Source organism: Lutjanus erythropterus, chromosome 15 (genome assembly GCF_056507025.1).
Source record: "Lutjanus erythropterus isolate fLutEry1 chromosome 15, fLutEry1.hap2, whole genome shotgun sequence".
NCBI lineage: Eukaryota > Metazoa > Chordata > Actinopteri > Lutjaniformes > Lutjanidae > Lutjanus > Lutjanus erythropterus.
In genome coordinates this window covers 5854589-6142946 of record NC_139331.1, presented here as the reverse complement: position 1 = coordinate 6142946, position 288358 = coordinate 5854589, and the positions used below count along the sequence as shown (strand labels likewise).

Sequence of the window (288358 nt, the reverse complement as noted above, 5' to 3'; positions counted from 1 at the left end):
AAGTGAAGTGCACTGTAAGGTAGCTCAACAGCATTGCACTCCCCCTGCTGTATGCCTCTGGTAACTACAACTACTACTAGTACTGCTGGTGTCAGAATGGCATTTTCAGCATAAGGCATAAAGAAACACAAAACACTGTACTAAAACTTTTATAACAGGAAGTAAATATCAACCTCAAACTATGATATAAAATGGAGATGCTAATACTATTGCAGAATGTGGAAAACACGCCATATGATGCCAGTGATGTTAAACTACTGTTGATTTTTTTCCTTCCATCACACGTCATTTTTTCAGACCAAACAGTGCCGGCAGGTAAACGACCTGGAGCTGACGTTAGCTGCCAGCCTGCTACACAATGTGGCTAACGTTAGCAGTGCTAGCAGCAGCAGCCTGCTCTGCTTGCAGGTTAATGTCCGTGTCTGTGCTGAAGTGGTCAAATGTTGCTCCAGTCTATTGGTTATATGCCAGTTAATTTGTCACAGTTGACATTCAACATTATTTCCATTTTCTAGATTAAAACACTGCCAAACCAAAACCATTATCAGGGCATAAGTGCTCTTAGCATGTGGTAAGAGGGGCTTACTGTCTGATCAGGTCGTACCCCCGAAAAGTGGCAGGTGACTGCATGACACCTTATTGGTGACAGTTAACTGGCATTGCGCATGAATGAAATATTGATAAATAGTTTAACTGATTGTTTCTTGTGCCGACTAGTGAGGGTGGCTATGTTCAATCGTGTAGTCGACTAATCGCGCCCATCCCTAGTAGATAAGTCTATTCTGATTGACTGCTGAGTAAAAGAGTGTGTTCTGATTGGTTGCTTTTAAGTGCTCATTTAGGAGTCTTTTCACAGACTTTTCTGGTTCTTTTATCAAATTTCACAGCTAATAGAAGCTCATCTCCAGGTAAGCAACGCATTCAGGGTTGTAGCCCACCTTTTCTGTTTGTTTTCTGTTCATTTTTAGTGCAAAGTTTTGTCCCTCATTTCATTTCTGCTAAAGTGTTATTTTGTGTGAAATTTCTGAGCTGGAGTTGAAGGAGGTAAAGCTGAAAGTTGTGCAGGGTCAACTCTATTTTCTATGTATAATGATAAGCAGACACCCACTTTTGCTGTAAAATATTCTTTACCGTAAAAACGCAAATGAGTTGGTTGTTGTTTTGTATAACACAACATTGGTATAAGGTGAGGAGTAGACTGGTTTTGATGTTTTGTACATGAATTGCAGATTATTAGTATTATTAGTATTTAGATAAGACCACAAAATGACACTGGAACACCTCTGTACCGCTGAAAGCCTTGTGGCCATCATGAAGTGTGAGTTTACACTCCGTTTCACATCACCACTGACCAACAATTATGGATATGGAGCTCTCGCAACAGCTGTTGTCACTGTGCTCTGGGTCATTGTCTGCCTTGTCATTGCAGTCATTTGCTACCGAAAAAAGGAGGAAGACTTTCACACATGGTGGAAAACCAGGAGTGTCAACTCCTGATGAAATATGGAAATGCACGGGAAGACTAGCCCAAGTCGAATTAATTTTATTTACATTGCACTGAATCATAACATTCCTAGACTCATGTAGCTCTCACGCTTTTACAGAAGTTCGAAAAGCCTTGACTGCCTTCTCTGTGGCAAAACCAAGCTCGTCAGGACAAGCATCTGAGAGATCAGTATGACGTGACAACTGTGGATGTAAGTAAGTTTAATTTTTATCTGTTGTACATGTATAGTTTCAGTTTTACTTTGATGTTAGATGAAACAAACTCTCTCAATAGCAGTCCTTTATGAGAGCAACCAAAAGAGCCATGTTCGTACAGCAACTGGCCGTACTCAGGAGGTTTGAGCCCGAAGTACCCATGGTGTCTTCACTGGACTTTGGCCATCAAATTGTATATGGTAGGGTTACCAGTTCTGTGCTGTTAACATGTGCTTTGAGAGCAAATGCAGTACATTTACCATAGCCTATAAAATCACCATCTTTCTAGATCATTTGAAACCCATTGATGCAGACATGGTTGACGAGCAAGAATCTGTCCAGGCCAAGGAAGAGTGCAGTTCACCAGATGCCTCCCAAAGAAGCACTCCTGGTCTTGCCCCAAATCCTTCCAGGAGCAATCCTCCTGCATGCTCCTGTCTCTCTCAATCTTGTCTTGCACTCCAGGTCTTTCTCCAGCAACTCTTTGATCGAGTCAGCTTCAACAGGTGCCTACCAAAAATCGAATCGATCTTCCCATCCTAACTACATCCAGCAGCAATCTTCAAACACAACCACAGAGCAATAAATACTGGGGTCTAAGTCGCCCGTGGTGCTTCCTCAAGTGACGCTGACATAAACCCCAGTTTTCCACTTTCTTCCACCCCTGTTCCTGATGCCTTTTGCTCCCGCAGTGAAGCATGTATTGCAGAAAGACTTCTTGGGAACCTTGAAAATTTCCGCCGGGGGCCACAGACAGGAGTGATAGACAAAGAAAAGGCACATAATCACATGCAGTAATTTTGCAACTACAGTATATATTTGCTAGCTGCAGTAGTACTGTTGGGCATCATGACCTCAGATTTCTTCTCCAGATAAACAGGTTACATGTGTAAGTCAAAAGTATTATTCTTTGTCTGAAAGCTCACGAACAGCACTGTCTGACGATGATGATGATGATGTCAAACAGTCCCTTGTCTCTATCGATCACAATTTGGAAGTGGTTTGTGCCTTGATAACTCCTCACAGGAAGTGGCTAGACTTCCAGATTCTCATCTATGTAAGTTACTCAAGGGCATATGAAAGCCTTGATATCATGTCAGGTCAGTAATGTAGATACATTGGGCTTAATTTGTCTTACAAATATTTAAATGTTAGAGGAGGTCTATGTGCAAGTGGCCAACAAAGTGTGCCAACCTCAATCAAGAACATGCTATGCAACATCATGCTGTTCACAAATCATGTCCAGACTTCTTTCCAGAGGGTCAGCAAGCTGAAGGACAGCAACTTCTCTAAGATTATTTATGAATTGTAGAGGCTACAGTCTGGTCAAAGAAAGTGGTTGTCCACTGGCAGAAAGTACTACACAATAAGACAGGTAAATGTTACAGTAAAATTTGTGTGTTAGATTTACATTTTAAATCCTGTATATATTTTCTACTCCACTTAAACTTTAAATTGAATCTGAAAGTCGATAAAGATGTGGCACATCAGAGAAGCAGCTTGATCCAGCAGAACGGGTCAATTTCATGATGACTGCCAAGGAAAAAAAAACAAAGCCGTTTGGTACAAAGAGTTAACAGTTCACGTCAAATTCTTTATTTTTGTTGTTTTCATCACTCATAATCTATGTATTTTTTCATGTATGTATTCCATGTGGGTATATTTTTGTAGGACGTCTTGTCAGGGATCCAGACTCAGTGTCCACAATGGGCTTATGGGGTACATAATTGGGTACCTATGCATGTTGAGTGAACAAAGGTCAGGCCATGTGGTCAAAGCATATTCTTCCAAGTATGGAAAGAGCTTCCAGGTTCTGGTGAGTTTTTTTATTCTACAGAGTAACAGACTGGATAAGTCAATTGCTAGTGATTGGTTAGCAGGATTCAAATCCACCTACCCTCAGAAATCTACTAATTTTGTGCAGTTTTTTCTCTAGATCAATGACAGAAAAATCATTCAAACCTTTGCTCAGGCAGCGCTGCATTTGAACAGCGAGGAATATGAGTAACTCCTCAAACTCCAAAACACATCCTGCTGGAGGAGGGGTGGGGATTCTGACTGCGTCTTCCACACCATCAACGGGCAGCAGATTCTCAAGCCCGGCAACTTCCTCCAAGAGGCTTGGAACAACGTTGGCCTAAAGGGGAATGTCAGTTTTAATCAGATCCAGAGCAGCGTCTCCACATAAGTAAACAAGTTTTTATTAGATTTTAGAGTTTAGTGTTCCTATACCCATTTGGAAGTCTGTGTAAAGCAATAACAACTGTTTTGACTTTTTAATGTGAAATAGAAGCACTGCTCTCTTTTCTGAATGGCAGCAGGCCTGCCAGCTGAAGATGCTTTGGGATATGAACTTTATTGTTCTGAAATTTCTGAAACATGTAGCGTATGCCCCATACATTTACATCAAATCTCCATTTAGAAGTTGCTTTGTGGAAACTAAATCAATCTTTTTTAGTTCACTCCCCGTCTCTCCCGGTTTTCTTTCTGTCCATATTTCTGTTTTCAGTTCATAAAAGCAATTACTCTTTTCTATAGTGTTAATTTTCGGGTCATCCCAAATCTGGATCCAGTGCCACGTCAAGGCTTGATTCCAGGCATGACCAAAACAAACCATGAAATCAAAACTGGTCCAAAAAACAGTTAATTTAATTTCAAAATACAGCCATGGTTCCTGAACAACGAACTCTACAAAAGGGCCAGCCAGGTCCATGGCAGAGCTAAGGACTTGCTAGTCCAAAAAGTTTGGTGCCGCAATTTATTGACTGGAGAGGTGGACAAATTAAGGAAGGAACACCTGGAAGTTGTACAGGTGTCTGCCCACTTCATTACACATGGTAAGTCTTTGATGACACCCAAACCACAACTAAACACAAATATGACAGTAATGCTATAATATTGTAATTTAAACTTGATTTGTCACCTCAGCATTCTCACCTCCTGCTTTACAGTGTAATGTATAATGATGGTAGCTTCTATTATTGTTTGTCTGTTTTTTGATCTTAACTGTCATTTGACCTCAATTATTTATTCCTCTGTAAAGTGAACTGCAATAATTTTGTTTTATCATTTTTCCACCTTTTTATTTAATGTACCTAAAGATAATACTGGAAAATGATACTGAGTGGAGGAGGTATAAGTAGTAGTAGTTCACGTGCGCCACGAGTGAGGGTGCCAACGGACTCTGTACGTGCAGTAGAAGGATGGTAATAAGATATCAGTTTCTTTGCCACCCCTGTGTGAGCAATGGTCTCAGTCTGGCCACCCCTATGAAAACTGTCTGGCTCCGCCACTGGTTTAACACTGCCTAAGACTATTGTGATTGGTTTAAAGAAATATAAAGAAGCCAAATAATGTGTGGAGCCAGACATTTCTCCAGTGCTGAAGTAGTACTGTATAGGTCTGACTAATGACAATGACTAATGACAATGTAAAAATACTCAGTTGGCATTCAACAATTTATAAAACTGTTTCCTTTATACTTAACTGATGCTATTATTTACAGCAAGATGCAATTAATACAAACTGATTTAAAGTCTTTTATATGGACTGTAAAATGTCAGCAGCCTTTTGTCTCCTGCAAATAATTTCATTCTGTTTAATGGAGAGTAAGTGGCAACCTGACACATGTACTGTGCAAACATAAAAGCCTTTATTACTGATAGTGATATATATTTTAATGAGTACTCATAGACAAAGTATGCATAGAAGATTTTATTTAAATTCTAGTAAGTGTTTTTATTTGTCTTTTAACAGCATGTGATGCTCTGTCAAGAGATGGTATTGCAGAAATCAGGTGTAGTTTAAGTATTATTGTGTTAAACAAGAAAGGTTTCCCCAGACGTGAAACATGATGAAACCATGAATGCAGTGTCTCATCCATCCATCCATCCATCCATCCATCCATCCACATGTTTAGATGAAATACAACTGACTTGAGTGATGAGTGTGGAAACACAAGACAACATCACTGAAATTTGAAAGGAGAATGAAACCTGATACACACAAAGCTGATGGTAAAATTGACTTATGGTTAAATTTCAGACAGTTATGTTGAAGCAGCAGCTGTAGCAGTAGTAGGTCCAGTAGGATTATTTAGGAGCTGGAGGAGCTGGAAGAGTAATAAAAGCCGATTAGGAGCCTGTGATGTGGCTGCTATTGTTTCCTGGGTGGTGGTGGTGGCAGCCTTCAAGAAAATCAAAAACACACATTGTCAGATATACAGCAGAGAAGTTTCTCAGGAATTTTACAGTGATTGACAGTCAGGTGTGTTGAATGTTGAATTCTAGAGAAAGCACTCACCTCATTGGACTCGCTGGAGCCAGAGTTAGAGTTAGAGTCTGATCGAGCAAGTCGTTTGTGCTCTGCCTCCATCTGGAGAAAATACATAAATTACACAGTCTGATATTGCCTGAGTTAAACTATTACAACATTATATGGTATGAACATATAAGAACACTGGTATTGATATTGAGTATGAGACTGTTACACTTACAGGATGAGCCAGAGTGAGGCTCAGGAGGCATCCAAGCACAAAGAAAACCTTCAGCATGGTTACAGAGATCACACCTGTTGAAAAGAGAACATTCAAGACTTGTTCACATCAACAGCTTTTCCAAAATATCAGCAACATCACCATTTCACCAACTTTACACAAAAACAAACAAAACATTCATATATTGATCTGAATGTTGAGCTTTTCTTTTATACAGTTACAGGAGCTGATGTCATGTCATCAGCATAAAGTATTGTTGGGAAATTGCAGCTATTAGGAAATCTTCCACCTCCTTATTTTGAAGTGAGGAAATAGGCAGAGCTGGTGATGATCAGAGACACGCCTGTACAGTATGGTAAGAGCAATCTGTTCAAAAACTCAAAAATAATGAATTATAGCGTAGTCTCAGCTCTGTTTGATTTATGTGACTTTTTATGTATTAATTTGAGTCTTTTTTGCATGTTTTGACCTGTACTTAATACACCCGCATCGAATCCGTTTATTCACCACAAACCCAGCTAAGAGTTAGGGTTAGGGTCTTACTTATCATTTTGTCAATCTGCCATGAACCCCAAAGTGACGAGGAAAAAATCACAGTCACCTATAAACATGTTATGGATTTTATCCTTCCCCCATACATCAGAAGGAGGAAGTACACAGGAGTCCAATATGTCTTTGTGTCTTCTATGTCTGTCTGGTTTAAAAATACTTGATCAAGGAGAATGAAGGAATAACCAGTGCACAGTTGGTATTGATGTCCCCTTCAGTTCTGGAGCTTCAGTCCTCCGAGATTGTCTTTAATCATTCACGGACAAGGTCGTGTTGAACCTATGCCCAAATAAGGTCAGATCCAAAACATTGAATTAGCCTATTGGTCTGTCAGTCCAAACACAGGAATTATGAATACACAAGGTCTGAGACCACAGGTCCATGTCCCTGGCTCCACAGCTCAGGGTCAGTGTTATCCAAACCAGATTACAGTTACGTCTTCTCCGTTCAGAGAGACAAGACAACGCCTCTCCAACCTCAGCCGCCAAAGCAACACTATCAGGTTGTTCCCTTGTTTATCTGACAGGAGAAGACGGCTGCATCTACTGTCTGAAGGAGACAGTATGTCTGTTAAAAGTTAGTGTAGGTCTCTCAATATGTCCAAGGCCTTAGCATGTTGCCCAAAATTCCCTAACAAACATGTACAAATAAATCTAAATCTATCAATTTATCTGTCTATACATCTTCATTAATGTTTCTCAAAGATATAGATTTTATCAAAAACAAACACATTTGGTCCATGTTTTGCATTGGTGAAGTTTATTTAGCAGATAGCTCTGCAGAGAATACAGTGATTTTGATCCACGTTTATTGCACTAGAATGATAAGTGTGTCAGACAACATTATTGAAATCTGAACCTAGGATGACAGATTTTCACAGGGTGGTAATGAACCAGAGTGAGAATCATAGCATCGTTGCTAACAGTTGTACGGAGTCACACTGATGCATCCCAAAGATCTGGTTCACCCAATTCATCCTAAAGGAATGAAAGAAGCATCATTCACTAATCACATCCACTGAAAAACCATGGAAACTAAGGCTGTGGTGAGCACAGAATTTTGATTACGGTTGACTGTCATAAAAATGTTGTAAGTTGAAAATTAGCCTGTTTACTGGTTGGCTAACATTGGCACATGTACAAATGTTGATTAGGTTATCCTTAGAAATAAATGAAAATATGAGTGTATTAATAAAGAATGGGCCTGATTTTTCTTACCACACGCTATAAAAACTTCCTCACACAGGAACACAGGAAGGGCAGGGAGAACAGAGGTACAACTTGTGTTGATATCATGAAGTTCCTCAGAAGATAAAGTAAGTTTATTCATGAAACCCATTGCCAAACTGTTCCAACCAACCAGCCACTACAACATCTGAAATAAATCCACAAGTGATGTGCTGACTTATCTGGTGCAATCAGAGACAGAACATGGACATGCAAAAACACAGATTATGGAATGGAGCAATTGTGGAATTAAAGCTCATTTGAACCATTAAAATAAAACATTACACAAAGATTGAACTTGTGAAATGCATAATCACCTGTTCATCGTGCATCGTGTTTTGGAAGCCTTCTGTCTGAATAAGGTCATCAGTTGAGGAGTGTGGCAATCAAGCTCAGTGTACAGTGTGTTAAGCTGGTTCTGGTAGACGTTGGAATTCTGCATACAGCTACATTTAAGAAAAGAAAAAGTATAGTAAGTTCTAGGTTTGTGTATCGATAAATTATTGTTTCATTTAAAAAAAATTAGAAATTCAGAACAGGACTAGAACAGAATATTCTAATTATGACTAAATGTTGTTTGTAGCAGTACTAGTAATGTTTATAACATAAAAGTCACTACATAAACTCAATATCTTATTGTGAACAAATCTATAAAGTAAAATTAAATCATTCCCAGTAAAACCAATCAATTATTTCAAGAATAATCAAATTAGGCAAAACTACACTGAGCTGAACCACATTACCTCAGACTGCATATGAAGAACAGGCCAGAGGTCCATGAGCTCTTTCACAGAAAGTTGATTCTGCATGTTTGAGATGTTGGAGTGTGAAGGTTTAGTGCCTCGGTTTCTTTGGCTTCTTATTTCAGCTCAAGCAAACAACCCAAAGTCTCCGTATGTGATGATCTGAGAATGAGACTCAACAATCAAATATCTTTCTTCAGAATTGCTCACTGCTCCTTGAAAATCTGGACTGGTCTGACTCTAGGGAGACACACACACACACACACACACACACACACACACACACACACACACACACACAGTGTGTAAATAGCAGTGACGTGTGGTGAGGTTCATGGCTGGTGAGGCACTGACTCTTTCAGAATCAGATTTACAAATATACGAACCCAGTAACTTATTCACCATTTGATTGGCAGCAGTTAACAGGTTATGCTTTATATCTCATATCAGCATTATGTGACACATATTTAATTAAAGGTCAATCCCCCAATCTTGAGACAAAGCAGGAAAGAATACAGTTGTCAAACAGCAATAGTCTAATAAATTTAATTGGCATTTGACATTAAAGGAAAATAAAGTCATAGAATGCTGCTATATTATTCGTAGTACTTGATTTTCATGTGTACTGGAGTGTGTTTTGACGATCTTTTGTGTTACCGGCCAAGCACAACCAGTGATTTAATTAATTAGTTAGCGAGCGCAAAGACCTATGAATTCAAGCACCTCTGATGATTCATGCACTTAACTTTTTGCTCTACCATCTGAATGAGACACTTACTCTTCGGCTGCACAGTAGCAAGAAGACTCTCTAAGTTCATGAGCGTCTCCTTCCATGAGGCAAGAGTATTGCCTGCCTCACCTCGTGCCCTTTTACTGCAGTTTATGATCGATCAATGAGACTAAACACGTTACACACATACATTATATATACACATCAGCTAGACTATGGAAAGTCAGGGCGTATTTTATTGGCGACATACAGAGAGACAGCAACACGCTCTAATTGCATGGCCTGCCAGCACAGTTTGTGAGGGATTGCGCAATCCAAGGTGAGGCTCAGCTCGCTGGTGCTGCACCGCGCGACTCTTCCCTGTATTTGAACAGGAAATGTGAAAATTCAGCGATTTTGAATTTGATTTTGGTGTGACGTCATCACCATCCATCCATCCATTATCTTCCGCTCAGGGTGTCCCTGCTCAGCAGTCTGAGCAGGGACACCCAGACTTCCCTCTCCCTGGACACTTCTTCCAGGTGTTCCGGAGGGACCCGAAGGCATTCCCAGGCCAGCCGAGCGACGTAGTCACTCCAGCGTGTCCTGGGTCTTCCCCGGGGCCTCCTCCCAGTGGGGCATGCCCGGAACACCTCCCTAGGCAAGCGCCCAGGAGGCATCCGATATAGATGCCCAAGCCACCTCAGCTGACTCCTCTCGACGTGGAGGAGCAGCGGCTCTACTCCGAGCTCCTCCCGGGTGACAGAGCTCCTCACCCTATCTCTAAGGGAGCGCCCCGCCACCCTGCGGAGGAAACTCATTTCAGCCGCTTGTATCCGAGATCTTGTTCTTTCGGTCATGACCCAGAGTTCATGACCATAGGTGAGGGTAGGAACGTAGATTGACCGGAAAATCGAGAGCTTCGCCTTTTGGCTCAGCTCCTTCTTCCCCACGACAGACCGGCGCAACGACCGCATTACTGCTGCCGCCGCACCAATCCGTCTGTCGATCTCGCGTTCCATCCTCCCCTCACTCGTAAACAAAACCCTAAGATACTTAAACTCCTCCACTTGGGGCAGGGACTCTTCTCCGACCCGGAGGGAACAAGCCATCTTTTTCCGGTCGAGAACCATGGCCTCAGACTTGGAGGTGCTGATTCTCATCCCAGCCGCTTCACACTCGGCTGCAAACCGCCCCAGTACAAGCTGAAGGTCCTGGTTCGAAGGAGCCAACAGGACAACATCATCTGCAAAAAGCAGAGATGAGATCCTGTGGTCCCCGAATCGGACTCCCTCTGGCCCCTGGCTGCGCCTAGAAATTCTGTCCATAAAAATAATGAACAGAATCGGTGACAAAGGACAGCCCTGCCTGAGTCCAACATGCACCGGGAACAGGTCTGACTTACTGCCGGCAATGCGAACCAAGCTCCTGCTCCGATCATACAGAGACCGTACGGCCCTTAGCAGAGGGCCCCGAACTCCATACTCCTGAAGCACCTCCCACAGAATGCCACGAGGGACACGGTCAAATGCCTTCTCCAAGTCCACAAAGCACATGTGGACTGGTTGGGCAAACTCCCATGAGCCCTCAAGCACCCTGCGGAGGGTGTAGAGCTGGTCCAGTGTTCCACGACCAGGACGAAAACCGCATTGTTCCTCTTGGATCCGAGGTTCGACTATCGGCCGAATTCTCCTCTCCAGTACCCTGGAATAGACTTTACCAGGGAGGCTGAGGAGTGTGATCCCCCTGTAGTTGGAGCACACCCTCCGGTCCCCCTTTTTAAATAGAGGGACCACCACCCCGGTCTGCCAGTCCAGAGGCACTGTCCCCAACTGCCACGCGATGTTGCAGAGGCGTGTCAGCCAAGACAGCCCTACAACATCCAAAGACTTGAGGTACTCAGGGCGGATCTCATCCACTCCCGGTGCCTTGCCACTGGGGAGCTTCCGAACTACCTCAGTGACTTCAGCTTGGGTGATGAATGAGTCAGCCTCTGGGTCCCCAGCCTCTGCTTCCTCTACGGAAGATGTGTCAGTGGGATTGAGGAGGTCCTTGAAGTATTCCTTCCACCATCCAACAATATCCCCAGTCGAAGTCAACAGCTCCCCACCACCACTGTAAACAGTGTTGGCAGGGTACTGCTTCCCCCTCCTGAGGCGCCGGATGGTTTGCCAGAATCTCCTCGAGGCCGACCGGTAGTCCTCCTCCATGGCCTCCCCGAACCTTTCCCATGTCCGAGTTTTTGCTTCCACAACCACCCGGGCCGCAGCACACTTGGCCTGCCGGTACCCGTCGGCTGCCTCAGGAGTCCCACGAGTCAGCCAAGCTCGATAAGACTCCTTCTTCAGCCTGACGGCATCCCTTACCTCCGGTGTCCACCACCGGGTTCGGGGATTGCCGCCGCGACAGGCACCGGAGAACTTACGGCCACAACTCCGAATGGCCGCGTCCACAATGGAGGCAGAGAACATGGTCCATTCGGACTCGATGTCTCCAGCCTCCCTCGGGATCTGGTCAAAGCTCTCCCGGAGGTGAGAGTTGAAGACCCCTCTGACAGATGGTTCCACCAGACGTTCCCAACAGACCCTCACAGTACGTTTGGGCCTGCCAAGTCTGTCCAGCTTCCTCCCCTGCCAGCGGATCCAACTCACCACCAGGTGGTGATCAGTTGACAGCTCAGCCCCTCTCTTCACCCGAGTGTCCAAAACACACGGCCGGAGGTCAGTTGACACGACCACAAAGTCGATCATTGACCTCCGACCTAGGGCGTCCCCGTGCCACGTGTGCTGATGGGCACCTTTATGCTTGAACATGGTGTTCATTATGGACAGACTGTGACTAGCACAGAAGTCCAATAATAGAACACCACTCGCGTTCAGATCGGGGGGGCCGTTCCTCCCAATCACGCCCCTCCAGGTAACACTATCGCCACCCACGTGAGCATTGAAGTCCCCCAGCAGGATGATGGGGTCCCCAGTCGGAGCACTTTCCAGCACCCCTCCCAAGGTGTCCAAGAAGGCCGGGTACTCTGCGCTGCCGTTTGGCCCATAGGCCGAAACGACAGTGAGGCACTTATCCCTGACCCGAAGGCGCAGGGCGGCGACCCTCTCGTTCACCGGGGAAAACTCCAACACATGGCGGCTGAGCTGGGGGGCTATTAGCAAGCCCACACCAGCCCGCCGCCTCTCATTGTGGGCAACTCCAGAGTAGAAAAGAGTCCAGCCTCTCTCAAGGAGTTGGGTTCCAGAGCCCCGACTGTGCGTGGAGGTGAGCCCGACTATCTCTAGCCGGTACCGCTCAACCTCCCGCACCAGCTCAGGCTCCTTCCCCCCCAGCGAGGTGACATTCCATGTCCCCACTGTGAGATTCCATGTCCTGGGATTGGGTTGTCGGGGCCCCCGCCCACGACTGCCACCCAAATCACAACGCATCAGCCCCTTCTGAACCCTCTCGCGGGTGATGGGCCTACGGGAGGGCGGGCCCACGTCGCTCCTTCGGGCTGGGCCCGGCTGGGTCCCGTGGGCAAAGACCCGGCCACCAGGCGCTCGCCTGCCAGCCCCAACCCCAGGCCTGGCTCCAGGTTGGGGCCCCGGTAACGCCAATCCGGGCGACGTAACTGACCCTGGTGTTGAACTTTCCATAGGTCAAAATGTAACAGTCGGGGTCAGTTAAAGGGGCGGCAGGAGCTAATCAAATGCTGCAGAAAATATTGTTTATTTCACTTTTCAAAGCCCACAATCTCAAACAAAAAATAGCAGAACAAGAGGACATGGTGTCATGTTCATGTAACGTTACCAGTGCATCTGCTACATTGGTTAGCCAAGCTGCCAACATAGCTTGTTAGCTTGCTAACGCTAGCTGTGTAGCTAATATAGTCTGTACACACACTGAATTTCCAAACAAATATTTAAACAAGTATTTGTTTCGTGTAAACTACTTACAGTTGTGTCAGTAGTGCTGATAGTTGAAGACACAAGCAGATGGTCAGTCTGGCCTGCTCCAGTGTGAAGAGGATGATGCAATTCTTGCGCTGTCAGCGTAGGTCAACCATTAGTACAGGAAGTGCAGAAACTTCAAATTAAGAGCATGTAAACGCTTCCGATCCTGCGATTTTGATGGAATTTAAATTAATAGTCAAAATTAGTCAACAATATAACATGAAAACTATTGATTAGCAGTTATATTCATTTATGTATAACACTCATGTTATTGTTATTAATAATAATAATAATAATAATAACAACGATGATGATAATAATAATCTATTTTTTCGGGTTATTATTTTGCCTATTCTGTCTTGAGTTTACATCGAGTTTCACCAACAGCGCCTCGGTGCGTCCCAGGACTGCCTCTCCGCCCCGCTTCAAATATGCACCGAGTCTATTGTCGTTGGACGCCACATCAGTCAGCACAAAGCAGATCGAACTGGCAGGAAGTCAGACACAGAAAAGCAGGGAGAATCAAATTTATGTTCATAATCAAAAGATCCCGTGCAGACTCTCGATCATAAAGACAGACAGAAAAGAAACTATTTAACCACGTAGCCTGTGAGATATATTTCTGGTAAGATGGTTGAGTTCATGTGTAGTATAGGCCTACAGATCATACAATCTGCTTAAGCAAGGAAAAAGGAACTAATCAACAAAATCTGAGCAAGTAAAGATAATCAGGTGGGCAAAACACTCTGCTGCTGAAATGCTGGTGGTGGGGCTTAAAGCACCACTTCGGAGGACGGATCAGAATCACGGTGCAGATGTGCCACACTTGGTGGGATCAACTGGTAAGTGAGGCAGAGAAGACACATTGCTATAAGTCAGTTTGAACAGTCATAGTTGTTGATTTAGTCTTTAGTATTCAGGACAAACTGATTGACTGACTGTAGTTTGGAAGAAGTTAGTGTGCGATTTCAAACACAGCTGGTGAGTGACCGTCATGAACTTGCACAAAAGGTTGGTTTCAGTTTCCCCATTGGCCTTTAAACTCACATAATGAATAGAATAGTTTATTAAAGTAGTCCTCAATTATTTGACTCAAAAGTAGCTTAACATGTCACGTGACGTGATACTTCATCACAAATTAAAAGAGATGAACATTTAATATTAATGAAATTAATGTGTCAACAATTTGACCACAATTTAACACAGTGTGTGAGTTGAGAGGCATCAATGTATGTTTGATTGTATTATCAAACAGTATAAGAAGAAAAGGTAATGTCATAACTCGCGTGTTTGTATTTTCCTTTATGTGATTGCAGATGTTAAAGACGTAGGTTGCCAGATGAGGAAGGAGGACGATGAATGATTTTTGTTTTTGTTCAAATTTGTTGTTAATGTTTTTATTTGTAAATAGTTAACTTGTTGTGTTTATTTTGTAGTTATGAAATTAAAAGGTCAAGTAGTTCATTCTGGTTGGTTGTCTGTTTCATTTTGAGGGTTTCTATGTAGTTTTTATTTATAAAGTTAAGGGAGGTGGATAAAGAGGATGATTTTGCACAATGTATTGTAAATAGGAGATAGAGAGACATGTTTAAAGGTATCAAGGTAATTTGTTATTATATAGCACAGTTTGTGCCCTGATGTTACACACACAAATGTATACAGATAATTAAGGATAAAGTAAAAAAGTTTAAAAAAAAAAAAACATCTTGTTTAATATATATATATCTAGAGAGTAATTCTGCAAATGATCTGTACATATTTGTAATACACTAAAATGTAAATATTGTCACATTAACATGTTACAAAAAGTTAAAACAAAGCATGTTTGAATATAGTGCTTCATTTTTGCAAGAACAAATTAAATGTCAAATATGTCCAGAAATCTTCTACCACAAGAAATGAGAGGCTATTCAAGATAATACAGTTGTAGTGCCCCGATTCTACACTCATAAATATACAGAAACCAATAGGATAAAATAAAAAAATACAATTACACGTAATGTGAATGGATACCTTTCAGCAATAATTCTGCAAATAATCTACAAATATCTGTAGTACACTAAAATGTACATATTTTCACTGTATTAACATAAAAGCAATGAAACGATATGCTTTGAGTTTGTCACTCCACAGAAATGAATCACCGAGCCAAATTAAATTAAAATTAAGTATCTAAAAGTCTCAAAATCATGAAAAAGTTACTGACGAGTTTTCTGATCAGCTGTCTCAGTGTCAAACACCACTACAATCTGAAACATGGACACTGTCTCGCAGCTTTATTTGTCCAGACATGTTTGAGCCACCAGAGGCAGAGGACAGTGAAGTTCAGAGCGGTCATTGATCATTGATCATTGATCAGGCCCTTCCATCACCAAGTGCATCGGGGGATAAACCATGATGCATTGCTGTAGATTAAATCAGCCAACAGTGGCCTCTGAAGTAGTTAAAATGAGCTCAAACATCTACAGCAGTAATATTAATGCAATAATATGAGTCCAGAAACATCAGACATAATAACACTCACAGGAACATTTTACTGCAACATGAATGCTTTTACTTATTTGATAATAGTTCCATACTTTTACTTCAGTAAGGTTTTGTGAATTCAGGACTTGTACTTGTAGTGAAGACAAGTAAAATGTGTAATATGTGTAATATTGTGTAAATGGAATATAAGACAACAAACTAAAATAAAACAATGATAAAATAAAACAGAATTCTGAAGTGACGTTCTTTTTCAGCTTCAGTCAGTCACTGTTGTAGGATGATATTGGTGTATAACTGCAGGATGAAATAACATTTTTCCCTCGTGATCTGCGCACCGAGCTCCACAGCATGTCAGGCAGTAAGCCCAAGTAACCATGGCGATCTACCCTGGTAGGAAGTGAACCACTGTCGTGGCACAAAAAAAACAGGATTACTGGAGATTACTGGCAGTTATGTTGTTCGTCTCTGTTTTAGATTTAGTTTCTATTTCAGATAGTTTAGGGGGAGACGCTGGGAGCGAAGGCCCACTGTGTGGTTGGCCCACCGTCTTCCCTCTTTTTGTTCTTTTTGGCCGGGGTCTCCAGCCCTCCTTTGTTTCCCCTTTAGGATGTTTGTGCTTTGTTTAGTATGTTGGGTTAAACAAATAAAGCTTGTGGGTAAAATGTTACAGTTTGGTGCGGCGTCCTCTTTTATATGTTGCAGCCTCCTACCCCTATTGAGCCATGTTTTTTCCCTTGTTCGTATGAAGGCTGTAACATATTTGGGGACTCGTCCATTCACGTTGTCTGCGCTGTAGTGATGTGTCGGTCGTGAACGATCTGGATCTTAGAGCCGGCTCTTTGAAGTGAACGACGGGAACCGGCTCTTGATTGCGAGCCGATTTGTTTTTTCTCCTCTTTATTTTCTGTTAAAGCCGCACGTGATTGGTCAAGATGTGTGTCCACACTGAGTAGAAGGGGGAGGGGTAACAGACACACAGCACAGTGAGCACAGGAACAGGAGGGAGGGAGACGAGAGACAACATGCGCTACAGACAGAGACAACATGCTGGAAAGGTGAGAAAATAGGCGTAGAAAAAAGACGAGATCAGGCGGCCGCAGCAGGAGGTGGAGACGAAAATCTGCAGTCAAGTGGGACAGTTTTCAACAGAGTTAAGAGAGAATAGAGGAAGAGACGTGAACATCCTGTTAGATCACCTGTAGGTTACCTGTAGTCTGCAGACCACGTTCATAGCTGAAGAATTAAGGTGCGTTCTTTATCGCTGATTGAAGTTAAAATAGAAGAGATCCTCCTTCTGTCACATGTAACATCTGTTCTTTTATCTGCCTTGTAAAGCACTTTATTACTGTTATTCTGATAAGTCATATATAACCTTTTTTATCAGACAAAATATCTGCTTGTTGACAGATTAAAACTTCATTACTTCATTCAAAACAGAAGACTAATATATCCAGTGTTAAATATTTCAATTATACAGAAAATTTGTATTTTATACAATATGGTGTTCTTAAAATTAAGCATTCTGCTGAATTTTGAAGCACTCTCCTCCACATTGAGTATGTTGATTATATAAATAAAGCCATATAAATAATAAGCATTTGATATAACGTATGTTTTTTACATTAGTAATTTCTTTTACACACAACTTGACATAATTTTTGATAATGAATTGATTTAAGCAACAAAAAATCTGAGGAGCCACTTGGGAGCCGAGAGAGCCGAGCCAAAAGAACCAGCTCGCTAAAAGGAGCCGAAATTCCCATCACTACTGCGCTGTCTTTGTAGGCTTCTTTTTGAGATGCAGTTCGTGGTTAAGTGCTGTTGGATTTTTGGCTTTTTGCCTCTGCGTTGTAATTGCAGTTTCGTTGCAGTTACTTGTGTCAGCGGATTGTATCATTGTAACTTTCCTCTTTCCTGGTGTTAATTGACGCGTAGCTTGATGCCGTGGGTTGTTACTTTGGTACTATGTTAAGTTTTGCAGAAAAGGTGGAAAGGCTTCGGATGGACCTTCAACTCCCAAATGTTAGTCCTGTATGAAATGCGGAGGTTTGTGTTTTGTCAGAAAACGATAGACATCTCGCTTAGTCAAGGGTTTTCCCTTTTTAACCCAAAGTTCGGGTTGCTTTTTTATTTTTGAGCACCGCCTTTATGGTCCGAAAAGTGAGGCTGGTGTGGGCAGCATTTTCAGCATTCAGGGCAAACTGATTGACTGATTGTAGTCTACAGGATGATTGGCTCTTAATCATTCTAAATGAATAGAATAGGGTATTAAAGTAGTCTTCAATTATTTGACTGAAAGGTAACCAAACCATGTTCTGTGGTGTGGTTTCTTCAGCACCAATTAATTCATATAAACAGCTGAATATCTCTTTAAACAATTTGGCCACAATTTAGCACTTTGAGTATGAATCGAGAGGTAAATATGGATTGTGCCAATATGTTTTTGTTTGCATTATCAAAGACTTGAGGGGAAAAAAAGAGGAAGTGTCATAATTCATGTGTTTGTATTTTTCTTTATTTGATTACAGATGTATAATCTGTATGAGGCATCTGATGTTATTTTTTAGTTATTCATGTTTGTGTTAAATTAATCCCTTCTGATGTAGTTCTTTATGGTGTGTTGTCTGTCTGGAGGGAGTTAAAGGAGGGAGGAGGATAAAGAGTGTGATACATTTTGCAAACAATGTGCATTTAGTATTTTAAATGAGATTGATTTGTCCCTGAACCAAGCATAATCTGTCCAGAAATCCCCTGCCACACAAATGAGGCTATTCAATATAATTTGTTGTTATGCAACAACAGTTGCAGCAGTCAACTCTTTCTAGCAGTCTTACTGGACGTGTCCAGACATGTTTGAGCCACCAGAGCCAGAGGACGGTGACAGGATGGTATGTTTTTTTTTCTCTTCTTCTTCTGTGTCAGTTTGTTGGAACTGAAGTGAACTGCTGAACTTATTTGGACTGAGATTGTCGCTGAAGGTAGGTTCATAACTAACCATGAGCGGAGGGGGAGGCGATGTTTTGGTATCCGTTCATGGGGGCTTATATGTAGTGTTGGGGGACCGTGACTCCAGCACATCACAGAGACATGTACTTGTGGTCCAGCCCAAAAATTCCTAAACACAAATCATGAAAAACACTCTACTTGTCTAACTTAGAATTCAGGACAACATAGTTTTCAGTCCTTTCACATGTTTTCAACAACTATGTTTTAACATGTATATTGTATTTAAAAGAAAATCTTTACAAGAACTTTAAAAGGTTTAGTTTAAACTAAACTGTGATTTTTCCTAAAACTAAGGTTGCCAACCAAGTCATTGTTTTCTAAACTTAACCCAACTCACAAAACAGAAAAAGAATTAAGGTAGTAAGAAAACCTAAGTCTGAAAATAGTGGCCAGTAAATATCCTACACTTATATCATTCATCCACACTAGTTCTGGGATCACCTGCACCATGTCACTCGTGTTTAGCAAAAAAATTCATGCACTTTACATGTCTTAGGAATAAGTTAATTTATTGTCAGCGGTCAAGTCACTCATTAATTGAAGCTCAGCGTAAGTTCAATCAGGAAGACCTTCTATTACGCTGCTTTTATTCATAACTTTCCTTTACTCGTCTCTCTCTTCCTATTCCCTCTAATCAGCTGTTGTGGAGTTTACCTTAGTCTTTACTATCCAATCAGATGTTGCCACGGTCGCGATAGCCAGTCAATTTGCTGCTGCCAAACTTTAAGTCGCCTCTGTCTTTGCTTCATCAGTTGTCATTCAGTCAGTCGTACGACCCTCCTCCACCTCTCTCTCCTCCAGTCACTGGACCCAGGTAGCAGAAGATGTTCACCTCGATCCTCCCTGACGTCCTCTCCTCCAGTCTTCAGGTCCAGGCAGCAGGAGTCCAGAGCCACTTCACCTCACCAGTCTCTGCTTTGCACCTCATCATCACCACCAGTGTCTAGACCCCGGGGGGTTCTCTTCACTACAGCTTCATCACCCCCATTTATATATGTGCATATTGTTTCACCTCAATGGGGTCTAACTGCCAAAGACTCATGTTTTATATCTCATGCACGTGCCAATAAACCATTTTCTTTTACTCTTAGTCTCTCCTGATTGAAATGGTGCAGTTTAAATGTTGCACCAAGTAACATGTCAGTAATATTTGTTATATCAATGCCAAAGTTTTTTGCTTTGGTATTTTTGTCCCAAATCAGCATTTGAGTATTTATAAAGGCATTAAACTACTTTAAATTGGCTTAATAATTGAAGCCATGTTAATAAACTGAGTCCTCATTTAGTGCACTGAAATGCAAGGGGACCTTAATTTTGACGTCAGCTCGACAAAGTGTATCATGTGACCTTTCTATCAGTAACTTTCACCTTTGGTCGGGGTTATAACAATCTGTTTTATTGTCTGGGTGTGTGTTCAGGTCAAGTGCAACTGAACTGAAAAGCACACAGTAAAACCAGGATGTTTTCCCGTCCAGTTCCTTCAGAGCTCTTTTTCCTACTTCTCAAACAAACTGAACAGATGACAAAAATGGGTTTTTGGATGACGATTTAAAATTAAGGGGTGGAAAAGGGTAAAACAGACTTAGGTCTAGGGCTGCCATCATTTCATGAAGAGTTCTTTGTTAGGGGGCTCAGCTCTTCTGTCCTTCTCTCAGAGCAAACAGAGCACAGCCGCCCTTGTTCACTTTATAGACCAAATAAGCTGCCACAGGTGTGGTTCACAATTAGCACAATCAGCAGGTGAGAGACCTGACACACTTCCTGTTTCGTCCATATACGGAGTACTAGTTAAAAAAAACTTAATATCCTCTGATTCGTATGTGATTAATTGCCAGTGAAGACAAACTATGATGATAAACTTGATCTATATGGCAGTTAAATTAAAAAAATAAATAAATAAATAAAAAGCATGATGGTTCAACATGATGGAAATCTGAGTTTGGATCAGGATTTTTTATTTTTTTTTGGATGCAAATCAAAGATTATTGCTAAATGGACTCTTAGGCATTTTGTTATAAGTTTTATTTTACTGACACTGAGTGGATACTTGGGTTGTACACTTTGTTACGCATTGTATATAAAACTATTAATATTGTATTGGATCAAATATAAAATTGGTTGAATAGATGAATAGTTGAGAAGGAATAAACAAGTGTTCTTCCTGCTCCTTGTCAGACATGTAGGATTTAATGTGTGTTGCTTCAGTACTTCTCTATTTATTGAACGTTTTTGATATTCTTGTTTGTTTTTTTTGTTTTTTTTCAGTTTTTTTTTTTTTTTTTACATGTTTGAAATGAAGAATTTTCAGTAATTTTTCAGAATCAAGCTCTATGCATTTTTTATCATTATTATTATTATTATTGTGTATTCTTATTTTTGCTTTAATGCATTGAATCAATTTGTGTCTTCAGACTTTTGGGTGATATTGTGTAAAATACATTGTGTGTAACACTGAGGTGGATCACGAGATGGTGCTGATTACTTGCAAAGTGAAGACAGGTGTCACAGATGACAGCCTGATTACTGAAGGATGTCATAACCCAGTAGGATGCTGTGTAGGTATCTGGCAAAACAGTATATGGTGTTTTCTGGCCATGATTCAGCTTCATGTAGACTGACTAAGGTGGTTTTCTGTTTGGATCTTGTTCAGAGCTCCAAAGCTTCAACACTAATCACTTGGGTAAACACATCTGCTCATGCTTGGCATGCTCTTTGATAACTAAGGCTTTATCCAGACTGCAGGCAAATATTTAGGGCCTGAGCACCTCTGGTGTGAGGACTCTATTGTTTTTGCTCAGATTTTGGGGGGTTAAACATACTCAAAAACTCACATAATTTGGCACACGTCAGTTCTGGTGAAAGTTTACGTGTCATTTGGTTTTTGTTTGTGGGTGCAGCCAAATTCAGTGTTAACATGGCTGTGTTAAAACATGAAAATGTCCATTGCAATAAATTAAAGTCTCTTCTTGGAGGCAACTATTTAAAGAGGAGCACGAGTGAGGGGCATTTGCAGAATCAAATCACAGCTTTGAGTGGTGGTGAAGCTGCAATGGCAGCAGCTAATGCTTGTGTGAAGCACAGAAAAATAAGTTTTGTGGTTATTTTCTCAGCTTTAACACCAATGAATCAGACTGCCTTACGACACCACACTTAAATGAGCAATGGCTTATCTATTAATTTCCAACATAATCTAAACGTGTAGACAATATCTGTTCAAGTTTCATAGGATGTATGTTCATGAAAGAGCTGTGCCACACAGTTCTAGATCATGTGCAGAGGTCTGAACATGAATGCTGGGATGCCTGCTGGTAATAAGTTGCAGTAGTCGGGGCCATGAGGACCTCGAAGATAGAAGAAGCATGAGAACCAGTTCCCAACCACTTTCCCATGAAAACAATTTACTTAGAGAAACAAATCTCAGGTGGTTTCACAATGGAAGAAACGCTTCCTTCATAATGACGGTGTATAAAGGGGGGCATTCAGTGGAAAAGCTATAGTCAGCAGGCGTTGGTTGTTGTTGTTAAACAAGCAAAACTCTGCCCTGATGAATTCTCGAAATATAGACTGGCATTCTGGTTGATATACGGACAATGTGATGTCTGCAGCAAGAAAGATCATTTTGACCCGAGTGTGCGGTGCCTCACCTCTTTTAAGCCCTTGAGAGAGATTGTCGAACCCCTATTGGCCAAGAGAGGAACGCACCAAGCTGCTCTCAATTATTCAGGAGCGAGTCCCCACACCCTGCGCAACAGGTGTTCTGAATAACCCTTCAATCAATCCAGGAACTTCAACATTCAGGTAAAATGAACTGGGGAAAATGACAGCAAATAAAGAATCAGTGACTGCTACATGCTGGCTTCACAAACTGCCACTCTGTGTTGCTCATCTACAGACAATTTTTTGTTTGTTTGAGTCGTGTACTGTCAATTTATGCGCCTCACTTTCAGCATATTTTCTGAAACTGGCTTCTGGGGCTGAAAACTCAGCCAAGCTCTTGTCTGACCACATTAGCACTGGCTGGACAGTTGGTGATGATTCTTTCATAAGGAGAGGAAGCTTTTTAATCCATTCTTATCAGGGGTGGGACATTTGCAGACCTCATGTATTTTATTTGAGTGACAGACTGTTTACAGTCACATAAGTAGGCTAGATCACTGTACTAACTTATGCCTGAACCTGGTCTGGAGCATTTCAGATTAAAATCTGTCATAAAAGTTCTGTCCATTCACAATTAACACTCCTTTGGAACCACTATTGTTGGGAAAATCCTGTGGACTGCAGGAGAAATTCTTCTGAAATAGTGAGTTGCTAGTCTCAGTGGTCCCAACACACATTAGAAAATTAAATACATATTTCAGAATGGCTATCAGAGCTTCTCAGTTGGCAAATCAAAAACTGACTTTCCAACAGTCAGAATTTTTAGAATCTTTTTAACATTAAAAGAAATTAAAGGATTTCTAGTAAGAAGTAAAATCTGTCTTTTAAAATAACATTTCTGAAGATTTGTTTTTACATCCATTAAAGTTAAACCCAAACTCTTTAAGAACAAATACTATCTATAGTAAGCCACAAATCTTGAAAAGACAAAACTTAAAATCACAACATTTGTTGAACAGTCACTGAACTGTCATTCAAACTTTTTTGTTTGTTTGTTTATTAGTTTGAAAGATCCATTGTCTCTCTTTGTCCCTCCAGTCGTCATCTGTTCTCTCACCCTCAGCCGTGGGGGGGCAGAGGTTTTTTGGCTTTCCTCTAAGTTCTGGTACGTTTCTACGATGTTTTTGGTTTCAGAGGGACTTGTCTTGGTGCCTGAGGTGAGAGGGAAAAGACTTTGTTGGCAGGCTGGAGCCACACTCGGCTGGCTGTTGAGTGTCACATCAGCCTGCAGACGTTTCCCTTCTTGCTTTACTCCAGGCTTCACTCAGTCTACAAAAAAATGGAATGATAGCAAAAATCATTATTGTGCACTCTTTTGATTGTCTGTCAAAAATGAAAATGCCTTACACATGTGCTTATGCTGCTGCGAATCAGGGAGAATGTCAGGTGTTGAAATTGTTCTTCAGTGTTTCTGTGGACATTCATACCAGTAAGTCTGACAGCTGATAACAGCTGCAGCTCATCATTAACCGCCGTCACTTCAGACACCAAAAGGAACTGAAGATTTTTCATTTCACAACTTTCTTTCCTCTGTCATCTCTCTCATATCTGCACTGGGAGGAGCTAAGACAGGAGGAGAGGAAGAGAGTGGAGGAGACAAATTTACTGAATGAAAAGCGCCCTTTTCTGCAAACAGTTCTCCTCTGAAACAACATGAATATTTCAGAACAAGAATGTGAATGTAATGCACTAAATCGTAGGGGTGCAATGACTGACAAAAGTCACCGTTTGGATCATATCACAGATCAAATCAATTTTTGGATCTGCAATGAAAGAGCAGTGTTTCCCAGCCAGCACAGTGAGCAAAGTTTAAAGTAGCAGTTTTTAATTTTCAACTTGGAGAGAACAGTCCCCAAAACTTCCTCAAATTCATACTTTCCTGTACAAAAAAAAGACAATATCTGACCTAACTCCTAAATCAGGAAAACAAAAGAAAGAGTGGTCCAAAACAAAAAGGGCTTCTCACTCCTACCAGTTATCAGATATCTACATTACTTAGGTAATCAAAACCTCATCAGATCTATCAGAGTATAACAAAAACCTGCACAAAGCTCTCCCAGGAGGCTCACTGCTCTATTCACACACATCATACAAGCTGACACTTTCTTGGGAGGCAAAGGCTGGAGAAGACAAAGTGCTGCCAGCTGGAGGTTTAAGTAGGCTTTGGTCCTGAGCCTGACCAATCCCATGGCAGCAATCAAGCTGGATGGGCCAATCGCTGGGCCTCACCTGTTCTCAATTTCACAGACACTCCTCACTGGGGAGAGGGATCACTCGTATACACACACACACACACACACACACACACCTACACTGAGGGGAGGAGAGAGACAACTGCAGCAAAATGATAAAGGTAAGGCAGCTTCTGAGAGGGAGGTGTGGCTGTAAGAACAGTCATCAAGCCACAAATTTAAATGCCCATCAACTCTTGCATGAACATTCAGGAATCTTTTGGGGTTTTTTTATGAAAGGAGACGTCACAAAGTTTACAACACCTAATATTCTCAAGCAGTCTCCCATCCAAATACTAACCAGGGCTGATCCTGCTTAGCTTCCAAAATCAGGTATGTGCAGGCTGGTGTGACCACAAGCCTGAATAACAGTCACAAATATACACAAATGATAACAACGTGATAATTTGAATCAGCTGTGTTGGAGCAGGGAAACATCTAAAACATGCAAAACTCCACTATTTTTAAATGGCCATCATCTTTGTTATGATCATATATAAGCACTGTAGTTTTATAATGAAAGGAGGCCTCAGAAGGCTTACAACACCCAGTATTACCAGGCAGTCTTCAAACCAAGTTCTAACAAGGCTAGACCCCGCTTAGCTTCCAAAATCAGGCATGCTAAGGGTGGGACAGCAGTAAAACACAAGAGCAGTCAATAATCCACTGTTAGTAAATGTCCATCATCTCTGTCATGAGCATTCATGAATGTGTATTTTATGATTTAGGATGACCAGTAATCCCAGGTGGTAAAACTTCCTTTTTTTTATAACTGCTAAAGCATCGATTCTGATGCCTCCGCCTGCAAGTTTCATACAGCTGTGACTTTTTGTGTTCCCTACACCTAATTGAAATAATTGATTCATTATAAATCCTATTTGCAAGTGTCCCAGGAGTTTGAGAACCAGCTGCAAAATGTATGTTATCTGCTTATCGGTGGAAAAGATGGCCGATACCGATAACCATAAAAATGCAGAATATCGGCCAGGGTGATTATCGGTTGACCCTAGTTGAGATGACTTGTTTTTCTTGGTTTTCATGATGCAAGATCAGGTCAGCATCTGAGGAAACAAAAAATTAATAGGCCCATGTGGACTATCTTGCCCGATTAAGCTAAAGGCCACTGTAATGTATTAGTGTCATGTTTAACCTTTATGTTTTGTTTTGGATTAAGGTCAAAGTCAGTGTCACATATGGATTCCCCCAGTGTTGCAGGATCGCATGATATCATAATGCACATGATACATAATGTGGGCAAGGCATAAACGTTGTACTGACCGAATCTCAGATGAAAAGCTTTAAAATTGACCAAGTTACTGGCATAAGTGTGTTTTTAGAGACAGGTCTGTCAGGCGGCCATTTTGCAGCCATCTCCAAAGCGTTGGTCTCCAAAATTTAATCAGTTCATGTTCCTTTTATAGAGTCTTAGCACACAAGATTTGGTGCAAATCCGTCCACCCGTTCAAAAGTTGTCATGCAAACAAAAATCTGTGACGGACGGACGGAAGGACAGACACACAGACTCACGTACGGCCGGACAACTGGAGAACAGTACACCTCCAGCCCGGCACCTTCGTCAGGCGGAGGCACAATTAAACACATAAATTCATGCTTAGTCTCACTGAAAACGGTCTAACTTTTATTTCTGCATGGACATGAGTGATCTGAGTGCAAAAAGACACAGGAACTGTTTTTTGGGATTGTGTTTCCGTGAATTCTTTGACACAGATAAATTAAGCTTGACAGTTAAGCAGCCTCAGAGCAGGCTTGTTGAGTGATTTAGGTTACCATGGTTACTGGGCAGGTATTTCTGTAAACCACAGTCATGGATTGCTCACTTAAATGAGCTAAACTTGGCCATTTTCTTTATCTATGTTGATCTAATACCTCTCTGCTCTGAAGCAGTTTAGGCATTCAGTAGAAGTTAGCATCGTAAGATGTGAACCGCCGTTGTAGAACTACTAAACCCAGCGTTAATCTGGAAATTATCTCACTAACTCAAAATTTTTGTAGCACAGTCCCCAAGGGTTTAGCACCATAATCAAAGAGCATATAAATGAACACATCCACAGAAAGCAGAAAAAGGAAATACTGTAATTTTTTATTTTATGCTGCAACATTTGTACAGATAAGCTTTTTCCAGCCACTGTCACACTGACAGCCTGCTGGACCTGTTAAACTTCTCATTCACTGTTGTCATATGTCCAAGTACATCCAACTCATAGCTTTCCACTCACAGACCGCCAAACCAAGGAGAGAAATTTTAACACATAATATTAGGAGAGAGAAAAAAAAAAAATCACCATATGTGTATGGGGGGACTACAGGATGGCATCTCAAGTATCAAACATATTTTCTCTCTGATCAGGTGATTTTACATTTGCTTTAAAACAATTTGAAATATTGTCCAGAAATATGGCAGATCTAGCTGTAAACATAACTACAGTGGTCAAAATTAGGTAGTTAACTTAAAAAAAAAAAGAAAAAGCAACATTAAAATTCATTAAATATCTAATGAGAAACATTTCTAGAATCACTACTATCATCTCTTTTACTCAAATTAACATGATTAAAAACAAAATAAAACAAAACAATATTTACATAGTATTCAGTCAGCACAGCATAAAAAAAATGCTACCTAGCCTAGTTATTGTATTGCTACTTTATTTACTCCTCTACAGCGGCACATGCATAAAAATATTTTGGGTTTGCAAATGCACACAGTCAACAGCTCTGCATGTTGTCACAGTATAAACTTCATTCAAATTGCCACAGTCAAACGACCCGGGTTCAAACCAAATTCATGTGGCAGTGGTGGAATATGTTCCAGAGACTAGCAGGACAAAATACAAAGGTTTCATCAGCGACATAAAAATGCCAAAAATAAAGGTAGTTGGGATTCTAAAGGCATGACTCGCATGATATGGATGGGTACTGGTTCATAACGGACACTAACTTGTTTTTTTTTTTTTTTTGGTTGAAATGAAAAAAGTCAGGTTTTTTTCCTTTCTTGAGCAGTGACGTCACACTCATAATTACACACACTGCCTCCCAGAGGGCACAGAGGAGGAAGGACTGGACAGTGAGTGAACCTGAGGTAGCAAAGCCAAATCAAATACACTTTGGAATCGATAACGTAAGGGAATTAAAATGCCTTTACGCATTAGTGCATCTTGAAATCACCAAAATCATTTCACACTCTCAAGTCAAAAACTAGAAATCTATATAAAATTATACACAACAAAATAATTAAGACATAACTTCTCTAATTCAACTTTCTGACAACATCCTGGGTCCTGAGAAAGAACATGAGTCCTAGTTCCACTGTACACGTCATTTAAAAAGAATTTTTAATCCCATCCTTCACAATATACACAAGCAGTATAATTATAGTGGGAAGGCATACTTACAAAATTATTCATAATAGCCAAGCTGATATTTTAACATTTTGAATATGAGAGCAAAGAGTAAATTTTACCAAAAAATGTATGCGAGCAGTGAGTTATTCTTGAAGTATAAAAACAAATGTGTATATACAAAAATATACATCCTAACAAGACATTCCTTGCAGAGGCGTTTTTTCCCCACCCATTTTGTAAACTTTTAAAATATATTTGAGTACTTTCTATTCAAAAAGGCAATTCTTCAAACAATCCATGATACCAATGACTTTTTCTTCCATCAAAAACTTCAAAGTACTGTAGCACCTTCAGTCCAGAATCAAGATTTTTAAAAAATTCTTGGTTAAAAAAAGATTCTAAAAAGACAAATCAGTCAGTCAATCCATTCATATTTGGGTTTTTGTGAGCCTTTGCAGCCATAACATTGGGTCACAAAGGAAAAAAAAAAAAAGGCCTCAGCTCGGGAGTGTCCAGCGGCGGGATCCTCAGTAGACGCGGGGAATGATCCGGTAGCGAACAGTTCGGCAGTACTCGTCCCACGCCGAGCCGTACTTTCTCCTGCACTCGCTCATGTCCCGGGAGTCTCGGTGCACGAGCAGGATGATGAAGTAGATCATGTAGTACCACGGCAGGAGGTGGCTGAAGCCTAAAGATGTGGATGGTAAAAGGGTTGGGAGCACAGGGGAGGAGGAAAAAAACATTTTAATCTGATTGAATTCATCAGTTGGTAACAATGCAATATCACTGATGCAAAGATGGCACGTCTGTGACACAGTTTCTGTTCAAGTGCACCTCTTTCCTAAACATTCAAACGGTGCTCACCCCCGACAGATAACGGCGAGCAGCAAAGAAAAAGACAGTGAAGACATTTACTCCCTTCTCTGGAATAAAGTAGGGCCATTTCAGAGAAAGAGGGGTCGAAGCACAAGGTGCACGCAAACAACATTTCCCTTAGCTGTCCGCTAACATGTTGCTTTTGCAATGGAAACAGTAGCAACTGCTTCATCAACGTTAGACTGAAAAAGCATGCAGGCAGGGTGACGTTCAACTGTGGTTTTCTGTCAGGACATGCAGTGACTTTAACCAGCAGTGAGTCAGACAAAGTAACAGAATCTTCCTCTACTCATAGCTTCAAAAATTAGTCACTAGGCTAATTTATGTAATGTAAAAAGCTTAAGCTAGCAGTGACTAGAAGTTTGCTATAACAGTTATTACCCAGTAATTTTAAATCTTTGTTAAATATTCTTATTGTTAAGCCATATTTTACGTGTGTTAGTGGAATCAATTTCAAGGTAATGTATCTATGCAGGTATAATTATTTGTGTTGTCCGGGCCGAGCGATATGGCTGAAAATTAATATTATCCGTAACATTCTACAATGTAATTATTGGTGCTTGCACAAAATATTGAGACAATGAAATTTTTGATAAATAATTATCAGTACTGTAGATATAATGACTAAGTTGGTAAAGGCAAATAATAGAACAGCTAGAACAGTCTGGTAACTTCAAAAAAATTACATCACTTTACTGTAATAAAGCCATTAAATCGAGGAAAAGAAAACATGTCACAATGTCATTGAATAATATATTGTGTTAAATGGGTATATGATCTTGTCTCGCATAGATTGGAGGGCAGACTTTCAGCAAATATCATATTGTTGCCCAACAAATGTATAAAAGATTGTTCTGTGATGAAACCTGTAAACTGGTACACCCCGTTTTTTACGTATTTACAGATGCTGAAACTGCAGGAGCGAGAGGCGCCAAGGTGCTTGTTTTAATTTTTCTCAGGAATCTTCTTGAGTAACCTCGAGTATGAAGTGCTTTGAAAAGGATCTGGATGGAATTATGCAAGTCAGAAGGAAGTGATGAAATGTGATGAAAACGGATGATGGGGGATTTAATAATGCCGGAGAATGTGTGCTTAGGGTGATAGCTTGATTTTTGTAACAGTGCCTGGGTATCAGTGTTTTTAAAGTAAACCTTCGTTAAAATCTGTTTGGATGTGGAATTGATAGGTGAAAGAAAAACGGTAGTGTCTAGGAAGTGAACCTGCTGGGCGTCTATTGTTGATTTAACGGTGATGGAGGGGTGATGATTATTTAAAGTAGTGACGAATTGCTGAAAAGAAGGTAGATCGCATGGCCAGATTCCAAAGATGTCGTCGAGGTATCTAAGGTATACTGAGGGTTTAAGTGTGCACTTGCTCAGCGCCTCTCGCTCCCACTCGCTCATATAAATATTCACGTGGGCTGGCGCGAAACGCTGTCCCATAGCCGTCCCATGAATTTGCAAGTAATGCTGATTGTTGAAAGTAAAATCATTACTTTTAAGGCTTAATGAAATTAATTGTAAAAGCTCCAAATCTGGTCTAGTTGGATCCGGGTTATTTTGAAAGGTCCAGGTCCGTATTAATATTTGTGTATAAGCTATCAATATCTATCGTAAATAAGAAGGTATTATTAGGGACTGGTTTATTTCTGATTAATTCGATAAAATGATACGTGTCTTTAATATAGCTGGGATGGAGGGTAGAGAGAGGGTTGAGAAAGGAGTCTATGAAGCGGGATGCATTGTATGTGGCGCTATTGCAATCCGAAACTATGGGTCGACCGGGAGGAACTTCGAAGGGCACCGTCCAGGATTTAGGATCTTTATGAATTTTGGGTAGGAAATAAAAAAAAGCTGTGACAGGGGATGCTGGGACCGTAGAGGAAATCACGTTGTTTGGCTGATATGTATTTTTTAATGTATAATGAATGAATAATTTGCCTGAGCTGTAGTTGTGTATTGAGCTGGATGGTGTTGGGTATGGGAGTATAATATGTAGTATTGTTCAGCTGACGGTTGGCTTCCAGGAGATATTGTTGCCTATCCATAAGCACAACCTTCGAGCCTTTATCGGCTGGTTTTATGATTATGTTGGGATTGTGTGACAATTGTTTTAATGCGCGGCGTTTGGCCCCCGACAGGTTATCCGGGATATCTGCCGGGGGCCGAAAGGCGCACAAGGTTTTGTTATCCAGGTTGATAAGTTTTACAGTATTGGGGTGTAATTGAGTAATAGCCGGTTCCCAGTGTGAAGGATAAGTAAATGGTTGAGAATTATGGCTGGAACGGTTGTGGAAATAATCAGTGAGTTTAATTCGTCTGTGGTATGTGTGAATGTCCCTTCGAAGTTCCTCCCGGTCGAAGCGGGTGGGGCGGGGGATGAAAGAGAGTCCTTTTTCTAATAGTTCGATTTGAGCAGGGGATGGAGTGAAAAGGGTGGAGATTGAGGACGTTAGAATGGGAGTTGAGTTGTGAGGCTATTAGTTGCAGGGTCTGGGATGAGAGGGTGGTGTGTGTGGCCGGGTTTGCTTTATGGGAATGAGTAAATTTAGTTGTTGACACCAGTAGGAAAAGATGGCGCGCGCTGTCACGGGGGTCCAGTGGATGTGGTCCGGTTCTGTACTGAAGGTGTCGTGGAATTTAGGCCAGGAAGGGGAAATGGGTGGCAATAGTATTGTTTATGAGTTTGAGATTTGACTGTTGTATATCTGTCAAATGTGAGGAAAAATTCATAATCGGGAAGTAAATGTCAGTGTTGGGAAAGACTGTACAGGCCTGCTTATACAGGGCCTTCAATTGTTTAATAGAGGTAAGTTTGGCATCTTGATCTTTGTTGTTGATGCCAACCGATAATACCAAAATCTTCGTGTTGTGGTTAACGGGAGTTTTTTCCAGTACTTTGAGGAAATGGTAAGGGTAGCGCCTGGATAACTGTCAAGTTGGATATTGGGGTTTGTGTGTGCGGGAATTCTGTTAATATTAGAGTCTCCTAAGATCAGGATAGACTTACGGGGGCGAATGTTCCAGTCTTGTATTTTTCGGTGGGGGCGGGTGAGGTGGTAGGTGGCCAGCATCTGTCAGTGACAACAGCTGATGCTTCCTGTCAGCTGATTAACAGCCATCTGAAGGCAACAGCTGTGTTGTTCGTTTACACTGTCAATCAACAACTGACACTGACAGTGTTGAGCGCACACTGTCAAAGCCCATCACGCACATCAAATTCATTGTTGTTTCCTTGTTTCAGTTTTATTCCACCAACACCAGGCTGCTGCAAAATAGCCACACTTCTTTCCTGTCACCAGCTGTTTGGCCACATGTTGGCTTGTAACACAATGATGTGTGAAGATGGGTCTGAGTCTTTAACATTTCAACCACTAGAGGTCAGTGCAAGCAAGGCTTCTTCCTCCACATGACTTGGTGGAGAGATGTGCAGGAACTGCATGCAACCCAAACACCAACCAAGAAAAAGTACAAGCAAACTTTGTTTCTATTTATTATTGTAATTCTTAATTAATATGTACATCATTACTCACAAAAACAAGGTAACCTCTCAAATTTGTTGTTGAGAGGAAAGGAGAATGCTGCCTGTAATAGGTGGCTAATAGCAGACTTATATCCACAAATTACATCCAGTGAGCCAGACTGCTGCACACTTGAAGTTGTGGAAAATACTACACCTTATTAGCCTGTCCTCTAGTGCCCTGTTCACTTGTCTGCATGCTTCATTCTGCACCTTGATTCGTAAAAATAATGTGCTGTGGTGCAAACGTGAAACCAACTCACCACAGGGTAGAGACCAGGCCAGAGCCATGATGAGGTCTCCCAGGTAGTTGGGGTGGCGGACGACGCCCCACCAGCCAGACACCAGCAGACTCTTCCCTGTAGCTGTGGGGATAGTCTTCAAATCTGGAGAGAGCAGAAAACACCAAGACAGAGGTTATCAATGAGACAGAGAAGGACGCAGAAGGAAATAAAGCAGAGCTCAATCTGATAGCAAAATCATGCATTTACATTACTTAATTTACTGACAAGGAGTCCTGTTTATCATACATAATAATTCGTATTTTCAGCATTTTTAATAGTGTTTTTTTTCTGCTGTAATTATTTAGGAAAAAACAAAAGGATCGGGCTCAAATATAAGGTTCTGTTGATAAATATCTGCTGATTTGACAGATTATGTCAAAGCATTTCATTTGAATTCTTTGAGAAAAATGCTAGAGGTTTTCTAATGTGAAGTTCATCAAAAGAGTCAGAAGGGTTTGTTTTGTTTTAATAGTGATGCCATTTAGATTTGGTTCAGTCAGAACTATGGACAATTAAATCATCTGTCTTTGCTCACTACATCTTAACGTTTCTTACCCTCAAGTGTACATTAACTACAAGTTCTATGTACATCTTATGAAAATACACATCGGGGGATAGTTGCTTATATTGTAAGTGCCAGCCATGAGATGCAGGTGATTATTGGTGAGTGCATCCGCTCGAAAAAAAATCCATACTGTGTATCACTAAGAGATAAACAGTTCAAGCTGTATGTGAAAGGGTTTTAGGTGCACATATTGACCTCAATTAAGGAAAACATGGAATGAATAAACACACAAACCAAGTAAATTCCTGTTATTCTTTGAGAACATACTGCTGCTGACAACTCAGTCACAAACATACTGTAACTCTGGTGTGGAGACAACTGGAGAGCTAAAAACATTAGTCGCTTTAATGGCTGTTGAGCTCCAGTAATTTCTCTTGGAGGCCAATAAAGAAATGTGTAGGAGGAAAAAAATAGTCAGCTCATTAACATTGACATAATTAGCGTTGAGCCTAGCAGGAGAACTTACAAGACAGTTTGGGATCTGATGGGTTTCTCCTGAAGGCGTTCTTCTCAGAGTTGGATTTCCTGAAGATGTAGAAGCCGACGACTAGAAGACAGACAGACCAAGAGAAAACTTTAGCAACCACAAATAACTACTCAAGTGTTAACTTCATCTCTTTGAAATAATCAAACTGTCTTTTTGTCAATGCCCTTACAGAGTACCCATACATGACCTCAAGATAATATAACAAGAACTATTATCTTAACAGTTATGTAATCTAACGATCCAAATCTTTAATCCAGATCAGCATTGACCTCGGTTTGATGCTCTGCTACTTACATTTGAGTGCGACGATGGCTGCGACGACAGGGAGGCTCAGGGTGTTGGGGTGACTGACCAGGTAGTAGGCCTGCAGAGTGTAAGTAAAGGGAACCCACACCAGATCACCAAACGCCAACATGAAGCCAAAACCATCGTGCATCAAGTCCATGGTGGTCAGGATGGCCTCCTGAAGACACAAAAACACACGTTTAGAATTGTTTACCACACCATGTAGGTAATTACTTTATTTATGAATGCGCTTTATCGAACTCCCTTCTGATATTTTTAAGAAAACCGTTGTCACTGTTGTGGCACATTTTTATCTTGTGCTCTGCTAAGCGCACCTCATTCCAGAGGCCGTCCACCACGTAGAGGAGCTGGAAGAGGTTGACAAGGATCATGGCGTAAGATGGAGCGTCCAGACCCTGCTGCTTCATCTCAGCCAGCGCCATCGCAAAGTTGATCAAACACTAAGAGAGAGAGAGAGAAAATCCAACATCATTATGAATGTTCCCTAATCATCTACAATACTATATGACAATTTGTAAAGTTAACCTGCCTTCCCTTGTTAAGTACTTTACATTGACAACGGTACAGAACCTTCACTTCAGAAAAAGAAACCAACTGAAACAATATTGTGTACTTAAAAAACTAAGATAAAATAAAAAGTATACAAGAAATGTTTTAGTCTTTGGTCAAATTAGACAACACAACAAGCATAAAGAGACATTGGTCCATGTTTATCACATTCTGGGATGTCTGTGAATCAACCGCCTTCACAAAGTGTTGTGCTTGTATTGCAATACCATTTCTGAACATCTTAAAATCTTGCCCCTGACAAAAAAAAACCAATATTACATTAATTAAAAAAAACTAAAACAAATACTTGAGACTAATAAAAACAAACTACAACTGAACATGTTTAGACAATAAAAACTGAAATGAGCAAAGACACTCTGGAAATTAACTGAAAGTAAACTGATCTGAAAACAAAAATTAAGAATAAAATAAAAACACTAACAAAAAACAAAACTATAATAACTCTGGTTCATACCAAAAGTCTGAGGTTTAAAATCAGTTCCACGCATGGCCACCAGAGGACGCAATGTGAGCAGAAAATGACACAGACCAAGTGACACATTTCCTAAAATCTACAATTAGCTGTGGTGTTCAGGCACATTTTTAAAATAAAGATACAATGACTGATAGTCATTTGAGTGCTCAGCAAGGGTGTGGTTTTTTTCTGTTTTTTTGGTGTTTTTTTGAGTTTGTGTTGGTATTTCATGACGACTCACCCAGCCAATCAGACCAGGACGCATCTCACAGAAGAATTTCAGATCGAAGTCTTTGATGCGTGGATTGAGCTCATGTCCTTTGAAAAAGTCATAAACCACATTGCCTGGAGAAACCAAGGGAGAGAGAACAAATCAGACAACTGTGCAAACTATAAACCAAACGACAAAACAACAAATAATCAAATTAATAAAACAGGCACAACACAATGTATCTGATCAGTCAGTAGGTAACTCTAGATCACTGTCCTCACCAGAGTTTCCCCCCAGTGCCAGCTGCTCTGGGGCAGCATAGCGAGAGCGGATGTACAGGTAGATGCTCAGCAGGACGGAGATGAGGAAAGAGGCCGTAGCCAGCTGCAGGAAACGGCTGTGGATGTAGGTGAGGTCAATGCCCTGGTACACTGCTGCGGCGACCACGAGAGAACTCACCACGATGGCAAAGAAACCTGGAGAGACACACAGAGGGTTGGTACAGATGGACAAAAGAAAGATGTAATGTGGATAACAAAAAGCAAACAGCTTGGAATTGAATTACCACTACAAACAGAGATGTTTATTATATCAAAATTGACAGCAAAATCATTGTCCCTTTTTCAGCTCAAATTAATGTTCTCTGCTGGTTGTGATAAGTTAAAGTAACAGCTGTCAACACTGGTGAACTGTGGAGAAAACGAGGTATCAAAGCATCCTAGGTAACTTAACACAACACACTAACTAACCGAAATAGATTCGTTTGTTCAGCAGAGTTTAAAGAGCAGGTCTAAACACTTGCTGACTGTAATGGAAGTGGCTCACAGTAGAAGTTGGACTTCTGACAATGAGTTGACCATCATGGGCTCTGATAGTCAGCATTTCTTTTAATTCTTAGCATCGTCATTTTTATTAATCCACTTCTAGATAAAATAAATTAACTGAAAAATGATGCAGACACCTCTGTCAGTAGTCTCACTCAATGTCCTGCCCACAGCACTGTCTAAATGTTTATTGGGCTATGATCTTAATCTTAATCTATGATCAGACATCATAACTGTTCATAATAATAGCTGGTTGACAGTAGGAGTGAAAAGTTTGGGAACATCTTCTCATTCAATGATTTTCTTTATTTTTATTATTTTTTTCCACACTGCAGATAAACACTAGAGACATCAAAACTAAGAAATACTGGATTATATGGAATGCTGTAATAAGAAAAAAAAGGTGAAAACAAGGCAAAACATGTTTTTGCCTTTTAAGAATCTAAAATATTAAAGATTCTTACATTGTCTCCTGCACTTGCAATCAAAGATTTAATAACACTTTTATTACTTAACATTAATATTAAATCTTTGATTGCAAGTGCAGAAGACAGCATATGAGAATCTTTTTGCTTTTTATTGTTGATCGTTTGTTGACCTACAAGTGTGCAAAAGTTTTTGCTCTTTGATATTTTAGATTTTTCAATGTAGCCACATTTTTCTTTGATGACAGCTTTGCACACTGCTGGTATAATCTGAACCTTTTCTTATAAAATTGAATGAGAGGTGTGTTCAAGTGTTTGACTATGTATTTTGTATTCATAATCTGAGTCAGCAAAATAACTGCTGAAAGTTATCAAATAAATGTAGCAGAGTGAAGTAGAAAGTACTAGTTGAAGTATGAAGTAGCAGAAAATTATTCTAATATGTTTATTAGTTCCAAATATTGGTTACCAGTCTCCTTAACTACTAATCATTGGTAACAGATCAGTTGATCCTTGGTTCTCTAATCACACAGCCTCACCATTGGTTCTGTACTTCAGCCTCTTCCCAGACCTCAGTGGCATACCTTCGCTCAGCTGGAGAAGACAAACAGGAGATTAACAGCTGACCAAGACCACTTTTTAAGTCACTGTGTGTGGGGGGGGGAGTCATGGTGGGAGCAAGAGTCACTAACTCACAAGTAAACACATGCACTCTAAAACTCATGAACCCACTGGATAATGTTGGCCTGTGAGAGGTGCCAGAACTCATTGCTTCTCTAATAGGTTTCAGTTCACTTCATACACCAAATAAGATTTTTTATTGTAAACATCTGTCCTCATTTTACCACTGTAGGGACTTTTAAAGGGGAATAGGAGCTAAATATTAAAGACGAACATCAGATTTTAAACCTACAATAGAGGTTGAACTGAAATACCAAACATAAAACATGTCATTCAGGTGAACAGAGAGTAATCTCAGTTAGTGAGATAAGATATCAAGAGGCAGAGACAACCCAGTAAGGAAAGAACAAGCGCTTTCTTTTTTCCTCTGGAGTGTCTAATTAACTGTTACTCCTGACCATTAATCCAATTTCTGCCTCCTGCCAGAGTTCACAAACACAAGAGGGTCATGTGCTGGTTCACGTGTGTCTCTCCTGTATTAGTGAAAACAGAGAGCAGCTACCAGCTTACCCACATGGTTTCTACTGTGTTCAGTGAAATACTGGACTGATGATGTTACACACTGCTATACAGAGGAGAAGGGGGGGACTTCATTTCCCTGAATGAACTTGCATTTGTGTGTGTACAGCTCTCAGCTCCTCTCACCTTTCCAACAGGCAGGATGTAGAGCAGGGCCTGGAATAAGATCCAGAGGATAACAAAGCCAAGAGCCTGGGCATCCCAGAAGGCTTCCAGAGCGGGCAGAGGAGAAGGAAAGTTGGCCAGGCTGGGGTCCTCCAGGTTGACTTGGAGTATCACGAAGAGAACCCAGGCTGGAAGGAAGAGCAGCCAGAAGTACGCTCCTGGAGGAAGGACAAGACACACCATGGACACTAACGTGATCAGTTTGATCATATCCAGTGTAACACATTTCTGCGTGTCTATCTTAAACACCATCATCAATCATGTAGAAACACACACATACAGGAAGTGACTGGTTTCAGGCTGACTCCCCAACATACAAGGGAGTCAAATGGCTGAGCCAGCTGTGAGGCAGGGAATGTGACGCACTGCACATGCAGTGAAGCAGCATGTGCAGTGATTATGCAGTTACAAAAATCAGGCTTGCATCACATCAAAGCTGGCAGTGTTCTATTCTCTCAGTAAACTAAAAAGCTGTGTGTAATTTATGATTGCACATAATGGCAAAAATGCATACAGTTCTCAGAAAACCATTGGTATATGCCTCTGTCTAAGGTTTAGTGATTCCCAGAATGATTTCTGAGCTGGCTGTAACCTGAGATCTAGCAGTAGCAACAGTCTGGCTGTCATCTAAAATGAATGAAATGAGAGAATATTTGTACAGCCTTAGTTTTCATGGTTTTTAAGGGTTTCTTTAGAAGTAAAAATCTGCAAAGCCTGCCTGTGTGGTGCTAATGTTAATATAACACGAGACTGGACATGCTGCTTGTTTGGGAAGCAGAGACAATCATGCCTAGTGTCAAACACATGGCATTCCTTGAATTTGGTGTTTCCACTCTTAACTGAAATGATTATTTGACAGACATCACTACTAGCATTTCTCTTGTATGATCTGAAGCGACCGTTTTATCTTCTTTGCCATGACTCGTTCTTGTTGCAAGTTTCCAGCAACACAGACACACGAGTTTGACATCATTGTTTTGTAATGCACAACAATCAGAAAAACATGCCAGCATCAATAAATAGAAATGATCAACTCAGAGGCATATTATTAGGATGGATCACAAAATTTGTAAACAATTCTCCACTAGTTCTTGATTGCCATCCAGAGTGACTAACAGGGTGAGATACTAATACCAACCGAAATAGGGCTGCAACTAAGAATTACTTCCATAGTCGAATAATTGACTAATAGTTGTTTTTAAAATGTCAGAAGATGGTGAAAAATATCAGTGGTTCCCGAAGTTTAAGATGACATCCTCAAATTGTTTTACCCACAACCCAAAGATATCCAGTTCACTGCCATAGACGAGTAAAGAAACCAAAAAATATTCACATTTAAGAGGCTGAAATCAGGGAATTTTTACTTTTTTCTCTAAAAAATTACTCAAATCAATGCCAAGTTGTTCAAGGACATAATCAGTCTGCTTGTAATGAATTAAGAGAAGACTTAACATCAGGCTTGTGGCTGCATACTGACATGGAACTGCATTTCCTTTACATCCTGTTACTCACCAATCTTCCCACCAAAGTCAAGTGGGGTGGAGGAAGGGGGAGCAGGAGCTACAGCCTGCTTGGCATCCTTCTGCTCCAGCTGCTCTGGTTTGGCCTCAGCTGGTTTGGCATCTCCATCGTCCTTCCTGCGGCGCAGATTGTAGCGGCCCAGGTTTTTGTCAGCCTCTGCCTCTACCTTAGACTTTGGAACAAAGATTTAGGCTTATTAGGATTCTGGATTGTTAAAAGATATAAATCAAATTGAAATGTTGCAGAAGATGTGGGCTTGAAATTTCAACAAAGTTGTTTCACACCATAAAGTCTTACTGACGGGTGCAGAGAATTAAATAAATAAATAAATAAAAAAGAATCTTACACACCATCCATCACTTGTACTCACTTTCAGTTGGCAGATTTGACAGGTTAAATTCATATGCATAAGACATGGGCTTGGTGTTTGTCTATAGGAACTTAACCTGATGAAGGTCTGAAGACAAATGTGTCAATAAAGTGAGTACAATATCTGAGGTAAAGAAAACTAAATTACATCACTTTTACATTAATAGCATATGGTTTTCCCTCACTACATACATCACATAAATGGACAAAAACTGAACTCAGGTCAAGTGGCGTTGTGGTTGACTGTGGAAAAAATGTATCTAACCAGCCAGACTTTTAATGGAGTTAAGTCAAGGAGATGATTCAATCCAAAATTCATTCAAATGCTTGACTCACAATATTCAGCGTTTTGGGGTGCTATTGTCAAACTTATAGCATCTTCTGACATCTGCATGTACCAGAATGCATTGTGTGTAAGCTCTTGACACCCATGCCCATGTTGTTGTGTATCACCACACTAGCCTATAGCTATTTCTTCGTTTTGTAAGCCAAAACATTTAATTGACAAAAATATGTCAAGGAAGAAGTACAGGATATTTATGTTGCTTGGATTTCTTCCCTCCACGTCTGGGCAGCCAGGGTGTGTGCTAGATTAGTATTTTTGTCACCTAAAGCATATGGTGGTGATACACAACAACATGGGCATGAGTGTCAGGAGCTTGCCCGCAATGCATCCTGGTAAATGTCAATATTGGATGCACTGAGGAATTTGTTGCTTCATTTGACTACATTTGCCATCAACACTGATTGGACATCTACATGAAAGTCCAGAATTTTTCACTTCAAGTTTTCAACTTTCCCTGTTAATGATTAAATAATTTCTCTAAGCTATGACCAATCTCCTAGTTTTTCTCAGAAAGCTGCTCACATACACAATTATCTAGGATTAACGATCAGGTCACATAGCCTTACAGACTAACAGTGACTTTAGAGGCTAGCTGGTCTCAGGTCTGTGATCCTACTCAGGAACTGATTTAAACAAATCCAAAACAACAAAGTGGGCAAAATGACCAAAACAACGAAAAACTGAACTGAAATAAGACATACTATTGATGGGACTGTCTAGCAGTCTATAATTAGTCTAGATGTTAGGACCGCAAAGCTGTCAGAAAAGGCAGGAAAGTAAAGACGTGGCACACGTTGGTACGCCATGTGACTGACTAAATGAAGCACGATCTTGTGAGGGGAGCCTCTCTCTGGAAAACACACACATGGCCCCCCCAACGTGCATGCATCATGACATTCCAACAGCTCTAACTTACCTCAAAGCCCATTCACTATTAGAAAGTGAGTAGCGCCTGGAACATCAGTTGTTCTTTGAAATATAATCAATCTGACAGAACTAATTTCAACTCATGAGAAATGCAACCGTAGAAGAGCTTATGAATAAACAAGTGGCATTAATGTTTCCTATTATAGTCCAGTCTTGAATGTAGTTGATGTTTCATTTATGCTGATGTTCATGTGTGTACTTGAGAGCACCACTTCTAATTTATTGCTATTATTATTATTTATTTGAGTACAGGCCTTTTACCCCACACAGATGAACATCTTTTTAAATACAAGATAAAACTCACCTCATTTACTTTGTTAGCAGTGTTATTCTCTTCTTTCTTTTCAAGCTTATTGTTGCTATTGTTCTCAGCTGCCTTTGTCTGTTCCTGCCCATCAAACAATGGAGGGAGATTGATGGAGGTGGAGAGAGACAAAAAGGGAGGGAAAAACACAACGTGAGGAATATGTAGAGGGAACGTGACGGTGTTATGGTCAAAATCCAGAGTGACAGAAGCTGACACATTTCCAAACAATGACAAGGTACTGATGATTTAGGACATCTGACAATGGAGTGGCTCTTGCTGTTACATACTGCTGTTATCCTTTCCCCACATGTTTTATAATATTTAATTACCCAAAAAAAAGACACAGTGAGAGTCTTTGCTGTCTTCATGACCATGGGTATGATGGTAAAACTGTATCTGTGTACTCTTGCACACGCTGTATCTACGTCATGTCTGCATACTATCTTGTGGTGGCCACGATCTTAAATTAGTCTTATTTTGTCGTGGTCAAGAACTTTGCCAGTGCCACAATGTGATTACTTAAAACGAACAGCCTGGTGGGGCAGGTTAAAGAATAGGGAATGAGCAAAGATCAGTGTAATGTGGTGGGGTGCCCAGATAGATTTCACCACTATTGCACAAACTGTGTGTGTGGGAAATTACACAGCTTCAGAGGGCACACAGCCATGATTAAATGATAGTTCACCTTGTCAGCCTACAGCCCACGCAAGAAACAGCATGACTGAATTGGTGTCACAGGAAGCAACTCATAACTGATTCTTACAGGTTCAAATATTGTCTTTGTTGCCTGGTAACGTTAACAACAAATGTAGATCCAGGGAGTAAAACTGAATCAGCAGAGGCTCTGCTAAGCACTGCATCCTGATTGATTAATGACTTTGCTTACACTTTACTGTCTACTGTAAGTTTTTAATTTCAAATTCACCACTATTTCCAAGCTTTGACTTCTTTAGCAGATCACACAAATTCAAGATTGGTGTAAAATTTAATGTTTGCTACGGCAAAAAAACACATATTTAAACTGAAAGATAGTGTGATTTCTGCTGAGATCTATACCAAATGAAGATTTATACCATACTTATAGTCTGTAGAATAAGATGTGAAGGCGAAGACATCTTTGTAAGACCTCATTATTTAATTGAATATGGTATTTTGACACACATTTTGCCTTAAAGAAATATTGTGCAGTAGATCTTATAGTGATTTCAATAATCTGTTCAGCCCTAATGTATACTAAGCACAGCAGCAACAATTCATCTACTAATCAACTGAAAGAAAAATAGCTGCCAACTATTTTAAGAATTGATAAACCATTTCAGTCATTTTTCAAGTAAAAATGTCAGAAATTTGCTGGTTCCAGATTCTTAGACGTGGGGACTTGCTACTTTTCCTCGTCAACTGTGACAACACATGATTGGGTAAATGAAGCAATTTGAAGACATCGCTTTGGGCACTGAGAAACTATGAGGAGTATTTTTCAGTTTTTTGACATTTTACAGACGAAACAATTGATCATGAAAATAATCAGTTTTGTTTAGTTAGTTTGATGAGGTAACGTGACAGCTAACTAGGCTACTTTACTCGATAGACTGAGACCGCAATTCACAAAAAAAAGTCAAGTGAATCTATAGTGGTTCTTCTGCATACAACGCAGTCATCAGAGGTCACCAGTAATACTGTACAGAGTACAGTATCTCAATTTATGTATTTACTTTAAGTCTTCTAGAGACCTCTATATATGCACTCTTTCTGAAGGAAGCTTTGATATGCCTCTTGCCTCTGCGGCATCGCAAGTAAGTGACTGAAAGTGAGTTAGAGAAGGCAGGAGTAGCACTTACTGGGCTGATGTCTGCAGTATCCTTCTGTTTTGTATCCTTGCGGGTGGACGGTGCACTCTCTGTTATAGCTGCAGTAGCAACAGCCGCCGCTGTGCGGGAGGATGAGCGCCGCGTGGTCCTTGCTGGGGAGCGCGACCGGCTACGGCGGCGGCCTGGTGATCGAGAACGTGAGCGGGAGCGGGAACGGGGCTGGAAACCGGCAATACTCTGAAGGAAACAGAAAATGAGATTAACACATCAACTACAAAATTCTCCTCCACATCTACAAATCCCGCTGCGGCCTTGCTCTCCACCCCCCAACATCAGCCTGTGAACTCCCTTCTGAAAACCCACTTGTTCATCAAAACGTATGGCGTCTACCTCCAACAATCATTGCTATTATTATATATTTATTTCTGTTTCTTGTTCTGTAAGGCATCATTGGGTACCTTGAAAGGCACTTTATAAATCCAAGTTATTACTATTTCTTACAACTATACCTTGTTTTTATGAGTAAAACTACAGTGTTATTATAGAGAAGCCTGCCTTATCTTGTTTATAATATAGCAAGTCCACATAATATTTAAACTTTACACAGCAGGGTCAAGATAAGGTTGTCTACGTAGTTTATGAGCTAAAGCAACATTTATTATGAGGGCCGGTATCACTGTTAAACTTTTGCATAACAATTCATCATAACAGCGCATATGCTAAGCCATAGAGGGGGCCGACCATTTAAGCTTCAGTTCCAGTTTAACCTTTCCCTTTACAAACTTTATTACCTAATTAATAACTGATTAATATCCCTAACTCCTATGATTCCAGACTTGGCTGTCTTCATAGCTGACAACCTACAATTTTAACCTAGTACTAAAAAAAGATTTAGATACGACATGCACACATGCAAAAGGCCACGTAAAGTTGAGTGAAAAAGTGTCTGTGTGATTCTGGTAATACCTTGATGTCTTGTTCCTTCAGCTCCAGCTCAGTGCCATCCTTGTAGATGACGGTGTAAAGCTGACTTTTGGTGTCATGGCCCAGCACCTTGACCTCATAATACAGGCTGCTGCCGGGCCAGCGGCCCATCACCATATCCCCTTTCGAATACTTCACCGACGGCATCCTCACTGGCCTGAGAACAAGTGGAAAATGAGATAAAGAGTGAGAGTGAAAGACACAGAAAGAGAAAGTGAAAGATGATATAGGCTAGTACAAGTATGGCAAAGAGGAGCAGAAGGAGGTCAGAGAAGTGTGTGAGAGAAAATACCGAGTGGGTGGAAGACAACAGAGAAAGATGATAAAAGGTAATAGTTCTTAAGAAATTTTAATTTAAATTAATTTTTTGCCTTTGATTCAGCGGCTTAAAATAGGGTGTACTGGACTGAGCAAAAATCACTGTAAAGGGTTTCCCCCCCACATTCATCCAAACAGTATAGGTTGTATGTTTCTGAATAAAAAACATAAGTGAAGAAGCCATACATGTCTGGCATCAAGTGTACATGGAATCATTAACTAGACAACTGACAATGCAGTGCAAACCTCATTTGCCATTGTACACTGTAGATAATTTGATACAATGACTGCCATTGTCATCACACTCTGCCCTTTCTGTCTCCATACAGTCCAGTGAAGCACAGCATGAGCTCAAACTTCAACAATCTGCTTGAAAGACAACTACAGTGGCATCTTAAAATCTCAATGGGCTCATTGTCACTTACACTGCTTTGACATTTACATATGTGACACACAACTTTCTCTCTGTCCACTGCATTTACATAGAGTGTAACTACCAGTGTTACAATTAATATCAGTCAAACAATGAGTGGCTGACAACTTCTGCTGCCATAAATAATAAAGCAGAACAGCAGACCAATTTAAATTAACCATGAACTAAGATAATCTTACAAACAACAGATCTGTCATGCAAAGTGAAGTACAAAACAAAACAGCAATTACACAGCTTATCATGTGATTGTATTTAGTTATTCAAAAAGTCACAGGGCTGAGGATTACAGCAAGCATGTACCAAACCTGCAAGGAACATTCTCTTGAGCTAGAACAGGAACTGAAGCAGAGGTGAAAATCAAGACTCCATTACTATGACTTTACAAGAGATGAGTGGGCTGTTCTGGCCACACCCCTGGGCATGCATTCTTAAAAATAATCAACTGGAAATATGTGTAACCCTGGGACAATGTAATACTGCTCAACTCACTGTCTAGATCTTATCCCCAGAGGGAAGCCTTGAACTACACAGAAAAAAAATATCCACAGAATCTGTGCTTCTGATTTAATTTTGTCAACTGATGTGTGAAACTAACTTGGCAGATTTACGGCGAGGCAAGGTCATCCAGCTCTATATTTGTCAACTGCAGTGCTAGTGGTCTGTGATAAAGATTCTTCAGTACCTGCCACATTATTGTTCAGATAATTCAATATTTTATAGAGTAGGGCTGAAAGAAATGCAAAAAATTTATATTAAATGGTGAGAAATGTCACTGTTTCCCAAAGCCTATGGTAACACCCTTAATGTCATGTTTACTCACAACCCAATAATATTCAGTTTACTGTCAGGAAGGAGTAAAGAAACCAAAAAATACATAACAAACTGAAATCTATAATCGATTAATCATTGCAGCTCTAATAATGATTGTGTGATTTTTGCTAGGGTCTATACAAAACAAGTACATTCCCTTACATCTGGAGAATATGATTTATAGGTCAGGGCATCCCTATACCACTACAATGCTTTATATAAAATTTATATTGTTACACAAAAAAATTCCATCTCCTGTGATTTGGATATTGCACTTAACCATACTGCTATTTCAATAATATTTCAATTAATTCTTCAGCCAAACTACAGAGGATGGAAATTTCCCACTTAAGTCAATTGATTCATTGAGAAAATGAATTCTAAAACTAAAATCTAAATTCTGAAACAAAACAGTTGAACATATCAGCCATTATCTTTGTTGTGTTTTTTTCCCAAGTTTAAATCGTGTCTGTGTTTATACACCTGATCCATCCAAACAGTCTGAGTGGCTGCTGGACAATCTATGTTAGCCAACACCAGAATCCTACTGTAGTGTGTGCACCACTGGACACAATGAGGTAGGCCAGGCAAGGTCAGCATTATGGAACATTAGGGACCGGGGAGGCTCAGTGTCTAGAAAACCACCACACGACTGCAGAACTGCTGACAGGTCTGTCCCTGCTAGGTTTACCCAATACTGTCTGCCTGAAAGAGTCGTGCCATGCCATGCAAGTCACTTACAGCCAACCACCAGGCAAAGACTTTTAGTGCAGCCGAAGCACAAACAAACGATATGAAACTAAACTGCAGTTGTGGCTTTAAGTCTGACAACTTAGGCAGCCAGTTACAGGACAACCATAAACTCATAAAATTGTTAGAATGGTTGGTCAGTTTTACTACTAGACACCCATTGAGTTCTGTAGACGAATCATACAGACATACTTGTGTTACACATAGTTCATTCATAGGAAATCTATAATAACTGAGATAAATGGAAAAGATGTGCATGTTTCCGTTACTCTAAATCACTTTTCATCTTATTTTGCCACTGCCAGCATAAGAACACAGAGAAAGTATTGCTATATGTAAGAAATGTCTGATTAGTCGCACCTTAACCAGAACATTAAGTTACTGAAAGAAAGGAAGCACTGACTTAAAACACATTCAGAATAACCGACTTTGGCTGCAGCAAAGCAGGTCTCCAGCTCTTGACTGGTGATGACTTTAGCCACATAGCATAATGACAGCCTCCTGTCAGCAGCCTTGCTAATTAAAATTCCAGTGGTTTATACAGGGCCATGCTTCAATAAATGGCAGGTAGCATGTAGAAACTGCTTTGAGTTTTGGATCGGTTTTTGCTTTGTACCCTAAATTGTCCAACTGAAGAAAAATTAATCATCATACACATATACACATAAGACACCCTCATGTTAAAGTTAACAATAACAGCTGATTATTGCCTAATAAACCACTATGTACAATCCAATCTCCTGTAAGCCTTTAATATAAATCAACGGATTTACAGCAATGGTCAACAACAGTCCATTGAGAAGTTGGCTCACCAGGATTACTACAAACAGGCAGGGCGAGTCAAACGTGCAGTCAACCCCTAATCCGCTGGTAACTGATCTAATCTTGTAACAACACATAAATCCGCAACATCTGAGTAAGAAACATCTCAATATGACACACCCAAAGTAAGTCCCTGCGTTGCTCTCCTGGCTTGCCCGCTGAGTTCCATAGGGGATGTGGAAGCCAGGGTTGAATCGTGACTGATGAGAGTTTCCCATCAGATCTCAGGCTGGGCTGATGAAAGGATACAGGCTGTAACGTGGGTGGGGTTTTAAATAGAAGTCGGGCAGGCAGACATCCCCCCTTTGTGCTGAAAAGTGTTTAGCTCCACCTGGTATGCAGCCCCTTTGAAATGTAACATGTGTTAAGTTGTAAACTCCCACCACCAGTGGCAATAACATTCCAGTGAGATATTATTTTACTCGGTGGTAGGATAAATTTGCGTGGTTTCCTTTGGTCCGCAAAAGAAACAAATGCAGATAACTTACTAAGACACAAACTGTACTCCCATTATCAATATGCCATCAAATGTCAGATTAATGTACTGTAAAACCACCAAATCCACAAATGCTAGTTTACAATATCCTATACTGCCATGAACTTTTCCATCTAATAAGACTATGTAATCATTAGATAGTCATTTTAATTCACAAGCCATGTACAACCCAAATTGATCTCAAATGGGACGGACCAGTAAAATCATTGCTTAAGATCTGATAAATAACCTCTCCAAACATAGCAAACATTCACAACTAATGAACTATCCTGCAAGACAGATGATCTTCCACATTCTGTCAGCCTGACATTACATGAGCATTACAATATACAGATCACAGTGGATGTACAAATGTACATAACATTTCTGTATTTTAGATCTGAGCAACAAGACTGAATTTTACTTCTTTATGACTCGAACAACTTGTTAAGATCAAGAAACTATTATTATTATTATTATTATTATTATTATTATTATTATTGTTATAGTTTTCCATACATTCCCTCTCCTGTGTAGTAATGCTGGCATCACCACACATCACCAACTAAAGTTGAAGCTGATGAGGAAGAAGGTGAAGTTATCTGCCCTGCCTTTCAAACCATTTAAAAATCAAAAGGTCTGGCAGTGCTTCAGCAACAGGGTTCCACCAGTTAACTGTTTAAATATGTGTCAGCAACAGATTATTTTGCACTGAAGCTGCTGATTGACAATGATTTGCACAGTGTTGCACATTTTAAATATGCCCACAATTAGTATTCATTGTTTTTTTTCCAGAGAACTGCAGTCTGATCTGGAATTAATGACTCCTCTGCAATTTTGTACACTTTAAGTAATCCTGTGGGCCAGATAGGCCTCTTGGCGGGCCGATTCTGACCCGCGGGACATATGTTTGACAATCCTAGATGTATACTATATCTATCACAATTTAGTAACACTCACCGACAAATATAAACTAAGGTTGTGCTTTGAATGAAATGCGTTATTACCAAATAGTTGCTCTTCCTAAACGTGATATCTTCACTTGGACTTCTGCTGCGTTATGATTTGACATATTTTTGAATAACTTGGAGCACCTTCATTCATCAACGTTATTTCCTTAACGTTACCTGTCTGTTAACCCTTACGTCTATAAAAAAAATCTGATAATATACTGAGTGACACGCAAATACAAGCTTGGTTTGTCGACGTGAATAATAGTAAGTTAACGTTGTATTGTTTATGCCTCAACTCAGTTGTAACGTAAAGTTATTAGTCAGGAGCTGTTTCTTTAACGGAGTGCGCCTGCCGTTAGCTTTGTTAGCTTCAAGATAGCGGTGATGCAGTTACAGGCGACAGAAAGGAAAGGAGGGAAAACGTCATGCATTCAAATACTGTTGACGAAGAAACCGAACGCACCCGTCAAACAATCAACCCGGGAGCACACTTCAACAAGTTCCACTGAACTTCATTCAGTGACGATAACGTGCTCCCATCGAAAGATCTATAAGATATATATTGCGCACACAATCGAAAAACTGCCTGGGCAAACTAATGTTAGCGTTACAATCTAATAAAGGTCGTCTTTTGACTCAACAGGCACCGTCTAATTTCAGACAATCCTATGGCTACGTACCGTTAATCTGGATGTTTCCGAACAGAGCGTCCGTAACGGTAACGTTATAAGTTACCGTCAAAGTGCAGCTGACCACCACTATCAAACATTTCTAATCAAAATATAAGAGGAAAGGTCGCGGGCACATAAGGCAACATTACACTTCATTCGGCACATTTACTTACACCAGGGGAGACAAGTTAAGATTCCAGAAACTAGTCGGAGCCCGTAGCGCCGTTATACATCCAGCTTGAGTTAGCTTCAGCTAAGCCACAATTTCCCAACAAAGAGAAACGTAACGCGACCTGTCATTACGCATCATAAACATACATGCTGGACGGATACACTTACCTTAACAATATGCGAATAATTCCAGCAAGTAGAACTGATCAAATATTCCTTAACGAAGCGACGAATTCATAAATTAAGCGTAATATTTTAAAAACTGGCTTCACTCACGTCTGACGTAGAGCTCGTTCTCCCTCCCTCTCCGGGCAAAACCCACCAGTGACTGGAAAGGCGCGAAGGCCGCTGATTGGCTAGCTCAGCGTTCAATTCAAACAGTTCTTCTACCTCATTGGTTAGCGGAGGATTTTTAAATGAGTTGTGATTGGTTTGCAGGGAGTCACGACTACTTTGTTTACCGGTGTCAAATTACCGTCAAGACAAAATGGTTGAAGAGGCGAAAACGGATATCATAATAACACACTAACGCAGAAGCTATAAAGGAGCACAAAATATACTCAAATGAACATAATAATGTAATAAATATAAATGCACTTAAATGCATTATTACAGAACTAACATCTTATATTAATGTAACATGACATGTATATGGTATAATTCCTACTTTATTTAATAATGTAGCCTACTAACATTAGCTACAATAAGCAGAATTCTGGTGAAGTTGAATGGAGATTCAATCTGAGTTAACCTGTTTACATTCATTCCTATATTTTATGCTCTAAACAGAAGTATTTCTCAAGATATTCTTTTATTAGTCTCATAAGAGGGAAATTTATAGTGTTACAGCAGAAAAATGGATAGCAAAAATGTAAAGAGGCATCAATAAAAAATATATAATATAGAGGAAACAAAAAATATGAATAGTCTAAACAGAGAAATTATACAAAATAAAAATAGGAACACTACCAACATGGGAAATATAAAATTAGGAACAGTATATGCAATATAAGAAGACTCTGGTTGAATTTACACCATTCCACAGAGGGAATATTCATATTGCACATAGCATGATGGTAATATACCTGATTATTGATATTGTACACCTGATTAAAGTATTGAATATAGAACACTGAAATTAAAAATTCACCTGCGTGAAATATTGCACAGTATGAAGTAAAATTACACCTGAAAATAAGTACTAATTTTGGACAATTAGTATACATGGTAGTGCAGGCCAATTGTCAGTTTTAGTGAGTATGTGGTCTACTGCACAATTGGTGTACAGATATAATAAAAACTGACACAGAGAGAATGAAAAGGTACGTTCTCAATGTTTCTGGTGGGAAGCTGAGATCATTTTGGTACTGCACTCCACTCTGGGGACAGATGCATTCCCATTAAAACACTTGGTGGGGTCAGTATTGCCCCAGGCTGCGCTTGCAGTGCACAGTTTTTAGATGTGATGCAGGATTTGTCATAGCACAGTCATTAAAACACTTACTAAATATTAAAAAAGACGCATGGACATATTTCCACAATTGTGTAGCACAGTAAACAATTATCTGCCCTCATATTTCTGACATGCATCAAAAAGTGAAACTTGTATTAAGTAATTTCACCTGTACCTCCAATATGTTCCTTTACAAAAACTAAAAAAAATAAGAAAATTGCCCGTTTGTTGAATATCTCCTCATTGTCTCATACTATGAAAACAGCAGGTAATACAAGGCTCTACACTGTTCAAATAGTGAAAGTCATGTTGAATTTTGATTGAGTCTCCCTCCAAAGAAGTGTTTGTGACCTTCACAAGTTTCTTCATCTCTGCATTCATAACCATACTGTTTAATTATAATAGATTAAAAAGTTGTACTGTAGCACCTGTGTTGGAAAGTTCACCATCAGATGAAAGAGACTGCATCAAACTACTTTCAGCAAGTGAGCCAAGAGGCTCCAACATGAAGTTTGAGTCAAGGAGAGTCAGTAACAGCTGCACGCCATGTTTTTTTGTTATGAGTTTTGGTTAATACTTATGGGAGACCTGAGCGTTGTGACATTTTATTGCCACCTGCCGCTCACGCCCAAATGTCATAAACACAGGAGGAAGAGAACTGATTTTAAAAATTCAAACTCTCCAATCCAATTACAGCATCAAGGTTCTCTCAGCTTCCTCGTCTTTGTCTCTGCAGCGGCTGAGGGTGTTTTCCTGCCTCGGCGCAGCTTTGGCCACACAGCGCAGCCCCTTTCTGGCTGCAAGTCAAGCAAAACCTCAAATGAACTGCAGATGTACTGTCAGACCTCCCTACGCTCCACCCACAGGAAGTCTTGCTGTATGTGTTGTAAAGTGAAGGCGCACAGATGAACCAATAAAGTGCGGGAAGTCTGCTTCAACCATACACACGTTTTACCCAGAAGTATTCAGATACTTATGGTAAGTGCAAGTGTAGAAACCTATTGAGAGTATCATGCAGTGGTGGAAGAAGTACTCACACCCATTACTTAATTAAAATTACCACAATGTAAAAGTAAAAGTTCTGCATCCAAGAGTATTAACAACAAAATGTTCATGAAGTACCAAAAATAAAAGTACTTGTTCCGCAAAAAAAGTGTCACCTGTGACTGATGTATTGTTACATGCATTAACTGTATATGCTAATATTGTTTTGTGTACAAGCAGCCTTTTACTGTTATTGCTGGTGGAGGTGAATCGAGTTTAAACTTCTTTATTTAGAGTACGCGTAGTTTAGACCAGTGGTTCCCAAACTAAGGGCCGGGGCCCACCAAGCAGTCACAAGATAAACCTGAGGGATCATGAGATGATTAAAAAGAAGAACAAATTTTAATGTATTTTCAAGACTTCCCTCAAATGTATCGCTTTTGTGTGTTTGATATATTGGATAATAAGAAGTCAAACAGGTTTCAAATCAGTGTTTCAATATTTAACAGTATATTTCATTAGCTTATCATATGTTTTATGTATCGCTAAAGTAACTAGTAACTTAAGTTGTCAAATAAATGTACTGGAGTAAAATAAAATGTTTCACTCTGACATGTATTGGTGTAGAAGTTTAAAGTAGCATAAAATGGAAATAATCAAGTTAAGTTCAAGCACATGTACTTAAGTACAGTCCTTTAGTAAATGCATTTAGTTACTTTCCACCACCGTTTTTTTGAAAGTCATTGACATAATGGTCAATACTACTACTTCTGTTGTATTTGCTGTAGATAATCTGCTTTTTGGTTTCTAGAACTTGAATACAGTCAAACATGGAGAAATATACGTAAATTAATATAGTAGTAGTACTATTTTGCAAAATTCCATATCTAAAGTCCAGAAATTCAAAGCCTGTATTCTCAGCTTTTTTTTTTTTTTTTTTTTTTTTGTGTGTGTGTGGGGGGGGTACTTGTACTTTTATGAGCAGATTTTCAAGACTGCACTTTTACTCGTACTCGTAACTATGCCTTACACTCTGTAATCTACTTGGTTACTTTAAAAATCATAGTTTAGGACTGAGTACAATTTCAGTTAGTATCCAGACCTTTCATCTGCATTTTAGTGGCCCGTAAGGTGATCTGATCACAAACTGGACAAGCAAAATAATAACATTCAAACAAAATATATAATATGACCAAAAAAAACAAAGAGTAGTTTTTGAGACAAATGTTTTGTACTTTCACTTAAATATACTTCTAACAGCAGTACTTTTACTTGCAGTTGAGTAATATTTTAGCAATGTAACATAACTTGTATCTGTGTAAAGACTTTCAGTACTCTTTCCATCACTGATAGATAGAAACACAAACCCCAAACAATAAGAAAGCTGTTCAAGAATAAAAACAGGCATTATTTAAATACACTGATTTTAAAGACAAGTCACTCGTGAGCAGCCACTGTATGTAACAAAAAAAATACCTGCACAGAACCCCCTCTCTCTGTAACCACCCTTTTCTGGTGCTTTCCACATTTCCCTCCTCTTTTTTTTGCTCTGTCCTTTGTCCAACACTGTTTCTGTCTGTCATACATCACCGACCCCAGTCAGTGACCCAAGTTCTCTAAGCCGACATAAAGAGAAAAGACGAGCCGCTGCAAGCACTCACAACTAAAGGCAAAGAAAGGTGAGAAGAATGGAGGAAATGACAAAACCCGGATTTTTACACAATCAGAAAGGATGAGCATATTGAACATGTGTGATCAATCTGACTCTGGAGGGGAGCGTCAGTAGAAAATCCCCTGAGAGTATCACTTGTATCTGAGCACACTGAAAGCACTGCAAGTTCAACTCTTGGCCCCGACCTCGGTTTTGTCACACAGCTCGCTGACACGCAGCAGCAGCACGAGAGGGGAGGACTGCAGAGAGGCATGCACATCATGCAGGCACGCTCATACTCTCATTTTCAGTTAGTCATCCTCTTCCTGTTCTCGTCCGCTGAGCGTGAAAGTGGAACAGTCAGAAATGTTGTCACAGTTACCGTTCTGCCAAACAGAGGCTGACCTGGTGTAACAACAGATGTGGGTACACAGGGGGGATTAAGATCTGCTGCACATTCAAAGTCATTGTTCACTGTAATGTTTCTCAGAAGAAATAACTTCCCTTTAGAAATATAAAGTTGGATTCATAAGAAATAAATGCACACTTACTAAATTTAACACACTCAGGGGTTTTATCCTACAGACTCACTTGGTGTGGTATGACCAACAGCCTATGGTGGCTAATGTTAACAATTTTTAGATATATATATATATGCTGTGTAACATATATATATATATATACATATATATTATTACAGTCAGTAGAGTAACTGATAACACTTCCGGCTTTAAAAAGCTTTTCAGCTTTACTCATTTAAACCTTGCACGTCTTATTTTTCTGACTTTTATCAAAAATGTTAAACATCAAGATAATCTAACCTCTCATGATCTTTTAACTCCAGATGAGAGTTTTTCATACGTTTTCTTGATTTTCATGATTAATCGATTAATAGTTGTTTACCTATAAAAGCTCAAAAATGGTGAAACATTTTGATCACTGTTTCCCAAAGTCCGATATGACGTCCTCAAATGTCTTGTTTTGTCCACAACCCAAAGATGTTCAGTTTACTGTCCAAGAAACTGGAAAATATTCACATTTGAAAAGCTGAAATCAGAGAATATCGTTATTTTTTCTTAAAAAGACTCAGACCATTTAATCCATTATCAAAATAGTTGCAGATTAATTTAATAATTGATTCATAATCGATTAATTGTTGTAGCTCTATTTTTTTCATGTAACTAAGTAATTGACTAACCCCAAAAGTGGATTTAATGTTAAGTTACTCTTTAACACTTTCTGTGAAGGTCATGTCTGTTATACAATACAAGTGCGTTCATAAGACATTATAATGCATTTATAAGGGTTCATAAAACACTTTATAAATGCTTATGATCATGTATAACAAGTTATAACAAGGTTTATAAAATATTATATGTGGTGGACAATGTATAATAGGTTTCAGAATGCTTTTTAACTTCTGGAGTCCTGGATTACACAGCACATTATAACTACCATGACTTTAGCCAGTTATAAAGACGCACAGAGAAGCAACTAATGCATCATAACAGATTATAAGTTCCTGCAATGGGATGGTGTCTTACAAACATCAAACAACCCTATACAGTGCTATCAATTTCCTTATAGCTCACAAAGTCATGCTATAGCGTGTTATTGATGATTATATGACATTATTCCATTTCAGAAACTTTCAGAATTTATTATCTGTTATGATAGGTTATAACAGTTCTCTATGTGTCTTCATAACTGGCTAAGGTTGGGGTAGTTATAATGTGTTATGTAACCCATGACATAACACATTCTTCTTTCAAACACAGCTGACACTTTGGCATGGAGCTATAAAGCATTATGAACGCTCAACTTATGTTTACCACCTACACTACTTTCTAAACTTTGTTAAAAGTTGTCATGCACGCTTATAAGCATTTACAATGAGTTTTATAAAGGCTGCATTATAATTCCTTATTAATGTGCTTATAATGCATTATAGACATAATGACCTTCACAGAAAGTGTTACAAAAATAAAATGCGAGAAGGTGAAGTGAGTAAAGCTGAAAAAACATTCAGTGTTCATAACAGTGAATGCCATTTAAAAAGAAACAACTTGTAGTCTTGTATTGCAATTTTTATTTAATTTGCTCAAACAAAACAATATGTTAGCATGTAAGAAAAGACTAATTAACATGAGAACAGTATGGTACAATGCAGATGATAAAAGAAGAAGTCTGGAAACCCATCCTCGAAACTTGCTTCAGCCAAATTCATCTCTGCAAATATTCCCGCAAATTCACAATTCTTTCAGTTCCCTCGGCAGAAAAACTGGGTTTACGGACAAAGAGAAACGTTCCCATCAGCAATCTGACATCAACATGGAGCAGACCTCACTGCAGAGGACAAAAAACTGATTTCCAAGCGTGTAAAGAAAAGCAAAGCTACTGAACACAAACAGTCTCTGTGACGTTTAAATGGCATGAGGGAAAACACGGAACACTGCAGCCAGACTCATCTGGACTTCCAAACAGGGCTTCAGGTTCAGAGTGAAGATCATCTTTGAACTCTTATAGGCCTCATGTCGAAAAAGGTTTGATTGTACTTCTGAGCTGTAAGAAAAGCAACCTCACAACCGTACGGAAATCAATCACATTTATGTAAAAAAAAAAAGAAAAGAAAAAAAAGAAAAAAGCAAACAAAGAAGATCTTGGTGCAAAGATGTTTTCTTGGTGGGGGAACAGTACCAAGGTCATTAATCTCTCCCTTCAAATCAAACACGACCATGATGGAAAAAAAGACAAGCAAAAGAACAACTGCATGTGATCAGAATGACAGTCCCTAGATATTATTACTAGTCATCTTTATATCTTTGACATATTAAATGCAACTTCGGAACAAGGCACAAACCACATAGCTTCACAAAGAGATCAAAACATTTCACCTGCCATCATGTCCAAAGGACTGAATACAGAGACGGACATCTTCCTTTTTTTTTTGTTTTTTTTGTTTGTTTTTCTTTTAGACCTCTTGACAAAATGATACAAAAATAAGAAAGGCGACTTTGTTGAGAGTGATTATGTTTAGCAGGAGACTGCCGAGTTGAATCCTTTGGTGAGATAGCCACACTGTTGGCGACAGAGGCTCTTAGCAACTGTTGTCAGAGTATGTTGGATTGCTCTGTGGGTTTTTGTCTTAAAGTGCAATTGATGCTGTGTAAACACTCAGTATGCAGGGAGCCTCTTGGCTGGGTGTTTCCATTTAAAAAAGTGGATGAGAAGATGACAACTTTAACAACAGAGACATGAAATAGATGTGAAGTCTGGAAAAAGATGCCAAAAACTCCTGTAACACTCAGACCAAAGGATCGTGGCATCTGTTCATCTAAACCAGAATTAAATTCATTTTTCTCATCCCGGAATCTTTGACAAATTTGACCCGATTCGGAGCAAATGATATCATCTTTTGTAGCAAAGCTATAACATCCGAGCCCTTGAACACAGTTGTGTTGTATGAGATCCAACAGCCACAGACAGCCAATGATTAACAAACCTTTCACTAGAATCCCAGGACACAGGCGAGGCCTAATCATTATTTAAAGGGGCCCTCCACTGATTTTACACATGAGAATACGTTTGGTAACCAGGGCTACAACTCAGAAGAAGCATTGTTAAGTCTGAGAAAATACCCCTGATGATGTCATGGTGATGTCATCAGGGGTTGTCTCTGCATAGGCTTGGGAACTACACATTTTGAACAGAAATCTAGGATTACAAACGGGGAGTGTGGAGTTTGGAAGATGTTTACTTTGAGCAGATGCTATTAGCACCCAGGTTTCAGTAACCAGTTGCACCCAGGTGTAAATAGTAACTGTGGCTAGTTACACTTGGGTGTATACAGTCTTTCATGGCAGAGACAAGCACCCAGGTGTCCATATCCAGAAATGCTATTTGCACCCAGGTTGTCAATGTGGCTATTTACACCCTAGCACGTGCCTGTAGCAAACAATGCTATTTGCACTTGAGTTGGGTGTATATAGCCTAGAATAGCAGAGAAAAGCACCCACGTGTCCGTAGTCAGCAATGCTATTTTTCACCCAAAGTGTAAATAGCTTTAAATGTAGCTATTTACACCCACATGGCAGAGACAAACGAGGGCCGGGTGTAAACAGCGGAATGGCTGCTGTGTGACTACTCTCACCTGGGTGCAAATAGACACTTGGTTACATTTTTTCAGACTGGGGGCATCTAATGAAAAGATGCGATTGAGTTGCATTATGGAAATTGTGGGACTGAAACTCAGGATATTTCAGATATTTCATGACCATTATTTTTTCAAAGTACGCCTATTGCAAATCTCCCAGCATTACAGAAGCACAATAATTAATTGCTGGACTGCCCCTTTAATTTAAATACTAGTAATGTGGTGAGGAAGCCAAAAGTATGATTTTGGGATGTCCTATCACCCTGGAATCCTTTGGAAATTCAACAAGCATGTCCTGCAGACCCCGCTGTGTGTGGCTGTTAGAGTCATGAGGTTTGATTGTATTAGTCCTGCTGTCCCTCCTCAGGATGTCATTCAGACAACAAGAGCACAGAATCGTAACGTGATCTTGGAGCGACAGCTACAGTATTTGGACATCAGTCTCTGAGCTCCCAACACATCCTTCTCAGGTTGATTGTACTCCGAGGTTTTAGCGAAACAAACTCAGCACTGAAGTGAAGGAAATGTTGCAACAAAAGTGTTTTTAGCATAAAGTGACAGTTCCCTTATCTGTGTAAAATCTCAGGGAGAATACAGTTTCTCGTTTTAAGGATCTGACAACGGCAGGAGAAAAAGGCAAAGAAAAAAAAAGATGAAACAAACACGTCATCACTAAGCACTGGTGAAATAGTAAATGGCACATTCATGTCCTCGTATGGACACCATCTCTTACACATCTGGGTTGTCCTGTGCACATTTTTAACAGTTTTACCTTATAAATGCAGTAAAATAAAAACAAAAGATAAAAAAATCAGTTCAGCTCCAATGTGGCTAAAGATACAGTATCCTTGGATTTTATAGAAAAAAAATAAAAAAGGAGAGTATTGTGATTTAGAAATGGTGTTACTCCATGAAATCATGTCTTACAGTGTTGCTCTTATATTCTTTCATGTCAGCCTTCGGTTTCAGGTGGCATTTTTTTGTCACACGGTAACATTGTCCAACAATAGGGGGGGCTCAGGAGGGCCAAAAAGGACAGACGGACAGACACTGATAAATGTTTGGTGGTGGTGGGACTGGGGCAGGTGGGCCTTAAAATAGATGCTACACTTATTGCTTGTAATAAAACTCGTGACAGTTGATGCAGTTTTCGTGGCAGACTTGCGACCCTCACCGCAGAAAGAAAAACAACCGTATGCACATGCACAAAACGGAGTACCGAAATATGACAGAGACCGAGAGAAAAGAGAGGGGGAGACAGAGAGTCTTCAAATCAAAAGGAAGGGGAAGTCAGTTCTATCTACACGTCCGGCCATGGTCAATGAGCGAATCAGCACTTTTCCGTTGACGGATAAAAGATTGGTAGAGAGCTACAACGGCTGCCCTCCGTGTCTCGTCCACCTGCCACTGGACAGTACGAACAACGAAATGAGAGGGTCTCGCTTCAGGGAGGGAGACAACACTTGTGGTTATGATTCCACAGACAGAGACAGACGAGACAGCGTCTTGTGTAAAGGTTGGGTTATTGAGCTACTTGATATGGCCATAGATCTACACTGAAACAGACATGGTTGATAGATACTTCGTTTTTTTTCTAAATAACTTTTTCTCTCTTTTGTACATATTCAGGTTAAAATAGTATTTGAGGAAGACAAGCTTTACAGTGTCCTGCAGTGGTGGACCTCACCAGAGACTGTCAGTCCCCCATACACGCTCACACACACACACACACACACACTCACACTCACACACACGCACGCTACCCCTATGGCATTATGGGAAAAAGAGTTTTTATTTTCCATCCCCACCTTCTTCCTGTCTCGGAACTCTCTTAACAAAACGTGCCTGTTGATAGTTAATCACAAGAGTTCTGATTCTTAGCGTCGACGTCGCTGCTCACTTATGGTTAATACAGTATCATCGAAGAGTTCAATGTGTGTGTTTTTCTTGTTATGATAGGACAGAGAGAGAGAAATCATCTTTGCATAAAGACACTCGCTTCTCTTTCAGACCGTGCATTGTCCTCCAGGATGCGATGCCCTCAGCGGGAGGAGGAGAAGGAGGAGGAGGAGGAGGAGGAAAAGGAGGTGGAGGGTGGGGCGGGTGAGGCAGCAGGGAACACCAGCCTTCGTAGTAGAGTGGAATTCTGTGAGTCATAGCTGTCAGAGTTACAAGCCTCCCGCCGCCGCCCTGTCCCGTATGTCGTCCTGTCCGACGCTGCTCTGCCCTGAAATAATGTCCTCTCTCAGTGTTAATGCGATTATTGTCTTCATCACCGTCTCGACCGTGTTGTTGGTTCGATTTTCCGCTGTTGTGTCGTCATGTCTTGAGTTGACTGTGGTTGTCTGTCGGGTCACGTGGGTGTAGATGTTGTTGAAGAGGGAGTCTGGATCCTCTACGCCGTGCTGGACTTGCCCAGCTCCTCCCTGATTGCTAAGGACACAAAGAGAAAAGACTCATTGAGTTATTTTCCGCCTGAACTTTACTTGTGAAGATCGCACCTACTTTTTTGGGGTACTTTCGCACTAGCCTCGTTTGGTCTGGATATTCCGGCTTTCCAGTTTGAGCCAGCTACAGGTGTCAAATCTCCTCTAGACCATGGTCTGGACAAAACAGCTGAACCTTGGTCTGACTGAAATAGGTGGCCTTGTTTCACATCAAATTGAGCCATGGTTTCGTTTGGTCGTTTCTTGTATGACTACATTTTTTTGGATAGTTCAGACTTTTGGACCACTTACATTAAGACTGAAGGCTGTCATTAAAACCAGAAAAAGCAAAACATCTAACCCTAACCCTGTTGCTGTTGCACACAGAGAGAAAAACCCTTTGATGGCTCCAAGTACCAGGTTGGTACCAAAACAGAACATAGATCCATAACATGGATTGCAGCTAGATAATACTGTCCAATATGAGGGTAGTCTGGTTCTTAGTAACATAATGTGCATACTTGCCAACTCTCCCGATTTTCCCAGGAGATTTTTCATTGCCCTCTCTTTATTTGCTCCCAGGATCACAATTCACCCACATTTCTCCTGATTTATGACCCATTTACACACATTTTTTATCCTTGTTGTCATCACAAACTGTTTCAGACGGTGTCCAACGTGTATAGGTCCTACATCTCTACAAGTGTACTGTTTCCACCCAGACAACAACACAGCTTCACCAAACCAAAGAATTCCTGGAGAGGCGAGTTGACCAAAAGGTTGCAAAAGGACTCGTGCAAATAAACGAACATTGCAAATAAATAACATTTTGCAAGTAGACAGTGTGCAGGAGTCCTTCTGCAACTAATTTTCATTGTTCAAACGTCACAAGAGTGAAGGAAACAAACCAAATTTTTTTCTTTTCAAAAAGCTCCCTATTTTTAAGGTTGGCAAATATGATAATGTCTCTAATGTATCTATCTATAAATTTGTATACATGGACACAAATTGTTATTTTTTTTTTTTTTTGTGACAGTCAGTACAACTTTTAAAGTAATAAGGACAAATAAGAAAGTCCATGCAGGGACGAGGTTGTAGTTGGTGTGTAGATCAAACATAAGACTTTCACACAGGAGACCAGGGTTCAGTTCCTGTGTGAGACCAATAGTCAATGCTGATTTAAGGAAGTAGTTATTTTTAACCCAATCTTCAACATTTTCCTAAACCTAAGCAAGTAGTTTTGGCGCCAAAACCTACAAAATACCTTTATTTTGAAAGTGTAAGTGGACATTGCATATTTATTACTGCTAAACTGACTCCAGAGAAAAGAGGATAATAAAGCTGTTTGGAAGTCAATAATAACACTGTAGTCTCTAAGTTAACTGCTGAGATCTGGGAACACAGTGCCGTTGCTAATAATAAGTCAGATGAGGCAGGAAACACATGCGGTCGGGTGATTGGATGACATTCTGGGTGCTCACTTTCAGTTTGACGTTCAAATAAAGTTCAAAGGTTTCAATAATCTGGCTCTGATAGTATGACCACTTGCATTTGTTGCCGTGCCCTGTTTGTCACATTCCCAGATCTTACCAGTGACTTTAGTCAGTACATAATTAAGATCCAAGCTGAAATAAAACCATATAATACTTTAATTCCCTGTGTTCTAACTTAATGTATTTATTTTACGGATTGCAGATTCATTTTTGCTACATTATATACATTTGATCGTGTTAGTTTAGGTTTCACATTGCAATTACGTGAGTGCACCAAATAACTAGACATGACATACCTAAGTCTTGTTGTCATCATCACCTACTTCAGCTGCATCCTTGTACTTGATTGGTGTGTAGATCGACATTTGACATTTGCATGTTGTCAGTTCCATTTGATTCCTCTGGCTTTCTTCCTCCAAGTGTCTGTTTTTTCCAACTGCCTTTTTACAAAGTTGTCAAACCAAATGGGAATTTGGTCTGCTCCCCTCCCTATGTGTGACTGTGGCTCATTTTGTTTAGTTCTGACGATAGCCCGCTACAACTTCCTATAATTGGTCGGAAAGTCTGAACCATCCAAAGAAAATGTTTTCATACTAGAAACAAACCAAACCATGATTCAGTTTGATACGGATCGAGGCCATCTCTTTAGGTCAGGCCAAGGTTGGACTGTTCGGTCTGGATGACGGTCCAGCGGAGGTTCCACACCTCTAATTTCAGTTTGGATCATACTGGAAAGTCCAAAATTCTGGGCCAAAAAAGAGAGGTTTGAAACGTAGAGTTGGGTATTGATACTCAATACCTTTAAGTTATTCATTGAAATAACCAATACAAAGTAGCATCACAACTTCTCCAGCCAAATGATCCTTTTTGTACCCAGATCAAGAAAAAATTACTATTCATATGGTTTTGCTTGCAGCCAATCGCAGCAAACTTTCTTCATAAAGAAGGACCTTCACCTAGCCCTGGTGAAAGGGCCCTAGAGGGCTGTTGTGGCAATGTGTGATGTATATTAAGGTGTGCGTCACACATTCTTGGTCATAATTCTTAGTCTTGCTCCATAAGTGAGTGCAGCCACTGATGGCTGGCAGCATATAAGAAGAATGCTGTTAGAAATAGTCAGCATCGCAATGAGCAATTTTTATTTTACAGTCACATCCTTCCAGTGGGCTGCTATTGAGACCCCTGTGTCCTTTAAACCTAATAAACTAATTTATTTAAGAATATGAACCATGTAAGCCTCATATGAACTGAAACACTAAAGGTGTAAAAACTTGATTTTGTCACAGGGCCTCATGATTACGCAAAAACATTAAGTAAAAATGGGAAAGCCGCCTTAAGGCCCTGTTTATTTCAGTTCATATTAGTTCAGCTGAGTTAATCAAATTACCACAACACACTGAACCTGAGGCCTTTGCCAGTTTGTAATCCAGCCCTGCTCATGTTCCATTCCTCTGAGTATAACTCGGTGAGGGTCGCAAGTCTGCCACTGATAGCATTGCTAAGTGCAACATCATTTTTACAAGACGTGTTCTGTTCCTTGAAATGAACTGCGAATCCCAAACAAGTAGCAGGTCATAAAAATGGTTCACTGATATCAATACAGCATTGGAGCTGTGTGGCAATAACCTCCCTCCAATAAGGTTGGATCAGCATGGGACTGCCCTGCCCAACAACAGCAGTGTCAGTTGGGACTGCTGTGCTGAATGCAGCCGGCTGCTGGAAGCCCTCCGGCAGTAAAACCCTGCCTTCTGCTGCAACAACATCAACGCTGCAGCTTATAAACTAAAGCTGCTATAAGTAATGAGTCATAACAATACAGTACCTTTGACGTCAAATGATTTGCTGTATGTTTTTGAGAAGAGGCACTTCCTGTCTTCAGCCAGCATTTCAGGTCTAAATTTAATAAACCCCGGAAACTACCCAGTGGAAAGAAGGAAGGAAAGTAAAGGCAAAAAAAACAGCAACGGTTTTATTGCTGCGTTTAGTTTTTTGATGTATAGATTTTCTACTAGAGAGACGTCTGAGGCTCCACTCTAATACGTTTTGTTTTAAAATGACCTCCATCCACAGGCATGTTTCAGAAGTAATGTCCGTCCATATTAACATGGCTGAAAACACATATCACATGACCAATTATATACACTGGGCATACATGTGTTGGTGTAAACAGGAAGCAAATGTTCTACTCGGTGGTTGGTTGCTTTGTCAGAGAAGACACTGTGAACGAAGAACAGTAATGGTGAGAAGTCGGACCAGAGATTTCTTTGCTTGGACCCAAGACGAGGAGGAATTGTTACTGAAAGTAACACATAGCCAGCAAGGTCAGCAACACCTGTACTTTGTTATCCAAGTTGAATTAATGATAGTCGAGGCTGAAGTTGTTTGTTTTGTTTGAGAAAAGGGTCACACGATAGAAGTCTGACGGATCAGGGAAGGACACATCGTTACCCAACCAGGGAGTGAACGGACGGTGCCTGCCTCATTGTTTTAAGAGGTTTCCGCTTCCACCCGTACAGAGTTTTCAAAATTAAAATGGGATCAGCAGAGTCTCCCAGAGTCCTGCACTGGGTCAGGTACCCAGCAGGTAACCAACAAAAAAGCTGCAGCTTTGTTTTTTCCTAGAGAAATCAGCAATGGCAATTACTGTGCTGTATATTTTTTATCATATAAATCACCCAACAATATCGAGCCACAGGGATTTTTTATTGTGAAAGCCTGCGACACCACCTCTGACCCCGCATGTGACCAAATCATGGGACGTCACTGATCTGACAGTGATGTAGGCACACTGATAGCTAGTGCATCCATGTAAATGACATAAAGGCAACAACAGCCTATGGAGAATACCAAATTGTGGACAATACATCGTTGAAGAAATCTTGGCATAATTTTGTGTGATCAGAGACTCTGAGAATAATCTTTGCAGTGGTTTTGCTGCTTGTAAAAAGTGCTGGATTTGATAGCTGCAAGCTAGGCTCATCACTGCTGAAGAAACACGCCGCTAGAGCACAGGTGCTGAGCCAACTGACAGATACCTCTCTAAGAACACAAGTGAGGGACTGCAGAAGCCTGTGTAATCACAGCTTTGGTCGTGACTCGACTGAGGAAAACAGGACGATTCTGGTACTCAGTTTTCCGGGTGAAGGCGGGTATGGGTTTGCAAAAACTCACGTGTCCAAAAGTTTTCATGTTAAGAGTTTGAAAGTAATGTCGATCTTAGGTGCAACGATAACAAAAATTATGCAATTTAAAGAAAAATGTATTAGTGTGGAAGTCTGCCAGGCTTTCTCCAGGATGGCTGAAGTATGTGTGTGAATTGAGAACACAGGTTTCATGATAATTACCATCAATGAGTTCTTCTTTTAGCTTCGACAGCTCCTTCCTCATCTCATCCAGAATGTCCTAAAAAAGACCAAACAAAACAAAGTCACCTTTCAATACAAACTTGGTCAGACCTCAGAGAGGAGACAAACCATTCTCATTTCCACCTTTCCACGTGGACAGTCACATGACAGTGAGAGGAGATGCTCACGGACAGAGTTCACTTTGACTTTTGGATTTAGTTGGGAGGAGGACCTGCCAACTGGCAAAGGGACATTCTCTGTCGTTGTTACTGAACAGCTAATCCCTGTGTTCCCTGTGAGATTAACCTTAAAGACTCAGCAGGATGTAAACAAAGTGACAGAGAGAGTATGTGGCGAAATCGGTGTCAGGAGCTAAACTCTTTTGCCTCCAAATCACACTGAATGGGACAGTGGTAACAACAGTGGGTACAGTGGTGGGTTTGTAGGGTGTCTTCCGTCTCTGTCCTACTGCTGGGATCAGTTGTAGTGACAGATAGGCAGGACTCTGAGAGACTCTCCACTTATCTAACAGGCTCATTCACAGAGGTCAGAGGGAGGAGCTGCCTTATAACAGGACGGGTCACTGCACACACCCACGCTGTCACACTAGTAACACTGCTGCATAATTAGCTATAAAACAAAGGAACCAATGAAAATCCTTGTATCAGTGCAAGCAACATCGCACTGTAACCACTATACGTTATTTACCATGACTGTTTTTAATATACAGATCATTATTGAAAACAATTTTTGCAAGTTTTGGCAACACTTTCTATGATGATTATGTCTATAATTCACATTAACACCTTATAATGCTTTTATAAGTCATATAAAACTCAATACATGTTTATAATCTTTATAAATGCATTATGAGCGCATTCATAAGACATTATGTATAAGGATTTATAAAACTTTTGAAATGTTTATAATCGTGCATGACAAGTTATAAAAATGTTTAGGAAGGATTATAAGTAGTGGATATTATGTAGTATAAGTTCAGCATTCATAGTGCTTTATAGCTCCCTGCAAAAGTCATAACAGTGTTTCAGAGAAGAATCTGTGCCCTGGGTTACCACACATTATAACTACCATGACTTTAACCAGTTATAAAGCCACATACAGGACTAATGAATGTACAATAACAGACTTTAATTTCTAAGTTTCTGAAATTGACTAATGTCTTATAAACTTTAATAATAAATAACATGAATTTGTGAACAGTGACAGAACTGTATAAGGTTAATAGCAAGTGTATGGTGTTTAGAAGACCTTATTGCCATTGGTCAGTACTAGAAATACATTGAATGGAATTAAAATGTGGGACTAACAGACCGGCAGACAGGATACATTAAAGCATTAAAACACGTTAGAGCATGTAGACGGGCGCAACAAACTGTTACTGCCGGCTTGTATTGTGGTTTGATGAATTTGTGCCACACACAGAGTTGTCTATCAATGACATTGTGTCACACACTGATGTTAACAGGTACCAGCATGACAGTATAATATTCCACGAATAATGCACAGGGATGAAATTTGTCTTAAAACTGTGAAAAGATCATCTAAATGTTCACCTACCTGTTTCAATCTGTCATAGTCAACAGATTCTGTTGGCACACCATTGGCACTTAAGGATGCAGTAGGTGTCGGAGTGGATTTAGGTCTGTGAGGAGAGACAGAAAATGGAAAATAAAACCAGTGTAAAACCAGACAATGAGCCAGGATGAGGGGGAAGAACAGGATGCTCATAGAACAACACCGGCTGCTAACATGTATATCAATTTATTTTGGATTAACATCAGTCTGTGGCTTTAACCGGATTGTGACTTATGGGAAACTGCGAAGCGTGATAAATAGGATATTAACTGTGCATCTATTAAGAGTGTGCAAAAATAATTCCAGCATCTGGTTGGTGGCTACTAGTATTTTCACAGAGTAGTGACTTTTCTGTTCAATTGCAGGTACTGTATAACATTTTCTGCTGGAAACTCTTCATGGAAAAAGAAATTTCAATTGCAGGTACTGTATAACATTTTCTGCTGGAAACTCTTCACGGAAAAATCACCACTGATCCATCACCACATCTGAGAAAACTTCTTCCTCATTTTACTTTTGAGTTTATATATATCTGTCCTGAAGAATGCACATTAAGGCAACGCTGCCAAAACTGCGGTTAGGAACCAAGTCATAGCATGCACACACGAGGGGAAAGCACTCCCCTAGACATGCATGTAAAGACACACAAAAGAAAATACAAACACAGAAACACACACAGAGGTCTCAGCAAACTGTGACCCTAAATTAAAAACAGATTTCTGTCTGTTCTGAGGTCAGATGTCTGCAAGGATCCTATGGTGCAGCAGGTGTCTGTGTGTTCAAATGTTCCTCAAAGAAACATTTGACACTATCTGTAAAGCTTTTCAGCGACACTTTCTATTAAGGTTATGTCTATAATGCATTATAAGCACATTCATAAGATATTATAATGTACTTATAGGCTATATAAAAACATTTCTAAGTGTTTATAATCATGCATGACAACTTATATTAAGGTTTATAAATTATTATAATTGGCAGACAAAATGTATGACCAGTTCAGCATTCATAATGCTTCATACCTCATCATAATGCTTTACACCTTCAAAGTGACATCTGTATATGACAGCAAGATCTGAGTTCTGGGTTACACAGCAGTTTATAACAACCATAGCCAGTTACAAAGACACAGACAGAACTGCTCTAATGTATCATAACAGATTACGCATAATCATCTGAAATGGAACAATGTCTTATAAACATCAATAATGCGCTATTGCATGAGCTTTAAGTAAAGTGACAGCACTGTTTAAGGTTATAGGCAACTGTGTGATGTTTATAAGACATTATTCAATTTCAGAGACATAAGCTGTTAAGCTGTTATGACAATATGAGCAGTTTTCTATGTGTCTTTATAACTGGCCAAGTTTATGGTAGTTATAACATGCTTTGTAACCCAGGACTCAGTTTGGCATGGAGGTATCAGCATTGTGAATGCTGCACTTATAAAACATTATGCCCACCACTTATACTTTATAACCATTGTTATAACTTGTTATGCATGGTTGTAAACATTTCTAAAGAGTTTTATAAAGCCTTATACATGCATTATAATGTCTTATGATTGTGCTTATAATGCATTATATACCTGACATTGGTAGAAAGCATTACCCCACGCGTTTTTTCAGTTCAGATATTTCAATGAGTCTTGCTAGGTGGAGCCTATGAGCAGCTGAGACCTTTTATGTCTTTTCAAATGTCTCAGGAAAAGTAATAAGCCAGGAGGACGTCGGCAATTAAGGAAAGACCTTGTAGCTGCAGCTACACTGAGAGAGCTCCTTACTGTGTGTGAGAATCAGCAGGGGAAAACCTCACCCAGCAGCCAATCACTCTCAAGACAGGAAGTGTGGCAGGAAGGAGAAGTGAAAGAAAAGGAAATGAGCTCGGCAGCGGGTCGTTTAGTAGCTATGGGGTGGAATTACTTTACACCGGAATACGGAAATGAAGGTTGTGGCACTTTAGTTTTATTTTTCAGGAGTGTTTCCGACTATAAGAGTATATATGAAGAGCAGAACAAAAGAAACAGAGGCGCCGGCATTAATTCAGTCACAGCTGCACCGTTCAGTCCAGTAGACTTTTTGTACAATCTTTACAACGTTTAACATATTAAAAAATATTGTATTAATGTACTTGTTCAGTCTGATGTCAAAAATTGAATCTGATAATCAGCTACATAAAGGTAAAGAATACTTTATTTTTATTATTGATTCATGCATTTATATATATGTTTGTTTTCTAAGTAGCACAAAGGGACTACAACTTGCATTTCGTCAACCCTGTGTTGTAGAATTACAGTTAATGAACCTTGTACCTTGGAATTCATTGTGCTTTCTTTAACAATTTAACAGCTCTCTGGCACGCTGCCATGCACGCTGCTCCTTGCTTTTGTCTGTAATGAATGATTTCATGCAAATCATTAGGAGTTAACACAAATGTAAAATAGGGCTATGAGTTCACGTGGTCAAACGAGTCTGAGTGTGCTCAGCTCACTGTGGCTCACATATTAAAGTCACTTTTAATAAGCTGGAATCAAAAACGCCCATCTGGTGTCTCCTTTCGTGCATGTGCGTGCACACACACACACTTTTACACACAGCGGGGCCTTATCTGCGAGCGCCTGCTGGATCTGCTCTGGCTCTAAGATGATAATAGTGTGCCAAGTCTGCTCTGCACTGGGCGGACACTCATTTCTGTGTCTGTGTGTCTGTGTGTGTGATAGGGTGGGTGTACAGTGCGTGACACGCTAATGGTGATTTCCTTGTTTTAAAGGGGGCAAAAGTTAGGAGGGCAGCAGGCGCAGCAGCATGCAAAAACAATGACTAGATGACATTAGGAATCCATCATTCAGGCAATGAGTGCTTCAGGAAACACCACATGACAGATTGCACCAAATGGCACGAATCAAACAACAGATGAGCAGAGCTGGCCCCTGCAGGTTGGTCAATTTGGAAAACGAACACAAAGACAACACAGGATTCATTCCAAGCATTTGAAAATAGCCCGTCTCTCCAACCAAACCACGTCCAGCACAGCAAACCCCGATTGAAAAAAAAACAAAAAAACAGGAGATTGTTTTAAAGAAAAGGATTTCTCAAACTCTGCGGGGCCTTTTCTCTCTACCTGTTGGAGGAGTCTGCTGCCATGGGATTTCTCCACGGAGACTCTCGTCTGTGTGAGCAGCAGAGACACTGACTTTACAAATTACAGCGTACTATCTGTCTGTGTATGTCCCCCGCCCTTAAGATGGCCTGGGGTCAGTGATGTTCCTGACGCCTACTCAGCTTTATGTTTAACCAGAAGGCTATTACACAATGCTTGCATTTACTGTATGTCTGTTTACTTAAAGTTCCAGGAATATTCTAGTCATACATTTAATTAAAAACTAGATGCCCAGATCTATGTACTTAAGGTAGAGAATAAGCACTACAGATAATGGCTTATGAGATGTATGACGGGTAAACTGTGAAAATGGATGTTTTTCTAGTCCTTAAAGGGTAACTTTGGGATTTTTTTTAACCTGGGCCCTATTCTCAGTTTTTTTTTATTGGTTCAGTATTGAGTAAAACAGGGTGAAATGAAAATCTTTGTTGGCAATTATGAACCGTCAAAGTTTGTCCATTAAAAGTGCTTGTTTTGCCACCGACAGGCTCAGATTGTTATCCTGTCACCAGACTCCATTTACAGAAACATTTTATCGTCGTAAACGCTTCAATCTAATTGGACAGAAACAAAGTAAAACTTGGTGTGTCATTCCATGCACGGTTCCAGCAATCACCAACTCTGGTTTGCTCGAAATAAACCCTTACTTCAAAGAGTTAGCAGGGAGAAACAGCGTGTAGAACCAGAATATTTTCGTCCGCCTCAGTGAATGGTTTATTACAACCAAGCAACCAGAATGAGTGATTGTTGGAACAGCAGAACTAGAAATAAAGATGTTTTTGGTGAGTTTTATTTTGTTTCTGTTGAGTCTGAATCAAGAGTGTTTTACGATGATAACTTTACTGTTTCTGTAAATGCAGTCTGGTGGCTCTGACAAGAGCGATAAGTCATCTGTTTCTAGTTAAACAAGAAAGAACAAAAAAATCCTACTCCTTCACAAAAGGCTCCATCTCTGTAGCGATTCTTGACATAATATTGTCAGACACTTGGAACAACAATCTGAGCCTGTCAGTGGCAAAAACAGGCACTTTAAGTGGACATGAGTTCATGGTGCGCAGTTAGTTAATGTCCCTATAATAGCCCTTTGGAGATGTAAAACCACCAAGTTGTCTGAATGTCACCCAGAGTTAGCAGTGAAAATGGCAAAACCACAATTTATAATGTACATAGTATGTACATGTGGTTGTGACATATTTGTCCAATCAAAAAGGCTGATAGCATTTAAAAAAAACAACAAAATAAATCTGTGGTCTTCATAGCTGCTTAGCTAAAACTGATTCTACCTTGTTCTTCTTCCTCGCACTGCGACACCTCAGATCTGAGTTGGGTGTGTGACGTACATCCAACGTGCACATGAAGGCGATATAAGCTTTAGTGATGTTAGCCAGCACTGAACGGCCCCAGCAGTGCATCATGCTAAAGCTAGCTGATGCTAATGCTTTAAAAAGCCACTAGGATCTCTTTTGTTGGGAAAATGTCATTTAGTTGCATCGCTGCTAGCATTCAGATGGGCAATAAACAAATAATAATAAAAATCAAATCAAACTTCTGAACCGTTTCAGCACATAAAATGTACTTTAAGTCCAACAATGACACAAATGACAAAGTGTAAGAGAAACTGCACGTTCAGCAGAGAAGTGGGGAGTTACCTTCCGATAACTGGAGATTTGCTACCGTTCATGGTGTTTGTTCTTTCCCATGGCTTCCTGGGCATGTCTGGAGAAAACAAAACAAAAACAAAGACATATGAAAAACAAACTGCTCTTACCAGATGACATGAAGATCAGCTATTCAGTCATGTAAATACTTCTGATATCACACAAAACTTCCACTAACTCTAAAATAGCAGATTTCCAGTGCATGAAAACTGAGGAGAAATAACTAGATTAACACTAACTTGGATCATCATCATTAGGCAGATTCATATTTAGTCCTGATGTTGATGTTGCTGACGTTTGCCCCTCAGTCTTCAGATTTTAAGTGTTTGTTCCCCCTGACACTCACCTGGTGTGCTACAGGCTGACATTTTAGGGGTTGTGTTGATCTCGCCCTCCTCCTGTTGGACAGACAGACGAGGTTCAAAGGTCAGAGATGAGCCCCACTCAGAGAATCATAATCAGGGACAAAAGATATTTCTTAGACAGCGACAGACAGTCATGAGGAGCTGCTTCTTTTGTCTGTGTTTAATCAGTCACATTATGACATAGATATCTTTGGACTGTGCTTTAATTTAAACTTACAAGGACAAAACGCCCCTGTGAACGTATAGAACACACGATATAATGAAAGGGGTATAATAATGCCCCAATAATACCACCTATTTTTGTGTATTTACATTTCTTTTTATTAGGGAGTAAATCGTAATTGTCTAAATGCTAATAATGTCACATTTAGGTGACTTTTGACAACCTAAAAACTACAAAATTGACTCACATTTTTTCCATCTGAGAAAAAAACCTTTTTCAAAAAAAAAAAAAATGTTGTTGGTTATTAAAAAAGCGAAGCCAGAGAAGGGGGGTAATATTCCAAGAAGAAACTTTTAAGAACTTTTGAGACGAAATTTTCACTTGCAATTTTAAGACTTTAATTTCAGATAATATTACAGTTTTTTTCTTGTAAATTTACCACTTTAATCTCAGGGAATATACGAGTTTATCAGAAAATATTACCCACTTACCCCAGCTACACTGGTCCTAATACACTATTGTACAAAAGAGATAGCCTGGAAAAAAGTGAAAAATTATGTAATTGTTGTGAAAGGAGATCTCTGTAACATATTCACTGTAATAAATCATAAACTGTGATGTGTCATCAGAGATCGAGGAAACATTTTAAACTAAAATACTCATTTCACTTGACATGAACGAAATTTCCATTCTGGACTGGAATAACTGTTTTGTGTGTCCATTTCACATTCATTAGAGTTCAAATTCGTGCAGAATTGTTGCAGAATGTTTAAGTGTCTGTTTATGAGTTATAAGAAATCATTAATAATCTTGTTGAAGTCATAGATGTTTAGTAATGTTAAATTGAGAAAAATGTTAATGGAGTTTGGCAGTCTGTGAGACATGCAGCCTCTTGACTTATTGTCCATAATTTAATATATAGTCTATGGCTCCAACTTGCTATTTGGACTGCTGTACTCATTTATGCACAATGCTCCTTTAAAATATAGTCAGTAAAACCTAAACACTTCCTGCAGATGTTTCACATTTAAAGACCATGATGAAAGGGAGGGATTAAGCCATTTGAGCTGCTGAAAGACTTTTAATGTGCAGAACTTCTCATAACATCTGGAGGAAATATAGAGTTTTGTGGACATTAGCTTAAAGCTGATGAAAAAACAGCGAAGTGGAACTGATTAGCAGAGCTACAGAGTGGTCAGTATGACATGATGTCCTGATGGAATTATGAATGGAATTAACGTAATGAACAGGAAGCCGCCCCGACAGCAATGGAAGCAAATCAGAAAATAGAGAAACTTCTCATGTACCAAAATATAAAATACAAACAGAGGCTGATGTAAGCCTGTTTTAAATAAAGGTCTGGTTTTCTCTGTAGCTCAGGTAAGTATGTGGGGCTTTATGGTATATGACAGCAGGGATTTCAGACTGGAATGTGTTACAAGACATCCAAACATGCAGACTATCACCCAGATAAAGCACTGAGTGATCGAGGACTCATTTCAGACAGGAATGTAATGAATGTAGTACACACTGAGGCGAGTGTGTGTGTGTTATCACACAGAGGAGCTATTGTGCGATTCAGCGGCGAGCGGTAAGTCATGATATTCTGGACCTAAATCAAACAACGTGTAGATATCACACGCATGAGAGAAGACGGATGATACTCACTGATCTCTGGTCAGGTTCAGGTGATGAGCCCTTCTCTGCAATTCTTCTCCTGGAAGACACAAAGCCGTCGTACACGTTCATGAGGAATCATGACAAGTTTGGAATCACTGACCGCAGCTAAAGCAACTTCTTTCCGAACTCAAGGATCTGAGAAAGGCCTTTAATTCAGATCTGTCAGTTCCAGCACGTTGCACCATTTAAGTGAAAACTCACTTTTTCAGGTACATTTTCCTTTCTTTTATTTTTTATCTATCTGCTATTCATCAAATTCTGCAAATACACCCATATAATGTAACAAAAACAATGATTTGAATTACAAGGAACAAAGTGAAAACCAATGAGATCTGCTGGGTGTTGCCATGACCACAAAATAAACACACAAATAAATATGATAAAAATAAGAAGAGTGGTTATTTAAAATTCTGAGAAGAAATCTGGAATACATCAGAAACAGTAAGCTAACAAAAACGTGATGGTGCTCTACCTCCTGGCCAATAGGGCGCTCATCTCCTCCATAAGCCCTCCTCCTCCAGGCAGGGGGCCGTTGCCCCTGGCTTCAGATTTGGCCCCTCCAGCTCCCAACATGGCTGCTGCCAGAGCTGCCCCTGCATCGTCACTCTGAGGGAACATAAGCAACATCTCTTGTGAAACACAAATTAAGTCCAGCGTGTTCTTTACAATCAGAGCGAAGCTGAGAATAATACACGAATTGAGCCTTCTTAATCCCGCCCCTTTTTGCTCTGTGCTCAGTTCAGCATCTTGGCTCCTCAGTCTACTTCCTCCATGCCAGTACTAGTGACGTTCAGGCTGGACACTAGGCTGGCATAAATATCCCACAATGCAATACAGTAGTGGCGTTGACAACAGCAACATAAGAGACAAAGGCAAACAGCAACAAAGACAGCTCTGTGTAATGTTTAAGTTTCACTTTGCTTGGTGGAATATATACATTTTTAAATGAGTTCCTTGTTGGCACAGATTTCCATGGTTCCATGTCTCCAACCGGAAAAGAGACTCATGGGAAGTGATACATGCTGAACAGTGCATCCTACAAGAAACGTACTACTGTTTATCTACACAAAAGTATCTTAAACAATAGCACACTTTTGGGGTGCAAATATTATATGTAGATTAGCTAGGTAGCATTAGCTAATATTAGCAAAACACTAGCTAACTAGCTGGCTAATGATCAGTGTATACTGGCTAGCTGGTTAGCTAGTATTTTGCTAACATTAGCAAACTTAAGGTGTGATTATATCACATTTTCAAGCCCCTCAGCTACCACTTTTATCCATCTTTAAAATGTGGGTCTCTTTTCACACAGACAAGCCTAGCACATAGCATATGTAAGTACAGTAAAAAGGAACAGAGAAAGTTGGCCGAGGTTGCGCTGTGTACTGAGCTTGCTAAACTGTTATTGGAGCAGAGAGCAAAAAGGGGCGGGACTTAGGAAGACCCAGTTGAGAATGTATTATTGGTCTTTTATTCCAGAAGAGAAATCCATAAATATTGAAACAATTCTAGGAGATTTCTGTATTTCATTCATGCTACACACAAGCAGACATGCAGTGATTTGCAGGGCGGCTGTCAGTACTGCATTAAACCTCCCGAGTCTGAGATGAGATGTGACAGATGGTGACTGTGTGTGTGTGACCATGCATGAACGTGGTGTGTGTGTGTGTGTTAATGTTTCAGTGACAGTGATTCTGTGTGATTATGTATGAAGATAATGTGTGAGGGCTGTGTGTGTATTAACACTGAAAACAAAGGACACAAAGACTGATAGAAAAGTAGAACTGTGTGTGTGAGCGTACGCAGCTAATCACCTCCATAATGACTTGATGTACTATAACTTATATGGGACACACATGAAGACATGGGTTGTCAAGCCTTCCATTGATCAAATAACCAATCAAGCGCTCACCCTTGGCACTTTGCGCAGCTTGGCTCCGGCGAGGGCAGCGGCCAGACCTGAGATGGGGCGGTCCTCCGCAGGAGAGAACAGTCCGGCGGGAAGTGGGGGTGCGGGGGGAGGGGGCGGGGCTCCGGGAGGGGGTGGGGGACCCGGTGGAGGAGGCGGGGTCCCGCCAGGAGTCAGCGTAGGGGGCAGCGGAGGAGGTGGGGGAGGGGGAGGGTGGCCGGCCGGGGTGGTGGGGGTGGCAGCCGGGGTGGCGGCCGCGGAGGTCACAGTGGAGCCGGGTGGCAGGGGTGGAGGTGGGGGAGGGGTCGGGGTGGTCAACCCCGGGCTCTGCACCACGTCTGTCGGGGGGGCAGGGGGGATGGGGGGGGGGCGGAGACACAGGGATGGGAAATTAAGTTCAAACTGTCATTTTTTTAGGAAAATATTACAGAGCAAAAACCTGTTGACTTTGATACAGTTAAACTCATCTGGTTGCTGCTCAGTGTAAATCTGCTTGTAGACTGGATTCAGATTCATTTATGACTGAAACTACCTCGCTCACTTTCCATCTATGTGCAGAATTTACTAATATGTTAGTGTTAATAAATAATAATGTAATATGTTGGAAAATTCCAATATGTGTATTAATGTTTACTCATTCTCAGAACTGGGACAAAACTGTATTTTGAGGGGGTTTTGATTTTCACTCTTCAATTATGTTGGAAAATATTTTTTAAAAGATCAAACTCTAGCTATTAGACCTTTGTAAATTCTTGTCTGAGACAATGGTGTTTTCTGGCACAGAACAAGTTTTAAAAAAATATAGCAAACTCAAACATTTCATAAATGACTTATATTTTGTACATCAAACCTTATAGAATACATTTTCACCCAAAAAATTAAAATAGTGTTACTGTTAATAATTGTGAAGTTCTTTTTCAGTTGGACTTGATTTGTCCCAGTTCTCAAGAATGAGCGATATATAAGTTAACATGGATAAGAATATAGTAAAATGTTGCAAGAAACAATATTGTGGTGGTTTTGTCTGTAAGTCTGTCTTAAGTGTTGTGATGTTTTTATGTTTTCTCAGGGTAGCTAATACTTGACATAAAATAATATAACAATTAAAATCCTAAATCCATTTTTTTGTGTTTCTCTGACATACATTCCTGTATGATTGTAGTATTTGACAGACCTGCTAAAAGCAAATCATTCCAACGTTTCAGCCTGAGTAAGTCTTTGTCACATCAACAGGTCACACCTTTGTCTTTGAATTTTTTCGTGAAGTAATGGTGGATTTTCAAATGAAACAGAACATGGAATACACATGAGGTATGACAGCATGCCACATCATATCACAGCAAATCTCAGTTCATCAGCATGCAGCGTTAGTGAGTGGTAGTGACCAGGTTTGTAGCTAGAAGTAGGGGATTAGACATATTAAAGAAACCCATGATAATTTAAGTGATGAACAATAAATATCAGCTTATTAATGGCCCGATCATTTCTGGAAAGTGGACATTCCAATAAATGGAGCAAAGACAAAACAATAACACTGAGCATTAAATCAATGTACCACATGCGCACACACTCATAATGATACACTAAAAATAATGCATAATGACCAACAGACAATTCAAAGAGGACTTCTAGCAGGAGTAGTTTTATTTAGGTCAATGCCATCTGCATAAATATGAAGACATCCTAATTCGTAGGTTGACAAAAGATTTGTAATCTGATAAATATGAACTAGTTTTGTCCCTTTCACACAAAATAATCTGCAATTCTAGGATAATCGCTATGTTCTCATCACAGACTTTAATCCATGATCAATAATCTACAATGGAATGTGAACATGCTGTGCTGTGATCAATGTCAAACCAGCAGTCCCTGTCCCTTCCAGCCAATCAGTTTGATGCTGTCGAGGTCAAAGGTCATTAGAACACCTCCTGTGGCTAATAAGAGAAAATGCCAAAGGACAAAGAATAAAGGTCAGTGGAGCACTGGTGTATCTGCATGGAAACGCTGCCAGTCTGATGTTTGTTTGAAGACAAACTGAAACTGGGTTGCACCTACAAAGATTAATTTAATAATAAAATATTAGTTTTAATGAAGGTTTAGCAAAAGAGGGTTTCACATGAGTACATCAAGATTTAAAATTAAGCAGAGCTGTGTTGCACAATTAAAAACTAATTTATCTATTAACTTTTGGCTGCTCTGTATTCTTTAACAAAACATTACATTGTTTGCTATCTAGCTAATAAACTAAAAAGTGACGTTATTTCATAACCAGCTAAAAAGTTTACAAAACATATTGTTTTCAACCTAGCTAAAAAGTTAACAAAAGCTTACATTGTTTGGTAGCTAGCTAAAAAGTTAACAAGAGGTCATACTGTTTACAAGCCAGCTAAATAGTTATGAGACACATCTAAAAACTTAATTAGTCTATCCCTTAACTTTTTTGCGAGAAACAACACTGAGGTTTAAAGAAAGGTTTAAATTTAATCTTTCTTTCAGTTAGTTTAAAAGTTTGGTGCAACATAATTTAAACTATAATTTAATCCGGTTTAAAATTAATCCTTGTTGGTGCAACCCAGCCCAGCTGTTTTTCAAAAACTGTGAAAGTCGGCCACGAACAACTAAGCTTAAAATTTTTAGCACATAAACTTCACATTCATGAAATCACTTTAAATTGAGAAAGCTGACACAATGGATATTTCAAGTTTTTTCTTTTTCCATATTTGGTGACATACTAAATGAAACAAATGAAAAACTGAGGACAGTTGCTCAAGTCAAGTGACTTGATGAAAGCATGGCGCCCTCCTTCCTTTTAAAATTCCAGTTTAACTGCAAAATTCAGATCAATTCAATCAATACATTTTTATGTATGAAACCTGAGGTGGAAGCCTGCTGAAACAGTATTTGGGAAATGAATAATAATACTGCACAACAACTAGACAGCAATGAGAATTTGAATGAATAGGACAGTCGGGGACACACTGTTGTCTCATTCATTTGGTGCATTTGATAGCATATTAATCTATTGAGTCATTTATTTGTTTATTTTGATTCTGGCAGTTTTGATCCTCTATATGACACAGAGAAGGGACCGACAGTAAGTTTGACTGACTGCACACTGACTCGAGGACACACAGTGACGAGTCTAATGAGGGAAAATCAAATGGCAAAATGATAAGATCAACACAAAGGTGAAAAACAAATGCTAACCGTTGATAAATGGACCGATAAAAGAAAAACAACCAAGAGATGAAAAAGGCAGTGGCTGTGTGCAGACATCTGTACCCACGTAATAACAGATTACCATCAAACAGACAGACATGCCACACTGACAGACCAGACATACTCCATATCCAATGAACAGTCAGCCAGCCAAGACCTTTAAGCAGCGAGCACATGGATGTACATGCAATTTATGAGACTGACAAAGAAGTTAGACAGGTCTGAGCAGCAGTAACTGCTGCACCAGGAGATCCCAGAGTCATCACCATAGCAGCTGTTTGAATGCCTGTGTTCAGCCTGTGTTGTGGGACTCTGTGTGACTTTGTGCTGTGGCCAGTTCAGTAGCAACAGTGTTCAACAGCCCCCCTGTTAGTGTGTGAGTCAGAGAGCAGTGAGAGGCAGAGGGGACAGAGGCAGTGAGAAACAGAGACAAGAGTCCGGACTGGAGGCCTTACCCTGGGGCTGGGGTTGACAGCTGGAGCCCCACTGAGGCGGGTGGGGCTCTGGGCCTGCGGCTGTGTCCGGCTCCCCCGGCCCCGACAGGCCCAGGCCCACGGGGAGGGAGAGGTGCTCGGCAGAGGCAGAGGTGGCGGTGGTGGCGGCTGCGGCAGCAGGGGGTGCTGTGGAGGGAGAGGGCACACCAGGAGCCTGGGATGAGGAGGGGGGAGACGAGACGGAGGAGGAAGACGAAGGGGGAGCTATCGGGGAGGGGAGAGGGGGCGGGGTGGGTGGGGGAGGCGGGGTGGGGCAGGTGATGCCGAGAGGGGTGTGGCTGTGCGGGATGGTCACGGGTGAAGGAGCGGGGAACATGGGCGGGCCATTGGGGGACGGCGAGGGCGGCTTCTGGGTGAGCGGGGAAGGCGCGGCGATTGGGATGAGCGGCCGTGGGCCGGTGGCCTTCCCGGGGGGGCTGCTTATCATGACAGGGGGTGAAGGCGGTAGGGGAGTGAAGTTGGATGCCGACCACACCACAGACTTGGGCGGAGGAGGCGGGGCTGGGGCAGGGGCTGGAGCAGGAGGCGGGGCTTGGGGAAAGGCTTGCTGTCGCCTGGGTACCGTGGCGTAGTGAGGCAGGACCGGATGGAAGGCAGAACCGAGCGAAGTAGCGAATCGGGAGGCCGAATGCCTTAGAGGCGGGGTCGGGGGAGTGGTGGAGGAGGGCGATGGCGTCCCGGGGGCTGGGTAGGTGGGCGTGGATGGAGATACGGGTGTGGAGGATGTCCTGTTGTACTCCTGAGGCGTGGGAGTGTACAGGGTGCTTTCGAAGGCTAAATGAACGCAACGAGAATGGACAAACCAAGGACAAGACAGGACAGAAGGGAGGGAGCGACGAAAGGAAGGAAAGAAGGCCGGAAGGAAGCAGCCGTCATGCACACAGGAGGGAAAGACAGCAGGTCAGGAAGGAGAGAAGGAAGGAGGGAGGGAGGAAAAAAGAGAAGGGGGCAGATGAAGCAGGAAAAACCAGCACAGAGCTATACCAACGTTTTATTCCAGGTTCTGTGTACTTTCTTGGGTACTACTGTGTTAGTGGACAGGTGTTAGCACTGTGGACAGAGCCAGAGACACAAAGCTTTCATTGTCTCGTTCGCAAGAGAAAAGGGGAAGACAAACGGACTGAGGAGGAAAACTCAGAGGAGCAAGAGTTTACCATGTAGCACACAGCCACAGAATAGAAACCAAGTAGACACAACTCATCACCAACATCATCAAGACTGTTCAATCTGCAGAGGAACTTCAAGTCATAGAATATCACCACTTTTACCCAACATGCACCGGTTAATTACAAAACAAAGTAAACCAATGACAAACTTAATAGTTGAAACTGGAATTCTGAAACTTAAATCCCATTCAAAAATGAAAACAAACTGCATGTCAATTAGTTGGCGAGTTCACTTGTGCACATACGAGGACATACAAAGACTTGCATCTTATCTTTGACCTCGCCCTAATTTTACTGCAATAGTCTTGTTTTACAATGACCCTATCTACAATATTAGTTACTTTATTATAGACCAGCTTGCACTTTGCAATGACTGAAAGAGAATGGTCTTTATGGACACACCAAAAAAATGCTTTCAACACATTTACTCCAAGTTATGTACAGTGGTCAGAAGATAAAGATAAATAAATGCCTCTCTTGTGTAGATTTCTAGGTAGTTACTTGACTACAGGATGATTCTGATGAACTCTGCATCAGGGATGGGTGTCATTACCTTACCTCATAAGTATCGACCACAATAACCAAGTACCATGAAGTATTAAAAGTTGTCCAGTCAAAAGATACCTGGATTCAATCCTTTGTGCACCCAGATCTAGAATAAAATTATTATTTGTTGTGTGATTTTGCTTGTAGCCAATAACTGCAAACATTCAGTTTAATGTGACATGGGATTGGTCCACTACTGGAGCAACAGCTAGCAGCTGACGAAGTAGGCAGTTCAGCATGCCGAGATGCCACCAAAATGTTCCGACAGGATGGAAGTAGAATATAAGGTATTGAATGAAGTACTCTTCTGGTATCAGTATCACTTAAGGGGGAGAGGTATTGGTACTGGTATTGCATTTTTTTAAAAATGATAATGAGCCCTTTTCTGCATCCTTGTGAGTGAAATACAATTATATTGGAAAAGACTAGAAAAATTAGACATGCTAAATTGAACACGAACCAATTCTTGCTTTTGATTGAGCTACTGAGTTTACGAAATGATTCATTTAGAGGTAATGAGCTTTTCAATCTTCCCATCACTTCACGTTATTCCAGGACAAGCTGTCTGTTGCAAATGATTTAAAATATAATGAATATTTTTATGGCAGTGGCACGGCTCCAAGGACGGCACTGCTGGTCCAGACTGAAATAATTCGCCCTACTTGATGGACCGCCACATTGGTTGTTTCTTGAGGACAGATCATACTGATTTTGATAACTCCCTGGTTTTTCATTTAGCGCCATCATCAGATCAAAACTTTAATTTGTCCAATGCTTGACTTCCGACCTGCAAGACTAATGACATTCCAGTCAGCCTCAGTGTTGCTTTGTGCTTCGTGCTAATTTGCGAATGTTAGTACGCGACTACACTATAGTACAATTGATGGAAGCCTTAGTAAGCATCATAGGTACATGCTTAACATTAGCATGTTAGGGTGTTATTGTGACCATGTTAGCATACCACCACTAGCATAGTACAACCTCAAATAACTATTAGTGTGGCTGCAGACTTTTAAGCTGCATTTCCACCACAGGAACTCTCCCCAGAGACTAGGATTTTTTTTAAAGAACTCTGTCTGCATCACAGGGACAAGAGTTTAAATTAAGTTCCAGGGATGTTATTTTACACCCCAAAAAGCCCTGCTTTGAGGGGGTAGTACTGTCCAGAAGTGCACGGACTTTGGGGATGGAGGCGAGAGACTGAGTGACAAGTCCAGGCAAGTCCAGACTAGTCCAGGCCTCATTCATTATTTATGCTGAGGACGATATCCAGCAACAACTGGAAACGGCGACCCGTAACGATAAGATGTACAGAAAAGTCACTTCACTTCAATGCCAGCAGAGTAATTAGCCAAATCTTCATCTTGTAATGATACCTCGATCTGGGTCGACATATCGATTCAATGTTCAACGATCAAATACGGTTGATTGAAAGTGAAAATATCAATCTATATCGCCATCTTTAAGATCCGCCTTTTATTTTGAAATTCCCATGGCATGTCTGTGCCTCAACTGTCTGGAAGAATTTGGTCAGAAAACCATCAAATCATCATTTAGTTGCTTTTTTTTGAGCTGACATATGTGTATCGTGGCAGTGTTGAAGAAACCTTTTAGTTCCTAAAAGCTCGGGGTCCTTTGGATGGAAATTAAGCTTTATTCTTGTTACATGAATGCTGATATCTTGTTTAAGTGAGGATGGTGTTCTTAGTGAACTCTGTTGGCCAACACCAGACCCTTCACTTCTGCAAATTTTGCCTCATCTTTTACTGTATATTTCCAGTAAAGTGTACAGTGTTAGGGCTGGGCAGACAGAGTCACCTGTTTAAGGGATGAATAATTGAAGCTCTGTTTGCTTTTGGTGAGCCTTCTTTTTATCATGTGTTATTCTTGATTCTTTACACATCAGTGAGTTTATGAGGAGTGGATGTGAGGACTGTCTGAAATCATTTAAATGTGGTGATTTTAAATCCCTCCTCTGTTTCACTATGTTTATCCCAGCTGAGCGGAGCCTTACCTCTCTAACTAATTACCTTGAGTGTGTTTATGTGCTACTCTAGCGCTTAGCGTAGCCTGAGCCGTGTTGTATGGAGCTGCCATATGTTTTCTGTGTGTGTGGGGATGGTGTAAAGTTGTTAATCCTCTGTTCACCTTCTGCTCCACTTCCCCTTCATAGTGATGTAATTCTACACTTTTCTGCACTGCTTATTCTCCTGACTGGATTTGAATTCTTCACACTGACATAACATTCAGTGTTTGATGTTTATTGCAGCCAATTATACAGATACTTCATGTGTTGTATGGTTTATTTAATCAGCTGCTTGAAGTCAAAGGCACATGCCCATTCTAGCCATTATCCTCTTGGCTCTTGTGCCAACCTCCGAGTGATTCCATTTTGTACTAAATGTAGAAATCTGACAGAGCTGATGTCTTATGAAGTTGATAAAATGTAACTGTTTTCGTTTCACAGCATGTTTGTATTTTTTTATTAAGTGTTTCTTAATGCTAATCAAAATGCACATTTTTAAACCATAATTCTTATTTAGCTTTGATTTACAAGGGCTACAGAGTTGACATGTTATAGTTGAGATGCATCTGATTGCAACATTATTTAAATAATTTGTCATAAAATATAAAGTTTACTAGTGCCTAATCAGTATTCCCACTTTTTTGAAACCAGGAAGTGAGATGGGGGTCCTTAGGGTATAGCTAACCCTTTTTATGCATGTTTAAATGTTTTTGTAAAAATCTGATAGTTGACGGAAATCTGGGACACAACAATATCTTCATAAAAAAAGCTACATTTTAAACCAAAGATGATTATAATAACACATTTTTACGCCTGTGTTGTCAGTAGGTACTGTTAGTTTTAGATTTTGAAGGCTTTTAACACATTTTTACATTCTTTGAAGTTGTGAATTCTTGTCTGGGACAAGGGTGTTTTCTGGTGCAAAGCAAGTTTAAAAATTAAAGATTAATTTTTCACCAAAAACTGCAACTAGAGAGTTGGCATTAACAATTTAAATGAAAGTTTTTTGGTAGGATGTGATTTTGTCTCAATCCTCAAAAGTGGGTGATAGAAATACAGATGCATATAGACTCAGACATTCACACACCGCCTTGACCTGTCTGTGCTGGGTCACACACACACTCAGTCACGCTTACACACATCAGGCACAGTAGTTGAATTCACATGAACACCTAACCAGCAGTCACAAGACACATAAACTGATGGATTCGTTTATCCTCTTCTAACTGGACCCAACGCTCATTCAGACTTCCCCTCTGCGAAACACACAATTTCTCTCTTACATCTCTTTCATTAACCAGCAAGTTTCCTTCACGCTTTGCTTCTTCCTCTGCCAGCTTTTTCACTTTCATCTCCATCAACCCACCGCTCTACACCTCGTGTCGCTCATCCTCTTCCTCTTTCACTAAACCTCGACCTTTTCCATCCTTCTCCCTCGTTCCACCACCCCCTCTTCTTTCTCCCTCGCTCTCTCCGTCCCCGCGTCGCTCAGGGCGGGTCATGTGACTGAGAGGCCCCAGCTTTGCTCTGCCTTTCCACGAGAAATCAACACACCATCAGGGGACACTGATTACACGGAGAGCTGGGCACGTGCACACATGAATATTAAGCGCACATGCACACACACACACACACACACACACACACACACACACACACACACACACACGAAGAAGCCAAACTGCAGCCAAGCTCCTCTGGACCAAACCAACTGGACTTCAGGGACAACTTCAACATAAAAAAAACATGGGAACGGCAGAACAAGAAAAGCCTGGTGGTCGAGTGGATCCACCAGACAACCTCAACCTGTATGCTGCCAATTCATATCCGTAACATAAACTTTCAGAATATACACTTAAGCATGCTCAAAAACAATGTGCACATGGTGAAGTTTAAGATACTGTGCAGAAGAGGCAAGTGTGAGTGTGTAACATAGGACGCGCAAGGCATTATTCATCATGAGTATGGGCCAAAAACACACAGTCACTGAGTAAAGCTGATTCCTGACATGTTGTAAAAGTCCCCCGCAAAAAAACACAAAAAACGCCCCAGCAGATTTAGAATTTCTCAGTTTTTGTCACTGAGTAAGAAAAACGTGTCCAGGACATCACTTCTGTCCTCTAAGTAACAGTGAGCTTACTCAGTGTGTTTAGTTAAACGCTGCAGCGTTTCAGTTAAAAATGCTTACAGTTCAGTTTCCAGCCAGTTGAAGCACCACATTAATGCGCCGCATCAAGAAAAAGTGAACAACTGCAAACAGGAAAGTGCAAAAATTAAAAAAGAAGTGGCTCGGAAAAATGGGCAGAGTGATCTAACCGTCAGCTAACCGTTTTGATGGCATCTATACTGACATGAAACAGTCGGATAAACACAGAGGTTACCAATTAAAGGAATAGCTTGGATTTTTGTGTTAAATGTGGTTATATGAGGTACCATAGTCAGTGTATCATCTACAGTAGAGAGCAGCTGACACGCCACCAGTTTGGAGAAGCAGCAGGTACAGTTGGGCGATTGGACAAATCCATCCATGGCCGATTTTTGGGGCAACATTTGTCTTTTTTTTGCTAATTTTTGCAGAGTGACAGCTGCGCAGTGCACACCCAAGTCAGCTGGACCATGAGTGCTCCGAGCTGGGTGAGGAGTGAGAGGAAAACAGCCTGCAGAGTCAGACTCTTTACACTGTTTTCACGCGGCGAATTAAGGATTTATTTCAACCAAACGTAGCTGGTGGTTGTTGGGACAGTGGACAGACTAACAGAGACGGCTTGGGGTTTTACAGGTTTTTCTGTCGAGTTTGAATGAAGTGTGTTTTACAAGGAGTTAATGAGCGAATTAAGCTCGTCTTAGTTCGGTCAAAGAGAGAAAGAAGGCGTACAGTTGTATTTCTCAGTTTAAAAAGGAAAATAGGTGTGATGATGTTTAATTTCTTGACGCTCTGTGAGTTCATTTTGTTTATTGGACATAGTGAATGTACGCAGTGCACATCTCCCACCGGAGACTCGAGAGGATGGGAGGAGGTGGGAGCCCGGGACGAAGATATCACCAGTCGCCGCTGGACAGGTTGATAAAACTAAGCAAGTGAGTTCCTAAACTTTTTCTTGCATGTTCCCCTTTCAGAAGCCAAAAAAAAAAAGTTGTTCCTCAGCCGCTCTGTGAATACATGAAGAAACTACAGAACAGATTCACTGGGGCAGCTTCAAGTAGCAACTGTAAAGTTTCATTCTGTAAAACGTCTTTTGCTCAGACAAGGCTTTTTTTCTGTGAAAGGATCGAAGTCTTGGAACTTACTGGAACCACACTATAATCCAGATTTCCTCTTTAAGGTTCTTTTTCATTCAGGTCAAACTGAGTCTGTGCATGTTGGCTCACTGAAAAGGCTCTGCTACACTAAATGGGACCTTAATTAGCATCACTGGTAACGCCTGTGTTTAACTACCATTTATGTCAATATGGCTGCTGTGAAAAAGGTTTATTCAATGCTGTCAGTCAATTATCTGATTAAGGAAACAGTGACGATGCACACTTTCACCAGACGTTAGCAGCAGGCTCTTCGTTTGACTTCACTTGTGAAGAAGAATCAGCAACCGCTGAAGTTTAAAGGGACAGTTCACCCTCAAATCAAAATACAGATCTTACCCCTCCCCTGTAGTGCTATTTATCCATCTAGATAGTTTGAGTGTGAGTTGCAGAGTTTGGAGACATCAGCTGTAGAGATGTGGATTATCTGGAGTAAATGGCTTTGAGCACCACAAGATGAGTGCCATTTAGTCTCATCATATTAGAGAGAAGGCAGACATCACCATGGCCGATATCTCCAAATCTATGCAACTCACACCAAAAAAATCTAGATGGATAAATAACACTGCAGGCCGAGGGGAAAGAAACATGTATTTTCAATTTTGGGGTGAAACGTCCCTTGAAAAGATACACACGGTTACCCTGGAAGACAAAAAACAGGACTATACAGTGTTAAATGTTAAATCACAAGCTCACATCAGACCCAACAGACTGAAACAGAACATGCTTGTGTGCGTGATCCTACATTCCTGTGTGATCCGCTGTGCTTGTTTCCTGTGTGTTATTGTGTATGACACGTGAAATGTTTTCCTGGAGCATTTACACACACACATACACACACACATTCATCCCCGGGGCTCTCACCAGCATTCCTCCTGATGATGTATTTTTAGCCTCTGAGTAACACCAACGAACTGTGTGTGTGTGTACGTGTGTGTTTATGCATGCATGCTAACAGGCCGATCATGGCACTGAAGCGTGTCACATAACGCTGCCTTCCCTACTGACCCACTCCCATAAATGTAGCAGATTTTCCTTCCTATCACACAGCCGAATGCCGATCCATTGCAGGTTTATCACCAGAGTGTGTCCCACCTGTGGCTCCTCCTGCTGGATTTAATATTCGTCCGCTTTCTAAACTGGACTGAGACTGAGCTGTGCATGAACATCACTCAAAATCAGCTTCTTATGCTCTAAAACTCCAGATAATCTGACAATCAAAGTTGATTAAATACAGACTTTTAAGAGGAATTTGCAGGAAGTTCATAGTTTCCTCCCAAACCATTACACCTTCATTAGACTTTTGGGTGTGTGTGTGGGAGAAGTGTCAGAAGCTGTGTGTTTAACTGGTGCAGGTGCTGGCGGCGCTCTTTCAAAAAAAAAAAAAAAAAAGCGCTCACCCCTGAAGTCACGTGCAAAGACTCTCACATTCATTCCCTCCCCATGCCCCAGTGCCTCAGCAATCTGTTCAGAGCGCCTGTCCAGCCTGTGGGCAGATGAGCAGAGCGTGGGCCAGACCGACGCCCAGCGCTAACAGAGGAAGCTAGCAGCTCTGACCGGGTAGAGACAGAGAGACAGAGAGCTGCAAGAGAAGAGCACTTTCACTTTCAAGTTTCACTCCACAGGGTGTGAGACTCTCAATCAGCAGCGCCTTCCTGCAACCACTACAGCTTCAATGTTTGCAGTTATGCCAGGTAATAGACAGGTTTATTAGACATGGATTGAACATAGCTAATTAATTTTTTTTAGTTGATGTCTTAATTAAAGCTTCGACTACAAGCTCGAACTGGAGAAACGATATTTTATGTTTAAGTTCAACTTGCTGTCCCCGATGATTTAATGTGTCCCAACTCCAGACTACATGCTAAATCTAAGCAGGTTTTGTTTTGTGTTCACAGTTAAAATACGCTCAAAAGAGGAATCCTGCAACTGTGAGTGTGATGCTGATGCACACTGTTCTCCCACAATGCAATGCCAAAGGTAATGGAAGAGCTGCTCATGGCTGCACAATGTCAGACAAGTACGGGGTAGTGGTAAAACCAGGGATGCATGTTTTTTTCCACATTTGTGTAGTTTAAAAAGAAGTTGATATACCTGTAGTTTACGCACACCTGAGGGTAAGAAAGGCTCAGATGTTGTTATCGAAGACGGGTGATGTAATATTTCACAGTTCTGGCTGAACTAAATCTATCTGACATCACTACTGTAACAGAAAAAGAACAGTTCTGACTCTGACAGACATGTTGTGTTGTCTTCTGTTGAAACTGTAAAAAAAAAATAATGTCCACATCGGGGACAACACGTTCAGCTCTCTAGTGGACAACGGCTCTACTCAGGTGACGTCATGATCACAACAACACTGATGGATCGCAAACCATCTTTTACAGTGCATAAGGCATGTGTGGGTGCTGTGCTTGTTATGTCAGTGAAAACAATCTGGCTCTGTATTATTGGCTCTATTTATCAGCTACATAATAATAGAAATTTCACATCACTGAGAGGATCATTTGTGGGCCTGTGCATCCCTCAGTAAACAGAAGCAGGCATTAAATAACTATCACATCCTTGGAAAATCTTTTGTCCGTTCGGAAATTTAACTACCGGCATTGCTCTACAGTCACAGTTTGATTGACATGCATTACAGCAAACATTGTATCATATGCTGTAATGTTGATTTTTTTTAAATACTATATGATGTGTAGTATACTGTATACAGCTATAAATGGAGTCCATCTGAATGTCCCCCTCTTGTGGTATTCACAACCTCAGAAGTAGAAATTTTCTGAAAGTTGTCCAGGAGTCGCAGTGTGTTCGCAAATGTTTTTGGAAACGTGGCGGGTGGAAGCTCATTTTTCGGTGGATGTTAAGTTAATATAGTTGTAATTTTACAGTTTTTCTGCGTAATTTAATAATAAATTTGAGGAAAATATTATTCCTCATATTTTCATTATGTCCTTGCATTTCAGGCTTCGGTGCCTTCTAGATGAACAGTACACGACTTCCAGTGTTGCAACCACACACTTGTGAGTTTAAATTGAAGGCAGCACGTACACAGTCAGGATGTAGGATGGAATTGGGACACACTCAAATTCAACTCAGTCCAAACTTCTGCATCACAGTTTTTACTCAATATTAATACAAGACACTTCTGTTCAAAATCTAATTTGGAGAGAAATTCATGAAGGACAAAAGCTTCTCATTCAAATATTCAATAGTCATTATTAACTGATGTCTCCATGCAGCGTGCAGTCTGTCTTTGTCAGGTGGTCCACACTCCATGTACAGGACTCCATGCCAAACACACATAAGAAAGAAGACAACCTGCACTGATTTGTTGCGCAGAGCAGCAACATTTTCAAATGTTAAGACATAAAAAATAATCATCTTCAGTCAAACAGTCGCAGGATTGCTCCTCAACAACTCAAACCTTTGTGTGTGTGTGTATAAGTGTGTGTGTATGAAGGAAACCAGAGTGCATCACTCACCGGCGTTGGAGATGCGTCTCCCTCTCTCCCAGTCCTGCTGCTCTCTGTCCAACTGCTCCTGCTGCTCCCTCTCCATCCGCTCTCTCTCCGCCTTCTCCCGCTCCATCAGCTCGCGCTCGGCGCGCTCCTGCTGCTCCTGGCGCTCCCGGTCCAGACGCTCCCTCTCCGCCTGCGCCTCCCGCTCCTGACGTTCCCGTTCCTGACGTTCGCGCTCCTGTCGCTCACGCTCCAGGATCTCTCGCTCCAGGCGCTCGCGCTCCTGACGCTCCCGGTCCTGACGCTCGCGCTCCTGCTCCTTCTGCTTCTGCAGCTCCTGGAGCTGCCTGGAGGAGGACAGAAGAAGAGAGAAGAGGAGGACAGAAGAGGATATTAGCTAACAGTTTTTTATTGATTCCACACGCAAATTTATCTAAAATTTGTTCAAAATAAATATTTTCATATTTAGGCCAATAAAGCATATTGGAAATTGAAATTAGGAATTAGGAATTAGGAAGAAGACAGGATGAGAGGAAAGGAGAGAAGGACAGGTGGAGAGAAGATTGGAGGAAAAAGGAGATGAAGTGGAGGGGAGGAGACAACAGGAGAGAAGATGAGAAGAAGACCGGATGTGAGGCGAGGAGACAAGGACAAGAGGAGCAAAGACGAAAGGGATTGGAAGAGGAGACGAGAGTAAACAGGAGAGGAGATGAGGGGAGGAGAAGGACAGAAGGAGAAGAGAGGAAGACAGAGAGGAAGAGATGAGAAGAGAGAACGAGAAGAGGAGAGGATGAGAGGAAACAGGAGAGAAGAGGACGAGAAGGAGTGAAAGAGGAGGAGAGGACATGAGAGGAAGCAGGAGGGAAGAAGAGAGGAAGAGAGGAAGCAGGAATGGAGAAGGACAGGAGGAGAGCTGAGGAAGAATGAGTGGAAGAGAGGAGAGATGGACAGAGGAGAGGAGAGGAGAGGAGAGGAGAGGAGAGGAGAGGAGAGGAGAGGAGAGGAGAGGAGAGGAAGAGAGGAGAGGAAACAGGTGAGAAGATGAGAACAGGAAAGGATTTAAGGAAACAAAGGAGGAGAGAGAGACGAGAGGAGGACAGGAGGAGAGAACACAATAGGAAACAGGAGAGGAGATAAAGAGAGGAGAAATAGAAGGAGGAGAAGAGAGAAGAGGAGAGGAAGGGATGAGAGGACAGAAGGACCGCAGGAGAGGAAACAGGAGAGAAGATGAGAGGAAAAGATGAGAGGAAACAGAGAGAGGAGATGAAGAGAGAAAAGGACGAGAAGAAAGAAGAGTAAGAAGAGAGAAGAGGAGAGAAGGACCAGAGGAGAAACAGAGAAGATGAGAAGAAAACAGGATGAGAGGAGAGAACGACAAGAGGAGAGGAGACAAGTGGGAACATGAGAGGGCAACACAAATTAGTGCAAAATTCACAACATGTCACATGTATCTATCGTCTCTTGTGAAGTGTCACAATGTAACTCATCTTTGATTAGCTCACTGTAGGCCACAGCCCAGAACTACAACTCCCAGCATTGTTTGAAGGACTTTAAACAGATGAGGTGAAAGATATTAAAGGGACAGACGGGGAGACAAACTGACAAAGACAAGCAGAATGAGTAAAAGGAGTAAATGAGTGAGGGGCCTGTCTTCACCCCTCTGACCTACAGGCAATTACTGCTGTCATTACATAAGACATGTCATCATTATATAATAATTGCTCTTAGGCACAATAGACATGCTGTTATGCAACCATGGCCAGCTTTGCTTAAAAATTTGGGCACATTAAAAAACACACACATTGAGTTGAGGGACTGCCCGCGGCCAAATGTCTCCCTCGGCTGCACACAACAGCCATCTGAGAGGAGGAACGGGCAAAGATATTTTAAATAAAACAAACTTTCGTTTGTTGTGTTTTTTTAATTTGATGCAAAGTCATTATATATGATGTTTATGATCCTGAAGTGTGGTGCGTTCAGGGAACTTTTCCTGCCGGTATTAATGACAAATTGTGGCTGCAGATCCATGTTTGGTCACTAGGTGTCAGCAGAAGGCAGCAGAAGAAGGAGTGAGACTGCAGCAGCAGCAGCAGCAGCAGCAGCAGTGGTGTGTGTAATTGGGTCCTTGTGTGTGTGTGTGTGTGTGTGTGTGTGTGTGTGTGTGTGTGTGTGTGTGTGCATGCATGTGAAAATGACTTAAAGCCATTTCTATTTACTATATTTGAGAGCTGATGAAAAAAAAAACTGAAAGGATCCCTGTGGGGGAACTGGGCTGCTGTTAGAGCAGTTTTTACAAGAATATCAAATGAGAACAAGAACTGCTAATAGAGGTTATGTATGCAACACACTGTTCCACAGATGTAGCAAAGACTGAATAAAAATGTGACTACTGCCGTCATCGCAGGGCGTGAAAAATAGCTGAAAAGCATCAACAGCAGCGCAGCTGACTCAGAGACGAGAAAATGGTTTTAGGGAACAGCGCTAAAGCCACTGGAAACACAAATCCACAACAACCTTCTAACTATTTAGGGTCTTATGTACATCCAGATTCCAAATATTGTCATATAAAAGGTCCAGTGTTTAAGATCAACAAGGATTTATTGGCAAAATATGCCAATATATAATGTAGAATCAGTCGGGAATAAGAATCGTTGTGTTGTTATTACCTTAGAATGAGCTCCTTATATCTACAGAAGGAGCGGGTTCTTTTCCACAGAGGCCGCTGTTGTAAAAATTCTTTGTCTAAAAAGCGAGAGTTGCTGGTTCTCTGAAGAATTACCGAGACGGTGTGATGAATCAGATGTCTTTACTTCATGTAGCGTGGACACAAGACTCAAGCAAAGCGCTGTTTCACAGGGTCTTGCCTTATATGATTCCATAAAAATGTTGATTCAATGATTCTTGGTGTTAACAATGTGTGAGCACACAAGCCCTCCTGAGTACAAAGTCCCACTTATTTTCCACTCAAGCGTACTTTTATCTTCTGTCCTCACAACTCAGAGACAGAGAATCCCAAAATCAATACACCGATTATTCACTAAAGTTCATCTTTCAGGATGTCTGGGGCCCCCTGCTGGAACTGTTACCTCTGCGACCCGTTTTTGGATAAGCGGTTAAAGATGGATGAATGGATGGAAATTTACGCTTGGAAATTTACAAAAATTACAAAAATTAGGCAGTTATTTCCTGGAAGTGATTAGAGTTGCAAAGACTCATTGATTATTAAGTTAAATGCCAATCTCCAATGTTAATATTTCCTGGTTTCTTTACTCCTCTCTGACAGTAAATCTTGGTGTTTGGGTTTGACCACCATTTTTAAAGATTTTCTGACACTGTATCGACCAAATAACTAATTGATTAATCGAGAAAAACCAATAACATACATATTATATATATACATATATATATATATATATATATATATATATATATATATATATATATACATATATATATATATATATATATACATATATATATATATATATATATATATATATATATATATATATATATATATATATATATATACATATATATATATATATATATATATACACATATTTTTTTTTTCTAAGACACTAGTATCAGTCAATATACAAAGTTCAGGTATCAGAATGAGTATTGGGAAGGAAAAAAATGGTTGGAACATCTCTAGTCTGATGGTAAAGCAGTGAAAATATTTTAAATATAGCGTAGCGTAGTTTCTGTGCTGGTACTCCTGAGGAAGATGTCAATCAAAATGTGATCTGCCATGCCAAAGTTACTCAACAGCCCACCATGTTGAAAACGGATGCAGGGAGTGCAGAGAGGGACTCGCATGTGCGCACGCATGAACATACACACACAACCGTCCTGGATAAAAAGGGAAGCTTGGATAGCAATGCCGGAACTCCACTTTATCTTTACATAGGAAACAGTTGTTGCTGACATCTAGTGATCCTAAATGATGTACTGCACCTTTAATTAGATACTTTGACATCGTATATGCATTTTTTAGAATTTCCAAAGACTTTGAAAATCTAAAATAAACAGTTGAATAGTTTAAGACACTCAAAAGAAACTCAGCATACTAACATGCAGAATGTGTAAAAAAAGATATGTGGGTCCATACTCACATTAATCAGTGTCTAGTCGATGTATAAATTGAAAGCTACACACTCTGTCGCTCATCACAACTGACAAGTAGTGTGAAGGATTTTTAACAACAAACACACACTTTGGGGAGGGTGTGTGTGTTGGGATGAATGAGGGGAATAAGAGAGAGAGCTCAATGTGAGGGGGAGAGCTCAAGCAAACTGTGGGAGGTTGTAATCTGTCAGGTTCACACACACACACACACAAACACACACAAACACAGTTCCTGGGAAATCTTTCATTTAATTGGAAAGCCTCAACTGTCTTGTCACATTCTATGATTTACTCAGTCATAAATTGCATTGGCTGTAAATGAGCGAGAGTTACATTCATAAATTACACAAGCGAGGAGAGAGACGGTGGGAAAGGGAGCTAAGTGCCAACATGCACTCTCTCTCTCTCTCTCACACGCACACACGCACGCACGCACGCACGCACGCACGCACGCACGCACGCACGCACGCACGCACGCACGCACACACATCAAGTCAGATCCCGCCAGGTTGTGTGCCCTCTCACTCATCCTGTTCTGCTGAAAGCTGACTCACAGCCTAAAGTCAATCATCAGCATAAATGTTGCTTAATGCAAACACTCACTGCCTCTGCTCCCATCTGCACTGGTGACACACACACACACACACACACACACACACACACACACACACAAACACACACACAAGCCTCACTTCACTGGTGACATACACACACACACACACATCTGAGGGCATGTTTGGACCAGCAGGTTCACACACACGCTTCTGTCCTCACTGTGTTCCAGGTGTTCTCTGGGAATCGTTGTTCTCATGCATCAGACAAACTGCTGTGACAAACCTTCCTGCTTCCAGAGTCCCTCAACAACACACAAGCAACACAAATACACATATTTTATGCGCTTTGCACAACATGTAATTGTCCTTTCTACAAACTGAGGGAAGCAGGGGACTTCACCGACTGAAGCCAGGGGAGCAGATTTATTGGCCAGTTCAGTTCCTAAATTTGACGTGATGATGATTTTTAAGATTGTAGAGAGTTGGCATCATTCTGTGCAAATTAGGTCATCACGAGTTGGCACATACTGGGCTACTTTCCCAGGCCACTTCAGTGTGTTCGAGTGCAGTGCCTGTTGCTGTTTGTTGAATCGTGTTGCTCATTAGCGTTTCATTGACACAGCCCCCCCAAAAAATCCACATCTCCATTGATAAGACAGTACTGAAGATTTGATATAATCCTTAATTTGTTCCCTTAGCCTTCTTTCAGAAAAAAATCTTTCCAGATCATTGGCGCCTTTGTCTGATTTTTGTCTGTCAAAGACACCCCCCCTCTTAGTTTACTTGCTTAGTTTCACTCAATTCCTGGATGTCTATGGGATCATAATTGTTATTTGACTCCACAGACACTCGGGAACTGAGCAAAGATAGACTAGTATTACTGTTTTGCATAACCGCAGACTCCAACTACATGAAAAAAAAAGCCTGTCCAAAGGATTTTATTAGTTTCTGGCTCTGGGAAAGCAGGAACAACAGTCAAATTCCCACATACTGTATCTCTAGACTACCTCTTAAACCAAATCACACACATTTAGGCTGTTCTATATGATCTCCTTTTGATAACTAACTAACCCTCCCCTAAAACTGTCTGGAGCCCCCTGAGGATGACCACCTCCTAATTTTAAAATAAAATAAAAAAAACACGATACCAGTGCCAATACCAGTACTCTTGAAGTGAAGTACTTCATTCGATTGGAAGGTTCTTCTTTATGAAGAACACTTGCAGTGATTGGCTGTGTCCTTGTAGCAACTTTATATGTTTCGGTTTCTAATCAAAAATGCATTAAGACAAAAAGCGAGGTATGTTTTCTTAATTACAGGCTAATACATGGTGGTGATCAGTTAGCCCAAATTTGGTAATTCTGGCTCCTGAAACTGCCAAGATGGCAGCAACCACAGGAAAAACAGAACTCTATGACTGCCGTCAGAGTTCTCTCAGGCCCCGTTTACACCTGATATTAACATGAATGCACCCAACATGCACCGACTATGTGCTGAGATCTGATCTCTCAGACCACATTCTTTCAGCAGCGAGTCAACTAAACTGATATCCTGTAAGTGTATCATTTGGTCTACAGTGATACAATTGACAATAAGCAGTAGATGTTTGTGAACACACTGTCTGATTCAGCTGATTTCACCATAGAACAAGTAACCACAACATCCCCACACTCCCTTCGAAACTCTTGCCCTTTTGGCAGTTACTGAGTGAGGAGAAAACACAATGAAGTTTGTGAAACAGTTCTAGTAAATTCTTTATTATTTGTGCCTTCTTGTAAATTCAGCATTACATGCAACACAATAAGTTGTTTCTTTCCTTCTAAACCAGATTTCACAATTTATGAAAGAGGATTTTATTGATGGTTAACATGTCAAATGTTACAAATACAGTAAACTCTAACAAATACAGGCTCTTCTTTGTTGCCCGTGGAGAAAGTCCCCAGACTTGCTTTAAAAAAACAATGTTCATTTTGTGAGTTGTTAAGAGCGGAGAAACATGGCTGTGTCGCCTAGTGATCCGAGACCATTCTAGACAATGCTTGCGATTCCACCAGCCACAGTCGAGTCTAACCCTAACCCTGTGCAGACTCACAATCATAAAAACAGGCAGAAAATAAACTATTTAACCACGTAGCCTGCTTATCAATTGAAGAAGCACAAAGAGCAAGGAAAGAGGACCTAATCAACAAAATCTGAGCGAGTAAACATACTCAGGCGAGCAAAATGGTCCACTGCCAAAACGCTTATGACACACCACTGGTGGGACTTGCAGCCACGCAGAGGACGGATCAGAACCGTGACAGAGATGCGCCGTATTTGGTGGAATCACCCAGTAAGTTCTTTCTTTCTTTGTGCACATTGTGTGTGTTTGTTCCAGCGTGTTGGCTACTAAAACAACAATGCATAAAGGTCTTTGCAAATGGAAATAATGTAGTTACGTTTTTCTCTGCGTGTTAATGACGAGTGTAAACGCAGCCCGTTTAAGACATCACAAATGATGTGGGTGTGAGCTGATTAAGTGAAAGAAAGACGTTTCATTTGTACCAGGGTGTCAACAAATGGGAACGTAAAGAGATGATTAACAATGGAGATCTGAACAAAAATCTTTAAATGTGTTTGCAGGGTCTTTTCACAAACAGGTAGAATTTTAAAAGTCTTCTCTGCCTCCCCGTCTACACAACTACAGCATCTAATCAGTTGATTCACCCAACGCAGTGTTTGGTTGCATTATGACTGATTAAAGCGAATATAAGCAGCAGCACTCAAGCTAATTCCCTCAAACCTGCAGAGCTTAGCTGTGACACGGCTGCAGACAGCTCAGATCCACAGATCTGCTCCGCAGGATTATCCTGACCAATCAGATACAAGCGAGAGGTGTGAAGAGGATTTTGAGAAGATTCTCTCTTTTGTGTCTGCAACACCTCAATCTCTCCGACTCCCAGATCCTTTATAGAATACAGCATGGGATTCTGCCCGTCTAATCTGTCTTCTGTTTCTGTCAAACAGAGACAGACAATGCTGGAGGATGGAAAAGTGAAAGAAATTTTTAAAAACTGTACTGGGTCACACTCATGCTGGCCCAGTTCTCACGGTGTCCCAGCGGTCCATTGATGTAATTACAGACACACGGGGGTAAACTGGATTTATGGCTGATGGAAGCGTGGCAGGGCCATGTCTCTGGGGAGTTTACGGTCTCCTCTGGGGGGACTCCCTCATCTACAGTTATATATTCCCTCTGATGCCTGATTAGTCCCAGTGGGATCCTCTGCGCCGTAAAAGCAGCTTCATGATTAAACACAGCTCGTGATGTAACGCTGTGATGGTTTGTAAAATCAGTCGAATCAGGCAGAAGAGGTTCCCCGGTTTTAATCATATTGCTTTTTTTTTTTTTTTCTACGCAAAGATGGCTAAACCGCCAGCAGCCAAATGTTGGCAGGCTGGAGCTGCTGCAGCTGCTACAATTTGTCTAGCAGCAACGTTGGCAGGTAAACTCGCCATCTTTTCTGTTCAACATCCATATGTGGTTTGTTCAACAGCGAGATGCGCTGGTGGAGTCGAGGAAAATCACATGGATCAAAATAAAGGTTGACTACTCTGATTAGCGAGTCATCTGTAATATAAATAGAGTTTAATGGCTGTGGCGACTCAGGGAAAAACAATTATAGGTGCTGAACAGTAGGAAGGCGAGAAGATGCATGGACTCAGGCATGCACAAAACACTGCAGGACTGGGACAGAGGGTCACTGGGGGTTGGTGGTGATGCAACCTCTGAGCAACATACATTCACTTACAGCAGAGTATAGAGGAGCTCCAGCTGTCACAACTTGTATGTTACATCCACAGCTAAATGATGTTTTTACAGAACTATTGTTACTGTCTCAGGCAGTGCTCTAACATCATCATTAAATGACCACAGTGCTGTAAAGTTACATTTCAGGTGTGGAAGGGTTGAAGCAAAGAGCCTTGACAGGTCAACTCTAATAAAATGAAGACTGTGTCTCTACTAATACTCAGTGTTTCCAAAAAAAAAAGCACCCAGTCTCTCCTACTGACTGAGACAACAACGTTTTAAGCAAAATGTTTAAAGAAGCATCGCTATCTTGATTACAGAAACAGCCTTTAAGCTCTCATAAAGACAAAAACAATGGTTACTTATTGCGCCATGCACAAAAAAGGCATTTTGTAAGTTTTTTTTAATGTTATTTTAAAGTTAGTCTTTTCCTGGAAAATAATTAAAAACTGTTTTTGAGTCATCCTGCACTAAAACTTGTGTCCAATGAAATGCTTTCACATCTATGACGCAGCAGAGCATGGAGGGAAAATGGAGCATGGAGTGGACATCACTTTTATGTCTTTACTCACTGAGCTGGCTGAAACTGGATCATATTTTATGGAGGAAATATCTTCTGGTTTTCTCTCCGATGTCATCCAGCTGCTAAGCTTCAACTCAGTTATGTTATTTACAGAGATTCTTGATGGACGGATAGCTTTAGCTTACTTGTGGCTGATGTAGCTGTCCAAAACCGTTAGCTTGTATCCAGCAGCCTCCCAGTAAATGCGATTGATCACCAGGATGAGCACAGCCTCCGAGACAATCAGGAAATACAGCATCAAGGTCATTTCAGGTGTCTCCTGATGGACGGATAGCTGTACTTGTTGCTAAAGTAAGTTTACTATCTACAGTTAGCAGTGACTCATTCCCGGAGTGCTGGGAGCCAAAGTTAGCAAGAAAAGCATCTTGGTTCTGTGGCCTATTCCCTGTCGTCAAACTGGTCTCACTTGGTGTGTTTTGGTCTGGCCATGGTCACCCGGGCCTCTAGTGCTAGTGGCTACTGTCCCTCTCTAGCTGCCTGTTCTACAGGAATCATGTCAGCAATAAGCACTGCGCTAGCTGCTTCATGGTAACTTAAAACGACAAAAGTGGTGGCATCATCTCTCAGCAACCAGAGAGTGAAGTTGAATCTTTAGAAAACAAGCTAACTGTTGTGTGGACTAAATCGACAAGCAGCAAGTGATAAAACAATCAGGTTCTTCTAGTGTTCACTACCACTGATGCTCCTCTTTAGAACTCTTTAGAACAGTGCTTCTAAAACTTTTTACACAGTGTACCACCTCAGAAAATATTGAGTTCTTGAAGGTGCTTTGGACACTTAACTGGCACCTTAAGCAGCCACAAGCACTTGTACTCAGTTCACTGTCGTCCACTTCATTTTCGACAAAATATCAAAATATTCTTGGTTTGATCCATGACTGCAGTATTTTTCAATTTATTATTATTACTTATTTTGAAATTCATTCCAGTGATCTTATATTTTATGTAGTTTCATTTGATTTTTTTTTGGCATGTTGATAGCAGTGTTTTGAATTTTCTTCTTTTTTTCCTTTTTTAAAAACATTCCTCTACATACCACTAAAGGTATATGTACCACGGTCTGAGAACAACTGAGATGTTTCCAGCTCGGCATCCTGCACGTTTTACCTTTCAGTTTCCTTAACATCTCAGCTACCATGTTGTCTGTTTCCAGAGGGACTTCTGCTGTAGGAGCAAATACAAACGCAGAAATCTAAACAGAGTCAGTGTGATTTGTCTCGTATGTTGCCTCATTTTTCCTCATCACTCGACTTGCTGATTCTGTCCTAATTAGAGCAGAGAGGCAACCTCAGCTGTACTCATGTCTAGTTGCATTGCTGTAGTTAAATGGCTGCGCTGGCGTTGATGAATGTCTCTTAGCTTGGAGGTTTACTAAACTCTCAGCCAGATTTACCCCAAGAGGACAACAGGGTTGTGAATTAGTTGCATCGGGATTCCTGCTGTTCAGCGCTCCTTGACCCTTATTTTTTTTCTCAAGTGCAACACAAACTAGCACACTGCCAGCTACACACACACACGTCACTATGTAATTTACGGATATAACACACGCACACAGCGTTCCCCTTAGCAGGAGATCAGAACATTCCAAAACAATGTGCACACACGCTTTAAATAACCTGTCTGGAGAGACGTGTTTGAGGTGTGTGAGGATAAATTGTGCTCATATCTGTGTGTGTGTGTGTGTGACTGTACTTGCAGAGGAGTCACAGTGAGCCTGTCGTTCGTCCTGTGAGTTGACGCCGCAGCGTCTTTCGAGCCGATGTCATGCGATAGAAACGCTCACCTTCTCAGCACACACATTCCTGTGCAGTGAGAGCAGCTCCTCTCACAGCCAGCACTTTACAAGTACAACACACTTTCATTAACAATGGGAGTTATATGAGAAAACCTCGTCCTCACTGCTCATATGAACTGCAACACAAGGTGGAAGTGAAGTGTATAATATGAAACATTTACACGTTAAAGTGTCTAAAAAATTACTACACCCATGATATATAATATGGTGAGTTGTGTACTTACATTATTTCAAATGTTTCCAATTAGAGAAGCAACGATTTGTCAATTAATCATTAGCTGTCAATTACTAAATTGATTTCCAACTATTTTAATAATCAACAATCATTTTGAGTCCGTTTTTAAAGGGACAGTTTACCAAAAATACATATTTTTCCTTTGAATTGTAGTGCTTTTTATCCATGTAGATTTTTTTGCTGTGAGTTGAAGAGTTTTGGAGAAATCAGCCACAAAGATGTCTGCCTTCTCTCCAATACAAAAGGACTAAATGGCACTCAGTTTGTGGTGCTCAAATCATGTCAATAATGTCAATAATGACGTGGTTACTCAAGATAATCCACATACTTTGTCACGAGCAGTTTCATGGAGGAACTACTTTCTCTCTGCAGCAGACTACAGGAACTATCTACCAGAACTACTTACTTTCTCGTAGAAAGAAAGTAATTCTTACATGAAAACTGCTCACAACAAGGTCTGTGGATTATCTTGAGTGACTGGGTCACGACTTTTGGAAAGAGACACTGGTGTTGTGTTTTTCAAATGTATTTTTTGATGTATATGGAGCACCACAGGCCAGGGGGAAAATAAGCATTTCTGATTTTGGGGCGAACTGTACCTTTAAGAAAAAATGTCCAAATTGTCTGATTTCAGCTTCTTAAATATAAATATATTCTGATTGTTTTGTTTTTTGACTCCTCTCTGACAACAAGCTGAATATCTTTGGGTTTTGGGAAAACCAATACATTTGAGGACATCTTGAGGGTCTTTGGGGAAACACTGATCAACATTTTTCACCATTCGTGAAAATGGTCAACAGATAGGAATAATTAAAATAATTGGCACCAACAATAGAGAGGACCACAGTGGCTGTATTCTGTTTTATCCTCTTTTATTTTTAATGTATGTAGTCAGTGGCCTAACTCAGGCTGTCTGAGGGGCAGGGGTGAAAAAACATAAAAAAGGGCACCAGCTGTATGTGGTGGGACACCGGTGTGATTAAAGTCGTTACGCATTTAAGGTGAAAAAGTTCCAATTGCTGGTTTAATTTTTTTTTTTTATTATTATTGTACAACAACAACTACTACATTATAATTAAAACACACAGGGAACTATTTAACTATTTAAAGGCACATAGAGGCCAAAAGGTTTTCAATATGCAGGGCAGCTTTTATGGCATTTCATTACATTTTCTGGAAGAGCACCTTAGAGAGTACTTTATCATATTTTGCCTACCAGAAGGGTGTCCCAGGGGGCATTTATCATGTTTTTTTTTTCACCAGAAGGGCACCTTAGAGGGCACTGTATCACATTTTATCTACCATAGGGGCACCCAAGAGGGCACTGTTGCGTTGCTTTTCAGAACATGGTGGCACATGTTATATATGTTTGTCATCAAATAAATTCAATCAATAAATCAAACTAACTTCCGGGGCGACACGGGAAACAACAGATGTTACTTCAGAGAGCGAGGAAGGAAATTAGTGAATGCAACTGAACGTAACTTGAAAAAAACTTTAACACATTACCTCGTCCGTGAACGTGATTTCTGCCTTTTTTAATGTAAACTTGTAATAGTTTCTACTTCCCTTCAGAAACATTCTGACTCTTGATTTTGCTGCATTTCTTTCAGAAGTACCACCACATGCCCACGCCAAACAAAGTCTCAACAACAGCTGAAAAACACGCAGTGAAAGCTGATTAAAGCGTTTTATTTTTACAGCAGATATGTTGACTTGTCAGACACAGGTGTAACTAATAACAGCTCTAATTGCTGCACGGCAATAATTGCTGGAAGGGAGCTATCGTTAGTTATTAATTCCACCTGTGCTTCTCACAGCAGGATGAGCGTCTGCTGCAAAAGGTCGATGACTCTGACATTTGGGAATAAGAGTGCTCTGAATATTGAGAATACTCATATATCAAGATTTATTCAGGGTCCAAAACAACATGTAAAGTACAGGATGGACAGAGAAGAAAAGAAAAAAGGAAACACTCAGAGGAGCCATCTGTCTTTGGTGTTTAAAAACTGCATTTGCAATGGAAAATAATGCAGTCGGGGATAGATCTGTTTAGGGTTGGGCAACGACTATCTAAACTGACGTAACGTCCACAGTGAAACATCACAATTTGCAATGATACTGATGCTGGGTCTAGAAGGGTCTTCGTCTCAGCACCATGTCTGTTCAACATGAAGACGTAGAGCAATGAACAGCAGCAAGTCTCCTACAGGTCAAAAACAGAACTCTACAGCAGCTCTGAAGGGACACGCTACCTAAAATACTGAAGGCTTTTAAATCACGATGTTGCGATGGTAGAGGACACAGTGGTCGATGACTCTCAGCGATCGGGATAGATGATTCCATCGTCCATCGGCCCAACCCTAACGCAAGACTAGTCAACAGTTGTACTTGCTGTAGCATCTGAGTGGTAGGTGGCTGACAGTAGCGTCCATGTTGTTATCAAAGTAAACTGAAAGAGTTTTGTGCCAGACTTGTTGCTGCACTAAAAAAACTAAAAAATATCACTTTACCTGACTTGTTATGAGGGTTCGTGCTATAAATAAAATTTCTAACTAATCTGGGTCACTCTACGTCGACAGTGAACGTATGGCAAATTACATGTGAACAAAAAACAGTATACAATACATAAACTAATCAAAAGTTATGTACTTTTTTCCACCATGTTTCTGCAAATAAGACAGCATGTTGTGTAAATTTACAGACTTTCCGAGTTGTTGTCCAACTTGAGGGGGTGTTCACTTGGAGGGAACTTAATTTTTCAATATTTCTGACACTACATGGATGCAGAATGATACACCACATTAACCTCTTGTTGGCTATAAGACGTCTGTTGAGCAGGGACTATGGTCAGCTGGATTAATGTCATTTAAACAGTAATCAGTTTAACAGCAGAGAAGCTGTCAAAATGTCCCTTTGCTGTCCAACTGTATGTTCAGTATGTTCTAAATACTCTGTTTTGCCAAAGAATAGAGAAATATTCTACTTCTGGCTGAGCTCCAGAGCCTCAAGGAGTTGGACATGTGCAGCAGAAAATGGCAAAAGAATGGTTGAAACATACTGAGCATATGATGGACAAAGAAGAGGTTGAGGTTTTTTTTTGCGTGGGAAATGTAAACTTTATTCTTTAAATCCCCTGTAACTGACATGGTTTGTGAAAATAGAAACTTTTTACAGCCGCCTTTTAAGTGAGACAGATTTTAGCTTTTGTGCGATGTCAATTTCCAGAGCAGGTCATGTAAACATGAACTGTTTTCTATGAGCATTGTTCCATGTATTTTGTCCAGGGGACTAATGCCATGCGGGGACTGTCTCCACGCTTCCTGCTCTGACGGCTGAACCCAAAACAGGTTTCTCTTCCCTCCACGTCCCTCTCTGCCTTGCAGGGGAAACGTCACAGGATCCAAAGCTGTGAAAAGCCTCCTGCACGCTTTTACTGGCGTCTCACTCGCCTCCTGACAAGGGTTGCCGGGGAAACCGTTGCTAAGGGAGTGTGGGCGGCGGCACGGCCTGAATCCCGGCACACAGACATACATGCACATGCACACATATTCCTTTTTCTCTTTGCAACAACTTACTATGACTGAGTTCGAGACAGTGAGGCAGAGTCAGAGAGGATTAGGGGTAATATTGGAAACGTCAAATGGCTTATTGTTGAATTTAAGAGCCAAGAAACATGCAACGGCACGTACAGAATGCAAATACCTTTACAATAGCTGTCAAAGCGTATGAAGATCAAAGGTTTGCAATGGCACTCAAATAGTTCAGCATTTTAGTTTAATAGTTAGGAGTGCAATCATAAGGTGCAAAAATAATGAAAAAATTCTGCACTGGAGGCAAACCTGGAGGATTTATCCTACCAACCATGTGACCTAAAACAGTCATAATGAACCCCAACAACACTACATCACATATTAGAGACTCAATGATAACAACACTCAAAGAGGAGTATCATAAAAAAATAGATCAATTGGAAATGGAAAGTGAACTGAAATGAAACACCAGACTCGAGAAAATTAAACTACACAGAGAGTGAGAATGTAGCTGCCATCACTTTCAGTCTTGTTCAACAGGGGTCTGTATTGCAGTCACAGCCCGGAGACGTGTGTGTGAGCTGCCTGCCGCTTTCCCTTATCCGACATCAACCCGCCGCACACTCGTACACAGAGACATACGTGCTTTTTTCCCCCCACAAGCTCCCATTGACACACACCATGCAAAATTCTGTCCTGATCCCGTCAATCTAGCTACGACTGGGAACGACGACGAAAATAAACTGGTCGTTTTTGTATGTAATGTTGTAGTGTATATTGTAGACATGTATTGTGAGCTGCATTTTATGAATATGTATGGTGAGATGATGCGTGTATTGTTACTTTTTGGGATTGCTGGTCTAAGCTAATGTACATGCGTCTGCATTTTCTGATGAGAAGCAGGTCCCTCAACATCTGTCGGACAATGCTGAGGACGTTCTATGCTGTTTGCTGTTGCGTGTTTTGGGGCAGCAGCAGTTTGAGGGCAGCGGCCACCAACAGACTCCATATCTGCGAGGCCACTGACCTTGTGGGGGTGGAGCTGGACTCTCTGTCTCCCACCCACTGGTCAAGTACAGGACTACATTCTCTGGACTCGCTCCACTGAGATGCAGAGTGCCACAGGAAGTCATTCCTGCCTGTGGCCAATAAACTTTACAACTCTTTCCTCACAGTGTCAGACACTCTGAGTCAACAGACTGGACCTTGGATTTTTTTCACCCTGTCAGCAGCTAAGACCCCATAAATTATTTATAATTCATATCTTCAACAGTGCAACACTGAAATAAAATTACAATAATTTGTGAAACAATTCAGCTGTGAAATACTTTGGTTTATACTGGCATTTATACCGTACATTCCAACTAATAGTCTTATTTATAATGTTGCATTTAACTCACTGACTTATAGACATTTTAGATTGTTTATGTTTACTGTTTACGTATACTCTTGTATATTGCAGTATGCATATTTTAACACATTGCTTATCATGATTTCCACCATGCTAAATTTAAGTAAGGAGATCATGCGATCGTTTGCATGTGTCTGTGTGCATTGGACCAGGAGCTTGTCCACAGCTTACCTCGCAAACTACTGGACCTCTCAGTGTCAGGTTTTTTGTGTACCTTCATGACTGTATGCTGAAGGACCTCTGTGATTCACAAGTTTTGAAAAACCTTTATTTTAATCGCCTCATGGTAGTGACAGCCTTTGCCACAGGTGTTATGTTTTTGGGTCATCCCATTCTTGTGAGCACAGTATCTCAGGAGCACTCAGAGGTGATTTCTTCAAACTTGGTTCAAACATCTAGTTGGACTCAAAGATGAACTGATTAGATTTTGATGGTCAAAGGTCGCTTGCAAAAGCTTTTCTTTCTAGAGTTTTCTTTACTTAAATCTGTATTAAATAGAAGATAATTGCCATTTACTCTGTTACTATTGTTTGGATAAGTTATAATTCAGTTTGTGTTTGATATTTATAACTGAAATAATCTATATGAATCATTCTGAGTTTCTTTTTATCATTCTTATTTCTCTGTTTCAGTTCCACACATGTACAAATGCGTAGCATAGATCTCCAGTTACAGTATTTCTATCTAACAACAGCTCTGTCTCTTCTGCTGCACTGTTGGAAGTAACTTTAATAAAGAAGATTCAAGTGTCTGAAAATTTTTTTCTGACAGACTTGGGGACAAGTGCAATTTCAGTCTCTGAAATAACACAGTCCTTTGCAAATGCTCCACTACACTGTGAAATTCTGCCTTGGAAAAGGCAGCGCTATCAAGTTAGCCACCTAGTAACAGGGTTGGTCTCGTCTGCTTTGTCTTGAGCAAGATATCGCTGTCCTTTGATAAGGCCTAAACGGATTAGTTTTGGTCCCACCCACTGTAAATCAAAACGTGATTGTATAAAAAACTGACAAGTGAATGAACCAGACACACAAGCTGTGGCTTTCTGTCCCAGTGTCCCAACCAATGAGTGAGCCAGCTCTAACCTTTCTCTGCCTAGAGACAACAACAAAGAAATCTGATTGGATAACTATTTTGCTGATTTCAGTTTCAGTTTCATTTTCAAGTTGATAGAAGATGAGGTTTAAATTAGAATTAGACAAGAACAGCCCAATAATTAAATGAAATAAATAAAATATAATATACTTAAATATAACATTTGAAATACTGATATGTTAAGCTTTCTCTGAAGGCCTAGAAGGCCCTCAGGGTTCCCTTCTGCTGATCAAAATATTGCCGATTATAAAGGGCTTACACTCAAATATTCTTCTCCTGTGCTCTAGTGAGTGATCTCTCCTCGTCTTTTCTATATTTCTGTTATACATTTTAATATTATGAACATAATTTTACACACATGCATCATTTTTCTTCAATATATTTCAGGGATCAAAATAAGTACATCTGATTCTGATTCTGTTTGAGGGAACTACACTAAAATAAACTGACAAATAGGGTACACGTAGTAATAAATGTCATCCTTCTCATTGTATGCTACTGTTTATTTTGGTTAATAATACTTTTGTTTTATTTTATCATTCATCACAAATGGTGTTATACATCAGTTGTAAAGCTTGTTCACTTCTGTGGACTTTTCAGAGTTCTTTCATCCTGCAATAATGTCATGATGGTTCTATAGTCTTCAGCTCTATATAGGGTTATTTCTCCTGGAGCAAAAATTATGTCACATTGCGGTTTTGCCACTTTACCACATAAGTGACAACTGTGCTAAATCTCCAGGGACGTCGAAGTCTGGCGAAAACCTGCTGGCCAGGACTCAGCGGCTCGCCTGATTGGCTAACAGAACCAGGAAATGTTGTCTGAATGGACATGAGCCCAGATGGGCCATATGGACCTACTCTAGTGAGGATCCAGTCCAAATGCGCAATATATACACACACGTTCACACACACTCTGTGTGTCATGTGTCCCACTAACATACGACCCCAACCTTGTTATCAAAGCCAAACTAACATATTGGCTATGGAGGAGTGTGTGTTCATCCAAAACTGTGACTGTCATTAGAGAATATGCCGATGTCAACATGTGTTGGTGCCATTGTGCATGTTGCCACCAGCAGCTGCTCCCAGTGGTAAATAACAGCAGTTAAATGCTAGCACAAATCTAACACACATATTCACATCCTTTCCCTCTATTTCACTCCATTCTTTCATTCAAGACGATGCAACACATTTCCACATTTTCTCTCCGAACACACACTCCCTCGCTCCCACGCACCACACAGCTATTTATACACACAGCCTATTATTTCCAGCTCATGTCTTTTTAATCTGAGGGTAGCACCCTGCATTTCTGAACAGGTGGTTCATCCGCACTCTTTCCATCAGCCGTGCATGAATCCACTCATACATGCAGTGGATAATTCCATCAATCCATCAATCATCGCCGACATGTCACGGCGTCGTCTACTTCTCCTTCATCCGTCTGCGTCTCGGTGAAAAGGAGGAGAGACAGCGAGAAGGAGGAAGATGATGTGTCATGTGACCCCGTGGAAAATCCCACTGCAGAGACACTTGGAGTTTCCAGCCTCTCCACAGATGAATGATGTCAGTGTTTACTCCTCTGGCGGAGAGGAGACCCACAAGCGAGGCAGAGGAGGCCACACTGATGAGCGTGGAATGTGTCTGATTGAACATGTGCGGCCAGCGAGGAATGAGGTGGTCCATTCATCTGTTAGCCGATCTTATGTAATGAGGCAGAGAGGAACGTCGCTCTCACTCCCATTTGTAAACACTCATCCATGTCTCTGACTCTTTCTTTCCTCTGTCTCTTCTTCCGTTTCCATTTCAGGCTCTGTGGCTCAGTGTGACACACACTCCTGACGAAGAGCATTGTAAATAAATGATGTAAGACATGGCCAAAACATTAGCTGTCATGTCGAGTGAGCCCACTATTGTCGTCAAAGAGCAGATTATAAATTCTTTGACAAACATCTCAGACAGAATGTTTTACCTGAACAACAGTAAGAATCTGTAGTGGAAACTCTCCAAGACATAATTTTGATAGTTTGACCTGTTTTATCTTCTACTACGGTTGTGTTTACACAGTTTAACCTGTGTACCACAGAATGAATGGATGATGGATAAACAACTCATACGGTGGTATAGGTCACCTGACCTGTGTGTGCAACTTAATATACTGATATTGAAAGACAAAGACAGAGAAAGTCCGACATTTTGGATACGATAAGGAAAAACTGATGAAAAATTAGGGCGCAAAATTTTAGATTTTTATTAAGAAGTAAATATAACAAGGCTATAACATGATAATGGATTTTTAATGGGGTCTGCGTGTCAACTAAGTGTCGGAGAAATGAGAGAATGAGAACATGCAGCCGCTACTGGAGTATTGATACGGGGAAAAATGAATATTGGAGGTTTTTCTAGCATTTACTATCTATATTTTTAACAAGACTTGATTCAATATGGGGGTACTCGTGCATGCATTTACTACTTGATACTGTTTGATCAGGTGGTCAATAGAATAATCTAAAGGTCAGCCAAATTTAAATGTTTGAAAAGTTCTGAAGGTTTATGATTACAGGCTTGGATTAAATCATTATTTCAAACAGATGTTAATGTGCAAATGTTTTTCAGTCTGTAAACGTCCAATAAACATTCAACAAAACTGACTGGATTACTGACATTAGCTCAAAAACAACCTAACAATGTTCGTTCGAAGTCCTCCAGAGCTTACAATTCTTCCTTTTAAAGAAACACAAGGCGTGATGTGAGTGTGTGCTGCCAATTCATCTCTACACTCCTCCTCCTCCTCATCTCCTTACATCACCCTCCTCCCCTCCTTTCATGCCGTTCTCACCGGGCACTACACATCCTCTACTCGCTGCTCTCCCACCAGGCTGATACCGGCCTCTGTATCAGCAGATGACCTCAGTCACTGATCCGCTCACCGCCTGTCTGTCATCCGCCGCTAAATATGGAGCATGACCGGAACCGAGGGGGAGATAGGAGGAGGAGGAGGAGAAAGATGGATGAAGCTCGACAGAGACGAAAGGGTGAGAGTCAGAAAGAAAAAAAAGGGGGAGAAGAAAGAGGAGGGCGAGCCAGCAGACGGATCCATCTGCGCTACAGAGTCAGATCCAAGTTCACCTCAGTCAGAATTAGAAGAACCACTGACTCACACCTGAAGAATGCTTTACTACTCAAACAGAGTGCATGCCTGAAGGATGACAGAATGAACGTGTGTGCGGGTCTGAGACTAATCCCAGCTGCTCCATTCAGACCCAGATACCTCAAATAAATCAGTTAGTGACCAGGATGGTCAGATCAGGACAGAGGAGGACTAAACCAAAGCAGAGACACTGGCATCACTGCGTGTGTGTGGTTGTGTGTGTGTGTGTGTGTGTGTGTGTGTGTGATGATGGCTTTCACACAGGCAGAGCAAAACAAAGACAGGGTCACCTTGCAATGAATCAACAAGTCACAACTCAAATATGAAAGGGCCAAAACAGACAGGCGCGCACAAAATGACCTTTTTATTTAATTCAAATGTAAAGTGCCGTCTACACTAAGAGCGATAACTGTACAATAACTGTTCTGATATTGATGCAAGCTTCCACACTGAAGGACAATAACCTTCTGTGAACTGGACTTTCTTCACGCTCCAGCTGTGTTGGAAGTTTTAGAAAATGGATAATGATGTTCTGGTTGCTGCTGTGTGGTGCAAAGAGACACAAAAAGAAAACCAGGAGGAATCTGGAGAGGAGTAAGGAGAATCCAACACAGCATTACGAGAGCTGAAGATAAATTCTGTTCTCGTTGCTATGAGTCAACATCGATTCGATGGTATCCTAGAGATCGCCAAAGATCAAATCAGTATTGATCTTTAGAACGGATGGATATCTGAAGTTCAGATCATTTGGCAGTGTGTCTCAGGTCAAATGTTTTTTTGTGTAATTTACAGCCTAATATTCCTTCTAGACACCGTGTCTGCTCTGGCTTGCTGACAGTGACAGATGGATAACTGGATTGACAACGTTAAACAGCGGCCCTCAGTAACTGATGAAGGTTCCTTTTAGGATGGTGATATTCATTTCCTTAACATTTTACACAGTACCAAACGCTGGTTGTGACAACAGCCAGAGATGGATAATGGAGAAAAGAAAACATGAACCACCTCCGCCACATTTTAAGCAGTGAAGTACTGTGTAATATATATTAAACATATACACATGAATTTCACATTTTTCATCAGGTATTCAAGCAGCAGTCTTCATCAAGTAACTGTTTTGAAGTTGAAATTTCACACGACTGTTGCTGCTGAACTGCACAGTTTCTTCCGGACTTCCTAGACATAGTTGTCAAAAGTAACGTTACATAAAAAGTAAGTGTAAAAGTAGAAAATTGTAAACTTCTCATGGCGGCTTGAATTATTTCGCGCTTAAACTGTAGCGGCATCTTGTTAATTTGTGGTACTTTGCAGGATTCAAACAAAAAAGTAGCGTCCCATTTAAAGGATGCAGAAGTTGTGACTTTTGGTCTTTGTAATTATGAGTTTCCAACTCAATGCTATTAACCCCGTGAGTCATTAACATGATGATTACTTTTCCATTTCTACCATACATTCAATGTGACATGGATACGACACCTGTCAGTAATACTGCAAATCATGATGATTCACAAGTGTCCAAATTCTACATGACAGTAATATTAAGAGTCTAGTGAACGAGTTCAAACTTTAGCTATACCATCAGAAACACTTTTTTTTCTGATTCACTTCCATCTACAGGCACAATCTGCTCACATGTCATTCACTCGACATTATTAATTAACCTGCGAGCGCTTATTTTCACCCAAGGCATTTTCCGAGAGAGGGACATGATGTACAGCTGCTCTCCACGGGGCTGGTTGCTGGTACTCAATATCTTGGAGGTATCGACCCAAAAGAACCAAACTTCTCCTGTCAAACGACGCGGGAAAGGATCAAATGCGGGTGCAGACACAGAAAAAAAAAAAAAAAAAAAAGAGTTTACAGTACAGTTTACCACAGCAGCTACAACCCGTACAGTCTGTGGTGCGGTGAAGCTGAGCGTGCTGTATTTGATGGAGCTGGAGATGCTGCAAAAACTTGTGGTGGCGGTGGTGAAAATAAAAGCAGAGGGAAGGAAGACTTCTCTTGACAAGAAGGGTATCAAATGAAGCAGGAAAAAGTATCAAATGAAGTTTGCTATTGGTTTTGGTATCACTTTAAGGGAAGTGGTTTTATTTTATTTAGTTTTATTTTTTTTTTAACACTGCCCCGTCCTCAGTAAGGACACTGTCTGGTTGAGGGTTTGAGAAGCTTAGAGAAATGGACCCAGACCTCAGAGAGCCCTTCTGCTGTGATAGGAACATGTACATTTGTTTTGTTGTTCCACTCATGAATTTTAATTTGTCCTTTAGTCTGTTTGTATATGGTGGACACTGATGTTGTTGCCTTTCCTGACATTACAGTGCGGCGCGCACCTGCTGCCCTTCGTGTGAACTGGTTACCGCAGCAGTCGTCATCATTTGGCTTGTGGATCTGATGCTAAAAGTCAGATGTTTACGTATGTGTGTGTGTGGTCATGCGTTGGGATCGGGGGGTGGACGAATACATGATGCTCCACCGTCCTTTGCCACTCTATTCAAAATGTCCACGGCGTGTCCCTGCCTGGGCGCACAGCTGTCGCCGTGTACTGACAGGCTTGTAAACAGATTCAAGGCCGTGTGCGAGCATGTTCAGTGTGCGTCCTGCGTTCCTGTGTTTGCACGTCAGAAAGCGTGCCGGCAATTCATTCTAATTAAATCCTTGAACGAGCTTTCTGGTGAACAGGTTCTAAACCTTGGCCAACAGCTGGCCTCCATTAATACAGCTCTGAGTGTGTGTGTGTGTGTACGATGTGTTTTCTAGCTGTTCCAGAGCCTCATTATTACCTGAGGGAAAGAGCAGCCTTGTATGGGGAAGAAAAACAACCGCGAGTGTGAGTGTGCAGAGTTTGTCTAAGTGCATGTGTGGGGATGTAAAAAGAAAAAAAAAAAAAAAAAGATGAATTCAGAATAAGACTAGTGATCTAGAGACAAAGTTCAAACTATTGTCCCAGATGTGAAGATATTTACAGGTTCTTTTGTCTCGTTCTGTCCTCTTACCTTCTCTGGAGGTCCATCTCCTCTTGTGTGGGGCCATTCTGAACCTGGGGGGGCTGCCTGGGCAGTGTGGGACCTGTAGAGGGCGACACACACAGACAGCTCCTGTTATCATCATCATCATCATCATCATCATTCCGACCGACACACAACTCCCCGCGTGCTGCTTTAATCAACGAAAAGTAGATCCGCAGCCAGGACGTAATCAGATCACACAAAATGAAAATTAATTTCCTACTTTGGGATTCTTATCAAAGAGGGGAGAAGTTCTATCGAGCCACGGGCGCAGAGAGCTGTGTAAAAAGCCTCTGAACTGTTCAGGGGGAAAACGGGGAGATACTGCTGCTGGTTGTCATGGCAACACAGTATTTGGCAAAAAAAAGAAAAAAATAAATCTGCAGGTAATTTAGAATCTGTAGGTCTCAGGTGCAAACGGGTTGCGGAGACTTTTTGTGCTTTCACTTCCTCTGAAGTCACCAGTCATGAGTGATATTTTTGCAGAGCACGAGAAATGCAGCTGTAGTTCACAGACGCTGCAAACTACTACGAGTACTGGATTACATGTAATGAGATTATACAACATGGATACATAAAAAAGTTAAGTCATGCCATTACAGTTACAGATAAAAAGATGTAATCATATTCAGTTTGATTTTATAAAAATGGGGATTATTAGCAGGATCACAATTTTACAATAAAGAACAGTATAACACCACACACAGTGCACACACAGCTGCCTGATCATCATCACAGTCTCTAGTGGAAAAATGCTTCAGTGAATGGAAATAGAGATTTTGTTGTTGTTAAATCAATCAGTCAATCAATAAATTGTGCACAACAAAGAACAGAACAGCTGAACAAACGAATAAACCTAACAAAGAATATAAAACACTTTCAAACTGTTAAAACACTTAATTTAATCTGAATCTATTTTGACAATTGATTAATTGTTTTGAGTCACTTTTAATCTACAAAAAAGCCAAAGTTCTCTGATTTCAGCTTCTTAAATGTGAATATTTTCTAGTTTCTGACAGAAACCTGAATATTTTTGAGTTGTGGACTCCACAAAGACATTTGAGGATGTTTTCTGACATTTTATGGACCAAATAACTAATTGATTATTGGCAAATGTGGTCGACAGATTAATCGATAAATGAAAATAATTGTTACAAGATTCTAAAGTCTTTCCTGCAATGAACAATATTTTTCCAGCGACAAGATTGTGACAGGATTACTTAAGGTTTTTGAGTCGTGGAGTCATCTTGAGCTTTGATGAACATTTTTCACCATTTTCTAACATTTCATGGACCAAACAGCTTATCGATTAATCTAGAAAATAATCAACCAATTAATCTATGATGAAAATAATCATTAGCATAACATAACCTGACACACTAGCCGGTTTGTTGCACAGAAACATCTGAAAAGTCGTCCTCAGAAACAGTTCGGAAAAGGGCAGGCACTTTCGAGAAACACTTCGCAGGTGATTGGATGAACCATCCGTCTAACTCAGCTAACTTCAACCAATTGGCTCAAACTCTTGCTGAAGCCAGTCAGGAGAAGAGTGACAACAAGTTTTCCACTGAGAAAAGCCTCTAACCGTTTAGAAATACTCTCCAGATCTGACATAACTGATGCCATCACAGCATCTATACTAACCTCTTCAGGAGCAGCCATTGTTTGTTTGAGACAATTCTCGCTGTCGTCACACCTAAAACCACGCCCCTAGCTGCCAGTAGTCTTTCCTCGGACACTGATTGGCTGTACCACTTTTAGTGCAGACACAAATGGATAACTTTGGGTAATGGCAAGATGGATTATCACGTGACCTCGTGAATCCAGCTGCCTCACAATGGAACTAAAAACACTATATTAGGCTGAATAATTTCACAATATTTTATGCTGAGGTAATCCAAACAAGAAAAAAAGTTACATTACTTTAATATTGTGATAAACTAACTCTCCCAACCCTGATTTTTGATCTTTAAGTCCTGCACTCACGAGTCTGAGCAGCAGTTCAGGCAGGCAGAAGCTGCCATGTAGTCACATGTTTTATATAAGGTCCAAACATACATGAGCAGAGCATTAAGTGAGCCAGATAATCACATTTGGTGCTCATTCGCTCTCTGCACACACCGCTGCAAACTCAACTCCCTCCACCTCCCCCCTACCTCTGCCTGCATTAACATCCAGATTCATGTGAATGCAGAATGTTTCTCTCTTAGTGTTTGCATTCATTGGGATGTTGTGGATCTCAGACTGTGTTGTGACAGGCTTGGTCACATTTGTTTAATGAGCGGCTCAGCGACAGAAACACACCGCCAAACACCAATAATCAGTGTTGCAGTAAACATTAAGAACTTGAGAGCACAGCCACAGCAATAAGTTGACTAATCACTTAGTTGAAAGAAAGAAAGTTGAAAGAAAGCTAGTTGCCAACTATTTTGATAATTGATTAATCTTTTCAGTCACATTTGAAGCAAAAATGTCAAACACTGGCTGGATTTGAAGGGTCTTTGGGTTTTGGACTGCTGGATGGACAATAGAAGCAATTTGAAGACGCCGCTTTGGAATAATTAAACAACTGATTAACAGTGAAAATATTTGGCAGTGGTATCAACAATGAAAATAATCTTTAGCTGCAGCCCAACTTGAGAGTCCAACTGAACAAATCTGAAAGCGCTCAGTGACTGATTTCAGACTGCCAGATTGTTGATGCATTAATATGCAGACACGATACTTATTCCAAGTTTTATAGAAGATTAAGATAAGTTGATTAAGCGAGTAGCAGATGAAACTCTCAAGATCGAGAACGCAGACATTGCCAAAGAACGCAGTGCTGTCTGGAAGGTGTTTCACCTTACATCTCCACGTGGAGCTGCAGCGATTGGTTGATTAACCGATTATTTGATCGCCGTAGTCGATTTTCAGGCAGAGACGTTGGGCATTTGCCGGTTCCGGCTTTGGCGTTGGCTGCTTTTCTTTGTCATTTGTGATGGTGGATGACGGGGCTTTGGATTTTGGACTCTCGGTTGGACGGGAGGGGCGAGCAGCTCGTAGTAACTGACAGGCTGACAAGTTATTCTGCAGCAACTTTCAAATTTGATAAATCAGCCGGTCCCGCTTGTCAAGTGTGAATATTTGCTGTCAACGTGGGCTTAGACAAATTGTGATGGAACATTTTTGGATCAAATGATTTATTGAGAAAATAATTAAATAATTTATAAATAGTTGTTCCTGCTCTAATGTTTTAGAATTGTTGTTATGAACTCAATACCTTTGAAGTACAGAATGAAGAGCGACTGCTGTAATGAGAGTCAGAATGCTTGGTTACGGCTACTTGTTTCCTTTCCTTTAATTTCACATGTTCATTTACTGCCTCATAACGCTGTTTGTGTTAAAACAGTGATGTTAAATAGTGAAGTTTCATTTTTAATTTTACAAAAAGGCTTTTGAAGAAAAGTATGTTCATATTTAGCCAAGTAAGGTATCAGAAAATAGACTGGCTTGGTGTTGCCCCTTATGTTTGGCACTGGTATGGCACCACAGTGTGTCCTTCTCTCAGCACAGACTGGATTCTAATTAGAGACAGAGTCCAGTTTATCACTGGAAACTGAACAGACACAACATGTTAGTGCTCTGATAAACCAGATGAGACAGAATGGAGTCATACTAAGTTCCCACAGATTTTTAATAGTGAAATTTAAGCACTATCAAGGTACCTTAACCAAAACAATCCAGGCTCTCAAAGTTTTTATCGTCACTTCTAAATGTGACGCAAGGCAGAACAGTAAGAACAGAAAAACTCCAGAGCGTAGAAGTGCTGCCTTTTCATTTCGGCAGCCATGTCAGTTAATCAATCCAGCTCCACTCCTAGTCTGGTGGGCGACGCCAGGAGACAACAAACAAATATGATGATGGAATCATTTCATTTAAAACATTAAAGATTTTTTGGTTTACAGGAGGGTTATGGATTATGCTGGGAAGGGATTGTTTCTAGGGGTATATTTAAAGTATATTCCTAACCGTGAAAGCATAATGTTTGAAATAAAGAATTTCCCACATTTTGAAGACTTTGTAAAAAGCCTATAAACTGAACAATCATCAATGCAAATGCAGTTAACATTTATATACATGTTCACTCCCTCCAGGAAGTTGAAATGTTGCGATCGCAATAATTTACGCAGATTCAACCAACCTAAACTTTGCAAGTTTTCTGCAAATTCGACCAATCACCATTGCTTTCCGCAAATTCCACCAACCACAAAAGTCCCCGGAGAACTGACTTACTGTTTTCTTTTATCATTCACCATTGCTTTGCATTAACATTCTTTAATTTTTTTGTCAAAGGTGACATTTGTTGACATTTATCAGTGCTCTGTGCACTTTTATTTTAGAATTTTGTGCTGTTTTGAGTTTGAGCTCCAAAAAGATTCTGCGTCTTTGTGGAATATGCACTTCATTTACAAAAGATTTTGTAATTCTGAGCCTTTTTTAGTTAGTTAGTTTGAATACTCAGAACAGACTGCGCTTTTGCTCTTCCTAGAATTGTCTTTGATTTGTGATGAGTTATACAAAAAAATCACAACTTTTAACTTGGTCCACCCAATTTCATTCCAAAAAATGCTTAAAAGCAACACAGATTGCAATTTTTTAGAAAAGCTGTCGTAAAATCAGGCATTTTAGGCAGCAACAATGCCAAAAAAGGCCTGTGAAATCGTGGAGGGACTGTATATTAACCCATTAGACTATAACTGAGCAGCTGCTTTTGAATAGAGGAAGTAACAACGATGAATGAATAACAAAAAGGTCAAATGAAACTTTGTACGTTGTTGCTGACAGTCCTAACATAAACTCTGAAGCACTGACAACACACCATAATATCCCCAAAGCTGCATTTGGCACAAGAACAAGAGACACCCAGACATCACTGTCCCATTTACACTTGCTAATGAGCTAACTTTTCTGAAAAAAAAAAAAAACCTGAGCAGGGCCAGATGGACCAAGATGGTGCTCTGTGTACTAAACACACAACAACAACAACAACAACAACAACAACAACAACAACAACATACACGCACTCACACCGTCCAACCAGAGGCTTGTGGATCTGGATGGAGCTGAAAAGGAAGCAGATCTGACTGTAATTAGTATTCAGCCAAGTGTTAACTGTCTGAGGAGACAGACAGACAGACAGACAGAGATAAAACAGGCAGAATCTGGGCTGCAGCCAGCCTCACGACCGCTTCTGAATACCAACGCGCTCACACACATTACCCCCACTTAACACTGTCATTGGTATTGGCATCGGCTACTTTTCCACAGCAGAAGAAAACAGGGTTTGCCACGTCTGAGTCAAAACAATTAGAGCCCTGTAACAACAGCTCGGCTTGTTTTTTAACCATTTTACAGAATCACCTAGTTTCCCTGTTGAGTTTAAGACTTCTGGATTCTCAGTGGGAACAAGTAAAACCTTAAAACTGTCTCGCAAGTTTGTGCTCCAAAGAGCGTTAAGGCAAGAAAACCAAATTCGTGGAAACACTGTGTCTGTCCGGACGAAAACGCAAACGAAAGCAAAATTTGAGCTCATCTGGGATGGAAACACAGGCACAAACAATGAAATAAACAGTGTTCCTTTGGTGTGACCTTGGCTAATTATGAGTAAGCTCCGACCATGACGACAGTTACTGGAAACCAGTCTACTGGCCACCAGTAGAAAATCCTGTCTGATGAGTCAGCACGGGGTAAGTCATCTTATAGACCTTTTCAACCGACATGGAACCGGCCCCCTTCTGTTTCCAGCACCTAATTTTGAGCCACTCCGTTAAAATAAACTGATTCAGACCCAGAGGAGTTGGTTTCCAGCTGGAACCAAAACATAGCAGGTTCTCCTTGAGAAGAGAAGTGTGGACTGGTTTGCTGGATTGAACCAAGGTTCTGAGAATCTTGGATGAGCTGGTTCAAGAACCAGAGCTAATTTGGCGGGAAAAAGTATCTATCTATCTATCTATCTATCTATCTATCTATCTATCTATCTGTACGCTTATAAAACATGTCTGTCTGTGACTGTAATATTAATGTAATGCTTTCTTTTAAAGCCTTTAGCATCAAACATCATCAGAGGAAGCTGTGGATCAATGGACTGTCCAGAAGGTACTGCCTGTGTATGTGTATGTATATGTGTGTATGTATGTGTGTGTGTGTGTGTGTGTGTGTGTGTGTGTGTGTGTGTGTGTGTGTGTGTGTGTGTGTGTGTGTGTGTGTGTGTGCGTGCGCGTGTCTGTGTGTGCTGACTGGAAACCATTCAGTGTGGGGATGACTCACCAACACCACTTAACAGGTGTCTGTCATGATGATGATGCTGAGATTCTCACACACACACACACACACACACACACACACACACACACACACACACACACACACACGCTGTTTGCTTTGCTCTTTGAGATTTTCTGAGTTGAATTCATGTAACGGTGGTTTATTATCTTAAGATAGACACTATGACTAAGACAGGTTTTCACTCCAGACGGTCGAAAAGCCGAGGTCACTACCAGCGGACACGATGTAAATAGCAAGTCTCTCAGCTCTGAACAGTCGTCATCTCTTCTAGTTTGAACAGAAACTGTATGTACAGCTCTCTTTTTGCCTTTTGTATAGTTTTTTTTTAACGACGTTTATGTGGCAGTAAGTACAGGAAAATCACATTATTATACAGCTGTCCCAGTTTTGGTACCAATTGCTGCTTGGCGTCCGTCCCGTCACTGTGGCTAAATCTGACCTCCCCTTTAAAAAGCACCTTTCTGTCATCGCCCCTGAATGTGTTTGTGTTATAGCAGGACAAATTATCTTTTCATCAATAGATATCATGAAAATAACATATGCCCATTTGTTCATTTAAAAGGACAGTACACACCAAAATCACCAAATGCAATTTTCTTGGCCAATTCCAATTTTTCTTCATTCCAGTTTTCAGTCTCTAATTGACAGAATGCATGATCATATTTGTAGCTTTTCTTTAATGTAAAATTGAATTGGATGTTCATTATGAAACACTATTAAATAACATTTACGCCTAAAGAGCTAGAAAGTTTACCACTGTTCAGCGAGACCTGCAGCTGCTCCGTCTCCTTGTTTTTTCTGACATTTCTTTATCCTGTTCTTGGAATCTATCGCTAACGCAGACTTCACGCAAGCATGTGTCTGATCGTGTGCTGCTGTGACCAGAGCTGTTGTGGCTGCGACGTTACCGTCTGTGTCGCTACATGCATGACGTGACCGTTGTGCGGAGCATGTGCCTGAATTTGACCAGTACAGAATCAGATATGTGACGCTGCCCACCCGGTTACCGCTCTCTGGCCGGTCAATCGGTGCAACGCTATCAAAAACACATATTTTCTGCAGTATCGGAACTATTTGAAAATCTGCCAGAGCTACTTTTTTTCTAACTACAAAGAAAGTAATTCCTACATGAAACTGCTCACAACAAGGTCTGTGGATTATCTTTTCTGATCTCTGCAAGGACACACTTGTTTTGAATTTTTCAAACATGTTTTTTGGTGCTTTGAGCCCCACAAGCTGAGTGTCATTTAGTCACATTTAGGGCTGCAACTAACAATTATTTTCATCATCATTTAATCTGTTGATTATTTTCTTGGTGAATCGATTATTAATCGACTAGTAGTTTGGTCCATAAAATGTCAGAAAATGGTGAAAAATGTTGATTACCATTTTCCAAAGTCCAAGTTTACGTCCGTAAATATCTTGGTTTGTCCAAAACACGAAGATATTCAGTTTACTGTCAGAAAGGACTAAAGAAATCAGAAAATAGTCACATCTCAGAGGATGAAATCCGAGAATTTGGACATTTTTTTAAATTAAAAAAATCAATCATCAAAACAGTTGAGGATTAATTCAATAATTGATTAATCATTACAGCTCCAGTTCTATTACACTAAAGAGAAGGCAGACATCTCAACAGCTGATCAGGGCAGGTTTTCACCTGCTGACATCTTAAAGACTAAACTAGTAGTAGCAAAAAGCAATTTATAGCTAATTTAACTGACAAATTAGTCACTCGCCAATGCTCCATTAATCCTATACATCATATTAATAGAGAGTGAGCCACACAGTAGCCAATGTGACCTCGACCTCCAACGGCCACATCTCCAGGACGCACAGAATAACCATCTCTACATCTCGCTCTCGATCCGCCCTGATTATCCAAATCATCTCATCTTATTACCATCTTGATGGTTTCCTTCTTGTACGGGCTGAAATGAAACAGTATTGGATTAAGCCGAGTCCACAGGCAGTCAATATGTGCGACTGTAATTGCTGACATGCTCTCTCGTCTCCATCTTCCGCTGCCTGTGGGTGTAATTGTGTTACTGTCGGCTCTAATAGAGCTTATGTGCTAATGACGGAACGCAGAGAGCAGCCTGGCGGGGCCGCGGACCTGAGAGCTGCTCAGGAGGAAGACTTAAGATCACATCAGCGCACCCGACATTCATTTAAGCCTCATTTTCTCATTACACCCAGCTTTTTAGAACTCTACCTTATTATTTCACGACTCGGAAGTGTAATTTGTGGCATCTTATATTTCTAAATTAACGCCACGCACGCCCAGTAGACCCACTGACTCTCAAGGTGCCCTCTAGAGACAGACATTCAGTCATTTTCTCTTCTCGTCAGATGGAAGGAATTGATTCAATGACCCACAACAACAGCACTTAGTCTTGGCCACCGTCCAAAAACACTCTGACACAATACTGGGAAAAGAAGAAAAAAAACAAGCAGACAGAGAGGGCAAAGAGAAAAGCTTAAAAAGAGGCAGCTAGCTCTTCACTGACAGACAGAACAAAGAGAAACTGGGCTGTACTTCCCTATATTAGCTGCTCATGATTTCACTACCTGCTACTAAAATACCTCTCAGGGAAGTAGAGTGTTTGTAATATATCGTCTCCTCTGCAGGAGGACCAGGCTGATAACAGTTCAAAAGACAGAGGTGAGGTAAAAACTGTTACAAAGAACATCCAGGACTGAAACCTGTGCAACAAAACTATAGTGGTGCACCAAATATAAGAAAATTGTTCAATAAAATGTTCACAAGCTTCACTTAAATGCATTAAATATATACTGAAATGAAAGCACAGAAAGAATATGTCCCAACTCATAATGGAGCGTAGGGCTGTAACTACTGTTTATTTTCATAGCTGATTAATAGATTAGTTGTTTGGTCTATAATATTTCAGAAAATGGTGAAAAATGTTGATCAGTGTTTCCCAAATCTCAAGCTGAAGTCCTTAAATGTCTTGTTTTGTCCACAACACAAAGATATTCAGTTTACTGTCAGAGAGGAGTAAAGAAACCAGAAAATATTCACATTTAAGAAGCTGAAATCAGAGAATATGGACTTTTTTTTCCTTTAAAAAAAAAAAATAAATAAATAAATAAATAAAAAAAAATAATCGATTGTCAAAAACAGTTAGGGATTCATTTAATAATCAATTAAAAATCTATTAATGAATTAATCATTGCAGCTTTAATGGAGCATGCTACAAGTGACGTGTGAACAGACTCGGGGTGTAACAGAATACACACTATGTGATGGAGTACATCAAAGTAGGATACAAATAAAAGCTAACTGTATTCCACTGCAGATAAAAAAGAAGGAAACAGATTACAGATACATTCAAAGACAGGGATTATTAGAAGGATCACTATTTTAAAAATGCATTTTAATATAAAGACCACGCACCATGTGCACACTTTACAACCCTTCACAAATCTTAGCTGGTTGCACTGAAGACTCTGATTTTCAGTGAAAAATTGCTTTCACTAGGTGGAAATTTTGCCATTATTATTTATTTATTTATTTATTACTATCTTTGGTATTCTGGTGACTGGAATGGTGTGTGGGTGGAAACACAAACCCCAGAATGAGTTTACAGCAGCTTACTTCTGAGCGTGAAGTGTGATCAGCATAACCTTACTTAAAGCTGCTACGAGGAACTTTCATACTGTGTTGATTTGGAGCCCCCCGTGGACAAAAGCGGTAGTGTTAACACTGCAATAACCTTAAAATATAGCATCAAAAATAGAATTATTCGAAGAAAAATCTCCTTGTGTCCTTTTAACTGGCTAGTATTCTACTCACTGTTATTTAGGCTGGGAAATAATGGAAACACCGTCTCGTTTCATCTGATTTCAAACAGAATCCAACCCAGCCACAGACATCAAGAATAACCTTCTTGCGGATGGCCTCGTTTGTTTATGTAGGTCATATGGAGGCATCAAAACTAAATTGAGACTGTTTCATAACCAGTTAAAAACTCCTTGTAGTAGCTTTAACAAAGCACATTTATTTTATGTGTAATTACCGCTAATTAATCTGCACTGAACAATTAACATAAAAGAGGCTATTAGTCTAAACAGTTTCACCATATTTGGTCTTGAGGTAATCTAAAAGTAAAGGAAAGTAATCAGCTACTTTATTGTGAGGAAATTGTTCACAAAAAAGGTCAGGTCAACTCGCCAGAATGGTGTTTTTTTTGAACCTGTGCGCCTTTCTAAATTAAATTGTTAAATTCAACTTATTTTCTCCTTGTCTTTCTTAAAAATAGGTAATTAAAAATCAGCAAATAATAATCTTTAATGACTGAAATTAAATATTTTATCGTGATTAATTTTTCAGCTAGATTGCCCCGCCCTACTTAGACTAGATATGTCTGGTATGACTTTAACATGAAAATCCCACAGATAGACACAAACAGTACAACAAATCTGTTCCCATCCCTGCTGTGTACCTACATGAAGCCAGTGTCAGTGTGGGCCTCCTCTGGCAGCACATGTAGCGCCACAGTCCGTGTGGGGCCCCATCTGACCCGTTGCCAGGCCTCAGAGCAACCACCACCCCGCTGCCGCCTCCCCCAGCACTACAATCCTGGGAGCTCACGTACAAAACCATGGCTCAGCCTTCGGAGGTTCTTCTTTCAATTTCCTGTGCCTTAATAGAGCATCATCCACGCTGATGGAGGTCTGTGCAGCTCAGGGTGATGTTATGAAGTTAAGCTCCAGCAGGAGAAGATAAGGCGCGACTGTTTTTAATAAACAAAATATTGAGCCTTCCTCTGTTGCAGCGGTTCTTTATCCTCTGTAATCTGATGCCCTCATATCCTGACGGCACACCTTTAAAGACGACGCAGACACGCCCGGTGTGGTTGTTGTTTGTGCCGGTTCTCCAACAGATCAGAAGTGATGGAAACAAAGGGAGAGGAGAGGAGAGGAGAGGAGAGGAGAGGGAGGGTTGGAGGGTGGGATGGAGAGTGGAAGGGAGGGAGGGATGAACAGAAGAGGATGAGAGAAAAAAGAAAGAGCTGGAGAGTCGGACAGAGACAAAGAATGAGGAGAAAACAAACTGACGACACACAAAAGGCAGAGAAAGAGACAGAAATAGTGGCAGAGGCAGAGAGACGGAGAGAGCTGCGTACAGGATGTGGTGGGACTCTCTACCTGATGGGCTGGTTGGCCAGTTTGTACTTCCTGGATCCAATCTATTATTCATACGCTGGATACAGAGAAGGACACAACGCTGCTGCCCTCAATATCATTACCACTGTGTGTGTGTGTGTGTGTGTGTGTGTGTGTGTGTGTGTAGTGTGATGTTCCATATAAATGTCCTTTACCTAAATTATTCATTTTGACCCAAGGAAAGGAGCTCAGAACTTTTTTTTTGGCAATTCGGATGCACCAACCTTTTGCTCAATTTTAGAAATGTGTGGTCTTTTAAAGGAGCAGTGTGTAGGATTTAGTGGCATCTAGTGGAGAGTTTGCAGATTGTAACCAACTCCCCTCACCCTCCCCTGCAAAGTGCGTAAATTTCAGGTTCCAAAAAAGTTGGCACACTGCATAAAACATAAATAAAAGAACGTGATAATCCTTTTTGACATAGACTCAATGGAAAACAGTACAGGGCTCCATGTTTTTCCACTTTCCCAGTCAGACAAGTAGGTCAGAAAAAATGATTTTTTACAACTGTACTATATATTATAATTTGTCAAATAAAAGGAAAGTAGCTTGTGGAACTAGTGTGTTTTTAAAACATGATATTCTGTGATAATCATCTTTGTGATTACCTGACTTGCAACCCTTTTAGTTGCCATGCAAACAAGACGCTGTTGGCTGTTGTTGTGACAACCCAGCAGCATTTTTCTAAAACTAAATTTTTAGTTTAATCCACATCCTCTAACACCACCTGACTAAATTCCTGTTTCAAGGGTAACTGAAATGTTGCTTGCGCTTCAGGTGATAAACTTTGTCACCATTTTCTGCACTTCTCAACAGAGAGCGAGATGGATCACTCCTTACTTCCATCATCAGCTCCAGAAAAAAATTACTCTCTTAAGCACTTGCCCAATCAGGCAAATGAGCTGCTAGATTTATTAGCATTATACTTGCTGCGGGCAATCAGACACTTATTGTTGAGATCCTGCAGTACAGAGACAATATATTTCATGATTTACCTCATTTCAAACAAGTTTTGGACAGGGGCACAAAAAGACTCAGGAAGTTGTGGAATGCTAAAAAAAACACCTGTTTGGATGAAGGCCCCATCTAGAGCCAGTGTTTGGTTTGTCCATTCTGGGCTACTGTAGAAACATGACAGAGCAACAGGGTGGACTTGGTGGAAGAGGACTTGTTCCCTCTGTAAACATAAATGACTCGTTCTACAGTAACACAAACACAGTGACTCTTATTTTCAGGTGATTATACACTATTATGCAACAGGTAGTTCCAAACAAGTAATTTGATTGGATGAAAGAAAGTGCTGATATAGAGTACAGCATTACTGGGACTTTTAACTGCCCGTATCACTCCGCTTAAATTGTTCTAATAACCGTTAGCCTACATTAACGTGACCATGACTAGACCATAGAGACAGGAGGCGTCTTGGACATGATTCAGGGCTTATTACTGTGAGATCGCTGTCACAATGACAAAGTACATGGAGTTGGATACAAGGACACCAATTTAAATAGCTTTTGATCTGTTAATCAGGGAAAAATCCTGCACTTACGTCCGTATGTGTCAAGTGAAGCGGCCCTCCTATGGGATGATAATATTAGTTCTGGCCCAAAGCCAATTTAAGTTTAAGACCTCTGTCCTATATCTTACACATAGGACACACGGGACTTTTAATGTAAACATAATGCATTATGAAACTTAAAGTAGTAGCTTAAAAAAAAAAAAAAGTAATTGTCGCAGTTGCAAGTCCACTACAGCATGGTGGCATGTAGCTGAAAGCCTTTAATTTAATGTCCCACCACGCTGCATCCAGGTTGTTCAGGGTTTAATCTGCCATGCATACAGTATTCTGTACTGTGCAGTTGACTTTGACTGTTCAATGTTCAGTGAGCGACCAAAAGAGCAGGTAACTCTGAGGGAAAACTAATTATATGTAGCCACAGGGTTCCACAACATGGTGCTTTACAACAGTTAAACTTACTGTCATTAGTGTCTGTTTTTGCCCTGCAGCAAATAACTGTTCTACATTCTCCATCAGCATTTTATTCAGTCATCACGGTTCTCTACAGCCGTAAGACAGTGGAAAAAAAGAACACTCAAAATCGAGGCAACAGAGGCCAAGATATCCTGATTTTAAGTATGGGTGTCATCTTTAAACTAGATTAAATTAACTTTAAATTAGGCTATGTTGCAAAAAAACTTTTAAACTAGCTTAAAATTCATTTAGTTTTTACTCTAAATCAAGATAAAAAAAAAACTCAGTTTAATTCTCTTGCAGTTCTCACAACACTTATAACTCCTATTTAAAATGTGATTCAGCAATAATTTGCACTTACACTTGAGGAGGATTAACTTTTTTTTTTAGATGGATTGACCGAAGAAAGTTAAGGGACAGACTAAACCAGGCTAACTAACTTTTTACTGTAGCTAGCTAGCAAACAATATAACATTTTAGAACATTTTAGCTACTTCACAAAATGTTTGTTTTTCATACCGTTTTAGGCAGCTAAAATATTTCTTTCTTTCTTTTTTCTTTTTACTTTTAGCTAACTAACAAACAATGCAACTTTTTGTTAAGGAACACAGAGCAGCTGAAAGTTTGATGCCCCAGTTTATACTTACAAGAGTCCAACAGCAACAGTAGAATTTATTTTTTATTTTAATTTGGGTAAGCAAGCATCTCCATATTGATTATATTAAATTTCACTTTACGTCACTAAACTTGGATTTACTGAACTGAGATTAATTTTGCAACAGAGCTGTGGTTAAACCTCAACCTCAATTTACTCATGTTAAACCTAGTTTTGAAGATATTATACAATAGTTTTCTCAGGCTCCTCATGACAAAAAAGTGAACTTTATGTGTAAAATTGCTGTGTTTCCCTTTACTGAGCAAAAGATAGTGTGCTACCTCAAAACAATGGGGAGGAGAGGGATAGACGGCCGCCTCTCCTTCACACATGGCTTACGGTGCAGACACACCAAAGTCATTGACATCAAGTCAGCAGATCCAATTCACTTTCTATGGAGAGGAGTAGATCCAGCCCCGCAGACAGGGGTATGTTGATGGCCCATTCGCTGTATCTTAATGTGCATAATCACGACATAACAACAGACTCACGACAGTCCGATCAAACTGTCACAGTAGGCCGTGCTGATCAAATATGATCAAAAGCTTCTGTCACCACATTGCCTATTTCTTGCCTAAAATGCTTTCAGACAAATTTCAGTGTGAATGAAAAAGTCTGCGACCTGGCTGCCACATTGAAAAGATCTGAGCCAAAATCAAGCGCCGCCAAAATCACAGCATGTCTATCCAAACTGCAGCCTTTACGGGGGTAAACTTGGAGGGAAGGGCGGTGATCAAGGTAACCTGCAAACTGCATCAGAGCATAAATTGTGTCGCTGTGAACAGCGAACGGTCACCAGATCACCAGGAAATGAACAATTAGAAGCTGACTGATAGAGGGACGCACTACAATCAAAGTCTTGATAACCAGTTTAAATGTATTGATTGTTTAGCTGTGTGTGTTACGATGATCAGCCGAGGAGCAAAGGTTCGGCACTGCAATGTCAGTGTATGCTGTGAAAAGAGGTGAGGGAGGAATAATACATAACCAAGAGGAGAGAAAAGATGACACAAATAGGCAAAAAAGGCAAAGTGGACACTAAAGGACAGATGAAGTTGTTGTGAGGATGATGGAGATGAGTGGGGCAGAGGTAAAGGACAGCCCACCCATCCATTTCACCGGCTGAGAAACAAGCTGTCATCAAAGCTGCCATCCATCTGTGTTTGTGTAAGTGAAGAGCTGACGCTGTCACCTATCAGGAGGTCAAGGTGTTTCTGTATATATGTGTGTGTGTCTGCACTGGATGAGCATTTGTTCAATGCAGTCCTACACACACACACGTCCATCCATCATTCTGTTAGAGACAGGCAGACTAAAAAGCACACAGAGGCTATGAATAATACATGAAGCTCATGCTCTGTTTTGGTGGACACTTTGATCCAAAGCGCCTTACATAATGATGAGTGTGTACAATTGTGAGCATGTGGTGCCACTGTAACTCTACACACTCGCAGCTACATGACGTACACACGCAGCGATCGCAGGCAGGCTCCTGTGGAAAAATGCAAGAGGAAATTCCAACTGTCTTCACTCTGTCAAAGTCAACCTGGCTGGGAGACGGATGTCCACCTCCAGGTTTATTTAGACTGTCTGGTAAAAGCACACGGACACTTTTTTTTAAAAACGAAGAATCCACATAGTATCAGAATTAGCTCATGATGTCATCGTCCGAGGGTTAAAATGACAGCGTCTATAGCAACATCTTGTGAATGTGAAATGAAGCAGGAGAAGAAAATGACACCTGCTCCTTCGAAATATATCGCTCAATAAAACAGTATGACATGTGGACCCCAGGCCAGGATCACATCACGGCTCGTATTTATGGCACTGCAGGCTTCATATGTAGGCCAAATACATGACTTAGATAACTAGTTGCAAAGGTTATATATGCACAACCATGATGCCAAAATTAATAAACAGCCTACATATTAAAATGCTATTTACCAACACACCACTTACAGTAGTAGTACACTGTACAAGGGATGTTCCTGGTTACTATTTTTTTTTGTCTAGTCTAGTCTTTAGTCTAGTCAACTAGTCTAACTCTCATAAAGCAGGTAAAATTGTGCACAATTTAATAACTGATAATGTTAAACCTCATCTGAAAAATACTGTGTATCTTATGAATAATCTGAAGGTGTTAATCACATTCTTCACAGCACTTTGCGCCGTGCATTATGGATGTTGTGCATTGTCCTTCAAAACGTGACCTCAACTTTTCAGACCCAACTGGGCGACCTACATTTACCCTTATTTTCATTTTCTACATCAAAATACTTACAAACTACGCTGTTTACCAGCTGTCTGCTGGAGCTGCAGCACTGACTAGAGGTGGATGGCTGCGAAACATCTTAGAGACAACAGTTAACTGGCATTATACATGAATTTGTAGTTTAATACTGGTGCCGACTAACGAGGGTGGCAACATTTAATCACATAGTCGACTAATCGCACACATCCCTACACTACTCTATGAGTCCTGTCAAACAATAGCTAGAATAGTTGTGAAATGCAGTGATCTGTGGGCTGAGGCATAGCTCTCCATGGAGAACACAACAATGCTAATGCATAAAATAAAAGACACTATATTACGTTTTATTTGTCAAGGTTAAGTTGAGATATCTTTGTTTATAATAAATCAGATGACATCTACTTTGGAGGGAAGAAAACTGTATTCCAACACAAATCTGCTGTCACCTAAGCTGGTATTTTACTTTGAGTGTCTAGGTGGGTCTGTGTGATGTGTATTTTGTTATTATAGGCTCTGAGTGGACATCCACCTACCCCCAGTCTGTTGTAACAGCGCAGACTTGTCCATGCAACTGCTACAGACAGTGATCTATCACACATGTCCCCTCCCAACAGTCTCCACAAAGTAATACAAACAGAACTGACAGGCATCTGTGGTGTCATCATATGTGTCTGTTTGGGAGTATAACCCTTTTCCACCAACTTGGAACCAGTTTTCTGAAGGAAACCAGGTCAAGAAGCTAATTTGGTGGAAAGACAAAGATGAGATCCAAGAACTGAATCAAGGGCAACTGGACTTGGTTGTAGATCCTTAAAAAAAACATTGTCAAAGATCTACAGGCTCAGTTGCCCTTTCTTGGATAACCATGACCTGGATGACTGAGAATCTTTACAGACGGAGAAACTTTGTTGGGTGTGTTGTCTCTATAAAGCATGGCAAGAAATATTAATGTCAAAGATTCTTAGTTCTGACAGAGTCATCACAAAAAGCACAAGGTTTTGAGGACACTGATCTCTGAAAGACAGTGTTTTACTCAACACAAGCTCAGTCATAAAAATGATTCAGTTCCTCCGTCCTCCATCCAACTGTCATTAACCCAATCCCGAAAGATCTCTCCTCTCAAAGAATGTCTTCGCCTGAATGAAACCTCTTGGCAGCTCCTAATGCATCAGGACAACTTCAGAGCTCTTCATCCTAAAAGTGCGACAATATATGTGTGACTTTTTGGGAAGTTTACCTAGTCTGATGTATACTCTTTCACCTAATACAGGCCTGAATATAAAAGCCCAAGATCAAAAAAATACTCCCAAACTACTTGCGATTAAAGACTGAATACCAGATAATGTTGACGGCAGACAGAATTTAAGATTTTAGGAAATAAAGATGCCTTTGTATCAGCATTGGGTACCTGCCTAATGGCTCTTTGGCTGCTTTTGTCTTCCTCTCTTGCTTCGTGCTGACATCAGTGTTTCCAGCAGAAGAAGGTGAAATGGTTCTTTGAGGTCTGATTAGAACGGTCTATCCATAACCATTATATTAGATGGCCGACGAAAATGGGCTACCTGGCACACAAAGGCCTCCTTCTTATTCTCGACTTGGCTTCCAACTCTGCTCATCAATTGTTCTCTCTCTACCTCTGTCCTCTCTGTCCTCACCTATACCTCTCTTAACCTCATCTATGACTTCATTACTTTAAAATAACCTTGCTATGAACCTTATTTAATGATTTGTGTCACAGTATGTAGGGATTTAAAAGCTCACTCACTCTCTATTAAATTCAATGTCATCTTAATGACTTTCATTGTCTTGTTTAGTGGGATTCAAGGACTCAGAAGTTTTAAGGAAAGTTGTGTCCTTAACCTTCATCCTGTAAAGTAAAAAAGAAAAATGGAGTTAAGTCATTTCATTTAAGACTCCGACAAAGCAAACCTCTACCGTCCTGAGGCACACTGATGAATTTAGATGCCGTACTTTGATTAACAAGAAAAAAAAGGTCTTTTTAAAGACATCTATTCATTTCAAAATACCTTTTTCTACTTTTCAAAAATCCACAGCAGGCCTCTGGGAACCCTGTTAAATAATGTATGAGTTAATGAACTCATGAACGAACTTCTGAATTTCATGGAACACAGAATGATGAAATTCTCTTGGTTCATTTCTTACTCTGAACGCAGGTTGAGCTTTCAAAAAAAAGTTCTTACTTGAGAAAATCAACAGAAAAAAGGAAAATTATAGCCAAAAGTTTGATTGGATTCACACAGGATTAGTATTATCATAGGACCTTTGTCTTGATCAAAGCACATTAATATCTTAATTAGCATTGGATCCTGTTACAGGGAGATTTGCAGGAGATTAAATTCACTGTAGGTCCAGTGTGAGCAGAGCTGCTCTCCCTCTGTTTCTGCGACTATCTTCGACCCTTTTGCCGTGCACCACATGTTGGGGGATTATTTTGGGGCTCGGGGGAGTCAGGATGTCTAGAACGGCAGTAGGGTATTGACACGTACACCGGTGCCGTCCTCACCCCTATGGATGACCGCTGGACATTTGATCCCGACCCACTGCCCTGTTAGAATATCTCAGTAACATGGCAGAGAGGATCCTGAAACCAGGATCACATGTCAGAGTGACACAACCTGCAAACATGCACTTATTATAGTTCCAGATCTGCCCGGCAACAAGTGGGCCGGGGGGTGAGAGCTGGCGTGGACCAGATGATGTATGTTTCATCACGGGCCTGGGACAAACAACAACTGGGTCAGAAGCATCCAGACCAAAACAAAGTGATATAAATAAAGGCTCCTTCAAGATTCCTTTGGATTCGGCTCGTCAACTACGACAAAAGTCACAAACTAAAATTTCCAACTTCCGACCTACAAGCATTCCAGATTCTGCCACAGGAACTTGTGTCCTTGGTGTAAATTAAAAAAGATAGTCATTATAATGAAAATAAGTGATGGTAGTACACATTACTTGTTAACTGTACAGTGGGTAATCTGCAAAAGTAAGTTAAAATTATATACGTCCTAATGTTTTCCTGTTTTAACACTTTCCCATAAACTTTTTTTTTTACAAAGTGGATGATTTCCAGAGATTGTTTACATAATAACATTGGCAATGTATTTTGACTTCAATTTTCTCGCAGACCAGATTTTACTATATGATTTGTTTTATTTTAAACAAAGTTGGAGGCCCTACTTAGAAACCTGAGACAAATCCATGCCCTGACTTCAGTGACACAGCAATGGTAGCACCCATTGGAAGTGGACATTGTAAATGGTATCGACTAAAAAGCAACGTAAAGCATATTTTCCCATGTTTAAGTGGTGTTCCTTAATACTTTTTTTTTTTGGTCAGAAATTTTCAAGTTCTGAATTGCCTGGACAAAAGCTGCCCACACCATTATTTGTGCCATTCCTTTAAACTTGGGGAACTGGATTTTTTTCAGGGAAACTTGAACTGAAACAGTCTGAAAAGTCACTTAATTGAAAAGTTCACATGCAGCTACTTTGATAACAGATTGATATTAATTTGTCCGGGAAAAATGCCTCAAAATTCCAGGTCCTCTCTAGGGATGGGAGCCGAGAACTGTTCCAGTTGAGAACTGGTCCAACTCATCTGATCCATCGGAGTGTTAAGCCTTCAAGGTTATCAATTTATTGATGCCAGTGTTCAATGAATGTGTGCTACTTATTGATATGCTCTACTTAGCAGTTCTCAGAGTACAGGGTTAAGGTTACTCTGCTATTGATTTGTGCCATGGTAGCATATTTTCGACAAGGCTAAATAAATCAACAGAACACTAGCATGTTTATCTGACAGTTATGCATTGCAAAACAATGACGTCAAACTCAGATGTTTTGCTGGAAACTTGTAACAAGATGGAGCCATGGTGGAGAGAAAGTAACGGTCCAAAGCGTGGCTGCATGCCACAAAGAAAGATGACAGCAGTGCTCCTTGTAACGTCTGTAAAATGATCATTTCAAGGAAGGGTGGAAACACCAGCAATATGATGAAGCATCTTTCTACACAACATGGGCTTGAATGCCGGGAATGCCATGTATTTGACGCTTTACGCTCGAGTGCCGCTGCTTCTAAACTGAGCAGGAACCCGTTCCAAATTAAACAGCGGTTAAGCAGTGGAACTTTTGCAAACTGAGTCACAGGCTGGACTTTTTTTACTCCTTCTACACCGTGGTCAGACACCAATAATAAAACTGTTGCACTGGTGCTTAAGATTTGTGCAGGCGTGCTTTTTTTCTCAACAGAAAACATGAACCCGGGATCAATACAGCTATCGATCATGAATCAGACCATAAGTAGAATTGATAATGGCAGTGGTATCAATAAAATCCTATTGATTCCCATCCCTATTCGTCCCCCGTGCTGAATTGCAGTAAAGGAAAGGAAAAGGCTGCCTGCTGGGATGTTACTGTTTAGCTGCTACCTCCACCTCTCCCATAAGCATCTTCGAGACACACAAAACCAATACTGCCATGAATTATATATTACTGCATGACTCATCATCTGCTCGCCGGGCTAATGGCAACAAAAAAGACCAAATCCTTTGAGCGTGCGAGACGTGCCGCCAGACAGCAACAAAGGGGAGGAGCACTGCAGACAGACAGGGCTTTCCATCATCTCTTCCTACACGTGTTCTTCATTGTAAAAACTTGACTAATAGAAACGGCGAAAAAAAAAAAAAGGAGAAAATAAGACGATGCAATGAGGAGGAAATGAGGAGGGAAATACAGGGGGAGGCAGCTGAGCACAAATCTGCCTCATCAGCTTCTCTGCTGAAATGAGTCTCCGATCACTCACAACTGGCACTGAATGCTCAATAAATTGTGAGAAGGCTCATTTTGTCAGCAGCAGATCATTTAGGATGGAGAGGAAGGAGCGTGCCACTGGCGTATGATTCATCATCAGAGCTCAAAGCATATTTTATAAAGGTAATTTGTCCGTCAGAGCATTTTTGATGCCTGTCTTGAGCTTCTAGAGATCTCCACAAATATGCAATTATGGTCAGAGGCATGACATGCATGTAGGAATGTTGGTTTTGGTCCGACTTCTATGAGTTGAATGTGGAGTTTTACAGGCAGAAAATTACAAAGCGTGGGATTTGGCCATTTTTCAGTCTTGTTACTTGCTATTCAAATACAGACAACTTGAGTCTTAAGTTAACACACAACTTATGTTGCTCCAATTATGGAAAATTTCCGTCTGGGACTGAATGCTTAACAGATGATCCAAGTCTCCTTGTTAAAAGGTTTATTTTAGATGACACCTTCTGAATGACAAGGAAGTGAGCCTTGGTTATGTAAAACATCTTAACCAAAAGATATTTTACTGAAGCATCTGATCAGTTTTGATCATTTCAGACACTTGTGCTGGATTCTGCAGGTTTGCAGAAAGCTTAACTTTGGTCACTAGCAAGAAATATTTCATACAAAAAGATGGACAACTGATTTCAAGACAAATCGGACTTGAGATTTGAGATTTTAGCAAACATAAAGGATGGAAACACATTAGTGGATGGATGTTTCTTCTGTCTCCCACCGAAGACGATGTTAGCCAAGATGATGGTTCCGTCTCGGGTGTTTAACTGAAGTGTTGTGTTCTTGTTTTGGAAAAGTTGCGGAGGCTTTGGGTTTGGCACGATGATAATTATGTTGCCACCACTTTCTCTTTGGCCCGGCTCACACAAAACACTTTCTTGAGGAATCTCTGTTATTAGTCAGTATCCTCTCTACAAAAAAGGGAACGTTTTGTATCACTTAGCGGCCGATAACCAAAAAGAATCTGCAGGAAAGAAATGCTGAACTGGATAATGATGCATCTCATCTTTTAATTCCTTAACTCACTAAAGAGGATTGGTAACAACTGCTTTAATGTTTAATTAATATAATAACGGGGGTCTGTCTTTATTTCAGATGAGACATTGCTTTAATATTCTTTATGAAACCCTAATAGTTCACTTTTTGAAGTTCATTATGGATGTTGATAGGCGTAGAAACCACTACCCTTTGCCGTGGTGACTGACATATCTACTCCACCCGACCAAGAAGCTGCAGCGAGGATCAGTTAACTTAAAGCTGGGGTAGGCAGTGTATTTTTGGTGTCACTGGGCAAAAGTTCCAAAATAAACTTTCAGCACAATGTAATTCAAGTAGTCTGAGAGAAAACTAGACTTCTGCTCCTCCAGTTGGCTCCATGTCCAGGCTGTAGAAAATCTACAGCCCGTGACGGGAAACTCTGGCCAATCATGAGTCTGTGAGACAGCTGATTGCGACTCTCATTCCCAAAAATATTTGACGACGGTGGAATGAGACCCAACGATCCACCGCTTTTTAGCCACCGATCCAAAACGGATAAGTGTACTCTACTGATTTTTCTCTGCACTCCTATAGGCTTGCAGCGGTAGTCACAGCTATAAAATAAAAAACTTGCTAGTGCTTGGTCAGACAACAGACATGACAGTTTTAAACTGAAAGAGTCTGCGCCATATGGCAGCAGAATAGTAGAAATCAGATTTCACTTATTATGTGAAAGTTAACCGAAAAGACAATGGCAGAGGATTCGGTGCCAAAGCAAAAAGCAAAAGCTCTTATTTGGCAATATTTGCTTTGCTACGCGATGCTTTCCTGATAGTGTTAATGAAGCATCTGCAAACTTTGTAACGTGAAGGCAACAAATCTACAAGAACACCACACGACACCAGAATGTTAAACATTAAAGCGTTCTACAAACGTTGAGCATCATCGACGAATATCACTTCTTTTCTTGCAAAACGGCGCCATCGTCAATTTCCTCACCGTGGTAACACTACATTCCCATAACATTGTGAGACTCACAATGGACCACTGAAAAAAAAAGTCTAAAAACTGATGCAGCAGAAAGATGTCTTCTTCCTCGTCAAAACCTGGTGGCCTACATTACCCAAAATTCCCCTATAACTGTAACCGCCAACAGAGATATGGTTATATTTTCCTAGGAGCTGCTAACAATACTCACAAGCCGGGGGCCGTGGTGTTCTACACTACATAAATATACTTCATAATGTGTTTATGCTCCTTGTGTTTTCCGTTAGCAGCTTCTATTGTGTTTTTTGTCATATATATTCTTCAGATTTCCAAAAGCCCTCATGTCACTCCATTAGTGGCTTATACTTTAATGGCTTGCCAAAGAAATCCACACACACACTGTACACACTACTGGCACACACTAAGGCATATTTGTGTTGTGGCTCACATGTACAATTAAACTTCACCCTCTCTTTCACAGATCAGGAGACCATGGCAACACAGTGGTCAGTCCTCCTTCCAGCCTCTCTACACTGTTGCTACTTGACAACTGGAGCCCAGTTTAACCAATGGAGTTACAGAGTGGCTCTGTAGCCAATCGGGGGAGGTCTCCACGGAGGCCTTGCTTCCGGCTGAAATGTGACTGAGGCTCGTTGGACAGGACGGCTAAACGCTTGAACACACGCTCATGGATTTTTCATACACATTATTCTTTATAAAAGAAAGCTGCAGTGCAAAATGTTCATGTGTGATATTTAATTTAAGTGCGTGACACTGAGAAGGGATGAACTCATTCTACTTTCCCTCCTGATTCCTACTGCCTCTACTGGCTGATACAAAGTAATGATCTGATACCACCATATGATATTTTCAAATCTGTATTACACCAATATTCTTTTATAAATTACATTTTACAGTGACAAAAATCAGTATTTAATTGGATCGGTGACATCCCGAATGCTATAATGAATGATCGGGTCTGAGTAAAGGCACTAAAACATATTCAGAGAATCAAATAAAGAACAACTGACACTAGGCGTTTTTGGACCCTCATAGGTCTTTTCCACCAACATGGAACTAGCTCCATTCCAGTTTGGTTCATACACCTAATTTTGAACCATTCTGAGCATTCTGACCAAAAATAGAGAGGTTCTGAAACCAAAATGTTGGTTCCCAGCTGGCACCAAAAACTAGGTTTTACTCGGGAACCAGTGTGGGTTTGTCATATTCTACAGGTCGTGGTTCATCGTGCAAAGCCCTTGATTACAATGGTTCCACTCAAAACTGGTGAAAACACTGGCTGGTTTGCTAGATAGCAGGTTCCAGGAATCTCAAACGGAACCAGCTCAAGAAACAGAGCTAATCTGGTGGAAAAGTTTCTTGAGAGGAACAGCCAACTGCAGAGCTAAACCAAGAACTTACAAACCTGCAAAGTGGCTGGCAGTTGGTATGGAAATGCCACTTCTGTGTGACCTACACTCAGTAAAGCCTGGACATCACTGTTGGTCCATTTGTCCTTGTTTTGTTCCATTTTAAGGCTACAGTCATGAGTTGTTGTTTACATGGCTAACATTGTACACAAGTTGTTAAAAATGGCGCAGCACTGGTTCATGTGTTCAACCAATCAAGGTACACTTACATCACACAAGGTTCCTCTTGTGCTGTCAGAAAAAGCCTACAGGTTTTTATATACTATTGTTACTACAAGAGCGTTTTCATTATCAATTCATACGTTGAATAATTGTTAGTTTAAAAAATATCAGAAAATAGGAAAAAATGCCCACTACAGTTTCCCACAGCTCAATGTTATATCTGCAAATTGTTTATTTTTGTCTAAGGCCAAAAGATATTCAATTTATAATGATACAAAAGACAGAAAAGAAGGAAAGCATCACATTTACAGTGTGTGATGGGAAACAGATAATGAGTCTGGATGAATGACTCAAAGTTTTGTAAATTTTCTGTCATTTGTTTCAGCAGCTGTTTTACTCAAACAAACCTGTGCCGAAGTTAAATCCTGTGTATTTCAAGTATTGTCATTCACAAAGACTGCCTTTGCTTGCTTATAGGAATCTGTTGGAATGTTCACACACAAACCAAACGAAGTAGCACGCGACCGTCAGCCCCAAACAGCTCTGTCAGGTTTACTACTCACTCCTGAGGATGATTTGAGCGCGGCTGATCTTCTGCTGGTCCTGGGGGAACCGGTGAACTCTTGCCACAGCAGGCATGTCTGCGGATACCTCAGTGATGGGGCCTTAGGGGTTCCTCGACTCTCCACAGCCCCAAACAGCAGTCAGAAAATATACAAAAAGCTGCAGGACCTCTGACTTCTCTCTTTGAGCTGTTTCTCCCTTCTTCTTTTCTCCCTTGAACTTTTTTACTTGCTCTGTCCTGCTGCACCAACTTTCCTCTTTTCACTCACTTCTCTTTGCTTTCCTCTGATTTCTTTCCAAGTCTTTCTGTGTTACTAGTCTTTCTCTGTCTTCCAGCGTCTCAGTCTCTCTATGCTGTTGTCCAGCTGTGTTGCAGTGTGTAGTCTGCCACTCTGCCAACTTGGGGTTTGATGCCAGAGACCATGAGCTCATGAAGAAAACACAAAGTGGGGCAGGCGGACAGATGGAGAGTTAGGATGGGAGGAAGAGTGGGGGGGGTCACGCGCTGTCACGAGCCGACAAGCACAAACACATGCCAGACTGATGTGGTGCGCTGTCGGAGGGGGTGCTGCACCCCTAAATGTTTACACCACGCTTTCACCCCCCTGACCCGCAAAAACAAACTCATTCTGGCCGGGGGAACGCGGGCTGTCTCTATGGGACGGGGATGAAATGTCCTCTGTGTGTCTCTCTACCTCCGTGCACCTCCAGCTCTCTCAGGTTTCACCCCCCCTTCTCCCACCCTCCTCCTCACAAAGCTTTCACAAGATCCAGAACCACATGGCGCACTGCTGGCAGGGACTGTAAAGACTGAAAATAAATGTCCATCCCCAGTTAGCAACTTTTCACATGTCTTCATGGAGACAAGCTGCTGCCAAGTCAGAGTCTGGCTGTCCAGACAAACAGAGCAGAGAATTACACTCCGCATGTCTGGCAAGGATTCATTCCTGATTGATGATTAGCTCTGTCAGCCCTACCTCCAAAAATTAGCTTCATATAAAACTAATTTGCAACAGAAACAAATATGGTTTGAGGGAAAGTAATGCCGACTGAATTACATTTCACATATTGAGGAAATGTTGTTGGTGAACACAGCTGGCAAGTCGCACAAATGTTTACACTGAACGCATCACTAAAATGTCACTGACAACGTATTGTTTTCACCAAAACAGGCAGTCTTACAAAAACTATGCAGCCTTCATTATTCAAAAGTCAGCAGTGACTTGAGACATACGATTCTTTCCCTAACCTTAACCAAGTGATTGTGGACTCTGGAGTCCAGGGCTTGCGAGTCCAGCGTGTCACATAAATGTACTGTATCATTCACTCAAAGACACACAACTTTTACAGACAGACGGAGTCTTGAATCATGCTGAAGTGGTTTATTTCACAATAACGACCTGCTCACTGTACGTTATCCTGCTTGTTACATGGTTATGCAACAAAATACATCAATAATTTGACGCAAAATATTAATTTTAAAATGATTTTTTGTGATTTACCAATGATTTGGTTGTTCTTCCAGAGTCTATGATCAGAAATGTGCCTATAGCAACGGTCTGTTCTTCATAGCAGCGGTCTGTTATACAGAAATAACAGACCATAGAATGTTGTAAGTGACCAATCAGAGTAGTGGGAAGTACAAAGCCATGTAATAAAATTTTATAGATTATTGCAAATTGAAGAATTTCTGACATGTTTGGCAAAATGTTAAATTTCTCTATGATCTCACATTTTATAGACAAAATAACTAATCAATTAATTGCAAAAAAGCTGCAAATGGTAGATGGTGATATTAAACTGTAAGGGCAGTCACACACACATGTGTGTGTGTGTGTGTGTGTGTGTGTGTGTCAGCCAAAGAAAAGAAGGTGGCACACACACACACACACACACACACAGACAGAAAAACAGAAGCCGGTATAAATATTTAGCTGCAGGGGTGCTGCACTTCATCCGTTCCCACCGATAGATGAGGCAATCATGCTGCCGCTCTCATTCCTCCCGCAGCCTTTTCAACACCGAGCGCTTTTCTAAACAGCGAGCTGCGAGCACTCAGCGCGCGTTTCAATATACAGCGACACAGGTCAGGCCGGGACGGCGTTGTTTTTCTGACCCTTTGTTCAAACAAGGTTACGTTTAAAATAAAACCGCAGGACAAAGGATGAAGTGTTTACTGATGTCAGTGTCATCCTGTAACAGGAGATGAAAATGTTTTCCTTGAAGAGAATCGGGGCAACATTTGTCACATTTATTATGAAATCCATCCATCTATCACTCCTCCTTTACATTTTCTACCTTTCTATCTGTGACTGTTTCTGTTCTTCACCTCATTTTTCTTCTCCTCTCCACCTCTCCATCCCTCCCCTCCCCTCCCCACCCTGAACTGATAGGATAGGAGCGGATTACTGGCCAGACCACAACACAGACAGACGCCCGGCGGCCTGTGACCCATCCCTCCCTCTCCTGATCCCAGCCTGCCGTCCCGCTCGGCTTTAGCCTTTTTAGGAGAAAAGAGAAACATAGATAAACACAGCGTGTGTGTGTGTGACTGGATCTCGGCTCGTCTGTGTGTGAGCTCACAGCTCTGACACGACGTCACTTTACCCCGAGTCAGGAGGAGACTGACTGCACACATAGCAATGAAGTGAAGGTGCAGCTGGTTCCCGTGATGGAGGACCAGGTGATCAAACTGGAGAGTGGTGAGAGCCAAAAGTGCACACACGCACTGTCAGATGTGTGGACTGGAGTCACATGACTTGGACTTGAGTCAGACTCACAAATTTGACAACTTTAGACACAAACTGACAAAATCAAATAAGACTCGAAACAGCATCATATACACTCCTGTAGTCCACATGGTGCGTTCACACTGTATGTTGTATGCTGTCTGTTGTAGTGTAGAAAGTCTAATTTAATAACTGCTAAGTTAAACACTATGGGTATAAGTTCTCCTGGCTATGAAAAGCAAGGTTTCATACCTGTAAATTTACATTATGGTTTTGGAATTTTGCCCTTAATAATAAACTTTAACACATACAGGGGAGTTGATGCTCTCTTGTGAATTCAGTGAAAGCCGCATTATGACTTAAGGACTCGAAACTCAAAGTTTTGGACTTGAGGCTTATCAGTCTTGACTCAGGACTTGAGACTTGTAGTTTGCCACCTCTGCATACTGTATACATACATTAGGTCCTGAGAATCATCAGAGCTCGGCGTGTGTGCCATGATTTTAGAGCCTGAACAGATGCACACACACACACACAAATACACACTTTCCACATGTCGCCGGTCACAACATCCACTTGCTTCCCTCAGATGGAAACTATTCTGCGCTTTGTTCAGTAGCTTACTCACGCATTCCTTCATGGTTTAGATGAGCAAACGCACAAAGCCGCCACACTTTTTCACCTGCCGATAAAATGATTCTAAAGCGTGGCGACACTCGGCTGGCTTTCTGTGTCAACCAGACAACACAGAAACTGCACACTTGTACGGTTTTATTCTCTCCTCTGAATCCTGAAAGAATCGGGGAGCTCTTCTTTTCTGGCTGTCCGGGTCACAACTTCAAAGACAGATATCAAAGCAGAGGCGGCTCCAGATTAGAGCAGGCATTCCTGCCAGCAATAAAGCAGGTTTATCTGGAAGAATAACACCTGGCTCCTGTTATTTGTGTACTTGTAGCATTTCTTCACTTGATTCAACATCGTGGAGGTCAGTGAAAAGGAAATACAGTGACTTGGATCACACACGGTGGTCAGCATCTTCTGTTTTAATGCATTCATCTTTACTGTTGCTCAGATTTGGCTGCTGTAACTTGCTTTGTCATTTGGTCTCTATAACGGTTACGTAACTTTAATCTTCCATCGCAGCAAAAAAATAAAAAAAGACAACTGAGCCCCATAACCTCACAGACACACACCAACACACATGATTTTCACAGCCAGTGACAGCTGTCTACTGCAGCACCAGGCAGAGACGAGCAGAGCTGCGGTGGGGGTGACCTGAGGGTGGGTTAAAGGTGCAACAAGATCTGCTCATTTTCCACTTTTTTGTTCTATATTTCACCACATAAAAAAACAGGGCAGCATTTGCATGAACTACATTTTTATATAAGGTTTGGTGCCACTTCATACATGTCAGTAAAATCTCCTGACTTCTTTTAGTGAATGATATCGAGAGAATACACCAATGTCAAGTCTGGATAGCATTATCTCCTGATCAGCCAATGATAATAATCCCTAGCTGCAGGTGTATGAATGTGGGTGTGCATGAAAAAAAAAAATCTATAAAGGGGAGATGTGGTTTGAAAAGGAATCACCAAAATAAAGGCTACAATTCAATTTGCTTGTGAGGAGAGAAAGGCGTTCTTAAAGGTGCTGTATGGAATTTTAATTCAAATCCTTGTGGTCGTTAAGTGAACTGCAGCCAGCGTCTTGGGCATCGACCAAAAACCGTGACATGACGAACACGAGACTGACTCATCATCAAGTTGATGAGATGAGGTCAGTAAAGTTAGACTTGTTCTGTGGTGGGTGCGGGTCGTTTGTTGACATTAGTGGACCCCCAATTTTATCCATGAAAGAAAAACTTATTGTCCACACAAATTTTCAGGTTTGTCACAAAAAACACACAAATACTCATTACTCCAAACATATTTTTTATGTTAAGTTTTTTTTTTTTAGGTCATTTTACTAAAATATATAAAGCTGAAGCCTATTTAGCTAATAGGTGAATGAACTAAAAAAAAAGTTTGTAAAAATATGCATTCAGTTTTTAAAATGTTCCTATGAGATGCAGTCAATTTCTTATTCAGTAAAACAAATAATTTGTGTTATCTTGACATAATATAAAAACAAGAGTTGCAGTGTTACGCTGAACACAAAAGTACAGCAAATTTACTTATTATTTTCTTGAACACAATTCAGTAAAACTGAATCAAAGCAAGTTCAGTTAACTTAACTTGGATGGTTTTATAAAACACAAATAAGACTTTAAACATATTATTCCACCCATATTGAGTAACCTTGTATTTTAAGTTGAACCGGCTCAAAATTATTTACAGTGCATTCTTAAGTTTTGTGTGCAAGCAGTTTCAAATGAACTTTTAAGTTGAGTGACCCAACTGGTGTTAACATTATACGGAAGAGCTGAAGAGGAGCAAGGGACTAAGGATTGCACATAAACATCACATCTTTTTGATTTTCCTGCAAAAACCATCCGTTACATATAAATCAGTGAATCACAGAAATCAGTACACACACTGTTGCAACAGAGAAAGTTGCATTGGCAATAAAAAGCAATTAACACATGTAAATTTATTAATATAGTACCTTTAATCAAAAGGATAGTTCACCCAAAAATGAAAATTCAGTCATTGTCTACTCACCCTCATGCTGATTGAGGGTCAGGTTTATTATGTTCGTCCAAAAGACACGGCTGGAAAACAGTGTTGCAGAATCTCCCAAACAATGGAAGTGAATGGTTCATAACTGGAAAAAAAATGCCTCCAAACTGCTTGTCTGGCATAATCCAAGTCTCCTAAAGTCCCAACATGCCGTTTGCACACGTCACACCACACACACCCAGTTCAGACAGTGTGCAGTGAAGATTCAGGCTAAAAACATTGTGTAAATGACTTTTTTTTTAATCAACTTGGTGTGTGTGTGTTTTTTTTATTTTGCTTGCAAACTGGTCACCATTCACTTCCACTGTTTGTGAGATTCTGCAACACCGTTTTCCAGTGAAACTCCAGCAGTGTTTTGTGAACTAAAAAACTAAACCTGACCTTCAATCATCAACAAGAGGGTGAGGAGATAATGACTGAATTTTCATTTTTGGGGGAACAATCCCTTTGAACATCTTTTTATGATAAAGCGTTCTGATCACATGCACTACTCAGGGCATAGAAAAGGTAAAGGACTCCTGAAGTACAAGGACAAGTAGTTTAAAAAGCCACACAACCCCAGTTCTACAAAAGAAATATATAAGAATATTCCCTTTTTTAAGTCTTATAGAAACGTGAAGGTTGTTCAGTGTGCTCTCAGGCCCAGGATAAGAGGAGGAACAGCACAACATAAGTCAAGCCTATAATGTGAAGATATTGTAAATGTTCAGCCAGCTGGTGACTGGGCTCATCCAGCAGTTTGTCTTGATCCATTTAAGCGTCCTCCAGACTGTGCTTTGGTCCCTTACAATTTATGTCTGCATTGATTATTGAGCTGCTCCTGCAGAGTGTGAACACTGCCTGGATCAGATCTCCAGTATTTACTGGTGCTCTAAAGCACTTTAGATAAAAGCTTAGATAGCTGGTTTAAAGCACTTACTACACTCAGACACTGTGAATCAACGCATGTTCACGTGTTAGCGAGAAAACCACAAAACAAGTCCAACACATGGCTTCAATGTTTTCTTTCTGACTATTCCTGACGTGGAACATGAACATTTAATACTTCAAAGATGTTGGCACTGTGTCAGACATTAAAACCGTCATTAAAAGCTTCCGAAGCATCGTTCTCGCAACACATGGAACAAACGGCGGTCTAAAATGAGTGATGTGATTGCGACTCTCTGTCATGTGGCAGGAGTTTAGCACCCACTGAGTGAGTGATGGAGGGTGAGCCCCCGTGTGTCGGGAGGATTGTCAGGTCCGCAGATGACTGCGACTGGAATAGGCGCCACCGAGAGCAGCTGTCAGGACAGAAATACAGTAGCAAAACAGTGGGGGTGAAAGGGGAAACCCTGTCGCCTTCCTCTGGCTCCTGCGCGCGGCATCGCCGCACCGCTGAGAGACGGGACGAGGGGAAGGCAGCGGGGAAGGACGGAAAGAAGGCAGGGTGTGAGGAGAATCAGACAGTGATGGAGAGAGGGAGCTGGGAGAGAGCAAGTGAGGTAAAAAACGGAAATGTTGGAGAAGGAGAACGGGAGACGAGGGAGTGAGGAAGGAGATATTAAGAGAGAAAAATAAGAAGAACGAAGGAGCCTGAGGCTGAAGTCTTCAGCTGTGCTGTTTGTTAGCAAGATTCTTCTGAGTAGGACACGTCTCTGACTAATAAATACTACTGCGCAGTATCTATCTAGCCCTGACATATATATATTTTGATTTGATCATTGATTTTATGCCAATATGCCAATCTATACATCAATATTTCACTATTTTCCAGTAGAGATATACCTGAAGATTCCAGGAATGTGTGTATCATCTGTTTGTGTTCAGGTTTGAGAGAGCTCAGACCCTGAAAAGAAGGAGAATTTTTTTCACTTTTCTTCCCCTCACATGCTGGCGCCAAAGGCAGTTGCCTATGTCGCTTATACCATGACCCGCCACTGCACAATAAATTATGACACTTCTGTCAGTGTGCATTTTATTCAGGCTACAGAGGTCAGAACTCCAGCAATGCTTGTAGTACATAGAACAATTTTATTGCCAATGTGTTTCGGCTTTTTGCCTCATTATGATACACATTAAAAAACAAGATTTAAATAGGGTAGGTCAAAAGAAAACAATCAATCATAAACATCAGGACATTCAGTAGCCATGTTCATAGGTGTCTTGTTGGCTGGTGTGTGTGGATTATCACTGGTTGTTTTTTGTATTTTTTTCTACTTTTTCCCCTTGTTTTTCGTATCTATCCTACTAAAATGTTTGTAATTTGGTTTCACAATGACACTGATGAAGGCCACAAGCCAAAATATGTTGGTTCAAAAATAAAGTTGTTCTATATACTACACGTTACTGAACTTTGGACCTCATTAGCCCTTTTCGCTTCTCCATGAACCTTGGAAGTAGGTGAAGTTGTGCGACAAGCCCCGATTCTGTTTCTACAATTTTTTTGTTTCAGGCTGCAAAGTGTTTGAAATTTTTGTGTGCATCCTGAAGTATTGCATCAGAAAAGGAAGGGTTGATGGAAAGAGCAAAATTTCAACTTCACAAAAAACTTGCCAGAGGTGGTTTTTGCCTTTTTCGGAAAAGAGATAAAGCACTTAATGTGACATTGAAACATTTATTCCAAATAAGCTCTGAAGTACCGTTTGCATTTCGTTTTGCTGTCTTTTAATTATGACATCTTGTTGCACCTTCTTCTGCAATGGCGTAATGTTTTTCCCGTTAGAGAACTGACACCACCTCCTGCTTATCTCAACGAACCCCTAATAATCACATAACAGTAGTGTGTAGGAACAAGCATTCACTTGTATTTTCTTTGGCAATTTACTCCAAATTTGGTTAAAGACACATATGGATGGAAACATGAGTACTAACAAACGCACGGTGGGAACGGATACAGCACCAAACAGAGAGAGACTTACTGCACTTAAAAAGTACTTGCAAAGTGATTTAAAACCACCTGTGTATTTGATTTAATGTGGTAAGTTTTTTGGCATTAGAGGCATCTTTTTTTTTATCATCATAATCAGTTTGAATGACATTGTTTTTCACCGTTTGAGGTTTGACTGGTGCTCTTTTAATTCTGCCACCTTCTTGCGCCTTCTTCTACAACAAGAGATACTTGAAAAGATGAATTTATGACAAATTTGGCTCAAACCTGTGGTTGAACCAAACAAAGTGATTCAAATCAACAAAATGACTTGTGATTCAGAATCTAGTTATGCACTTGATTCATTGTGGCAAGTTTCTGGCATGAGATTGTTTTCTATCAGTAAATTAAATCAGTGGGGAAAAGGAAGCAAACCCATTACCGTCTCATTGGAATTAGTTTAGACGATCATTTTCGCTATTTGAGGTCAACTGTCGCTCGGCTGTAGCATTTTTCTCAGCTGATTTCCTCAAAATCTGTGAAACATTTGGACGGAGGCATGGCTATGGACGGACACAACACAAACAGACGCAGCCTTAAACGGAGAAAGAGTGACAATCACTCGAAAAGATTGATTTATGACAAATTTTGCGCAAACTGAACTAGAAGAAGTGCCTCGAAAGGAAAGTGATTTGTGATTTAAAAGCGCCTGTGTGCTTGATTCATTGTGGCAAGTTTTTGGCAACAGAGACATGATTTCTTTTAGAAGTAAATTAAATTGGTGGGGATAAAGAGGCAGATGTATCACTGTAGTTAGTTCTGAGAAGAGAGCGTATCGTAAGCAAAACAAAGCATGACTCCTTCAATCATAAGCAACGCTCCGCTGAGTTATATCTTGTTTTTATATGGTCAGATTTGGGATGACAACATCCTGGCATGAGTCCCCTCTAACTATTTAAATGTCTGCTTATGTCACGCCATCTCCCTGATACTTACATACACACACACACACACACACACCTCATTGCACTATTAGCATAATGAGGCGCGTCACTATCAGGTTAATTAGTGGATGGAATTAGAGTGTGATGAGAGGCATGGCTTAGGGAGAGAGGAGGGAACGGTACGATCCAGAGGAGAGGGGAGGGTGTGGGATCACGGCAGGTCAAGCGGAGCAGCATCTGGATGCTGAGATCACACAAACACAAGGAGGCTGCAATTAAAACCTGCAAAGTCTTCGCCGGATTAAAAAGGGAAGGAGAGGGGGAAACAGAAAAGAGGGGAAAACAGACAGGACGAGGAGACGGATCGGCAGCGAGCTCTGCCTCAAACGCGAGAGCTGAAGATTAGTCTACACCCTGGGAGCTGAAATCAGAGCACAAACACTCGCACCAAGAGCTGCTGGGTAACAATGCTCCCTCTTCACCCCCACCCCCATCCTCCTCTCATCCCTTACAGCAGACGGGCAAATGTAGATATAAAGCCTGAGGATGGAGCTGCGTAATGAGTGCATGTTTCAGAAACCCAAGGTCATGGTGTACCGCCGGAGTTACAGCCAGAGATATATTTGTGGCAGAACTTGATGGAGCTGTGAATCCTTCCTCAATCTGTGTGCGTGAGCCAGCAGCCTTTTTTCTTTTGCTAAATGGTCAATTATGGGCTTAATAATGACCTCTGATTGGCAAATGTTCGCACCAATTGTGCTCAATGATGCTAAAAATACATCATTCAAATATCCATTAACTGACGCCGTCACCAGGAGTCGTCCATCATTAGCTGCCTGCAGAGCTTCAGCTCCAAATCAAAGTTTTGATTAAGAAAAAGTCAAGACTGACAAATTGTGCAGCCTCCCTGTGATGAATTAAGACATTTCGCTCTATTCATTGTTTCTTGTAAAAGCCATTAGTAACTCGTGTTCACCTCAAAAAACTTTTATCGTTGACATATGTCTTTAGTTTCCTGCATTTTCCAAAATTACGTTCCCATCATCCCCTGTGGTGCAGCTTCCTGTACCCCCTGCAAACAGAGCTATGACTGTGAAGCCGGCTAGTTAACCTCCAGCATCGCAGGTCCAAATACAGCAGCGGCTCATTCATTTTAATGCTCAGTTATTAGATACACAGAAATCCCTCAGAGCTTTGGAGTAAAAAGGTCTGACCTTGTGTTATTCTGTTAAAACCTCTGTTATAATCTCTGCTCATTTGATTCTCATAAAGTAACTGGAGACAAATGCAGCTTATAGGATCTTCTGCATATTTTCCTGACCAGAAAATAAAAATAAGCCATATCCCTCATAATAAATGACCTAATATTTATTTCTGTTTGAACTGAATTTGGCTTGATATGATCAAAAACTGCTGACACTGTAATGTAGGTTGGGTCTGCAGCTACGGTTTGTGGTAATAAAAATCAAATGAGTATATTTCCTTGATCTGTGCTTCTTACTGTAAAGGAAAATCTGCCAAATCTCACGTAGTCCGACAGCTTCTCGATGAGCTTGACAAGATGAGACCTTGCTTAAAACTGGTAAAGTTGTTAGAAAATCAAGCAGGAAAATGTCTTTATATCTGATGTTGATGCAGCACTGAGGTGTGTACTGTGTTACGTGCATGTGGAAAACTAAAGTAGGCCTGGTAGCTGAGTGGTAAAGGCACATACCACATACCTGCAACATCCCCACTTTGTTCCTTGTCATTTCTTGTTTCTTGTCTGCCTCTCCGCTTTCCTACTGTCCAATAACAACAAAGATTTTCCCCTCAAAAAAAGGTAAATAAGCCACACACAGCAGACGTACCTGTGTCCTGGGAGTTGAGCACCTCCAGGGCGTGCATCATGGCACTGGCAAATACGTTGGCGTCCTCCTTGCTGCCGAAGTTGAGACCATAGACCTGTCGGGCGTCGCGCCACTGGTGGAAGGTCTGCGTGGCCTGGTTGTACTTCAGCCCCTTGGGAATGGCACAGTTTATCACCACCTGGAGAGACGTCCACGATGAGCGGAGAAACGGAGAAAAGAGGAAATATCCTATGGATTACTAATAATTAATCCAGTATCTACCTAATTCAATGCATTTTTATTTTAGATACAATATTTGAGGATTGCAAGATTTGGCCACTTGTCGACACCTGCTAGTTAGCTCAGTTAGCCCTGTTGGTGTTTACAGTTCTAGCATATGTTGGAATCTTTGGACGACCAGGTGGTGAAAGTTTTTGGGCCTGGGATGCGGGGAAACCAGCAGGAATTGCTGGCAGGGCGAGGCGCCGGAATGGGCATCAGAACAAGAGCTAGACGAGCGGGTAACAGAACTAGGCGCAATGGCCGGGCCTGAACACCGCCTCCAAGATTGACGGGGATCAGTTTGATAGCAGGGAATACTGTACCAAGGCGATTTACAGCAGCTCTGGCAAGGACAGCAAAGTCAGGGCAGCTGTGGAGGAGCGAAAGGAAGGTCGGGCACCAACTGCGTCTAGAGCCAGAATATTTTCACATCTGACTCAGCCGATTAAGAGTTTATTTTGACCAAACCAGGATGAGTGATTGTCAAAGCAGTGGAAAGACTAAGCAGGATGTTTAGGGGTTTTTTTGTCTTATTTTGCTGTCCAGTTTGAATGAAGTGTGTTTTTATGATGCATTAGCAAGCCATTTAAGTTGCTACTATTTCAAAAGTTTTTTGTTTGTTTGTTTGTTTTTTGGACTATTGCCTCTTGAAGTACAAAGTAAGGCGGCACAATTAATTGCATTTACAAAAAAATCACAGTATGGACACGGCCTAAAAATCTTGTTCTCCAATGCAAAGAAAACATGTTTGTTTGGTAGAAACCTCAACAAATATCACATTATATCACATTTCCACTACTTGTATTGCATATTGGAAATTGCAATTTCAGGCTAAGTAAATGCAACATGTCTTCGGCATAACATCATTAACTGTTATTTCTTCACATTCTGTTGAGAATCTTAATCAATATTTTTACAAGTTGCACCTTTAAAGTGACCCAATCAACAACCGTTCAAAATATGCCTTTATTCAAGGAGCCACCAGGAACAACACGCTGTCTAGTCTGGTACTGTTATGTTTTTGAAGTGCTGAGATTTTAAACTGACGAGAAACAGGCTTTTGGAAAAGAATCATAAAACTTTAATGTGACGGCTCATTTCCAGGCTGACCAGGGATTTATGTCTCAGTAGCACAAATATGGACATAAAAGCAGGATTAAATGTATTGTGGTCTATTAGTCACTGTCTCTGAGTCATGACAGTACCTCTGTCCACCTGCTACCAGCTTGACAAAATCACAAAGATGATTGAAAACTCTCTCACGCGCTCCCTGATCTCGTCCCACTAGAAACCTCAAACTCATTAAACGCAAAAGTGACAACACCGGGCCTCTGTAGCCATTATGTGGTAAAAGGTCATTTTTACCTGCTCGTAAATGACTTTACGATCCACTCAGTCACACTTTAAGGTGCTTTCAATGCTAACATCGGGGAGTTTTAGTGTCCCGGGCACGCGGCCAAGCAGAAACGCCTCCAGCTCCTCCCGTCTTGAGTTATTGAGACGGAGAAGTGGGTCTCGGGCTCGGGGAGCACCAAGAACAGAACTTGAGGGACCGGGACGGCACGTCTGCATCCTCCACCCTCAGAATGTGAAAAACAGTTTTAATCTGCAGCATAAATGGGGAATTTCTGGCACCGTGAAATGTGCGGATGATGAGCTAACACACACACACACACACATCAGTTTGTGACTTTTCATCTGATATAGCTGAAATACCCCGAAAAGATATGTAATGTGGTTTAATCTCATAATCACTGTGTCATCTTGTGTCCAAACTAATGAGAGACTGAAGCCAAAACATTCCTCTACAGGGACCCTGAGGGGCACATGCTTATCTTTAAGATTCCAGAAAACCCATGGTGACACTGAGGGATTAAACTGTTCTGAGACCAGCCATCAAAAAGGTGGTATTTTCTCCTAAGAACACAATATCACTTTGGCCAATAAACAGCACTTCCCGCACTAAAGCCTGTAACCAATCTGCTGGTTTATTGAAAACAAGGTCTAGCACTGGTGGCGGTGAAATTTATTTTAACTCTGCAAGAAAAAAATCTAGTGTCAATTTCTGTGGTTATTATAATGTGTCTGCGGCAGGCGGGAAGGGATCCACATCAGCGCTCTTTTACTGTTGATGGACTGGGTAATAAAACAAGCAGCCAGTAAATGTGAGGAGGAATGGAGCCGGTGTAACTGGAGGTGCTTATTGTAGGAGGCGGTGAATAAAACAAACAGAGGAAAATGTGCATCTTGTGATAGCGGTGCCACACAAAACTGGCAATCGGCCCGCAGCTCCGAGCGCGGAGCGCCAACACAAACACAGCTCGTCCAGCCGCTGACTTCCCGGTCCTGTTTCTCAGCGTCCAAAGTCGATCAGTTCAGATCAGATCATCACACTTTGACCAGTGTCTTTTTAAGTCCTGTTAGTTCTGTATCATGGTGTCAGGATTTAGTGTTGGGATGATAACGAAATTCCAGTGTCGGAGAAACGTGATGGTCGATCAAAAAAAAAAGAAGACAGAAGATAGTGATTTCTCACATAGTGGTTGGTTCACACTCCGAAATATAACATGTAAAGGACCAAGAATTAGTGGCATCAAGTGGTGAAATAGCAGGTTTCAGTCAACTTGCCTGCCAACGAGGGATGTGTGTAATCGGATACACCCTCGCTAGTCGGCACCAGAAATACTAGTCGGTTAAACTATTTATCAGTGTTTTATTCATGCACATTGCCAGTTAACTGTTGCCTCTAAGGTGTTATGCGGCCGCAGACGGCGGCCCCTTCCTGCCATACTCCGTAAGCAAGCATGCAAGCCCGGATGTTTTTATCAGCAAAGTCAGACAGATGACAGCTTGTAAAACCAGTGCAGCTTGGCAGTTTTTTCATATAGAAGCTGGAAATGATGTTGAATGTAGACAGTGACAGATTAGAAATTAAACCATCATTTACAGAGTAAGGTCTTTAATCACAATCTGCTCCCCTTTTAATTTCCTGTTAATGCAAAAACTCAATACTTCCTGTACATTTACTTATAATGTATGTACTTATAAAGTCCACAGCTATAATTCCATCAGTGCAAGAACAGATTCATGTCAGACTCTCCAATCCAACGCTCTAACTTTTGCTTTTGAGTGGAAATACTGTCCTCACTCAATAACAAACTCCAGTCAGTTTGACTCTGCTGTTTTTTGCGACTGGTGTTAAGCTACTGTCAATAAAAGTCAGCTCTTCCTGCACAGATGTTTCAGATTAAAAACTTTCCCATGGCACAAAGGGCATAACATCCCTCTTTCCTGGTTTGCTTTTAGGGCTGCAAAATTAATTGCAACATTATTAAAATAGCAATATGGCCAATAGCAGAGCCAGAACCAAATCTAAATTTTTTGTAGAAAAAGGAAAAATGTGTGAGAAAACACACGGCTGCTGAGATGCCCTGGTCTACAAATCTTGTTCTTCAGATGAAAGAAAACATGTTTGTTTAGTCAAACCAACACAATAAAAAAAAGAAAACTGTACTGCAAAAATGATCATTCCCACTAATTGTATCGCATATAACTGCAATTTTTTTTAAACCAGATTTCCTTGAACTGTTTATGCCATTATGCATCAATATACCACAGCAAATTCAATGTGTTTGAAGAAGCTACAAAACTGATTCTGATTATTGATAATTTTACAACAAATGCTTGTAAAAAAAAAGATGCAGCACATTAAAAGAAGTTTTTCTCTCTTTTCCATGACTCTTGGAAGCAGGTGAAGTTGCATTAGAAAGCGTCCCTGCTGTGACTCTGTCAGACAGAATTAACGCTGAGGCTGGTGGCTGCTGTTTGAATACCAGCTTTTTATTTAAGAGCGTGGAAGACTCATCGTCCTCCCTCCGTCCCTGCAGCCGCACAGGGGAAACTCAAGACAATAAGACACAGAGGACGGTGGGACTGCTGCGGCACTGTGAGCTGCCCCATGGGAGGGAATCACTCACGCTCGAGCCGTGTCCTCCGGTGGTCCTGACAGACTTAATAATGATTTTTCTTCCAAGAACTACCTGTTGTGTTCTTGGGTAAAGTGTTTCCACGTACACAGTGACCTGGGTAGACTGTATACACACACATATAGTGCATCGGTCCTGCCTGGGCTGCTCCTATATCAAGTGAGGATTATGATTACTGTCCAGCTGTGAGCTGATCGGAGCTTTACTTCCTCCGTCTTCCAGGATTTTGCTTTGTGTACGTGAGCGTGCACACATGTGGTGTGTGCGCGTGCTTTTGTCAAGAAGAAAACGGGTTCAATTGAAGGTCAACTTATGTGTGTGTTCAAAATGTCTTTTTTTTTTTTTCTTCCCACACATTGGTGAAGTCCCTGCACAGAGCGTGAGGAAATACGGCCTGTGTACTTTAGCAAGCAGATGGCAACAAAACACACACTCATTCTGCAACATCTCTGCAATTAGCTGAGAAAAAAAGCCTCTTGCAAGAGATAAGACAGCAAAACGTTCCGGGAACATTTTATAAACTGTGTAGCTCTTAATGTTTGCGTTTGGCTTCTGGGAGCCCACAGGACTCAGTACCTGCTTCACATTCTTTAAACTTGCATAATAGATTTAAAAGTCTTTGAGGTCATCATCAATTATTTAGAGCTCTTTGTCAACATTGAGAGTACTGAGCCCACATTGTCATATTTGATACATAATAGCCAAAACCACTGGATTCTCTGGCTGTAGTCATGTGTTGGCATCATTAGATATCTAAAAATGAATATTTTGATATACCATATTTGGGAACATTCCATTTTCCATTCTCCTTTCAGATCTTAAAAGTGATTTGTGTGCAACATGGTCTAAGTTTGAATATGGACTGTCTGTCCAGACTGCTGCAGATTTTGTTTCACTTAAGCAAAGGGAACTCTAAAGGTGTGCGCCCAAATTGCGTCCAGCTTCACATGCCACGCACTTCGCCAGATCTTTGATCCACTGACCTGATGATCTTGGATCTTGCGCCCCACCACGCGGAAGGCGTTGTTGCCCGTATGGTGGTAGATGTGGACCCTGCTGAAGCCCGTGGAGCCGCCCGCTGGGACCCACTTCTTATTGGCATCGTCGTACACCATGACGGCGGCTCGCGCCTGGCAGATACTCTGTTCACTGCAGGGACACGGAGACACAAGGAGAGGAAATGATTATACGTCTACAGGAACACAATCTGATGGCAGACATGAGCTGATCACTCCCAAAAAAAAAAAAAAAAAACACACTGTACAGTGGTTTACTGATGCCGACTCATTTGGCCCCAGGGAGCCTGTTAACAATCCTTCAGTTTTCCTGTTTCTTATTCTTTTGTTTCCCTCTTTGAAGTAAACTGAACACATATGGTACTAAAGTCATACAGCGATAGCCTGAAGGATGTTCTCAACTGTGATTATAGACACCACGGTGATGCAACAGGTATGCAGTGAGGCCATGCGAGGGTACAGCCTGCAGAAACTACTGCTGGAATTAAACAGTCATGCCAGCATCTTTACTCCAGTCAGTATGACCCCACTACACACAAACACACACACATTGCAAAATGAATGGCAGGGAGCTGAACTAATGCGATATATTTCAGCGGAAACCATGGTGGCTTTTTCCCCTCCTCTTTTTTTTCCCATGCACTGGATTTGTTTATCTCATCTGTAAGCTCTTCATCACGTTATATACCCACCATGATGTCACCCACTGGTTTGTGGACTACAGTTTGACGAGAGGGTGGAAGTGGGGAGGATACGCACTGCTCCGCCTCTGTCCTGTCGAGGATACGCTGTAGTAGCCACTTCCTAATCACAAAGTAGCTCCGCCCCCAAGCATACCCTGCTACAAAATGAACGTCACACTGTATTAAAGAAGACCTGAAACTAGAGATTGAGACTAGAAATGGGCAGTCTGATGATTTTAGACCTAACGTTTTGCACAATCTGCTTTTCATGTGAATCAAAAGAGATCGCAGTATTTAATGTCCTCTTACTTCTGTTTCCGAGCTTCACACAACCTCACTGGGTAACAGATTCACACTGTGTGAACAAACCAATAAAGACATAAGGATTAAAATCCTGACGATGTGATATTTGTTGGGGTCTGCACCAAACAAACATGTTTTCTTCCATCTAGAGAACAAGATTTTTAAGCCAGGACGTCTGTACCACATTATAAAGCTGCTTTCTCACTAATTTTTCCATTTTCAAAAAAACTGCAACTTGGTTCTGGTTCTGCCAGTTCGATATTGCACTTGGCCATAATGCGATTTCATGCAGCCCTAGCTTCAATCACCATTTTCAAACCTGCGTTGTGTCTTTCTTGCAATACTGTGTTTTAATTGCGCAAACTGAAAAATCACAGGCTATTTCAAGTCTGATCATCATCTGCTGGGCGTTTCAAAATTGAGAAAAAAAGATCGTAATTTAGATCCTGGATTGTAACTGTGATTAAATAGGATTTAAGATATTTTTTAGCCAGATCACCTACATCTCACTCAGACCATAAACTCATTTAGAAACTGTTTAACAGTGCAATAAATCAAGTGAGAAGCAGGCTAATTTTCTCATGAGCTTACATTCTACCAGAATTCTTTTCGCAACCAGTAACAAAGTACATTTACTTGAGTACTGTAATTAAGTATTTTTTTGGAGGGTTGTCGTTACTCGTTACTTTTAGACTAAGAGGTCAGTTGTTGCTGTTTTTTTCTTTTTTAAAATGCAGTTGGCCACACGCTGCGTTCCTGCAAGAACAGAACAGAAAGTTCTTGAAAGCAGAGATGTAGACTGTTCGTGGTAACAGACTGTACAGTAAACCTTGCAAATCCCCATAGTGAATGTGGGGGAAATATTAAGTTGAGGTTTAAATTAAAAACGAAAGATTTTCTATAGGCTTTGTGTAGCAGAGTGATTCTAAAAGTAAGTCAGTCCATCATGAGGTGGTTCCATTATAAACAGTCTAAATTTACACAGTGAAGTCATCACGACACAATCTCAGTCTCAACATACTGCCCTTATTATTGAAGCAAATGTCATCAGTGCTGCTGTGAAGAATCAGCCTGAACAGCATCCAATAAACCTGGAGTGCAGTGACCTCCGATGAATCCACAGCCCTTCCACATTCCTTTATGACATATAACAAATAATGCAGTTTACAATGTCCTTCAAACACCACAAACACACACACACACACACACAGAAGAGTGAAAAATGAAAAGTGAAGAGGAGCCGCAGTCAGAGGGGGAATATGTGGCTCGGATGCACCGCATCAACATCGCCTTTAGCTTCTTCTACAGAACGCTATTATTACGAGCATACAAGCACAAGGACGGAGTTCATATGAGATTTAATTCAGACGACTCCAGCCCCTGAGCCCAAAACTAATGAAATCTGCTTCATGGGTGGCTGGCTGGATTTTGTATCTGCCACTAAATAACTACACAGTCTTGCAAAGACCTTGTTCAGGCCGTGTAAATTGATAGCTGGACACTGCAGCTGTGTGCCTTGCGTTTTAAGGGACGCTCCTGCAAATTAGCGCCGCCGTTCTGGAAGGCTGGGTGACTCACGCCATGCCGATTAACCACTTCAACACCGCGAGGACGCCCACGCCCAGCATTACTGCTCTGAGAGGGTGTAGTGGGTTAGAGAGATGGTACTGGTAACATGCAACTAATGAATCCACTCGTACCACCTATATGCTGCAAGTTGTCCATAACACTCCAAAGTTGGACTGAATTTTGGCGAGCTGTGGGCCATTTTCAAAGGCCATGGCTTCTATCGAATCCTGTGGATTCAATGAGCCCAATTATATTCATGTGTGATGATGTTAGCCCCCATTGTAACCCTTTCATTGTGGTGAGACCAGTTTTTTGAAACTTGACATCTGCATGAAACAACTTGTGCTCACTAGAGATTGATATTTTCCCAAAAATGAGACTAAACTTTTTTTTTAAAGGCATTACTTCAGCTAAGCCCTGGTCATTTCAAGCAACACTAAATGCAACAAGAAGTATTATGCATATGTGTTCTTAACCTGACATTTTTTGTGTATTATTCTGATTATTATTAAGGCAAAAGAACACAATTTACATCCTCTGCTGGTGTGAGCCGAGGCTGAGTGTGAGCTACCTGCAACAGATGAATTCAGTGAGCCAACCGTATTAACTATAGTATTGGTGCAATCACAAGAGGTCAGCCTGCAACAGAATGAATCTGATGGGCCAAAAGGTGTTACCATATTACCTACAATAGAGATGCAACCCCACAAGGCCAGACTGTGCTTTTTAATCATAGTGCTTTGTGTGAATAAATAGGCTGTGTTGTTGCATACTGGCGCACAACACACACACACACACACACACACACACACACACACACACACACACACACACACACACACACACACACACACACGCACACACACATACACATACCTGCTGCATGTTTTATGACAGTAAACCGTCAGCCTACATTTTTTTTCTGTATATATTTTAATATATTCTGTGTTTAAATAAGATAAATAAATATATATATATTTTTTTTCCAATCATTGTATTTCACTTGAAATGGGAAAATGTCTTGATTAGATTTCCCAGAAATCCCATTTCCCAGGATTAAAACCTAGTGCTCACTATTCAGGAGTTGAAAAATGTGATTCTGACAGAAATCTGCAAATATCAGATGTTTTTAACAGCTTGAATTTTTCTATAATGTTCCTTAAGGTGGTATTGTCATATTGTGGTATTTGGGGGGAACTTTTGACCATTTTTATCAACTCTCCAGGGCTCAAAAAAGGTTGAATTTTAAACCAAATCTGCAGAAATTTATGAGACATGGCAGAGCATGAGAGTGGCCATCATATACTTCTATCATAAGCTCTGATAAACACTGATCTTTCAACATCTGAAAACTCAAACTTAACAGACTTACAAATAGAAAAACATGACAGAGTGCTGATCTGCTATCTCCCCCTAAAAAAAATGACAAAAATAGCTCAATGGAAGGAAGGGGAGTGGAAGGGGTTAAAATACCCAAACGGTCGATAAATGGTCAAAGCCAAAGATCCTGATTTTAATCTCTAATATGGGCCAGACTCCACCTACAGTGATCTGTCCTCCATTACATCATAAAGGTCTTTTTCTGACTTTGACAATCTCCTCCAGAGACACGAAAGACAACACAGAATTTCTTCCCTGGTTGTGTAATACTGCTCCTGACAAGTAAACTGACCTTTCTGTGCAAAATTTGGAGAGTGCCCTTTTAATGTGCCGTCATATCAAAATGTTTGACACCCGCAGTGTAACTGTTTGAACACTGGGCTGCCGTGTAAGACAGGCTGAAGGGAGGGGAAAATTATTCATCGGAAGACTTTAACGACTCATATGCAATACTGACAACCTGAATACGAGCAGGGGAAAAGAGACAGAAAGTGAGAAGGGAAGAAAAAGACGCAGAGGGAGGAGAGATGGAGGAGCGGTGAGCGTAAAAAAAAAAAACATGGAGTAAATGACAGGCAAAAATTGCTCGGGGAGATGAAAAGAAAAAGAGCGAAGAAGGAGTGGAAAGAGCCGGAGGGAGACGTGACGAGAGGAGGACAGATCCACTTCCACTGAGAAAGACACCTTGTGTTTTTTTTTAACGGATCCGTTTCTAGGTTGGAAACGCATGAAAATGGAGGGTCCACACACTGACAGGCAGAACACTCCTGTGAATGTCAAGTGTGACACGTGCACATACACACACACACTCACACACACACACACACACACTCACAGAGTGGTGTGAACACGTGCCAAAGCTGCTTAACATGCGTCTCACTGTGGGTTTGAAACAACTTTCAGTAAAGAGGCTGAATATTCTTGAAACATTTATCTCCTCTGTGGTTTGTGTGCTTGTGCTCACAAGTCTGTGCTCCGCAGTGCAAAGTCAACCACACACACACATACGCATGTATCCACGTCCTCACACATCCAGCTTTTACAAACTCTTTCACACCTCAGCTAATGTGCCCCATTATGACAACAGAAGCAGAGATGTGTTAACACTCTGCAGCAGCTGATGATGAACTCACATTAAAGGAGCGATACATAGTGATTGCGCATCCCAAAAATGAGCACAGCAGTCCAAATGTCAATCTGGAGCCTATTTAATATATGAGCTGAGGTTGAAGGGTGTCGTTTTCCCCAGGCCCCTCCTCCCCAGACTTGGGGAATCTCAGGCAGGCCACAGGAACACTGCAGGAGCGCAAGACAAGCACAAAATTGTAAATTAACATAAACAAGGACCTCCACTGCGACTTGATCGGCTGTTTATAACGGTCAGTCATTTGGGGATGCAAAGTTATCCTAAGAACAAAAGCCCACAGCTCGGAAAATGCACACTGGACTTTGAGGTCAGTGACTACCTGCCAAACTCCATTGACGTTTTGTTCAATTTAACCGTTACATGCATCTACTCCTTCTACAGGATTATTAATGATTTCTTACAACTCATAAACACACACTAACTCATTCGCCAAATATTCAGCATTAATTTGAACTCTAATTAACATGAAACAGGTAAACAAAAACAGTTATTCTGTACTGGAATAAGAATTTCAAAGGACACAGTAGCTGTTGCTAGAGAAGCGAGTATTTCAGCTTTATATGATTCCTCAATCATAGCCATTTTATGATTTATTACAGTAAATATATTACAGGTCTCCGTTAGCAGTGAATCTCCACGTTGATCTCAACACCTTGGTCCATGTCCTACACTTAAGTGACCAACTGAGTGGGAACAAACTGGGGTTGGTGATGGAGAGAAGAGGATGTGAAATGTATGACTTGCTGCTCCAGCTCAGGATTTTTTTACACATTCTACAGGCAAATAATTAAACCTTACATCTTTATTAAAGCAGGCAAAACTGACTAAGATGCATTTATTTTTCGCAGACGCTCAGAGCAGCAGCCACAGCGCTCACACGCTGGGATGTAGCGGAGGATAAACCCACCCACATTCATGTTTTATGTGCAGAATAGAGATCTCAGCTGTTTTGTTTTTTTGACACACACAAATCTTCCTGCTAGAAATGTGTGGTATATATCAAAAGAAGTAGAGTCGAGAGCAAGATGTTTTTTTGTGTCTGCTGTCGGCTGTCGAGGCGAAAGCTTCACCCCCTTGGCCCCGGATGTTTTCCGGCTGGTCTGCAGCTCCAGACTCAGTGACATTTTGGTAAACAAGTAAATCTATCAAGCGGTCCCACAGCACAACATCTGTGAGCAGCCACTGGGTCAGAAAAAGCTGTGGTGGTACTGCTCTTAAAAGTATGAGTTGAGCTCCTCTTTGTGCGCCTGTAGGAGTTCTTGTGCCTGTTTTGTCAACCTATTCTCTCACAGTGAAGCTTCATACCGAATACATTACCGGGGATTATCTGATGCCGTTGGTTGTTCTCCCAACCCCATCCCAATGCTTTGCTCACAATCCATGACTTTTAAAGTTATGATTAATTGGTTTATCGATTATTAATTGACTATTAAATTAATCACCAACTATTTTGATCATTGATTCATCGTTTTGAGTCATTTTTTAATTAAAAAAAATGTCTACATTCCTTGTTTTTAGCTTCTAAAATGTGATATTTTCTGATTTATTTAGTCTTCTATGACAGTAAACTGAATATCTTTGGGTTGTGGACAAAAGCGGACATTTGAGGACGTCACCTTGGGTTTTGCGAAACATTGACTCAATTGATTTTCACAATTTTTTGACATTTTACTAACTCATCAATTAGACAGATTATAATCGTTCAGAGTGCAGCACATTACTATTGGTGGATGTGGAACAAGTGTTTTCTATACTTGGGCTTTTCTGGTCACTGCTGTGGTGATCTTCCATCAATCACTGTCTTGACTCCTGTCCATGTCCCTGTCCATGTATGCAGCAACTGTAGCTGTTGCATGGCTACCAGGCCTGTCTCTGGAATGAGCAGGTATTAAACCTTGACATCTTTTGGGCATCTGTGAGGCATCGGCACACTCTTGGATCACTTCTTTGAGCAGTTCACATGGGTGCCAATCTGCGAGAGCCAGGCAAATGCCAATTTGTCTCCACCCTGGGGGGCTTTTGTCAGCAATCTCCAAAAACTGACAGCAAGTGGAAAATCAGGGCTACAGTCCTGTAGTGTGGACTTTATAAAGCATTCGAAAGCAACCACCATACAGAACCATCCCTAATCTGGAGTTTTAACTTGATCATTTCAACTTAATCCATCAAGTGTGTTTCTGATCGATTTGAAGTCTGTAAAATATCAGAAAATAGTCAAACATTGTAAGGTGATGTCTTTTAATTGCTAAATATGTTCAAGCAACTGTCTATAACCCTAAGATATTTAATTTATAGTGATTCTAAAACTGGGAAAAGCATCAAATCCTCAGAAGCAGGACCAGCAAAGAACTAGTTATTCACTCTGAGAAATACCCTGACTTGCTTCCTACACAAGAGTTACACGAAAAGATTAATGCACTCTCACGTCCTCACAGTTAATATGAAGCTACAGGCAGCAGCCAGTTACCTTAGTCCAGCTCAAAAGTTGAGAACAGCTCGCCTAGCTCTGTCCAAATGAGACAAAACCCACCCAGCACAGGGTTTCAGCAGGTTTCCAAGTTAAATTTAAGACTTTTTAAGACCTTTTAAAGACCATCAGGGATGAAAGAAAATCAGAGTTATTCTTTATGGTTTCCAGACTTTCCATGCAACTCTAATGCCTTTACACCTAAAGTTACTAATTTGAGCATTTTCTTGCACAAGGTGCAAATCTCAACAGGCTTCAAACGATCACTAAATGAGCTGTTCTCGAGCGAGATCTTGTTTTGCTCACATTTTACCCATATGGTGACATACTAGCTGGGTCTGCAGTTTGCATTGGTAGTTACTGGCTCCATGTTGACTTATTTGTAGTTATTACAGCCTGATCAATACTTCGTTCCCTGCAAAATGGCATTTAAAAGTGTGACTATAGTTAATACAACTTTATAGAAGTAATGTCAACCTCATCATCCAAGCAAGACCTTAAGTGTAAAAGCAACATTTTGTCATTTTAGTGAGGGTGCAGTGAATTTCTGGAGCTGTAAATGTGTTTTTTTTTAACCCATGGCTACTTTTTTCTCTCTTTCTTCCAGTTTTTGAACCACACACACCACACTCCTACTGGTTTCAGACACACCAGACTGTGTCAGCCTGCAGAAGAAGTAGAAAGAAAAACCCCTATAAAATGTCTTAACCATGGATTTTACCTCCCGGAGCCTCCCCTGCAGTCTGATCTGAGGCTGTGTGGCCTTGCTGATTGCACGCAGCCAATCAGAGAGGGCACTTTAAACAGTCACATCCGAGTGGTAAAAAATAATGATTGCATCGCTGCATGTTTTGTTGATTGTGGTGCCTCGGTTTGGTCAGACGGGATGTCAGCGTGTTCTCATACCATGGAAATAATTTCCAGCTCAGGACCACTGCAGAGACCGCAGCCTTCGTCTGCGATGGTCTGAAGTCACAGACCTTCACCACAACCAAATACATGTGCAACACACACACACACACATGCACATTTCTGGAGTATACATTTTTGTGTGGTGAATGTCCCGCGGTTTGCATGTGTGTGCGGAGGGCGATTAGAAGTGTGCGTGATTCAGCCGAAGGCCCCGACGCTCCGCTTCTTTATAACCGCCCCGAGCTAGACTGCAGAGGAATCCGTCCCAAAGTGTTTTGAGAGGAAGAAAATGTAGCGACTAAAAGAACAAAAAACAACATAAGACATGAGGAGAAAATCCCCTTAAAACATATCTGGTGAGCACAGAGGGAAACAGACATGACACAGTTGCTTACTGTTGCTGGATTACTCTGACATTTATGCTTTATTTCCTCCCAGCCAGACACCGAATACGTTTACCGGAGAAAGAAACTGTACAATTATCTTTCATTTACATTAATGGCAGCATCGTTAACAGTCCTCTTCGAGACTATTGTGCATTATGTGTTGGCGCGTTGCCCCCTTTGTCTCTGCAGCCACTTCAGGGACATGATGTCAGAGGCAATCCCACTGAAACGTGGATTTCTGCTTGTTAAGTGCTTGACTGGTGTAATCTAGTCCTGTTGACCCTCCTCATCTCCTTGTTAACCCTTCCGCTGAACACGTCAGCTGCTATCTTCCTCCCGTTCTCTTTCTGCCCATCAGCATGTCTGCACATGGCGGCGTTTTCTGTTTACATTATACATACTGGGTTTCTCCCAGAAGGCTTTTCTACAGTCATTTCCTTGCCAACAGTTAAATGTACAGCTCAGATCTTTCAACATATTCTAATAAATATGGTGCATTACTGAGCTGTATATTCCATTAGACTGTTTAAAATTTAAAGCCACTAGAAACCCAAATGCATGACAGCTTTCTAACTGTCTTTAGTACATAACAGGAGAAATCTAAAAAGTATTAGAAGTTAGTTTCAGTCAATTTTTTAAATATTATTTCAATTTTTGTGCTTCTCTGTTCAAACTTAATCTGCCTCTTAGAGCCTGAAGAAAATCATGATGGTAGGATTTACAGTCCTGTCACAAAAATACACATGCTGTTCTGTTTAATTAACAAATACGGTGATGCTGTATTGAGGCGATGTGTTGTAGTGTACAGGAAGCGCCACCAGAGTTCAGGCTCTCTATTTTTGGACAAAAGGAGGACAGCTGGGCCAAGAGACATGTCAATCTGAGGGATTAAGTTACAGGATTCTGCCCCTGTTTGGTAGTATTTTGGATTTAGACCCAGTGATAAAGGTGAGCCAGCAAACACTGCAGACTACTGGCTGGTCAAAGTAGTGTAGTAGCGTAATGACTGCCTAACAATTGAGCGAGCTTGAGAGTGAGCGAGAATGTGCACTGAGCAGAGGAAAGGGTGAGCGGTAAACTTGTCACTCTGGCAGTAAATGTACAGTTTATGATTGGGTTTGTCAGTGAATAAAAGCAAAGCTCCTGACTATGTGTTGTTTGCGGCAGGAATAGTGTTGCTATAACAATGACCTATGCTCGTGTTGATGGAGTAGCCTACTATCAGCAATGGAGTACAGTTGAGTTGAGCTGTTTTACTCAAGTTTTACACGAATACCCTCATAGTATTGTATACCACTGTACAACGTCAGGAGGGTATGACTGTGTAAAAAGAAAAGCATACCGTCCAAGCCTAGCTTGGTCATTCATTACAAAAATTATGCAATCAATTCTGCAAACCAGTCATAGACAAATCCACATCAGTTGTCCAACCAAATGGGGGCAACAAAATCTCTCTGCTCCTGCTTAATCTGCCTCTTTAAGTCTGTGTCAACTTAACAACAAGGAACTTAAGACTTTGTTGACAAAAACAGTAATTTTACCTCGCAGACCACGGGAGTTGCTGGTCTGCTGTTGCCTCAATCGGCAGCAAGTAACATTCGTTCTGATCCAAACTCAAACAGTAACACAAACTAACTAACCAACTCAGACAACAGCAGACCATCAACTCCCGTCTCCTGGGTGGCTTTGAGGAGAGCATAGAATGTGAGTAAAGCAGTGGAAATATTCTATATCAGGTGATAGCAGTGTTTTTACAAATCCAGATGCTCCTTTCGTAAAGCCAGCATCCCATGTGGGATCCCACAAGGGTCAATACTTGGCCCACTTCTTTTTCTTATTTATTTAATGATTTAAATGAATAGGAACTAATAAATACATTAGGGCAGACCTTTTTGATTGATTTGGTGTAATCTCAACAACAACATTAGGCTATCCTGATCAAATAAGGTCATTATGATCCCATAGACATTCAGGTAATCAAGCTTTGTCTGAGGTGAGGCCCACAGTCTCAGACACAGTCTTAAACCCCTGGTCTAAACAACAAAATGAGCTGTTTTCTTGAACTAGGTTTCTTTTTTTTCAATCAGATATTTGCAGATACTCAATGAGACACTCAACTTTGATATTTGCATTTTATTCATATTTATTTTAGCTTCAGCGACACACCACAGCAGCCCTGTTCAGATATCTCTCTGTCTCCACCTCAGTTAGACACATATGTGGACATCACTTGCATGTTAAAAGGTCTTAATGGATTGGAAGGACACACACACACACACACACACACACACACACACACACACACACACACACACAGAGGAAGAATGTGCAGATCTGACGAGAATAGGAATGGAGAATGGGATATGAGATGAGAATATTTTCATCTCCTTCATTAATGTTAATGAGGCTCCGAGTTAAGAACGGTTCTGACTTCAAAGAGGAACAGAACAGCTCCAGGGGCTTCACCGCCGTGATGTCACATCCTGGTGCAGGGTGTGGGTGGGTGTGCAGAGAGCAACAGAGCAACGCAGGAGTGCAGGAGGGGAAAGAGGCAGGAAGAGCGATAACAAGAAGCAGGAGGCTAAAGGCAGAAAGATGCTACAGTGTTTATCAAAAGGTCCTGAAGAGGCCAACGTGGCAACAACACAGGAGCATCACACCTGGTCTTTCTGACTCTTTACTGTTAAATTAACTAGTCAGACAATAACATTCGCTACCATCCTACAGTGCTGCTTAAAGTTCTGATTAGCATCTCATTACTCGGCACTGAAATAATCCAGAATTTGTAATGATTCACTACATTTCTACTATGTCTGGAAATTGTGACTAATTTCACTGCTGATAGGCCAAAGTTACATAACCAGCCAACCGACTTAACTAAAAATAGAAACCGACCAAAAAGGGGTAACTGCAATCTCACTCATTGTGTCAGCCAGAAACAATCTGACAAACCCAGGCGATGAATGATGATTTGGTTTCTGTCATGCCAGCTCTGCTGCTCCTTCTGACTCTGCTGTACATGTGTGGACAATCGGTGCAACTGTGCTGTCAGTATGTTAAATCTTGCCACAGTGCAGATCACACACCACAGGCTTCCTCTGGATAGATGATGATCTAATTACTCTATATTTATTAATTCATTCATTCATGAAATACAAACCTGTGAGATTCAGAGGTCATAACAATGACTCCTATCTCATGCGTGTTTCATTTAATGTGATATTAATCACTGAATATATCATCTTAATTATAATCATCTTAATATTTAATCTCTCACAGGACTAATTCTGATACTGATACCTGAGTTCAGGGCTGATACTGAGCACAGATCTGATATCAGTGCTCTTTTTTCTCTAAATATAATATCTGTAAACCTCACTGAGTGTCAGGAATAAGACCTGTTTCCATCAATCTATTTTTATACAATTTTTTTAAGTTATCACATTAGAAAATGTTAATGAAAATGACAAAATGCATAAAAATAAAGAAAAAGTTTTTGCCTTTTCCAGAAAAGAGAAGTAATGTACTTAATGGGAGATGGAAATACCTTTTTCTGAACAAGTTCTAATAAAGTGAGTAAAGGTAAAAAATGAAGAAGAAGAAGAAGAAGAAGAAGAAGAAGAAGGAGAAGATGATGATGATGATACAGGAGGAGGAGAAGAGGAAAGAGAAGAAGAAACAAGGAAAATAAGAAGAAGCAAGAGATGATGAAGAAGAAGAAGAAGAAGAAGGAGAAGAAGAAGAAGAAGCGGTTTCCTTTGTCGGCGTTGACTTCCTCATAAAGGAATAATTACAACTTGCCGAAATGAAACAAAGTCCTGAAGACCTCTCCGTTTTTCTTTTGTAGACAGAGAAGATGACTGCTGATGAAACTACACTTTGCGTAGCCTCATTTATTCACTCCTAGCCAGCTGATGGAAACCAGCTCCCTTCAAATTATTCAAACAATGAGATGGAAGCACAGCTATTGAATTGGAGGACTAAACGATCGATCGAAATGTCATTTGTTGCAGCCCCTCTGCAGTTGTTACTGCAAAGTTTTCAGGTTTTTGGGGTCTGTGAACTCCACTATCCCCCTCCTCTACTGCTGGACTAGAATCTGCAGAAACACTAAAAACCAACCAACAGCATCTAACAAGCTCCAGCACTGGTTTTACACAGTTCCTCGTGCTGTTGTGTGCTCCCAGTCGCGGCCGAGTCTGTAAAGCTCCCTGATCAAAGCTTTTATTTTATGGCACATACAGCCTTCATTCATTTCCAAGTTATGAGGGTAATTTCATTTAACTCTCGGGGGTGTTTTCCTGAACAGATGTACATTTCCTCTCAGAGTTTCCTATGAAATCACCAACACTGTAAACATTTCAGCTGCTCACACTCTACTCAATCAGCTGCTTCTTATTATGGTACAATCCTCTCATTCACCTCCTATTTCCTCTGTTTAGGACAGACAAATTGACAGAAAGGCATTTACCCCCTGCTGCACGCTGTGACTTTTAGGCTGTGATTAGAATAGATTCATTAGACTGAGGTTTTTCTTTTCTCTGGCTTCTTCTGTCTCCATCTTTCGCCCTAAATTGACTCTTTCTCTGCAGTTTGGCTGGAGACCATCTGACAATAAACTGACGCTGTGCTCTGAAAGGCCAGAGTCAGCTCTTTCCAAGCTGGGGGGAGGATGATAAATCCTGTGAAGCTGAAACAAAACATGCGAGCAGAATAATAAAAAGACAAATGCTCAGAGAGAAGAGGAGGCTTTTCCAAGCATGGGTGTGGAATCCGTGAGGGGAGTCCCCGCTGTGAAAAGAGTGGAGGAAAGAACCAGAGGAGTACAGGGACTGAAGGGTGACCTGGGGGTGGGGGGGTTCGTTCCACGAGGAGAGCAGCTGGCGTCGGACGGAGGAAGCAGCTTCGGGATGGACGAGCTCTGGAGAGCGTCCCGGCCGCATCTGCATCCTTTTCTTTCCCCCTCGCCTCTGCGGCCATGTCTTCAGTTTTCAGCTCGCGCCTTTTTTTTTTCTCCACTCAATTTAGAACTTTCTGCGCCGCTGACTCGCCCTCCTCAAAACCGGTTCTTTCCTCATCTGTCTCTTTGTGCTTCTCAGTCCCCTTCTCTCTCTCTATCATTAATCAGCGATCACTCACGGTGCGGTGTGGCGTGTTGCGGACTGCGTCGAGAGCTTCCAGCCCATATGGAAGTGATCAGGGGCGGCGGGGAGGAGAGGCAGAGGCCCCACAGACAGGAGAGAGTCCCCGTTGAACCGCTGCCTGCAGGTATCGTGCCAATGTTTGGAATCACAGTAAATTAAGACGCTGGATTCCAAAGTGGGGTCAAGGGACCATCAGAGGATTTCATTTCAACATTTATAATCCCCTGATAAAATATAAAAGAATGGCCGCTTTGATAATGGCTTCTACTCTCCTCATTACTGTTATCTCTCTATCTATAGTACTGAACTCCTAAAGCCATGCAGTATGTGGGCAGTATACAGTGAAGCTGGCACTAATCTGTAACTATTGATTAATTTAATTGTCTTCTAATCTGTTAATTATTTTTTCAATTAAGTTAAGGTTCAATGCAACAACAACCAACAAGCCAGCGCCCTCCCTCGAAAACAAGGATGGTGGTAAGGAATGGATTAAATATGTGTTTATCTGCTTTAAGCTAATGCTGATGTGTCTGCCTCAGTAGCACAATGTTACACTGTTAGCAAGATTCGTTCCTCCAGCGCTCACTGGATCTGAACTGGTTCATGTTCGAGTGTGAAGCGGCTGGGATGAGGATCAGCACCTCTAAGTGTGAGGAAACCAGTGCGTTGTCTACTCGAGTATCTCAGGGTCATGTTCTTGAGTGAGGGGACAATGGAGCGCGAGATGGGCCAGAGAACCGGAGTAGCGGGAGCAGTATTGCGTTTGCTTTACCGCACCGTTGTGACAAAAAGAGAGCTGAGCCAGAAGGGAAAGCTCTTGAACTACTGGTCAGTCTTCATTCCTACTCTCACCTACGGTCATGAAGGGTGGGTCATGACCAAAAGAACGAGATTGCGGATACGAGCAGTCGAAATGGGTTTTCGCAGGAGGGTGGCTGGCATCTCCCTTAGGGACAGGGGGAGAACCTCAGTCATTCGCAAGGGACTCAGAGCAGAGCCGCTGTTTCTTTGTGTAGAAAGGAGCCAGTTGAGGTGATGTAGGGCATCTCATAAGGATGCCACCTGGCTGCCTCCCTAGGGAGGTGCGTCCAGCTGGGAGGAGGCCACGGGGCAGACCGAGGACTAAGTGGAGGGATTATATCTCCACCCTGGCCTGGGAATGCCTCGGGATCCTCCAGTCAGAGCTGGTTAATGTAGCCGAGGAAAGACATGTGTGGGGTCCCCTGCTGGAACTGTTACCTCCACAACCCGACTTCAGACAGTTGAAGATGGATGGATGAATTAACTGGTATGAGTAATTTTATGAGGAAAAAAAAGTCAAAATTCTGATTTCAGCTTCTAAAAAGTGAATATTTTTGGTTTCTTCTTTAAAAAGTCTATATGGTATTAAGCATGATGTATCGGCTGGTAAGCTACACTGTATCGTCTTTGAACTATTCTATTTTTTGATTCTGGCATTTGAAGGACATCTCAAGTGGACAGGGTTGGAGAGAGTAAAAAAGTATTTGGCATTTGACTTCAATAATTGATATCAAGACCTCATTTTGATGGATGTTTTAATTAATATTGAAATCGTGACACCCCTAATCAGGTAAAAACTTGATCAATGAACTGCTTGACTATTACTGTCTCTTCCACTGATTGGCTCAGAAAGACCTATTCAGAAAATTTAAAGGGATTACAGATGTTCACATCTTTTTTAGCCTTTAAAATAGGCTGGGTCTCTAAGTTCTGAGTTTGTCAAATCATACCCATACAAAAAAAGATTCTCCTCCTGCATTTGTCAAAGTGTGCAAGTGTCAAAAACTTCCCGTTTCAACTGAAGTGAGAGAAATTGCAGAGACAAGAAACCGTTCATCTCATCGCCAGTGTGTGACCCATGCCACAGAAATCCAAACTGAAAGTAATCGACGTGTCCAGGAGACAGCAGCTGGTCACTGCACGGTGTAAGGCGGTGATCGCCAGTCCCACACTCCTACACTGGACTCCCCACCGCCTCCCCTTTCCAACCCTGCTGCCTTTTTATAGGAACTGCAAACTGAGTCGTCACCCTGGCAACACAGCCGTACATGGGCGGAGGTTTGTGCACTGCTAAAAACAGAGAGCGAGTGTGTGTGTGTGTGCATGTGTGGCAAAGAGAGAGAAGAGCCGGGGGTACAGATGTGTACAGGTGTGCACGCATGAACCTGCACACCATTCATTCATGAGCAGCTGTTTGTCTGCACGGAGGTTACCTACTTTCTAGTTTGCTGACACACACACACACACACACACACACACACACACACACGTGTTACAGTATGATATGGTGAAGCCATGAGAAAATACCCTCCGCTCACGAGGACGTATGAGTCATCCACTCAGCAGATGGAGGGAGAGAAGGAGATGGAGAGGAGAGGGCCAGCATGAGGCATGATAGCACTAAAAACACCTGAGGTGTGACAAAGAAGCCATCGCCACTATCGGCTATATATAACCCCGCTCTGCCCGCAGATAAAGACAGTGTGTGCGTGTGTGTGCGTCTCAGGTAGACACACAGGCGATCAGCCACAGCGCCTCTCAGAGATGGCGCGATGATCCTCAGCCCTGTTTCCGCGAGCAGAGGTCACAGCGCGGCCGTCGGCTCCAGCAGGATTTCAATACGGAGTTACACTTGTCGTTTCTGTTTGGTACGTCGCTTTATCAGACACCGTGTCTCAAAGGGCTTCACGACGCCCACGCTCCCAAACTGTGACTAAAACTGACAGCCTACTACAGCAAATTATCAATGAGAAACAGCAGAAAAAAAAAAGCTCATTAGGAACAGAGAGAGGGGAAAGGAACATTGAGGGGTATCACGGGGGCGCTCACGGCTGCCGAAAAATACTGAATATCAGCTCTGACTTCGCCCCGCTCACACTTGCGTAACAGCACGTCTTCGGTTTAGTCTGAGCACCTTTTCCCTCCTAAAATGCAAATTGACACCCACCTGTTTCTGCCAGAATGGTAGAAACAGGTGGGTGCTGTGGATTAAATCATCTACAATGGTAATGTAATTTTAAACTGCAGCAGCGATATGTTAAGTATTATATAACACATTTTATGGAAATTCAAATGAGACGCAGTTCCTGCAATATTTGTTTTTGGCTAACCCAGTTAATTTAACAAGGTAGAGTCCATGCAATCACATGATCGGAGCACCAAATCTGGTGTAAGCGTGTCAAATTACACTCTGTATCTGCAGGTAATGAAAGGTTATGGTTGATACCGTGTGCAGCTTTACAGACACGCTGTGCTCTGCATGACTGTATCCCGTTTGGGACGAGCTCAGAGTTCACATGCAGCAGGCCGAGAGAAATGCATTTACACTTGATCCGATACGTAATTTAAGTATTTATCCTGCTTTGAAGAGTCTGTTGGGTTCTACCCCTGGACAAGTAGCTGGATAATGGATCTCAGCTGCTGAAGAGCTCCTGTACTGTAAAAAAAAAAAGCTGTCTGCACATTTTTTTTGAGTTCTAAATCCATCTGAAACTCTTAAGTTTTGAACAAACCTAGAGCTGCAATGATTATTAATCAATTTATAAATTGATCGCCAACTATTTTGGATAATCGATTAATTGGTTTGAGTATTTTTTTTCGGGGGAAAAAGTCAGCACTCTCAGATTTCAGCTTCTTAAATGTGAATATTTTCCATTTTCTTTTGACTCCTCTCTGACAGCAAACTGAATATTTTTGGTTTGTGGGTTTGTGGACGTCACCTTGGACTTTGGGACCTTGGGGACACACTTTTTCACAATTTTCCAGCCAAACAACTATTAATCAATCAATTGAGGAAACAATCGAGAATTGAAATAATCATTAGTTGCAGCTCTAAAATAAACTATAAAAAGGTTTTGTTGATCTATAATCTTTTGGTGAGATAATTTACTTCTCCTCTTAGAAAAAGCTCAAACTCATTAAAAGTGAATAAAGGTTAATAATTTAATATTTTCAAATGTAACCAGCTTCATAGCAGTTAATATTTTTTTTAAAAAACAGAAAGTTTTGGGTTTCTAAAGCTGAAAGATTTTAATTTATCTTAAGAAGAAAACTAAATTATTTCACCAAAAGATTACAGATTGGCAAAAGTTTTTTGTTTTTTTTTATTTGAAAACTTTAAGAGACAGTTCATCCCCAAAATAAAATATCCATATTTTCCTCTGACATATAGTGCTGTTTATCCATCTGTACTGTCTTGGTGTGAGTTGCCTTCTCTCCAGGATAAAGGAACCAGATGACACACATCCTGCGTAGTTTTGATTTTGGGCTGAACTGTCCCTTTAAGACTTTGAATTTGGCTTAAAAGACAGTTTTCTCTACTTGTTTTCTTTTTACAGGTGGAATTGAGCTTCTTTACTTGGTGATAAGGTGCTAACATAATTATAGGCAGTCATAAGCTGTACATATTGATAGTAGGTTTCTATTAAACAAATGGTACATGAATATCACAGCTCTTAAATATCTGCTATTGTTTATGGAGGAGTAAACTGTTAATCATTAATTATCAGCTGCTGAGATAAACATACAATTTCCATACTGTGCAAATGAAAATAAGCATCCTCTGCAATCATAAAGTGATCAACATAAAAGCATATCATACACTCGCTACAAGCCTACATGAGCAGGTATATTGTTAGTTAAGTTAGCTAGCAAATAGCTAACTTTAGTGGAGTAATAGACTTTTTTTCCACAGAGGCTATTTTAACATGAAATAGTGGAGTAAACACTGGTGTTACCGATGATACTACTTAAGATTCCTTGTGCATGGAAATGTTCTGCTACACTAAATGGAACAGGACCTCGGCACTTCCTAAGCCCTGCCCCTATGTGCAAAGCTAGTCTATGTTGCAAAGAAAACAACATTTTGAAGATAGTTAAAATATGTTTCTGGGAACCTGGAAAAGTGAGCACCCATCGCATCTTAATTTAGCTAATGATAGCAATAATAGCATAACTCTCACTAAGTAGCTAGCTAATCTACGTCAATTATTATCTAGCTAATTACATCTGATGGCAAATTTGTGCAAAATGCTAGCGAACTAGGTGACTGATCTGCATCAATTGTTAGCTTGCTAGTAGGGCTGCACAATCGCAATATGGCTTTCTGCAATTTTTAAATCACAGGAGGTACAATATTTGTTTATGGCAAAATGTGTGTCAAAAAACTTTTAAATTATTGAATGTGGTGCGGCAGAAATGTGCTGTCACATCACATCAGATTCTACAGACTTAAAAGACATCTCATTTTCCATCTCCATTACAGATTCAAGCAAATTGCAATTGCATTTTAACAATCAAAATAAGATCATAATAGTGATGTAAAAATAATCATTACCTCTAATATTGCAAATCAGGTCACAATTGCAATAACCAATCAAAATAATCGCAATTAGATATTTTTTTCAAAATCGTTCAGCCCTACCAGCTAGTTAGCTAGTGTTTTGCTAACATTAGCTAACTTCAGATGTGACTATATGTCAACTGTTACTGTGCACAGAACAAAAAGGGCAAGACTTATGATGGGTCAACTATTATTATTATTAGTAACAACTGTGTTTATTCTATCTTTTTCATATCATTATGGCTACTGTGAAAAAGGTTTAATGCCCATTTCAGCCAAAGAACCCACAGGTAGGTGTACTTATCATTTGGTGTCCATTTTTACAAAACGAAAACAACTCAAAAGCAACTTAATCTGCTAAACAATAGCTAGGTCTGTATAGGCAACTGTCATAAAGTAAGGAAACACAAACGCTGCAAGAACGTTCCTGGGATTTATAATGCTTAACTAACGCACATAATTGGCAAAGCTGGCAACTACAATATACACAACATGATCACAACAGTTTCTTATGTGCACGTTCACCTGGGCACATACATGTGTGATTAAACACATGTTAGAGCCAGATGTGCTTAGGGCATCAGAGTGAGACAGAGCAGTGTTTTGTTCTCATTTTACAGTGAAACCATCCAATTAAATTTTGAGCTGAGAAACTTCTGAGTAGCTAACATCTGCTTTATCTGAAGCAGAACAGAGGAGCAGCCAAGTTAAAAAATGCTGAGGACAAGGCAAAACATTCCAAACTGCAGATCAAGAGATAAAATGGCTTATTCTGAGTCTGTTCGGCTATTTAAATGTAATCAGATGCAGATGTCAGCAGGGACAAAGAACTGATTGCTGTGCTGCTGTTAGTTTTCCTGCATCATTCCTCCCCTTCAGTAAGGAAGTGTGATGAAGACGGTGAAGATTTAACTCATGCCTCTGCTGCTTGGAAGGGACGATGGAGAGAAGGAGGGAAGACCAGCAGGGAGTGATGGGTAGGGTATGTGGCTGCACGATATGGTAAAAAAGTCATATTGCGATCATTTTGACTGAAACTTAAATTTACAATATGCAATAGGATTAATGGGATAGAGCACTTTTGCACTGTGATTTGGGTCTGCGATTTGGATATTACACTTCGCCATACTGCATTTCTGCCATGCATAACTAGCCAAACAAATGATTCTGCAGAATATAAATGCTCATTTTTGTCCAAGGTTTTTAAAATAAAACTGTTTAATTAAGGAACTGAACACTCCTGGACTGTGAAACCATGTCTGCACTGTTAAAAATAACTGAGAATGAAATTTAGCATCACTGCTACATTACAATAGTGCTGCTTTGTTGTTCCTTAATTATTTCCTAGTCACCTAACGCAGGTCATTATGGTGTAAAACATTATTGCCAAGTAATTACCTGGACCATCGACTGGCCTGTTGAAGCACCAGCTTGTTTAAGGGATACACAGAATCCTCTTGGATTCAATTAGGCTCTGAGCGACTCGCTCACACAAACCATTAGCTGAGTGAAGAGGCACGTCCCCCAGAGGACGCGTCCGCAGGTGGCTTCCCCCCCTCTCTCATTGCCTTTAATGACTCTGCCCTTTTCATCGCCATGGCAACCAGCATCATTTGCCATCACCCCCCGGAGAGCGGGGCGGGAATCCCCTCGACAAGACCGTCTGACCTTTCACTAAATAAAGCGGCACAATTTGTCGAATGAATTACAGATTGCACACAAATAATCAAAAGAATAGGTGTTAAGACACATGCGGCTGACTTTTACTGTGGACTTCTGGGTAAGAACGCAACGGGAGACAGTAGAGGTCATTTCAAGTATAGAAAAGCAGTTACCATGATAAAGCAGCAAGTCTTTGGCAACTATTCTCTAAATGAGAGGCAAGAGGAAACCAAGTAAATGAGAACATGAGGACAATGAGGACATCCAAAAAAGTAAAAGAACGTTCAACGTAATAGTTAGGGCTGGTCAATATGTCAACATTATCTCAATATCGATTAAATTTGGGATATTGATATATCATGATATCCCATAAGCATTGTCTTTTCCTGGTTTTAAAGGCTGCATTCCACTAAAGTGATGCCCTATTCTATTATTTGCCTTTATCACTCAGTTATTGTATCCACATTAGTGATGACTGTCTATCATAAATATCAGTATGGAAGTATCTGGTCAGAAATATCAATTTATTTTTTCCATATCTCTCAGCCCTACTTTATATACTGTTGGGTAGTTTAATCTACTGCAATTCACAGATTTGATCATAGACTCTGGAGGCACAAAAACAAATCATTGTTAAATCATTGAAACCATTTTAAAATCAATATTTTGTGCAAATTACATTTTTTTTTTTGGTTCAATGTACAGTGAGCAGGTCACTATTCCAAAATAAAGTCATAAAATCATTTTAAAATTCATATTTTGTGCAAAATATTTTTTCGTGTAACTGTGTAACACGCAGGATAATGCACAGTGAGCAGGTCATTATTGTGAAATAATCAATCGATCAAAAAATTGCACACAACAATGGAAGAAATAGCTGGACAAATAAACCTATAAAACATTATATTAGGCTAAACAAAGGAAGTTTTCACATTGCATTACTTTAATATTGTGATACTTGGATTAGGTTACTGATTACTTTTTTTTTTTTTTTTTTTTTTTTTACAGGTAATTAGTAACTTTATGAGAGTGCATTTTTAAAGTAACCTTCCCTCCCTTTAAACCGGTGTGCTTTCGAGAGATGCTACCTGACATAGTGCTATGGTAACTCCAACACTGATGTTATACTTTCATAATTGCATTACACTCTAAAAAGTATTAAAATTGAAAGTATCTTATACTTTGACTAATTTATTAACAAGGTGCTTTTTTTACTTTGGTAGTTTTGAGTTTTACTCAAGTCACTTTTTATGGGAGTGGAGTAATTGTACTTTTACTTGAGTACTCTAACCAGCATTGCCAGAGGCTCATTTGTTCACCATCTCCTTCACAAGCTCGAACACTTGACTGCTATGCTAACACTCTCCAGACTTTCCTCTACGAACAACGTCTGCATGGAAGTGTGCATGTTAGCATGTTTTGGGTCACTGTGCAGGTTAATTGTGCATGCACACATGCATGCACACGCACACACACACACACACACAGAGTATTGTAGGGTGTTTTGCAGGGTTCAGAGTGCAGCCTGTGTGTTAACTGGGAGCCTGGCACATTTTACAAGAGTCCAATCACGTCCCCATTCACACAGGGACAGGGAACACATTGACAAGAGAGCAGGTCTGGACCGGACTGAGCAGCACTCTGCTTTCACTCCTCGTATATAACCATGGAAACCAACAACTGAAGCCTTCAGATGAGCCACTGTATGGGCCCGGATCAACACAACAGTGGACTGAGGCCAAATGCCCCTCAAAGTCCATAAAATACCTGTGAAATTCTGTGCAGTTGCCACCTATTCACCTGTGAATGGGACGATTGTCCCTTGTGGGAACCTTTGTGTGACTAATTCTTTTACTGTGTAACTGCAGAAAAAAAGAGCTGTTGTGTGTCACCTGAAGTCATATTAAATAGGCCCTTTTCATGCAAGACATGTCACAGTAGGAAAAGCACTGCTGTACATAATCAATGAATGATGGCTGAATTCCATTCACTAGCTGCTTCAGTTTCAGGGTCTGTATTGTTCATGCTGGCTCACTGCCACACTGTCATGACTTCCTGGGACACTTGAATAGAACAGAGCCATTGGTTATTAGAAGGGTTAGGCAAATATCAACTATAATATATCAACTGCTGGTGACTGATTGAGTTCATCACCAGTTGATTGGAATGAGAGCTGCTGCTCAGCAACAAGATATTTTCACATCTAAGGTGATAAATTAAGCCTTTTTTTTAAACTAAACTACAGCTAGTGATAGCTGGAACAGCAGAAAGACAAACCGAGATAGTTGATGATGAAACTGAAGCTTCGCTGCTGAGTGCATTGCATTTTTCCGCACTGTGCACCTTGCATTTTTGCAGACGCACCCTGAACACCACGAGTTTGAACAACTTCAACTCAGAGCCGAAAAGCTCCCGATGTCATTTGTGTCACTTTCCCCATTGTCCAATCAGATGACCATCATCCAACGTGCTTGTTTAAACGCCTGAACAAGTGCCCTCCACCTTTTTATCCACTTGATAATATAAGTGGGAAAGTAGCTACTAACTAGTTAGCGATCTAAAAAATAAATGGTTTGCAGTTGCCTAGCAACAGTAAAAAAAAAGGATGCAGCAAAGGTGCTCTTGTTTTAAATTGTAAGCTTCAATAAAAAAGGCAGTGTGCTGCACCTTGTATTTTTAAACGTGCAAAACACGCTCTGTGTGATCAAGGACTAAGTTCAGTAAAAGGATGAAGCTTTTGTTTAATAAGAAAAATAGGTGCAAGAATATTTCCTAGAAGTATGAAATAAATATATACCTTCTACTACAACAGTGGTTCCCAAACTTTTTTCCTGGGGACTCACTGTTTAAAACTGACAAGTCGTCACGACCTAATTCACAATAAGCCTTATCAATAAATTCTGAGAAGAGTTCATTGTTTATGTTCAGCGCATAAATGAACTTTCTGAACATTTTTTTAAAAAATTGCCACTTCTGCATCATCCAATATTATCTTGACGATTTAGTGAAAATATATGCACGTTAAAACTTTAGGCCATCTCATTGTTTTTATTACAATGTAGGACATTTTAGCTAACTGAGACAAATCAAGTGCATTTAGACAGAATTTAGGGGCTCTTGTTCCCTCATCAGGAAAACATTTTAAATGCTTTATAAAATGTGTACTGCAGATATAAATTTAAATTTGCAGAATTTCCTCCAGTCTTTTATTTATTTCAGGACCCAAATTTCCAATGTCTGTGGGTCCCAATCCAGTCTTTGGTAATGACCGCACTACAATATATAAAAGAGATTATATAACAATAACAACAGGTGCATGTGCCTCATCTACAATATATAAATATAAAACAGCAATTTGTAAGAATTATGTAGAAGATGTGCTATATTCCTTGAAAATTTGTGAATTTATTTTACTTTGAGCTTGTGGCCTCTCATATATCAACAATCTTTCCCATCCCTAGTTATTAGTAACTCCTGGGATTTTCCTGCTATGACAAGTCAAAGTAACTGCTGTGAAAAAAAGCCGATGTTTGTTTTTAATGTGACGTCAGAATTCCAAATGACATAAAGGATAACTCTGGTTGGCCAGGAATTCAATCTGATCATTTATTTCTCTGATTAAAAACACATCAGTGGAGTAATGACACAGTTGCCATGATACAAAACTCTGTTAGCAACAACAGAATATAAATGCTATTCAAATATTTGTCTGACTTCTAAAACAAAGTCAGGCAGTTTGTCGAGTCTGTTTGTTCAGTCTGATCATACTTTTTATCACCATTCAGTTCAGTGAGAAGACAAATCTGATATTCAGCTGCCAAAGTCACATGATCAATGAATTGATTATGATTTCTGAGGATTATCAGAAATTTTAATCTTTTTGTAGATCAGCTTTCTATGTCTAAATGCAGTCTTAGTACCATACTGTAGGTTTTAAAAGGGTTTATTTACCCTGGAATGTTTTTCTTGCTCTATATCCTCAAGTATATATTGTTTTCATCCTCATCTTTTTTTTATTTTCCTGGTTTTATTGTGTTTTGAGTGTTTACATACTGACACAAACAACAGTGCTTCTTTCTTTTTTTTTTTTAATTTGAACATTGTTTCATCACTGTGTTTTGCTTAAACCATGAAACAAAGGCTCTTTTATTTTTCTGAGGGAATGAAATTAACATCTTTAGCACTAATGAGTTGTACTTAAACATAGCCTGAGCTGCAGCTCGTGTTGAAACAACAGGAGATTATACTGCGAGCGTTCACAGAGCTGTTTTTGATATAGATGCCGGGCATCAATCACTTCTCACTCCGAGGCATGACACACTCTGGCAACACAAACACACACACACACACACACACACTAAGCTTGCGCACAAGACTGGCAGAATACGTTGTTGATGCAGAAAGACAGACAGACCGGAATAACTAGCTAAGCTCACCTTATCCATCATGCTAATCACAAAACCACTATGACTTCATGAAAGAGAGCAAAGGTGACTGGTGAAACGTGACATTTTGTTGTAATTTCCTGAGCATTCTGGGTTGTTTTTTTCAGCATTAAGTCTGTATGGCGACAACACACCTTCTGTGGCTCAACAACCTTCTTTGATGGCGAGCTTTCCTCAGGTTTAAATCTCACTTTCCTGTTGTACTTTCAGAAAATGTAGCGGAGTCTTTGACTTTTTCCTTCTCTCTCCTGAGAGAAAATCTAGAATAAGATAAAGTTTGTGACAGTCTGATCAATTTCTCTCAGCGGATTGAGAAAGTCTGCCTTTGCCTTGAGGGAAAAAAAGAAATCCAGGTCCCTTCTTTTGAAATCAACTATGAAAAAAGTGGTTCAGAGTGATAGTATGCCACCAGGCAAACACCAAAAATGGTTTCATAGTAAGTCCAAAGCCTTATTTCCACTGCATAGTACAGCTCAACTCACTCTTTTTTGGGTTTTCCATTGTTAAAAACTGTGGATAGTGCCTGTTACCTGGTGCTTTTTTTGGTATTACCTTAGCTGAGATTGCAAGTGAGCTGAGCCGATGTTAAACAGTGACGTGAAAAGACTGCAGACCACCGATTGGTCGGAGGGAATCGTCATTTATGGGACATAGAGCAACTTTTGTCCAACTTTTGTCCTCCTGCGTTCTGTCTTTTCTAAAACAAGGACTGACTCTTTGCTGTGACAGACATATAATGAGAATCAAGAACACCGTTCCTTCGATATCCTCCATTATTTCTGTGATTGTGTTGCATTGAAGATGATTTCACAGCAGTTTCATACGGCGTCAATATGACGATCAGCTAAGAATCCTGCCTACGTTGAAGGGGTCCTATCTGCAAAGTAAAACCAAATCGAGACAAGTGCCTAGTACAAAAAATGAGTCATACCATGCATGGAAACATGGTATTTCAGTCATGTTTATTCTAAATGCTACAGCAGTTGCTAGAAAATATATTCAGTTGTGATGTAACACAGTGGCTGACTGATGCTGCAGGATATTTGTGTTTTTGTCCGTGGGGAGGTCAGAGGTCAGGTGCACACCATCATCCCTGGAGCTGGGGCATTCACTAACCAGCTAAAGGACACTGACACAGAGTGGGTCTTTGCTGGGCTTCAACGCAGCTCCATTCAGATACAAATGCTCTGATTAAAAACTCTCAAAGCAGCTACTTTGCTTTTCCGAATGAAAAATGATTCCTCCCTCCAAGTGAACACAAGCTTCAGCCCACTGAGCCAAAGGAAGATGTTTTCTGACATTTAAGCAAACCGCATCAATAATGAAGCAGTGGCTTCTCGCTTAACGTTATTATGTTACCGCTGTTACATGTAGAAGTTAGCGCTGTAGCTTGCTGTATCCGAACCAAGCCCTCGGGGAGACAGGCATACAGGCATGAGAAGAGAAATCCTTCAGAGAGCTGACTCAAACAGCAACATCCTTCTCTCACAGCCAGAATACATTCAAATATGATACTGACAAACAAAACTGAAGTTTCTACAGTTTGCAAGCAAAATTTAAATAAGGCACTATGATGGTATGATCACTTTTTAGAACATGGAAATTTTAAGGGCTATACATAGAAATGTATGCAAACTCAGTCCAGTGTGTTTTTGAGCTTCACCACTAGAACATTTTATTCATATGAATTTTTTTTTTTATTCAAATTTTATCATGTAGTGCTCACTTAAGACGGGGGAGCTGCACAAAGCATAGTAAACTGTTAATAAGTGCATAATAACATAGGTATTAATTATAATAAAGTGACAAAAAAAGCTTTGTCAAGGTTTAACAGCGTCATAAAAGGCAGATGTGTTTGTAATGCTAGAAATAAACAATCCTAGGAAACTTGTAATGCTTTTGTCTCATTACCACATAGCAAATGACTATTGTTGCTACATTTTGGCTTCGATCTGTTATTTTTTTGTCATTGCAGCTGAACAATGTATTGTCTATGACACAAATACACTCTCAAGCGTTGGAAAAGGAAGTGTGGGGTTTGGATTAAAGCCTCTGAGATGATCAAAAATGCACAATGCATCTTTTGACCACGCAGTCTGGTCAGCAGGATGCACCATAGCAAGACCACCTCAGTGAAGGTGAGAAGGGATAAGAGCCACGCTAACCTGGCTTTAACTTCAACCTGCTCGTGGCTGACATCCGGTTGAGAAAATGAAATGGACGAAACGGGACAAGCAACAGGAAATCAGACTTGTGCCCACATCTTACAGAGACCTGCTCAACCACACACACAACACAAGACTAATTTCTGAGCTGAGAGGACGCAACACACAAGACTCTGGCAGGACGGGTGGAGGAGGACTCTTGTGTTTATATGACTGATGCTTTCTGCACAAATGCAGTCAAAGCTGATGGACAGTGTTTCCCAACTTTTTATGTGAAGATATCAACCATATTATCATCATCATGTTGTTGCTGCTGTTTACATTCGATCTGATGCAAATGCAAAAAATAAGAGTATGCAGAAATTCCTCTGTGAACACTGCAGAGGAAGGATGGACTCTGCTGCACAGGAATCAGGTTGGTACTTGACCAAATACTAAAGACAGGTTGGCTGAAGCTACATTCTATGTTACGTTGTTGTCCTCAGTTAAATGACTAATCAGCAGAAACACTCATTCATGAGACATGAGGTCTTGACCGCCCATTAATCAACAATGAGCGGCGGTAAACACAGCGGTTAATGAAGAAACGTTTGACTGACTCTGTGACAGCAGGTACGTACCGGTGGATTTCCATTTTAGAGGCCAGCACACATCTCTGAGCGAGGATGAAGCTGGAGGCTTTGGACTGTGGAGCAGAAGACTGGATCTGCATGGCTCCACACAGCCTGCGAGCTGCGCCTCAACTAACCCAGCCAGCCCCGCTCTGCTCTTCTCAGCTCTCCTGTCTCAGGGTCTCCCCTCGCTTCGGCAATCTCTGCAGCTCCTCTCCCCCTTCTCTCTACCTAGCAGCTTTCTTCATCATCCAAAGCAAGAGTGCCAGTCACCCCTGTCCCACCCCCTGCCTCCCACCTCCTCTGCTCACAGCCCCGGTATCAGGGTGATTCCTTCCTTATTCGTACGTGCGATGTCAGCGGGTAGACGATGCAGACAGTCAGCCAGCTGTGTTTTTCCCATGGCAGCGGCACCAGCCAGCAAAAACGCACGCATGCACGCTTCAGTCCTGGCTCCTCGCCGCCGTGGCGACAGTAGGGGTATCCAGGCAACAGGCTCCCGCTCCTGCACAGGCGGCTCCCGCGCTCTCTGGGCTCCGTGGCGGAGGCTGTTGGGGGGGGAATCACCGTGGTGGTATCACGCAGCCCTCCTCGACACAGTTCAAGTAAGGGTGGGTGGGTGGGGGGTTCTCCTTCTCTTCTGCTGCTCTGTCACTTTTTCTTTCTCTCGCCCGGCTCCCTCTGCTTCATCTATCTCGTACCTTTTGTCTCTCACTTGATCTCTCCCTCTTTCATCTGCCCGTGGCTCCCTCCCTTCCTCCCTCCCAGCTCCACGCTCCTCTTTTATCTGCGCGACTCTCCACGCGCTCGCACTCTCTCTATTTCCAACTCGCCATACACCCACCCAACTCGTCTCCCTCGCTCCCTCCAAAATAAATATGCTAAAGAGAGTTATGGAGAATGAGCAGGCAGAATTAGTGATGTTTGGTGGCACTGGAACAAGGATTAGTCAAACGCTTCCCAGCATCTGACAAACACACAGCCCTGACAGGAGGGATTCTCCTTTTCACTGCACACCGACACCCGCGGCAACACCGCCAGGCTTTACGTCCACCGTCTAAATATGGTGCATCTGTGAACAGCATATTGAAGTCCTGGTTCTGAGCACTCATTTCCATCCTTTCCATTTGAGCTGTAATTGATTGGCACTGTGCTGAAGAAGAACATACAGTATTGCATCAGAGTGCTGGAAACACAGCTGAATGAATGCAGGCAATGATGAAAACAAATGTTATGAAGCTGCTTAACAATATGCGCATCACTCATCATTAATTTACTACTGTTCCATGTGATATTATAACCAAGAGCACCGTTTTAATATCTGATATCTTTAGATAGTGACTGTGGTGAGGCAGGACCTATATTTAGAGGGTATTTTCAGCCAAACATTTGGGCTTTCCCACTGAGATGATATCTACTGTGCTGCAACCCTTACTGGGTTTTATTGGTTGCTATGCCAACTCTTATTTTAACATGAGAGCTAGATGGCAATCTTCTTTTCTCTATTGTGTTTTGTTTTGTCTGTGAAGAAAAGGTTCACATTTGCAGCTTTATTCATTAGGGTTCTGCAGAATTCTCCAATAGCAATGATGATAGAGCATCTAGCGGTTTTGACTTGTTGCTGTTTGTGCACAGAGCCAGTCACCATGTTTCCAACCAAATGTATCACAAATTTTATTTAGGACTTGGTTCACTGAAATAAATTCTCCAGTTGGAAAATTATAAAACCATGGCGGAAGAAGAGGGTGCGCATATTTCTGCTAGTTTCATGCATTAATGTGCGGGAAGTTCCTTTAGATCTGTGTGGAGCCATCATGGAGGTATTAAAGAGCCACGGGAGCCATGAGGAGACTGTCAGAGCTGAAACAGCTGTCAGGATAGACATATGAGACATATGAGACAAAACGTTTTCGCTACATTAGAACTTACTGGAAAAAGTGCCTCCATCTCCAATTAAGGACATTAGGTTTTTTCAAATTTTGCAACAAACTTTTCTAATGTGAATTTTCAGAATGAGCATCAAAAAACTGCTGATGTCAGTGTGAAATGTACAGATGATTAAAGTGATGAAGAGAGAAACTGTCACTGTCAGCTGGACAGATGTGATCCGACCAACCTGACAGATACAAACATTGTAAATGTGCTGTTCCCTACTCTCTACCATACACGCGGCTACTAGCAACGACAAGCTCAGCTAAATAGCAAGCACTTGTTATCACGAATCTACTAAGAAATCTGTCTCAACAAAACTTGTTTGAACTGGTTGCCACATTTTTAAAAGCAATGCTGTGGGGCGGGGTTCCACTGTTCCATGCTGATTGATAAAATACTCATTTGATAAGCTTCAAAGCTAATAAATCTCAAATCAGATGCCTTATCTTCCCTTTATTAGCAATGTGCAAAACATCCAGGCAAATACTGCCAGTGGCAGATCGTATCAGCTGTAAAGCTAATGCTGTAGGTAACTTTCCCACAGGTCAGATTGAAACTGTGGTGAGTGTGGTCTCTGCAAACCACCATCGTACTCAGCTAAACATCAACAACAAACCTTTTGTTACTTCGTTACAGATACTGGCAGCAGAATCCAAATGGGTTTGATAAGCAAAATCAACACTGGTTTCACATTTGAGAAAATGCTCTCAACCTCAACCCTACACCTTCAAACATACAGAGACGATCTTGCTGTTGCATGGCCTTGAGAAATGGGGGATTTGCGTAACATTGTAACTTAATTTAAACTGTAACCTGGAACAGATTAAATGCACACATATTCTGAGGAAAATGGCAAACAGCAAACACATAACATGGTCCCAGCTAGGGTTGGGCGATTGGACGAATATATCGTCTATCGATGATCGGCTGAATCCATCGCTGATTTTTTTTTTTTTTTGCCCGATTTTTAGGACAATATTTGTCATTTTATTTTGCTAATGTAATAGTCTTCAGAGTGACAGCCTCTGCACTGCACCAGGCTCTCATCCAGTTGCGAAGTTCACACCTACTCAGCCGGACCATGAGTGTGCTGAGCTGGGTGAAAACAGCCTGCAGAGTCAGACTCTTTAAACTCTTTCCACGCAATAAAGGGATGATTTATTTTGACCAAAAAGAGTTGGTGATTGTTGGAAGAGTGGACAGACTAACAAAGACGGTTTTGGTGAGTTTTACACGTTTTTTTGTCCAGTTTAAATGAAGTGTGTCTTCCGAGGCGTTAACGAGCCAATTAAGCTTGTATTAGTTTGGTAAAAGAGAGAAACTTGAATTCATAAGGTGAACAGTTGAATTTCTCCGTGAGCGTGAAAACATGTAATGTGTAGACACTTTGTGAGTTTATTTTGTCCACTGGATGTAGTGAACATACGCAGAATGCATAACATAGTGAATTCGCCACTTGCACACCTCTCCCAGCTGAGACCCGAGAGGTCAGGAGAAGGTGGGTGGACTGACGATGATCACTTGGAAAATTTTAGCATATCGCCCAACTCTAGTCCCAGCCTCAGAAATGTAATGTAGACACACCTGCACTGAACATTACACTATACAAAATAAAGTGGTAAATGAACCCTGTCATATAAATGTAGATACATATAAAGAGAGAGAGAGTTCAGTCCAGATTTGGTGTGCTGCACATGATTGTTTGAACATCAGTGCTCATTTCATTTCACAGTTTGGTTGCAGCTTCCTCTGCAGCTGTCACCAACAAAGGATCAACTTGCTGAACACATGTTTTGTTTTGTTTTTTTTCCAGGGTTTGAATTCAACTTGCAATTCACCCCGAAGGCTACAAACTAAATCAAGGGTTGATGTAATTACTACAAATGTTGAAAATAAAGGGCTTCTATTTCCCCCCCCCCCCCCCCCCATTGGACAGCTGGCTCGACAGGCATGAAATCAGCCACAATAAGGCAGCGCTTTCCTATCAGCATGTGGACGGGCTGCCGTGTGCTGTGTTTTCAGGGTAGGGCACAGAACACTGCAAACATAGGAGAGGGTAATGACACACACACACACAGACAGGGCTGCGAGGGAAGGCTGTACCAAACTCTGGAGGTCAGAACAACAACGGCTGGAGGAGAGATATATATTTGTGCCTTTTGTTCTGCACATTAGCGTGCAGGCTGATGCTCTCAGCCAGCACTGTGCTTAACTGAGCCGTCGACACAACACACTACTGACTGACACACACTGTACACCTACACACACAATCACTGTCTGCTGGAGCTTAAATTACCATCAAGCGTAGTAGAAACGGTGGAAAAACCTCAAGTATAAAAATGGTCAGGCTAGATTCGTCTTCACTTCCTGAGAATTGGGACAAAGCTGTATTTTGAGGTGGGTTTGATATATTTAAAAAAAAAATCATACTCTTAATGGGTGTACATATCCTGCTAATGTCTCTATATTCAGCCACCACTCAGAAATAAATGATGCTAAATGATGATTACATACAATTAGTGGTGTGGTCCTGAAGAGGAGCTGCCACTCTAATGGACAGAACTATTAAAATGAATTTTAAAAAGCAGGGAGAGGCAGCGTGCGCAGGAGAGCAGGCCGTGACGGATGAAAGGTCTACGACGAGAGCGGTTTGTCACACTTGGGTTAAGCACACAGTCAAAAGCTGTCTAAACACAGCGCACACATCAAGAGCTATTAGAATCAATTAGAACGACAGAGAGGGATGAGGAGGAAGGAGGAGAGAGGCAGCGTGAGGCACCTGTGATAAGCTCCTGCCTCTTTTAGCAGCACAGATGATGCGAGGGAGGAAGAGGTGGGGGGAGGGGGGGGGGCACGTGGGGTAGAGGATGGAGAAAAGAGGAGACAGAAGGAGGAAGAGCATTCAGTCATCAGATAGTTCCATCGTGACGGCCATTATAAATGCATGAGTGCTTGATTGGTGGCAAAGCTTAAGACTGGGCGCCCTCCATTTATTCACAGTTACGGTTCAACTTGGCTTTGTGACGTCCGTCACATAAAACAGGACTGTGGTGACTTTGCACATGCTCACTTGCGTCATTTGGAAAGTAACAACACCCTCATGTTTACAAAAGAGGCAGTAAATGACTTTAAACCATATTTTCAAAGAAGAGAGTGAACTTTTTAAGGATGTACCATGGCTTGTGGACAATATTCCTTCAACCTGATTGAAATAAGTTTGTTTAGAGATTCCAGTCTAACTGTGTGTATTTATATGCCCCAAAACATTTACTCAGAATACAACATTTTTGACATGTTAGAGTGGCTCCGCCCACTTAGCTATTAAGCTTGAATCAGTAATGTTGCTATCCTGCGGGGTAGAAACAGGAGCTTCAGGCGAGCGGGTTCTCAAACTTTTTCTAGCACGCCCCCCTTTCAGAGGCTGAAAAAAGTTTGTGCCCGCCCCCACAATTTTTTTTCAATCAATAATTGGGGATTGAACTGATAAAAAATGGATTCAAACTTCCGACTCCTGGCTCCACCCCCACCCCCAGTTTGGGAGGCACTGCTCTATCCCAGCATCCACACTGCAGAGAGTCATTTTTATCAATGGTCGCTCTCCCATTAGGTGATGCATAAGACCGGAAAACTGAAAACTGGTTGGGTCGCAAACCACTCTTGCCATTTTTACCTTTAGCCTTGTAAAGGGCAGCCATCAAACTTTTCCAGCAGTAGTTTGCACAGTATACCAAACTTTTGGTATGATACTTGTTTATTAAAAACAGCCTGGTATTAGAATTTCCCAACACTTGGTTCTGGATCTGGGTCAATACTGGTGTGTTCAGACAGAAAATGAAGTGAGCACTGAGAGTGTGGGTCTGTGGTAGGTTCAGCACACTTAGACTCTTAGAGTTCTTTATGTTATTTCTTTCCAGTTTCTCTTCTTTTTCCCCTCTCCTCTCTGTATGTTTGTACAGCACATCGGATCAGAATAGAATACGATGTGACTGGCTGTGTTTACTCCTGCAGAAGTTCCGGCTCTGCCTCTGGTTCTCTCTTCCAAAGCTCCCAGGAGGTGGCAGTTGTTCTGTCTCTCCACTCTGCCCGGTTGCTCAAGCTGAATATTTTAACTGGCGCTGTGTTTAATACCATGTTGCCTGCGAGACTCTATTAGGCGCCAGATTTCTGTGCTTTTTAAAACTTTTAATTGGTATCAAAATCACAATTGTGTTACGTGACAGAAGTGCTCAGCTTTTTTTTTATTTGGTTCATGCTTCATTCAGGACTTGTTCAAACACTTATCTGAGCAACACTTTGTTTCGAGCCGTCGGCCATCAAGGCGTTCAGCAACACTTAAATCTTTAAAGACCTACAACAAAATGGTTGAATCAGCCACAGACCGACAGGTTTCAGCCCCTGCTGGAAACTCGTTCACATCACCTAATGTTACCCCAACAGAAATGATCGGGTTAAGCGTTTACATGATTGTTAGGCATCAATATTTTCCTGTTGAATGGATTATCAAAGTTTTACACACACAGTTCCTTTCAATCGGGCAGGATTGGGCCTGTCTCTTCAGACTGCGGTGGTTACATGAAGCATTTTTATTCTTTCTAGGTTATTTTTCTGATTATTAGTGGAATATTATGTCCATACACACGATGTTGCTACAATATATTATTAATAATCAAGGCTGTGAGGCTACAGCACAAATAATGTAAAGATGATAGTGTTCTTATCATCTGAAGCATCGTGTGGTCCGGTCACCACACCGACAGCCCACCCCAGAGTGTGACAGGAAGAGGTGAAGGGATGAGAGGAGGACGTATAAAGAGGATAGAAAGGCTGTGAATAGTCCTGTTAATAGAAACACGGGAGAAGAAAGCGAATGAAGGTGAGCAGCGACACGTCTCTTCTCCCCAGGGGCTCCGGTGCCATTTCAGGTTGCGTCACCACAGGAGGCTGTGGGGCACAGGTGGCTCAAATGCCACAGACACACACCTCATAAACCACAAGCTGTTTCCAACACAACACTTTCAAAGGACCCCAGATTCGCGCATACAAATCGATGCAAAGAATCTTAACAATAGGATATACTAGAGAGTGGGCTGGCTGTAGGATTATGGCGTTTACATCTTAACGTACACGTTACAGTACATGTATTGTGTATGTATTACATTCAACACATATTCTTTATGTTTACAACACAACCCAGTGTCTACAATCTGCATACAAATACCACAACTTAACACTTTAATTAGTGCAAAATTCAGTTTTGTGTGCAGGTGATAAACCAGTGCTTCCAATTAACTTCTGTGCAGAGGAGATGCATCGTCACGGCAACAAATATAAACATGGCTAATATTGAGAAATTACATTACTTACAAAAAGAAGTTGCATTGCCTTGGTTAGTTACTCCGAGCAGCTGAGCGCATGTTGACTCCTGGCTTTATACGCTACATGAAGACCAGCCTCCTGAGTCAAAGTCCTGTGTTTCTTTGATTAATCCATCCATCAAAACCTCCACCCTTACACAGACTTTCTTGCTCTTGACACCAAATAACCTGACATTTCTTTAAGTGTGGTACTGGGATACGTCTTCTCTCCACAGACATTAAGGATTGGCAAATCGCCCGCATGCAAAATCGGACTTGCATGGTATTTGAAAGCATAAAGTTGTATTATTTCTATACAGATCTAAGAGACTGGGTGGCACTGCAACAGTCTCAGGTTAAGTAAAGACAGACATTTGGTGATAATCAGATCATCACAGCGATCTGTCAACCAGATGTTAAGGAGGTGCGGCAAGAATTTTTTTTTTTAACTTCATGAAATACTTATCATGCATAACAAAGTAACAGCAGCAACATTATGTGCCTGTGTACTGCCTTAATTTATAGTGGTTTTATTTACGATGACGAAGATTTGAAGTCCAACTACATTAACACAACTCCCTAGTCCTCATCTCCAATTGCAACTAAGAGACAGATGTTGCTGCATGTCAATCCTCGCTCTCTCTACCCTCTTTTCTGTCTTTACCTCAGCCATCTCTGTCACATAAAGGCAAAAAAAGCTAAAAAAAAAATCTTAAAAAATATATATGACTAGTGAAGCATCAACCATGTTGATACTGGACACCAGATCATTCATACACTGTAAAAAAAATTTCAAGGAAACTTACTGCAGTTTTGAGCCCAACTCAAACTCAGTTAATTTTGAAATAAACTTAAGAATTAAAAATGCTTTGCTGACCTAATCTTAGGTTGAGATAAGTCACCTTACTTCTTTTGATAAACGTGAATCTTTGAGTTTTAGAAATGCCAAATTACGTCTTTTAAAAATTGTTTGCAGTGAGATGTGAACCTCTTTATTTTGGTTCCTGAAAATCAAATGGTTTTAAATGAAAATATTAAAATTTTAACCATCATTCTTTTTCACTTGATGTAATTTACACAATCATATTTTTTGGGGGAGGTTTCTAAAAGATTTAAGTTTATCCAAAGAAGAAAAGTAAATTACCTCAACAAAAAATTAGTAGTTGGTACTCAACTCAACTCAACTCAAACTTAAGAATTTGAGTTGCACTAAAAACTCAAAAATCTATTGCAGTATGTCGCCTTTAAATGTTAAGTTTTCTCAGCTTTTTTGTGTTTATATTGTAGGAGACACCAGGTGCAAGACTCAGGTCACATGACTTGACATGCTTGATTCTCGCCACAGTGACTTGTGAGACTTATTATTTAAGATTTGGGACTTGTGCCTCGCACGTGCGTGACTTACTCCCACCTCTGGTACACACTCATCAGAATCACACACACACACACACACACACACACACACAAAAGTGCATAGAAGGTCACACAGTTAAAACTCAGGGGTTAAAATGAGAGCACATAAATATTATAATGTAGCTCATATTTAATGAGAGACTTCCTCCCACTCCGTCACTGCCCAGTTCTGTCAACAGTGTCTTTAAGAGGCCCTTTGACCCAGTCCCTTTGAGGGGACAATAACTCATCGTCAGCCCTCCTCTTTAATTAAACTCCACAAACAGCCTCCTCTCCTTAGTGTGTGTGTCTGTGCGTGTGTGTGTGTGTGGTGCTGAGAGAAGGAGATGACATCATCAGGCCAGTCAGCAGTCCTTTTTTGCCACAGCGGGCAAGAAAAAACAGCTCCAGCTGACTAAATAGAGATAGAGGAGGAGAGTTTCTGTAGGAGGCAGCACTCTGCTCTTTTGTCTCTCTCTTTTGTCTGCTCGGTCACAGCAGTTGTCATCACCCATCACTTTCTAAACTCTTCTTCTGTTTAGCAACGTGTGCCAGGGCGCCGGTGATTCGGCCTCCAAAATAAAAGCATGATATTTCAGACTCCGGACCGACTGTACTGGCAGGGAGGACCATGTCTGAGCTCGAGCCAGCAGATAACTCATGGAAGATGTACTGGGTTTACTGGACAATCTGGGGGCTGAGTCATTTTTCCGGCCACGCTGCAGACAGAGAGGTGGAGCCAAGCGACATTAAGGCTACAAACAATCCATAGTACAACATAAGGTTGTCAAAAAGCACTAGTAATTCAATGCTTATTCAATATTGTGTTAGACATGATACAATCTCCATTAATTATAGTATTGAAAGTACCAAAAGTTATTAAAAAATGACAGTGCTCGGTTCTAAAGGCCAGTGGACTAATCATATACGGACTAAACCAAACCTGCATGCATTTAGGATGATAAAATAAGATCTGGGCGATACTTGTTTGGTGAAAAAAACACAAAAATTGAGCTGGTAAATATGTACGATGCACACACAAAAATGCCCTGTGTCAGGATAAACTTCAGGCCTCAGTTCTTACAATTTATTTTAATTTTTCCTCATGGATGTGTTAGTTCAAAGTATATGAAGGTGTATAAAATGTTGCAATAGACATTACAAAATACGTTGTATTGTGGTTTTGAGATGTTTCAAATGTTTGGCATGAAACAGAACAAAATAAAACAAAATACTTTTCACATATAAGAATCTGATCTTCAGATACAGATATTTCAAAAATACGTTTTCTCTCATTAAAAGTCTCAAGAATATCTTGTCTATCTTGTGTGTATTTATCCTCCCCTCCCTTCTCTTTCCCTTCCTCTGTGGCTCTTCCTGTGATTTCTTCCAATTATTCCCCTGTTAAAAGGATTTTTTGGGGATTTTTTCCTTTCTTTTTCAAGGGTCTACAGGACAGGGTGTGGTGCACACTGTACAGATAGTAAACCCCCCTGAGGCAAACTGCGATTTGTGAGATCATGCTGTAAAAATAAAATTTACTATTTGGAATAATTCTATTCAGTTGTTGTTGCAATAGTTTGTGTCAGTGTTTCGTAACAGGCCAATGCAAGAATGACTAAAACCGTACTGAATGACTACACTGACTCACCTTAAAGAGAGACAGAGACATTGAGAAAACAAACGAGAGAGAAGGATGGACTTATTTTTAGGCAAAGCGAGGAAAGAGAAAGATGAATTGTTGCAGGGCCGGGATGTTACCCAGGGTGACTGGAGAGCACGCAGGGGGCCAGAGAAAGACACGATGAGGATGGAGACAAGAGAGGCAGCGATACAGCGCTGCGAAACGGAGACTAAACAGAGAGGTGGAGAGACAGCTGAGGAGGGCCAAGGAGGACGAGGCTGAATGAAAAGATCATCGGATGACTGGATTACCCCTGACAGACACAGGAACACAAAACAAGAGAGATGATCAGGTGACAGCGAGGTCACAAGCAGAGTCCATTTATTACTGTCCAAGTGTCCTTGAGCAGACAGTGAAGCCGTGTTTAACTACAGACACTGTCTGACCTGAACACGCCTTGTGGCTCAGACACAGAAATACCTGTCCTGACAGAGGACGTGCATCGCTAATACGTCCCTTATCAAGTGGCAGACAGGTGCAGGTGTGTCCAGAAGACACCGCTGCTGCTGCTGTGATAACAATGGAGCATTTAAGTCTCCACAAAGGGACCCTGACAATACACGATATAGTTACTGTTCTACCACGGCACAAAGGCCGGGTGTGAGGACACTCCCTTCCAATAGACACAGAGCTTCCTATTACTGCCTAGATAGCACAAGCGAGCAGAATACAGTGAAAACAAGCAGCCTTTGTCCTTTCAGGAGTCCCACAGGAACAGTTCAGGTACAGTGAAATGCTCACGGATCAGTTTACATGAAAGCACAGAGGAGAAACACCTGAAACAGATCGCGTTCAGCAGATCTGATGTGCTGCTTTGACTGTTTTTTTTTTGTTTTGTTTTGTTTTTTTCCCCTCATCCGCAGCTTGACCCCGAAACCAAGGTGTGGATCAAACCTTGACATTTGCAGAGGCGCTGAAAAGGCTCCACAGATCTGAGATAAAGGAGTATAATGCAGCCTTGACTGTTCCTCGCTCTGTCGGCTCTGGAGTCAAACACTTCGCTGTTTTCTTTTGGCTCTTGTGTGAGCAATTCATCGAGTGTGACATACTTCTTCGTGCACGTAAAACCAGAGGCAAAACAACAAGACTTCACCTGCCAACAGTGACATCATGTCAGCTGGCAGGTGTGTCAGCATTACAGGTGATTCACTCAAGCAACATTACACAAACATTGACACCAGATGGGAAACATCTGAGGTCAGAAGTGGCCATCAGACGCAGTTAAACAGCCTTAAAATTTTTCATGTGAATTAATTTAATTTTTCACCTGCAGGTCTCCATTAGAATTGGGTTCTGGTAGCTGGTTTCTCATTTAGAGTTGGGACACACCCCGATATCCCTGCAAGAAACAGCTGGTGTGAAGAAAAGTACAAACCACCTCATTAAACTATTAACCAGCACAAGAATGACAGTTACCAACTCAAACCAGCAGGCTCTGAATAAACAAATTACAAACACTGACAAAAAGTAACATTTGCATTTTGTTAAATAAAACATAAAACTTAACATGCTACTCAGTAACACATGATGGGAAATGAGGGCTCTCAGTACTATCTGCAGCATATGAATGTCCATATTCAGCTGTCTGAATTAAGGATGCATGTGATCAACTACAAGATTAAACATCGCCACCCTCACTAGCTGGCACTGGAAATACTATTCATCAATATTTTATTCATGCATAATTCCAGAATAAACTGGTATATAATCACTCGACTGGAGCAGCATGTGACCACATTAAGCACAGACACAGACATTAACCTGCAAGGAGAGCAGCTGCTGCTGCTGCTGCTAGCACTGCTAATGTTAGCCACACTGTGTAGCAGGCTGGCAGCTAACGTAAGCTCTGGGTCATTTACCAACTGATACTGTGATCCCGTTCGGTCGGTCTGAAAAGGTGAAGCATTTAGTGACCTGTCATGTTTTGTAGATTAATGTGTAATGTTTGTATCGCACAGTGCAGTGTCACACATTTCAGCGGCATTTAAAATAAAATTTAGCAATTATAGACTGTGATTATCGGCATCAAATGGCTCTTAATACACACAGTATTTTTTGGACAGTATTTAACATCAATTGATAAATTGTGCTCAATTTTAACTGTTTTCTGAGTGTTTTCTTACAGTTAGACTACTCGACTAGTGTGAATTAAATTTTGCATTTGATCGACAGGGAAATTAGTCGGAAATAAGGAACATCCCTAATCAGAATCAGATCAACAATTGGTACAATTGGTTGATGCATCTCTATCCCCATTTTTAGTTCATGCTAAAAATATATAGACCCTCACTTACACCCATTTTAATGATTAATGACACTATTTGTTGGAGGTGTATGTTACTTGACAGAAAGTGAAAAGTAAAATGACTATTTTCTGAAGCACCGTTCCTTCAACAGAACAATCTGGCTGCATCACGTTTTCAGTTGTTGGAACCTCGCAGTTAAACTTTAATTCAGATCATATTCATAATTTAACCTCGATTTGATCATTCTACAATTGAACCTACAGTATTCTCCTCATTTTCAGTTGACAGGTTGAATTGAATCTTTAGGTCTGAGTTATTTCAATGTTAGTTACAGATGTTAAAGCCTCAACCCAAATGGATTTGTTAAGGGACTCAGAAGGATTTGATTTGGCTTCAAATGACATTCAAGGATGTTATACACCATAGACCACTTGCTGTGGTTTTGTACATGTGTTACAAATCATGTTGTATTGGATAAATCTTGTAATCCCATGTGAGATGTGCCAAATATTTGGCACGACAGAAAAACAAGCTAAACTAACAACAGCTATTTTGAATAGAGTAATTCTAAGATTTATTACAATCCCAACAGTCAGGCCAGCAAAATATGTTATAAACACAACTTCTTTTAAGACAACTCTCATGACTACTGTCCCATTTTATGTGGCTGGTTTTGTCATATTTTTATATGACCACTATTTGGTTATACTGATTTATTTTTTAGCATACTTGTTAGATTGTGTCAGTGCTTTGTAATAGGCCAGTGCAAGAATGAGTACAACCACACTAAATGACTACTCTGACTCACTTTAAAAAGCCAGTGATGGAGGTGAGAGTGTGTGTGAGTGTGTCCATTATTTAACAGTTTGTAAAGTCATTAAATTGTACTCCATAAATAAAGATTATATGTTAAATGATGATTTGTGTGGTATGATAACACAGGACAAAGACAGTTTATTTGAAACATCTGACTGAAGAGACTATTCAAGGCCACTGCGTATACGGACAGACATCAGGACGCTACAACTCTCCCTGGGACAGGAGCATAACTCTGTGTTGCTGTCATTTGACCTGCAGCACTTCTGTTGTCCAGCCTGGACAATGATGTCATTGTTGCTGGGTGAACTGGCCCCCGCCGGTGACAAGGCTCACAACAGGTGACGCGCAGACAGATGCTAAGTCAACGCTGCAGCTTTGTGAAGGAGGGGACGTCTTGTTGAGCAATGAGTGGACAGAAATACAAAGCACTAATTCAGCTACATTGCTTACAGTGACTTAGATTAGACGTACAAACACACTCACATGTAAACCACAGATGGAGGGCTTGAGACGGGTAAATATCCCATAATGCTGAAAACACACTAACTGTACCAACGTAGACAGCTAGATGGAACAATGACACATTTTTTGAAGTGTTTTCCTGCACAGCTTGCAAATGATGATGAAGGGAAACATGCTGGGATACAGATATTTACTGGTCGCTTGGGCTCCTTTACATATGAAACAAAAGGCTGAGGGTGCGTTCACACTTAAAGGTCTAGTTCCTGAATCAAACCAAGGCCAGAATGATACTTTGCCAACCTCAGTTTTCCAACTGGTCTAGATTGCGTTCACACAGCATAAATATTGATAAATATTGATCTGGAGTGCTTATTTTTAGACTTTAGTGGTTGGCAGGGTTGGGTGATATCTACCAAATTGGCATATAACAATGAACAGAGCAAAACATCACAATGGAGGATGATATCGTTGGGTCTAAAAGAGTCTTTGTCTCTGCAGAACATGTCCAAAGTAGCATTAAAAAAATGACGCAGAGCCATCATCTACATGTCAAAAACAGAACTCAGGCAACATCTCAATGGCAACTTTGAAGCAACACACTACCTCAAATAAAGAGTGCTTTTGAATTACGATACTATGATGGTAGAAGACTCAGTGGGCGATGACTGTCAACCATTGCAATGGACGATAATATGGTCCATCAACCCAACCCTAATAGCTGGTATTAAATAATTTGACATCATGAGTCCAATATTGTCCCCTGCCAGTCCACATTTTGGTAGCAAACACGCTTCTAGTTCAACAGTCACCGAAACAGGAAGAGACTCTTTTTGACCAATGAAATGACACATAAAATGGTACGCTTCGGTGATTGATTTGAAAGGTGTTCACACCAGATCTGAACCACTCCAGAGTTCACTTGACAGCAGTCCTAGAACACCTTTTCGAGGACCGGAGAGGAGTTAAATTTGTATCTGGCATTCACACCAACCAAAACTAACCACACTAAGAGGGTAAACATTCCAGGGTTCTGTTCAACCAGACTAAAAAAGGCTTTTGTGAACCCAACCAAAAAGAATGCAGCAAATGGATTCTAGGGCAGTAATGAGCGTCTTCTCCACCGCAGTGATCACACCGATACAACAGCAGATGCTTAACTAGCAAACACCAGGGAAATTACCATCACAGAGACATAAAACACCACAAACACACACTTCTGGAATATCTCGAGGGAGAAAGTTTGCAAAGAGTTTTTTTTATACATTTCCACTGCTGCAAAAGTCCTCTGGAAGTACAAGAGCAACTCCAGAGGCAAGCAGTGAAGGAGAAAAGTGCCCTGTCACCTCATGGAGAGACGGATCTTATCCTGTAACTGAGCTAGAAACTCACTCTGATTGGACTCCGCTGAGTTTAACAGCCTCTGCAGTTCTATAAATATAGGAACTTCTCATCTGCTGAGAGAGGCTCCAAATAATGAATGAATAGGTGGATGGCGCTAAAAGCTAAAGCTAGTTCCCCATCTGAGTGGGAAGGGAGGCCAGAGAGATGAACAATAGTTCGAACAGACAGGTAGACAGGCAGATACTGTAAAGAGACATGGCTAATCCTCGATCATGAACTGTCTCTTCATATCCCTCAGTGGCTTTATTGTAAATGTTAAACCTGCTTTAGACGTGATAATATGGCAGGTAAGGAGAAGGAAAATGTTTGCACAGATAATTAAGCTTCCTTTCATTTAATAGTGTGACGTACTACAATCTTTTGACCCCTCAATCCTACAGTAGCTTCTCTGCTTCTCAATCACCCACTGAAACTTACGAGTCACGAGTCATCTTGGTTGGTAATGGGTGAATCCGGCACCTCCACCTAAAAGAAAGTCTCTTGTTGGAAGCGTTCGCTGCGATTCTTGAAGTCCACTTTCTCCACAGACTCACTGAATGACTGACTGACTCAGCAGCTGCCTGGCTGGCTCAACAACTGACTGGCTGACTCTAGATGGGGGTGGGGGGGAAGCGAACCGGCGTTTAGACGGACAGTGACAGTGGCGAGGCACCCACCCACCCACTCGCAAGGCCTGCTGGAAGCACCCCTCCTCCTCCACCGTTTGCCCCCACGCACCCACCCACACTCACTAACCTCACTGGAGCCAAGGCTAAAAGTGGAGCAGCTGGGTGGAGGTGTGAGGGGGTGCAATGGGTCTGCAGTTGGGGGGGTCGAGAATGTCTCTCTGCCCTGTCCAAAAATAGTATCCTGACCTGCACACGTCATCAGCCTGGATCATGTGGGGGGTGGGAGTCCCAACCAATACAAGGTTTACCCATTTTCATACAGATGTTACCATCTGCTACCAAAGAAGGAACACATCCAAAACAATTACATCATTATGAAAACCTGTGACATAAGCTTTCTGAGTAATTTAACCTACCCCATGATGTGGCAGTTAAAGATTTAGAGTGCTAACCTACATTAGAAGGGGAACTCCGGTGATTCTACACATAGCCTAAAGATCAGCTTACGAGTTTTGTACTGAGGCTGTGAAAAGAGTTGTATACTGTCTTCTGGGGCTCTGCGGGAGCTTTGTCAAGAAATTAACTCCTGATGATGTCATTAGGGTTATCTCAGCTCAGACTACAAATTTCTGTGTAGGCTGTGATGTTCGAAAGATGTGGGCATTTACCAGGCAGGGAGCGTCTGACAAAAAAGATGTTATTGTTCGCATTATGGGAAATTAAGGGTCCATCAATCAATGGAGTTAAACTCATATGAGGGACCAGACTCACAAGTCAGACAATAAACACTTTTCATTCAAGAGAGACTGAGGACAATCTCCCAACTTTCATTGCTAAAAAACTGGGTGGAAATTAAAAACAACAATAACAACAGCAATGTGGAACCAATCCAGAATCTTTTAGGACAGTTGTTTCTAGTAAGGCGTGTCCTTTAAAAAATGTAAGGGAGCGCTTCTTTTCGATGGAAGAACTGTTGTCAGACAAGTTCTGTAACTTTCCACAACAAACTAATATGTTGGTAATAATGACTGGTAGGGTTGCTTACCAGAACTGGTACTTTTACGGGTACCAATCGAACGATGCTGGTACTACAAAGGGTACCAATTGAACGATGCTGGTAGTTCATGTTAAATCAATGAGTGCAATATTTGTAAAGCAGAATGCAAAAAAAATGGCGAGGGCAAAATGTCTCACCTGTAAAAACACCTGGTCAAACACAAAACATGTCTGAAAGTTCAAGTGTGGCATGTATCCCCCACAGCAACCACGGCTAATGTTAGGATGACCTCCATAAGCGACACAACTTAAAGTGAAGCAATGACAACCTTATGGACATTTTCAGTTGTTGTTTGGAGATAACTTTTAGCTGTCTTGGTTGATATTACCTTATTTTTTAATAATAACAGCAATGTTGGATTTGAGAGGTTTGGACTAATTTTTTGCAACTGAAATTAAATTTTTGTTATTACATTGAAAGGTACCGAAAAAGGTACCGGTGTCAAATTTGAGGTACAAATGGTTCAAATGAGAATAGTACCCATCCGTAAAAAGTGGTGTCCAAGTAAGCACAATTTGCCCCTCACTCTTAACTGGTCTTCACACAACCACTAATTGCAATCATATGAACGTGTCTGGACGTATGCACCATCCATGTACCTGTTTCTACAATTTGTTGCATTGAAGACATACAAAAGACGTCAAACTCCCGAAAGAATTGGGAAGGCGGTGTGATGCAGCCAAGAAGAAGCTAAGAGGGCAGGCCTCGTGTCCTGACTGCCAGCATGGCCATTCAGAACAGCTGTAAAGGATCTGCCTTTAAACAAACTAGCTTGTACAATGTGTCGTCCAACAACATCCAAACCCGTGGTTCCCAACCTTTCTTCCTTGGAGCCCACCCTACTTGTGTCTAAGGAAAGATGAGCCCCCAGCCCAAAAACAGATTTTTGTATAAATTGCAGCATTTGTACAGGTGCTGGAAATCCTTGAAAACACTTGAATTTTGATGTAGTATTTTCAGGGTTTGAAAAGTGCTTGGGTTTTGGATAAAGTGCTTGAAACTGTAATCCTGACAGAATTAGACTGTTAAATTTTAGATAAAGAAATAAAATAAGTCAGATATTTGCTGACCCAGATTGTAAAAAAAATCTGATTTAGTGTGATGAAGAGGAAAAATTATCATTTTGTATACAAATATGTCAATTGCCAGCAGTAAGGTGCTGGAAAAGCTTGAAAATGAACATTGACAATGCTTGAAAAGTACTTCAATTACACATTGGAAAAGGTGTACTAATTGTGATCTCTAGGACCTCAGACCAGAAAAAGACTTGGGGACCCCCTGTGATTTCTGGCACCTCCCTAAGGGGGTCCTGGACCCCGAGTTGGGAACCAATGATTTAAAGGATACCAAAAGCTTCACTCCATTTAATTTAATAAGATAGAAATAGAGCCCGCCATGATTTTGTTGAGCTCAGATCAGTTATGTTCACAAATGTGCATTGTTCAATCCAAAACCATTTCATAATGCTCAATCAGAAATCCTTCAAAATGCTTGACATTACAGTATGTTAGCACTCTTGGCCATGAGTTATACTTACGCACAGCACAGCGGTCTGTTTATAGCCTGGCTGCACTCAAGTACATGATTGATTTGAAGACCACTAGATCAACAGAACCACAGGAATAGAAAGGTTGGGCTTTCAGGCCTCCCGCAGGGAGATGGAAAAAGTCTGAGGACCCTGGAGAGAAACACTCAATGGAGTCTTTCTATGGACCATACTTCAAGGTGTTTCACGTCAATATGAAACCCACTCATGGTCATTATGTGAGTGCCAGTGAAGTATGGGCGCAAGAGGCAGAGGGAGCCTGTTGGGAGCATGATCCTACATATGTGGCTTTGCGGTAAAGAGCTGTTTATCACCGGCTTTTCACCGTCTGTGTTTCAGCTGCAATGGCATGTGCTATATTCACCTGAGAAAGGCAAACACTGCGATTCACAGCACTGTCTGTCACATATGGCCTTGACCCTAATAGGATATGTAGGTCAAGGGGTTTTGTGTTTAAAGCACCACAGAGGTCAAAGGTCAAACGTATCCAGTGTCTGTCTTTCCGGACAAACCAAAGGAGTCGGTCATGTTTACTGGTGTGACCCACTGCTACAGTATGTCAGCTCTTAAATAGCCTGAGCTGTCTGCAGATTCTTCAACCTTCTATCACCACCAAGACCCAAATAGATACAGTGTGTCTTTCATCATGCTCTGTTATGACAAAACTTTGACATTCCAGTCCAGTAAAGGGACTAGAGACGAGCTCAAAAACTAGAAGAATCCTCTTCATAATCACTGCAACACCTCTTCTGTCATGAACAAATCTTTCCTTCCTTTTTTTTCCCCATCAGTTGAAACGGTAATGAAGCCCTGACCTTGTCCTTCTACTGTCAGACAAAAATATTTCATCTGCTGTTACAGTACACAGTCTTCAGTTGGCAGTATTCTCCATAAGAACTGCCTGTCAGATGGTTGAATAGCTTTGGAAACCCCATCACCCGACACCTTTCCAACTGGCCGGATTTTCACCCCATCACTCAGATTTTAATGAAGTTGGACAACACGTCATTCTTCTTCAGCATAACCCAGCCCCCATTTACTGTATAAAGGAGGCAGTTTATTGATCAAGTCATAATTTGTAAGACCTTTATCTGGTGCATCTCTGGGAAGCACTGAAGGCTTTCTGGGCCTTAGAACGGGTTTAGAAATTGTGCTCTAACCTTGAATGGAAGCCTTTCCAGGAAATCTGTGTTTGATCCATCAATACACTCTTCAACAAGGAAGAAAAAAAGTGCTTTATTTGAACCCTGGTTCGGAAAAATATGATGGAGGTCAGTATACAATTTTCTTTGCCGATTCCGATTTCCGATTTTTGTAAGGGTCTGACCTGCCGATTCCGATTTTGTCCGATTCCAATTTTCAGTCTTTCTAAGAACTGTAATTGAGAGCATTCACAAACATTTTTGGAACTTTTCTTGTAAAAATTAAATTAGATGTTCATAATAAGAACAACACTGACTATTAAATATTCATTAAATACTATTTAAATTTTCTCCAAAGTCCACCAGGTTACAGACAGGCCTTAATATAGTTTTACATTAAGATTCTGAATCAGCTGAATGTGAAATCCCACGAGATCATGGAATCTCGGATCCTGTTCCTGGAATCATGGAAGCATGTGTCTGAGTGTGTAGCTGTTATCAGTGCTTTTCAGCGTGACCGGCTTGTGAAATCTGAATCGACACCCAGCCCTATTTTGGATATAAAATTGAATCGGATATGTGATAATGTAATAATTAGTGTATGAATTCTTGATTTTTGTGCAAAAACGTGTTTTGTGAAGTCACAGTGACCTTTGACCACCTAAATCTCATCAGTTCATCCTTGAGTCCAAGTGGGTGCCTTATATGATGAAGATCCTTCCAGACACTCCTGAGATAACACATTCACAATAACGCGACGGAAAGTAGGTCACAGTGACCTCGACCTTTGACCCTGACCACCAAAATCTAATCAGTTCATTTCCATGTCCAGGTGGACACTTGTGCCAAATTTGAAGAAATTCCCTCAAATTGTTCTTGAGATATTGTGTTGGAAAGACGAACAGACAAAAGCACTGACATTGGCGTGGGAGAATAAAAAACAATTACATATCCATCAACTGAGCTTTGCATTTTGCATAGCACTGCAAAGCTTCTGACTTCTCATTATGGTAGGTCAACTACAGATTTTTGCACGCATCTGGCTACCTAATATAGTTTAACAAAAAGGGGTTGAAGCTGTCCTTATACACATGAGCATACACAACCAGAGGAGAGATGAAGACTCGGAGTGAGAAAGAAAATAAGAAAGAAAGAAAGAAAGAAAAAGAGCGAATGAAAGTAAAGAAGTAAGTAAAAATGAAAGAAAGAAATACAGGCGGTGGCAAGGAAACCAGAATTATCCATGGCAATAAACCTCCTCCTTGACTAAACAGAGAGAAAGCCAATGTATCACTTCTTTTAAAGTTTCTCACCCCCCCCCCCCCCGCCCTCGCTCAAACACACTCTCCATTCATTCATCCCTTTCCCTCCAGCCCATTCTTTCGCTCCCTCCTTCCCTCGCTATCTCTCCTTTTCCCACTCTGTCCACACTCTCTCTCTCTCTTTCACTGTCTCTTCCTGAGTCTCTCCCCCCCTCCCTCCCTCTCTCATTCACTGTCTGTCCTCCCGTCTCCTCAGCTCACCTCTCATGCTAATGGACCATTGATGTGGTCTCTATGGTGATGTACTTTTCATTCCATTGGAGAGGAACGGGCCAATGGACTGACAGGATTAGGGAGACACGGAGCGACCTGTGAATGTGTGTGCACGAGCACATGGTTGTGTTTGAGCTGCACATTTTGCTTTATACAGATTATTACAGGTTTTTCCATTTAAGGCAGTAAGTGCGTGTGTACACGTGACTCAATACTTCGTTCAAAATAACATCCTTTACCACTTAACCTTGAATCTTTAGTTTGACTTAATAATTATAGCAGCTAGTGATGTTGTAAAGCTTGTTGTAAAGTCAAGATGAGTTTATTAATTACTATCTCTGTCAGGATTAGTGTGTTCCAAGACATATTTTGGCCTTTTTTGTGGCTAAAAAACTGACATACACAGAAAAGTTTTGTTTCATCTTAAACTGAAGCATCTGCGGGTTAATTCCATACCCAAAAGTTTCCGTGACACCATCATTAAAGCATTCGACAGTGTAATAACACTTCATGACATCATCACGATGAAGGAAAATATTCACAACACAACAGTTTTAATGTATTCATGACAGCCAGCGTCAAAGGTAAATAGCTTCTTTAAGTTTGATGATCAGTCCTGCTATGGCATAGCTGTCAGAAGAAAGATCTCAAACAATGTCAACTTTGCATTAAACATCTATAATATATTTACTGTAATAAATCATAAAATGACCACAGTGTGTCATCACAGATCAAAGAAACATGTTAAGTTGAAAAACTTCACTTGACATGAACGCTGCAACTGCAGTGTCTCCCTCTGAAACTTCTATTCCGGACCAGAATAAAGATTTTGTATGTCAATGTCACATTAATCAGAGTTCAAATTAATGCAGAATGTTTGCCGAATGACTAATTCTCTGTTTATGAGTCATTAGGAATCATTAATAATTTTTGCAGAAGGTGTGAATGTTTATAGCTGTTAAATTGAGCAAAATGTTTATGGAGTTTGGCAGGCAGATACAGGCAGTCATCATCCAGAGAGTATTTTCAGAGCAGTAGGATTTTATTTCCAGGATAACAGGATTAACTTTACATTGACAGACAACTGACAGTAATAAACATCTGATCAACTTACAGTAGAGGACTCGTCCTCACTTGTTATTCTAAATTTACAAGGCTGCACACATCCTGCTCTCTTCTGGGAAGGAGGGGATGGGAGGGAACAACTTGTTTCAACCACAGATCGTACATTAAACAGGATTACAACGTATTTAACAGACAGTCTATGACTCCAACTCATCATTTGGACTGCTGTACTCATTTCTGGCTACATATTGCTCCTTTAAGAGTCATAAACATTCATATAGTCTCCTTAATGTTATGAGTCTGTGTTGTCGCCATATTGGAACATGATAGTGGTTACTTGTTGGAATCAAATTCAGTAACTGGGGGCGATCTGATAAACTTTATGCCAAAACATGAACTTTCTGAATAGCCACAACTTCCACTGGGACATACAAGCTCTGACCTATAGGTAACATAAAGTGTAAACTATTATTTCAGCTTGAGTGAGTTTATCCAAAAATGTAGGTTTCTATATACATATTATATTGCTGTGAAGCTGCCTGGTTGCCTATGTTTGAAATAAATAAATAAAAAGAAAACTATATGAAGACTATACTTTACAAAGAAATGTATTCATAATTTTGCATATCTACACCAGTTGCATCTGGCAGTTGTGATGGCATTGCAGTAGGTGCTTCATTATTTGTCATCTGTCAGAGATTTGCACTCAACTGACCGACCTCTTCTACTTCATTAGTCAAACAACGACTAAAAAATGGTTGTGAATGGGATAGTTTCTTACATTTGTCCTTCATTTTGGTGTTTTTATATACACAATGATTTATCATCACAACCCCAGCAGCCTCCACATCATTACACACACACACACACACACACACACATACACACACACACACACATTTCTGACCAGGATTTACTGCCCCCGAGCCAGAGCCTTACAGTACATACTGTATCACTGTCACAGTCTGACTGGTTAAACCTGCTGAAAGTGGGAACAGCTCTTACAGCCAAGTGTGTGTGTGTGTGTGTGTGTGTGTGTGTGTGTGCATGCGGGTGAGTGTGTACATAAAAAACATAACAGCATACCGTAGATCGGCCAGAATCGTGGTGCTGACTTGGCTATGTGCACAACAGCAAGCGCTAGCTGTGTTTGGTAGCAACGCTCCGTTGCTACAATAAGCTCCGAGGCTCCCATCTATCAAACTCCGCTGTGGTTACATGTGGACGCAGGAGAATATGAGTGGGTGAAAGAGAGACGGAAAGAGACAAAATATCGTGAAAGAATTTCCTGTCCACAATAAGAACCCTGATCAATTTTTCCATGATGTGAAAGTGATAGGATTTGGACTGGAGGAAGACCCATGAATGAGATGCTAAATTGGACCACAAGCGCAAGGTCCAAGCCTTCGGGACAGTGAGGCAGAACCCTCAGGGTGGATGAGACAAAGAGGGACTAGTAAACTTCTGACTTGATAACCCCCCATATTTCACCTGGTAGGCTACATCTCATTCTAAAAAATACAACTCAGTCTAAGCTGCACTTGCTTTCAGGCTGCATTTGTGTTTTTTCATACTCTGATGTCCTCATGGCCTGTTCATCCTGCTCCTTCAAGTGAAAAATGCGACCCCCTGTAGGCTCTGAGGTAGCTGTAAACAGACTGTACATAGCGTTCTCACTGATGAGCCAGCTTGAGTTCACCTCTGTTACAATGGATTCCAACAGCAACATGGTTTCTTCTGGAAAACAAGAATCAAATGTCCATAAAAAAAAAAACTTGCAGTATAAATCCGCTTCTCTGTCCTCCATCCATATGCTCAGCACGATCCAGACACTTATAGTTTTGCCCAAATATGGTTGCTTGGAGGGTGATACTGCAACACGAGAACAGCGTATTAAGCTGTATTCTGGTGAAACTATGAGTGTTTGGAACGCGCTGAGATGAATCAAACACTGAGTCAAGTCGAAGAAATGTATAAAAGCTCTACCTCTGTTTCTCCTGTCTTCAATTATCTACAGATGAGCTGAATACATGTGGTGTTTCCCAAGTTCATTTAAATATTGTGACTGTCTGGTACAAGCAGTCCTCTAATGTCAGCCAGTGATTAAGCGCCTTGCTCAAGGGCAGTGACATTACTGTAATAAGACAGCTAGGCTCTCTCTAATAAGCATGTTATTCTTTGTTGTAACATGTCGATAGGATCAAATGTTGAGAACGCCAGTTCTGGTTTGACCCTTTGACTTCATCGTTCTCTTTGTCATAGAAAACTGGAGGTCAGATCCCAGTGCCTGAAGGTTAAACCCACTCACTCTTTAAAGGTGCTACCCTGCCACTGCTTTTGGTTGGTAAGCCTGGGTTAAAAAAGCCTCAGTTTGTATGATAAGATACCGATTCATAAAAGCAGAGATGGTTCTTTTGATATATGCATTTTCCCATGGATGCATGACGCTTCAACAACATGGAAAGTCTTTGGTTCTTCAAGCAACAAGATCTGTCCCCCATGAGAGAACCTCAGTTGCATCAAAACCACTTGAGCTTTTGCATGGCGTTCACCTGTATTTTTTGATGTCTGAAGTTGGGACGGAGCTGGTTTCTCCCGAGCTGCAGCGGTACCCTCGCCATCAGTGTTAGCTGCTTCTCTCCACGATTACAAAACAGGGCGAGTTTGGCTCCGCAGATCAGAAAGCGCAGAGACTAGTGCATACTTCTTCACCACTTCAACACGCCGAAACAGCAAGAGGGCCGGTGTTGGTTGGTTAGTGCATCACCGAGCGGATATACATATAATCTGTTGGAGGTGATCTGCAGAGGTTGCCATGCCAACATTTAATGAGATCAGAGGGTGCGTATGCTCTCAGCCAGTCACATCACTGACCTTGTAGTTCTGAAACAGCTGAGCCAATCACAGTGAAGTATGATGATAATAGCTCAACAAATGAAGACTCTGCACCATCCAGACAACAATATGACTTCTTGGAGAAGCCGAGTGGCACCACATGAACACTAGAGATGGAAATTGATAAGATTTTATCGATACCAGGGCAATTATTGACTCTGCTGAGCCGGTGTTGGAATAAAGTGCATCACTGAGCAGATATATATGCTTTGCTGGCGCTGATTTACAGAGGTTATGAAGGAATGGCAACAGCAGATAGCACGAAACATCTGACCTGTGACTTCTTAATGTAATGTTTTTAATAATACACCAGACTGAAGAGTTCCTTGTACAATTTACAGCATTATCTCTCTGATATCTCTTTCATATCTAACTGCATTTGCAACCGCAATATTAAATGACCAAAACAATAGTGAATCAATTCAAAAATCAGTTTGGAGTTGGATCCGTTTGGAAAATCAGTGGCAATATCAAGTTCTATTGGTTGGCTTACAATCTCAGACTCTGATGGCGCACTGGAACACAGTGAGCTTGCAGACACACAAACACTCCACTGCAGCAAACCCCTAAACAAGACTTTGAATGGTTTCCTCAATGCTTTTATGCAAAGTGGAGCATTTAGCATCCAGAGCCAGATATTCCCCTCAAGAGCTGGTGGGGACCAAAACAGAGATTAAGAAGATAGAGAGATAGAATCATGGAGGAAGTAAGCAAAAACTAACTTGTCCATGTGACTGATAGACTGCAGATACTCCCACTTGCTGCACGCTTTGCATGATCAGTCCGACACCAGAGGCACACAAAGCTTATTTGAATGCATGTACACTATCAAGATCGTGCTGATGAGATTCAAATGGGATATCTCATGCTCCTAGCCTCATTATTTCTTTTGTTTAATCAAAATTAGCAGCACTTCATTCATAAAAACATAGTTAAAGCTGCTGTAATGCCTCCCTGTCCTCCTCTCTCCTCTTTTTCAGTCTCTCAGCCTGTTTTTCTATCAGACACAAAGGTGTCTCAGGCAGCTCCTGCGAGAGAATTTGCAGATAACAGAGGACTTCATTATTTTCTACCTGCAGTAATCCACAGCATTAACGCTTCCCTCTGACAAGTGCTGACAAAGAAATTCTCTTGAGGGACTTATTGCCACATGAGTTGCAATTTTATACAATAATAGCGCCACTGAATATGAGTATGTTCCTAATCAGTCATGGGAAAATGCCGAGCTGCTGGGGGCGTGAGGAAAATTTCAACGGCACCACTCAGGTCAGATAGCTCTGGGCAGTATGCAGTTATCAACCGTCTGCGTGACGATAAGGCTGACAGGTTATTGCATGGACCGTAATATTCCATCACTGTTCATTTCTGTCTTAACCTGTCTGCAGCAATGACCTTTTTTACCCTCACAGCTCAAAATCAACGTCAGCTATGTCCCACGTCTCATAAAAAACACATCACTGTATGTCTTTTAGGTTCTCCAGAGGACGTGCCCACATTTACTCAGCTTTTAAAATCTTCCCTCAAGCATCCTTTAACAGAATAAGTGTCCAGTTTTCCACTGACTGGCTTCTTGGTTTAGGTTAAAAAGAGGAGAGCAGTTTGTAAAAAAGGTTTTGTTGGGGCCAGTCCTACTCGGCCGCTGCCTCCTCTGCAGCCAGTTTGTGCTGAGCCGGTGGAATTCCACTCACACAGGGGTCTGTTTGTGAGCATGTGTTGGGGGGTTTTATTTAGGACTTTTTCGTCTGCCGTTTCCTGGGTTTTGCGAGTGTGCGTGCCGTCTGTGTTTTGTTACGCGGAGCACCGCCAGCCTCCCGCTGCCACAACGAGGCTGTGCAGGCCGATGGCATCCGCGGACGTGTAAGATGATGAGCTACAGGAAGTCTAAACATACAAGTGGAAGCTCCACAGCAAGAAAGGATGTACTCGTTATAAGTGGAAACACTGTCATCAAATGTTTTTGCAACAACTTGATGATCAAATGAGATCCTAACCACGGAGACATCTAAACTTTACAATCAAAGACAAACAATAGACTCCTCCAGGAATCTGGTCAAACTGGTTAAGCATCCAGCAATGCTAATAATTTCCAGGAATATTTAAAGAAGCGGAAAAGGTTGCCATGCCAAGAGTTAGTGAGAGTTACTGTCAGAAAGCTGTTCAGGCAGCACACTTGCATCGGCAACAACTGCATAACAGGACCATTTTAAATCAGATTTGCAAGTGCAATGAATGACAAACGAAAAGCTCATCCGCTGTTTAGGTTTCGTGTACATATGCAACAGCGCAAAGTGCAAAAAGGGCTGGATAAAGTGGAACAGATCAGAGGGTGTGTATGCTCTCAGCCAGTCACATCACTGGTCTTTTAATTCTGAAACAGTTGAACCAATCACAGTGAAGTATGATAACAATAGCTCTACAAATGAACAATCAGATACCAGTGCAAATATTGACTCTGCTGATCCGTCCAAATCTTTATCAATTCCTGATTAATTTTTGGTGTTTGGTAAAGTGGGCCTACACAGGTTTTCAGTGTCTGTGCAACTGTTTTATAATCTCTGAGTCTGACTACAGTGTAGTGGACAGTTGTCATCTCTTTGTGAAATGAAACCACGCTTTGGACCGTTGCGTCCTCTCCAATATGACTCCTTGGTGCACGTTTCTAGCAGAGTAGACGCATGAGTTTGTCTTTGTGTTGCAACGTGCAACTGTCAGAAAAACATGCTAGCATTGACACACAGGCTTAAAGAGTTCTTATACTCAGATGTTTAAGTGATGCTGTGCCAGAAACTGAGCTCTGTGCGGAGCACCACAATAACATACAGAGAGGGAAAAGAGAATTTCAAGGTCAGGAAAATATGAAATGGTCAAAGCGCTGTTTGCACTGGTCACTGTGCTGCCACAAAAATAGGACCCTCTGGCTTTCTTGACAATTACAATCACAGCCTGCCAGAGACGCAGGCATAACTACAGACGTGAACTGTAAAATAAAAGTAGCAGTGGTAGTGAGTGTAGTAATTGGCCAGATGTGTCAGAATAAAGGTCTTTGCACCTCCAGTGTAAACCAGGTTATATCATGTTATGGAAAAAAAATGTGTAACCAGAAGTGCATGGATGTTCATTGGTGTAGAGATAAGGTGTATGAAGATGTGAAGTCACCTGTCACAGTCCTTTACATTTAGGTATGAACTACATCAAGCTGCAAATACTTATTATTTTCATGAGCGATTAAGCTGTTGATTTTTTTCTTGATTAATCAATTACTCGGTTGGTCTAGAAAATGTAAAAAAAAAAAAGCTATAAAATCGGATTGATCAGTGTTTTCCAAAGCCCAAAGTGACATCCTCAAATGTCTTCTTTTGTGCACAACGCAAAAATATTCAGTTTACTGTCATAGATGGCTAAATAAACCAGAAAATATTCATATTTAAAAGGCTAAAAACAGGAAATGTAGACACTGTTACTCAAAATGATTAATCCATAATCAACAGATTAATAATTGCAATTCTAAACTAAAGTAAGTAAAATGCTATTTCAAAAGCACATCTAAATCTGACCAGAAGGTCCAATGAACAAAAATGCATCTTTAGCTGAGACTTAAAAAGATGGTGGGCGGACTTCTGCTATCTAACTGCAATGGTAACAATGCTATCTAAGTTTAGCATGAGAGTGTGCTAGCATTTGCTAATTAGCATGAAGCACAAAGTACAGCTGAGGCTGATTTTGAAGGCATCTTACTGACAATGACAATGGCTCTGAATGAAAAAGTCAGGGAATCACTAAAGATTGCAAAGAGCCTGACTGTCTGCACCAAATTACAGCTTAATCTGTCCAATAGTTGTTGAGATATTTCACTCTGAGCCACATGTGGGCCTCTGCATGCTGATGGAGGCTGAAGGAAAAAAAAACAAAATTTGTGCCACCTTATCTTGACAAAAGGTGGCGCTAGAGTAAAAGTCAACAGATCTCCAAAGTCATTGGATCAATTCGGTCAGCAACATGGATATCTGAACAAAATGCCATGGCAATTTGTCCAAGAGTTATAATCCAATAGGCTAGAGATATTTAAGCCTGGACCAACCAAACTGGTCATAGTGCTACTGAGACTGCAGCTCACAGGTACACACTAAATAAAACTCATCATTACTCCTGGATTGCCAATTTGATGGATGGGAGAACCAATCAGAAATGTTGAATTGGGACGGAGCTCCACTGCTGGGATGCATTATGTCTGAGTCTCCATCCTGGGCTCCCTTTCGGGGCCTCAGCGGCTCATTCTGACCATGATATTAAGAAGCCTCAGAGACTCCAGCGGTCACATCACAGAGCTGCGGCGAGAAAGAACGATGGAGAGAACGAGAGAAGGAGTACAAAGGCTGCTAATAAGCTGATTGATGGCGGAGGGGCAAAAAGGGACAGAGCCTGCGGAGGGGACGGGAAGCTGTTCCGCAGCTTACATGTGAGGCGTTGAGCTGATAGCATTTTTAAAGCTAACAGTCAGCAGAGCAAGCCTTCATTAATTATCTTGTTAGTCCCTTTATTAGAGCTGACTGTTCTGTAACTAAATTCACACTTTGCAACTTTTAGAAAAACTGCTACACAAACACTATTATTAATTAGAACACAACTCTCAAGTATTGGTGCAGCAATTTCATCAGAGAGAAGGCGTTTCACTTGGTTTTATTAACAAGGTATTTTGCTGCTGTGTAAAATCCTCAGGCCTACAAGTCAAGTGGAGAAAACTCTTTAATTACTTTTAAATTAAGAAACTGGTTTTTGCGTCTTAGCTTGTCGTCGTCCTGTTTTCCGGGCATGTTTACAAGTGCTGAATATAAAATGTGGGAGGGAAAACTGTGACATATAATCCGTGTGACAGTCAACCTTGAGGCGAACAGGTGATAGGCACATTGATTCTCCCGGGCCTCCGTACCTGCTGTGGTTTATGATGGCGTGATTGGGTCCAGACGAGAAGAGGGTGAGCTGACACACAAATATAAATCACCTGGGGGGGGCGGGGTCATTAAACTTATCTGGTATAGGCTGGAAGATTAAACATGTGTGCACATTCTTGTTCCTAATTCCTTTTCAAAGCCTCAGAGACTTCATGTGTACAGACCTTGTAATTGCTATTTGCCATGAATATTTTTTTTTTCTTTTCTTGTTCTGCCAAAAGGACTCTGGCATCCACCAAAGTAATCCACCCCTCCTCCTTAAAAATGGTGGCGACAAAAAAACAAGAGGGTGGCGTACCGTTCCACTGCAGAAGATGTAAACTTCATCATGCAGTGTGTCGTATGATCGTCTTCGAGCTCACAATATGTCAGGTTTACGGCTAAGAGCTCTGTTTTCCTGAGGTCAAGGGTTGTTTGAAGGTGAAGATGTAGCTCCAGAGTTGGGACCAGGTTATTGTTTGGCAAGTCACAATTAAGTCTTTCCACTCAAGTCCAAAGTCAACACCGGAAAATCCAAGTCCTAAACAAGTCATAATCCGCTCTAAACCAATATTATGCCATTGTATCATGCCTTGGCTGATCATTCTTTGTATAACTTAAAATGTCAAACAAAGTTGGAAGTTGTTGCACTTCCGTCTTTAATTTTTGCATTACTGCAATTCATTTTTTTTCTTGACCACCCTGTCACATTAGTTCTTCGTGGTTCTCTTATGCAACTTGATTGGACGCTGTCAGGTTGCTTCAAACAAAGTGGATCTGAGGAATTAAGTGTTGACTTGCTGAGAATGAATAGTGTTAACTTTGTTTCTGGAAACTAAGGTAAATTAAATTATTTGTGCCACACTTTTTAATCTTTGGACTTTATCCCATATCTTCAAGTCAAAGGGCTCAAGTCCAAGTCTTTTTTGATTTTGTCAAGTCTTAATTCATCAAATTTGTGGCTCAAGTCCAAGTCACATCTCTGGCTCCAGGTATGTCTTACTCCTGATCAAGGACCATACACCAGGCCAGTGGTTCCTAAATGGTGTGCTGAGGCCCACTGGTGCACCATGAGGCAAGTCCAGGCGTACCTCAGGGTTCTGGACAACTGTACGTCACATACAAACGTACAAAAAGTTATGAATGTATTTCAGTAATTTGTGTGCACTCACTTCCCAATACAGACCCAAATTGCTACCTTAAAAAATCCTTGTTGTGAGCCCCAGTTTTCACTGCTTGTGCAGCTGTCGGATGGTGGGAATTATTAGTGTGACACATCAAAAGCCCTAACTTTTTGACTTTTTGACACTCTAGGAACTCTGCTTCTGATTGGCGAGTACTTTGCCTCCGTCAGTTAGGTTGGTTATAGAAGCTATTTTGCATGGATGTGAATACAGGTGTTGCCCTCTGTAAGTCTTAAGAACATAAGAAGTTTGAAAACCACTGCACTAGGCCAGAGATAGGCCACAGATGCCATTAAAAATGACATACTGCTCATTTCATCTGCCTCATTGTCACCATCTTGTTTTTTGTCATCACCATATTTGAAGAAGGAGGGGCAGATTACTCTGATGGATGCCAGAATCCTATTGGCAGAACAAGGGAGGTGTGACTGGGGTGTCAATTAAACATTTTAAGAGGAAAAAACACTACATTTATGGCAGATCACCCCAATATGACTGCATACAAGAAGTGCTGTAACTTCACCACAGTGGAAGTATCCTATAATCTACTTAATCCATCAGCTAACATTCATTAGACACAAAATAAATTCTTTTTGACTTTTCTCTCCTCCTCCTCCTCTTCCTCAGCAGATTCCAGTGAGTCAGTAAAAGCCACAGTAGTGACTAGCTGCAACATAATATACCAGCTAACCACACATCAAAGTACTCGAAGGAAAGGTTTGACCTTTTTGGAACTCAATCCCATTAATCACTGCCACAATCTCATTTTTAAAGAAACGCGTAATAAGTAACAGAGCCATTTGAAAGGACTTGTGGCTGAAAGTAAATACAATAAAATCAAGAAAACTCCACTAACTTTTGAGAGGAATCTCAGGCCAGATATCCTGCTGACAGATTCTACTGAAACTGACATGAAAATAAAATGTGAAGTAATTTCTTTTAGTGTTTGTGTGCTTTCTGCTATTCAGGGTGAGTCGGACATCCCACCCTAACGATAACATCACTGCCTGGACTTTTTAAAAGCAGCAGCTAAAATATTTAGTTCCAAATGTAGACGTCTACATTTTGCAAAGAAAGACACATTCTTGTATTAAATGAATGACAACAGAAAATGTGCAGAAATTGTTTTTTTTTTTTTTTTAGAGAATGGGATTAGAGTGAAAAGAACGTTACATAAGTACTTGGTTTACAAAATAAAAGCCCTTTCATAGGCTGAATCCTCCATGTTAGGTAACAGCAGATATACTGGTGAGAATACTGGGAATAAAAACAAACTCATGCATCATCACAAACTGCAATGGCGGCAATACCCTGGCCCAGAGGTGATGCTTTCATGGAGCTATTTACACTGAAAACACACACCAATCTGTACATCCTGCAAAGTATTATGAGGCTTCATTAAACTGATTAATATAGCGTTCTTTGGTTTGCATGTTTGTTTATCTGTGTCTCTGATTAGGATTCCAAGTCTTTGCAAACAGCAGATAAGAGTCAAAGTGTTGTTGCAGTCTTTGTGTGTAGTGTTGGTGTTTGCACAGAGGTCTTTACTCAGCAAGGAATTTCACAAAGACAACAGGAGCTCGGCCAAAGCATCAGCAAAAGAAACAAAAAGGCCTGATGAAGCTGCCAGCTCCCCTCATCTTACCTGGCTTTCCCTTTGCTTTGCATTTTTTCAATTACTGAAAATATTTATGGAAGTCGAGCTTGTAGCCTCCTCATCCCTCCTCATGTATTAGAAAACCCACAGTACCCAGCCTACAAGCCGTTGTTGGCTATTTTCCCCTCCTCAGCCACTAACACGGTTTTTGATGGCGTTGCGCCTTGATGGGAACTTTGTATTAATAACGCTCCATTAATAGGTCTGGCTAACATTCACATTTGAACCAATACTGGTATTGGCACCTGGAATTCAGTTAACAGTACCTTTTTTTGAGTACTTTACTATCTCTGTAATAACAAAAGTGTCATTTCAGCTGTAAAAAGTAGCTCCAAACATCTCAATTTCAACCTTGCCGTTAGAAAAAATGCTAAGATAACGACAACTAAGACAAAAAGCCTAGTGACTTAACTAGTTAAGTAATCTCCTGAAGATGTGAGTGAAGTTGTTGATGCCTCACTTGAAGTTTCGTCCAGGGTTTAACTTCTTCAGCGCTGGATGCAGGCATGCTAACGTTAGCTGCGGCTGCTGCAGGGGATGCATTATTTGTTTTCCCAGAATGGCAAAGTCATATCCCGCCCTACCCTGCCTCTGATTGGCTTACCCTGGTATTCTTAAACCAACCCTACCCATTAACACTCTTCATGCCTAAACCTACCCGATCCAAATGACCCAAACCGACGAAGGCAACTGAAGCTAACATCTACAGCCTGGCTGATTCATCGGTGTGGCTCTTCTCTTAACCATCTTGGCCAGAGAGGAACTGTGCGTGCTCTGATGGACAAAAAAAACGCAGAAGCTCGAGTAAATCTGAAGAATGTTTTCATCACGTTAAGAAACTTCCATTGGAATGAATGGGGCTCTACCTTGGAAAACATTATCAAGCTCTTTTAATATATCCATGACCTGTACTCGACTGCTATCTGGCAACAAAGTACAGGGTTGGAAAATCTGACGCAAGCCTGTTTATTGACCAACAGACTTAAACAAATATATACTGTATATAAATAAAGAAATCAGCCTGATTTCATCCCCAGGTCATCAAGTACTGATGTTTTGTCACGCCCTTCGCCATCTCACACAGATAAAACAAGGTGCTCTTTAGCATCTGTATTAGAAATACAGTGTTTCCAATTAGCTTCAGTGTAAATCCATCCATCGAGTGACATTTAAGCTAAGAGCACATCATGTGATGTGTCAGACAGTTGCTATAAAGAGCAAACCGTGGCTATGGACTCATTTCTGATCATGGACTCTAGAGGAACACTAAATTGACTTTTAAAACAACAAAATGATTCGGGATAATGTGCAATGAGAAGATCATTGTTCTGAAACATACCCCGTAAGGATGATTCAAGACCCCTTCACTTCACAATGATGACCATACATTTCAGACTGTACATTATCCCTTACTTAAAGAGGCTTTCTGGCAGCATCTCATACAGACACTTAAGTGTACATTGTGCATCAGTAGAAGATGCCAAGGGGCGTGAGAAAGCAGCGTCAGTATTTGACAACCAGGGATGAGAACAGGCTGAAAAACATGCAAACTTTTTAAAAGTCTAAAAAGGTACAGAGTAGCATCCCTCTTGAATAATCTGAGCATTAAGATGCCAGCTTACAGTGCACATTTACAGCAGTTTCATTATGTAGTTTGGCTAATTTGCAAAATAAATGTAGATACAGCGTGGAAAATCGCCTGAGTCGCGCTACCAGCAATGATCCTACCCTTGCTTTTATGGGGGACAAATGGTACACTCTGATACAAACCCTGTTACTCTCATTTTCAAATTCTGTCCACAGAATAAGACACAGGGGAGCTAGTAAGACAACAGTGTTAATATTCAGACAGTGCTGCTAAACATCCAGACACGCTCAAGTCTGGGCGTGACTGTGTGCGTGTGTGTGTTTGTGTCTGCAGTGCTTTCAGTCGATGCCAGTGATTGTGGATTCTCCAGCGGAGGTGATGTGTTTGATGGGAGCTGTAGGTTTAAGCCCCTGGATGGTCACCTTTGCTACATACTGATAAGCTGAGGAAGTCTGAAAACTTCTCTCTGGCTCCAATATGCACACACACACACACGCTCACAAATATAAACACACTCGTCATAACTGCTGTCAGGGCCCTAATAAATTGGCCGTGTTCGCGGTGTGAAACAATAGCTCCGACCCATCTGTTAGTGTGGGCGTGAGAAAGACGGAGAGAGGAGCGATGGAGAGGTGGAGCGTGAGAAGAGGAAAAGATGACAAGAGGATTGAAATGAATGAAGGACGGAGGGAGAGACGGAACAGCTGATGTATTTTTACAAGCTGAGAACCACGTTCTCTTGTCAGAGACCTCCTAAAGAGCTGATGATACATCCTGCTGCTGCTCATTGCTCGCACATTTTAATGAGGACGATAACAAGCGAAAAAAAAGGTAGAATACCAGCTTTTTATCATTTTGATAACAGAGATTCTCAGCGGGAGAAAAAGCTGCATCAGCACAGAAAGTGACACAGTTTTGTGAATGCGGAGAGACCGCGGGGGGAGGCTGTACGCGACCATCACAACAGGGGGCCACAGTTGAAAAGTTGAACTGAATTCAGGCGGCAATTAAAGAAGACAGATAAAGGCCTACGTCTGTTTTTGTAACATTAGAACTGAATAGAGCTGACTTCTTCAACCGTTTGCAGCAAACGTCCTTCACAATTTGACAGGGACAAAGAGAAAAAGGAACAAATACAGAAATTGAAAGGAGACGGAGAGAATCAAACAAAGAGGAACAGAGAGACCAAGAGGCTGAGGGGAAGGAGAGAGAGAAGGAGATAAGCTGTGCGGCTGAAGTGAAGCGTTCCTCTTCATCTTGAGCTGATAAGACCAGACTTGGCTCAGACAGTGTAAGATGTAGGACAGACACTGCTCTAGGTCTCAAACACACACACACACACACACACACACACACACACACACACACACACACACACACACACACACACACACACACACACACAGACGGATTCCCAGACTGACTTTGAGGAAGTTTGAAGACATGCACAAACATTTAAACAGATTGTTATTAAAAGGACGAGTTTGGCGTCACTCTATTCTTTCTTATAATCAACAAATACCATAAAATGATCAACAGCGTTGATGTGTTTATCAGTTCTCTCCAGCCGCCCTGCCGTGTCAAACCCAGTCACAGATATGTCCTCTCATTTCTTGAAGACAGAAAATCATTTCTTAGAACAGTTGTGCCCTGTAGTTTTTAGAAAACTGTAGTCAGGAGTGAATGGTGCATTTGTTGGGGTCTAGCTGCAGCAGCAGTTAATACATTCAGCCAGACTGATATGAAATGGGATAAACCAAAGTGTTATCAATAATACTAATGAAGGGCCTTTTACATTTAGTGTAGCAGAGCCTTTCCAGTGAGCCAACAGCAGCACCCTGCCTCTGTTTGACCTGAAAGGAAAACAATCTTAATTACTATCATTAGCACTGAAAAAGGTCTATTAATTACTCAATTAAGAGAGAAAAAAAGAAAATTAATACAAGCAAAAATGGCAAAATTCATTGGCTCCAACTTGTCAAACATGAAGACCCACAGTATGGCCAACAGCGCAAAACCAAAAGCTATTTTTGTGTTCATGAATTGCAATGCACTGAAAATGTTAATTAAGTACCATCAGGAAAGTGCATGTTAAGTTTTAGAAGTAAAAGTACTCAGCGCAGTAAAATGTCCTCTGTGCCTGTTAAACTTTAACACATAATATCATTACATTATTATGACTCATGCATTAATGTAAACACAAGATTTTATTGTTGTAGTTGGTTGAAGTGGAGCTCATTTCGGGTTTTTTTTGTGTAGGATTGGATTAATCTGCTTTTTAGTTTGTAAAAGTTGTGAAAATCATGATAAATGCCATCACAGTTACCAGAGTAGACACACCTTCACAATATTTGTATTGTCCTACCAACAGTTCAAACCTCAAAAGTATTAAAAATACATGAAAATTATTAAAAGAATTCAAAGGAAAAGCAGCAAACCATGAAATGTTTGTTTTAGCTGCACTTGCATAAACTGTGGATAGTTTAATTTACACCAAAATATATATATTTTATAAACTAGCAGCAAGTAAGTTAAGCTGTCAAACAGCTTAAATGAAGTTGAGTAAAAAGACATTTGCCTCTTAAGTATGAAGTAGCATGAAAAGAAAATACTCAAGTAAAGTACAAGTATCTCAAACAAACACTGAACATAAACTTTTTAATAGTATATATTCATCACTGGTCTTTTCTTGAGATTTATTCACAAGGAGACAATGAAGAGAATATCACTTTAAGGGGCACAGCAGCTCTGCTTAAAGCTGAGAATGTCCACAAATCCACTAAAACAAACAACTGCTACACTACTGCCTCCCGCAGACACCCGAACGAAGAGACACTGTTATTAGTAGCACCAAGTGTGTTTTTACAGGAAAGTACGGACTGACTGACTGGTACAGATTGTAGTTTGTCTTGACCTTCGACCTGAGCAGAGACGACAAGCAGAGGAGAAAGGGGAAAGGACAGACAGCTGCTGTGGAAGAGGGGACAGATGGACAAACAGAGCGGCCACCTGTTTTCCCTCTTCAGCCACATTCACAGTCAGCTTTCTTCACCCAAAATCCGAGCGTCCCGTCACGCTGTCCTCCAACGCTGCACACAGGTTCAGCTTCACACACATTCAAACAAGAGGGCAGCATGGTTCAACAGTTGGCAGTCTCTCTCACACAGAAAGGGCGGAAGCAGAGAGCATCTAGTCTGGACTGGATCATCAGACAGCCCCCGCCACACACACACACTGGCAGGGTAGGGTATTGGGCATTAGGTTGGCAGAGGCATTACAGGCTGCCTGCCACATAAGCCTCTTCCAGTTTTTACTACCAGTGACATCTGCTGCCTGAGGTTACATGTGTGGATACAGCACTTACACTGATAATACAGCACCACTGGGAATATGATCTGCACAGACATGATACGATCATGGTGCATGAGCTGAAAAACTCTAACCAATCTGAATAATTGAGGTTGTTTTGTTCCTTCAGTACAAATTATAAAAAAAAAAGACTCAGGATACAAACATGCCTCGCTTCAACTCGTTTGGGGAAACAGGCAGACTTAATTTCCACAGTTGATTTGTTTCAAATTATATCATAAAAGCACAGTCTTCAGCCACTTATTCAACAAGGCTGCATTAACATCTGCTGTCAACACAGCCAATCTGAGAGGGCACCACGTAAGTGGAGCGATTATTCTGTGTGTCAGGGTTTGGGTTTGTTTTCTGTTACCACCTAAGTGAGATATTTTTTTTATAATTTCCTGACTTTGCCACATGAGAGCCATTAAAAGATGATTCTAGCAATTCAGTAATGCATTTTCATGAAGCTGGGAGACTTGTGAGGGACAGATGAAAGGAGAATGATCCAAATCGAATCAGTAGAGACGGAGATGTCCTGACTTTTAGTCCCTCCAATGGTTGAACCCCAAAAACACTGAATCATGCACTTCCCTCAATGCAACTCTATGGAAACTTTTTGTCAGACCTTCACTGCCTGGTAAATACCACTGAGAGTGCAACAGGCTGTAAAACTAGCAGTTTGGATCTTATCACAGTTTTGAGACACACATCAAATCATTTTTCTGATCCACAAAAAATAAATAAAAGGTGAGACTGGAGTTAAAATATTTTTAAAATGCAATAAAAATGCTTTTACCTCTTCCTCTGTAGTCAAAACCATAGTAATGTTGTGATAATAATGTAATAATAATAATAACACTATAATAACAATACAATACAGTAAACTTACTGAATACTATACTGTATTATATTGCACAGTATATTATACTACAATACTCTCTAGTCTGGCTTAATGCCCTGCCTGACACAGGCAGGCAGACATGGATCTGCCCCGATGAGATAAGCATAACTTTGTGTAGTAGTTAAGACAACAGATATCGCCAAAGTCACGTAAACATCACAATCCAATCCATCTATGACAACAGCGTCGCCCATTTCCCAGTTACACCACAGAAAATGCCTGAAGTCATGGTTGGAATTTCACTCAATAGTGGCGACATGACGGCTTTTAAAACAGATGCTCTTCCTTTGTTTTTTTAGACTCCACAGCCACACAGAGGTGTACTGCAGAGTAGAACACAACAGGATCTGTCTTGTCTTTTCACTGCAACTCTGCATTGAGACTCAGGAAATATTCCTTTAAAAATTAATAGCAACTGTCATGATGGTTATGATGGTTTCATTTAATCCAAGGATCGTGTGCAGGTCAATCTGGGGGTGATTGTACAGACCATGGACCATCGTCGCTCTGTTTCACCCTTAAAGACCATATAACTATGGACAACATGAGGGCTCCCCAAAAGTGGAGCCAAAACATCTCAACAGCCCCCTGGTGTCTGGCTGCAGTACAGTCAATAGACCCACCCCCTCCATGTTCGCAGATGGGACTAAAACATCAAAGAACACAAAGTACAAACAAATTTTCCTGAAGATGGTTTCTGTCGGTTTAGGTGGTTCTTATCACGCTGATGTTTGTTCAAGTATCAGTTTGGTTTGAATTAGTTATGATGTTATAAAAATAGGGTTTCACCATTGACAGCGCTCATAGCCAGACTATTTTGGCTTCTTTTTTGTGCAGTGGATGTAAGAGGACACGCACCATCTATAGTCTATGGTTAAACCCCAAAAACGCTGGATCCTATACTTCCCATAATGCAAGTCTGTAGCATCTATCTATTGCTATACAGCTTTTAAATACCCCAGTTTGCATCCCAGTCCCTCTATTATGAATGTAGTCTCCAAACCCAAAGTGAGTTACCTTGGTAATGTCACTTTCTCCGACTTGACAAAGCTCCTCCAAAGCTTCACAAAACATAAGCCAACTGTTTACACCGCCTGTGTAGTACTTGATGCACTACTTAATTGACTTTGACAGGTGAAATTGGCAGAGTGCCCCTTTAAAGGAAAGCTGTCCTTCAGGCTGTACTTTAATGTTATTTAATTGTCAGGCATATCTTATCTAAATTGGATTCTGTTCACTCAGTGGACTCAGTGCAGCGGTGGGAAAACAGATTTACTGTGGGAACCACTATCAGCACATGTTGCTGGAGTGGGACAACATTTAAATACACGATTGGACGTCCCTATTGAAGTGTCCACGAGCAAGACACTCAGTCCCCAGCAGTTGCAGCTCAGTAGCTCACCCTGGACTCTTATATCAAACAACAGTGAAGGTGGATTGGAAGTGAAAAACCACATGTCAGTGCGTGGACGGACTGCTGGATGTTGTGTCTTAAAATACAGCAGGGTGAGGAGACGTGAGGCTGAAAGCAGGGTGGCAAGGCCCGTCTGTCCCGGCTGTGGTAAAACAGATTGAGGTCTAGTCCAGGTCTCACCCCCGCTAATCCCATCTGACTGTCATCTTAACCCTGCTTCATGCTGATTTGTTACACAGTTGGCCGACAGTTCAGGTGCGCACAGACACAAACACGTACACAGTCACAGCACGAAGCCCTATGCAAACACTAACATCTTATCTTTGAGATCAAATAAAGGGGAAATCTGTGTTCCCGTTAGCCAAAATGTAATCCTGGTTGAATGAGTGGACCATTTGCCTTAAAAGGATAGTTCAGATTTTTTGATGTGAGGTTGCAGGAAGCAGTCAGTGTATTACATACAGTGTATGGAGGTCTGCAAGCCCAAAATCTAGAAAAGCAGCAGGAGTACAGGTGTAGGAAGCTAAGCAACATACTGCTATGGACAAGTATCAGCAAAAAAATCAATATCAGTTTAAGTATACACTATATTTAAAGAATTCTCACACTTAACCTTGCTATCAGACAGACTTTTCCGAGGGACTTTACCAAAAATGGTCATTTTACCTTGCAGAATATGTGAGTTGCTGGTCAATCGTTGACACGATTGGTTAGTTTGTTTGTGTTATTGTGTGACTTTGGAGAATCTGAATGAACCCAGAGGTCACACAATAACACTAACTAACTAACCAATCAAGGCAGCAGTAGAAAGGCAACTCCTGTGTTCTGTGAGGTAAAATTGCTGATTTCATCTATGAAGTTTGGTTGATTTGGAGAGACCAATATTTGTCTCCCATCAGAAAAGGCCTGGACTGACAGCAAGGTAAAGCGGTTATTAATTTAGCGCACACAAACTGTTTTTTAGGTGTTGTCCACAGCAGGACATAGCTGAGATTCTGTGACGATACTCCTCCCTGCTTCTCCATGCTGTAGGTAATACAATTACTGTGGATAAACACCTCATAAAACCATACTTTAAACAATCCAAACTGTCCCTTTAACATCTGAACTCATAATGTCTGTGTCATAAGAGCAAAACAAATCATTTTGGGCCTAAACATAAAGGTTAAAAAACCAATCCGGCCCTGTGGCGTCCTGCAGTGTTCGACTCTGATGTCCAGTAGAGAATGCAGTAATCTTGTGTAATCTGACTAATGTTCACTGTGGAGATTACTGTCTGACCTCCTCCTGCCCACGCTCAGGAGACAGACAGACACACACACGCAGGTAGAAAAGAAGAACATGCACACACAGGATTCAAAAACAACAAACATGATTGGAGTCTTTCACAGTTTCCTTCTACACAAAAGTTAAGCTTGGGTTGAACTTGCAGTAAAGGTGAAAGAAGACAACAACAGCGACTGTCCAGACAGAGTAATTAGAACAGCAAAAGATCCCCTGGTCAAGCTAAAAGCTAACATACACTCACAACTGTGTGTGTGTGTGTGTGTGTGTGTGTGTGTGTGTGTGTGTGTGTGTGTGTGTGTGTGTGTGTGTGTGTGTGTGTGTGTGTGTGTTCTCAAGTGTCGGCAGGTGATGAGCAGGCTGCTTTGAGCAGCAGCTGTTTGACTGCGGGCTGTCAGGGGCCGTGGAGACAGCGCTGCTCCAGAGACCTCTGAAAGTTTAATAAGCGTCTTGTCGTAGAGATGAGGCGGAGCTGCTACAAGACACACAATTTGAAGGCCGTCCTGTACACTCTGTTCTGTATACGCATGTCGGTCTGCTCGAATGGAGGAATGGGCCTTTCCAGGGATTTCCCTTGAATGCTCCACATTTGGTTTTGACTCCTGACCCAGCTACACAGATACACGTCTAAAATTTAAGATTTTATCCTAAAAAGAGCCAATATTGTAAGGGATGGCATCTCAAACCCCTAAAATGTCCGGCAGCGTAACAGTCTGTGCAAATGAACAGACAAGAGGACAAGAAAACTATTAAAAATCGGATTTTAATGATAATAAATTCATAATAAAATACTATGGCATATTTTTAGGGTTGAAACTTTCAAATTAAACCAAATACCCATAGTTTTAAAACTATTAAGATAATTAAAAACTTCTGTCCAGTAAATTTGTTTATTCTCAAATGTCAGGGTTGCACAACTATAAACCTAAACCTTTTATCCTCAAGTGCTATAATAATAGTACACAGAATATTCCGACAGGCTGACCTTCATGGCTGAGTGTGAAGGCGTGTAGATCTTTCTTAAATATTGGTAAAAATAGCTACTTTCAACTCCTATGTAGGCTGGTACACTTTCCATGTCAGGCAGTGCAACCAATGTAAAACTAGGAAAATATTATTTCATTATAAAACTCTTTAGTCTATTAGAAAATTCTAAGTGTGGACTTGATAGCAAGGGCAAAAGTTAATAAAGGTGTCTGAGTAAACGCCTCTTTAATTTGACTGAGTTGTAGCAATCAGGTGACACATCTGCAAGGAATGTCACTGTTAAGCCAATGTATTTCATATCATTAGCCAACATCCATTCAGATCAATTGGCCAGAACAATCACTGATGATTACTATCTGATCAGAAGTAAAATATTGGTCAAAATACATATGATACCAAAAAAGTTTCAAAAAAGAGGTCAAACTTCTCCAGTGATACCTGTTGGCTGAAGACAAATTGTTATGGAAGAGCTTTATTTAATAAAGTTATGTCCAAAAATAGCAAATTTATGGTTTAAATATGATCAGCTATCAGAGTTGAAGAAGATTACATGATGCAGTTGGAAAAAAGCTAGTAATAACTGGCGGTTTCACAGAGCGGAGAGCGACCAAGCAGGACCATCTCATCAGATCACACACACATACACAAAGCTGAGCACTCAGAGCCGACGCCGTCAGTGCAAACAGAACTCTCTGATTGGTTTACTGTGTCAAAGGTCATGAGCCACTCAATCAGGAAGAATGGCGAACACAGCTCCAGCAGATGACAGACAGAGCGTAGGAGTATTTCAAAATAAAAGACATGTGAAATGATGATTAAGGCCAACCAGGTGGGAGAGGATGACAGGATGACAGGAGTCCGGCATCTTACGCCCCACTGTGTGTGTGCGTGTGTGTGTGTGTGTGTGTGTGTGTGTGTGTGTGTGTGTGTGTGTGTGTGTGTGTGTGTGTGTGTGGGCATATACATTAGCATGGGAGACCTAATCATTTCAAATGCAGCATCAGAAAGTCTGAAATCTGTGAAGAAATACATGGAAGATCAAAGTCAACACAGAGCTGCTGTGAGCTGGGTGCAAACTGCGGCCTTACCCAGACAAATGAATTATTCAGCACACACACACACACACACACACACACACACACACACACACACACTGCCGTTCTCACGCTGCAACAGGGACCTGGAGCGTGCCTCATTTTGACAATAAGTAATTAGAAAACCATTTCCTGGAATCGCCTCCAACCCTGCATTAAAGGGGGTGTCGGTGTGTGTGTTGATGTGGGAATCTAGTCCTCTCTAATAAAACTCTCTGTCCTTCACCTTTCTCTCCTTCCTTCATCATCATTCCCTTCTCCTCATTTTTCTCACAAACATGCCTGTTTGCCTTCAAAGAGAACTTCTGCTTTGTCAAGAATGTGTCCTTAAAGGTAGTACTCAGACTTTCTGCTTAGACAGGACCTTCATCTTGCCGAAAAAAACTAATTAGTTGTTTTAGGACATGGCAGCAATTATCTTAAAAGTGAGAATGTTTTCTCACTTCTGAGATAACTGGTTCTTCAGTTCAATAAAAGATTTAATGAGCAAACTCAATGTGAAACAGAAATAACCCTTTTTAACTGTTTTTAACTGCCTGTTTCATTGATAAAAAAAAAAAAAAAAAAAAAAAAGTTGCGAAAACTCCTAATTTCACAGCAAATGTCTTCACTAAATTTTTGTTTTGAATCAAACACATCAGTTTTGAAATAAACTACCTATAACTTTTGTTGAAATGATTTATTTTTCTTTAAATAATAATAATAATAATAAAAAAGCTTGAAGCTTGATTTTCAGAAACAAAAGTATCTGAATTTCAAAAACTGCTGAGTAACTTCACTGAAGTGAAAGTGAATAATAATAATAATTTTCAATTGCAACCATTTAATTTTCAAGCACCCAAAAATAGCAAATCAGGTCCAAAGCTCACTGTGAACAACCTTTAAAACACCAGACTTGGGGATTTCAAAAGCTCAAAGATTCAAGTTTATGGAAAGAAGAAAAGTAAATTACCTCAACAAAATATTACAGATTAGCAAAACTTTGATTATTAATATCATTATATCAATTAATCTGTAGATTATTTTCTCAATTAATTGATTAGTAGTTGTTTCAATAAAATGTCAGAAATGGTGAAAAATGGCAATCAGTGTTTCCCAAAGCCCAGGACGACATCCTAAAATGTCTTGTTTTGTCCACAACTCAAAGATATTCAGTTTGTTATCACAAAGGAGTAAAGAAACCACAATATATTCACATTTAAGCTAGAATCAGGTAATTTTGACTTTTTTGTTCTTAAAAATTACTCAAACCTATTACTATTACTATTATTATTATTATCACCAATTATCAAAATTAATTTGATAATTGGTTCGTTATCGATTAATCATTGTAGCTCTATTTGCAATTAAAATAATTTAATTTTAAAGCACTAAAATGACAAATTAGCTTCACAGCTCAACAATTTTCACAATACCAAAATTTTCAGGTTTCTAAAATGCAAAAATTCAATTTTATATAAAGAAGTAAAGTATTTCAACAAAAGTTTATAGCTCGGCAAAACAGAGAGTTTTGAGAGTTTGACTGAAACTCAAAAGTTCAGTGAAGCCGGTTGCCTTGAAATTATAAGTTTTCTCAACTTTTTGTTTTACAGTGTTCCACTGAAAGTTACAGAGATAGGAAAGGGCAGAGAGAGCATACTGAGCTGTACAATGAGAACAGAGGAACTTTATATCAACTTTTTTTTCTATATTGTTTGAAAAGTTGAAGCGGTTCCTGAGTGCAGGATAAACTGTCCTCTGTGCCAGGCCTGGTCCACCACCACCACCCCCTCAGTGGAGCCCAGCTGACCGCGGGGAGTTCATGTGTCAGATGATTCTCTCTCCCAGTGCACAGCCATTGTCCGGGGGAACAAAGATGGAGAGGTTTGTCCGGGGTCGCTTCATTATGGAGGCCAAATGAGGCCTGACTGCGATGTGGATGACCTGTTTCACAACTCGCTCTTTTACACTCCTCCCTCCCTCCCTCGCCTCGTCTTTTCGCCTTCTCTCTCCGTCTTCCTGGAGCTGCGACTCTTATTTCTCCGCTCATTCAAGATCTAGCGAGGCTACAATTGGCTCCACAAAGAGTGTCAATTTGGCGGCGTTGTTGTGTTGCCAGGGCGACCACTTCTGATGATGGAACTATTTAGGAGAGGAGGGGGGCTTTTCACCGGGTGCAGCATGGCAGAGACATGATACGTTGTTATGGAACTAAACTAGAGGCCAGTGTGTGTGTGTGTGTGCTTGAAAATGATATTCATAAAACACCCTGTCATTTAAAGAGAAGGAAAACTACCAACAAAGACTAAAGTTACTGCTGTTCTTTTGTTAGTTTCATGGTCCTGTGGTCAGCTGGGGGGCTGGATGGAGCTAAAAACAAACATCCCTGCTGAGATCAATAAGCCATCATTTGATTATTAGTTTATGAGGTAACTGACACTGCATTGTGATCAATAATGAGATCATAACTCATCACAGCTTGGTTAAGAGCCATTCAGAGAAGCCCAATATATTGCTACAACACATTATTTACACATTTTTGCCACTGCATGGTACAGTTAAGCTCACTGCAGATCATTTTCAGTCCCTGGTATTTTTCTTATGTATAAGGGAACTGAGCCAACTGAGTGAAAATACTTATAAACCAATGATTCTGCAGAAAGAATTGTCACATGCACAAACAATTTATTTTTATTTTTTTCAATCAGCCCAGATTTTAAAGATGGCAGCCCGCCAAACCACACCATGGTCAAATGACCAGGTACTGACGTTTCTCTGTTTGGTTGCAGATGAAAGGATCTCATCAAGAAGAAAGGATAACCTCTATTGTTCTTGTGTGTTTGTGTTGCATTGAAGATGATGTCACGGCAGATTTTACCCGGCGTCACTATGACGATCAGCTCAAGAAACCTGCCAAATTGGGAGGGGGGTACCAGCTGCAGCGGAAAACAAAGTCATGAAAAGTATCTGGTACTAAAAGGGTTGAGTCAAGCCGAGCCGGACCATGCAATGGAAACATGGCATTAGTAACACATTACAGTAATTTGATTACTTTCTTTAAAGAGTGGAATGTAAAGGATTACAATTTGAAACCCAATAATTAAATTACAGTTACAAAACTTCAAAGTTGTCTTATTTAAATGTTGTGTCTTCTCAGCGGGCTTCTTAACCTTACCCACCAGTGAGCTGACAGGACTTCTGAAGCGCTGTCATAATAACTACTTTTGTTGGAAGATAATAGTTCCAGAAATAATTGCAGTAAATTATACTGTCATCTTAAGACCATTTTTCTGCCGGTCATTTAATCATAATATGTTAATAATGCATAATAATTCCAGTGCACCCTTTCAAAAAGCAATTAACTTTTCATTTCTAAGAATATTCAGACACTGATATTGGAAAAACCTGATTTTTATTCTGGCATTATGTTGGCTACAATGTTGGTGATGTTCCTAAAAAAGAAAAACATGCATGTAAAAACGATGGGCAATCTCCAGGTCAGCAAAACCACTGAGGTCATGTCTATGGTCATGCCCATACTACAACTGCACATGGGTGCAGCTTTGGAGTTGTCTAAAGGCACTTGCACAATGCGTAATAAGAAATTAATGTTGTTTTTACATTTTAAACAGCCTGACCAACTCTGTTCACTGGCCTCATAAAGATCTCCGGTACAGGTAACACTGAATGTGTAAAAGTATCAACACATGAAAACTTGGTGCTTCTTTGACAAGGTTACAAACAAATACATACCAAGAAAAAGATAAGAACTCTTTCCTGCGCTTTGATACAGACCCACTTTGCCTGTAAATGATTAGCTCTAAAGAGAGATGAGGGAGGAAGGTTATCAGTTCACGGAGTGGTGGTGTTTAGTTGGAAAAAGAGGAGGATAAACAGAATGAAAAGAAATCATTTGAGGTGCTGACAGACAAATGAGCTGTTGTTTGTAATGTTTCCAAAGCTCACGCATTATGAGCCCCAAGAGAAAGCAAAATTTAATGTGTTACTATGACATAGGAAAGCTATCCCTATCACAACAATATGTATTTATTTTAATGAAGTAAATTATCCTGACCGTGTTAACACTGCTCAATTAATGTCTGTGTGAGTTTTGCGGGTTTGAGGAGTTATCAGCCGTGAAGAAGCAACAATAATCCCTTTAAGCAGATGAACCCTGATCAGTATGTGTCTCTCTGTTCCTTCATTCCTTCTAAAAAAAAATGAATAGAATGTGAAAGTTTAGTCATCCGTCCTGATCTATTTCCTGGCTGACTCTCCGCTGTATTTTCCACCGTCTCTGGACAGCCAAACTACAGAGAGAAAATGTGAGAAGGGAAATTCAATGCTGCTGTTTTCCTATTGATTTTCAGCTACCCAGCTGCTTGGTGCCTCGGCCACGTCCGCAGCTCCTCCACGGCATCAGTTCAACTGGAGGGGTGTGCATCGGCGCTGCAACCCGGGCCGGTTCAAAATGTTAATTCGCCGGTTCCTCTCTCTACAGGCCCTGCACAACCACGCTACGCCCCCACAGGTGATGTCCCACTTGTGTTGACTCAGTCTCTTCTCAAGACCGTGGGCATGCACAGATTGCTCGATGGACATCTCCCCCTCCACCGCCAGTTCAATTTGTTGAGGCTGTTACAGAGGGACAAATTAGACGTTTGTTCTTATTGGTACGTGTCCAGTGAGGGAGTTCAGTCGTCGCACACAAGATATTAGGCTTGTTTGAAATGAACAAGGGCAGGCGGCAGCCGCAGTTGGAAAAGCTGGAGTCAAGATCTGGGCTGCAAATAACGATTATTTATTTATTCATCCATTAATCGGTCAGTTATTTTCTCAGTTAATCAATAAATAGTTCTTTGTTTTAAAATGTCAGAAAATGGTGAGAAATGTCAATCAGTGTTTCCCAAAGCCTATAAGATGACGTCCTCAAATGCCTTATTTTGTCCACAACCAAAAGATATTCAGTTAAGGGTCAGTTAACTCCTCTATCAGTCAAATATTAACATTTAATACTTTCTTCTTAAGGAATGACTCAAAGCGATTAATCGATTATCAAAATAATTGGCGATTTATTAAAATAATCGATTAATAAGGGATTATTTGATTAATTGTTGCAACTCTAGTCAAGATGGACAGTGGAGCAGACTCCACGTTCAGTTTAATAAAACATAATCTGACTTGACCTGATGTTTCAAGACATTTCTTTAAAATGTCTTGTTATTGATCCAACATCTAAACCAATCATTTCCCATCATGTCCTGAAGATTTGGAAGCAGTGAAGAACAACTATGATTCCTATGTTTGCATGATGTCAGAGCAGTGTGAGATCAAACAAAATAATGATCAGAGTTGCAAAATCGATCTTGAGGAACCATGTTGTCTGAATGGCATCAGACGATTTTTTTTAGCTGAAAAGGAAGAAATGAGGGGAATAAATATGCATGTGCATCACATTTGCTTCCCCTCCTGTGCCATCGCTCCTGTCAGTCCTGACCAACAGAGCTGAAATGGCACAAACATAATCTCAGAAGAAGACCAGCGAGGGAGGGGTGACGGGGGACACGGGAGAGGCTGGCAGGGCGAAGCAAACGGAGAAATGCACATTCATGAGCTGTCGCGGCTCATCATGCAAGCCCGGCCACCGTGGGCACGCAGCTGGTCAGAGCTTCATGCTTCCCCACGACGACGGACGCGTACTGTTGACCGGCACTGTCCGAACCGCTCAGGCACACGCCGAGGATGAAAACACGGTGGCAGCCCCTCACGCGCCGGTGCACAGCTGAAACACACACCGGCAAACACACAGGCACACAGTACACATGGCTGCTGAGGAATTTTCCAGCCAGGTATGTTTACTGCTGGAGTTTTCCAAAGAAAATGTATGTGCGCAGGAATGATATGTCTGACGAGAGGAGGGCTTTTGTAGAGGAGATTATGAAGGGAATAAAAAAGATAAACAGAGCTCTGAAACCAAGTGGTTGTTTGGTCAAATGTCAGAGTTATAAATTGAATCTGATGTTCAGATTACATTTGGCACTGATTGAACTCATGCTTTTCTGCCTAATAATATGCAAAGTCTTTTCAGTAACTCCTCTAATGGGTCCAATATATAAACAAGACTAAATGACTGAAGCCCTGCCAAAGAACCTGGCTCCTGCAATGTTCCCTGTACGCCACAATGCAAAAATGTTGGACAGAACCACACGCTGATGATGGTGCTATTATTAGAGCCTTACCACTACATTTCAGGGCAATCTGCCATTCGATTTAACATCCAGCGTATAAGTATTTCGACGTGTTTTCATGTGCTCTGGCAAATACCTCCTGCCCCCCTTCCAGTCAGACAGAATTCCACAAACCTTGGATCTGGTCGGGCCAATCACAAATTTAATATGAGGTGGGTTCTATAAGATTATTGGCAGAGGAACGTCACCGGTCCAGAGTTGAAATGTTGTACATTTAGCTGACCTGAATGGTTATAAGTGCGTCCAATTTAATCAATTATTAAATTACTGTTTTGACATTTTTCAGCTTTTTACAGTGATTTTTGGTGTCTTTACTCCTATCTGACAGCAAACTGAATATATTTCGGTTGTGAGCAAAACAACACATTTGAGGACATCATCTCATTGACATTTTTCACTGTTTTCTGACATTTTATAGACCAAACAACTATTGATCAATTAATCAAGAAAAGCATTGGCCAATTAATCAGCTGTGATTGTTGCATCCCTAATCCTACATAAAAATTGTATTGCGTTTGTGTGTGTTTGTGTCAAAGTCGACAGAAAAACAAGATTAAAACTGACTCAAACATCTTTGTTAGTCTTTCCACTCTTCCAGCTTTCATCAACTCTGGTTTGGTTGAGATAAAGACTTAAATCACGGCATTAGATGTGAAAATAGTCTGGCTCTACAGGTTGTTTGCCTCTCAATCCTCCTGCAGCTCAGCGCACTTATCATCTGTTACAGTCAATGTGTAATATGACTTAGAAGGAAAGTGCATCTTTAAGCAGCAGTAGACTATTATATTAGCAAAATAAAATGACGAAAAAAAAAAGCCCAAGCCTACTGCATCACAATTCAGTCATACTAGTTGCTGCAAAAACACTAAACCTTTCCTGTGACTGTAAATCACTATTGCTAATTAGCTGCACATGAATATAATTGATAGCACACAGGGTTTGTGTTTGAGCTTGTCTGTGCACAAGTTGAAAGATCTACTGGCTGTAAACGTGTCAGTGTCTTCATTCTGACAGCCATCTGTCAAACTCGCACAGAGCAGGACGGGCCTCGTCATCAGTGACAAATGTTTCTGAGCTAACCCTGCCCCGGACGCACACACACACACACACACACACACACACCAGACTGGAGGTTCACAGCATTCCACCTCCCTGAACACAGTGATGTCAGTAGCAGGAGCTCACCAAACCCACAGGACGGCGAGGACAACGCCTCGCAGGTTAAACACACAACCCTCCCGTCCATCACACACACTGACAGAAATATTTAGAGCTCAGCAAACACCAAATAACATATGATTCACAGAGTCATTTTGTCTTTATTCTTGGTTGGTTGTCAGAACAATCGCAGCTACAATCAATGCTGCCAACATGCTGGAATTATATTATTAGGAATGGTGAAACTATGCTTGCAGTACAAAAATATAAACAAGTGTGCAGCAGCTTTAACAGGTGGGTGGACACTTGTGTGGGAGAAGTGGAACAGCAGTGTGAGTGAGACGGTGCTGCTAATCTGGTATCACACCTTCCCTTTCTGATCCAGGATGGAGGTGACATACAGCAGGAGCAAGAGAGAGCTGGCCTCCCTCAGGTGTGGACGACCCCGCAACTGTTCAAACAGTCATTCTGCCAACATCCTGGCACATATTTCTGGACGGTTTTAGAGAATTTACTTGCAGCATATTTACACAAGCAAGATGCGTTTAAGGGTCGCAAGACATGAGAGTCTAAAGTAAATATTTGGATTATTTCTGGGTTAAGCTGATAATGATCCCGGTCTCAGAAATGCCTCCGATACAGCCTAAAATACTGGATCAGGTATTAGCAAGTAGACCGGCAAGAATTAGTCGGTTAATCGGTTGAAAGAAAATTAGTTGCCAGCTATTTTGATAACTGAGTGATAATTTTTCATTTTTCCAGCAAAAAAATAAAGGATTTGCTGCTTCTCTTTGTCATTTATGACAGTAAATGCAGAATCTTTGGGTTTGGGACTGTTGGTTGGACAAAATAAGCAATTTCAAGATGTCATTTTTTATAGTTTAAACCAGCAAACCAGCCATGAAGGCCCTGCAGATGGGCCTTGAGATGTCATGAAAAATATATAAATAATAATTGAAACTACCATAAAATATTTGATTAATTTAAAAGCTCAACAGTGTTAAACTGTATTCAGTGACCTGTCAAATTAACACTTAATTTTTCTTGCATATTGATGAAAGTTGTGATTAAAAATTTGGGGGGCCACAGAAGATTTTCAGAATTCAAATTGGGCGGTGGCATTTTTAAGTTTGGAAACAGCTGGACTAAACCATTAATCAAGAAAATACACAATAACCTGTATTGAAAATAACTGTTTGCAGCTATGTTGGTAAGTACACCCGTCTATACGCCAATCCAATATCATGTAATTTATTAGCCACAAAAGGGGACTCTGCTACTTCCCTGCAGCGTCCCGTACAGCATTTTTTTAAACCTGAGCCAGGACATACTACAATGATAGCAATCATATCACATCCATGTATGGATAGTAGTTTATACCCATTGGATCGGCACTGGCCCAAATGCAAAGTTCAGGTATCAGCATCGATATTAGGAAGGTAAAAAATTTATCTGGAATTATTGTTCAAAGCTACAAGGTTCATTTCACTTTGGGCCAAAGCAAATAAATGTGCCTAGTGCATGCAAACTACAGAATCATTCATGAGTTTATGCTACGTAATTACTTGTAGAAATTAATTTTCAACTGTATTCACGGGATGTCCTCTTCATTGATTAACTCTTAATTAAATGAGACCTAATTATTATTAATTAATACTCAGCTGATGAATGTATGCATCCAAAAGACAAGATAAGCCAGATAAGCCTTGTTCTTTCAACAAGATCTTCGTCCATGGCAATCTGATCAATGAGCTGGGCTTGAGTTTAAAGTAATCCTCCTGATCTTATGTTCTAACGTATTGACTCTCCCTCCATTTATTCACATCCTTTCAGTAAAGCAAGGCCAGTCAGCCATGATACCAGCAATACTTCTGTGAAAGGAAGGATGGTGATTATGAGATGATGAGTCAGGGTCAGAAATGAGCACAAGCTGCAGGGCAAAAATACCCTCAAAGTTTCATTAAATCAGTGTAGAAATGAGCAGCTACGAATAGGCAGACTTTAATTTAGGTTTCATCCTGTTCATACTTTAACAAACCTGTTACATTCATCTGAATTCAGTAATTGGACACTTAAAGCCTTTGATCAAGGGATTCTTAAAACATAAGCTGGATTAACACTGGTGCCAAAGCTGACCTTATTAAATGGATCGGACATTGTCCACGGCATGACCGATCCACATTAAAAGCACTCTCTGTGGATGTCATGATACAACCCAGTGTTTTTTTCTGCATCACCTACAAGCAGTCAGCTCATTTTCTTACTGCCACAGCAAAGCTTGGCTGTTACCTTACACAGAAATGATTGCACACAGTGGTAAACTCAGATGGGTACTTGGTATTGTTGGAGGGATATCAGATATCGTAAAGTTGAAAAGGTAAAGAGGCATCATGCCCTCAAATGCGTCAAGATGCATCGTAAGTGTATTATTTGCCCCCAATAAATACACAATACACCCCTAAAATTACACATCATGAGGGCAGAAAAATAGCATGTATGGGAAGCAGAAGGCAATTTCTTAACCTGCTCTGTTATAAACTGAGTGACCATGGAGTGACTCATCAGAAAAAAGCGGGGGAAAGGCACAGAGTTAAACACCAGTATCACTCAACATGACTAAACAAGTGAGCAAGCAAACACACACGCACACAAACACATACATACAGACAACATTATGGGGGGTGGTAGCCCAGAGATTACAGAGAAGTGACTTTGTGATAGGGAGGTTTCTGGTTTGAATCACCAGGTCAGCTCGGACACTGTGTGTCATTACAGTGAATGAGTAACGCTATTGTTGAGACGCCTTTGAGCACGGCACTTAACCTTCATCTGCCACAGTGGGGCTGTTGAAAGGAGAGAGTATGCTTAGGTTTAAAAACGTTACTAGAGATGAGGTGCTATGGCCTTTTTTAAGCTTCGACAACAATTAAGCTAAATGATGCATGTGCGCTTTCCACCTCTCCGACCCACTGGCTGCTTCTGTGTCGCTTGTGCTGCTTGTGTTTTGTCATTCTACTATCTCCCTCTGTCAGAGAGGCGATGGTCAAAGAGCACCTCCAGCCTGGTACCGCGTGTCCAGCTCGATTCAGCCTGAGCTGCAGGCACCTGCTGGAAGAAGCAGCAGCTGCAGCAACTTCAGCACGAGCTTGATGCAAACTGACAACATGCCAACAGCACAACTGACACAGAGGCAACCAGGAGGAAAAAATATATATATTTGGGAAAAGTCCAATACTAATTTTGCTCTATAAATACCATGGCAAGGAACAAAGCTTCAAAGCATTCTGAAAAGCCCTACCTGATACCAAAACCTGAACTTTGTGTATTGACCAATACTAGGAGTACTACGGCCAGGTATCGTTTGCCAATAACCTTAAAGTGACAATGATACCAATAGAGTACTTCATTTGTGATCTTCTTTGGTGGAATCTCAGTGTGCTGAAGCATCAACTCCATCCAGTTCACCACTCTAAAGACTTGTATGGGCTTTAGCTGATACAGTAGTGGGTTAATCAGAAGTTACATTAAATCAAAGAATGCTTGCCGTGATTGACTGCAAGCAATACACTACACATGGTCTCTTTTCCTAGATCTGGGTACATAGAGGATCGAATGCAGGTATGGTCTGACTGGAGGGGTTTCGATATTACTTGGTACTGTTTTTTTTCCAGTCGGCATCTTAAAAAGGTATATACAACTAATCATGTACAGATGTGATATGATGACTGTTGTATGGCCTGGCTCAAATTTGTCGATACTTTAACAATAATACAGCATTATACATAAACTACCTACCTCAGCACCTAAGCTATAAAAAGAAAAGATCCAAGACCTCATCATTATGTTCTTATTTCCTGCCTGAAATTTGGCTTACTGCACAGCAAAAGCAGGCAATATTCATTGACCTCATCTGTAGCAACACTGCCTGCAGGCTGTTAGTACAAAGAAGAAGAAAAGATTATCCTTTTTTGTGTGCCTAAGACTTTTTTTTATTCCTTTTTGCCATGATATTGTGTTTTTATACTAGTATTGTATCAAAGTGTAAAATCCTGGTATTGTAACTCTAGCCTGGTTACGGTTTAAAATAATTGCTGTACGGGATACTGCCAGGAGATAGACGGGTCCCATTTCAGGGCTAATGAAACACGTGATATCGGATCCGTGCATAGACTGATTTGATCTAGCATTTTAAGCTGTATCTTTTCTGTCTTTCTCTTCCGCCTAATAAAGTAGAAAGACCTTAATATACTTATATAATATTCTGACCGCGGTGACTTGATGCCACGATCGCTGTTTGTGGCTGAGCTTCGAGCTCAAAGTCATGTCTTTCACTGTAGTGAATCAGCAATAATCCAGAGAGAATTGTGTCTGCCTCAAATGCACAAGCTGTGATTACTTTCCTCCTTGGGTTGACTTTACCTCAGCAAACAGTCGGTCAGCAGACAGCTGAAACATAAGAAGTGAGATGTGAGGGATGAAACTCGTCTGGGAATCGACGGAAATAATAATAGTTGTTTTTTTTTTTTAAGAGCTGGCAGGGAGAAGCCTGTAAATCGGGGCCCTTTTTGGAGCGGATGGGGGGGGTGAGGAAGCAAGATTAAGGATGGATTGGTGGAGAGAGGCTGCAGAGGGAGGAGAGAAGAAGGAGTGAGGGAGATGAGGAGCGCGAGGAGCAGATGGTGGCGGGGAGCCAGCAGCCACGATCAAAATCTCCCCAAAAACTTCAAAGGAAAAATCACTGGAGCACAATGAATTCATTCTCCCGTCCTGTTGTCGCACGCACTTCACATTTCAGAGCTCGATCCACCTTCAGATACGTTCAGAATGTCAGAAAAAGAGGCACAAGTTTGGTTGGAGGGTAAAAAAGAGAAGATTTTATGGGTTTATCTAATTCGGTGAGGTCAACTGACACTCTTCCAGCTGATTAGTCCGTTTTAATGATTTCTTTCTGACATTTCATATGAATTATTCAAGATTACAGTCACATCTCTGGCATAAGAATAACATAAAGTCAAATTAATCACTCCGCATGGATTAACAGCTGATCTGGAGGGAAACTTGGATCATTCCTTACACTTAGATGAGGACAATAATACAGAAACACTATTGGATAGATTTATAAACCTAATGGCCCATTCAGAAAGTTCATAAAACTGTCTTTGGCATCAAATGACATCTAAATTTTCCAGCCTGGACACAGCCCAGGGAACAGTTTTCTCTGTCGGCTCGGCTATGCTTACAATCGGTTTGTATGATAAATGAGGAGAAGCAGACAAAACTTGACTCCAAAGTTTGCTACCAGGGTACATCTGGTTCCACAATAGGACAGAGACAAAGCCAGTAGTGTTATTGAAGCCCTGGGAGTTCAACAAAGACCGCTATATTGACATTAACTGTGAATTAGGTTGGTATGCTCCCTGGTAATGAAGTCATACTTGATATAATGATGTAATACCGACACAATCTATTAATCCGTCCTGTAAAGAGGAGTCTATACCATGACTCAGCTCCCCTCTGATTGCCTCTTTGCATCTCTTTCTCTGTCTAGACTCAATAAAACTCTTAAAACGACTTGAGTCAGTGGCCGTATCTTAAGTCTTTTAAATCAATGTACAGGACTAATTTATTCTCATTTCTAATTAGCCTCCGCCTGACCTCATTAATGCCTCGTTTAGATGGGATAACATAACTGGCCACAGTCCAACTTCAACCCCTCAGTGACCGGGGCTGTTTTTCTCCACATAAACAGTTCCTTTGGTGCAGATAGGTGCAAAAGGTTCCAGGCTGCAATGGAGCCTGGCAGGCCTCAGCTCCTGTCATTCATCTGTGGCGTGAAACCTGCAGCGCCTGGGAGGCATGGAGCCTTTCAGCAGTTGTCAGGGCTTGTTACCATGACACTTCACAGCCTCGTCACCCTGACGATGCCGCTTATCAAACGGGCCCAAGATAAGCTGACATCAGCGTTAGGTGTCGCCTGACACAACGCAGGGCAACAAACGGACCACCATTACATATACGTCCTCATCCTCATGGTTTAGGAATGTGCTCCGGTCAGGTATCTCTGACCTTAACAGTCGGGATAAAACCAGCCATGTGCTGCTGAGGGCAGGGTAGGCCTGCACAATATAGCTGAAAAGTCTGTCGCAATAGTGAGGTTTCATATCTGTAGGTATCAATAATTATCAATAACAATCACACAGTGTTCTGATCATCCATCCATCCATCCATACCCTAGAGGTTGGGGTGTGATGGCAGTAAGTTGAGCATTACATCCCACTCCCCAGCAATGCTTTCTAGCTCCTCACCCTCAGCTTGCTCCTTTTGACATGGAGAGGGAGTGGTTCTACTCCCTCTAGATGTCTGAGCCCCTCACCTACTGATAGCTGTTGTCCAACTTAAAAAATCCTTAGACCTGCCATGCTTTTGAGCCAACCTGTCCATTTTTATCTGCACTCATTTTGCAGGCTGGTTTGGTTGCCCCATAGACAGATGAGACAACAAATACCTGTTCTCATTTAATCAACTGATTTCAGTCTTAAAACAGTTGATTAGTCAAATCAGGAATCTTTGCTATTGATGAAGTGTCTATCACCAATAGATACTGTTAGAGTTTATCACCCAGGACTGGGCAACTGTACTTATTTTTAAGGTATTGACAAAATAAGCTAACATCAAGTAGTATTGAAACTGCTCCGGCTAAACAATATCTGCATTCAATCCTTTTTGTACCCAGATCTCAAATGCTTACATTCACATGATGGGTATCAAATTTAGGACGAAAGATATCAAATTAAGTACATTATAGGTATTGATATCACTTTAAGGGTACTGGACTCATATTTTTTTAAATGATAACCAGCCCTAGTGCTGTTATATATCTACTGGGCCAAGACAGTCTGTTAACCGGTTTCTGTTGGTAACCAATCACGGTCCCAAGGTTAAGTGCAGATGATGTGTTGAGAGACTCTGGTTGCACCTACAGCAGATTTTCACTTATTCTGTTCAGGCTGCAGTTACTGAAGGAGGAGCTTTCCTGGAATTACATGAGGTCACACAACTTCATAAACCAATAATAACGATAAAGATGTAACAAAATACTAATATGAGGCTCAGACAAATGCCAATCAAGCAGTAGCACATCCCCATACAGCCCTTAACTGAGATCTAATCAGGAAAAGGAGGTAAAATGTGTCTCTGGAGGGTCTTTAGGTTGACTTAATAAGTTTTGTTATAAATAAAATATAGGCTATATTTTTCAAAAACAAAGCAAAGCTTACAGCCAACCCAAACCATGAAAACGATGGTACCTTTGGGGCCTTTTCACACCTGAAAGCCCGAACCAAGGTCCAACCCAAGGTTTGCATTTTTGATAGGCCCTACCTTGACTATATTTGATATGGCTACACCAGAAACGAACCAAACCATGGTACATTTTGATCTGGAGAACACCTCTTTTTGCAGACCGAGGTTTGGCTGTTTGGTTTGGACCAAACAATGTAGGTGAGAAAAGGCCCTCGACATTCAAATGGCTTTTGTAAAGAACTTGGCAGCTCTGATTGGCCGCAAGCAACATGACATCCATCTAGCACTTGCCAGACAGTTCTATTGTCCCTGATACATCAGCTGAGCAGAGCAGGGAAATTTGACTCACTGCTGACGGCTGATGACCATGAAAAGTTCATCATGACAAACGTCTCTCAGCTTTCATCGTTCAGTCAGCTGCTACTGGAAATTAATGATCAAACTCATGGGAATTGAGTTGCATGAGGCGTGGCAGTCACGAGTCACTTGTGTGAATGGATGGTGTGGGGTTGGCTGATGACACTGTAAAAAAAATGGGTAGGCCTAGAAAATGCTGATCTCCAGCAGAGTGTGCTGATTAGCCAGGGGACCAGTAACTTACTGTAGGGTTGTCACTGCGGCCACCACCTTATGGCACACTAACACACAGCTGCAAGTGTCCTGCATGAGTCAGCTGTGAGCAGCTGGGACCGCCACTCACACACAACCACACACACCTGTTACACCTCCCCTACACACGCACACACACATCAATACCTCCCCTCTGGACTCCCTTTGAATGACAGCAAGGAAACAACTTGTGTTTAAAAGCTCCAACACAGTCTGGTGAGCAGAAAACAACCATGTCTTTCCTCCTGTTTGCTGCCATCAGGGGTTTGGACATGTTCAGTTCAGTTTCATGTTCAGTTTGAGGAGGAAAGACAAGCTCTAAAACACACGAGAGGTTAAAAGTAACTAATGACAAAGTTGTTAAGAAGCATGAGGAAGACGAGATGAAAGTTGGTGGTTTCCATTCTGGGACATGGACACAACATGCGGCTCTTTGAAACAACCAAAGCTATTGTTAACCACAGTTTGGCCTACAGAGAGATTCCAACAGCTGGACTCAATTAGGGGCTTTCTTTAAGGGGGCAGGCCCCATCCACGCTGTACGTCTCACTTCTCAACACACAAAGTTAGATCACGGATGACAAAACAAAAAGAATCGAGGTCACACGCATCCATAGAAGCTGTTTTGACATTTGAACTTCCTCCGCATGCAGCAGAACATCCCTCGCAGCGCCGTCATGCAAAAATAAAATATCTGACAAGAAAAAATGCTGCGCGGCAGAATCGAGTCAAAGCGACCCTTTCTGCCTCATCAGCAACCTCGGGCGATTTTAAGGACACATTCCTGAGGGGAAGGCGATTCTGGACAAACTGACAAAAACAGCTGAGAATTATCTCTCCACCAGCTTTCATGCTGGTTGTCCTACATCAGGGCTTGTCAAAGTTTTGAAGACTCGGTGCCAATTTAAAGAGCCAGGATACGATTGAGGAAAATTCATGAACTTGACGTAGGTTTTTTTGCTTGGTCTCATAACGGCCTTTAACATTGAATTCCTTAAGCACAGAATTCATCTGTTTGCAAATAAAGCATATCACTTGATCCATTTTTTTTTCTGAAACCTCATTTTCTCCTCAACCATGCAGTATTTTTCCATGGTGGTCTTTCAGTCTCTTCCACATTAAACTAATCTCTATTAACAGATTCTGCTGTAGACGAAGGACAAGATTTTGGTGTCAGAAGCATTCTGGTTTTGTCTGAGCCATTTCTACATTTCGTTTGAGTGCTGATAAACAGTTCGTAGAGTAAAAGAGGTGGAATGCAATCTTGGGTCCCACTGGCTATTGTCACGACTCTCCAAATCCAAGACTGGATTTGACTTTTGATTATAAGGTCATGATCCTTTTCAGTTTTTCCATTTAAACACTTTTTTAGTACCGACAGCTCTGCCATTCTGACAATCGAGTGCTGATTTGTTCTCCAGATCCTGGTTTTATGCCCTGACAAATGCCATTTACATTTTCATATTCTTTTTAAAAAAAATCGTTTACAAGGCCGGTAAGCTACGATGTGTTGTCTTTTGAATGTTTTTTTCCCCTTTGGACCAAGCCAGACATTGCAAGTAGGCTGTAGAACCACAGATTCTGACTTTGATTTCAGTTACTGAAATTATAAGCTCATTTCAGCAGATTTTTAATTTAATATTGAAATTGAGAGACCCTAATTAATATGCAGATCTGTTTATAAATATTAGCCTCCAACTTGCTAACCAGACTGTAAACAATTACTCATCCAATGATCCGTTATCCATTATCTGGATATCCACTGGGTACACCAGCAGCCCAGAAACATTGGCTGTTGCCCCCGAGGCTAAACTGGTAGCCGATGAGCTCTGTATGAGATTAAACTGACAACTTGATGCTAAAATTTAATTCCCATGAAACTAGTGGGTTGCCACTAGTTGCCATGCAACTAGGTGCTTTCTGCAAGTTGTTCATTCCTAACCGGAACCTTCATGGTGGACTACTGAAAATTAAAGTACTGAAATGGACCAGTGAATGATTAAAATGTACTGTAGGGCTGCAATTAACGATTATTTGTCAATTAGTCAATCGATTCATTTCTCAATTAAAAGCTGTTTTCCCATAAAATGTCAGCAAATTGTTAAGCGATGTTTGTGAAAGCCTGAAATGACGTCCTCAAATGTCTCGTTTTGCCCACGACCCCAAGATATCCAATTTACTGTGAGAGAGGAGTGAAGACAGCAGAAAATGTTCAAACTTAAGAAGCTGAAATTTGACTTTTTTTCTTTAAAGAAAAATCAATGATCAAAATGATCATCATTGATGATGTGATTAATTTATTAATTGAGTAATTGTTGCAGCTCTAATACAATGCATTGCATGTTGCCTTCAGGGGCTGCACAAAATGCTCCATTATTTGGTTGATAAAAACTATGAAACGAGAAACTCCTAAAAGGTGGTCACAACTGTGGGTCTCCAGGTGAGACATGCAGCAAGAATGTTATTGGAGATTTAGAACCCCCCCCCAAAAAAAAAGGAAAGCACAAAGACATGGATCACAAAAACATAATTTTCAGTTCCAGCCTTGGAAACACACCCTTCAGTGCTGTCCGACACTGAGCACTTTCCTTCTGTCTTTAAGTCCACTGACTCAGCTTGGGGTCATTGGTGCCCTTCAAAAGACAGACAACATCGTGTTCAGTGGGAGAAAAAGACTCCATCCATGTTACACAACAGACACACACTGTACCTCTCCTCAGACTGAACATCTGATCCACGGCCATCGGTGTCAGATGGATGCACCATACCTGCTACAGACTACAGTTTGAAAAGGTGTGTCCACTGAACATGTGTCATGAAGTCTCTGTGAACATGTGTTGCATGTCCTCTCATTTGCATAAAGCACAGGTTGGGTGTATCATGGGGTATTTGGATGCCATTTCCCCCAGCTGACAAAAGTACACGAGCTGTGCAACAATCACACACGGTGGCATCAAATGAACGCTCCCCATCACCAGCAGCAGCTGAAAGATAATCCCTCTCATGCAGTGTGGGAGTAGCAGCAGGAACGAGCAGGCGAGCGCCATTCCAAACCCATGCACGTCCTCAAATGCAGCACAAACTGAGTGGAACGTTCACGGAGCCTGTCGGTGACAATATTCACACTCTAATAAGACTAACATGACACTGCTTCTGCAGCACAAGGAGTGCATTTTTCTGCGTGTGACATGGTATCAAAGCAACATGTTTAGCTCACATTATCTCAGTTGTTCGTCGCGCTCCAGGCTGCTCTCCTCACTTTCATCATGTTCTCGCCTCTTCTCTCACATTATTTCACATTTGAGACACAGTGACGAGCTTCTTACCTCATGACGAAAGTGTTGTTCAGGCTGAATATAACACTAACTCCTTTGGGTGTCGACGACGAGGTGACTTGTAGTTTTCCCAAAAGTTCACCGCTCGCTTCAAGGCTACAGGCGCACAGATGAACGGGGCTCCGGCGGCGTGACGGGAGGCTTCACAGTTTGCAGGCTATCCGGGTAAAAAGTACAAAAAAAGAAAAGAAAAAAGAAAACTGGGGCTTAAAAAAGAAACAGTCGAATCCTACATGTTCTAGAGCATGGCGGCTCCGCTGCTGGCGTTGAGTCACTGGGAAGAAAGTGGACAAATGTAGCGTTTCTCGGGCTTTTTTTTCCTGACGCACTTGGGTCGGTGTGATGCGGCGCTGTGCCGCTCGGGTACCGGTCTGCTGCCGCTGCCTGCTGGCTGCAACACGTGATGCGTTCACGGCCGCGCCGAAAGCTCCGATTTTGAAGCTTACACACAACTGAAAATCAGCTCCACGTTCACTGAGGTTAGATCTTTTATTAAAGGAGGCACACTGAAGAAAAACACATTTTAAAAGTTGGCTAATTTAGCCAGTGGGGATGATTAGGACAGAAAAGTATCAGGGAATCCTGGTTTAATACTACTACTAACAAGTGAAAAAAGACTGAAGGGAAGGTTAATATTATTTGGACAGCATGATATACGTAGCTATTAGTAGCTAGTGGCTCCAAAGCCAAGCCAGTTTTTCTGTTTTATTTCAGGACTGGGTATTATGGCTCATAAATAAAAATAAGGTATTTTACAATAGTCAATATATCTTAAGACTATACAATAGTCTATATATCTTAATATTTTCTCTAAAATAATGTAAATTCTCAAATACTGCAAACTAGGGCTGGGTGATATGGACAAAATCAAATAGCACTGCAACAATTAATCAATTAAACTAATCAGCAACCAATATTAATCAATTAATTGATTTGAGCTTTTTTTTTTAAAGAAAAAGGTAAAAAATCCCTGATTCCAGCGTCTGGTTTCTTTACTCCTCTCTGACGTCTGGTTTCTTTACTCCTCTCTGACAGTAAACTAAAAATCTTAGAGTTGTGGACACAATAAGACATTTGAGGAAGTCATCTTGGGCTTTGGGAAACAGTGATCAACATTTTTTACCATTTTCTGACATTTTATCAAGCAAACAACTATTAATCAATTAATCAAGAAAATAATTGACTGATTAATGAAAATAGTCATCAGTTGCAGCCCTAAAATCAAATATGGGATGACTCATGGTGCTTTCACAGAAAAGTAACACATGAAAACACAAAATTATTTTTTTTGCTAAGTAATCATCATTAAGTTGGATATAATAACTAAGTGGGTAAAGGAAAATAATAGAACAGCTAGAACAGTCTAGTATGTTCATAAAATATATCACGTTACTGTAATGCAGCCTTTAAAACCAAAACACAACAAACTAATATCCAAACTCTAAGACCGTATCATGATATCAGTAGCTGTAATATCAATACATCGCCCAGCCCTATTTTGTTTAATAACACATTGTCTCAAAGTTGTGAGGGTTAAACAGAGGAAATAATAGAAAAATATGCCGTCTGATGTCCTCCACCCAAAATTCCCATCTAAATGTTGAGTATTTAAGAAACTCTTCTCGTGTGTCCTTGATTTCCCACGGCACCTGAAGGTAGCACTTGACGCAACTTGTGGGACGTAGCACGTACAGGTTGCCCCTGACAACTGAGTTGGCTCCCTTGCTGTGTGTTTCTGTCTGTGATGTTGAGCTGAGACCAAAGTAGACTGAAAATATGACAGAACGAGCATGTTAAATCGGCTGTGTGTGTGTTTTCATTTTTAAAAATAACTACAGTCATCCCTGAATACATTTAAAACCAGGCTACACAAATAGACCTACAACAACAAAAATGATTATACCTATGAGGCCTAGGCAGTCTGATACACATTACAGGAGTTTACGATGTACATTTTGGATTAAAATGTTGTTTAAGCAAATTTGTAATAGGTCAGTGTTTACATGAGAGAAGTTTGTAAAAATGTCCTTTATCCATATGTCATAAACACTGATGATGTCCAAAGACAGACTCAACCATGTAAGACAGAATCAGAAGTTAATGAAATCGATGTTAAATAAGCCGATACCATTCTATGTATTAACATAAAGGCAGATGCCATTACCTCCCAGGTGTTAGGAGCCAACAATACTATTTGCACCCAGGCTGAAATAGCAGCCTTGGCTATTTACACACAGGTGGTCTGTATATAGTCCAGCATAGCAGAGACAAGCACCCTGGTGTCTGTTGACAACATTTATATTTGCACTTAGGGTTGCATGGCAGAGACAAACCATAATCTTTTCCTAAATCTTACCAAGTAGTTTTATTGCCTAAACCTAACCAAACTGTCACTGAAATTTGAAAATAAGTTTTTAAAAAATAAAATAATAAGTCAATTGAGTCATACAATTTAAAAGTTTAAAAGTTTAAAAGTTTCACACAGGACTCAAACCCCAGTCTCCTAAGGAGAGTCTTGTGTTCAGTCCATTTATCCAGCACAACATTTTTTACAGGCACTTTGTTGCTGTTTATAGCTAAAGGGGGGTCAGGTGTAAATAGCTCAATAGCTGTCATGTGATTATGTTCACCCATCTGCAAAATAGACAATTTGCAATAGGCAGACATGTGCCAGATCTATACCAAATTGTTAATTTGCATCCCTCACTAAAAAGGTTAGTCCAACTTCATCGCCTACATTCACAATGTGACATTTTCACAATTTTTAAAGTCATTAATTAAGTGTTAAGAGTGCAAGACACAGGGGACATGATTTCTGACAAATAAAAACTGCAAAACTGTGCACTGCTACCACAGCTGATAATGACAGGGGTATTTGTACCGAGTTATCTTTACAAGGATTAAGAAAAATCACCTTATCAGTGGCAATTGACACTTTTGGACTTTCAGTGCAAGGACAAAAGATAATAAAAACGAGATTATAAAGGCAATAATGAACATTTTAAATTAGAGCTTCTTTCACTCAAGGAACAAACAAACAAGAGCTGTGGTCAGACACATAGACGAGCTGATGTTCTGCCACAGGTGGCCCTCGACACCAGTGCTGTGATTTACTGGTGTGTGAACGTGTGTTCATGCATGACTGGGCGGAGGCGGACTTTGCGATGCTGAGAATAAAATGTGGAACTTTTAGTCATCAGTGTCATCCCTCAGCTGTCATAAGAATAATGATCGACCTTAAGCCCAACGGTGACTCACACAGAACTTTGACTTAAAATGTTGCAATCAACAGCGCCAAAGGCAGCGGTGACACCAAGAAATACTAAAATCAAACGCTTCATGTTTTAGTTGACTTAGTGGTTCCTGTTCTCAGTTGGTGTTCACAGGACAGGAGTTTTTATGTTTAAATTGACCCTCCCTGAATCCGACCCCTTTTTGCTCTTTGCTCCAATAACAGTTGAGCAAATTTGGTCAACTTTCTCCCTTAAAAGTGACACATAAAACTCAAACTGCAAATAAGGTCAATGAAGACTCTTTCTATTATGACATTTTGATCAATTGAGGTTTTATATTTGTAAAACTTTCCTAGAGTGAGGAAAAGCCATTTAAAAATCTGCAGCGTCGCCACTTTGGCCGCGCAGGAAGCAGCAGAAACACCACTGTGCATACTCTGTGGCCCACAGGCTGCAGACGTAAAAAACCGGAAGTCTTTTTTATCAAATGTGCCAGGGAAGCAATTCTCACTGAACTGAATGGACACCATCATTGCATCCAGTGTTCATCTTGCATAATATGTCTGTGTAACTAACAAGTTTGTTTGTTAATTAACTAGCAATTAAACTATCTAGTTAAAGATTAGTGTCAACTGACTAGCTAGTTAGCTTACATTTTGTCAACATTAGCTAATTAAAATGTGATATGTCACTTTTTCAGGTTTCCCCAGCAATGTCTCTCAACCATCTAAGCAAATGAAACAAGAAAGGAAAAGTGCCACGCCTGCTCAGCTGTGGAGTACAGTGTGAAAAGGGGCAGGAGTTCCACAGGGCTCAGTCTTTGGGCCACTGCTCTTTTATACATGCAGTTTATACACGCTCCTGCTTGGTAATATTATGAAGAAAACATAATACATTCTACTACACATGTTCATGTTATCAGTGTAAAGCTCATTGAGTTTATGTGTAATAAAATGTGTTTTATAAATAACCTTGCCAGTGCCATTCAGGATTGAATCTCTGAGTCAGCACAAGACTCAACTGTCATTCTCTAACAGACAGCCAACATGTGTTCCTGTTTAAGTGTGTGCCTGAGCGTGCGTGTGTTAATTGAGTGCATGCCTAGTATGTGTGCGTATGTCATGTGTCCATCATGTAACATTATACATCACCATTACTGTAACTGTCCTGCAGCAAGTGAAACCAGCACTATAAGCCACTTATCACTGAGGGACCAAAAGAGGGTTACCAGAGCCGAGGCCAGCTCAGACTGTTTAAAGCCAAAAATTAAAAGCACTATTTCTTTATTTAGCTCAAGGGGATGCTATTCTCCAGCCCTCCATTATATTATCTTGATCTGTGTGCAATGCAAAAAGCATCACAAGAATGTAGATTGGGAAAATGGCATGAATAACTCCAATCAGTCCTTCATGGCCTTGCAACTGAAAAGCAGCTGAAGAGAAAAGCTTGAAATGAAGCTTCAGACTGTCTCTGACTTCATTGTAAAATATCTAAAAGGAATTTAGTGGAGTCAAGTAGTATTTTCTCATTAACTTAAAATAAATATATACTTTTTGATACTCTCAGTTTAAACTTTTCAGACCACTTCAAAACTTACAAACATGAGCTGTTCTGACTTTACTACTGTGAGTTCACACAAACCCATTAAATTAAGTTTTGAAAGAATCAGCATATTAGCGGACTTCCCAGCATGCAATTGTTTGAGAGTTTGTAGTTTTAAGAAAACACACATAATGGACACTTGTTATGTGTCTTTAATATGTGTTAAGACAAATCGTGGTTGTTTCTTTTCATAACAATGAAAAATGCTAATATATTAACTTAATATATTGAGCTTATTGAACTTGAAAGTTTTCTCAAGTTCACTCAACTCAAAAATCAAATATATACATTTTTCCTGTGGCCTGTAGTGCTGTTTATCCATCTAGACTGTTTGGGTGTTAGTTGCAGAGTTTTGACCGTAAAGATGTCTGCCTTCTCTCCAATATTATGGGAACGGAATGGTACTTGGCTTTCGGTGCTCAAAGCACCCCCCCCCCCCCCCCAAAAAAATTAAAGGAATTCATAACCAGTGTCTCTTTCCAAAAAATCAGGACTCAGTTACTAAAAATAATCCAGCAACATTGTTGTGACCAATTTCACGCTAGAACTACTTTCTTTCTGTAGTAGAATCTACCGGAACTACTTTCTTTATACCACAAAGAAGATAGTTCATACACGAAACTGCTTACAACAACGACTGTGGTTTATCTTCAGTAGCCAGGTCATGATTTTTGGAAAGAGGAACTGTTTTTTTAATTTTCCAATTGTATTTTTCACTGCTTTGAGCGCCACAAGTGGAGTGCCATTTAGTCCCATTATATTCCAGAGAAGGCAGACATCTCTACAGCTGATATCTCCAAAACTCTGCAACTCACGCCAAAACCATCTGGATTACCGGAGTACCACTGGTGGTACGCTAGATCGCTCTAGTGGTACACAGATGAAATCATACAATACACTCAAAAAGCTACAAAATTTTGAAAGAAAATGCATAAATGATGAGATCAATGAAATGTAATTTTTTTTTAAAGAAATGTTTTGCCCTGCTACACAGTCACAATCATGCACATAGCAAGCATATATATTGGCGACAATTACTAGTAGTTATGAGCTACAATGTGGTGCAAGATAGTAAGTAGTATCAGTCACGTTGAAAATGTAGTGGGGAACAGTGAAGTGTCCACAGCACATGCAACACCAAACCATGCAAAACAATAAGGTGGTACTTGAAGAATTCAATATTTTCCGAGGTGGTAGATGGTTTAAAAAGTTTCACAAACACTGATCTAGATGGATAAATAGCACTACAGGGGAGGAGAAAATTTGTATTTTTGATTTGGGAGTGAACTGTCCCTTTAAGTTGATTGGTTTTGCATTTTCAGAATTCTTTGAATCAATCATTTAACCCATGTTCAGTTAACTCACATTATTCAGGCAGCAGACTCACATTTTTGAGTCGAATCAGTTTAAAATGATTTACAGTGTAGACTGATAGAGACAGAGATACAATAAATAAGGACATGACTGAACCTTTAAACTGTTGTAGCTGTGCATTATTATGTTTAAAGGTTGCCCAGCTAACCCCGCGGGTTGTCTGGTGTTCTAAAAGAGGATTAGGACAGGGTTTTCTAAAATAAATAAATAAATAAATAAAAGGTAGAGGCAAAAGGTCACGTTATGAGCTCTTCTGCCTTTATGTAATGCCACCGCACTTTGATAGAGAGGTTCACTTCTGTGGAAAGGCCAAGCTGATTTACAAAAAAAGACAACACCAGCACTTTCATGTTGCAGTTTTGCATACTAAAAAATCTGTGCAGTCAATGTATTTCAAATGATATATGAAGGCCTGTCAACACCACTTCTCAGAACCATTAGTAATACTAATGACCTGTCACTGTGTGTGTGTGTGTGTGTGTGTGTTTGGCTGTGGGCACTAACTATAACACCGACTCCTTTATTTCCCCTTATTTTGATTCTAAAATCTGAAATAGATGCAAGTCATCCGTTCGTGTGACAGAGCGGCCTCCGACTGACTCAGCTGGTGATGAATGAGCCGTCAGCACTCCACCCACTCCTCACCAGCTCTGTGATGGTGACATCTAACACACACTGAACCGGTAAATGTCATTAGATCTGAAGAAAATGAAGCTCACTATCCTGATACACTCACTGTAAATTGCTCAGGAGAAAAAAGAAAAAAAAAGAGCACCAGTCAAATGTTGATGTGAACCTCGGGCCTTAGAGTTCAGCCACTATCCCATAAAAATATCTGAACTTTGTCTGCCATCTAGTGGACAGGCTGTGGAATAACACTTATGTCCTCTTCACAGCTGGAGCGCTTCCTCCCAAAGCCACGTTAGTATCGCACATAAGTACACTTTTGAGATACAAAGCATGACATATCCAAACTATTTTACACTTTTAACTCATTTAAATTTCCAATAAAATAAAATAGGATAAGATATGGTATGATATGATAAGATAAGCATTTACTAATCCCTTATATCCTTGCAGCACAAGGACAGAAATAAGTACAAAAAAACCAGAGTATTTAAAAAAAAAAAATTAAAACGCATATAAATTGAAATGAAAACACAAAAACAATAGCTATTGATCTCTTTGACAACGGCCATATTGATATGAAATAGTAGGGTAAACACAGGTGTTACCAAAGATACTGATTAAGGTTTCATTCCATTTAGTGTAGCAGAGCCTTTTCAGTGAGCCAACATGCAGAACAGCAGCGCTGTGACACTGTTTGACCTGAGTGGAACAGAACCTTTTTTTAGAGACCAGTGTGTAGGACACTTCATTGTCACCCTCCCCTTCCAAGCATGTAGGAGAACCTACGGTGGATGCAAAACTCACGTGAAATGCAATTTGCCCTCTCTAGAGCTAGCATTTAGTTAATTTGCTACATGGCAGTGCAACATGGTGGACTCTGTGGAAGAGGACTTGTGCCCTCTGTAGGTATGAACAGCTCGTTCTAAGGTAACACAACATGTCATTTCTGATTTTCAGGTGATTGTACATGAATGAAAACATCCAAAACACTTATGGATATTATGTTCTGTTTTTGCCATAGTCTGTCAATAAACCACTGTAAATCTTACACACTGAACCTTTAAACATTTTGGGGGGCAACTTTTACCTATTTTCTGTCAAAATGACTGCTGTGAAAAAGGTCGGTTAAGCAAAAGCAATAATAAATTACCCACAACAAGGGCTGCAGTGGTACATCATGGTGAAAATGTTGAAAATTGTTATCATGCTATGTCCATTTGTTTACCTATGGTATTGAATTCTACCATATTATGATGTCTTAAAAAAGTTTATATCTCATTTCATGCTTGTCAGGACATAATGTTTTGTGAAATTATATTAAAAAAAAACTTTTTTGTGCCTTTCTGGTCATAATGATGATTACAATAATAACTTGAAAATTTTGCATTAAATTTTGAGTGTGCCTGACGCTCGCTGCAGACTAGTATCTCCACCGTATTGCCAGCAGTATTAATAGCAGTAGATGTATCATTGAGGTTGTGTGTGTCTGTGTGTGTGCACATGCACGCGCTGTCACATGCATGTGTGTATGTATGCGAGTGTGTATGTCTTTGTGTATGTGCATGTGTTATCACACGTTTGTATGTATATGGGTGAGAGTGTGTGTCAATAAAAGTCCCCTTACAGACAAAGAACAGCTTTTGTGTGTGTGTATATGAGAAGTTGTGTGAGTAAACAGGACAGAAGAACAATATGGCTGACATTAAAAATGTCAGTAGGCAGTCATGGATATTAGACTTAGAGCTCGACATTTAATTAAGCCAATCACAATCAGCCTTGTCAATTTCTGCCCAGCAACTGTGAGTGGACATGTATCCACTGTGTAGACAAGATGGACATTTCATGAATGAATGAATGAATTTAACATTAATCAGCTCAAACTTTGAATTTATTAACAGTTCAAAAAGACTGCAGTCTAAAATGTCCAAGTTGGACACAGAAAGACACAGACAGAGACAGACAGAGAGGCAGTGTTTTTAAACTGTTAATAACTTCACACTTTGAGCTGCTTCAGGTGTAATTCTCTCTGTATGAGGTTTGAACTGTCAAAAAACAGCTTTAGGTCATTTCACCAATCAGCAATCAGAAGACAGGACCAGCCTAAGGTTGGTGAAATTAGCCAATCGCCTGTGTGTAACAACAAAGTGAAATTTGAAGACTGAAAGGACCAAAAGAAAGAGAGAACTTAACCTGAAGCAGCTCAAGGTTTGAATTTATAAACAGTTGAAATAGACCGCAGACTAAAATGTCAACATTGGACACAGAAAGACAAAGACAGACAGAAACATACAGATAGGCAGACAGAGTGACAGAGACAGACAGACAGTCTTTTTAAACTGTTAATAATGTCATACCTTGAGCTGTTTCAGGTGTAATTGTCTCTGTATGAAGTTTTAACTGCTAAGAAGAAACTGCTCAGGTTGGTGAAACTGACCAATCACCTGTGTGTAACGACACATTCAATTTTAAATACTCCAAAAAGAGGCAAAAGTTGAGACAACGTACCTCTCAAACTCCAGCTGTTAAATGAAACACTGTAATTGCTACAGCTAAAAAACACACATGGTGAGTGAGAGGACAGGTTGCCGAACGTGATGGTGCAAATTTTATTTCTGTGGTGTGAAAAATGAGGCCACCACCATGATGGAAAATCTGGAATTATCTGCTTTCTTCCAGAAATGTTGGCTCTCACTTAACATGGGAGTGAATGAAGCATTTGGTTGGACTCGTTTTCCTTTTGGACCTCGGCCAAATGCTTTAATGTGCTTTTTGTGTACGTGCTCCCAACGGTACGGGACTAGTTACGCTCCAAAAATCTGGCAGAATAAAAATAATAAGAATAAGAAGAAGAAGTATGTCGGCTTATATATAGCGTGCCTTTGAGCATTGCACATCAGGCATTCTAAATAATGAATAAATAACTAATATTAATTGTGTGATACTGTATACATGAAACTGTGATATTTTCTGAGACAGTTATTCCATGAAAATCTCATACCATTGCACTCAAACTAATAGTGCAATACTGTCTGGAGCAAAGTGACAAAGTGGTGTGATTAGTAATGGCAAATTCAGCAAAATATGGTATATTGTACATACAGAACATATTAGAAAATTCTCAGTACTCTTGCTGCATGTGTGTACTGCAGCATTATTGTTGCCAGTGGATGTGTGGCTAATTTTATCTGCTCACTGGTGTCACCTGGAACAGCAATATTTTACAAACTGATCATAATTTTAATTATAATTATAATTTTTATACTTTTTAAATTCAGTGCTTTTATTTCTACCTTTATCATCCTTCACAATTGAGCATCACACACTCACTTCTGCTTAAAAAAACGCCTACTTCCTCAGGACAAGAAGAAATTAAAGATTACAATGAAAGTAATACTGCTATAACCAGGATATAAAAAACAAATAATATAACACTGCAATGAATGTACTCAGAGCATTATATTAGAAAGGCCAGTCTTTTTCAGTCAGCTATAAGTGTAACCGCAAGAGGGCAGCATGCACAATTTCCCACACCCCACAGCACAGGAAAATTTCCGGTCCAGCGACCGAGCATAATTTCAAAATAAAAGTCTCTGCGGGCATCTTTACTATTCTAACCGCTTCGCTGACTGACTTCTAATTGATTCAACCAAACCGTATCACTTTGTTTGCTTTCATATGAAAAATGTGAGGGTTTAGAATAGGAAAGTGATCACAGTTGTCGCTAACATACGAGAACTTAACGTGACTGTATATGTTATGTTTAAAGTGCTTTTGTTTTGAAAGGATAACCCGGGAGTGGTTTGGGCAGTACGCTCTCTTCTTTCTGATTGGCTGTGGTCACGCTGATGCTGATGTGGTGTTCCCAAGTTAGCAACGCTGGTCCGCCGATACAAACAGATTCTTTGATATACCAGTAACATTATCAGGTTGTAATAATGCCGTACTATCAGACCTGGGAGGAGTTCGCCCGCGCAGCAGAAAAACTGTATCTGACAGACCCCATGAAGGTAAAAACACTTTATTTTTTAAGTACATTAGCATGCTAGCTGTGTAGCTTGTTAGCCGGGTAGCTCGTCAGCGACGTGACTCACTGAACCAGCTGCTGGTCTGACTCTCGAAATCTCTTTCTAATTTCTCGGTTTTTGTCGTGTTTGCAGGTCAGAGTGGTTCTGAAGTACAGACACTGCGACGGTAACCTGTGTATTAAAGTCACCGACAATGCCGTGGTAAGTAATTTCATGAGAAAGTAATGTTTTAATTGAAAGGTAACAAATCATCCGGAGTGTTGGTTAAAAAATAGTTATAGTCATGTTTACATCGGAAATCTTTAAATCCTTTCTCTGACTGATGAACAGAAAAAACATTTTCTTTGCCTTTACCTTGTGCATTTTGTTGTCATGTCTCAGTTGGTATTAGTTTTCCTGCTGAAAACAATGTTTATACTTCCAGCAATTAGTTAATCGTATTATGCATTATATTTTTCATGCTCACTGGAGAAAAAAAACCTTTCAAAATTGAAGTGATGTGATATTAATTGAGGTCTGTACCAAAAAAACATGCTTACTTTCATGTGCAAAACAAGATTTTGGGCCAGGTCATCTCTGCAGCTCTGCAGTACCTCATTATAATGCTGTTTTCTCACGCATTTTTCCTTGTCCAAAAAATTGTGATCTGGTTCTGTGATTTTATTGCAATTAACTTTTATCATATTGAGAGACATCGCATTAGTCCACAGTGCTTGAAAACATGCAGACATCTGTTCCAATGTGTCCAAAAACAGTAGGCTGAGTTAGGGCCTTTGTGATCAAGTTTTTAAATCAGTTAGTCACCTCATAAATTTGCATATAAAATTCCAACATTGCATGAAGCTTTTTCATTTTTGTGGCCTGTAGATAGAGGAGCACTGTAGTTCTTAAAGGGGCTGGTTTAACATCATCATATATATTATTTGATAGACATGTGTAAGATCAAAACATAAGCAAATCTAATCAGTTGTTTGGCTTGATATTTACTCATGGATACTAAACTGTTGTCATTAGTTTCCTGTTGATTGATTCAACAGCTGACTGTATCAGCTCTCCTCTTAATGCACCCATGCATTCTGTGAGGCTGAAATGCTGATTGTAAAGGAAACCAATCTGTCTGACAGATGATAAATTATAGTTTTGACCTGTTGATGATAATAGATGGAACTTAAAGTGATTAGCAACATCACTAGGATTCATGACTCGAAGTGTTGTGCCAAATCTTGTAGAAATATTTATCTGGGAGAGTGAACATTTTGAACATGAACGCCTTCACTATATTTCATAATAATCAATTTCACGGTTGATTTGTCTGTGTGGATGCCAAACAGAGTGAATAGTCTTTGTTCAAACAACCACAGCACTGTAATCAACAGATATGCATGGTGAGTGGTTTGATTCGTCATCTGTAGCATCCTACAAAGGCAGAAAGCAGGAACCACAGAAAAGTTGATGTTGAGAAAAACAGCTTTTTAGTTTTTAGGCTAACTGGAATAACTAACAGATGAGTGGAAAGTAATACCTTTATTTTATGTTGTAATAGACCAATTATTACTATAACACTGATGTCGATGATAGATGTGAGCAAAAAAACTGCACTCTCTTTTAGAAAGACTATTCTTTCAGTTTTCCATCTACCATTTGGTTATAAAAATTAATTTACAATTGTAATCATTTGAATATGTGATTTTAAAGTAGCAAGACAAGATGAGGTGGCAGCTTCTGCTACTGTGCTAAGCTAGGTTAGTTAATCTTTGTTTTAGATGACTAGTTTGACTGTTTTATTCTTTGTGACTGTACTTAGCCCTGACCATATTTGTGTGGGATGACAAACTAAATAACCAGGATGTTAGTTAATCAAAATGGAAATATTTCTGTTACAAGAGATGGTGAACATAAGAGGTACAAAGGTAAACATAGCTTAAGCCACAGCTAGCAGTGACAATCTCATCAGCAACTATTTTTTTTGACTTATATCTGTTTTTCTTTGACTTGTAAAACCCTTATATATTACAACAAATGTCAACAAGTCAGTTTCTGGTCTGAACTAAATTTTGACAGAATATGTAGTTACTGCATCTGAGCTTTGTACACAGTGCAGAACACATCTTTTTTTTTATTTTTTATTTTTTTTTTTACAGCAGATATATTGATGTGACTCAAAAAAGTACAGGACTAACTAAATAACATTAATGATGGCTCTGCTGTAGTTTTCAGTTGGTTATACACAGGCCAGCAGTGCCCTGGTCCTGAAACATTTGATGTATCATCAACATGTTTGACAAGTCCAAATATCTGCTATTGCTGTTGGAAGCCTTGTATTTAATGATACTGTATGATATAATGAGAATAGTTCCATGCACTGAAACTGTAATGTATATTGAAAACATAACAAAAGGGCTTCACTTTCCAGAATGGTTGCTGAAGGACACAGGAAGGGAACTGGTCAAGCAAAAGACAATGGCACTTTTCTAATACTATGTTTGAAGTGACTTCTTAATCTGTGACATTAAAAAAAAAAGCATTGCATCCCTTCAATTGATCGATTTTAGGGCTACAACTAAGGATTATTTTCATAGTCAGTTATTTTCTTGATTTATAGTTTGTGTTTCATCAATCATTGCAGCTTTATTCAGTTTAATGTAATAGTAGTTATCATACCACTCATCTCGTCTTTTGTTCGTCCCTGCAGTGTTTACAATACAAGACAGACCAGGCCCAGGACGTGAAGAAGATCGAGAAGCTCCACGGAAAACTGATGAGACTCATGGTGTCCAAGGAGACGCACAGTGGTGCCATGGAGACGGACTAAAATGCTCGAGGAGCGCTGACCTTCTCGAGCGACTGGACTGAGTTCAGTGGACACAATGGTTGTTGAGAGCACAGTACCATCAGAGTGCGACATAGAGGTTGTCGAGAGGGAATGAGATTGATCTGGCTGCCTACACTGATTTAATACCATCAGAGATGTGATGATATATACTGTATATATTTTATTCTCTCAGGATTTTTTTTTTATTATTATTCTTTCTTAGTCATTAAAAATCCCATTATCCAGATTTTTCTTGTCAGGCATTTTGATCACATCCCTGATGGCATTAATATAAAGTAAGTTCAGTTTAGGCTGCTCAGAAATTTTAGGAAACGTAGAGAGGGATTGGGGGAATGTGGGATGAAATGTACACAAGTACAAATCCTCTGCTGCTGTTGTGTGAGCAGCTTTGGCACCTTGATTTCTTTAGAGGAGCTTGCATTTATTTTCAGTTTCATAGGCGACGAGAAGGACGGGCAATGAAGACGTTGCATGTCTTTTCTTTTTACATCTGAATAGCTACGTTGGATTCAGTTTCAGCAAAGCGATCAGTTTCGTTTCGTTTGTCCTCATGGACTCGTGCCACATGAATGAGGCAGGACCTTCTGATTTCCTAACGACGGTGTGGGAGAGCCACGATTTCTACGGAGGGACCCCACACATCCAAATGCCATTTCATCGTATGAAAATAATTATGTTACATGTTCAATAAATGTTTATTTACCCCAGCAAGAAGCCATTCTTTTCTGTATTCATCTTGTCTTGGTGTTGTATACTGTGTCTTAAGAATAGTGCATGACTGTATAATTAACAGTATGGAAGAGTTATGGTCAGACAAAAAATGAGAAGAGGAAGAATTTTTTCTTTGTTTTACTTTGCATTTTGAGAATAAAGCAGAAATATCGACACAAGCATAAGAAAAAAAATAAATCAGGAGGAGCATATTTTGCAATAAAAAAAATGTGAATAAAGCCAAAATGTTATTTCGACTTCATTCTTGATATTTCAAAGTTATTCCTGACATTTTGACTTTATTCTTGATGTTTGGTCTTCATTCTCAACATTGCAATTTTATGATTGACGGTTGACTTTATTCTTGCTATTTTGACTTTACCCTCAACATTTCAAAATTTCTTCTAGACATTTTGACTTTATTCTTGACTTTTCATTTTATTCTCAATAGTTTGACTTAATTCTCAACTTTTTGACTTTATTTTCTATTTGGACAAAATGCAAAAAAAAACTTTTTCTCTGATCTTTTTTTTTCTTATGCCTGGCACTAATATTTAAAGTTTGACTGTATTCTCAATGTTTCAAGTTTGTTCCTGACATTTCAACATTTTTCTTTGACACTTCATTTATAATGGGGTTGACTTTATTCTCAAAATGCAAACTTCTCTGATAGGTCAACTTTTTTCATTTTGTCTTAATTTTCAATGTTTCAAGTTTATTCTTGACATTTTAACTTTATTTTTGACATTTATACTTTATTCTTGACATTTCAACTTGATTCACAAAATTTAAAAAAAGAAATCACTGTTACTCCATACAACAGTCCTTATAAATGTTGCTCATTGCAGTGCATTATTGTGTAGAAATAACGTTAAATCTCTTTACTTGGTGAAATTGACAATGCACTGTTGTTGTCGTTGTCAGCAGGTCAAAACTAAAACTGAAAACCTGTTGCCAGTGTCTAGGCAGAATACTACATATCCCATCATGCACTTGTGGCGTTTCCACACATATTCAGTTCCCAGGACAAATTTCTACCCACACACAATTTCTCTTCATGCACGAAGAAGCACATGTAAATAAACTTGTATTATCCATCCAGCTGAACACAGTAGTGAAGTCTGTAGTTCACTTTTAAGTGGAGCAGAAGGAAAGTTTCAGGGGCGCAGCAGAGCAGCAGCGACCTCAGCGCACAAGAAGACGTCGCATTTCACGACAGGTAAAACAGCTAACCTGGTGAAATCTGGTTAAATTTTGCGAAATGTTTCTTTAGGCGCTGTTATTGGTGACATGCAGCTTAAATGGGGATGTTGAAGAGATTTGCTTGTTTTTACCAAGTTTAAGTTTCGGTGTGTGGTGTTCCGCTTAAACGCAGAAACAACGTGAATTTAGCTGTAGCGTAGCTCTAATTAAAACGTTAACATATAACGGTTAGCTAACTTTCAAATTAGCTAAGTGCGTAGGTCAAAATTGTACTCCGTCGACATTGACTTTCATACTTAATAATTTATTAGCTATTAAAGTTACTTACATTGAGTTTTCGCTGTCTATCTGTGACATATAAAATGAACGGGTTAATACGTTTTTTTCCCTTTATAATAACGTGACTGTGTTATTATTACAAACAGGCAGATTAAATAGCTTTATTAACTGTTAACAGTGAGCAGCGGAGGGGGGCGGACCCCCTCAGTGTGTTCCAGAAAACAGGCCTGTGTTGTCTGTAACGGGGGTAAAGTTGACAGGACATTCAACTCCATGAACAGCAGTGTTGTAGGCTCCCTGCAGTATTGCATTAGCATGCCAAATGCCAGTCCACACTTTTATTTGTAATAATAATTCTGCATTCAAAGTTACTGGCCGGTAAACGCAATATTAGTACAATGCTGTAGTGTGTGAGGGTGTTTGCATGTTTGCATGAATGAAAAGCTGCTAAGCTTTGTAATACAAGTCTCAGTCAGGACTGAGGGGCCTGGTGGTCAGACCTGCTCTTTCTCTAATCCAGTCAGCTGGCCACGAACACAACAACAGTGACACTTTTGTTTGCAGGCTCCTACATTTTTCTCTAAACTCATGACTAATTAGCTTATTTTCGTGCCACAGACCCACAGAGTCACTGAGAAGAGTAATTATTGTTTAGTGTTAGACTGTAGTTTAGTAAGTGGGTTACACATAGTATGTGTGTGGTGTGACGGTGTGCAAATGGCATGCTGGGGCCTTAGGACACTTGTATTATGCCAGACAAGCAGCAGGGAGGCATTGTATTTATTTATTTACCTATTTATTTCAGTTTTTCCATGTAAAAACTGGTGACCATTCACTTCCATTGTCTGGGACATTCTGCAACACTGTTTTCCTGTGAGACTTCAGCCAACCCTCAATTGGCGTGAGGGTGAGTAAACAACCACTGAATTTTAATTTTTGGGTGAATTGTCCCTTTAATCCCTCTCCGCTTTGTGTTTATTCATTTGTATTTCACTTAAATCTAATGACATTGTTCAGTTTTTGTGGTATCAAATTATGTTTGCGATTGAATCCATTTATTTAGTGTTTAGTTATTTTATGCACACCTAGTCATACTTTAAGTTAGGGCCGCACAATGAATCACAATATTAGCAAAATCACAGTATGGTCGAGTGCAATATTCAAATCACAGAACCAGAATTAAATCACAATTTAAAAAAAAAAAAGGAAAAATGGGTGAGAAAACAGCATTATAATGAAGTTGTAGTGCTGCAGAGATATCCTGGCCTAAAAATCTCCTAAAAATTTCCGCCAAAAATAATTGCAGTACAACTTTTTTACCATATTGTGCAACCCTTTTATATCGTTCCCGGTCAAACTGTGCACATTTTTAATAGTATATGCCAAAGATCTTACTTTGTATTCTTACATCAAAATCAACCAGGTTTTCTTCCTGTAAAATAAAATATGTCATGTGCTTACATCACGCCCACTTTCCAACATTCAAATGAGATTCTTTTCAACGACATGTTCTGCTTGCCTTTCCTGTTTCACTTTGAAAAAATGTGGAAGCTAGATATTCTGGAAGTGCTGTTTCATTGATTGATTTTTGATAAAGGCAAAAAGAAATGATAATTCTGTAAAGGTACAATCATTATGATATGTAACAGCACATTTATGATAGATTACTGTGATAACAAATATGGGTACCTCAGTCTTACTGACAAAAAACTTTGTGTGAATGTAATATTGTGTAGTTTTAATGATGTCTTGGCCATATAAAATATCCATTGACAAATATTGTTTTTGTTGTGTCTTTTCCTCGTTATATGTGTTGTACACGTCTTTGTGTTGTCATCTCTGTCTCAGCAGCAACACTGAGCACCATGTTCACAGAGGTGTTGGTTGCGCTGGTGATTGGAGGACTGATCTTCTTCCTGGTCCAGAGGAGCAAGAGCCAGGTTCTGAAGACAGAGGATGGCTGGTGGGGGGCTGGAGCCCCCCCTGATGGCGATGAGGACGTCACAATCCGTCCCTTTAAAGTCACCACCAGTGATGAAGAGCTGGAGGTTAGACCCCATAATTATCACTCTCTAGCATTTACATGAGGTAGTTAAAACCACCTGTGAGAGCTTCCACATATCTTCTTTCCTCTTCTGTCAGGACCTGTACAGGAGGATAGACCAGACTCGGCCTGTCCCTTCACTAGAGGACAGCCAGTTTCAGTATGGCTTCAACTCCGACTACCTGCAGAAGGTGGTCTCTTACTGGAGATACGACTTCGACTGGAGGAGACAAGTTGACAAACTCAACCAGTATCCCCACTTCAAAACCAACATTGAAGGTGAGGCTGCTGACAAACCCATGAAGAAAATATCGTCCTACTTCTACCCTGTTCCTACTAACTGAATTTCCATCCAGGCGTCGATGTACATTACGTGCACGTGAAGCCCAAGAAGGTGCCAGAGGGAACTACTGCTGTTCCTCTGATCATGGTTCACGGCTGGCCCGGCTCCTTCTATGAGTTCTACAGGTTGATCCCTCTGCTGACAGAACCATCAGACCCAGACGCCCTGGTGTTTGAGGTGGTGTGTCCCTCCATTCCAGGGTACGGTTTTTCTGAAGCACCACATAAGAAAGGTGAGTCTGGAAAGGTTTTTTGTCTTGCAGACTGTGGAAAATGTGAAAATTCACAACATTACTCTAGTATTTTAGGTTTGTGTAGTACTGTAATGTTTTGGTACAATAACCACTACAATAAATAACACTATACTTAAAGGGATAGTTTGAATAATTTGATGTGGGGGTGTATGTGGTGCTTATCCGTAGTCAGTGTATTAGCTACAGTAGATGCTGGTTTACATGTCCCCAATTAGGACAAGTAGGTTTAACAGGTAGGAGTATTTCAGGGCTATTTTATGAGATTGTTTTAGCTTTGTCCAGGCCTATCAAGTAATGAATTTATATACACAGTGTACAATATAAACTGAACATTGTTTGATCAGGACCTTCTGCACATTAAAGTAGGGCAGTTCTTTTCTTAGAAAACTCTGTGTTGATGGGGGAATATTTAATTTAAAAAGTGCATGCAGTGTCTAAATGTGTGTGTGTGTGTGTGTGTGTGTGTGTGTGTGTGTGTGTGTGTGTGTGTGTGTGTGTGAGAGAGCAGGTTTTGATTCCGTTTGTGCGGCACGCATCTTCCACAAACTGATGAAGCGTCTGGGCTTCCAGCAGTTCTATGCTCATGGAGGAGACTGGGGCTGGCTGATCACCACCAACATGGCTCAGCTGGAACCCAAGTAAGACAGTTTGCTCCATAGTCTATGTATGCAAAGTATTAATCCAACATTTTGCAGTGAACAGCCACTCACTCTGGTAAGATAAGACCTTTCTTTAAGTTAAGTTAAGCCCCACCTTGTGGTCCATGGGCCAAAGTAAGCCATACAGCAGTCCTCGTTAGTATAGTGGACAGTATCTCCGCCTGTCACGCGGAAGACCGGGGTTCGATTCCCCGACGGGGAGAGTTGTTTTTTTCTTCTTGCTGCTGATTGTTCACCACAAAAGTCAACAGGACCATCAAGTAACCATCCAACTGAGGCTATGGTTACCCTTGCCTATTAACCTGCAGCATTTGTATTATTGTGTATTGTGCTATAGTGCTATACATTCTCTGATAATTTGAGCAGCTTGATTTTAATATTCAACGTAAAGATTGAACCTTTCCACCCAGTTTCAAACCAGGGACCTTTCATGTGTCAGGCAAATGTGATGTCCACAAAAACACAGAAACTGTCCATGCAGCTAATCCCAGAGAACATGCTAATTTTACACATTTTTTAAATTTATGATTCATACCCATCAATATCTCTTCTGGTTGCTGAGGCTACTGAGTCAAAGCTTTCTCATTCCCCAGTGAGTTTGTGTCCTTCATGCCAGTTGGCATTTTCAGGCCAATGTGCAGTAGGCACAGTGCAAGCTCATTGACACACCGAGATGCGGTAGTGATTGGCCTCTGCAATTTTAACAAAGGTAATCTAATGCCTGCACAGGGACAGTCTGACCATGTCATGGTCCACCTGATTCTTGCATACATGCAAAAGTTAAAGTTCTCTAAATTTGTGGTGAGGAGATCAAAGAAATTGAACAGTGAAGCTCTCCATGGATCTTAGCGTGTGCTTGGACTGTGCTGATTGGGATGTTTTCAGGACTGCTACCAACAGTCCGGGGTGGGGGGGCAACACTGTCTTCTCTTGGGGACCATCATCACCCAGGACTTCAAGTGGGAGCTGAACATTAGTAAAAGTGTGCCACTGTCCTTCAACATAAATGTTTCCACTGTATGTTCTCTGTAAGCACTGGAACAGCCCCACCAGCTGCTTCATAGGCCAAATATAGCCAGGCAGCAGTCCTCGTTAGTATAGTGGACAGTATCTCCGCCTGTCACGCGGAAGACCGGGGTTCGATTCCCCGACGGGGAGGAATTTTTTTCTAAGTGCTGGTTGTTGACCACAAAAGATAAAATTAATAAAACATCGTTAAGTGTGTCTTTGTGTCCAAGTGATGATAGTTTTCACTACACTGCCCTGTTATCTTCTGTTTGTTTTTTTTAAACACTGCAGGACGGTCAAAGGCTTGCATGTGAACTTTGCTCCACCCTCCAAGCCGGGGCTGCCCATGGCTTTATCCATAATGCTCGGCAGTCGCTTCCCAAAGTTGTTTGGCTTCACTGAAGTAGATATTCAGCGTCTTTTCCCCTGCATGGAGAAACTGGTGGTGGAGTCCATCAAGGAGTCTGGCTACATGCACATTCAGGCCACCAAGCCTGACACCGTGGGTAAGGAACCCCGTTTCATCATTTCCTCATGAGCTAATTTTAATAGGACACTGATGTATAAAGCATTGCTCACAAAGACAGGCTCAGAATTGCTATTAGTCCTCTAAATTGGCTTCCAGGTTTAAATGGATTCACAGAATCTTTATCGGTCAGCCCATCAATATTGTTTGTGATTTGGGTAAACATTTTTAAACTCTGAATTTCTCCTCAGGTCGAGGACTGAATGATTCTCCAGTGGGTCTTGCTGCCTACATTCTTGAGAAGTTCTCCACGTGGACGAGCCGAGACTTCAGGGACCTGGAGGATGGAGGACTCACAAGGTAAACAGAAGGGAGTTAGAAATGGGATTGTTTGAAAAATGTTTTGCCTGAGTCAGATATATTAATGAATGATGACTTCCTACAGTGGCTAACACTCAGTAGGCTCATAGCAAAACCATTGTTGCCATTACTGTAATATAAAATATTTTGTGTGTGGTGCCTTGCAGAAAGTTCTCTCTGGATGATCTGCTGACTAATGTGATGATCTATTGGACGTCTGGCTGCATCATCTCCTCCATGAGGTTCTACAAGGAAAACTTTGGCAAAGGCCTCAACCAGCCGCACTCTAAGTGAGTTTAATGTAACCAGTTGGTTTCACTTCCAGTGTTATGGTGGTTAAAAGAACAGGGGACTCATTTATAAAATGGACTTAGAATCACTTTCAATCTTGAAAGGGAGAGTTCACCCCAACATCCTTAGGAAAAAAAAGTAGTTCCTAACTGAAACTAATTGAAGGAAAGTAGTTCTGTTAGATTTTACTATAAAAAGAAAGTAGTTCCTACATGAAAATACTCACAACAAGGTCTGTGGATTATCTTGAGTATTCGGGTCATAATTTTTGGAAACAGAAACTGGTTTTGAATTTTTCAAATGTATTTTTTGGTGTGTTGAGCAACACAGGGCTACTGCCGTCTAGTTCCATTATATTGATATCTCCAAGACTCTGCAACTCACACCAAAAATATCTAAATGGATAAATGGTACAACAGGCCACAGGAAAAATATGTATTTTTGATTTTGTTGTGAACTGTCTCTGTAAGTATTATTTAAACAGAAAACCACACAGAAGTAGCTTGATGTTGAAATGATTTTATCTCTAAGCAGAGTGATTTTCCCACAGGGGTGTTGCAGTTCAGGACGCATATGTGCCCAAGCCTGTGGTGAACTTTGTCAGAGCTTTATGTGATTGGAATAATGTTTTTTGCCTTGTTTGTCATCCCAATATTAAGTCCATCAAATTCTATGTTGCCTGGCTTCAGTCTCTTCTACCTTTGTGATCTTTTCTTCAGAATTTAGCCTTTCTGTCTATTCCTGGCTAAACTACACATGCAGTTACGAAACATGAATCATTGGCCAGAGTTTTCATGAGTGAAGTCATATGAAAAAAAAGCTGATAAAAATGAAAAATGAAAAAATGAAAAAAGTTCAACTGGAGTGTGAACAGTCAGCAAGTTGTAACAGTTATTTACAGGGTATTTTCAATATTTACATGACCAGTTGAACAGGCCAAACTTGACTTGCCTTTAAAAGCTTTAAATCATCTTAAAAGGTAACTTCAGTATTGTTCAACCTGGACCCTATTTTCCTATTTTATTCCCTGTTCTTATTTAATTTGGTGTGTGAGTGTCACACTCTTCTTTACTTCTTTACAGACTGTTGAGGATGATCAAAATACCACATCTAGTAGTATATAAACTCTAAATGCTAAAAATTACTTTTCCAGTGGAAACTTCGCAGTGAGGCCCAGTTTAGAATGATTATTCAAATGGTGGATTTTTATCAGGTTAAAAATATAGCCATCTTAAATTGAAGCTAACACATCATCGTCTCTTCACAGGATACTAGTGTACGTCCCCACTGGGTTCGCCTGCTTCCCCAACGAGCTCATGCACACTCCCAAACCGTGGGTTCAACAGAAATACCGTAAACTCCTGACCTTCACGCCCATGGCCCGTGGCGGCCATTTTGCTGCCATGGAGGAGCCCCAGCTGATGGCCGAGGACATCCAGAACTTCACTAAGATAGTGGAGAAGAAGAAGAAACAGTAGGGACTGGACTGATGAACAGGTGAATGAAATGAAACCATAGTATCAAATTGTTAATAAGCAGGTGGATGGACAGAAAGAAGGTGAAACAGTGATGAGTAGTAAGTAGACATGTACACATTGTGATTATAAACAGTGATGTAAGCACTGTGTTTGGGAGCAGTATAATATAGCTCTATCAGTGAAATTCCTAATCATACTTAATGATTGAGTCTTATGCAGTGTTACTTGAAAATGCAGCAGTTTGAAAATACCTTCTGAAGTTCCAGACTGGAGGAACAATTTCATGTAGTTGTACGAAAGGATAACATCCCCACCCAGATCCCTGTTTTATTGTGTCCACACTGCAAGAACTGGGACCGCCATTTTCAGAGACTTTATTTAGCAGCTACCGTTGTTATAAACCTGTATAAAACATCAGCCGTGGAACAGGTCAGCGCCCTTCAAAAGTGGAACAAAACACGGACAAATGGATGGACTACAGACTGTATTAAAACATGGACCCACGGGTTTCTGATGAGCCAATGTGAAGCTCACAGTGTGGTTGCTCTGGCTGCTGCCCTTTTGGCAGTGCCTGACAACCTTCAAAAATGGGCAAGGAGGTGGAGCGGATGCAGCCAAAAGAAGCAGCTACCTTGCAGCTAGCCACCTGTGATGGTACCCACCTGTCACTCAAAGCATTCATTCCATTAATTATGCATACTCCTTTAAGCGTTAATATAATTTAAATGGGTGTGCCGCATAAAAATTTACATCCCGTACATTTTTCATGAAGGTTGAAACCAGCTTTAGAGACCAAAATCTATTTTTGTACCAGGCCGTAAACATGTTTATTTCTGCTATACAGTGCATCATTTTGATATGGAGGTCTATGGGGATTGTCTCACTTTTGGAATCAGCCTCAAATGGCCATTCGAAGAACTGCAGTTTTTGGTACTTTGCACTGTGTTGGCTTAATTTTTAGACCGTGAACTCTGATGTATGCTGCACAGAATTGATGTTGCTATACCAACTTCCATCTGGCTCATGTCAGTTCAGAGTTCCCATTGGTAGTGCGAACGCAAAGAGAAAAAAAATCCCTAGGAATGTAGTTATTGGGGGAGCTCCCCACTGGGAGGTTCCTCTCAGAGTCCCCAGAGCTTTCTGAAAAAGCCCAAAGAAGCAACACAGAAAGCAAATAGTAAGTTTATTTTTTGCCTGCAAATTGTAGCAACTTGTGTTTACATTCCACAGGAATGGACAGATGGTGAGAACGGGTGGATTATACATTAATCAGAAAAGATATTTGCTTTATGTTTGAGTAGGTAGAAGAATAGTGTAGTTATGAAAACACAATAATGTCTTTCACTTTTGAAGTCTACAACACTACACATTTTTTCTTTGAAGGACATAAGTTGTGTTTCCACCGCAAGAACTCTCCTCAAGGATGAGGAACCGTTGGAGGAGCTCAGTACATTTTCACTGCAAGGACCAGAGTCTAAATGAAATCCCAGGGAGGTTATTTCACCCCCAAGAAAACACTGGTTGGGGCATAGCACTTTCCAAAAGTACAGGAACTTTGGGGGTGGGGCCCGCAGCACTGAACATTTCTGATTGGTCAAGTACTTGTAGTATTTTATTGCAGCCGTCATTTTAAAAAATCTGCAGCTGCAAACCAGCTTGTTTTTTGTTGATTCAACACATCAACATGGATCTACAGACCAAAGCATGTGATATGTCTGTTCACAGCTTTACATCGCACAAAAATGACATGTAAAAAACAGCTGTGGTGTGGTCATAAAACAGGGGACTAATTTGCCTTATCTTAGTGTGAATTAAGACCATGGTGGAAATGCAGAAAATAACAGGTTGAAGGAACCTTTTAGTTCCTTGAAAAGTAGTTTCTGGGACTAAAGGTTTGGGGTACTTTGGGAGGAAATGTGGCAATATAGTTTTTAGTACTAATCCAAGTACTATTCAAGTGAAAAGTAGATAAGCAAGTAAATTTTAAAAAGAAAAAAACAACATGCAAGCTTGCATCACACTGTGTGAGTCAGGTGAAGAGGCGAAAATGGTCGGAGTTGCTGTGCTGTGGGCCCGATCACCAGTCACATCAGTAGTGCCGAACAAATCTGCAGCTACACCTGTCAGTGCAGTTTAAAGTTAGAAATCATGTGTTTTCCCTCCCGCTGCTCCTCATAGAGCCTCTGCCCTCCTCACAACCCCCCCTCAGCCTTGTAGTGTTGAACAGTTCACCAGGCAGCTGCAGATGGGAGGTCAGGGGGGCACTTGTTGTTATTGTGTTGACAGTGAGCCTGAGGTGCCAGGCATTCCTCTGACTGATAGCAGGAAACCACTTTACTGAAGCCACAACCGAGCTGCCATGTTACGGCATTAACCGTTGAAATATGTTTCATTTTTCTACAATTTTATCTAAAACTAAGTTGAGTAATTTAAAGCTTTGATGAAGTTAGATTTCTTTAATGTATTACACAGTTAACATACACCACACTACACTAACATTTATCAGCTTTACATTTTGTCTCAATGATTGACTTTGATTAGCCACAAAAACTAGAAGCACTGGTTACTTATATTAATGTAAGCCTCCATTAAATCTTTGAGCTTAATGTCTTCAAAAGGTTGTACTTTGATATGTAGTACCAGTCTAGATTTATGGGCAGGATAGTCTAACATGACAATCCTAAACACTCTGAATCTGTAATGCTGTTTGGCAAATTTTGTCTGAGGGTGATTTACTCAAATGATGAAATGTATTTGGTTGCATTTAAGAGTGACTTCTTCTGAAAAATCATTTAATTTCATTGTAATGCCAAAATCAGGTCACTGCCTCTAAACTATTCTGTTGAAAATGAATTGCAGTCGATGCTGCCATTCCTTGATGACCAGAATGACCTGTTGTATCTCAGACCGTGACAGAGTGTTCTGCTTTTTCGACCAAATAAAATTGACACTGACCGCTATCTTAACTTTTAGTCTGTGACTATATGCAGTACTTATATTATGACACCACTGCCCAGAACACAATAACATAATTGATAACACACAACATGTGCCTCTGGCTGCCTGGCTCCTCCAGCACATGCACTCCAGTCTGTTCTGTCTAAACTGAGAACTCAGGCAGAGTTCCCCCCTCTTTGCCTGTGCAGCAGTCATCTGAGGGGCTGCACACTGCTGCATGAAAAGGTGAGAGATGCAATCAGGAAAAACCAGCAGCAGCTGTGCCAATCAGCTCACCTGACACTAGTCTCATGAGTCTCCCCACCCCCACACCTCTCTCCCCTGCAGCTAACTACTAACCTCCACAACAATATCTCGACAAATGTAACTGCTAAAGTTGAATGAGTAGCAGTATGTAGTAAAGTAAGTAAGGTAAGTGAAGTGTATGGTGACCCTGCAAGATGGATTAGATTCATGATGACAGTTTCCAACATCAAACATAATAGGTGTCTATAGAGATCTATATAACATGGTCAGTAGCTTCAGTACTCAGTTTAAATCCCTGGTGAACTCAACTCCCCTTGGCCTACATTCAAAAGAGAAATGGCTGTGGGGATAAAGGAGTACTTTTAGCTGTTACTCTTAACAGGGAAATCTGAGCTGAGAGCCAGAGGCCAAAAACTGAATTTGCCTATAAACCTCCAGAAAACTTTCACACAGTGGGCTGCATTTGGCAGATGTAACCCACTGTGTGAAAGTTTTCTGGATCAAAAAACCATAATAAAAACAGTCACAACTGATCTTTTTGCAGTTTGAGGTGTCCTGTCAACAGCTATTTAAAATGGAAGTCAGTGTAGAAAATGCTCTTGAGGCTGCAGGGGAATTTTATGCTGTAATACTGCAGTGGCCACTGGGAAAAATTGGAAACAAGGCTGAGTTATTACGACTACATTTCTAATTCTGTTAGATGCTGTTAAATGCTGCTGTCACACAGACACATCTAACCTTGGTAATTGTAGACAGTGTAAACTGTCAAACTGTGACATCTCAATAAAATGATTAACAAGCTTGACCTATGGTCATAGTAAAACTAAAGATCATCCTATGACGGGATCTCCCACCAGCTGCAACATCATGCTGGTATTCAAACCCATGAATACTCATTAGTCATTACTACATTATTACATGAGCACTGATGGTTGGACCACACCCATCTTCGAACTGAACCCTCATGTTGAACTACACGCCTGTTAAGTTTGGTGACCGGGGCACTCATTGGTTCTCTGGACTGGACGGATAAATGTGGGTGTGAAACTAACCTCGAGTAACCCCAGCTGCTCCAGTGGAGCTGCTCAACCCAGCAGATCAGACTGCTAAAGAGAGGCTTCCACACAGTTCCCTCAATAAATAAAGGTAATAAAAAATATTGTCAAGGAGTGTAAAGTTAACCTCCTACTTCTACTTTTGCTTGGATCACACCCATCTTCGAACAAAGCCCTAATTTTGATCTCAACTACACAACCAAAAAAGTGGGCCATTGGAAGAACATGAGAATCCGGTGACCCCTGCTTCTGGCCTCCTTGCTCAGACCACACGGTTTTGACAATATTGCTGGGACAAAATCTGTCCTCAGACGTAAACACCTGGCTGGAACTCAGAATCCCTTCAGGAGCACTTCCCACTACACTAGGTGTCTCTGAGACCGTATTTTGCCATCCTCAATGACACACCAGCCTGGCTATTGCAGCTGGTAATTAGATGACATAATGCTATTATAGAGCTCCAGATTTGGATCCTAAAAACAAGGGACCTGTGACCAAGCTAGCTTGAGGCCAGAGCAGTTGCCATAGTAACGCAGACATTGACTTTCATTAATCTTGATTTCTGGAACATCTGACTTCTCAAAATTTTGATTTTACAGATTTGGTTAATTTATTAGTCCTCCTTCCTGGAATACCACCCCAGAGTTACACTGTTCAGAATGCTTGTGGCGTGTTGTGTTCTGATCTGTATCACATTAGTTGGTCTCAAAATCGGGTTCATGACATTCACAAGTGCAGCAAAGCAAGTAAATTGAATTTATCATAATGAGGTTGTTAAGATGCCGTGATGCCCTAAAATGCACTTCTGGCTCTCTTTGGTAACATCCAATGTCGCACTGCCCCGAGCTTCCAATCCCACCCCTGTCCAGTTGTTAGCGGAGCTTTGAGTTTCCCAAGCCCCCCGGTGCCCTGGCTCAGGACACCCTCCCATTGCTGCACTCCCCCAGGCCTGACTGCCTGCCTGCCTGCTCTTCTTGGCAGCCGAACAGCCAGGGGAGGATCAGGACGACCGGGCGGCTGAGATAAGGACCACATGAAGTTCCCCACATTACCTCACCCGATAAGGAAACAAGCAGAGAGAGACGGAGAGAGAGGGAGAGGGTCAGACTGGGAGGGATTCTCTGGATGGACGGTGATGCGCAGAGAGCCTGTTGGTGATCGTGGGGTTTTTGGCAGTTGTTTCAGGGTGTGGGTGGACGTCGGGGTCCCACAGAGGCCTGGTGAACTCTGGGAAGGGGCTTGGAGATGCTTGAACAGACTTGTCCTCAGTAGCTACAGACAAAATCATCACAAAATACTTTTCTCAAGATCAGATGAGTGATTACAGCTGTTCTCGAGCCAGCATTTTTTTTTTTTTTTTATCTAGGTTAGACTTTTAAGATGCTTTCAGATTAGATGGAAAGATGACCTCAGCCTGTGCGTTCTGTAGTGGATGATACAACAATCTGCAACCAAGCAAACTTCCACCCGGCCAATGAAAATAGACGCAACAAAAGTGAATTAAGTTCTCAAGTGTTCAGGAGAGTTGGCTGCAGCATCCATGGCGGTGAATCCTCTGGAAGGTCTCATGTCTGTTGCGGTGAACCACCAGCTGGTCTCCTGCTCCACAGCCGAGCCGCAGAGGCAGCAGCAGCAGCCGTGTGCAGCCGGCAGCCTTGCATCCCTGCACGGACACAGGCAGACCGGACGCAGCAACCGCGAGCCGAGGAAGTGGGTGAGTCCAGTTTTTCCAGCTGAAACTCGAGCACCAGCCTGATATCAAAGATAGATCTGAGCAACAAGTGGGATATTGCACAACCCTCATTACAATTTGAATAAACCAGAAAATAAAAGGAAAATACCATAGAAACAACAAGCTTAAAATTTGTTTTGTTCACAAAAAAACACAGGAAAACTAAGGGACATATTGCCTCCTTTCCCTGTAATGAAGCTGTGCGGTGTTCTGCAGTAGAGTGTGTGGAGGATGGAGGAAGCACCTATCCTTCATCTTCCATGGTTGTGATTTAACTTCTGACAAAGTAAGGCTCCCTGCCACGATCTTATTAATGTGGTTAGGAAATTTGTGTGTGTTTGTGTGCATGTATCTTGAACAAATACTAATTGTAAGACAGACCTGTGGATGATGCATGACTGGAGTTGATGTTTCATCATTTTTGATGTTTAAGCAGTTCTGAGCAGTGCTGACTCAGTCAAAATGCACCGCACTAGTTTTTTAACCATACACTATCACACAAATAGGTATATGACAAATAATTACCTGCTTTTCACTTCTGATATTAATAAAATAAAAAGTAATAAATAAAAATGTTCATATTCCCTGTATTTTATGAGCACCTGAGTGTAAGACTGCCTAAGATATGGTCTGCAAAGTTTGATGATTTAATATTTCACAGCTCTGACTGAACCAAATCTAAGTGAAATCCCTGACATCCCTGTACTCTTTAAACATCCATTTACTTTTCTAGTAAAGTACATCAACTCTGGATTTTACAGAGCAATTTGCCGTAGAACGTGCGCCCGGTCATGTTGTCCCCCAGCTCTCCTCCTTAGTGGAACAACAAACATATAAAAGGCCCTAAAAAGAATGCACATTAAATGCACTGACTGAATGTTTAAAATGCACTGAAACAGTAAACTCTCCCTGTTACTGTTGATAATTTATAATATAAATATTAAACTCAAAATAAGAAAAGTGATCACGTATACATAAAACTAAAAATATCTATTTAAAATATATATATATATATTGGACAAAATATATGCTGATAACATTTTTGCCAATATAAATGTGATAGGCTGGTATCAGCTGATAATTTTTCAGCCCTGATGTTTATTGTGTGTCTCTCTTATCTAAAGAAACACCAGTACCTTTTTAAAATCACACCAGTCAGTCAGGTTTTTCTCTAGTAATTATTTCAGAGTATGAATCTGTCTAATAGCTACAAGCACAAATTATCCATTCTCTTAATAATTTTCAGATATAAACCTCTTAGTAACATAAACTTTCATAGATATCCTTTTGTTAAATGTACATGAGGTTCATGACAAATTCTCATTCATGACTGCATAACCTTGAAATAAAAGTGATGAGTAGCAAAATATTGATTTTCACAAATGTACCTTTCAGTATATGCATATAATACACACTGCAATAGAAAGTTGTGTTTTAGAATAATGAATGAAGCAACTAAGATAATTATAGTTGGTTCAGTTGGTTCTATTTTATAAACTGATTTATTTTATTTCACTTTCCTGCAGAAATGTCAGGTTCTGAACATGTCCTCTGCTGCAGGTGTGTGGGCCCAGGCCAAACTCTGGTTCTGATTTTGGGTCTGCGGTCCAGTCCAGGACGCTGAGGGGTCAGCACTCCCCAGAAAACGCAGCGCGAGAGAGGAGCCGCGTACGCAACCTGCGCCAGGCCTTCCACAGCCTGCAGGTACATCACATACACCGACACTTCCATCGCAAGTGTGATGTATTTATTTTAATGAGTGTTTTTGTATGCATACTATGAAACATTGTGCCTTAAAATAAACGTCCAGATTGAGACTTGTCCATCAGATCTTGTACTTGACATTTTATGTTCTTGTCTTCATCTTGACTCAGAATAAGACAGGCTCATCACTATTAATGTTGTGTTACTAACTGTTCTCCATGGTGGTTTATGGGCTGATTCAGTCTCTATCTTAAAGACATTACTTTTCAATTCAATCAGCTAAAGATGTAATTAATAACTTGAACTTGAACTGTGTAATAACTTGTCTCAATTCTTACAAACATATTAGTTTTATGTGCAAAATGCTTCTGAATGAGATATTAATGCAGTTGAGTGTAGACAGTTTAAAGAGAGCTGACTGTCCACCCCTCTTTCTTTGTCCTCAGGCTGCTCTGCCCTCAGTCCCACCGGACACCAAGCTGTCCAAGCTGGATGTTCTGGTTCTGGCGACTAATTACATAGCTTATCTAACAGAGACACTGGACCAGGGAGGGACGCTGGCTGAGCACACCCTGCCCTCCAAGCCGGGTGGATACCTGCATCCTGTTAAGGTAAAGATAGGCACCAACAGCTTATCGTGCTGAGTGCACGATACTGACTGTTACTCATCTACTGGACATGAGATGTCCTGTGAGAAAGTCAGGCTTTAGGGCCTTGTCTCACTTTGAGAGCCCCCACCAGACTGATTAAACACTGATCAGACATCGTGTTTCTAGAACCTTAACCAAGATGATGAAACAAAACAACATGTCATATTTCTTTTAGGTTCCAAATATACTGAAAATTGCATATTTGTGTAAGAGGAACACATCATATTTTACAAGTTCTAATACTATGATATGACCACTGAAGAAATTAGCCAGTAAGCTAATTTTAGGTAGCTAACTAGTTATATTTTTAGCTAGTTAAAACAACTTGAAACCACCAATTTACCTTTAGATAACTAGCTACTTTTAGCTAATCATAAGTACATAAAACCACAAATATTACATTTAGATAGCTAGCTATTTTTTGTGAGTACATGAAATACCACCCACAGTAACAGTGACAGTAAAAGAAAGTTGGCATGACAACAATGGTTCAGACCAAACTTTCTCATATTTTCTTCCTGTTATATTAATTTATTTTTTTAATTTGACTTTTGTGTTGATGCACTTTGTTGTAGTTGGTAGTACCTTTAGCCTTGAGTAGTGTCTCTATAACAGGTGCTCTGGGTGTTCTGGCAGAAAGCCCTGGAGGCGTTCCTCTCCCATGTGCAAGGTTGGGCAGCCTGTATGTAGCCTGAGGGGCAAAATGTAGGGCAGAGTACTACACAAGCGTAGTGATCTGAGCTCACAGTAACAACTGATACACAGATGAATGTATTAACATTTTGAAAAATAAATAAATAAATAAATTAGCACTTATGAATTGCTATGATACTTGGCCTTAGAAGTCATAAATTGTTTATATTGTGATATCGTCAGTGTTATAAAGCATTATAAATATTTTAGAGTGCTTATATTCATAATTATGCAGTGCTATAATCAGACTATTTTGCATAATAAGTATGTTTTAATGCATAATAATGCATCATAGACATGGGTGTCTTAGACAGTGTTACTGATATATCTTTGTGCTAATCATATTAGCATGTAGCGATAACACAGTGTGCCGTCTCTGTCCCCAGAAGTGGCCCATGCGTTCACTGCTCTACTGCGGCAGCGTGGGAGAGCTGCTATCAGGAGTCACGGCCAATCAGACGCCTCCACTTGGACGGGACGGGACACAGCCACTGACGTCCACCTTAGAAGCAGACAAAGAGTGACAGTAGAACATGGGACATAACTTTCACCCCGTTTCGTATCTCCAGCGTGAAGCAGCTGTGTAGCTACAGTACTGTTGACAGGAAGGGGCAATCAAAGCATGGCGAGTAATTTATCCGTCAAAAAGAAGCTACTTTCAAAGCAAATTATGTTGCTGAAGTTTAACTTTAGCAAAGCAGAAGCTACCATCAAAAATTTTAACCCCCAATAGTAAAAAGCAGGCAAAGGTTGTACTATTTTAGATGGATGGAATTAAAAATACATTCTTGAAGTTTTTGGTTTATCTAATAATGAAGGACATCTGCTACAAGGACAGTGGACATTTTTACCTCTGGCTGTTGGAAAAGTCAATAAATTTGAAAAGCCTTACACATCCTGATTAAACAGAAACCAGCCTTTTTTGTTGCCTGTGACTGCAGAGGCAGAAGAGTTGCTTTCCTCTGTCATCGGAGTATCAAACTAAGAGAAATCACACACAGGTGCAGATGCACATAGACAGGTTAATACACACACACACACACACACACACACACACACACACACACACACGCAGAGCACAACCCTCGTTGGAAATATTCCATCATTATCTGAGCATTAGACAGCAGGTTGTCAGGAGTGGGTTTAATACGAGGAAATGAAAAAGCTGCTTCACTTGACTAATAACACCACAAATCACTACATGCAGGAACAGTGTGTAACCTATTATCTTGATTTAAAGCTTGTAGAGTGTTTTATTTGTATTTTTTCAGATGTTACTTTCACCGTATGGAAGTTTGCTTTTTAAAAAATAGGTCTTTGTTAGGGTCTAAATCTTTTTAATTTTAGATGTTTGTGGTATCAGTGTATGTATGTGTTTGTGTGTGTGTGTGTGTGTGTGTGGGAGTGAAAGGATGGACGGACAGATGGGCAGTGAGGGAGGGATTGTTGTGGGAACACAGCTGCTGTCTGATCACTTCATATCTCTGCAGTAATGACCACTTAGTTCTCATTACAACTCTGCCACAGAATGTAACCTTCCACTTTAAGTAAAACACCACCTCCAATAACAGCCTGTGTGTGTTGGTTATTACTTAGAGATTGACAGACACATCTCAGAGGATGATGGTTATGGTTGTGTTATGTTAAACCTCAGTGTAGCGGGCAGTGTATTGCAGAAGGTAAGGAATGAAACTGAGCCTACAGAGAAGTTGGCATACATTTATCTACAGTTGTTGGTGGTAATGCACTGCATTTGTCTCCAAACTACCAATAGAATGCAAAAGAAGAAAGAGACCAGCCAAGTCAGCAGCAAATCTAGCTATCCTTAGCATGCTAGCAACCAGCCTCAGAAGCTAATAACCAGTCAACCCAGTAGCTGATCCAGCCCTGCTGTGCTAATTACCACTCTCGCATCTAATGACATCCAAACCAGCAGCTGATCCAGAGGCTTTTTAGGTCACTAGCATGCAGAGGCTTGCTAAATCAACTACTTTTTATTTGTAGACTTATCTACAGTTGTTGGCGGCAATGCTCCACATTTCATTCCAATCCACCAATAAAATACAAAAGAGGAAAGTGATCAGCCAGATCAGTAACTAATCCAGTCAGCCTCAGCATGTTAGCAACCAGCCTTGAAGCTACTGACTAGCCAAGTTGGTAGCAGATCCAGCAAATTGCTAGGCTGGCATGCTAGTTACCAGCCTTGGAGCTAATGACCATCCAAGCTGGTAGCCAAGCCAATGGTTGCCAGGTTAGATGCGTGAGTTACCACCTTGGTTGAATGAATAGTTGGCTTCTCATTTCCCACTATCGACTTCTCAGCTACCAACATCAGCTTATCATTGGCCATATCAGTAGCAAGCGTTGGCAAAGATAGAGCCTCTGTTGACTTATCTGTAGTCTTAATTTTGAATTCGGAGATGAGAACCTGACTATTCATTCGACCAGTGTGGTGACTGATGTGTCTATCCCAGCAGTCCACTGGATTAGTGACTGACTGGCTGGTCATTAGCTTCTATGGCTGGTTACTAGTATGCAGAGGCCAGTTAAATTAACTGTTTTTTATCTGTAGATTTATATGCAGTTGTTGGCGGTAATGCATTTGGGTCCAATCCACCAATAAAATACAAAAAAAAAAAAAAAAAAATTGATCAGCCAAATCAGTACCTAATCTAGCTACCCTCTGCATGCTAACAACCAGCCTTGAAACTACTGACTAGCCAAGCTGGTAGCAGATCCAGCAAATTGCTAGCCCCGATGTGCTAGTCCCCAGCCTCTGAGCTAAAGACCATTCAATCCAGGAGCCAGTCTAGTGGGTTGCTAGGTGAGATGTGTGAGCTGCCATCTTGGTTAAATGAATAATGCTAGCTAATAACCCGCCAAGCCAGTAGCTGAGCAACTTCTCTGTGGTCTTAATTTTGTCCCATACCCTCTGTAGTACACTATACTAGCATATTGCTGCCATGACAGAAATTTTACTATTAATGAACTTTTCTAATTTTAATGATTCCTTTTTCTTTTTCTGGCAAAAGTGAGATCACAAAATTATTATTATTTTTTTTGTCAGTGTGAACATTTTTCGTTATGATTCAGGACGGTTTGGCTACATACATCTGAAAGTACTTTTTGAAAAACCTGGATTCAAGACTTGAAATCCTTTCAAATTTACTTGAATCTCATGAACATGAAATCCACCAAACGCCAAAGAAAACTTGTGATTTCATATGTTTCTGCTCGTTGGTAGAAAACAGTTTGACTGTTCGATATTTGGAGATAAAGAGGCAAAGTTTCCAACATCCTCCTTTTTCACAGTAGTTCTTTGTATCTAAACTCGTAATTCACCAGATATCATATTTTGTCGGTGTAGAATCACGCTGTATGTGCAGAAACGAAAGCTCAGCACTGAAATCCAATCTAATAAGTCATGTAGATATGTTTTTTTGGGGTGGATAAGAGCAGCCTACAACAGATGAGAGCCCAGACTAACCAAAATCATCTCCCCCTGGAACAAGATGGGCTCAGCTCCACAAGCAACAGCCCAGCGTTCAAGGCTAGCCCTATAAATCTGTCCGGAGTTGGGGGGGAGGGGAGGTGTCTGCCCCCGATTTCCCGTGAGTAGTGATGACTAATTTGGAGCTGCTGGAGTCTGACTACTAAGGCAGAGGTTAGAGAAGGACAGGAGAAGCCAGACAGTTTGCTAAAGCAACTGCAAGAGAGACGAAGGTCAAATGAGACCCAGGACTGGACTCACAGCTAGATGTGACTGTGCACGTAGAAAGAAAACACTGAATCTGTAAAACTTCTGCATGCTTAATGTAAGAAAAATTTGAAATAATGACATAAAAAAAAAACATTGCAAAAGCAGGTTAATTTCACAACATTAACGGTTGAAAGGCGACTATGCTAAGAGACAAATTGTCAATTTCCCCATCGGCGTAAACCACCATGTCATGATCAGTACTTACACAATTATTTATTTTATTGCATTTCATAATTTTGTACTTTTCCAGCTCAATTTATCACTTAAACCTCAATCATCTCAGCTCCTTTCAGAGACTTCACTTCAACTAAATTCTTAACTTAACTGCTTTCACTTAGACTAAAACTTTGTTTAGCGCTTCTACTTTCACTTTTCAACTTCATTCAATAACTGTGTTTGAAAAGAAAAACACTTGAACATCTTTCAGTAGCCTGTTTCAACCATTTTAGATGTTTTAACTGATTTTCATTTACTGGTTGTTGTTTTTTTATTTTATTATTATTTTACTTTACAAACATGTTTATGTCCCAAATTACATGAGATGTGATTTGGTTTTCCCCATTCTGGCACACTTCAACTGACTGACAACTGACAACTTTCAGGTCGCACATCTTCATTGGTGAACAACAATATCAACAAAAAGTCAGGCTTTAAACCCCCTCAAGATCCTTTAAATTTCAACCACTTTCAGCACTTTAGCTGATACTTCAACACTTCACCTTCACTCAGCGATTGCACTTTAAAAAACTAGCATTTTCTAGTTTTATTCAATTTTTGTCATTTAACACGTAATGATGTCTAATTGTTTCCATCTCAACTCCTTTCAATTCTTAAACTTCAACTGACACATCAAACCTTTACCTTAAAGAACAACAACCAAATCAAGCTCTTCTCCCTTCACTTTATTTGGGTTTATACATTGAAGTGGAAGTAATTTCTTTCAGGAGCTTCACTTTAACTAAAACTCATTTACACCTCAACTATTTAAACGCAACAAGGTCATAAATGACCTTTAGGAGTTCCAACAAGTGGGAATCAATAATAACTTACATCCATGAGCCCAAACAGAAAACAGATAAATACACAGGGAAAAAAGTAACATGTTCGTTCATATTTATATTAGGAGGAGAAAAGAAAAAAGAAAAAAGAAATAGAGAAATAGATAAATAAGTAAAAATATGTGGAAAAAATAATAGAAAAATAAAAATAACAAGAAATGTAAATAGCAATAGTAAAACAAAAATAATAAATTAAAAACTTAAAAATAAGAAAAGGGAAAAGAAAAAAACATAAGTTGTTATACTTTCACTTTGCTCATCAATCAATCAAAAAACCTGATCAATTAAAAAAAAATCCACTGGTTCCTTAAATAAAACTGTTTTGACTTCTATTCTCAGTATTTCAATTTCAAATGTTTCACCTGAAAATTTCACTCAGAATCTTTATCCTTTTCTAGTTGTATTTAATTTTATTACTTGTCCCCCTTGCAAACATATAATAATGTGGTTTTTTTTTATTATTATGAGACCTGATGTTTTCTGCATCAGTTTTTTTTTTAATTAAAAAAACAACAACAGTTACCTACATTATCTAAATCTATTCTCCTGCCTCCTTTGACTTCATGAGCCCCTGCAAACCATCAGATAAGTGAACTGGATCCATCATTTTTAGCACCAGATGTTTGAACTATTTAATTCAAATAGAATTTGAATGGAATACCCCGTTTTTTTTTTTTTTTTACAGTAGAACCCACTGCTCAGTGTGTCTACAGTAACACATGCACTATATCAGAACAACAGTCACAGGTGAACTCAAGGGAGCATCTCTAGGCTCTGTGGCTGCCTTCAAAGTGTGTGTCTCTGTGTGTGTGTGTGCGTGTTTGTGTGTGTTTGTCCATGCTTCCATGTAAAGACAGCTATTTATGCCACTGGAAGAGCTTCAAGAAAGCCGTGTATCCAAACTGCCCCCTCATCCCCTCATGTTGGGAGATAATCAACATATTTTCACTATCTCCTGCTCATTACGGCCGGAGCGCGCTGATTACACGCTGGATTTATAGAGCTGTGAGGCCACACTCCCCCTGCTTTGGACGGGCCTCCGCTGGAACCGGGCTTAAAGTCAAGGGAGAGGATGAGAGCGAGGAGGAGGAGGAGGAGGAGGAGGAGGATGACTCGAGGGAAGGATGAAGAGGAGGAGAGGATATCAAAGGCGAAGAGTAGAGAAAAAGGGCTGGACTGTGGAGGAAATACATGTGGAAAGAATAAACGGAGAAAACAGGATGACGGTGACAAATTTGTTCATGTGAAGCAACTCTGCTGCTGAACAAAGCTGCTGTTAGAAACAAATCATATTTGATCTGAGATAAGATTTTACTCCTTAACTCTGGTGCTGCCCTTCTCAGATGAAGCTCAACTAAACATTGTAATCATGATCCACTTTTTTCTTTTATTTAATTTACGTTGATGGCAAAAGGTCAGAAAGTAGCGAAAGTGTTGAGCTTATAATAATACTAGCTACCATCTTGCTCCTCACATTTTTCTTCCAGGCTTCAAAAATCTACGTAAATACAAAGTAATTTTATGCTAAATCACAGGACCATATTTAAATCATATGACGACAACATGTAAAGGAAGGATTTTTCAGTTCTAACATTATACATGTTTAATGGCGTTGCTCCACAATTCAGTTCTACATAGTTCTCAGGTTTTTTTTAAACTGTTTTAGATGTTTCTCTGCTCCAACACACCTGATTCACATGATCAGCTCATCATCAATCCTCTGCAGAAACCTGACAACAACCTGATCATTTGAATCAGGTGTGTTGGATCCTAATAAATCATATCAATAAAGCTGCTGTGAACCTGCTCTAATTCTAAAATATTCCTATTTTAAGAGAGCAACAACAGTGTCATACATTAGGGCTGCATAAATAATCACAATTGCAATAAAACTGCAATATGGCCAAGTGCAATATCCAAATCACATTTTTGTGAAAAAGGAAACACGTATGAGGAAACAGCTTTATAATGAGGTGCTGTAGTGCTGCAGAAATTATTTGGCCCGAAAATCTTGTTCTCCACATGAAAGAAAACATGTTTGTTTGGTGCAGATCTCAATAAATATCACATCATCACAATTTTAATTATTTTTTTTTTACTTAATTTCCACTAATCGTATCACAATTTCAGCAAAAATAATTGCAGTTTTACTTCTTTTTTTACATAATCATGTAGCCCTAATATACACTGCCTGGCAAAAAAAAGTCACACGCTCTAATATTTAATTGGACCACCTTTAGCTTTGATGCATAGCATGCATTCACTATGGTATTGTTTCTGTAAGCTTATGCAATGCCACATTTATTTCTGTCCAGAGTTGCATTAATTTTTCACCAGGATCTTGTATTGATGATGGGAGAGTCAGACCACTGTGTAAAGTCTTCTCCTGCACATACCAAAGATTCTCAGTGGGGTTAATGTCTGGACTCTGTGATGTGTCCGAATGATGTCTCATGCTCCCTGAACCTCTCTTTCACTATTTGAGTGAATCCTGACATTGTCATCTTGGAATATGTCTGTGTCATCAGGGAAGAAAAAAAAACATTGATGATAAAAACCTGTTCATTCAGTATATTCAGGTAGTGAACTGACCTCATTTTCTGGACACATAATGTTTCTGAACCTCGACCTGAGCAACTGAAGTAACCCCAGATCATAACACTGCCCCCACAGACTTCTTACCCTGATGCCCCCATCACTCTGGAACAGGGTAAACCTGGACTCATCAGACCACATGACCTTTGTTCATTGATCCACAGTCCAATCTTTATGCTCTCTAGCAAACTGAAGCCTTTTTTTCTGATTATCCTCACTGATAAGTCGTTTTCTTAAGACTACACAGCTGTTTAGTCCCAGTCTCTTGAGTTCTCTTCACATTGTTTGTGTGGAAATGCTTTTACTTTCACTATTAAACATAGCTGTGAGTTCTACTGTTGATTTTTATTATTTGATTTCACCAAACGTTTACATGATCTCTGATCACGATCATTAAAAAAAAAAATTTTCCAACCACATTTCTTCCTTAAAGATGATGTTTCACCACTATCCTTCCAGGTTTTAATGTGTTGGACAGTTCTTAACCCAGTTTTAGTACTTTCATCAATCTTCTTAGTTGTTTTCTTTGTTTGATGCAGGTCAATAATTCTTTCTTTAAATTCTTTCTTTTCCGTGACAATATGTCTTCTGACGTGGTTGTTTCAGAAATGAGAAGCGGCTCACTGCATCAGTTAGAGTTAAATAACCTGTTGACAGCTGAAACATATTAATCACTGCAGTAATTATCCAATGGAAGGCTCTTACCTGTTAGCTTAGTTAAATCCAGGTGGCAACTGTTTTTGGCCAGGCAGTGCACATTACAACAGCTCCTTTAGTTACTAGGAGGGGCTGTGACCAACTTCCCCACTAGGTGGCACTAAAGATGGCAGTTTCACATGCCTTCCCTCTCTCTCTCTTTTACAACATATTCAACACACAAAACAGTGGACACGTTATTAAGTTTATCATTATTATCATTTTTAATAATTTCATCTCAATTCAAGTACATCAAACTTAGAAATCTACTGGTCGTACATCCAACAACAGTGAAACAAATGCAGTCAGAATCGACAGGACTGTTTCTCCCCATCAGATCATGTGACACATGATTCATGTATTCACTCAGGAACCTGGCTTTGGTCCACCCCTGGACAGATGTTTTGGGGACCGAGCTCATATATTCATGGCGATTATCCTGGACTATATATGAAAAAAAAAAAAATACACCAGGATACAGTTTAAAAATAAATACATCACAACATGAAGGCACAGCCAAAGCAGAGGAGTCGTCTCGACTTCAGTGCTTATGGGGTTGTTGCTTTTTTTTTTTTTTGGAATGCATAATAGGAAGAATTCTTGTGGATGGGACAACAAATATAATAAATATTGTTCAAAACAATATTTATCGTTGTTGGAAATTACTAAGTGCCATGCTTTTATAACCTGTCTTAACTGTATTACTGTGTGGTTCAAACTGATTCACTGTTAAAGGCCACTGATCAATAGAATAAGCATGTATCACAAAAAGTTAGAAAGGACATTAAGTTGACATTGTCATTAAAATTGACATAATTCTTCACTCATGAACAGTTTCTAAGCTGCTTTACACCAACTGATGGCTTCAGATTGTGTCAATAGCAGGACCACTGAGCACTGACGTCTTTGTGCTTTAGTAGTTGTGTTAAGTGTCCATTAGTATCACAGTGCTCCACCCAGGCAGGGTTTATAAAGGACATCTTTAACAGCAATAATGTCAATAGTGTCAAGCACTTGAATTTTATGTTCCCTCATATCATAAAAAGGGGGTAACACTACAGGCACACACTTCAAGTAATTTCAGGTATGAAGAAGAAGAAGGATTCAACATTACGCAATCATAAATAAAGTACACATTATCACGTGTGATTGAAAAGTAGTTCAAAAAGTCTAGGAACCATTCAAATGTTTTGAAGAATTGCGACTGGATGCTGGTCAACGGGACGTAGCACTAAAACTTGAGCTGTTTGAACAACATTTCCTGTGGAAAGCTGTCTAAGGCAAAGGATGCTAAAAAAATGCTATAGAGAGGACTGCTACGTTCCCAACTGACCCTTCCTAAGTCCCGCCTCTTTTCGCTCTGTGCTCTGATAACAGTTCTAGCTAGCTAGCTAATCCTCCTCGATCTTTAGCTAGCTAGTTATGGTGAATTTCCTTTAAACTGAAAAGTCAGAAATCCAGAGTTTCCCATGGGAAATCTCAAGAGGAACGCCTGTTTCTTTCTGACTCGGAAATTTGGAGGAACCTCACCAACCCCGCTTTAAAATCCAAGATGGCTGCTCCGCGCATCAACAGTAGTGAAAGTTGTTTGTTTGATTTGTGTCTCATTAAATCAGTTGTACACACAGCCAAGTTATGTCTGTGGACACTGCTTTAGTGTTTGTATGTGCAAAATACTGCATACTGCGCTGTTATCAAGCGCAAAAAAAAAAACTTCTGACTTGTTGCACTGGACTGTGGTCAACATGCGTGTGACGTCATTCACAAGCTCTGAATTCTGACCTCTGAGGTAAATACAATGCGCCATATGGTTTAACAGCAAAACGCTAGCTAATTGGCTAGCTATTCTACATCTCTCATTAGCTGGCTAGTAAGCTGTTTAGCTAGCATTAGATAATTTAAGATGTACTATATAAGGTGTTTTTAACATTTTAAACATCATTACCATCCAACCTTCTTCAAAATTTGATTATCTTTTCAACATGGACACCTTTGAAGAGGTTTTCATCTTTTACATCTTTCTACATTATTTTTTTTATCTTGCATTAAATTTAAAGAAACAAGCCAGTTTGAAATGTAGGGAATAAATGTAGGGAGTATCGGTAAAAATCTCAGCAAAAGAAACTCAAGTCAAGTACAGATACCTGAAAAATCTACTCAAGTACAGCAGCAAAGTATTTGTACTTAGTTACTTTACCCCTCTGAGTGTATCTAAGTGAAGTAAACAGGAAAAAAGAGACCTTTAACGAAGGTTCTGCTGGGTACCAGACTTGCACGACCGTTACTGGAGCGCAGAGCAAAAAAGAGGGCGGGACATTCACCAAACCCACTCCAAAAACATTTCATGGTTCTTGCATATAGAATTCCACATTTCAGCTCCTGAAATGTGCTCAGGCTTTATGTGAAATTACAAAAATATACAAATCAAACGCATCATCTACTTGTCATAACAAAACAAAAATATGAAAGAAATTCATATTCTATATGCTTTGGATAAATCGAGGTATTCTGAGTATCAGGATGATGTACGAACATATTGGTTCTGTAACGGACCGGTGTTTACGAGAGTCTAAAAGGGCTCAACATTCCATCAAACGGGGGATCTAGAGGTCTCTTGAGTCCATAATCCTTTTCCAATAAATGAGACATGCTAAGCTGCTTCTTTTCTGCTGCTAAACTGGGTCACCTTGATTGTCTGGCATCTACATACAACTGCAACTCCAGCAGACTAACTTAGAAAGGAACATGCCTGTCTTATTTAACCTCTAGAGCTACGTGGACTCTCCATAAATTGTTGAAAGTCTTTGGAAACATGTCAGGGTGGTTTGGCCGTTACAAGCTGAACAAACATAGTAAATCACATAACAAAACATGGCAATGGAGTCCATTATCAGGAGCACAGACAGTACTGACTCAAAACATTGTACACATGACACATCTCATCTGACACAAAGACAATGATAATGGATGATGCAAAATGTTCAAGTGGAGATGGTCAAGAATTCTGTGATTCCAAAAATCTGGACAATGAGAATATTCAGACTACACATTATTACGCAAATCATTCACCTACTGGCACTGACAACAACCTGAAGTTTAAAGAAAAAAAAAAAAAAAAGACGGGCACTTACAAAGATGTTTAAAGTACAAAATTACCAGAGATAACTCAATCATCTTTACCTTC

General features: G+C 40.7%; 5 protein-coding genes, 1 long non-coding RNA gene and 2 other non-coding genes across 20 annotated transcripts; 5 read left to right on the top strand and 3 right to left on the bottom strand.

Annotated features, from left to right (window-relative positions):
- Nucleotides 1-7945: 7945 nt before the first annotated feature.
- LOC146313924 (uncharacterized) lies at nt 7946-13443 on the bottom strand. 2 transcript variants are annotated; one of them, XR_014771971.1, is made up of 4 exons: nt 13365-13443; nt 8715-8876; nt 8289-8417; nt 7946-8047 (listed from the first exon to the last, which is right to left on the bottom strand). It is a non-coding gene; the product is annotated as an uncharacterized LOC146313924 (long non-coding RNA). The 2 variants fall into 2 exon arrangements; XR_014771970.1 differs by having other exon boundaries at nt 8715-8954; nt 13365-13419.
- A 14632-nt stretch (nt 13444-28075) lies between these two features.
- lbr (lamin B receptor) lies at nt 28076-50015 on the bottom strand. Of its 4 annotated transcripts, none has more exons than XM_084737206.1 (14): nt 49929-50015; nt 44232-44406; nt 43296-43502; nt 41455-41538; nt 39500-39680; nt 37949-38145; nt 37162-37216; nt 35655-35849; nt 35404-35507; nt 34453-34578; nt 34127-34295; nt 33812-33892; nt 32760-32882; nt 28076-28789 (listed from the first exon to the last, which is right to left on the bottom strand). In XM_084737206.1, exons 2-14 carry the CDS (start codon nt 44394-44396, stop codon nt 28629-28631), a joined length of 1848 nt encoding a protein of 615 aa, XP_084593332.1. In that variant the 5' UTR covers nt 44397-44406; nt 49929-50015; the 3' UTR covers nt 28076-28628. The 4 variants fall into 4 exon arrangements, with proteins under 4 accessions (XP_084593332.1, XP_084593331.1, XP_084593328.1 ...); XM_084737205.1 differs by having other exon boundaries at nt 49821-49977; XM_084737202.1 differs by lacking the exon at nt 49929-50015 and adding an exon at nt 47503-47615.
- An 8403-nt stretch (nt 50016-58418) lies between these two features.
- Nucleotides 58419-245598, bottom strand: enah (ENAH actin regulator). 7 transcript variants are annotated; one of them, XM_084738273.1, is made up of 15 exons: nt 245227-245598; nt 154810-154975; nt 149580-149757; nt 113168-113240; nt 89920-90242; nt 79361-79525; nt 75690-76024; nt 74250-74383; nt 73766-73814; nt 71916-71967; nt 71561-71627; nt 69873-69920; nt 66735-66819; nt 65157-65214; nt 58419-60326 (listed from the first exon to the last, which is right to left on the bottom strand). In XM_084738273.1, exons 1-15 carry the CDS (start codon nt 245229-245231, stop codon nt 60289-60291), a joined length of 1776 nt encoding a protein of 591 aa, XP_084594399.1. In that variant the 5' UTR covers nt 245232-245598; the 3' UTR covers nt 58419-60288. The 7 variants fall into 7 exon arrangements, with proteins under 7 accessions (XP_084594399.1, XP_084594398.1, XP_084594396.1 ...); XM_084738272.1 differs by lacking the exon at nt 245227-245598 and adding an exon at nt 198786-199005; XM_084738270.1 differs by lacking the exon at nt 245227-245598 and adding an exon at nt 183088-183336.
- A 10300-nt stretch (nt 245599-255898) lies between these two features.
- srp9 (signal recognition particle 9) lies at nt 255899-259646 on the top strand. The gene is made up of 3 exons (XM_084738055.1): nt 255899-256081; nt 256232-256300; nt 258792-259646. Exons 1-3 carry the CDS (start codon nt 256010-256012, stop codon nt 258909-258911), a joined length of 261 nt encoding a protein of 86 aa, XP_084594181.1. The 5' UTR covers nt 255899-256009; the 3' UTR covers nt 258912-259646.
- Nucleotides 259647-260421: 775 nt separating this feature from the next.
- On the top strand, nt 260422-275688 carry ephx1 (epoxide hydrolase 1, microsomal (xenobiotic)). 3 transcript variants are annotated; one of them, XM_084737186.1, is made up of 10 exons: nt 260422-260862; nt 262974-263173; nt 263268-263448; nt 263526-263744; nt 264274-264403; nt 265724-265938; nt 266150-266258; nt 266426-266548; nt 267817-268046; nt 275579-275688. In XM_084737186.1, exons 2-9 carry the CDS (start codon nt 262991-262993, stop codon nt 268025-268027), a joined length of 1371 nt encoding a protein of 456 aa, XP_084593312.1. In that variant the 5' UTR covers nt 260422-260862; nt 262974-262990; the 3' UTR covers nt 268028-268046; nt 275579-275688. The 3 variants fall into 3 exon arrangements, with proteins under 3 accessions (XP_084593312.1, XP_084593311.1, XP_084593310.1); XM_084737185.1 differs by lacking the exon at nt 275579-275688 and adding an exon at nt 273653-273783; XM_084737184.1 differs by lacking the exon at nt 275579-275688 and having other exon boundaries at nt 260423-260862; nt 262977-263173; nt 267817-268268.
- Nucleotides 264555-264626, top strand: trnad-guc (transfer RNA aspartic acid (anticodon GUC)). Its single transcript has one exon. It is a non-coding gene; the product is annotated as a tRNA-Asp (tRNA).
- trnad-guc (transfer RNA aspartic acid (anticodon GUC)) lies at nt 265511-265582 on the top strand. Its single transcript has one exon. It is a non-coding gene; the product is annotated as a tRNA-Asp (tRNA).
- Nucleotides 273823-278629, top strand: tcf23 (transcription factor 23). The gene is made up of 4 exons (XM_084737187.1): nt 273823-274000; nt 275579-275722; nt 276169-276333; nt 277452-278629. Exons 1-4 carry the CDS (start codon nt 273827-273829, stop codon nt 277587-277589), a joined length of 621 nt encoding a protein of 206 aa, XP_084593313.1. The 5' UTR covers nt 273823-273826; the 3' UTR covers nt 277590-278629.
- Nucleotides 278630-288358: the final 9729 nt, after the last annotated feature.

Excerpts from the sequence above, each read along its gene's own strand:
- lbr (XM_084737202.1), bottom strand. The coding sequence starts at position 47,600 with ATGGGAAACTCTCATCAGTCACGATTCAACCCTGGCTTCCACATCCCC. Across the intron at positions 33,893-34,126 it reads AGCCATCGTCGCACTCAAAT|TCGTCGGCTTCTACATCTTC; the intron begins GTAAGTAGCAGA and ends TCTGTCTTCTAG. Across the intron at positions 32,883-33,811 it reads ATCAGATCCCAAACTGTCTT|ATTTGAAGACTATCCCCACA; the intron begins GTAAGTTCTCCT and ends TGCTCTCTCCAG.
- enah (XM_084738270.1), bottom strand. The coding sequence starts at position 183,179 with ATGCAGATCCAGTCTTCTGCTCCACAGTCCAAAGCCTCCAGCTTCATC. Across the intron at positions 79,526-89,919 it reads GAGACGCATCTCCAACGCCG|CACCCCCTGCTGCCGCAGCC; the intron begins GTGAGTGATGCA and ends CTCCCTCCACAG. Across the intron at positions 60,327-65,156 it reads AAAAGAAGAACTCATTGATG|CAATCAGGGAGGAGCTGGGC; the intron begins GTAATTATCATG and ends TTGTGTCCTTAG.
- srp9 (XM_084738055.1), top strand. The coding sequence starts at position 256,010 with ATGCCGTACTATCAGACCTGGGAGGAGTTCGCCCGCGCAGCAGAAAAA. Across the intron at positions 256,082-256,231 it reads ATCTGACAGACCCCATGAAG|GTCAGAGTGGTTCTGAAGTA; the intron begins GTAAAAACACTT and ends TCGTGTTTGCAG. Across the intron at positions 256,301-258,791 it reads AAGTCACCGACAATGCCGTG|TGTTTACAATACAAGACAGA; the intron begins GTAAGTAATTTC and ends TCGTCCCTGCAG.
- ephx1 (XM_084737186.1), top strand. The coding sequence starts at position 262,991 with ATGTTCACAGAGGTGTTGGTTGCGCTGGTGATTGGAGGACTGATCTTC. Across the intron at positions 263,449-263,525 it reads CTTCAAAACCAACATTGAAG|GCGTCGATGTACATTACGTG; the intron begins GTGAGGCTGCTG and ends ATTTCCATCCAG. Across the intron at positions 263,745-264,273 it reads TGAAGCACCACATAAGAAAG|GTTTTGATTCCGTTTGTGCG; the intron begins GTGAGTCTGGAA and ends GTGAGAGAGCAG.
- tcf23 (XM_084737187.1), top strand. The coding sequence starts at position 273,827 with ATGGCGGTGAATCCTCTGGAAGGTCTCATGTCTGTTGCGGTGAACCAC. Across the intron at positions 274,001-275,578 it reads ACCGCGAGCCGAGGAAGTGG|GTGTGTGGGCCCAGGCCAAA; the intron begins GTGAGTCCAGTT and ends CCTCTGCTGCAG. Across the intron at positions 275,723-276,168 it reads AGGCCTTCCACAGCCTGCAG|GCTGCTCTGCCCTCAGTCCC; the intron begins GTACATCACATA and ends CTTTGTCCTCAG.